Consider the following 288,358-nt stretch of genomic DNA (forward strand, 5'->3'; position numbering starts at 1 on the left):
ATGCATTCCTTCTTTTGAAAAGACTATTGGATCAAGATTATCAAACATAGGCTAATAGTTGTTCCTTACTTGAACCATTCATTCTTTCAGCCAATTAATTTGTATTATTCACATCCAACCTTATCCTATGTTATTTAAAAGAAAATTTAAAAAGACAAACACTGACTCAGAACAAACTAACTTACAATTTGCCTAATAGGATAAGAGAGCTACATAATTACTAAAGGAAATTTGACAAAAATGCACTTTATCATCAGATTCTATAGTATATGCTTTTAGTTGTAGGAGTTCAAAGAAACAGGAGATCAGAGAAGTTTAACTTTACCGCTGACTGCATTTGAGAAAATTCTGAAAATACTCCTACTACAAAAAAAAAAAAAGCCAGAATCTACCTCCTGAGACCCCAATATGACTTTTGGGGGGTCCAATATGGACATTGGAATTAAAAATAAACAAGCATAAGAAACTCATCATTGATTCTGTTGTGCAGCCATTATTAAGAATCACTGGCTTCTTTCATTACTGAAAATAATAATATTAGTAATATTTTCAGTAATGTAAACAGGAAGTATAATTAAACCCAACCCATAGCAGAATGGCAGAGTAGAAATTAGGCATTTTGATCAGTACCAGGAAAGTGTCCATATCTTTAATGTTTCCTTACAAAAAGTCATGCCAGTTACCCAAGGGTTTAGGAAAAATTATGCCTCCATTATGCCAACACTCCATTTCATCTTTGATCTTTTTTAAGATTTCTTGCTTCCATCTGATGGCTTATATGTAGATTCTCCCTTTTTAAGACTTTTTTTTAATGGGACAGCCATCTGGACTGCCTTTTTTTAAAAGATTTTATTTACCCATTTGATACACACACACAGCAGAAGCAGGGGGAGCTGTAGGCAGAGGGAGATGGAGAAACAGGCTCTCTGAGCAGGGAGCCTGACATGAGACTCACTCCCAGGATCCTGGGATCATGACCCAAGCTGAAGGCTGATGCTTAACTGACTGAGTCACCCAGGAGCCCCTGTCCATCTAGACTTCCATTTGATCTCCCTGCATCTGCCTTAATGCCTCGTACTTTACACATACATACACACATATACACACACAGGCAGTCAATCCCCAGACAAATATTATTAACTTCTGTACCCAACTTACATTCCTATGCTGCAACAACCAGCATCCACTATCCAGGTAGATATTCCAGGAACATATTCCATATTCCAGGAAAATGGAATAGCACAGACAAATCTTTATGAAAAAGAAAAATATAATCATCCAAAACATAAAGCTCAAATTATAGATTATGAATCTCCAACTCTTAATCTAATTCAGTTTATTCTTAATCTAACTACACATTTTTAAAAACTCCTATTGCTTCCGTTTTGTGGTTCCCCGCTCCTTACACATTATTTCACTTTTATCCAGATGACCAATCTCCATACTTTTTCAAGGGTCAGCTCCAAATTTTGTTTCTCAATTAAGTTTAGTGCATGCAGAGCTGATTGGGAGAATGCCAAAGTTGGTAGAGCAGCACAGTCGATATACTCTCTATTCCCTGATTGTCAGTCAGAAACATCTTTTTATTAGATGGTCTCTTATTTAAACTCAAAATGACCCTATGACAACATCTACTGTTCTCCAGAAGTATTTGGAATTTAGTTAACTACTTACTTGAAGTAACTTGTTCTGTAAATTACCTTTCTTGTAAATTCAGGTCATTTTTAATTTATTCTTTTCCAAATATGCTCTACATTAACTCTGAAATCTCTCCTCTAGAGCTTGGCCATATAATTATGTTGATTGCATTCACACTTCTTTATTTCCAAAGTGTACCAGGTAATTGTAGAAGTGCAACAGAGTCTATATGAGGTTCAGATTCATTTACTGTGCTAATAGAAGGTTTGGCTCTTTGGTATTGGCAGCTTAGTAGCTCTCTCTACATACATGTCTAAATTTTGTAGCATAAAGAAAATTCCTATCATGAGGGGCTAAATTAATAATCAAAACAATTATTGATGGCATTTTTAAAAGATTAAGCTCTTCAAATTTGCTATCTCTCTCTTATTTGCCACCAGAGATGCAGTTATCAAATCAAACAGAAAATAGATTGTTTTATAGGACCTACCAAACACAAAGAAAATCTCATTTCAAACGGAAAAACTTCTAGAGTCTACTAGAGATAGTAAAGATGACATTGAATTTAAATAAGAAGCTCTTGCAAATTAATCATAGCTAGAAGTGCTAAATACCAGGAATTATTAAGAAATAAATCTATGAAATACTTGAATATATATATATACTGTGCACACAGAGGCAGATTTGATATACAGATAGGTGTTCACAGTGTATGATTTAAAGTTTGTATCATCATAAAGTTTAACCAAAGAAGATGCAACTCTTTCTATATTTTACTGGCAGAAATCATTCAAAAGTGTGGAAGACAGAAGCTTTGACATAAGCCCTCCGTTCACAAATGACAAATACAAAGGAGGTGAATATAGACATAGAACTTTTGGATTTGCTTATAGATCCAACCTGCCATTCGGAGTCTCAAACTTTTTTTTTTTCTTTTTGTGCAACCATCACATGAGTTTTATTTCAAATTTAATTGAATCACATTTTCAGAACTTAAAAAAGACACATGTAAGTAAACTGCTTGAATGTTGTTCACCACATGAACATAACCATGAAACCAAGACCCACATTATCACACACACATACACACACACACACACACAATAACAATAAATATTTGTTTAATAAATAAGTAAATAAATGAATAAAATACGGGTATATCTGTCATAGTAGAACTTACTTTAATACTTATAAATATTCAAGCAAAAAGAAATCTAATTCATCTATGGGCTGAGTGTCCTTGTTAGTAGGAAATCCACAATAAAGTCTTTCCATATTACTTTGGGTAAAAAGACAGAGCACCTTACTCTCAAGTAGTCCAGAAAAAATCAAAGCACTTTCTTTGTTCTTACAACTATTCTTCAAACTAATTGCATACATTTGAAATTGTTTATCTTTTTTGCACATCTTATTTTATTTATTTTAAGTTTTTATTTAAATTCCAGTTAATGATACACAGAGTAACATTAGTTTCAGGTATACAATACAGTGATTCAATACTTCCATCAAACACCTAGTGCTCATCACAAGTGCACTCCTTAATCCCCATCACCTATTTAACCCATTTCTCCTCTGGTAAACATAATTTTATCCTCTATAGTGAAGCACCTATTTCTTGGTTTGTCTCCCGTTCTTTTTTTCTCCCTTTGCTCATTTGTTTTGCTTATTAAATTCCATGAGTGAAATCAAATGGCATTTGTCTTTCTCTGACTGACTTATTTTGCTTAGCATAATACTCTCGAGCTTCATCTATGTTGTTGCAAATGGCAAGATTCCATCCTTTTTCTTATGGCTGAGTAATGTTTCATTGAATATATATAGACCTTCTTTATTCATTCATCAGTTGATGAATATTTGGGCTATTTCCATAGTTTGTCTATTTTAGATAATGCTGCTATAAACATCTGGTGCATTTATCCCTTTGAATTAGTATTTTTGTATTCTTTGTGTAAATACTGACTAGTGTAATTGTTGGATCATAGGGTAGTTCTATTCTTGTCTTCTTGAGGAAACTCCACACTGTTTTCCAAAATGGCGGCACCAGTTTGCATTCCCATCAACTGTACAAGATGGTTCCCCTTTCTCCACATCTTCGTCAACATCTGCTGTTTCTTGTATTGTTGATTTTAGCTATTCAGTGTAAGGTGATATCTCATTGTGATTTTGATTTGTATTTCCTTGATGATGAGTGATGTTGAGCATTTTTTCATGTGTCTGTTGGCCATCTGTACATCTTCTTTGGAAAAATCTCTTCATGTCTTCTGCCCCTTTTTTAGATTATTCATTTTGGGGGTATTGAGTTTTATAAATTCTTTATATTTTTTAGATACTAACCCTTTATCAAATATGTCACTTGCACATATCTTCTCCCATTCCATGGGTTGCCTTTTAGTTTTGTTGACTGTTTCCTTTGCTGTTTAGAAGCTTTTTATTTTGATGTAGTCCCAATGTTTTAGTTTTAGTTTTGTTTCCCTTGTCTCTGGAGACATATCTAGAAAGAAGTTGCTACGCTTATGTCAAAGAAATTATTGTCTGTGTTCTCTAGGATTTTTATGGTTTCAAGTCTCACAGTTAGATCATTAGTCCATTTTGAATTTATTTTTGTGTATCATGTAAGAAAGCAGTCCAGTTTCATTCTTTCACATGTATGTGCTCAGTTTTGCCAACACCATTTGTTGAAGAAATTGTCTTTTTCCCACTGGATAATCTCTCCTGTGTTATGACAGATTAGTTGGCCATATAGTTGTGGGTTCATTCCTGGGTTTGCTATTCTGTTCTGTTGATCTATGAGTCTATTTTTGTGCCAGTAACATAATGTTTTGATGAGTATGGCTTTGTAATATCGCTTGAAGTCTAGAATTGTGATAGTTTTGATTTTATTTTTCAAGATTGCTCTGCCTATCTGGGGTCTATGGTGGTTCCATATGAATTTTAGGATTATTTGTCCTAGCTCTGTGAAAAATGCTGTTGGTATTTTGATAGTGATTACATTAAATATATAGATTGCTCTGGGAAATACAGACATATTAACATTATTTGTTCTTCCAATTCATGAGCAAGTGATTCTTTTTTTTATTTTTTATTTTTTGTATCACCTTCAATTTTTTTCTTCAGTGTTTTATCATTTTCAAAGAACAGGTCTCTCATCTCTTTGGTTAAGTTTATTTCTAGGTATCTTATTGGTTTTGGTGCATTTTAAATGGGATTGATTTCTTAATTTCTCTTCCTGCCACTTCATTATTGGTGTATAGAAATGCATTATATAATCATAAAGAGGACAATTTAATAAGAAGATATAACAATTGAAAATATTTATGCACCCAACACGGGCCACCCAAATATATAAAAAAATTAACGCAAACATAAAGGAACTGATTGATAATAAGACAGTAAGAGTAGGAGACTTTAAACATCCCACTAACATCAATAGACAGATCATCTAAACAGAAAATAAACAAGGAAACAATTGGTTTGAATGGCACACTGGACCTGATGGACTTAACAGATAAAGTCAGAATATTCCGTCCTAAAATGATAGAATACACATTCAAGTACATATTAGACATCCTCTAAAATCACATGTTAGGTACAAAACAGTCCTCAACAAAGATAAAAAGATTGAAATCATACTATGTACCTCTTTTGACCACAACACTATGAACTAGAATTCAACCACAAAGAAAATAATTGGAAAGACACCAAATAAATGGAGGTGAGCACCATGCTACTAAACAATTAAAAAAAACATGGAAATGAAAATGAAAACATGACAGTTTAAAACCTTTGGAATGCAGCAAAATGTTCCTAAGAGGGAAGTATATACCAATACAGGCCTACTTCAAAACACAAGAAAATCTCAAACAACTTGACATTACACATCTAAAGGAGCTACAAAAAGAAAAACAATTAAAACTCAAAGCCAGCAGAAGGAAGGAAATAATATAGATTAAGGAAGAAATATATGATATAGAAACTTAAAAAAAAAACAATAGATCAATGAAACCAGGAACTGCTTCTTTGAAAAACTTAATTAATAAATGTTTCCAGACCTATTAAAAAAAAAAAGAGAAAGGATCCAAATAAGATCAACAATAAGAGAGGAGAAATAACAACAAACATCACAGAAATACAAACAATTATGAGAGAATATTATGAAAAACTATATACCAACAAATTGAACAACCTAGAAAAATAGATAAATTTCTACAACACATAAACTATGGAAACTGAAATAGGATGAAATAGAAAACTTGAAGAGACCAATAACCAGCAAAGAAAATGAATCAGCAATCACAAAAAAAAAAAAAACCCAACAGACAAAAGTCCAGGGCCAGATGGCTTCCCTGGGGAGTTCTACCACATATTTAAAGAAAAGTTAATATCTATTCTTTTTAACTTATTCGAAAAATAGAAAAGGAAGGAAACTTCTAAATTCATTCTATGAGGCCAGCATTACCCTGATATCAAAACCAGATAAAGACTCCACTAAAAAAGAAAACTACAGGCCAATATCTCTGATGAACATGGATGCAAAAATTCTCAATAAAACACTAGCAAACCAAATCAAACAGTACATTAAAAAAAATCATTCACCATGATCAGGTGGGATATATTCCCGGGCTACAGGGGTGGCTCAATATTCACATATCGATCAACATGATACACCACATTAATAAAAGAAAGTATAAGAAACACATGACCGTTTCAATGGATGTGGAGAAAGTGTTTGACGAAGTATAACATCCATTCATGCCAAAGCCCTCAACAAAGTAGGTATAGAATGAATGTACCTCAACATAATAAAGGCCATATATGAAAAACCTACTGCTAGTATCATCTTCAATGAGGAAAAGCTGAGAGCTTTTTAGACAGGGATGTCTGTTGTCATGACTATTATTTAACATAGTACTGGAAATCCTAGCCTCAGCAATCAGACAACACAAAGCAATAAAAAGCATCCAAATTGGCAAGGAATAAGTCAAACTTTCACTCCTTGCAGATGACATGATACTCTATATAGAAAACCTGAAAGATTCTACCAAAAAACTGCTAGAACTAACTGATACACGATTTCAGTAAAGTAGCAGGATACAAAATCAATGTACAGAAATCTGTTGCACTCCTATATACCAATAATGAAGTCTCAAACTTTAAAGAAGTCTTTCATCTATTGATTCTATATCAAACTGTAGTATATTTAACCTGATGTTTTCTATATCGATATTATTTTATGTATTTTTCTTTCATTCCTGTTTTTTTTTATTAAAGCATAGAGGACATACAATGTTGTATTAGTGTCAGGTGGATAATATAGTGATTTGACAAGTCTATGCACTATACAGTGCTCAATAGGGTAAGTGTAGTTACCATCTGTCACCATTAAAAGTTACTATAATGTTATTGACTATATTTGCTATGTTGTATTTTTTTATCCCCACAGATTTTTTTAATTAAAAAAGAAAAAGAGAAAATGTAATAGAGTATAATCATACAAGATATTTTCCCATATTAAAATGCCAGTTCAATTAAGGAATATTGGTACTGGTGTAAGGAAACACAGAGAGTGTGGATAAATAGGAATGGGATTAAAGATACTATGTATGGAATTTAGCATGTAAATGTCAGTGGGAAAAGTTGAAGCCTTCAATACATGTTATTGGGACAAATAGCTGTCCAGTAAAGAAAGCTGGTTCCTTTTGTCATCTATTATATCAAAACAAATTTTACATGGATCAAATATTTGTGTTAAAAATAAAGTATTAGAGAAAGCAAAGGCATAAAAGAAACTGAAGCTATAAAGTAAAGGAATAACAATTTTTTTTGCTCATATAGTTTTATAGCCAAATACCAATAAGAAAAAGATTCAAACTAGAAAAACTACTTGCAATATATGTAGACAAACTACAACTTTTCTGCATGTGTAAAGAACTCTTCAAATTACCAGTAACTGCACCTTTTCATGTCTAGACATTTTTTTATTATGTTATAGCATAGCCAAGAAAATCTAGTGCAAGCAAATAAAGTATGATTCAGCAGCAACCATAAACAATTTATTTCTATGTGTAGATGAGATGTCTTATATATCCATTAATGAAAGCAAGTTTCAGAAAAACAAATATAAAATAATCAAATGTGTGTAGAAGGAGAGAATTTCAAAGATACTTGTAGAATAGATTTTGTGAAGTGATAGGAAAGAAACTGCATATAGTGGTTACTCCTGAGGAGTGACACTGAAGGAATTTAAACAGGAGAGAGACATATTTTTACTTTAACCTAGGTCGACTATTTTATTTTATTCAAATAAAAAGGAATTGGAAAACATAGAAGAGCAAATCAACATTGTCCTTTTGCTTTTGCCCAATGTTTTATGCTCAAATATTTTATTTAGATCTTCCCCTTGGTTGACCGTTCTCTTTGGCCTTGGAATTGCTTATAAATTGCATCAATAAAGCATGTTTTTGTAGATGCTAACCCTGACTTTTCAAATTTCATTTTTGCATTAATAACTACAGCCCGAGCAAACTAATCCAATAGCCTGAGATGAAGGTGACCACAGAGTGAGGCAATTAATTCTTGGCAAGAACAGATGAATTTACCCTGAGTGCTCAGTACAAGCTACCATTTGCCAAGCATATTACTACTGCCAAAGCTTCACATGGGCTGCAGATGACAGGCTTATTCAGGGATTTCTGTCCCCTTAGCCAAACCAATAGCTTCTTTGTAAGCACCCTCTTGGCTGACATTCAGAATTACAAAATGTTAGACCTGGAAGAAACCTTAAAAACAATTTAGTCCAGCCCATTCATCTGGTAAATTAGGAGTCCAAGACTCAGTGATAGTCTGGTCACTCAGCTAGGTGAAAACAGAGCTGAACTTAACATTTCCTAATTCCTAGTCAAACACTATTAACAGTGAGTACGATGGTGCTAGAAATCCAGTAATTTTCAAAGATGTAGACAGATAACTATTTTACCTCTTCCTTCTCCAGGTCTTTATTGACAATCTAACTAAATTGTTTGGACAAAGTTTTAATTTCACATGATGGTTCATAACAACTGCATAAGCCCTATTCTTTTTTGGCAAGGCTTCCTTTGAGGTGTTATGGTCAAGAGCAAGGATTCTAGAATCACAGTATCTAATTTGAATCCTAGCATCGTGACTTACTAGCTGTATAATCTTGGGTGTGTTAGTCTCTTGTTATTTCAGTATCATCATATATAAAATGAGAAAAAAATAATAATACCTATTTCGTAGGGTGCTTATGAGAATTAAGTAATGCATATAGAGATTTAAAAAGTGCCTGGTTCATGAACAATATTCAATAACTACTAGCTCTTTATACACACTATTACTATTATTATTACTAGTTTGTAGAAAGTTTCCTGTTCTATTGTAAGTGTCTGATTCAAAATTTATCTGGATTATTGAAGTAACATGGCAAATTTCTTCCTGACCACAATATTCTTTCATTTCTTCTCATCATTCCTGCTGTTGTTAGCATTAACTTTATATAATGTAGAGTCTGGTAATGTTATTTCTCCCAAAAAAATCTTTTAGTGGCTCCCCATCACCTAGTTAAAAATCTAGACTGCCTGGCATGGCCTGCCAGTCCATTTGTTTTCCAAAAGAACTAACTGGTCACTGTAAAACCCCTATAAAATGGCCCCTCCCCACTTCATGCATAATAAAATTTTATAATTTTATAGAATGGTAGCTTTTTGTACTTGTCGTATCTTGCCTAGTAGCATCTTTTATAACGTGATTTAATTGCATTAAGGTGATCCTGTGTAAAAATTTTAAAGAAAGTCACATTTCAGATTCATAAGTTATAAAAAATTATGTGCCTTTTAATTTAATTCATTGTGTTTAAATTCAGTAGGTCTACAGATGCTACACAGTAATTCCAAAATGGTACTATATTTGTTTAGTTAAAATTTACATTTTATAACATTTTTCAACAGTGTAGGAAGCTAATGGTAGCACTTGAAAACTCTTAAATCTGGACCTAGTCATCTTTAGTCCAGAACTCCCTCCTTAATATCTGATATGTGATATGAATGGCCTACTGCACATGGAAGTAGCACAGATATTTCAAACTCGGCAATGAGATAGTTGCTTTACTTCCTCCATCCCCTATCCTGCATCTTATCCCAAGTATCAATATACACCCAGTTCCCCCACAGCAAAAGCATGGATGCTTTTCTTGTAATTCTTCTCACTCAACTCCAAAACTCAGTCACAAATTCCTTCTGGATCACTTTTGAAACTATTCCATCCTCTCTCCTTCAACAATCATTATTTTCATCATGCCTTCAGGCACTCATCATTTCTCATCCTGACAAACACAGTGATCTCCCCTTCAATCCTCCTGCCTCTAGACTCATCCCACTTGAGTCTTCTAAAGAAAGCTCATCTCCACAGCTACCAAGAGCAAACATCTAAAATATAAGCCTGATCCTTTGACTTTACTGCTCAAAATCCTTAGGAGTCCTCCAAAAGCTTTAAGATAAATTCAAATTCCTCAATCTTCAGATGTAAGGTCTTTCATAAATTTTCTCCCATCTACCTCCCTTAGATTTACTTGTTTCCTTAAATATATCCTTTGCTCCATCCATCCATAAGTACTTATATTTCCCAGGATGCTGTGTTGTTTCATACCTCCTTGCCTTTGCACTCTGGATCTTTTTGTTGGAAATGCCTGCATCCTTCTCTCCGCATTACCTTCCTCATTTACTTAACTCTTTCCTACACATTTTTAGAAAGTAGCTTCATGTGTCCCTCCATCTCCAGGAAACCTGGACCCACGCAAAAGATGTTCTGCATTCTATTAATCCTCCTGCGATACCCATTTATAAAATGTATCACACTTTTCTAAAATTATCATCCCTCTTCTTTCTATCTTCCTCAGAAATATAAGCTCCTTGAGGGTAGGGGCCTTATATAATTTATGTTTGTACTCTCTAATGTGTTAATGGTGTCTGACAGTCTGTAAGAAAATCCTGAGGTCAGTATAACAGTGGCAACAAAAGTCAGGGAGCAATTTCCAAAGGAGAGAGAAACATTAACATTCCTCCACATTAGGGAGGATCTGGACTTGATTCTTTTAAGGAAGTTAGGGGGTTTCCTTATATTGATATTTGTTTCCATACATGGACACTCAAGAAATATATGTTGAGTGCATGCATGCATGCATGCATGAATGAATGATACCAGTTGGAGTTCTACTGGAAAAGAACTTTGCATCTCTTCCAATGTACCAGCCCTTTCCAGGCTTTGCATTTTCAGATTCTATAAGAGGAAGGACATCTCAGAGGAAGGGTAATTCTACATCTATTGTAATGCAGACTATTATTTCATCCATTCATAGTATGTGGAATCAGGTGATTCTAACTGCCTATATGGGTACTTCAGAGACTGCTAAATTTTCAACAGTTTTCATAGACAATTGTGAGTGAAAGACACTAGATCCTATTGCAATGATGAGGAAAATAGCATTTGTTTAGCAATAAGATACTGTTTTGTTGAGAATCTACTTGTTCCATGTCAATGCTTATCCCTCCCACACATAAAAATACTCAAACCTAGAAGTTTGAAGATTTTCTCATTCACCTGAGTTAAATGTGTCCTATTTTTATCTACCCAAGAGGCTTAGTAAGATAAGAGTGCTTTTATAGCTATTACCTAAGCCTTGCTTTAGTACAGAAAGTGGCCTATGGGAAGGAGAAAAAACTTACAACTGAGAATTGTAGCATAGATTTTATGTGGTATTGGCACTGGTTTCAAAAGGTCTATTTCTTTTTATATACATAGACCTCCTTATATTCAGGGAAATGGTTGCACTGTAAACATTTTGATGGACTTTATTCATTTAAAGAAAAAGTAATCTATGTAGAATTTTTGTTACAAGGCCAATACAGAAATGATGTTCTGTAACGTGAACAAAAAAATGTTCAGCCCCTCTAATGTTAAAAATCTATAGCTCCCAAATAAAAGATATTAAAGACATGTTTGGGTAAGTTACTTAAAATTTGCTCTCCTCCTCATCTCACAAACTGTCTAATGTATTCCTTTGTTATTGAAAATCTAATTATACAAACAATAATGACTATATGCTACTGATATTTTGGGATGGGTCGAGTCAGGGACTCATTATTGTAAAGTTAATTAGTCATTCCCACTAAGAAGCAAGTTCTATGAGAGCAGGAGTATGCTATTTTGTGGTTGCTCACTGCTGGATTTCCTTTTTCTTGTGCAGCTTTAAGCAAATAGTAGGTTCTCCTTGTTTGTGTAGTGAATGAATGGCACCCTTTTGGGATAAAAAGTATAGGAGTTAAGAGGGCACGGAACAACCCACCCAATAGAGTTAAACAGGTATTAATTCATTTTTTACCCCATCCAATAAGGGTAAATAGTTAATAGAGCAAATAGAATATACATAACACTATTTACACTAATATCTACACAGTTGCGGTTTTAGGTTGTCTTTTAAAAATAGATTACACAGCCAAAATAGGCAAGATCAATTGAGCAAAATTTCATTAAGATATTTTTAGGGATATTCAGCAGAACTGTTTGGGAAATACATTTAATGAAAAACCAGAAGCAAGGAACACTTTTCAACAATAGTTTGTGAGAAAAAGTGTTCATTTTCCAATGTACTATAGCCTCCAATTTAGTAGGTCTTTGCTAAATAACTACCATGCATGAAGCAGAGTCCTGGGTGAGGGGAAAACATCAAAAATTATCCTCTACCAGTCCCTTCAAGGGGGTTTTTGGTTCATGTTGTTGGATCACCTTCCTTCCCTTAAATTGAAAATGTTTCTTATTTTTTTTTTCTTTCTATTAGGACTTTGGTATATTAAGATGATGCAGGACCTTCTGAGATCATTCCAGAACTTTATACATTGTTGACTTCTGTGATCAGAACAGTATTTAGATAGATCATCATTGGAAAACCTCCAAAGCAGACTGCATGATGAGTTTGAAAAGTCTGATAGCAAATTGAATTTTAAACTAAAAATATTTAAAGCAGAACTTTTTCATAAGTGATGGATATCAAATGTTAATGGAGGCTCTTGTTGATTTCTTCCTCCATAGTAATTTAGGAGTAAGTTCTCTAGATGTGCAGATTAAAGAGTGTCATGTGGCTATAGAAGAGATAAATTTAATTGTTCTATTAGATTCAGGGCACTGTATAAAGTATGTCTCATTCTGACAAGTCATCCAACCTGTATGGATTCTGAACCTTGAATAGAATTGTTCTTTTTAAAAATTCCATAATAGCTTGCTGAGTACCTGAGTCAGGCCCTGCATTGGGCTCAGTACTTCAGTTAAAAGGAAAAAAAAAAAAGAAAAAGAAAGAAAGAAAGAAAGAAAGAAAGAAAGAAAGAAAGAAAGAAAGAAAGAAAAAGAAAGAAAGAAAGAAAAAGAAAGAAAGAAAGAAAAAGAAAGAAAGAAAGAAAGAAAGAAAGAAAGAAAGAAAGAAAGAAAGAAAGTTGTTTATTACATTACAATGTAGCAGGTTAGTTTGGGAGCATCTAACAGAGTGTGTGGGTCCAGGAGGATTTCCCAAAAGCAAATGATATCTGAAAAAGAATAGCCAGGCAAAGGAAGAAGAGATAAAGCTGTGTCACAATCAAAGAATTGAAGGGTTGAATGGTGTGTGTGTGTGTGTGTGTGTGTGTGTGTGTGTGTGTATGCATACATATGTGTGTTTGAAAAGGAATTAGGGAAGAGAGGAAGGGTATGAAAGGTGTCAAGCTGGACATATCAGTTGAAATCTATAGGCCATGATAATAACTGCAGACTTTCCTCTAACAGCAAGAGAAGTCTTGATAGATTTAATGAAGGGGAGCAATGTCATCAGGTTGGTGAAGAACCCAGGCTGCAGTGTGGATAAAGTCTTGCAACAATTGATAGGGAAGGAAGGCGAGCAAGTTAGGTGGCTGTCATACTCATTCAAGTCAAAGATTATGGTGGATTCATATAGGATGGAAGCAGCAGAAAATGACAAAATTGGTGTATTTAAGGTATAATGCAGACAAGATGGATGGATGGAGGAGAAAAAGGTTGAAAGTGATTTCTGGGTTTCTGGATTGAATATGAGTGTCACTGTTTACAGAGCTAGCTAGTAATTATTTTCTTGATTTTGGCAGTAGCAAGGACTGACAAAGTCATAGCTAGGTCTTATCCACAGGAAAAACACACACAAGCAGAGCAGTTTCAGAATATGCCCTTGCCTCTTTTATTAAATCATAATTCCTGGATAGACAGCAGTTCATAAGAGTGCTAGGGTATGACAATCTGTATTTTGAAAAAAAAATCAATCTGAAGTAAGAGATGTACAAAGAAGTGGGGATGACTAAGATAGTTAAAAATCAAAGAAGAACATGGACCACCTGTGTGGCTCAGTTAGTTAAGTATTTGACTCCTGGTTTTGGCTTAGGTCATTATCTGAGGTCTGTGGGATTGAGTCCCATATGGGGCACCCTGCTCAGTGGGCTGTGCTTCTCTCTCCCTCTCCCTTTGCCCCTCCCCCCTGCTTTCATACTCTTTCTCTCTCTCTCTCTCTCTCTAAAATAAAAATAAATCTTTAAAAAAAACAAAGAAGAACAAAGAAAATTTTGGTGAGAATGCTTTTATAAATAGCTTCATTCAAACTAATTTCAAACTAAAAATGTCTCTGGGGAGTCCATCAAAAGAAATTTATATGCATCAGATACTGAAACACAGATAAAACTGACTTAATTTTGTATGTACTGATGCTTCAGCATACTCTGTCTCAGTACTTCAATAAATAATAAAATGAAGTATTGGCTTGGCACATAACTATTTAACAGCTTTTAGTTCACTCGAAGATTCTACAGTTTGGATATTGGGTTTAAAACTAAGACAAAAGTTGTCTACAGCCTGATAAGAAAGGAGGACAGGTAAGAGGAAGGAGATTTGAGCTATTGTAATTGGGGAGAGAATGGCTAGAGCTATAAAAGCACATGCAAAATGCAGATTTAGTCGATGCCATTAGAATTATTTTCTAAGACTTTGGAATTATTGTCAAGATTTTGATCTCACAAAATGGCTGGTAAACTGTATTCATTTGATTTATTGTGTCAAGTACAAATATTCCTCATTCATTCATTCATTCATTTATTTGACAAACATCCATTGAATACTCAATATGAACAAACATTGCTAGAATCTAGGGTTTAAAGATAGGTCATACTTGGCATCTTCTCTCAAGAAAACAGAAGTTTTCTTTGACGAGAACAGCCATTAACTTCACAATGACAGGACTATGTCATAAGTACTTCAATCAAGAACGTACAGAAGAATGGCAGAAAAGTCTATATTTTAGCAATCATTAGATGAAGAAGGGGAGAATGGGAAGAATGAAAATTCTAAGTGAAAAAACTGTGGGCTCTTAAGCATGATGACTGTGGGAACTACAGAAAGTTCCATATAACAGAAACAAAGGTTGTGTGGGGATACCGGTGGGCCATGAGCCTGGAGTAGCAGGACAGGAATCAGGCAAGTTATTAAGAGTTTTGTCTGCCAGGCAAAGGGGGTTTTGGATATTGTCCTGAAGGCTACAGGGAATTGTTGAAGGATTTTAAGCAGAGAAGTGACACAATCCAATTGGCATTATATTATGAAAGCAGGTGATCAGACATGAACTAGCAACAGCCAGTTTTGAGAAGTTGAAGAATTTTGCTTACAAAGATCTACCAAATATAATAATATGTGGGGGTCACATTTAATGAATGATAAACCTTGACTAAAGTGAAGAGTATATAAAGCACTAGTAAACTCATTCTGGCGATGGAGCAGATCTCTACTCCAAAAAGTAAAGAAGACTGCTAGCAATATGAAGACAAAAAGTTAAAAAAAAAAAAATATATATATATATATATATGTCTCAAACAGTCTTTGGACTGTATCCTACAGGGTTTAATAAGTAGCTGAAGTGAATAGTTTGGAAACTACTATTAGACTTTAATCCCCAGCAAATGCCCTGTAGTCATATTCATTCTAGACACTGAGGGAAAAAAATTACTAAAAGTGTACTGATGTTTTACAGGGTCATTCCAATTTAATTGCCAGTGTGGAACACTTCCAGGCACGATTATTTTCTACTATGGCTGTTTTATAACAGAAATACCTTAAGTGGTGAGGTCTCAGTTTCATATCCTATTTAGCCAAGAGATAATGACTCTTTAGTAATCATGGAGGAACTTGTGTATTGAAATGATGCTAATCACCTTCATTATAGGTTATATGCTTATTCAAACAATGTTCTTTAGTAATTGCATGCATTTACTCAAGCAAGTGATAAAATTTAATATTTTGTGGAAATATTCTCAAACAACTATAGCAGGAAAAGTTGGCTGACAGGGAATTAGAACAAAGAAGAAAATAAATGAAAAAAACTATAAACCCCATATCTTCTAATTTTTCCTTTATTATTTTATTTTTCTTTATTTCACTGTTTCTTATTTAAAAATAAAGGGATACACTGAAGTTGTTTAAGAAACAAATGAAAAGTAATAAAGAATTACAAAGAACTGAAATTCTGTGAAGCTAAGATATCAATACAGGAAAAATAGTCACCAAGGATGTTCACTGTGGACCAAGCAACAATCTAACTCACTTATCTCAATATACTTGTTTTTTTTTTTAAGATTTTATTTATTGATTTGAGAGAGGGAATGGGAGAAGCAGACTCCCCGCTGAGCAAGGAATTTGATGTGGGGCTCCATCCCAGGACCCCGGGATCATGACCTGAGCTGAAGGCAGACACTTAACCAACTGAGTCACCCAGGCCCCTCTCTTTCTAATTTTCTACCATGACAAACTGTTTCCTCCTCAGAGCCTTGTTGTTAGCTGTTTCCTCTTTTTTCTCCCAGATCTTACAGCTGATTCTTTACCATCAGATTTCAGTTGACCCCCTGACTACTCAATCTAAAATTAGCACTCAAATGTTTTCTATCATATCACTTAGTTTATTTTCTTCTTTGCACCTAGTATACAATAATATCATATACTATATATATAATATACATTATAAGCATTGTGTTAGAAGAAGGATGACTTGAGGGATATAATAATGCAGCAATTTTATTTGGATTAAAAATTTAAGGTTATCTTATAAAAACTTATTGAAGAATTTCCTATGACAGCTTCAAGAGGTCATCCAGCTCTGCTGTTAAATAGACTTAGTAAGAGAAGATTTTTTATCTTATTGTTCCAGCTACTCTGTAGTTGAAAGATTATAATTTTTTTAAAAAAAATCCTCATATTTATATGAAATATGCTTTGTTGTAATTTTACCACTAATTCTACTTTGTTCCCTTTGGAACTATATAAAATCAATCTACATACCATATTTACACATTAGTCTTTTTCCAGTATTTGATGGAACGTAAGTTATTACAAATTCAATCTTTGAACAGGAATGAGAACACCCTAGTGTTATGAAGAGATGGTTGTTTTGAGAGTTTATTAAAATATCTAGGAAACAGTAACCAAAGTAATGACACTATCAAACAAAAAAGCAAACAAGAATTTACTGAAGTCACTACAACGGTAGGTTGGTCCTTCATTTTGCTGCCATGGAAATGGGGAAAAGGCAGCACAGATGCAAGCTCAAGAAGATGGGGTTGACTGGTCACTAGTAGACTAAGGTGTTCATCTTGTAGTTTATTTTAAGCAGAGGGTGAAGAAACATCAACCATTAAAAACAGCGTGAGGTTTTCAGTTATTTTTCTTTAATCTGTAACAATATTTTGTGCCCCAAAAATAGTACCTTTGTATTGGCTTGCCACTTTCCAATGGGATTAGAGGAATGGTTCCCATTATATAGCAGGGGAAAAGAAATAATTTGTGAGGCTATTTGCTATACTAATTATATCAAAAAGCGTTAGAACCATATGAAAATCTGGAAAAATTCATAGATAGTTGAAATATTAAAATTTCCCTTCAAGTTAAATTTCATGCACATCAAATCAACTATTTTTATAGTCTCAACCCACTCGTCATTCAATTTAGTTTAATGTGTATTATTTAAGTACTGAATATGCACCAGGCTCTGTGCTGGCTGTAAATAATCAACACAAAGATACAATCCCTGTCCCCAAGAATCTCACAGTTTGGCAAAGAAAACAGATCTGTAAATGAGAAAATATGGGTGTCAAAACTCCAGTGTTGAATAGGAGGAGAATTGAGCACTGGACATTCCAGGGTTGGATAGGAGGAATACTGAGCCCTGGACACTGGACATAGAGAAGTCTATGAAGAACAAATGAGCAAATTTTCTAGAAATTCTATAATTTTTTCATACATGTTTCAGGTACTAAATAAAAATTAACAGACAAACCAAGAAATAGGACAAGAGACTAAACAAAAATATAAATAGATCCACCAACATGCCAGATATTGGCTATCAGAACACAAACCTTAAAATAACTGTAGTGAAGGGGTACCTGGGTGGCACAGTTGGTTAAGTGTCTGACTCTTGTTTTCAGCTCTGGTCATGATCTCAGGGTTGTGAGATAGAGCCTGCACTGGGCTCTGTGCTCAGGGCAGAGTCTGCTTAAGATTCTCTCTGTTACTCTCCCTCTGCCCCTACCCCCAGGCTCAATGTCTCTAAAATGAATAAATACACCTTTAAAAAATAAAATGGAATAACTGTGGTTAATATGCTGAAAAAGTAGAAAAGATGATGGCAATTTTCACTAAAGAACTGAAATGTATAAAATTAATCAAGTGGAAATAGGGAACACAATAATTGAAACTGAGAATTTAATAGATGAGTTTAACAGGAGATTGGACTCGAGAAGATTAATCAAATAGAAAATAAATTAATGGAAAATATCCAGCTGAAGCACATAGAGAAAGACAGATGGGATATAGTTTGAAAGTGTATAATAATTTATAGGGCCTGAAACCGAAATTCTAGAAGGGAAGAACAAAAGAATAATTCAGAAGCAATATTTAAAAGGATAATCACTGATAATTTTTCAAAATTATAAAAAATATTGATTCACAATTTCAAGAAGCTCTAATAAAAACAAAAACAAGGAAAAGTATGTCATCGTAAAATTGCTGAATACCAAAAGCAACAAATACCTTTTTCTGGGGAAATGCACATTACCCTTAAGGATGAACTGTGAGTCCTATGGGTTCATTTCTTAACAATGGACAGGAGAAGATAAGGGAATTATAACTTTAAGGTGTAAAACAAAAAAGTAAATGTCAGCCTAAAACTCTTGCACAGAGAAAATATCTTTCAAAAGTGAATACAGGACAATCTATTCTTCCAAAAAAAAAATTGAGAGAATTTGTCATCCGTAGACTCCTAAACAAAGAGAAAATAAAGAGAATTTTTAAGGCAAAAGGAAAATTATCTCAGATGGAAATCTTGAAATGCAAGAAGTAATGAAGAAAAATGGAAAAAAATATGTGGGTAAGTATAAATTAACAAACTTAGTCATGGTATCTTAAAAAGTTTAACATATATGTAGAATTAAGATATGCTTCAACAAAATTACAAAATTTCAGAGTTAAAGAGTTTATAATTCTGGCATTCTGGGATATGGTATAAGTATTAATTTCCCTAGAATTTAATAAGTCGGGACATACTATATAATCTCTAGTAACACTGAAAGAATAGTAAAAGAATATGTAACTAAGGGGCTAACAGATTGGTATTCTTAGTATGAAATAAACTCTTGGTTAATAAAAAACAAGAAGAAAAAAAGAAACATTAGTAAGATGCCCGATATTTACCTAAATGTATCGATAATTACATCAACTGCTAATGGACAAAATACTCATATTCGATTATTAGAATGAATGTACCAAAGTTTGCCAGATTTAGCAAGTGAATATACAGGATACCCACTGAAATTTGAATTTCAGATAAACAATGAAAAATGCGTTAGTATAAGTATGTACCATACACTATTTAGAATACACCTACACTGAAACAGTATTCATTGTTTATCTTAAATTTATTTTTTAAAAGATTTTATTTATTTATTCATGATAGACACCCAGAGAGAGGCAGAGACAGAGGCAGAGGGAGAAGCAGGCTTCATGCAGGGAGCCCGACATGGGACTCGATCCTGGGACTCCAGGATCACACCTTGGGCCGAAGGCAGGCACTAAACCGCTGAGCCACCCAGGCTGCCCAGTTTAGCTTAAATTTAAATTTAACTGAATATGATGTCTATACCTAGAAACACTAGCTATACTGTTAGCACTAACAGAGTCTTCAGTCCTGTGCTGAAGAATGTGACTTCTGGCAGAAGGACTTCCCAATATGCAGCCTCAGAATTAGACAGATTTAGCCATCTACGAGCACTACCTCAGGGAAACCTACCCACTGAAAATTCAAAGCCTCTTCATGGAGACACAGAAATATATACCCAAGTAAATGCTACTACCAAAAGAGAAATCTTAAACACAAGAATAAAAAAGATTGAAAGTAATACATTGCAAAATAAAAACAAAAAACACAAAGCATACACCAGAAGAGCAAAAAGCAAAAGCAGCTTAGTTATACTAATTTCAACCCATGTAGACTTAAAGGCAAGGAGCATTTCTAGGTATATACCCAATAGAGACAGAGGCACATTCATATGATTGTAATCATAAAGCTTTTTTCATATTATTCTAAAACTTAAAATAACCCCAAACCCGATTAATAAAGAAATCCAAAATGTGATATATTAACACAATGGAATACTATAGAAGATTGAAAAAAATTGCTATGCACAAGTACTTGGATAAATCTCATGAAGGGGTTATTGGAAGAAATAAATTCGACAAAAGAATGTAAATTGTATTATTCCAATTATATAAAATTTGGAGGAAAAAAAGATAAAAATAACCTAATGTGATAAAAGTCAAGATAGTGGTTACTTTGAGGAGGAGTTTGTGTCTTTAATGGGGCCCAGGGAGGGCTGCTGGTAATACTATATTTTTAATCTACATGGTGGTTACATAGATGTGTTCATCTTGGGAAATCTCATTAAGCAATGTGCTTAGAATTTTTGCATTTCTTATCACATACTACACTTCAATGAAATAGTGACCTTAAATAAACATGGTACTTAATGTGCTATTAAATAACATGTATAACTGCAGTGTAGTGAAATAATATAAAGGAAGGAAAGCTGAACTCATGTAGAAATAGCTAAGCAGGGCTCTGGGAGACAAGCACGAGTGAGGATGAGAAAGTGCGCCTGGAAAAGCAGGGGATATGCAGTGGAATGGTGTGTTTGGAGAACTGCAGGCACCTGAATGCAAGCCGCCTTTCCTGCACCAACGAGAAGCAGCAGGATTTGAAGCTGCAAATATAGGTAATGCCTGCTTCAAGGTTGAATCTCGAGGGCCCAGTGCTTCATATGCCTCCGAAGACCCCACTCATTCTCCTAGCCTCACTTCTAATTTTAGCCCTGGCTGGCTTGATGCAGGCTTCACCCCACGTCGTGCAGATGATGTCTGACCTTAACCCTGTACTGCATGTTTTTGACTTTTCACCCTGGAAAGGCTCCCGTGCCATAGATGCCAGAGTACACATTTCTCAAGCACATGTGAGCAGCCCAGAAATGCAGGCTGCTCCATCCAGTAGGAGACAGAGGCTTACAGATCAATGGTTTTCCTGGTCAGTCCTAAGGTGGGTGATTTCTGAGAAGTTTTCTGTATGATGCTTAGGAGTTTGGAGGCAGGAAGGAGCCCTGCTGCCTTCAGTGACTTTGATAACACCCTTATATTGGATTTCCTCTTTCTGTCCCCTTCCCAAATCTCTCAGTCCCACTCGAGGAGATTAGCTCCCTAATAAGCTGCATACACCCCAAGACTTTGGCTGGGTTTCTGCCTTAGGAGAAAATACAAACTAAGGATTGTGGATTCTATCCTGCAGGGTAGGGGGAACTCCAGTCAAGGGTGGCTGTGCAGAGCCATGAAGGAGATTGAGGAACAATGCTGGCCAGGAACTCCCCGGGAGACTGTTGGGGTCTTTGAGAGACTGGATAAATCACCCCCTTCTTCTCTGAAGCAGTGAGAAGTAGGACAAAAAAGTAAAGTGAATGGGAGGTAAAGATTACCTTTATCTTTGACAGAGATCATATCGGAGAATGTGACTCACATCTTTAGGCAGATGGGCTTCCTGTTACAGAACCTCAGATTTAGATTGACCCCCTACAGGGTTAGGGGAGTAAGACCTCCCCACTGCAAAATAGCGTGCCCCTAGAGATGCGGAGCAGACTATCTATATACATACAGGCTGGCGAAAAAGAGGCATTGATTCCCAGTAATCTAGGGAATGCAGAACAGCATCGGTGAAAAGCAGCATTTGAGCTGAATCTCTGTGGGCGAAAAGAGTTTTGACAGGTGTAGACAGATTGCATATGAGATAGTGCTGTGCAAGTGATTAAATGCTAAACCAAATTCATTACCATGGTTTAGGAAATAGTTATAGGAGATAGATGATCTAACGGAGGATGCAGGTAGGATTTTGAGTATTTATTCATTTCTTCTTAGAAAGTTAAGTAGAATTCAATCTTAGATTGAATGGTGGGTGAAATTCTGAGCTAAGATGCCAATATGGAATAACTATAGTCCTCCACATTCCTTCCCCACAGCCAAATTCATATTCATTAAACCCTTTTCCCTTGTTGCTAAGCAGAGGATGCAAGAATACATTACAAATCATAAATATTAGCACAGTAGGATTTGCAAGTCAACCTGTCCTATTATGAATGCAGCTGCAAAGTTCTAACCTTCTGTGTTCTTGTCCACATTTTGTACAGGCTGGGAATACTTCCCCCAGGATAGATAATCAGCCCCAGGAAAGGCAGTAAATGCTTGTAAAGCAATGTCATGTTTTTTTCTATAATAAACACCCTCGTTTAGGGCCCTCACATTTACTGTTGCCTACGCATAAATGCAGGTACATGCATGAGTGAAGGTATATGTTCACCACCACCCCACACACAAGCATGCATAATCCACTTGGAAATATGCAAAACATAGATAATATGTCAAAGTGAGGCTACAGTATAGTTTCCCAACATAGAAAATATAAATTCTTGCCATTTTCATTTTAAAGGTAAGTTGCAGGCTTAAAAGCCTTTTGTTTTGTTTTGGCTTATTTAGCATGCCTGGTCAGAGCAGAAATTATATAGGATCTGGCATTTTATGAATACTTTCTCCCCAGACTATCCAGAGTCAGGACCTGTGGCTATCAGATTGTGTCAAAGCTTCATTTATCTCTTCCCTCCTGCTGCCTGCCTGCCTTTTGACCATTTCCCTGCTAATTAAGCCTGAGAGCAGGTGGAGAGAGGGAAGCTGTTAATCTCTATTTATTCCCTTTCACAGTTCAGATTTAGAGGAAAGGATAAATAAATGTGGGAAAAGTGAGGTTGGATGCTGTTTTAAGATTTTTGTTGATTTCTCTCTGTCTGGATATTCTGTGATTCAGTTTTATCTTAAAACACCAAGTTACTAATGTAACATTATTAGCGATCATTCATTTGACTGAACTCCCTTCACTAATTCAATTGATGTCCTACTAAGAGTTAGGCCCTGTGTTATGTGTGAGAGAGGAGTGAACAAGACTGCCCTGCTTTCTGCTATCATGGAGCTCATAGACAAACCTGAAATACAAACAAGTAATTGAAAATGTGATCAATGACAGGAGGGTGAAAGCAGGGACACAGGCATGAGGGCACATGCACATAAGATGAAAGGCATTGACAGAGCAAGGGGACTTGGGCTTTTTCTCTCATCTTTCCTATATACTCCAGATTCTCAGACAAAGGGAATGGTGAAAATAAGACTGACTTAGATTAATAGCTAAGCTAATAACCTGCCACTTTAAATAGGAAGCTGAGCTTTCTTTCTTTCTGGTCAATCTCTCAGAAGGTCCCTTGGTAGCTTATTATATATCAGGTTCATTCAATAAAATCCTCCCATCAGGTTCTTAAAGGGTCAAGTTTCAGAGTGTGCTCCAATTGAAATCATTTCTGTCATTGATGGAACCACAGGATAGTGCTTTACGGACCCTTGCAAATAGCACCCCATTATATTAACGATAAAAATTAAAATTGGATATTTAAGTGATATTTTTTAAAAATCAAATAGCTGAGATAAACTCAGATCTTTGGCTCTAATATATGGTGTCATAATGAGTTATACTCTTTCTGGTGAAGCTTCTAGTAATTTTATAACAAGCCTATAGAGGAGGCCAAGCACATATATAATTTTTTTGGATTTAGATTTCAAATCATGGATTTAAAACTACCATGCATCCTCAGAAAATAAATGAAAAATTAAAACTACCTTCTTAGACTGCCATCTGATGACCTAATTTGAAAAAAGTATTATAGATTTCTGTTGTTGTTGTTAGGTCCATATAATTTTAGGGACTTAAAAGTTTGTTCTTGATGAACCCAAAGGGGTTTCTAGTAATTGCTACTTGATTTCTCAGGGTTCCTGCATTTTCTTTTAAGTCTTATGATGCAGAATTAGTGCATTGCAAATTGCCCATCTCTTAATTATAGGATATCCCTTTTGTTATTTTTTGAAAGTGAAACAGTAAAATTTTGTTATTTTTAGGTAGATTCAGATTTAAATATATTTCTCAAAGATTTGATCCATGCCTTATTTAGTGTTTCTTGTCAGAATTATCTTGTGGATATTGTAGGAGTTATCAAACTGGTTGTTCACTGTCAAAATTACTAAGCCAGTTTTTTTTAAAAAAAATTTCTATTAACTTCTTTTGTAAGGTGAGGACGATCTCTGAAAGAGGAGCTTTTTTTTAAAAAAAAATTTACTTGTTTATTCATGGGAGACAGAAGAGAGAGAGGTAGAGACATAAGGAGAGGGAGAAACAGGCTCCCTCTAGGGACCCCGATGTAGGACTCAATCCCAGGACCCTGGGATCATAACCTGAGCCAAAGGCAGACACTCAACCACTGAGCTACCCAGGTGCCCCTGAGGAGCTATTTTTAAGCAGGCCCTGAGCATATTCCTTCCTTCATCCTTCCTCCTAATTTGTAAGGTCAATGATATCCACCTCTTTGACTAATAGGAAAGCCTATCTGTATGAAATCAGCTTATCTAAATATATTAGGAATGTCCAGCAGTCCTGTTTCATGGAAATTAAATGAATGAATAACTTTATGATGAGAAAATCTCAAGGTCATGGCCATTGCTGCTTTAAAACTAAAGGAGCAAATCTTGAGAACAGTTTGCTTTTGCTCTTTCCATGGTAAGAGCTCAGTGGTCATCTTTCTCTTAGATGCACCTTAAGAGCATCTCCAAGGTCCAGGCAGTAAGAACAACGGGAGATGATGGGGCCAGGGGTGGTTTGTTGAAATATTAAATAAGCAACAACTCTGCCTTATGAGGTTTAAAGATGGTTCCTCTAAAACTGTTCAGAAGTCTGTTAGGAATCAGAACTAGTCTGCCATCAAGGAATAATCTTAGTACAATCACTATGTTTGGAGACATCTGTGTCTCCAATTGTTAGTATATTGTGTTTATTACAAGTAAAATTTCCATACAGTTAAAATAGTGGTTGGGGTCACATTAACTTTAAAAAAATGATTTTATTATGGGGCATTTATCTGTTGGGCAAATATTTCTATTTGGTGGCTTCTTACTCTGGTCGTGAAGCTTGAAATCTGAGCTGTGAATGCTGCAAACATAATCATTGGTGTGAAGGAGTGATAAACATAGCTTAGGCTTGTGTTTGTGGGTTCTCTCGTTTCCCCTTTCACATCTTCAAGGAAACCCTTTCAGCAATTGTATGCTCATGATATACAAAAGCGTCCTTCATCAAAATCATGTGGAATCTGATGAAGGCTTCAGAAAACAAATCATGGTGCACTTATGTCAGTACATTTATAAAATGCATTTATTAATTCTCAAAACCTCCTTGTCTTTCTTCTCAGTACCTTCCTATATTTGGGGGAATAAAAGGCTTTCCTAGTGTTCAATAACTTTCAGGGATCATCAGAGCAAACAGAAGAATATTTGGTGGGAAGTTGGGGTGAGGAACACAGCAATGGTGAGGAGAGGGGGAGCATCTAGAATTGTTTATTCTAAGAGAAAAAAACAAGTGTTGAATTCCTTTGATTTTATTATGCTTTGAAGCCTTTTGAGTCCTATAGTAATACATAGATTAAGGAACCCACTCTTTCTGGGTGTAGTGGAATGTTTATGAACAAGATGATTGACAATGCAAGAAAGGTTTCTCAGAAATTCAGTAATTCAATGTAAAACGAGGTACATGATTAATGTAAACTTGAGATTCTCATAAGGGTACTCATAACTTATTTGAGAAATAATCTCTATAAGGCAGAGCATTTCTGTCAAGATACACATATATTTTTTAACAAAAAAAAGTATTTGTAAGATATCCTGAGGTTAGCCAATAAGGATGCTGGAGCCTGAGAGTCCCAATTATACCAAGCTGTATACCCCACAGCTCATCAGCAAGGTATACACCTGTAGCCCATCTGCATGGCATATACCTGAAAGCTATTTGTGACTCACTGATAGGAAAGCTCTGCACAGTATTAGCTTTTTACAAGTAGATTTCCATCCTTTTGATCTTTATTAAATGATACCACATGCACTCAAAGGAAATCAATTTGATCCTCAGCTCTGTTTCATTATTGGGAAGTGTATCTGATTTGTGCTAATGATAGAAATTAGTCTTCAAGTGAGTTTTTATTGAGTATCTCGCCATTTTGTGTCAATTACAGATCTGAGTAACACAAAGATATAAAATAGTTGAAGTAAACACAAGTTGAAAGGAAAAAGCATGCTCTTCAGTAAGATCTTTGGCAGTGGCTGGTCCTCTAAGAAACAACCACATCAATCTCATCTTGTGAGAGAAATGTCTTTATATCCTTAGCAGGTGATAAACTACCATAATAACAATAAAAGGTACATCGGCCTACTTAATTATCTTCACTACATCTGAACAACAGAACAGCCTGTCTTCCAACCCTTTTCCACTGCCACTCTCTCCCCCACACATACCACCATTCAAAGTCATACCCACCTCTTCTTTTAGCCCCATATTACATGCTGGAGGAGAGGATTTTAAAAGTAGTGATTGAGCCATCTGATATCCTCTAATTGCAACAGTTTCACAACCTTGTTACTCAATACAGTAAACTGGGAAGCTTTTAGAATTTACCTTTATCCAGGTACCATTAAATCATATTCTCTGGTGCTGGGGAGATATCAAGATGCCCCAAAGTAAAATAGCTTATAAATAATGAGGCTATGGATATGCTAACATGCAGTGCATGTTTGAGATCACAGAAGTTACTGATCACTATTAGCTGAAGTTTTTAAGAAAAAAAAAAAACATGATTAAGAAGATTAGGGCTTGGAAAAAAAAAAAAGATCGGGGCTTGGGCTAGAAGATGCAAAGGGTATTTTAGGTGGAGGCCTACGGAGAGAGCCTGATGGAAGGAAAAAGTAGGAACTATGCCTGAGACCTCAGAAGAACTCAGATTGTTTGGGAAAAGTGATGAGACAAGCCTGGATGATTTTAATATTTATTTGGGAAGCAATGGGAATATATAACTGGGTGAGACCAGTGACAGAGATGCTTGAGTAGACATCCAATGGCTCATCCTGGAATTAAAATGATTCTCATCAGAGAGGAAAGGAACAGGATTAGAGAGGATAACATCCATGATTATCCAGAGATAAACATCTGAGCCAACATCCTTTGGTCACAGTCTGCTTTCTGCAGTGAGGTTAATGACTTAGAGCTATCACTCTTTTCCCAACACATCCTTTCTTGTCTATTACCTAAAGTTCACATATCCCGCACACCTAGTTTGTATGTGTAACCACTGATGTGCATTTGCATTTATGGATCTCATTCCTGGGATTTCTCATTACAAAGCCCCTAATGGGGGATCCCTGGGTGGCGCAGCGGTTTAGCGCCTGCCTTTGGCCCAGGGTGCGATCCTGGAGACCCGGGATCAAATCCCACGTCGGGCTCCCAGTGCATGGAGCCTGCTTCTCCCTCTGCCTATGTCTCTGCCTCTCTCTCTCTCTCTGTGTGCGACTATCATAAATAAAAAAAACAAAAACAAAAAAAAAAAACCAAAAAACAAAGCCCCTAATGGCAGTTCAGGAAATTTTTTTTAAAAGATTTTTATTTATTTATTCATGAGAGACACAGAGAAAGAGGCAGAGACATAGGCAGAGGCAGGCTCCTTGCAGGGAACCCGACGAGGGACTCGATCCCGGGACTCAGGGTCACGCCTTGAGCCAAAGGCAGACGCTAAACCACTGAGCTGCCCAGGGATCCCTCAGAAGATTTAAGTAGTTATTTTTGCAGTAGTAACCAGCTCTGCTTTGGTTACATGGACTTGGATAAATCACTCAAACCCTTCAGATTTGGTTTCTTTACACAGAGATGAGGTAAGACTGGGTATTTTAAAACATAAAATATAGAACTAACATCAGGGCACCTATATGGATCAGTCGGTTAAGTGTCCGACTATTTTTTTTTTAAGATTTTATTCATTTATTCATGAGACATGCACACAGAGAGGCAGAGACAAAGGCAGAGGGAGAAGCAGACTCCATGCAGGGAGCCCGATGTGGGACTTGATCTCAGGACCCTGGGATCATGACCTGAGCCAAAGGCAGAGGCTTAACCACTGAGCCACCCAGGCGTCCCCCTTCCCTTTTTAAAAAAGATTTTATTTATAAGTGTCTGGCTCTTGATTTGGGCTCAGGTCATGATCTCAGGGTTGTGAGATCGAGCCCCATGTTGTGGTACATGCTCAGCAGTCAGCTTGAGATTCTTTCCCTCTTCCTCTGCTTCCTCCTGCTCACACACTCTTAGATAGATAGATAGATAGATGATAGATAGATAGATAGATGATAGATAGATAGATAGATAGATAGATAGATAGATGATAGATTGATCAATCTCCCATCACAAGCATTTTGGTGACCACTCTCTGCCATACAAAGGGCAAGGCTTGTAACTAAAGATTGTTTCTTAGCCATCTGCCCCCACTAGGATTGAGCACACTATTACTTAGATAAGAAAGCATCCTTCACTTTCTCTGATTAGTTCAAAGTAAAATAACTGTTTGCCAAGAAAGAAAGAATACTAACCTTATTCATCTTTGTTTCTTTGGAACAAACAATGAAGGCAAATTAAAAAAAATTGGTAGGTTAATAAACGATACCAGTAAAAATATTTATGAGCATTAAGGGAAATCATCACATTCCATATCACTCACACATAAAATTTCCAGAACAAATAGTTATCCCTTTAAAGATTTTAATACATACTTAAAAATGGACAATTTATTATTACATAGTTATATAATTGATAATGTTAGATATGTGGGTGTATATAGTTTTCTTTTCAATAAAATAGTTTCATGCTTATAAAAGTCACCCTAAGTCAACTTGGGACAGAGAGAACAACATACAGTAGAAATAAACCAAGTAATAAATAGGGTATAAGTAAGGAAAAATATTATAAAGCAGTTACATTGTTGACACAAAAGAAAAAAATACACTTTTCGATTATTTGAAGGCAATTCACAATCATTTCCAGGAATTTTGTGAGAATTTAAGGCCATTTGTTCTAAAGAAATGCTTTAATTTAGACACAACATCACAAAACTGTTATTCCTGTAAAAACTGTACATGCAAAAACTCTTTACAATTAATTGTGGACAGGCAGTTCAGTATGTAGGAGTAGGTTATTTCACAAATGTGTTGTGCACTAAGTCACATGGTTGTGTATATTTAACTGGGAATTTCACAAAAAAACTTCCAGCCTGTGCACCCTGCAGGGCAACATGAAAAGGTGATAACAAGGAATCCAAATCAGGAGAGCCAGTATCCCTTTGAATTAAAATATCTAGACAAGGTATAATGGAATAAAAAGTTTAAAACTGCTGCTACATGGTTCACAGTTAAATATTCTGGGTTTTAGTCTTTCTAAATAGCATTATAATATAAAGATGCTACTTTGTACACAAAGTATTTTCTGTGCATTTTACAGTTCACGATGTTTGACTTTTTATTATTTCTACTGAGAATTGCAGAACATAAACTGACTGCAGTCTAAATTTAGAACCCAAACTCCATGAAAAATGCATGTTCTTACAGGATACACATCTGCTAAGCTTAAACTCCCAAACTTGGCAAACAACGCAGAGGAACTCATTACTCAGCAGATGCGGCTTCATAAGACAATTCACTTACTGAGAAATATGAAAGCATCTCTTCCTTCCCTTATTTGCAATTGCATTTGTCCAGACGGTCATTCAAAGAGATATTGCTCTTGTGATTATAGCTATTGCAATTTAGAAGACAAAGGATTCAATTTTCAAAACTCTTATTCTTAAGAACAGTTATAAAAGTATTGAAATTTAAAAAGTTGTAACATGTAAACATTGATACAGAGAGACTGCTTTCCTATACACACAGCAGTCGAGGACAATATTTGAGTTAAAAACATATTGTGCTTTTTCCCAACAATACATTGGAAATTAGCTGTTTCTGTCCAAAAAAAAAAGAGAGAGAGAGAGAGAGAAAGATTCAGAGAAGACATCCATATTTTGCTTCAAGCATTTAAACAATTTTTCTGTTGCTCATGCAACAACTATATTTACAGTTTTGGTTTAGAAAGAGAATTAATTTTGGATCCGAGAAAGCATATTAACCAGTACTGCTGAAACCAAACTGAGAAAAGGATCTCATTCCCTGGTTCCTTACAGAGCACCAGGAGCAAAGCGTTGACTCAGCAGTTCTAAATGACGTGTAGTTAACTGAGCAATTCAGAGCACAGTCATATCTGAGTCTGTAACACATGTGTAGGTGGGGTGTATGGTGGGGGCGCAGGTGATGGCTTGATCCCACGGGCCCTCATGTAGGAGAGAAACTGCTCAGGGATCTCAGCGAGGACATCTTTAGCCAATCTAGCCATGCTCAGGATGTGGTTTCCGCTTCTGTCAATATAATCTCTGAATGGCACAAACTAAAATAGAGGTGAAAGAAAAGTGATTTCAGAGACTTTAGCATGCTATTTAATAGACACAAAAATCGAAACATGTACACATTTAACTGTGGAGGAATGGTTAGATGGATAGTAATTACTATGCATTTTCAAGAGATTTTAAAAAAAAATATTTTATTTATTTATTCAAGCGAGAAACACAGAGATAGGCAGAGAGAGGCAGAGGGAGAAGCAGGCGCCTCAAGGGGACCCTGATGGAGGACTCGATTTCAAGACCCTGGGATCAAGCGCTGAGCTGAAGGCAGATGCTCAACTATTGAGCCACCCAGGTGTCACAAAGAGATTTGATTCTTTGCCAACAGCTAGCTACTATAATGACCAAACGTTTCTAATATATATCCTTTATCTAAAAAGAGATGTTATTGGGGATGCCTGGGTGGCTCAGCGGTTGAACAATCTGTCTTTGGCTCAGGGTATGATCCCGGGGTTCCAGGATTGCGTCCCGCATCGGGCTCCCTATGAGGAGCCTGCTTCTCCCCCTGCCTGTGTCTCTGCCTCTCTCTCTCTCTCTCTGTCTCTCGTGAACAAATAAAATCTTTTAAAAAAAGAAGAGATGTAATTGTTTTCTCTGTTTTTTCCTACCAATAACTCATGTCTCCTGGTTCCGACAGGGCCATCATGCTGCTACATGTGTTCTGCAGTTCTGAGTTCTATACCTCACCTGACAGCCAGTGGGATAGAGTATTTACCTCTTCAGGGCTCAGTTTCCTGCAAATGGAGTTAGTACATGCCTAATTCAACTTTCAATGTAGAAACAGTATCCAGGGGAGGGTAAAAAAAGAAAGTGTATATTGTTAAAGAATCCTAAAACACATGTGCAGTATTTTTAATTATTATTAAAACGTAAAAAAAAAAAAAGTCAAAAAGTCAAGTCACATGTCCCAGATGTTGCTTTTGAAAAATCTATTATTTGGAACGGAAAATAAAAAGAATTCAGCATGAGAGTTGGTATACTTGTTATTGAAATATCATCATTCTTGTTTTTATATCATATAAAAATAACTGCCCTATCTTTACTTAAGCAATTATGTGAGGGCCACTATCAGCTCAACATTAAATACCCTGGCAATAAATTGCTTGATTCTATCTTCATTTACAATGGTTACTTAAGTTAATAAATATGTGCTGCTTGAGGGCATTAGTTCAACTTCCCTTCAGAGACATGATGATTCTTGAAGCAACTTGGAAATGTTTGGAACCATTAATGTTGTGAAACCAGTAATTTTAGGTCTTAGAGAAAAAGGCACAGTGAACACATTTGAGAATGTTGAATAATATCTGAGTGTAATATTTAACAGTTGAATTAAATCGTTTTTTTTCTCCTCTAGACAAAGCACGCTCCCATCTCGTACTATACCATAGCTATGTTTAATTTATTTTGAAAAAATTGCATTTGATTTAAGTAGCTACTCAAGATGTGCTTTCAGAAAAAAAAAACTATTATGGGTAAGCAGGCTTTAAAATGGTCAGGTTGTTACAGATAAACCAAATTAAAATTTTGAGAAATATAAATAATAGCAAGTATAATACCTTTTATGCAGTGAACACAATCTCTTTTAAGGAAGAGTACAAAATTACTCTTTTCTTTTTAAATAAGACATACCCTAGGCAGAAGCAACCTATGTGACTATAATTTTACCTTGTCTTGCTAAACCAGGAGGAAAACTCAACCCAGCTTTTAGAAAAGTGTAGTAGAAAGGTGACAAAGCTTTCTCTTACACCTGAAGATAGCTAAGTGAGGGTAAGAGAAACTAACAGAGCGAATATAATCTTCAACTGAGAAGAGAACTGAAGGGGATGTGAGCTTGTGTGAAGTCAAATTATCTAACTTTGGACAAGACTTGACATTTTTAACAAAAAATCAAAGAGGTGCAAAAAAAGGTTAGAGTTTTTTTTTTTCTCTGAAACTATAATTAGAAAAGTGAGAAAATAGGAATCAACAAGATTGAGGATTAATGAGAAAAAGATATCTAATTGCTATAGCTTACTTCATTCTTCTTGTAAAAGGCATCGATTTAAAAAATAAGCATTTAGTAGGCTTAGTATATAGTAATTATTCCTTAAACTTTCTTTTTAAGAGTTCAGTTTTTCAGAAATCAGTAGCTATTACATACATTGGAGGGAAAGGATGGTACCTCCAGCAAACAGTTGATCTCACCGGTTTATAGGTTTACTCTGACTTTGCTCTTTTATTTTTTAAAAGATTTTATTTATTTGACAGAGTGCAAGTGAGCACAAGCAGGTGGGGAGCAGAGGAATAAGGAGAAACAGACTCCCTGCTAAGCAGGAAGCCTGACCTGGGGCTTGATCCCAGGACCCTGAATCACAACCCTAGCCAAAGGCAGACGCTTAACCAACTGAGCCACCGATGCACCCCTCAATTTTGCTCTTATATTTTTCTTTGACTCTTTACCTTTACTTACACACTATGGACATTAAACTCATTTATCTTTTGACCCTCTATTCTCCCAAGCCCTGGAATTAGACTGCCCAGGTTCAGGGCCTGGTTCTCCGACTTATTAGCTGTGTGATCTTAGACAGATGGTTTTCCACTTTTTGCCTCCATTTCCTCTTCTAAAAATGAGGATAATAAGAATAATACTTCATCAGGTTGCTACATTAAATAAATTAACATGTAAAGTGCTCAAAACAGTGTTCAACTCATAATATATACTATATGTGATAGTTGTAATCATCACTATTACTATTCATCAACCTATACATGTATATATTCAATATAAATATGAAACTATATTCTTAATAGTTTTCTATTTACATTCACATCAAACATTAAATACAAGGACTATCCTTCTCCATTTAGCCCTATCAAATTTAAGTACAATATCAGTTGTCTTCTAAGTAATTCCTGGCCTTTTTGTTATTTTAAAACACCCAATGCTTCAACTCCCCAGCAAATGCTATGAGATGTGCTAATTTTTTTTTTTATTGAAGTAAATTAAAATTCACATTTAAGAATGTGATGCTCTGGGATGTGAAAACTCAGATTCACAACCACCCTTCTCATAATACATGCAGTTCTGCTCATATTTAAAACATGTTTATAAATAATGAGCAAGAAAGAAATCTTAGTTTTCAGCTGAAGAGGAAAGTATACACCACAATTAACTTAGATTTGTTCAGTGGGGCCACAAAATCTGCCTTCCTCTTGAATACTGGGGGACCTTGCCTCCATGGTGAGAATCACTGCCATAGCGAGTTCCTGTTATTAACAGGCGTATACCTCATCCGACCTGTGTGCTGGGAGTGGACAAAAAGTGTTAAGAACTTTCTACTCAGTAACCTAAATTATCTAAACCTTTCCCACGGGACATTCAGCTCTTCAATCATTTCACAAGGAACTTTTCCTAAGTGAGAGATGAAAATGACAAGTGACTTCATTTCCTTTACCTCTCTTTAATGTCAAATCTTAAAGCTGTCAGGACAAAATGTGCCCTCTATAACATTATCGCTCATATCCTTCCACGATCATTTTCCATTCAACTTCTCAGACCACTCTGATTATTGTCTTTTTTTTTTATCATTCATTTCTGATCACTGTACTGGGGTTCAAAATAATGCTCACATATTTGTAGGTAAGTGTTGTTCATTGACTGTCCCCACAAATTAACTTGGACCCTTAAAATGTTCAATCTAAAGGGATAAATCAGTTTTTACTTTGCACTGATTTAATACATTCATCTGAAGAATGCCAATAAATGCATTCTGTTCTGTAGAAATACACTATATCTTTGATACTCTACATTTTTATTATCATCATTATTATTATTATTTTAGCATCCATCTAATACAAGGAAAATGTTCTACATGGCTGCTCTAATGGCTAGCTTTGCCTATTTGTGAAAACAAGTTTTGAGTCAGTTTGGGCAAATGGACTTTTAGTTGCTGTTCTGCTCAATTTTACTTGATTGTTCCTACTGTGCAGAACTCCATTAGTGATTTTCAAGTCTCAGCCTTCAAGGTTATTATTCTCCTTTTAATGGAAAATATGATTTAAATATAATTTTTAAGAAAATGATAGGCTAGCCAACAGCTGCATGTAGCCAGAAGAAATGACACTGCATTATACACAATGGCCAATTCATAGCACAAACAAATAGAAAGTCTTTACATATATTGATCTATGAAAATAACTCATTTAAGTTTTAGAATAACAACCATAGGATCTCATCTTGCTTACTGTTTATACTATAGTCATGAGATTCAATCTTGAGGCAATGAATATAATCACACATAAGGCTGACTACAGTGTCCCATGTCAAGGTACAGCTACTATGAAATATTGACATAAAAATGCCTTTACACTGGACTATGCCAACATACTATCTAATAATAATGACTAATATTGGCATTATGCATTTATCGAGCAACTGGTACGTAACAGGCCTTCTGCTAAAAGATTTATACAATATCTCATTAAATTTTTATAGGCATGTTACCCATATTTTCAATTTATAGAAGAGGAAACTGAAACTTAAGAGAGTTTAGTTAATTTAGATCAGATACTTACCAGTATCATTCACTATTTGAACCTAAATTGACCTAACCCTGATACATGAACCATTATAGTAATATGAAAAGGGAAATAGATTTTAACAATCTGCATTAGAATATTGGCTTTTATGAGAGGAGATGTGTTATAACAGAAAGATTGCTGCTTTTGGAATTGGAACTGTTAGAAATTTGGATCTACCAATTTATGACTTAAATAATTTTGCACAAGTTGTTATAAGTTTCCTTATTCATTAATTATTACAAGACAAAAAGTGACCAGTATTTTGAAGAAGATATAAAGTGGTTTGTGAATAAACTGACAAAGAAGGGAAATTAGTTCAGGGGTGCGGAGAGTACTTTGTGCAAGGCTATATAGTGGGAACTTTCAAAATGTAGGATTTCAATCAGCATGGATAAGGAAGAAGCATATTCCAGGTGAAATAATAAGAAAAAATAAAAATAAGAACAATGGAAATGTGTGATGCAAAGACAGTTGGTAGTCCTGATTATCTAGACAAGTGTGTGTGTGTGTGTGTGTGTGTGTGTGTGTGTGTGTGATATTAGGTAAAGAGGAAGATTAGGGTCTGGTCATGGAAAATCTTATGTGTTTAGGTTTTAGAATAAAATTATACATAATTTTTGTCAAGAATTTTATAATCAGACATTTTAAAGTTAAATCTTGACTCTATTTCTTATTAGCTACATGACAACGGACAAGAAAAACTGAACCTCCTTTCTTTCTTTCTTTCTTTCTTTCTTTCTTTCTTTCTTTCTTTCTTTCTTTCTTTCTTTTTTGTAAAATGTAGTAGTCAAAGTACATGCATAAGGTCAAGTAAGGATTGAATGAAGTGATACTATAGCTCTTAGCCTGCCAAGCATAAAAAGAACTAATAAACGACTCAATATTATTATTATATGAGGAAGTTGGAAGCCACTTAAGGTTTGACATAATAATGAGAACTCCAGGGATCCCTGGGTGGCGCAGCGGTTTGGCGCCTGCCTTTGGCCCAGGGCGCGATCCTGGAGACCCGGGATCGAATCCCACGTCGGGCTCCCGGTGCATGGAGCCTGCTTCTCCCTCTGCCTGTGTCTCTGCCTCTCTCTCTCTCTCTGTGTGTGACTATCATAAATAAATAAAAATTTAAAAAAAAAAAATAATGAGAACTCCATCCAATACCCTCAACTTTCTGCAGAATCTCAGCTACCTTTGGCCTTTGTTATTATTTGCACCCTTAGGCTTTTGTTTGCCTACTTTAAAAAACTGGGTTCATTTCCAGTGCATTAACTTGATTTGCTTCAACATATAAGAAATTGGAAGTAATGAAAAGTTTAAAAGAGCTTAAACAGACCCTATTTTCTGGTGATATTTTAACCAACAGTATTGTCCTTGGTGTGCCCTTATAAATCACCATTCTAAATATTCTAGAGTATTTCTATTCTTGAAAATAAGTCATTTAAAGAACATTTTAGTGGATGGTGGAACTTGGAAAACTGTGATGGTGGAATGTTTTTTATTTCTTTTAGATGGGGGGAGGGGCAGAGAGAAAGGGAATCCTAAGCAGGTTCCATACCCAGTGCTGAGCCCAATGTGGGGCTCAGTCTCACAACCCTGAGATCATGACCTGAGCCAAAATCGAGAGTCAGATGTTTAACCTGCTTAACAGACTGAAGCCAACCACATACCCTTGGGATGCAGGAATGCTTTTAAAACCTTACTTCAGGTGAGAGAGAATGCTAATTCTTCAACACAATATAATATGTAAATGATTACCCTGCTTACTATTGTTAAAAGACCAATCCCCATTTAGGAACATCTCCGTGAAATTAGAGCAGGGTCTATCAAATTCCCTTAACTAAATGTAGGCATGTAAGTCAAGATGTCACAGTCATTCAGGAGGCTACTAATTCTCTGGGGACACTTTAATTTCCTATTCAGTATATATAAGATCTAATGACTCTCTCAGTTCAACTTTATGTAGTAAAATCCCTTGAGTATTTAGTTATATCCCCAGGAGTCTTCAGGATATTTGGGGATCTCAGTGTTACTGTAAGGTGGAACACTGGTCTCAAGAGACACTCGTCTCTTCTTTCAAGAAGAAACATGATTATATGAATATATACCTTATACTGATAGGTAATTAAGCATTTTCATGTGCTACTTCCTCTGAGACTCACAACATCATGAAAAGAGCAGAGATGAAAGAATTTAAAGTCTAGAGATAATGAAATGAAGTCTCAAAGAGATTTACAGATTTGTTCAAGATCAGTGTAACAATATTGTAATTTCAGAGATCTGGGTCCAATCTCAATATTCTGCCCAATGTAGTGTATCTGTTGAGAGACTAAATACTTTCATGATCAAGGATGTTTTTATTTTATAAATGCTAATAGGCATGACTGTTGCTTGTCACTAGCAAAACAGATCATCCCTCTCAAAGGAAATCTTAACAATGCAGGCAATTGTAATTACCTCTTCCAGAAAAAAATAGTAATAAGTTTCCCTTTAGAATCATGGTGATGCTATGAGACATACGGCTGCTTCTACCAATTTTGTAAAAATGCATTACAGTAGCAACATAACACATTCCAAAGAACTTCAAATTCATACTTCCCTTCAGTAATTTGATTTTTTGGAAACTATGAGTCAGACATTATGAAGAGCTTTTAGATAAAGTGTAATTACTTAGACCTATAATTATGCTAATAAGGTTAAGGTGAACAATCATGTGTCTAATTATGAAAACAAAACACCATGGGATACTTAAATAAATGGCCACATCATCATGTTCCTTTTCTCAGCTGCTTTTAACCTAATCATTCATGTGTGTGTGTTTTTTACTCTACCAAGAACATTAAGTTAAAAAGTTTAAATCATATTTATTTTCTTTTAAAAAACTGTTACACAGATGTTTCTATTATAAAATTTAATTTTGCTGCCCAATAAAGTACAATGCTTTTTAAAATCTTTATCAACATTAATCTTTATATTAACATATTTATAGATTATTTTATATTTCTTCCTCAAATTATTTTAACCAGTTTTGGTGGTCTTTTACTGAGTTCTATTTCAGAAATGGTTTTATATACATGATCTTCCTTAATCTTTACAACAATGCCAGAACACTGAAATTTAGAAAACTCATCACGGTTCGGGATTTGAGCCAAATTCTGCAATGTTCCAAATTCCATGGGATTCTCTTAATGACTGTTTTTTGGGTGAATATATAGGTGTTTATTAAGAGGATAATATTAAAGTCCATTATTTGCTCCTTCAAAATTTTTATAGCATGTGTTGAGACCTTTGCTTTCCTACTTTAAAAAGTGCACTCCACAGCTTTTTTTCTCATGTAGAAACCTAAAGGATATGGAAACCTAATATGTAGCCATTTAGTTGAATTAACGGCTTGCTTTCAATAATAAATTTGAACTATATTGATTGGTTGCTGATTTTTTCCTTCTATTCACTCCCTGAATAGTAGGCTTTAGTTATGTAATTTTTCTTGATTTTAACAACTGTAAGTTATATATGCTATATCAATTATTATGTTATATTATCATATATGATTATATATCATATATCATCTACATATTACATTCAAAATTATATATAATTTATATTTTAATATAAATTTCTATATTTACATATAATTATAAGATCTATTTCTCCACTTTTCTAACTGTAATCTAGGGAGGAATATAACAATATCTAAAGTTTTAGTTTGTTACCACTAAATTTATTTACACTGAAATATAATCAGCTGTCCTAAAATATATTTAATCTTTTTTGAGGACTGAACAATGAATAGATAAGCAGTATTAAAAAGTCTGTTATGTTTCTAGCCTCTAATTTTACCAAAGATCTCAATGATATTTTCTGGTAATATGAAAGTAGGAAAAGACATATACTATTTTATAAATGGTGAACCTGAAATACAAGAGAGTCACTGGGCACTTTATTTCAGGCCCTACTTGCCATGCATTTCATAGAGAATCAACCAACTAAAATAAATAAAACCTAAGAGTCCTGCTTTCAATGTAATTTGTTTATTTACAAATCAGAGCTGACATGTCCTCACAATGAGCAAAATAATTTCCATTAAGTTTCTTACCTGTACAATATCCCTTTCAGCGTATTTTCCCCTGGAAGAAACTCTTACATCATCTCCATCCAATTCAACCATTGCTTGAAAATAAAATAAGACCATTTATTCAGTGCATTTCATCCATATACTCTAACAATGTAGGTGATAGGAAATCAAGATGCATGAAGTAGCAATGCGTCCCATGTCAAGGCAGAAAGCTTGTTGATCCCTTCACCTCCTCAGTCATTCTGCCACAAAACTTGACTGAGTGAAAATTTTACAAATGAAGAAAGCTAGCCCAGACCTCATGTGACCCTTTGAAAGATGGAAGAGCCACTGTAGTATAGATGTATCTCCCCATCTCAGAGCTTCTCAATTCTGGATTGTATACTTACGTGACTGGGCAAGTGATGCTAATCCATTCCACAACTTTTGTTGTCTTTCCAATTTAAGAAAGGTGGCACTAACCTCAGAATTCCCAATAACAATTTGAACTTTATTCTCATTGAAACTACAACAAAGCTGTCTATCCATATTGCCCAACTTTGTATTTAATGGATTTTAAAACAAAGAGGTATTTGCTCTGCCCTACATGTTTAGATTAAGTATGATTTTCTGAAGTGTGATTTTTTTTTCTTAGTTAAATAATCTCAACATCACACAGATCAGCTGGTATTTGTGAATATTGTGATATAAATGGACAGCTGGTAATAAAGTAATGTTATGCTGCAATTAAGAGCATTTTCCAGGGTTTATTAAGTTTTCAGTGAGAATTCTCCAAATAATTAATTACACGAAGAATGCTAATTTGTGTTTAAAGTATAATTCTATTACTGATAATTCATTTTGTATACACATGACATTCACCAGAGTCCAGAGGGGCCACTGGTCAGAATATAATCCTCAAATTTTCGTTACTGTCTTTAGTGTTTGGATAATGCATCTGGGTTAAAAACATTGTTTTAAATTTTACTTTTCTACACATATTCATGAGTCAATTTCTGAGCTGAAACATTGCTAGTGCACATAATTGATAGAGCCACTACTCAGTAATTTGCTTAGATATGCAATATATGTCATAATTTAATAAATATATATTATCAATAGTAAAGAAATTAACTTATTGAAAATACAAAAGATCTACAAAACAAATAAGCAAAGAGAAAAAATAAGAGAGAGACAAGGCAAGAAACAGACTCTTAATTAAAGAGAATAATCTAAAAAAAAATACAGAGAATAATCTGATAGTTAAAAAGGGGAGGTAGGTGGAGGGATGGGTAAAACAAGTCATGTGGATTAAGGAGTGCACCTATCATGCTGAGGACCAGGTTGTAATACGGAAGTGTTGAATCACTACACTGTATGCCTGAAACTAATATTACACTGTATGTTAACTAACTGGAATTAAAAAGAAAAAAAAAGAAGAAGATGAAGTAGAGGAAAAAGAAGAAGAACAAGAAGGAGAAAGAGAAGGGAAGAAGAAGGAGAAAAAGAAGAAAAATTTTTTTTAAAGAAGATCTATTTTTTTCCATACTTATTAGAAATGTGAATAGGAGAAATCATGCTCAAATACTTCCAATAGTTAATTCCTTTCTTTGGTTTTGTTTTGCTTTCAAATTTTTCATATGACTGAGATATAAATGCACAGGGATCATGAAAATCCAGCAATTGCAGGAAGTTCTCCTTCACTCAAATAGAAAACAAGAATTTGATGATCATCTGTGTCTCACCTTCCACAATCCCCTACAATTTCCATCAGCCTTTGTGAACGTTTCATTCCAAAGAAGGCAGATTACAGTTATTCAGGAAACCATGTATTAGAATGGGAACCTCTAAACTATCTCCTACTTTTCAGCATGTCCTTTAAGTTAAAATGCTGCAGGAAGCAAGAACTGGAGGCTATGCTTTGAGAACAAGGAGAAAAGATACAGGATAGAAGCAGTGGATGGGTCCTATTGACCCTTCAGGTTTTCACCTGCTCCACAGGGAGCCTGAGACTGTGAGCCCCAGCTCCCCACAAGTACTTGTCTTTGGAAAAAAAAAAAGTTTATGAGAGAGAATTATACCTCTTTCTGTGGGTGGGAGACATAATGAAATCTGAACCCCTTCTACTTCTTTTTTTTGTATATTTTTTATTGGGGTTCAATTTGCCAACATACAGTATAACACTCAGTGCTCATCCTTTCAAGTGCCCCCCTCAGTGCCTGTCACTCAGTCACCCCATCCCCCACCCACCTCCCTTCCACTACCCCTTGTTCATTTCCCAGAGTTAGGAGTCTCTCATGTTCTGTCTCCCTCTCTGATATTTCCCACTCATTTTCTCTTCTTTCCCCTTTAATCCCTTTCACTATTCTTTATATTCCCCGAATGAATGAGACCATATAATGTTTGCCCTTCTCCAACTGACTTGCTTCACTCAGCATAATACCCTCCAGTTCCATCCATGTTGAAGCAAATGGTGGGTATTTGTCGTTTCTAATGGGTAATATTCCATTGTGTGTGTGTGTGTGTGTGTGTGTGTGTGTGATAGATATATACACACACACACACACACCACAGCTTCTTTATCCATTCATCTTTCGATGGACACCGAGGCTCCTTCCACAGTTTGGCTATTGTGGACATTGCTGCTATAAACATCGGGGTGCAGGTGTCCCGGTGTTTCACTGCATCAGTATCTTTGGGGTAAATCCCCAGCAGTGCAATTGCTGGGTCGTAGGGCAGGTCTATTTTTGGCTCTTTGAGGAACCTCCACACAGTTCTCCAGAATGGCTTTACCAGTTCACATTCCCACCTGAACTCCTTCTATTTCTACTTTTCCCCTTCTACTAACTCAGATCAAAGCTGGTAGCCCAACGCTGCTCTAATTTGACTTTTTTGCCTTTTAAGGATAAAGAAATCTGCCTTGAGAAACCCTTCTTTTCAATAAAAGTGCTTAATGGAGGAGTGAAAAATCACAGAAAGTTTGAAATTGTTCTTATTAAAATACAGAAGTGAGACCTTTGAATACTCACTAATCTAATAGTTTATTCTGAATTCCTCTACCTCAAAGAACAGATGACAAGATATTGCCTTTCTTGCCCAGGCAAATAATGTCTTTCTTGTTAAACATGTATAGATGTTGATTTAGGTGGTTAACTGGTAACTTGTTCAAGTTTTATCTGTCTTGTCCTATGTCAGTTTGTGTTTGTGATATGATATATAAACGTACTCTACGGTAGATTTGGAAGTGCAGAGAGAAGGGCTCTTCTTAACAGGACAACACAATCTGAATGCAAGTCAAAGATTTTCTATATGACACATGAGTATCAGCCCTTTTCTTACTAGCCACAGAGAGAAGAGAGGTACTTTGAGAGGAGAGAAAAAAAATAGAGAAGCATCTATGTTTCCTAGTGGAATAGTCCACTTTCCTAGTACTGGCCTGGAAGAGTTTCTTTCCTATTAAAAACTTGTTGTCATGGTGAAAGCTACAGTCATGTGTCCCAGGACCCAGACTCCTCATCCCCATGTTTGCCAGAGGAAAGTGTCACTCTAATTCCCAGGAAGGAATTCTACTGGGAAGGCAACTTTCCTCTTTGCCTATAATCCTCACTCCCTTTTTCCAAATGGAAAGAGGACTGACTGATTTGTGGGATTACTAAAATGAAGAGAAGGGATGGATTTTGAAATCCTTATCATTAGGAGCAGCCTATCCTCAGTTTGAATGTAATTTCTCGGGATCCCTGGGTGGCGCAGCGGTTTGGCGCCTGCCTTTGGCCCAGGGTGCAATCTTGGAGACCCGGGATCGAATCCCACGTCAGGCTCCTGGTGCATGGAGCCTGCTTCTCCCTCTGCCTGTGTCTCTGCCTCTCTCTCTCTCTCTCTGTGTGACTATCATAAATAAATTAAAAAAATTAAAAAAAAATTTTGAATGTAATTTCTCCCTGTGCTGTGATTAATAGGCCAGGCTCTGCCGTTGTAGAGAGGAGGCCAGGAGATAAGGCGGAGGTCATTTAACCTTGGCAGAAAAATAGTGACAAGTCTTATTCTGTGCAGAGGTTAACCCAAATCCTCCAAATCTGCCTTGTTAGTAATAAAAACCTTATATTGTGGTCTCTGAATGATTCCTACACATTTTTTTTTTTCAGTTTGGGAAGTCAGAGAAGGAAATGATAAATGATCATACCTCAGAACCCTCATAAATAATTCATTGAGAACAAAACAAATGAAGAAAATAAATAGCTATGGCAGCTAGATGAGGGTAGTACCCAAAGAGCTGTGCCTGCTGCTCTGAAGAGAAATATATGACCAGAAATATACACCAGGAAGGGTCAGTGGTTCTGTAGTCACACATGATGTGCGCAGCTCTTGAGGAACAAGTGAACTAAGGTTAGGTCATACACCTAACCACAGACTTCCACAGGAGCCAGAAAGACCTGGGATCTACCCAATGAGAGGTGCATCCTTGAGGCAAAAGCAAGTCAGTAATGAAAGAAGGCAGGAGTGATTTTACCCTAGCCATCAGTGAAGTTCTTGAGTCGCAGTCTATCACTGATTAATGCAGATGATCAAGTACATGAAGCATTAACAAGAAAGATCTTAGTTTTCTTGACTCCAGAGAGGTTGTCGCAAATTCATGCCTGAAGCACAGTGCACACAGATGTGAATATTCAGAGACCGAGAAGATATTAGCAGAAGCAGCAGCAGTCAGAGCTAAATGACTTTTGCTTTAGACATTGGAAGATTCTAATAATGCAAAGCATGACCAATCAAGCATTGAATCGAAGAAAAGGATTTCCAGGGTCAGCAATATAACAACTTTGCCTGTGGTGCTTTCCCTGAGACTGGCAGATCTATATACTATCCTCATGGAGGTGGTTCTGGTGGTTAAACAAGAATCATCCCGGTGATGATCATAGTGTAATTAACCACGTATGTGCCTAACTTAACCCGTAATTACCAAAGGTTGTTCCAAATATTCTAAAATTATTCTCATTTCCACAGCCCCAAGCTAAATAAACCGTCATTGTTTACATTGTCAAAACACTTGAACCAGGTGAATGCTATGTGATCATGCAGTTGCCATCCAGCATAGAGTTCTCTCTGAAAGAATTCACCAGAAGACTGGGAACAGATCATCCTTAAAGAAGTTTACCCAGATCACTAGTTACACAAACACCTGTCACTTAATTGTCATTTAAACAAGTCCTGAACCCAAACAGAGAATTACCCAGTCACTCAATTTAGCATAATTTTATAAAGTGTCATTAATTCTCATATGGTCAGTTCCATTTTCATTTTGCTTTGCTCTTTCATACGACAGAACTTATACATGTCTGTCAACTACTAGCCAGTGTCTGAAAATCCATTAAAATAGCATATTATGCTTGTGCTAACATCTCTCTTTGCAACCTAATGGTTTATTAATTTAGGGTTCATCCTCAAAGGTTTTAGTGAACCCATAGTGTATTTTGCCCAGGGAACAATTCAATTTATCACTCTGTCAGTCATAAAAAAATATTATTTTGAGGTACAAACTATCACTAATGGAATAGAAAGCTACATGTTGAATTAATCTATACAAAAGAGATAATGCTCTAGTCTAGATCTTTTCATTTGCTCAACTAAACATAGATTTCATCATGAGATATCCATCTTTATGTGTATATGTACATGGACATTATATACAGATCCATATTCATATTCACATTCTTATATACAAAAAAGAGTGATAGAACTCTTAGAGCACAATGAATCAGAGTAAATAAATTCCCATGGAATAGTACTGAAATTTTATTACTCACCATCAAATTCTGCTGGTCCAACACCTACTATAATTATCGACATTGGAAGTTTTGAAGCCTTCAAAGAAAATACACAATTAGTTCACAATTAAGAAATTGAGTTCTTAAGAAAATGAAGTTTAAGAAGAAAATAATATACTGCTTTGCTATTTTTTCAAGATGTTCACTAAAATAGTCTTGGACACATTTGAAGTTAACACAGGATAATATGCTTGATTTTACTCCTTCTTTTTGAACTCTGTACACACACTTATTCAGTGAGACATTCTTCAGGAATGACCAGCCTTGGACAATATAAAAAATAAAAAGTATTTCCCATCTGCTTTCACTTGCTATTCTCAGCCAATATCTTCCTAAGCTGACTTGGGTATCTTTGGTCACTTTATTCGTGTTCTCTCTCCTCTCAAAAATCATTCAGTTGCTAAATGGGAGAAAAAGGTACTCTATTTGTGAAACAGTAATACCCTACTCTACCTCATTAACACCCAATGGATACAAAAGCAATTTTCATAGTAAATGAGTGAATACAAATGATAAGTACAGAAGACTGATGAATCACTGACCTCTACTTCCGAAAACAATACAGTATATGCTAATTAGTTCAATTTGAATTTTTAAGACAAGAAATACTCTGGACAACTGTAACATTGTGTACAAGTACATTCAACTAGTAGAGGTAAATACACTCATGGACATGAAAGTGATGCTATTATCTTATTTATCTTTTTTGGAGAGGGACATAAATTTGTTACAACTCAGTCATCCACACCGCTCAGGTTAGTCCTTAAGGATTAATGAATGTTATTTATGCATTTGAGTTGTCTGGATAAAGTTAAGAATGCAATCAACTGCAAAGGCATGGGCATTTTGTTTCAGTATTAAGTAAACCCTGCTTATTCAAACTAAGTAGCACCAGGCTGTCATTTAGCCACCCCCAAGACTGAATGACCCCTACTCACATTGACTATGGACTCCTTGGTTTGAGCCATATCCGAGATAACACCATCTGTCACAATCAGGAGCACAAAATACTGGGAACCATCTTTTACAGAAGAGGCATATCTAAAGCAATGAAAAGATAAAGAATACCATGGAAAATAAAAACAGTTCTTCTGTATGTGATGGTTGCTAAATATTGTGATAGTCAACAAACCTTTAATCTCAAGGAAATATTTAAGCATATGCTAGGAGTCTATATTATGCAAGCTCTCAAATAATACATTTTTCTGAAATAGCACACTAGACTAACAGCCATACTGCTGCATGCCAGCACACAGACATGCCTATCTGCCTTGGAAATTCATTCACTAATAATAGGTGAGCTGGATGTGGATATGTTGAACACAATAGAATGGATATAGCTTTCAGAAACAGATATCCTAGCTAAGCAACACATTATGTGTATGATCTTCAGTAAATTACTTAAGCTATCTAAACTTTGTTTCTTTGCCTTTAAAATCAAGATTACATACCTCTGCGTTGCTAATAAAGAAATTGCATGCATGCTACTCAATATATAATACAGTTTTAGAAATTGTAGCAATAATCATAAATGTTTTTTGTTTTAAAATAGATGCAGGTGATGGTTGCACATCATGGTGAATATCCTGAATGTCACACGGCTAAACTTCAAAATGGTTACTGTTATGTTAATTTCATCTGAATAAAAAAAATTCAAAGGAAGAAACACTTTTTCACATCTCCAGAGTTCAAGTTCTTAATATTTGTTAAACTGCTGAAACAAGGGGAAAAGATACCAAACAAAGACAAAAATTAGATATATAAGAACATATTCTAGTACTTAAAGTTTATCAGAGTTCTCACCAAATAATAGTAATTTATAGGAGAATTTTATGAATGTTTTATTTCATTATATCTCTTTTTTCCATTGTGTTCTACATTCTGGGTATCTAGATTATATTCTCAAAAAATATAACCTCTATAAACAAATCATAATAACCTTTATGATTTTTAGTATATCATTAATATTCAGGTCATGTCTAGTAATAAGCAAACATTATAGTACTCTTAGGAGATAATAAACAAGAAGACTTTGGTCTACTTCTGTAAAAAAAAAAAAAACCACTGAGTATTTATGTATTATAGAATCATAGGAAAAAAGTATCACAGAAAAACTGGGTTCAAGAACATGTCCATTGATTACCATAAAACTCCTTCATAATTTGAAGTACCCAAAGGGATCAAGTTTGAACAGGTCAAGGACAGACCAATAGCATAATATGACAGGGAAAACATTTCTTGGAGAGCAAAATTAACAACCATATGGACAAAAAAAAAATACAACTTTGCCATAGACTAGAGAAACTAGTAATTGTTCATGCAGCTAACAAAATGGTAATTTTATAGACAGATCAAGAGGCTACAGTTAGTGGCATGTTCACATCCTATGAAGATGGTGTTGAACTGGTTCCACAATGTACAAGCCAAAAATACTCCCACAATATTGAACTGACCTTCAACATTAAAGAATTTATAAATGTGATGGTAACACAGTCAATGAAAAACAATCCCAACCAGATCTGAGACTATTTCCTATTTCATGATTAACTTTTTTTTCTTAATTAAGGAACTCAGATAATCTCCCTCAGGTATTCATTTTTTTTTTTAACTTTTAAGTACCCATTATTTTTTAAAAAGCATTTCTTACTATGCTTCAGAAACATAGGGTTTTATATTTCATGTGATTAATGAAAGGCCATTAATTGTAGTAAGAAAAGCTACTACGAGTACAAGAGTGTGGCTTCTCTGCTTTCCTTACCATATGATGCTCTTAACTGGCAAAATCTTACCACATTTAAAAACAATACAGAAAGTTAAACATTATGCATTTCTATAAATATTACTTCAAGTGGCTTAACTGATTTTGGGAGGGGGAGCGTATTTATTTTTATTTTCTTTCAACACTTCTGATCATCCATAAGGAAAGTCTCAGTTGTTACATATTTTTTCCAGTTTTATTGAGGTATAATTGGTATACAAAAAACCCTACATAATTAAGGAATATGGTTTGATGAGTTTGGACATATGTAACATAAATTCATGTTACTGTCAAAAGCATCAAAATAATAAATATACCATTTCTAAATTTTCTTTGTGTCCCTTATATGTGTGCACATGGTTAAAAAAAACAAACAACTGACATGAAATCAAACTTCTTAACAAATTTTTAAGTGCCAATATCTTATTGTTATCCAATGAGTATATCTTGGCTGTTGTGAGTAATGCTGCAGAAATCTCTCTGTGATCCTGATTTTTAATTTTTGTGGATGTATACTCAGAAGTAGGATTTCTGGTAGCTCTGTTTTTATTTTTTGAGGAATGTCTATGCTGTTTTTTTCATAGCAGCTGCACCAATTTAAAATTCCCACCAACCGTGCACAAGGGTTCCAATTTCTTCATATCCTTGCCAACACTTGTTATCGTTTTGACTTTTTGATTATAGTCATGCTAACAAGTGTGAAGTGATAATGATAGTTCATTGTGGTTTTGATTTGCATTTCCCTGATGATTAGTAACGTTGAGCATTTTGTATATACCTGTTGGCCATTTGTATGCCTTCTTTGAAGAAAGGTTATGCCAGTCCTGTGCCCGTTTTTAAAATCAGATTAGTTGTATTTTTGCTATTGAGTTTTAGGAGTTCCCTATATATTTTGGAAATTAATCCCTTATCAAATATATAGTTTGCAAATATTATACTCCAAGGTTGCCTTTTCATTTTGTTGACTTTTTTTGCTGTGTAGAAACTTTGTTTCGATGTAGTCCCACCCATTTATTTTTGCTTTTGCTGCTTGTGTTTTTGGGGTCATTCCCAAGAAATCATTGCCAAGATCAATATCAAGGTTTTTCTCTATGTTTTATTCTAGGAGTTTTATCATTTTGGATCTTATATTTAATCAATTTTAACTTTTGTGAGTGGTAGTATAAGTATCCAATTTCATTCTTTTTCATGTGTATATCCAGTTTTCCCAACACCATTAAAGAAATTATCCTTTCCCTATTGTATCTTCTTGACACCCTTGTCAAAGATCAGTTGGCCATACACCTGCAGGCTTTAGTCGGGGCCTCTCTATTCTGTTCTATTGGTAATATGCTTATTTTCTTAAAGACTTTATTTATTTATTTATTTATTTATTTATTTATTTATTTATTCATGAGACATACAGAGAGAGAGAGAGAGGCAGAGTTATAGGCAGAAAGAGAAGTAGGCTCCCTTCAAAAAGCCCAGTGTGGGACTTGATCCCGGGACCCGGGATCATGACCTGAGCCAAAGGCAGATGCTCAACCGCTGAGCCACCCAGGCATCCATATATGTTCTCATTATTTTATATCAGTACCTTGCTGTTTTAATTATTGCATCTTTGTAGTATATTTAAAAATCAGACAGTGTGATGCCTCCAGCTTTGTTCTTTCTCAAGATTGCTTCAGTTATTCAAGGTCCTTTATGGTTTCACATATATTTTAAGATTGTTTTTTTCTATATCTGCAAGAAATGCCATTAAGATTTTGATAGAGATTGCACTGAATCTGTAGAACACTCTGGGTAGTAAGGACATTTAAACAATATTAATTTTCCAATCCATAAACATAGGATGTCTTTCCATCTATCTGCGTCTGCTTTAATTTCTTTCATTGATGTTTCATAATTTTCATTACAAAGGCCTTTCACTTCAAGTTTATTCCTAAGTATTTTATTTTTTAGTGCTATTGTAAATAGAATTATTTTTTAATATTTTATTTATTTATTCATAAGAGATACAGAGAGAGAGGCAGAGACATAGTCAGAGGGAGAAGCAGGCTCCTGTGAGGAACCCAATGTGGGACTCCATCCTGGAACCCTGGGATCATGCCCTGAGTCAACGGCAGACGCTCAACCACTGAGCCACCCAGGTGTCCCAAAATAGGATTATTTAATTTCCTTTTCAGATAGTTTATTGTTAGTGTTTGGAAATGCAACTTTTTTATAGGTTGTCCAGCAACTTTACTGAGTTCATTTATCATCAGTTCTAATAAGGTTTCTTTTTGTTTTATTCTATCTGGCTTTGTTTTGTTTTCTTCAGTCTTTAGGGTTTCTACATATAAGACCATGTTCTCTGCAAAAAGAGATAACTTTCTTTCTTCCTTTACAATTTGGATGGCTTTTATTTCTTCTTCTTATCTAATTGCTCTCGCTAGGACGTCTTAGAACTATGTTAAATAGATTGGGAGAGTGGGTATCCTTGCCTTGTTGTATATGTTAGAGGAAAACTTTTAGTGTTTATCATTAAGTATGATGTTAGCTGTGGCCTTTATTGTGTTGACATAAATTCCTCTGTACCTAGTTTGTTGATAGTTTCTATCATGAAAAAGTATTGAATTTTGTCAAGTGCTTTTTCTCTATTTCTTGAGATGATCGTATGATTTCATATGTTCATAAAATGACTTGGAAGTATTCCCTCTCCTATTTTTTGTAACAGTTTAGGAAGAATTGGTATTAATTCTTCTTTAAAATCATTGGTAAGATTCACCAATGTAGCCATCTGGCCCTGAGCTTTTTTATGTTGGAAGATTTTTGGTAACGGATTCAATCTCCTTATTTGTTATTGTCTGTGCAGGCTTTCTATTTCTCTTGATTTATTCTTAGTACACTATATGTTTCTAGGAATTTATCCATTTCTTTTAGGTTGCTCAATTTGTTAGAGTACAATTTTTCATAACAGTCTCTTATGATATTTTTTGTTTCTGTGACATCACTTACAATGTCTTCTCTTTCATTTTTTATTTCATTTATTTGAGTCTTCTCTCTTTTTTTTCTTAGTCTACCTAAGGGCTGGTCAATTTTGTTTACCTTTTCAAAAAACGAACTCTAGCCTTTGTCAATTTTTTCTATTGATTTTTATTCTCTATTTATTTTTGCTCTAATTATTACTATGTCCTTCCTTCTGCTAACCTGTACTTTTTCTTCTTTTAGTTCCTTGAGATATAATAAGTTTTGTCATTTAAGATTTTTCTCCTTTATTAACATGTGGTGTTTATCTCTTATAGACTTGCCTCTTAATAGTGTCTTTGTGGTATTCCATAAATTTTGGTATATTGTGTTTTCATTTATCTCAAGATATTTCCCAACTCCTTTTTGATTTTTTTCTTTGACTCAGTGAATATTCGAGAGAATGTTGATTTCCACTCATTGTGACTTTTTCTGATTTCTTCTTTTTTTCCTACTGTGTTCAGAAGAGAGACTTGGAATGATTTTAATCATTAAATTTATTAAGACTAGACTTGTGTCCTATAATGTAATCTATCCTAGGGAATGTTTCATTAGTACTTGAAAATAATATGCATCCTGGGGCTATTGAGTGAAATATTCTGTATGTCTGTTAGGTCCATTTGGTCTAGAGTGGTGCTCAAGTTTGCTCTTTCTTTATTGATATGGATGGCCTATCTATTATTAAAAGTGGGGGGGATCCCTGGGTGGCGCAGCAGTTTAGCGCCTGCCTTTGGCCCAGGGCACGATCCTGGAGACCCGGGATCGAATCCCACGTCGGGCTCCCGGTGCATGGAGCCTGCTTCTCCCTCTGCCTATGTCTCTGCCTCTCTCTCTCTCTCTGTGTGACTATCATAAATAAATAATTTTTTTAAAAAATCTATTAAAAGTGGGGTACCAAAGTTTTCTAATATTATTGTATTACACTATTTGTTCCTCAGATATGTCAACTTTTGCTTTATATATTTAGGTGCTTTGATATTGGGCACATACATATTTATAATGATTATATCTTCCTGTTGAATTGACACTTTTTAAGAAAAATTTAATTCTTAATAAAAGTTCAATTTAAGACATACAAAATAATGATTCGATATATATATATATAATGAAATGATTATTACAGTCAAGCTAATAATATCATCATATCATCTCCTTACATAGTTCCCATATTACTTTGTTAGCAAATTTCCAGTATTCAATATGGTATTTAACTATAGTAATCACATAACATATTAGAAATCTAGACTTAATTTGTCCTGCACAATGCAACTTTGTACCCTTTGACCAATATCTCCCTATTACCCTGCCTCCCCTCCCTTGGTTACCACCACCCTATTCTCTGCTTCTATGTATTGGCTTTTTAAAATTCCACATATAAGTGAGATCATGAAGTTTTTTCTTTCTTTCTGTGTCTAGTTCATCCATTTGGTTACAAATGGTAGACTCTCCTTTTTAAAGGCTGAATAATACTTCATAGATATGAAAGTTTCTCCCACTATCAGAAAACGGAGCATTCTTATGAAAGCCCCCATAAGCAGAAATGGTATAAAATGAAAAAGCAATTACCATTAATTTATATGGAAAGTTTTTTGAGTATTCCCAGACCTAAAAAATAACCTATCCTATCTTGGGCTTTTCTGATACCTTAGGAGACATCTTGCTAACAGATGCACAGTGGAGATAGAGCACAGATGCTCACAGATAGAGTTCAAAGCTAAGGCACCTTGACACTTAGATGCTGAATGTAGTTCCTAAGGAAAGAGCTTAGTGACATGACTCTTGCTGCTTGTGATTCAGGCTACTTTTATAACAGCTTGTTGTAAAACAAACACTGAAATCTATAAAAGCAAAAAATCTTTGGATTTATTTTGGTTAGTGAAAACAGATCCTAATGTAAGTGTAATGTGAACTTTTGAAAGTGAAGGATACCTGTACATATCAATCAATATATCATATAAATTGACCCTTTTATTATGTAATAACCTTCTTTGTCTCTTGTGTCAGTTTTTATTTAAAGTCTATCTTCTCTGGTATAATCATAGACACCCCTGGCTGCTCTATTTTGGTTATCACGTGCATGGAATATATCTTTTTTCATCCCCGTCATTTTTGGTCTATGTATGTCCTTAAACCTAAGTCGAGTCTCTTGCAGACAACATATAGTTTGGTCTTGTTTTTTTTAGCCATTCAGCCATTCCGTGTCTTTTGACTGCTGAGCTTAATACATTTACATTTTGGTTTTCTTTTGATTCACCAGAAAGTATACCTAAGAGAAGGGGAAAATATATTCATACCATCAAAAGAGTTGGGAATAGAATCTGAAGCAGATATGGAAAACTTGGAATTTCTCTGAAGTTTGCTGTTTTACCTTAAAAATTCATAGGAACTTTACATTTTATTTTATAAAAAGTATGTGCTTGTGTTAATGCTATATGTTTCTTAACTTTGAATGCTACAGAAAGAAATATGAATTTAATGTGTGGCTCTCACTACCTCTAGATACACTAATTTGAAAATAAATTTCATTTTAGTCTTTATCATCATAAGCACCATGAATTAATCTTTTAAAACTTTTCATGATTTTATGGGATTTTTGCAGTATTCATTGGCATATTGTTGCACTTTGCACATAAATCTAAGTATCAAACAAAATAATATTTTCTGCTACCATTTCTTCTCATTTAGTCTATTTTGATGTATTATATATCTGTAATAAGATAATTAAAATGCTACAGAAATGTGTTAAGTAGAAAGTAGAAGCTGATCACATCTCAATCTGTCTTCCAGGAGGTAACACTGATATATAGCCTTATGATTCAAATTATGTTTTAAATCTATTAAAGAAGCTTGCTGCTTAAAGGAACCTGATGATGAATTCTTTTGTAAATTGCATAATTATAACCCTTATCATTAAAAGCCTGCTAAATGTCTTTGTTCAAATATAGGCAATCTATAATTTATATTTTAATATTTCTATGGTAAATCTGAGAGAGAGGTTAATTTTGTCAGAGTTTTGGAATTCAAATGCATTCCACTAGAGTCTTTGTCAAGCAACTTTATGGGATTGTGTTTATAAAATTCATAAATGGTTGGCTCAGATTTGTGGAATATTTTCTTAGCTTATTATTAGTTCATAGGAATCGGGAGCACAACACAAGATAAGAAACCGACTCAGAAATGTTGTATTTAAGTAGTTTAATTTTGATATACACAATGAATTAAATCTTAATGCTAAATAAAGGGATACATCTAAATTATTCCAACACAAAGTAACACAGTAATTTTTATGTTATTAAGTTGTTACCCAAACTATTTTTGGCAGTATAATGAAGTGACCCACCATGTCCACAATCATATGTAGTTTTGTTGCACTTTCTCATTTATGTATGTTTACCTCTGGAACTGAGATAAAAGGGTTTAAGTATGTAAGGCATCATAACATAGGTACTTGGAAAAAGATTATTCTGTTTGGAATTTCAGCTCCACCACAAATGGCCACTCTTACATATCCATTTTGTCATCAGCAAAATAGAAATAATAACACTACTGACACCTCTTAGAGTTGTTGTGAAGATTTAAAGAAATTAGCACTGAACACGTTGCCTGAGATACATTATGGGCTCAAAAATGAAACTTAATTTTAGTTGGTTATCTGGATCTAGATTTAGATACAAAAATCTAGTCAATAGTTAGAAATGGATAGATCCTTCTTAAAAACTGAAATGTGACAGCCCCAAAACAAGCAATTGGTTAGGCATAAGAAACAAATGACTCGTAGTTAGGAAAAAATACATTATTAAGTCAACTGAAGAAAATAGTAAAATTTTCACAATAGCCTGAAAAGATAATCGATATTTTCATTGTTATATTATTTTGAAGTAATAAGCTGGTAAAATATACCAACAAAATATATTTCAAATATCTTGAAGTTATTGAGGTAGAATTCTAGATGAAGAGAAACCTTTGAAAAAAATGATCTAAACTGGAATGTAAACATAGTAATTGCCATATCCGAGAGGGCATTGAGTTAGTAAGGGGATAAGTAAACCCCACTTTATTATTACCACATGTCTATAAACACATGATTTCCTTAACATGGTTCTTCTTTAACTACTAAAGAGATTTAAACATAGTGTTATAGACATTAGGTCTCTTAATAAATTCATATATGGAAAGGATTTCTCTGATTTTAAATTTGTTTTAAATGTACAACATAATGGTAATGCATATCTTTTGGTAGGTACGATGGTCTTATGTGTCAACTTGGTTCAGCTATGGCGGCAGGTTACTTAGTTAAATACTAATTAAGGTATTCCTGTGAAGATATTTTGTTTTTCTTTGTTTAAGATTTTATTTATTTGAGAGAGGGCACAAGCAGGGTGCGGGACAGATGGATAAGCAGACTCCCCACTGAGTAGGGATGCCAGGCTCAATTCTGCGACTCTGGATCATGGCCTGAGCTGAAGGCAGATACTTAATTGACTGAGTCACCCAGGTGCCTCTTGTGAAGGTATTTTGAAGATATAGTTAATATCTACAAGTGGATGACTTTAAGTAAATGGGATTATCCTCAAAAATTTGGGTGGGCCTCATTCCAATCAGTTGAAGGCCTTTACCAATTGGTTTCCAAAGAAAAAGGAATTCTGACTTAAGACTGCAAGGATATAATATCCTGCCTGAGTTTCCATCCTATCAGATTCCCCTACAAATTTATGATTTGCCAGTGCCTGCCACTGCATGAGCCAATTCTTTAAAATAAATTTATCTATACATCTATATTTATCTATAATTAGCTATGTTTCTCCTGAGGACCCTGATTGATACAGTAGGTATCAATCACAATCACATTTTCTACAGGCCACTAAAATTGACTAAGCACTACCATTAATAGTTTCTTTAGTTTCTATTATAAACTTATTTTATTTTATATTTGTGAGAGAGAGAGAGAGAAAGAAAGAGAGAGCGTGCAAGTGGGATGCAGAAACAGAGAGAGAACGAAAATCATAAGCAGGCCTCATGTTGCCATGTGGTTCGATCTAAAGACCCTGAGATCATTTATCATTTTTCTTGTATTTTTTTATAAAAGACATCAGTGGGTAGTGGGAGAGGAGGTGGGCGGGTGGATGGGGTGACTGGGTGATGGGCAGGGAGGGGAGGCACTTGACGGGATGAGCACTGGGTGTTATATCTTGGCAAATCAAACTCCAATAAAAAAATATACAAAAAAAAAGACATCAGTATTCTCTACAGTAGTGTGTGAAAGAGAATGAGAGTCAACTATAATTTATTTTGTGATAATATTATTTTTTAATACTGCTTTGACAATCACCAAAAAAAACTAGGAAATAGAGTACAGATAATGCTAATCATATAGGCTAATATAATTAGCTAGGATATGTTTTTCAAATTACATGTAATGACCCATTAGTGGATTCTGAAATCAATTTTGTGGGTCAAGACACAAAAGAATAACAGAAAAGAACAGGACATCATAGACATAAAGAGGAAATATAAGAAAAGGATAGGTATTATTTCATAAATAATCCTTTTTTTTTTTTAGTTGTATGTGTTCTGGGTTGGGACGTGAAATTCGTAAGTTAAAACAGACCATGGATGAAAATGTTTCAAAAGCCTAAGCTTAAAGGGTCACACTCAGAGAATGGTCATCAATGTATCACTGTCAACCTGAGTTGGACTTCCACAGGAGTGTTCTACTGGGGTCAGCCCTGGGTACAGGGGTATTTTAGTATCTTGTCTATGTCCCAGATAATGGAAAGTAGAACACATTTAGGTTACTCATGATGTCCAGTATAGAGATGATACAGTACCAGAACCTTTAAAAAGAGAATTGAGATTTCTTATCACTTTACACAATGATCAACTTATCCCAATGCAGCATATTTTCATGTTCTGACTATATACTAGGAAGGATACAAAAGCTACACTTTTTTTAATTTTCTAAAAATAAGGCAATGCTTCATAGGATCTGCAACTGGGTCAAACATTTTAAGGATTTTAAAAGTGGTGTCTAATTTACTTATTTATACACTCACGAAAAAAATAAGTAAATGTATATAGATTTTTACATTTAGAAACTTTTTCCAGAACATGTAATTGGAATCATAAGCAATTATATTCTGATCTCAATACTATGTACTATATACAGGTAGCGCTCTGGGAATTTTTAAAATTAGCTATTATATTAATTTCAGAGAGGTTAAAATAATGTGTCCTATATATTACTCAAAGGCTTTAGTTGTCTTCATGTTCTCTTATTACTTCTATGTTACTATGGAATGTGATTTTATACTGAATGATTTACATTGTTGAGATCATAATTGATCATGTTATTGCTCTCATGGCTGTCTTTTCAAAGACTAAAACACTTTTCTTGATTGAACAAATACAGGTCCTGATTGAGACTTTGATGTAAAGTTCTTAGCAATGTATTATGATAGCTCAATGGAGACTCTTTCCATTGTATCTTTTTCCTCACTTTCTTGGAGGTATGTTAGAAGAAAACATCTTTCATTTGTGGAATCATGGTAACTAATACTATAATTTCACTGCAGTCTAGTATACTAGAATAAATATCTTGTCTACTTCCACTTACCTTGCTACATGATTAATTACAGGAGCAAAGTTCGTTGGCCCATACAGTTGTACAGATTTCAGACTCCTATAATAAGCCTCCATGACCCCCTCAATGCCATCACAGTAGGGGTTTTGAGGGTTCCCATTCTGTGGAATTTACAGGCAAAAAGGAGTAGAAATTAGTAGTGTCTGTACAGATCAATTGGAAAAGAAGAAAGATAGGTTGACACTCAAAGATATTTTAGAATAACAATCATTTATATAAGAGCAAAAATAACACATTAAGTAGTCAACAATAGTTTACAATATATTGTATAAATTGTGATATGATGAATCTAATATATAAGCATTAAAACTGATACTCTTCAAAAGAACTATAGGATATTCTAAATAATCTTGAGAAGCTGAATATCGTAACATTCTATAATTAATGTCTTCATTATCATGTCTGTGTATTTGTAGAGATGAATATATAAAAATCCTAAGAAGTAAATAAAATATTAACAGTGGATAACTCGGGGTGATTACATATAATTGGTTACTTTTATTTCATTCTTTAAACTATTCAATATTTCCCAAGTTTTCTGCAGTGACATCTATTAAAATCAAGAAAAAAAATCGCTATCCATTCAGTTTAGCCTTATAGAAAGAAAAATACAAAATATCTGCCACATGTGCATTTTTAGGTCACAACTGATAACCTCAAGGAGAGAAGGGTTCTTGGGGAATGTAATGTGGTGTGGAAAATATCAAGAAAAGTTAAAAGGAAAAGAATCAAAGAAGCATTCATGTTGTTCAAGGGAAATAGAGCTTGTGACCACGTTCTCATTCTGAAAATGGCACCTAGAAGGCACTTCATACCTAGAGACCTAGACTAGCTTTTTCATATCTTGAATGCTTTGCTATTATTAGGTTTAATTCTCCTACTCTAGATTTTGCAACTAACATAAATAAGGCAAATAACACAAATATTAGTTATCTATTGCTCTTGTAGCAGATTATCCCAAAAGTTAGTGGATTAAAACAAGGACTATTATCGCAAACATTTTTTGGGTGTCAGCAGCAGCTTAGCAGGTGGTTCTCACTTAGCATTTCTCATGGGTTGGCAATCAATATGCCAACCTGTGCATCTCCGAGCTTGACCAGAGCTACAGGATCTGCTTCCAGGAAGGCTCACTTATATGGCTGCTGGCAGGAGGTCAACATGGTCTCTCTATAGGGCTGCTTAGTGTTCTTACAGCATAGCAGCTAACTTCCTTAGAATGATTAATCAAAGAAAAACAGCAAAAAGGAAGCCCCAAAACCTTTTATAAGCTAGTCTCAAAAGATGCATACCAATACTTCTACTTCAATCTATTTGCTAGAAATGTATCACTAAGTATAGCCCATGCTCAAGGGAAAGGGAATTAGACTCCATCTCTGAAAGTAAGTTAAAAAAAAAAAAAGATATATTTAAAACACTAGAGGCCATATTTACATTTAAACATAGCTAACAATAATTTCAGCATACATATTTTTATCTGAACAATCACAAGTGACTGGTAGTTGGTAACTAAAATTTGTTGAATTCTATACACCAAGCTTAACATTAAAATATTTACATATTTAGGTAGTTTTTTTTATAGCAACCCTAAAAAGAGTAGATAAAATATTGTCATTTTCCTCACTTTACAAATGAAAAAAACTAAGGCACAGAGAGTTTAGTATGCCCCCAAATTACACAAAACAAATGAGAGGGCCAGTATTTGAACCTACACAGTTTAATTTCAGAGACCAATCACTTAAACACCACCACGCCACCATGTTTTAAAATTCTAAGCATTTTGAAAGACAGGCGATCTTAGGAAACTAGGGCAGATGTTATCAACTACTTCAGTTTTGTCATTTGGGAGAGAGGGATATATACCAACTTTTTCCTTTTAATTTTGTATTTTCTTCATAATTTTTAATTAATTGACCATCATGTAAATTTTGAAAAACATAAAAATAATAAAAGACCTCTTATAATTTATAATAATAAAGACCTCTTTATAGTTTTATATTATAAAATTGGTTACATTAATTGATTGAAATTATAAGTTTAATATTTAGCACAGGGATCCCTAGGTGGCGCAGCGGTTTAGCGCCTGCCTTTGGCCCAGGGCGCGATCCTGGAGACCCGGGATCGAATCCCACGTCGGGGTCCTGGTGCATGGAGCCTGCTTCTCCCTCTGCCTGTGTCTCTGCCTCTCTCTCTCTCTCTGTGACTATCATAAATAAATAAAAAAAAATTAAAAAAAATTAAAAAAATAATATTTAGTGCAAAGCAGTTAATGATTGCTTTTGATATTAATCTGAGCTGACCTAACTAACCTTCCTTTAAATAAAATATTACAGTATTCTTTTCCCTTGAGAAGATATGAAGCTAATTAAAATTAAAACGCATTATTGATTTTGAACATATAAAAATGCATTCTATATCTGCCTTAGAGGAAGAAATATAAACCAGGATGGTTCTGAGCTACTTTCTCATCATCATTTTAACATTTTAATTAAGGGTTTATATTTCTAGAAAATAATACATTTTCTCTCTTCCTGAGGAACTGAAATTACAACAAGGTCACCATCTTTCTCACCATTTCATTTCTCTGTTGAAAGATAATCATTGGATGTCCTATTCATCATTATGGAATATTTAAAGCACTGATTTCTGCATTAATCCTAATTCTGTAATAAATTGCTCTAAGAATTCCTCATATGCTTTGGATGACAAGAATACTTAGGACACAAAATTATACATTCTTTTTTATATACGCTTTGTATTATATCAGATTATTTAAAATAATTTACAGCTATTAAAACGACATTTTCCTCTTAATGACAAAGTTGTAATGCGTTATAAAAAGACTTTTAAAGCCTGTTTAAAAACTCATTTCACAAAATAATTATGTGTGTTAGTTACTAATTACTAACAAGCAATTAGATTTTACTTGTTAAAACAAATTAAAATAAGCATATGTGTAGATCTAGCACAAAAGAAAAGCACAGGATATTTTTGAATATAAGTGCATTCAATTTTGTTGTTTATTAATGAAGAGTGCAGTGGATGCCCTATTTTATATTTCCATTTTAATTTACTACCTTTCCCATTTATAAAATAATGAATGTTAATTTTGTAGAATGCGTAGAACATAAAGAACAGAATTCAAAATGAGCACTAATCCCACCACGCAGATTTAAGTGGGGAGGGATGTCCGGCTCTCATCCGTTTTCTCATCCATTTGGCTCCCTGAAGCATTGTATTGAGGATTTAGATTCAGTTCCAAGACAGAAGGCCATGTAGTCTCTGTTGCTGCCTAGAGCCTAGAACATTTTTCAGCAAGGCTAACAAGCTGACAAAATGCTGAAGACAAGCTCTAAGGAGTTGTTGCTTTACTCTTTGAAATGTATCCATTGCGGCCCAGCGATTGCTTATGTGGGGAAGATCGACAAGAAGTCTCCTTTTTATTCAATAAACATCTGTTGATCTTCAATTTTATGCATACAGTGTTAAGACCCTAGGCTGTTAAATTGTTAGCATCTAGATGGAAGAAAAGACAGACATATAAATATTAAATTGTGCAGATTTCTATAAATGTCAAAATAAGGGAAAAGTAGGCCAGCACTTTTATAGCTCTAGTGAGAAATCACTTGGACAGATGTAAGCATTTCAAGATTGATCATTGCAGGAGCCTTTCTTTAAAGGGTCACTGGCCATATGACCATTACAAATACCTCCCCTAAAGGTCTACACTATTATATTTTGTTGTAACAACTTAAGGAGTCATCAGAATCATAACAGGAGGAGAGTAATGATTCCCTTTTACAACCTTTGTGCTAACACGGTGGTACTAGGACATTCTTCCTTTCCATTTCTATTCCCTGTTCTTTTTCCACTATGGAATACATGTATATTGTTATTCATATTTATATGAAGACTGGGGTTTATCTGAGGCCTTTTGATTAACAGCAAAGAAAACATTAAAAATTACATTTTTCTGCTAGCCATAAACTCATCCACTAGGGATTATTTAATTTTTAGAAGGCCTTCCTTGATATCTGAAAGATTATTTGAACTTGGTATGATAAAATTCATGAAAATGTATCATAAATTACCATGAAAATATGAGGGTTTAGGATTACAGAATATACTAATTGCCAGATTGACATGGGACTGGTTTTCCTATTTGCCATTTCAGCACCTATAGATACATATTGCAGTTACTTAGGATGAGGTTAACAGAACACTGTACCAAAAAATTAAATCAAATACTAATACTGAAGGCCTATTTAATTCTGCCTTTATTTACCCAAGAAAACAAAAGTGGTTTGAAAAAAATTAATTGATCAGTGATGTTAAAGTTGACTCATTAGCATCATCATGGTTGTTTCCATCTTCAATTTGGGAGACTATTCTTCATAACCTAAAAGAGGTATGATCTCTATCCTTTAAGTATATGAACTGGGTTCAAAGAACTTTTTAAGATGCAAATAATAAAAAAAAAAATCCTTCCTTAACAATAGCATTATTTGCATAGGTTTTGTTATAAGGAATGAATTTAGAGGTAGGAAATGCAGAAAAAGAGAAGATTAGAAAGATCAAAGTTAAAAAATCATAAGCAAGGGTGAGAAGAAGTATATGGCAGGAAAAATTAATAAACCTCATTTAGTTTAACATAATTATTCATTTTCTTAAGCTTTAAAATAGCTCATGACCTTTTTCCTGAGGCACTTAAGGCTTAGCGTCACATGAGTGATTTTCATGGTTTTATAAGTTTCTGGGAGATTTTAATTCTCTAAGACACAACAAAATCCCAATAGTCATTTTTATATGACGCTGGGAATGTGGCATGCGGGCTAATTCATGGAAGAAAGAATTAAAGCCTCCAGCGACCTTTTCGGCAATTGCGTGGGCAATGGAACAGATAAGCAAGGAAAGATATAGAAATAAAAACGTGAAAATACTGCTTTAAAAGATAATTAAGGAAGTTTAAATTTAATCATATAAAAGCTCTGGATGTATGTGTGTGTGTATATCATGATCAATATCATACTATGGTGTTAATAAAGCACATATCCCAGAGGTAGGCTTGATTGTAGGTACTGTTATAAAATGTGCTTTAGTAGCAGTTAAAGAGCATGTATTCTAAAACAAGACTGATCTGGGTTCAAGTCCTGTCCTCTGGAACCTGCTTAATTCCTGTTACTCTGAGCTGAATTATACAACACTTGGGCACTATTTCACTATATTATTCATTCGATAGGAGTAGCACTTGCAAGAGTAGTACTATGTGATAGTCATGATATACCTACCACATAGAAATCTTATGAAAATTATGTAAGAAAATTATTGTAAAGCATTTGGCTTGATATTTGGTAATTACTCAATAAATAGTAGTTTATTATTTTTGTCTACTTTGCTTGAGAACTTAAAAAAATCTCTATGATTATGCATTGCTTTTGTAACAAGAACAAAGTCCTACAAAAAAAAATGGGGATGGAAGAGGTAACTTCTGAAATGTATAGAGGGTAGGAAGGCACTTCTATAGGAAAAGCTAAAACTTTTCAAAGTGATAGCCAACCATTCCTATATTGATTTTCTCATTATTTTATCACAAGTACAGTGAGAGTAAGGCTGATTGGATCTATAAGCATTATCTCTGTGGAGTTTATTTTGAAGGTAGAGTGCAGTACATTGCTTCTCTAAAAATCACACAATATGGGCTAGATCTATGTAGAGTAAATATTAACTAGATAAATATTTATTCCAGTCATATCTACTCCATTATATTGAAATCATAATTAGCTATGCTGTAATCATTGCTTCCATTAAAAATTTTTTTTAAAGATTTTTTATTTATTTATTAGAGACAGAGAGAGAAAGAGAGAGAGAGAGAGAGAGAGAAACACAGGCAGAGGGAGAAGCAGGCTCCATGCAGGGAGCCTGACACGGGACTTGATCCCGGGTCTCCAGGTTCAGGCCCAAAGGCTGCGCTAAACCTCTGAGCCACCAGGGCTGCCCCACATTTAAAAATTTAATTCTAGCCATAACTATTCCTTTAAATTTGAAAAGAAATGCCATTTTATTAGATGGTAGATTAAGATAGCCACAGATTCTTTGAGATAGCCTCCCACTGAGAGGTGATGGTTGTTTGAAAACCGGGCTGGCTTTAGTGACTTGCTTGGCCACATCTAAAACGTGATACATTTTAGATATACTTATTACTAATATTTTTAACTGTCTTTTTTTTACCATTAACACCTCACTCCTAAATTAATCATTTACCAAAATTAAGTTGAGTTTACAGTCACAAAATATTGCTACGTAATTGACTAAAGCGTAAGTGGTGAACCAATATTAAAAGATCCAACATATTATTTTCTTCGAAAGATCAAATCCTTGTGACGTATTCTTACCAAAGCAAATTCATGAGATATCCTTCCATCCGGAGGCAGTTTTGCACCAAAACCTAGAGCTGGGAACATTTTATCACTGTCATAATCTTGAACGATTTCTCCCACTGCTTTCAGTGCCATTCCATAGGCATTCAGTTGGTAAGGATTCATGTAATGGAGAGATGTGGGCTGGGCGGGGTTGCCTGATGACAGAAAAAATATTTCAATCATGACTGATCAGGCCAAAGATGTCATTTTTTTGGACATTTTTCTTGATGCCTATTTTGGAATGAAATACTTAAAATTATGTTTTCTGCCTACAACCATACTGTGTCAAATAATTTCTTTTTGGATGGATATTAACATAAAAATATTCATTACATTGTATCAGACATGTGGAAGGTTTTCCAAAGATATGCCAAAGCATATGCAGATTTTTTTCAGAAATTATTCCTCATTGTCAATGCTACAGGCTACTCTTGAATCTCAGTTGCAGAAGTATTAAAGCACATTTGTTAAACTGATTTTATAGTCATCTTTATTTTTTAAAAAATCATGTACCTTTAGCTGAACCCTCATGCCTATAATTAGAGGACTATGAAGGCTTCTAAAGTTCTATTACAAACATAAATTGAATATTTGAAAAATATCTCAATTTAATCACTTTAAAGAGGAAAGCATAGGGATTTTAAAATTCAAGCCAATTAAATATCTCTCTCTGAAAAATGATTTGGAGTTTCTAACTAGACATTAAATGAGGAGCCAGAAGGCTCAAAGTCCAGTCTTGCAATTTTCAAGACAATACCTATAAAATGTCTGCAATAAATCCTACCCCAGTGTTTACTGGAAGGACAAAAGGAGATTATATGTGTGAAAGTGATTAAAAATAATAAAGCACCATAGAAATAGAAGGTTTAACTGCTACTGTTATTACTGTCTGGGTCAGCCATAAGGTTCTGAAATTTCAATATACTTATGTAGGATGTTGCATTTCAATCAGAGATGAATTTGAAAGAGAAAGTAATGTAAGTTCTACCACTCAAACATATTGAGATTCACATTGAGTTGCCCTAATTACCAGCACAAAGGCTGCTTGAAAGTCCATTTAGTCTCTTAAGTGAAAATAGAAAGTTAAATGAGACTTGTAATAGCACATAAAGCTCAATTCTACTTTAAAACATTGCCTGAAGGAGGAAAGCCTTAGGGCACAGTCCTTTTCTGATAAAAAAAAATAATAATAATAAGCGCTTGAGATCCAGAGAGAAACAAAATTAAGGAGTGATCTCCCCTTGGTTTATAATACATATAATTATACACAGAACATTTCTGGTCTAAAAATAATACATTGCATAAATACATTTATATTTCCAAAGGGTTACTGGCATTCAAGGGCTGGTTCTACATGACGAAATTTCTGAAAAAGGATCTCCTGACAAAGTGGCCTTAACATTCATTCCCTTCAATTTGACTAAACTTTGGAAAGGATTCTTCATAACTACAGGTTCCTGACCCTCCTTTTCTTAGAGCATTTGCTTTAGAAAACTTGCAATTGTAAATTCTTTCTCTGTACCTTTGAGATATAAATCTTCTACAACCCAGGACTATCTTTCTCCAGGACCTGGAGCCATCCCGTTGAAATGTAATCATGTAGAAAGATAGTACTTCTACCCCTAGTCTCTTTGTAAAGGTGGGAGCCTAACTTTAATAAATTCTAATTAGCAAACAGACTGATGTCCCCTCTAATGTCCCTCATTACTTTTCCACTAGATCAAGGCAACACTTCAAACCCCTCCCACCTTTTGTTTTGGAGGCACTGAGTTCAAATTTTCCCTTACATCCCAGTAACCTTGACCTCTATGGCAACAGTCCTAAATAAAGTCTTCCTGGTCTGTTTAAATTATCTGGTGCAATTTTCCAAAGACACCTTCTTCTATAGTTAGAATTTTGTCCTTGATCAAAAGCCACTGGAGCCACAGTGGAGTAATATCATTACTGAGTGGTCATTTAACATAACTCTCAAATATAATAAGAATTGTTACCCAATGGTTGATGGCAACTAGGTCTATTTTATTAAGATAACTGTAACTTAAAATTAAAATACAAATATCACTCATACTCCAGCATGTCTAAACATCTTCGCCTATCCTGAATAGCAGGGCTGGATCCCACCCATGCAAAGACCTGCCTGTCTCTTTCCAGCATCTTCATCAGACTATCTCTTCCTTGTATCACTAAAGATATGTTCCTTCCTATTTTTACCTCTCAAGTTGCCACCCTGTCCTAGAAGTCACTTGACTCCACTCCAGCTTATGTTTTATTTGCACCAGACAGCCTTCCTTGCTTATTCCAACCCTTATTGTCTTTCCTCTTCTACCTCTAGGACTCTTGTGTTCTGCACCACAAAATTTGGCAATTAAACATTTGCTACATTGACTGCCCATTCCTTGAATCTGGGACCATGTTTGTGCCATCTCTGTACCTGCATCAATGCATATGAAGAATGAGCTTGTGGTAAGTTGATAACACTGGGATCCAACTAATATCCATGATAATTTTTTTTTATTTTTTTTATTTTTATTTTTTTATTTATTTATTTTTTTAATATCCATGATAATTATAATAGCATGGAATCTAACATGCATTGAATATCTTACTTCATATTTTTTTAACCTTTCAACAAGTCTATGACACAGGTACTTTTTTATTATATCCATTTTTCAGGGTAAATAACTTGCCCCGAATCACACAGTAAAAGTTGATAAAACTAGAATGTAAATCTAGGCAGTCAGATTCCATAGTCCTTATTCATAGCTACTACTTTATACTTAAGGATTTTGTAATATTTTAAACACTGGATACTATCAAACAAACATATCTGATTTTGTTTTAGAGGTACATTGTGCCTTTATAAAAAAAATCACACTTGACTACACTCTTTTTTAAAAATGCTTTATTGAACATAACTTACAATTCAACCATTTAAAATGTACAATTCAGTGATTTTTAATATATTGACAGATAAGTACAAGTCACCCCAATTGACAACATTTTTATCACCTCAAAAAGAAAACTTGTGCCTATTCACTATCACTCCCTTATCACTCAATCCAGCTCAGCTCTAAGAAATGATGAATCTTTGTCTCTACTAATTTGCTTCTTCTAGAAATTACATATACATGGATTCACATAATATGTGGCCTTCTGTGACTAGCCTCTTTCACTTAGCATAACGATTTCAAGGTTCATTTATGTCATGGCACATATCAGTACTTCATATTTGCTGAATAGTATTCTCCTGTATGAATATATCACATTTAAAAATCCATTTATTGATGAATATTTGGACTGTTTCCACATAATGGCTATTACACTGCCTTTTCTGTATAAGTCTTTACACTGTCTTTTCTGTATAAGTTTTTGTATAGACATATGTTTCCATCTTTCTTGTGTATACATCTAGGGGTGGAATTGCTGGGCCCTATGGTTACTCTATGTTTAACAACTTGAAGAACTGCCAATGTATTCTCTCAGATGACTATACCATTTTACATTCTCACATTCAGTGCGTGAGCCTTCCAATTTCTCCACATCCTCACCAACACATGTTATCTTTGGATTATAGCCATTCTAGTGGGTGTGACATAGTATTGTTATGGTTTCAATTTGCATTTCCTGATGTCTAAGTTTGCAAAATATATTTTCCTTTGCTTATTGAGTGATCATTTGTACATCTTCTGTGGAAAAATGTCTATTCAGATCCTTTACCCATTTTTAAAATGGGGTTATTGGTCTTTATATTGAATTATTAGAGTCTATACATTCTAGGATACAAGTTCTCTATGAGATATATGATTTGCTAATATTTTCTCATATTCTGAGGTTTGTCTTTTCACTTAGTTAACAGTGTTCTGTGAAGCATCAAAAGGTTTTGATTGATAGTTTAATTAATTAATTAATTTTTGCTTATGTTCTAGTGTCATATTTAACAATCAATGCCAAATTCAAGGTCATGAAGGTATATCCCTGTTTCCATCTAATAGTTTATAATTTTAGTCCTCATATTTAGGTCTTTGATCTATTTTGTGTGAATTTTGTTTTTGATATGCAGAAAAGGTCCAATTTCAGTCATTTGTAGGTGGCTATCCTGTCATCCCAGCATTGTTTGCTGAAAAAGCTATTATTTCCCTACTGAATTGTCTTGGTACCCTTCGTAAATCAGTTAATTTTAGTCTCTGGAATCTCTATTCTAGTTCATGGATCTATACATCTATCTTACACCAGCACTGTACTTTCGTGGTTACTGTTGCTTTGTAGTAAGTTTCCAAAATGGGAAATATGAATATTCTCACTTTGTTCTCTGTTTTCAAGTCTGCTTTGGCTCTTCTGGGTCCCTTAAAATTCCCTGAGTTTCTGGATCATCATTTATGCAAAAGAGGTCTTTCAGGTTTTGAATGAGATTGCATGGATCCTGTTCACTGCTTTGAGAAATGTTCTTCTCTCAACAGTTGAATTTCCTAATCCATGAAAATGGCATATTTTTCCACTTACTTAGATCTTTCATTTCTTTCAAGATTTTTTTCAGAATATAGTTTTTGAGTGTGAATTTTATACTTACTTTGTTAAGCTTATTCCTATGTATTATATTCCTCTTGATACTACTGTAAATGGAATTTTCTTAACTTCACTTTCAGATTGTTAACTGGAACTATATAGGAAAAGACCCGATTTTTATATATTGATATTTTATCCTTCAATCTTGCTATGCTTATTTATTAGTTTTAATAGATTTTTAGTGAATTCATTTGGATTTTTTACATATAAGATTATGTTATCTGCAAATAGAAATCATTTTAATTCTTCCTTTCCAATCTGGATATTTTTTCTTTTTCTTGACTAATTGCTATAATGACAACTGCCAGTACAACGTTGAATAGAAGCGGCAAAAGCAGACATCCTTGCCCTAGTTCTCATTTTAGGGGGAATGCATTAAGCTATGTTAGGGATGAGTTTTTCATATTTTCCCTTCATAAAGTTAATAAGTCAACTTCTATTCCTAGTTTGTTAAGTGTTTTTATTCTGAAAATGTGTTAGACATTGCCAAATGCTTTTTTCTGCATCAACTGACAGGACAACATGATTTCTACATTTGCTTCTATTGACATGGTAAGTTATTTGATTTTTTAATATTAAGCCAACCTTGCATTCCTGAAATATTACTTCCTCAGGGTTTATAATTTTCTTCCTATTCCTGTTCTTATGATACATAATAATTCACGTCAAATGATTGTTCTGTTTCAAAGTTACTTCAAAATAAAATTTTAAAAGTTGACTATCTTTCCTTTCTTGAAATGTTTGATAAACAAATTATGAATATCTGTATATGGGGTGTTATATGACAATTTCCCTGAATTAAATATAAATGTGCTAAAATGAGTAATTCTTAAAAATAGTCAAGGAAAGATGAATTGAGTTGCATAAAGTACATGTATTTGAATTACATTTACATATATTAATACATATAAAAATACTAGAAAATGAAGATAATTCAACACACTTCAGTATTAAGGTTATGTATGAAGATGAAGGGAGAATAGAAGAAATAGGCTGAAGTACACAATGGGCTTAACTAGGTTTCAAATTTTCTTTTTAAAAATATGTGAAGCAAAAATTAAAAACTTAATATTTAATAAATTTGAATGGGACTATTGGCATTTTTAAAATTTCTTCTAGTCATTTGTATACCTATTTCATAATAGTAAAGAGGAAGGGAAACTGACCTGAATTTTACATGACACACTTCAGAAGTATGTAAATATAGGAATAAGATATCTAACCTCATGAAAAGAAATATTTATTTCTCAATTAACTGCTGAAATTTTTTACTAGTGATAGTTATAATACTCACCATTTGATGCTGTAAAATCAATAGCCACTGTGAAATTGATTTGCGTTCTAGAATATAAGTAAATAAGAATCATTAATAACTAATCTCATAGAAAAATGTTTGTTTTCCATTTGTGTTATCAAATTTTTTAACATCATTTAGTTTCCTAAATGTTACTATTCCTATGTATAGGAATAATATATGGATGATAGCAGGGAAATTACAGTACCCACTGGATAGCATCAGGATAGGCAGTTTTAAAAGGTAAAAACTGAGCAAAATACTTTTATAACCATACAACTCTAAAATAAGAAATAAAGTGTCAGGAATAAAAATAGCTCCTTTTGGTAACAATAACTAAGTTAGGGATTCATAAGAAAGAAGTCAAACTGCAAATAATGATTTGCCAGTCACCAACACCAGCATTTACTATCAATTTGCTTTTAAAACCGTTCTGTAGTCATTGTTGAATCATTATACCCTTAAAAATATGACACAGCAAAAATCATCTCTAATAATATCTTTCTTAAACTAATTCTTTTCACAACCCTGAACACACAGGATTTTCTTCTGCATTCTTCTGAAATTAAGTATTTCAGATAAAGGTCTACCCCTCAGTACTCACAGTATTCCTGGATGCGTGAATTTATAGACATAGATAAATATTTATATAGATGATGTTGATTATATATAATATAAACTTTCATTTATATTAATGGAATAGGTTAGTTCCTGCTTTTTTTTTCCTGATAAAAACCAAAGAGGTGGCATTTATATTAAAAAAACCTCACTTTTGTATACACCTAAATACTCTTTGCATATGTAACTCCACCTCTTACCAATGAAGGCAAAAAAAAAAAACACGAATAAGCAACAATGGTAGGATTACTGGGATCACCTACAATCATATATAATTTAAAAAATAATTTTAAAAGTAAATCATTTGAAAACATGGTACTATAAATCATCTTATTTTTAGAAACAAATTACTTTGAGCATATTGCACAACTTATTTAACACTTCGAAGTTTGCTATTTAACACTTCGAACTGCTATTTAAACTGTCACTAATGGGCACTGAGGGGGACACTTGACAGGATGAGCACTGGGTGTTATTCTGTATGTTGGTAAATTGAACACCAATAAAAAATTAATTTATTAAAAAAATAAAAAAAATAAACTATCACTAATGATGATGATGATGATAACGGGTACTACAGTATAGGATCCCTTGTAGTTCTCTTAGTATAAATTATAGTGACATTTCCTTGTTTTTCTAAAAATTCAGCTTCAAAATCCCTAATACTATTCAGGTATTGAAACAAATTCACACATTTTTTCCCTAAGGAATGAACAACCTTTTGTGCTTTACATTTAATAAAAACTAATATAGAGTCTCTTTATAGTTATAGGTAATTTTTTTCTCAGTAGAAATTAGGTTTATAGGCTAAGAATATAGGCTAATTTGGAGCATAACACTAACAAGTATGAACCAAAAGGAGTAAAAAATTTTAGAAAATGAATATAGTGAGACTTTTGGGAGGACACTTTGAGATAATGAATCCCTTTGAAGAATTGAAAAGAAGAGCCACCATCAGTATATTGCTTCGTAATTCTGCTGCCGGGGAAAGAAGTTATTGTAATAAAGGGTATTACAGGTATATCAGAAAGGGTAAAGCTTTTAAGTCTGAAAGAACAGGGTTTGAATTCCAGCAAACCAGTTGCTGACGTTAGCCAAGTTTCAAAATTCTCAGAGGTAAGTGCCCGGCACATAATAATAGCAAGACCTGACAGACAAATTAAATGAAATATTATATCTTTCTCTATATATTTATTTGTAATACATTTTACAAATATTATATATCATAAGCATATAAAATGTTTTTACTTAGTGTATATCAATTAACTTTATAATGATTTTTTTAAAAAATACTATGATTCTCCTTTTACAGGCAAGGAAATCTATGCTCACAAAGCTTAATAACTTTGACACCAGTGATAAATGCCAGTATTGAAATCTGAATTCACATCTACCCTCAAATACCATATTCATAAACTCCATACTACTCTATTTCTATAATTAAATATTTATAAACTGCTTGACTATAATAACATAATAAAAGAGAGTGATTATTATGTTACAAACATAAAAATGATACTATACAAATATCCTTCATGGTAAGAATGCCAGGGTACATTCTTGTGGTTGGGCAAATTAGCCCTTCTATCAAGTATGTTGTTCAATATGCAAATCACAAAATTATCAGTACAAATGCCTTTTCATGTTATTTTTTTCCCAAATGATACCTCTTCAGAAATGAACAATAACTCTGAGCTTCAAGAACATATGTTTTAGCTAATTATAGAGGTCAGTTTAGGTGTTGAGTCTTTGGTTTAATCTCCCTTAGGCTGCAGGGATAGATACCTTGTCTTGATTCAATTGTCTCTTGGAATAGTGTCTGCACAATGCTTTGACAATGTTGGAACCTCACTGTATTTGTTGGGTGAATGAATGCATTCATGTTATGATGGTTTCTACTATGTCTCCAGGATGGTCCAAGATGTGTAGCATAACTACCAACTTCTTAGAAGCATTAGTTGCAGAGAAAAAGTTTTGATAATCGGAGATACAATGGTCCTTTCAAAGCCAAAATTGTGCCTAGCAAAACTGTAAGGAAAAGCATGGCTACCAATTAAAGAACTATATTGTACATAAGAATTCTAAAAAAGGAGATATTTATTATTAAACTGCTTTACTGAAACCTCTAGCTAACAAAATGTCTAGCTAGCTAAATAAACTAAATTACAAAACCAAGCAGATTAGGTACCCAAAAAAAGTCTTAAAAAAAAAGAAAATGTTTAAAAAGGAAAGAAAGAAGGAAGAAAAGAAAGAAGAAAAAAGAGTGAGGGGAGCCTCTTATTACACTATTTGGGTCTTCCATTTAAAAACTGTAATTCAACATTTTTTGAGCATCTTGATTGCCAAGCACTGTGTTAAGAAAATAGGAGCAAACCAAAAACAATGCTGATCTCCTAGAGCTTATGATTCCAGCTTTCTACCATTAAAAGCAATGGCAAAAATAGCACAGCGGTTATCATTGAATTCATAATCAATAGCATAACCTAAAACTCAACTGTGCGTTTACTGTGGATTTCAGCTTATTCATTCCCACGGTTCCCGAGTTCCCATTCATATTATAATGTATACTTGCCATACCAGGAGTCACATGCTATGCTATTTTGAAAGTATTAATGAACAAAGGTTTTTCTGAGAAAGAAAGCGTGCACGTGTCTTCGCGGACAAGTGGAGGCAGGAGTGGATGGGGCAGAGCAGAATATTAAGCAGCCTCGATGCTCTGCACAGAGCCCCACATGGGGCTTGATCTCACAACCCTGAAACCATGACCTGAGCAGAAGTCAAGAGTTGATGCTTCACCGACTGAGCCATCCTGGCACCCCACTAATAAAAATTTTAAAGAAAGTTGCTAACAATGCTATGATTTTAGGCTATGAGACAGATTTCTTGTGGACTTTGATAAATGATGTATCATAAAAGTAAACCAAACAAAACATCTTCATTGGTAATCCTGTTACCCTTTCTCATTCTTTAATATTGCATGAAGCCTAATGTTAGAGGGAAAAAAATTAATCACGCATCAAAGTAAAAAATCTGAATTCACACAAGATGACTCCTGGCAAAATGTTCATAAAATGATCACATATAAATCCTTGAAATATTTTGCTCAGAAAGCGTTACTTTAGCTGTCATTTTGCATTTTAGAAGCCGACAAGAAGGAGCAGAATTTCAAGAAATCTAGACAGGAGTATTACATTCCAGAGCATAAAAAAGGCATGCCTGCCAAATTTCATGAGTTAGTAGTAACATCTCATGAGACTTCCCAATGCATATATCCTAGTATTGCTAAAAGCATACTTGGAAAATGTCCTTATTTTTCTCTGCCACCTTTACAAAAGCTGTAAATGACAAATCAGATGTCAAGATGGAAGATTTAACTAGCACAGCAAAGATCCATAAAAAACGAGTATCTATATGTATGTCAAAGAAAACCACACATATGCCAGCAGCACCTGCGCACATGCACACACACACACAGTAATACCCTCTTATACAACTTTTCTGTGGCTGTCATTACGAATTAATTATTGAGAACAACTTTGATGGGGGTGTGCAGAAGGACTGTTTTACTTTCTTCCTTATTTCAAATTCTGTTCAGCTGCACAAACTGAACATTATCAATATGAAAGAAGAACTGTCACCATCCTTCTTTATTTTTTTTTAAGATTTTATTTATTTATTCCTGAGAGACACAGAGGGAGAGAGAGGCAGAGACACAGGCAGAGGGAGAAGCAGGCTCCATGCAGGAATCCCGATGTGGGACCTGATCCCGGGTCTCCAGAATCCCGCCCTGGGCTGAAGGCGGCGCTAAACCGCTGAGCCATCCGGGCTGCCCCACCATCCTTCTTTAAATTAATCTTGACAAACTCAGGTTCAGATCCACCAGCTGCTGAAATTTAGAACTTTTAAATAAAACTGAGATGCCCACTTGGCTCTAAGATTCCTCTTATTCTTGCCACTCCAGTACCAAGACTATGCTTCTGCCTTGATATACTGACATGCACTCTCATTCTGACTTCAGTTCTGGAATCTACTCTGCATCCCTGGTTTACCCACTCCAGGCACCACCATCCTGCCAATCATTTCTACCCCTAGCTCACCATGGGCTAAATCTTAAATTGTTTCCTTTTTTCTTAAAGGTAGTTCGATTACCTAAATGACAACAAAGACAATTGCCTGATTCCAAATTTTGCTGCATCTTAAAAATTCCTTCTTCCCATGCCCAGAAACTACTCACAGGATTAAGTGCCCACAGCAAGTTAGATCTAGAATGATGGCAAACTTTGAAATACACAAATGCAAATTCAAATATAAACACTTCCACTTACTTGCCACATGATCTTGGAAAAGCTATTGAAGCACCCTGCAGCTCATTTATAATAAGTAAATCATAATAAAACCTTCTCTGGATTGTTTTGAGGACAAGTACCTGTCCTTTAGTATGTAGTCAATAAGCAGTTGTTACGCTTCCTTGTTATCACCATTATCTATGCTAGCTTTTTGGGATCTGAGTTAGCATACTTCTTTGAAAACTGGAGTTTGCAGGGCTTATCAAATTTCTGGACCTACCAGAGTTTCAGGTTATTTCTGAGAACCTGACCCTCCCTTGTCAGATTTCCTTTCCTACCAGCTATTAAGGTCTTAACCTGCCCAACCCAAAACCGCAGTATGAATGATCTAACCTTGTTAGGAGGTATTATCTGGGTACTTCGTCCAACTAAATCTCTTGGTATGAAGTAACTGTAAGCTTTGACTCCTGCCGTCAATTTTCTTTTCTATCCTTCCAAACAGTCTGGATTTCTGATAGCTCAGTGAAATGTCAAAAGAATAAAAAGCAATGAGACAAATGATGTGGTTCTTAAACTATTTACACTAATACTGGTCCTTACTAAATCTAGTTTTCATCAATTACCAAACCTTTGTGTTTTCATTGGACTTTGACGCTTGATTTCAATTGGTTTTTGTTTTTGTTTTTAACACAGTGTTCCAAAGTACAACTTCACAAGGTCTTGCAGTTCAAGAGCTTCTTCTCAACAAAGATATGCAAGATGGCCAACCTGTTTTCAACTCTTTAGGAAATATCTTATAGGTGACCTAATCAAAATAAATAAATGAAACATCACCCTAAGCAAAAAAAATGCAAGCACTCTCCACAATTTAAAGTGAGGTAGACATTGAAGAGGTGATCATCCCTAGTAGAAAGACTACGAACTTTTGAATCATAGATTGGAGCTTGAAACCCAGAATCACAACTAGCTAGCTACTTGTGAGTCCTCGGCAAAATTGCCTAATCTCTAAGCCCCAGTTTTCTCAAATGATAAAGAGGTAATAAGTATGCTGAAGAAGTCCTCTAATTAATAAAAATAAATCCCTGAAGAACCTGCTAATAACAAATATTCTATGTGCTCGAGGACAAATCTCCTGAGCAATCCATGTCATCCTCTCCTGGTTCATACTAATCGTTTCCTCTGTTGGGTCAGCAGAGACAGTTCTCTCTTAACATTAACACATATTTCTTTTTCACTAATCCTTCCCATAGTGTTGGTCAGTGACCTATTAAGGATGAGGTAATAAACTCCCAACCAGTATAGGTAGTAGAAGTGCGTTGTCTCTAGATAACTTAAAAACAATAATGCAATCTTCCAATCTTCAGTCTACATTTTACTGTAAACACAAACCAGCAATTCTAAGCAATAGAAGTGATAAAACTTTCCGGCTCTACCACAACCTGTCCACCAGAGAGAAACTATTCTAAAGATAGCGCGGCTGGAAATGCACCCTCTGATCATAAAACATAACTAAGAAACCGCCTGATACAAAACATCTTGTCAATATTTGGGCTAAATGAGTGCTAGTTCTGATCATGAAGCATACATGCAGTTTTCTCGGACTTTGAAATAAATGTCTCTGAAGAAAATAATCTGAAAAATAACATAAACTGTCAGTGAAACCACACTTAACTGGACCTGTCTGGCCTTTTCAAGCATGCATTTAAACATGTATAAAAATGAAAATCATGCATTAACCAAAACAAATTTTCTGAGTCTTAATATTTGTAAAAGTTTCTTTTCTAAATCTTAGTTTAGATGAGTTTAGTTTACATATGATAATACTCGATGTGAATGTATTTATAGAAGGCAGAATGGTTTTGTTTTTATTAGATTTACCCCTATTTGGCGCTGCAGGGTTTAGCTCTCCACTGATTTGATGAATGCAAAACACTTGGGTGCCACAACAAGAAACACTATAAAATATCCTAACTTGTATATTCAGTTTTCAAAAAGAAATTGGATTAGGAAAAAAAAAAAAAACTCAAAAACCTTGCAGTATTGCATGTTCTGGCAAGATGTGCTCCCTCAGGCCACCTATCCAAAATAATGCCACCAACTTTATAAAACTAAGGCAAATATTTTACAATATCATTGCACTCGCTTCAAGTATTTTTAAGGTAAGAGATCCTTAGGAGATTGCTGATAACAGGACTTACTGATATTCAATTCACCCTTAAAATAAGCGGTATCAAAAAGCCCATTTCAGCCTTTAAAATTAGCTTATAATAGGGAGGTAAATCTTTTTTATTTTCTCCTCTAAGACTTCTTACTTCTTTTAAGTGGAATATAAACCTTTTATCTACAATTTCAGACAAATTTTAGAATCAGAATCAAGAGTTTGGGTTGACATTGGAATGGAAGGAATGTTTTGGTATTCCTCCAAAGAGAAGTGAACTACAAAAAATTACTGTTACTGATAAATTTTGTAAATTTGAATATATCTTTTTTCTCTCCACATCTCTGATAACTAGGACAATTACCACCAACAATATTATGAAGATCAAATACGATAAGACACATTGGAACTTTAAACAAATTCAAATTATTGAGAAAAATAGTAGTTAGCATTTACTGAGGGTTAACTCTCTGCCATTTAATCCACATAGCTACTCCATGATATACACTATTCTTTGTATTCCTATTTAATGTAAATGGAAACAGGTTATGCTAAAAAGAGGCGGATCTAGGATTTGAACTACGCAGTTCATATCAGAACCCAAATTCTTGGTCATGACTATGCACTGCCTCAGTTATCAGCAACCACATCTTTGCAATTGACTTGATTTTGGCCAAATACTTAACTATTAATTTCCCAGAACTTGTCCACTGAGCATCTAACCTATTACCCTCTTTCATGGTCTGGTAAGATGTGAGGGAAACAAGCAGTTCCATGCTTCTAATCTTGATCTTGTCTTTTCCTCCAAGTCACTACAAACCCAGTTATGAGTTAAATGGAGATAATTTCTGGCAGAGGAAACCTTGTTCATCTGTTTTATTTGATGATTGTGGTATGCGTTGTGGAAAGAGGAAGGTCACAAATGATAAAGTCAAGGAAACAGACAGGTTTATAATCTAGTTCACTGAATTGGCATACTCCATTTAAAAATCCTATTTGTTTATAATGTTTCATTAAACTTAGAGATTTGGGGGAAAAGGTAGGAAAGTCAGGTTTAAAATGGCTTTCTCTTTTTTTAAAAAAAAGATTTTATTTATAATATTTTATTTATTTATTTATTCATGAGAGATGCAGAGAGAGAGAGGCAGAGACACAGGCAGAGGGAGAAGCAGGCTCCCTGCAAGAAGCCCAACGCAGGACTCTATCCCGGGACTACAGGATCACACCCTGGGCTGCCACTGAGCCACTCAGGGATCCCTTAAAATAGTTTTCTCATCCATCTGGATTTATTTAGTGTACTTGGTGTTCAGCTGTCCAAAAATATCTTAAAATTGCCAGTCTCTTTGAGAAAACAAGTCACAAACGGACAAATTAAAATGACACCAAAAAACTAGCAGCCACTTAATATAAGTGGTGGGGACTTTTGCAGCTCATTGGAATCAGCTGGATGAAAGTTTGAGCTTTCTTCAAAGGAAGGAAAAGACAGTTAATAGTTCTGTAAGTTTCTAATATATTCAATAGTCTGATAAAAATAATGGACTAGGGTTCCATGTTGACATAAAATTCTGGTAACTTAGAGGGACTCAGTATGCAGAATTTGTGATCTGTTTCCCCCTTCATCTGCCAGTCAAAGAGATATATAAAACTATAAATATTTATTCTTGATCATGTTAGTTGTGGAGTGAAGTTTTATGAGGATTTAAGATACACAGAGGACTTAGCCAAAATGGTATTTATGATTCTGTGCTGAGATACTTATAGTGTAAGCCATTGGAAATATAGAAATATGTATTTTATAAATATTTAGAAGTCAATAAGCCCATTTTACAGATATTAGTAATCATAATCATGATCATCTAAAGCAGAATCTTAGATTTCAGAACAGTATGACTTTATATGAATCTACACTATCCTTATTACTAGTTATCAGGTACTCAATGCCATAGATTAAAGATTACTGAATAAATATCTTTAGTTCCCAATTATATCAGACTTTTAATATTCAAAATTATTTCTTAAGAAGCCAACAGAAATATTACAAAAAAAAGAAGCAAACAAATACATGACCCTGGGATAAATATACAAGAGTGTAATTTTTATAAAAAATGGCCCTAGGGTCAACAATCCAAAAGAGACAACCAGTTTTTACTATCTACAGAGAGCTGTAGATAGCTCTTTTGTAAAAAAAAAAAAAAAAAAAAAAAAAAAAAAAAAAAGATAGCTCTTTTGTAGATATCATTCTTCTATTTAGAAAATAAAACTCTTTCTGACCTGAAGTTATAAAATATATCTTATGCTCCAGGAAAAGCCCCATCCTGCTTAACCAAAAAAAGTCCTAAAAATTAGATTTTTGTTTCAAAGAATATTTGCATAAAAATTGGCTGATTTAGAATGCATCTGTCTCATCTGCTCACGGTATACCTGAATTGTAAGCCAGATAATTGCAGCTAAACAGAGTGTTTGAGGAACTGAGACTGTGAATGAAAAGTAACAAGCTAACAATATGGTTTCACAAACAATCAGGGTTATATTTTCATGTAAATATCTACATCAATAACAACTAAAATAATGGAAACCTAGAATACCCAATACTAAAAATTAGGTCTACAACGTTCCTTCAAACGAGAAGATATTAAAGGACTTTGAAAACAATTCTGTGTAGTATTTAAATGTGTTCATTCCTAACTCTGCGTAATTTCTACTTGGATTCATGAGAAAACAAAGAACATTTTTATAATTTTCTATTGAATTTTTTTTGTGTGAGACGAAACAAGAAGATAGGTGAAATTTTAAAGGGCGATTTAAGGATTGCTTTCTAAGAGTTTCAACATAAGCAGTTAGTCCTACATATGCCGTATCAGTCATCTGTTTGTCTTCTTTCCCTTTTCTCATGCTCCTCATACAACTGAGGGTTAGGGCAATGTTCTCCAAATTAGTGCAGAGCACAAAATGAATGCAGGAAAATCTCAACTATTTTGGAAAGCCCAGAGTACCGATTTTTATTCATATTTTATATGATGATTGTTTGACCTTTTTTTTTTTAAGATCTCTACCTTTGTTGGCTAGGGTTCAGCATGATCATAAGTTAACAGTAGTTTCTCCTAGATTAGAAAGGATACAGTAGGGGCACCTGGGTGGTTCAGTCACTTGAGCGTCTGCCTTTGGCTCAGGTGATGATCTCAGGGTCTGGGACGGAGCCCCACATGGGGCTCCCTGCTCAGCGGGGAGTCTGCTTCCCTGTCTCCCTCTGCCCTTCTCTCTACTCATGCTGTCTCTTGTCCTTGCTTACTTCTCTCTCAAATAACTAAATAAAATCTTTTAAAAAAAAGAGCATGGTGAATAGGTTCCTGAACTGATGCCACCCAAATTAGCAGCAGTGATGCTAACCCAAGTTAGCAATAATAACAATCCACAAACGCTGGTCACAAATACTGATATCTTAGTATTTTAGGTTAAAAGTGAGTAGTTACTCCAATATATTACAGAAACAAAATGGAATTGAACACTTTGTTCCAATCACTTTTGAAATAACATACTTTTTCGGAAATATGGTAGAGCAACTCTTCAAAAACCTACCCTTGATAAACCCACAAATCTTCAAATGTACTAATAAGACCTCCATAATACTACTTTGAGATGTTTGGTTGATTGCAGCCCTAAATGTCAGGTTATTTCATTGTTCTTCAGTGTAATCATAGGATAAAAGGCAAGACCAGATGGCTAAATTAAGAAGAGTCTCATTAGATGTGTGTTGAAGAGGAGTTCTATCAAAGACTGAAATGTGAATACTGGAGTTTAGCTGAAGTGTTGACTACACTTAAAAGATGTAGCTGCCAGCTATCTTTCTATCTTGTATCCTCAGTTAAAAATACTCAATTCTTTTAGGTGGAACCAGGGGAAGAAGGAGCAGAAGAAAAGCAAAAAAAAAAAAAAAAAAGTTTCTGAAACCTAGGTTTCCAAAGACATAAGCTTTTTTACAAAAGACACCGTAGTGGCTAACGAACAGAGGTTTCACAGATAAAAACTGACAATGGCATATATATCATCTATGAAGTTAGCAAAGATAAAAAAGGAGTTCCACTATTTACTAAGGTAAAGATACAGTAAACTTTCATATACAAATGAAAGTGTTAGGAGTGTAAATTATCACTACTCTTTCAGCAACACAACTTAGAAATCTCTAACAAATTATAAAATACACATACCATTTTATCCAACAACACTATTTCTAGGAAATGACCCCTTACACATGCTTAATGTCATGCATAAAAAGTATGCACCAGGGTTTTACCATTGAGCCTGATTTATAATAACAAAATAAAATAGATACAACTAAAGCGTATATCACACAAAAAATTTTAAACCGAATTATGTACTTTCATACGATGGAAGACCATTAAAATAAGGTAGATATGTAAGTACTGATGTGGAAATATATATACACAATATATTTAATGAACAAAATATACATTATAGAACATTGTATACAGTGTTATACCAATGTTACAAAAAATAATTATGCATTCTGCAATAAACAAATATGTAACTATGTTATCTCTAGAAGGTATGATTACAGAGGATCTAGCTTCATACTAAATTATGTTCATTCACTTTGCCTAACTTTTCGTTTTACTATTTCACATTTTATGTTTATAATGTGAAACACAAATAAAGATTTTTATGATTAAAATGTGAGAGACAGGGCGTCTGGGTAGCTCAGTGATTGAGCGTCTACCTTTGGCTCAGGTTGTGATCCGGGAGGTCCTGGGATTGAGTTTCGCATCAGGCTCCTCAGAAGGAGCCTGCTTCTCCCTCTGCCTAGGTCTCTACCTCTTGCTCATGAATAAATAAATAGAACTTTAAAAAGTGTGGGAGATATAACACTTCTTTCCTAGAAACATGAATATAAAACACAAATAAAGTAAAAGTATTTTATTATTTTTGAAAAAAAGTAACAATGAAGAATATCAAATATAACTAAAGTGTTTAATAATTTTCAGAATTTTTTTAAATTTTAAGAGATAAGAATTCTGATTGATGTTGTTCAAAAAAGTCAGTAGCCATTTACTGAAACTATAGATAATTGTCATTTATTACAATTAATCCTAATTTGAAATGAGTGCAGCTCATTATATTCTACTTTGCTATTATTCAGAAATTTTGTGCGATTACATATCTGCTTTTTATATGATTTTCCATCATTGTAGTACATTTATCTACTTGGAGGTTGAGATTTAGCAAGGGCAGAAAGCTCAAAATGTTACAATGTCTAAGCAGGTAGGAAAAATTTGACAAAATCTATCAGGAAAAATAAAAATAATGTACTGAAATATTTTGATTAGATGTTTGTAGCTACACTTTCACCTGGTTTTCATATTTGTGTTCTCCTTTCAAACTGTTATAATTTGTTATTTTTACACAACTAGGGATTTTTAAGAAAGATAGGAACATGAATCTCTACTCTTCCTTTCTTATAATCAGAACCCATCAGGTATTCTATGAAGTAAATATCCTGATCAATCTCCATAATCAATTAATTCAATGTTTCTAGAGGGCCTCCTTGATTCACTCTCAACTCTGGTCAAACAACATGACCCCGACCGACAGACCAAAACTCTTTTTGCCCTTGCCACCACTGCTAAAAGGTTAGCCAAATCCTTCTCACAAGTTAAAACATTCAGCTCAACTCAATAAAACCTGTTTTTTTTCTTTTTTTTGCAAAAAGCCTAGACATTTCAAAAAGGAATGTCTGAAATATGAAAGATGGCTCCAAAAGCATCCATAAATCTCAGACACAATTCCCTTAACAGATTAGGGATGCTTTGAGAACAAAAAGGGGATTTTACCCATTCTCCGAGCAAACATTGCAAAAGAAATTTCTATAAAAATTCAAAATGAGGATGATTTCACTCTTATAGACACTGCAATAACTTATTCAGTCCTCAACCCCTTTCTGTTTTCCAATCTCCTGCCTTGGAGTAGAAAGGCATTTACCATCTAATGGTAATCAGTCACAAAAAAGAAAAAGGAAAAGAAATGTTTTTAGATTTGTCTTCTCAACCTTCAGAATTCCTAATTCTACCTATCTGTCCAATTCTACTCCAATCAGCCCACTGCCCTCCCATTCCTAAATATACTCTCTGATCAATTACAGGCAACTTCCTCTACCAATAGAAGACATATGATTTCAATTTCCCCAAGAACTGTTCAAATTGATCCACCAAAGCCCTTAACCAGTATTAAGCAGTATCCTTCAAGCCCTATGGCCATTAAAGGAATAACTCTTATTATTCAAGATTTAAAAAAAAAAAAGATTTTACCAACTGAAGATTGATCATCCCCACTACAAGACCTTGCAATACCCTCATCATGCCAAATAAAAAGCCCATACAGAGGACTGCATTTTGGTCAAGAACATAGGGCAATCAACACTATATTCATACCCGATCACCCTACATCTTGACAGTACATCCTCCTTTCTAATATGCCCACTGAAACAACTACTTTTTCTGTCATTGACTGATACAGTGCCTTTTGCAGCATTTCCTTTGGCCCCCAAAGTCAATACCTTTTGCTTTTACAAAGAACAATCACAAAGACACTTGAATAGCCGTACCGAAGGGATATACCAAAAACTCTATTTCTCTCAAACCCTCCATGGTGACCTGAAAGATTTCAATTTCCCTGGGAAATCTATACTATTACAATATATAAGCAATCTTTACGGGGTGTCTGAGTGGCTCAGTCAGTTAAGCGTCTGCCTTCAGTTCAGGTCATAATCCCAGGGCCCTCGGATCGAGCCCTGCATTGGGCTCCCTGTTCAGTGGGGAGTCTGCTTCTCCCTCTCCCTCTGTCTGGTGCTCTGCCTACTTGTGCTCTCTCTCTCTCTCTCTCTCTCTGTCAAATTAATAAATAAAATCTTAATTTTTTTTATATTTCCCCACCCTAAAGGCATCTCACATTGACACTAAACATCGTCTTCAACAATTAGCCAATAAATGACACGACAGAAAGATAAATTTCAATTCTGTTCTGCCTCTGTCAAATTCCTAGGCCACCTTTTAACATCAGATGGGCTAAAAATAGAACCAGACAGAATGACTACCACCACCCTCTTCCCTCAATCCTAGACTAAATGACAATAATGAGTTTCCTGGGCCTTACTGGATCCTGTCACCTTTGGATTACCAATTATTCCCTCATACCTCAACCCTTAAACCTCCCTAACTGGAACCATTCCAGACCCTATTCCAAGGCTTCAAAGAGACCCAAGAAGGTTTTTTCTTTAAAAAAAAAAAAAAAGTTTGTCTCTTTTCCAACTCTAGGACACCCTCATTACCAATTGCCCTTCTTCCTTTTTGCTCGTGAACTTTCCAGTAGCACTTTGGGAGTCCTGACCCAAATCCTGATCAATTGTTGGCATATGGAGGCCAAGAATGCTCTGCAGGATATTATAATCTTCAACTAGACCCTGTGGCCAAAGGTTTTCCTCCCTGGCTCCATGCCCTAACAGCCGCCTTTACACTCCTTACTGCCACCAAAAAAATAGTACTAGACTCTCCCCTATAGGTATTCGTTCCATATACAGTTAAAACTCTCTTAGATTCCCACCACACAGAACATCCTTCTGCCAGTCCACCTATCCTTTCTAGCCATTTCACTCTCTTGTTGTCCTCCTCTCAAATTGCTGTCATACTTTTCTTACCCCTCAAAGATTCAACTAACACAACTGCAGCCTTGTCACTGATTCATTATTTACCCCAATTAAACCTTCATAACCCCCCCCCACCAAGTCCCCATTTTACTTGGTTTATCGATGGATGTTACATAAAAATGAACAAGGAAAATAGAGTGCAGGACACTCTATAGGATCCACTGAAAAAATTTTCAAAGCAGGCTCCTTTCCCTAGGCTCGTTAGGCCCAATAAGCTGAATTACATTCTCTAACAAGTGTATGCTAATTGTTAATAAATAAAGCTCTCACTGTCTATAGATAGCATATATGCTTCTGAGGTTGCCCAGGATTTTGGTATGCTCTGGAAACAGGGTTTCGAATATTCTCTGACAGTCCATAAAAACAAAACTTCTATATTAAAACTACTTGACACCTTCTCTTTCCCCTCAGCTTAGCTATTATAAAAATTCAAGCTCATCCCAAATTTGATATCCCTGAAGCCAAGGGCAATCATGCTGACCAGGCTGCCAAAAATGTGGCACTTCAAACCTCCAACTCACAAACATCTCCCTATATGACTTTCATTCCCTTAACCCTGTTACTTAAAACAAAACAAAACACACACACACACACACACACACACACACACACACACACAAACCCTCAAAACACCACTGAAGGGGGAAATGGATGAAACAAGGTTCCTAGAAGGATTTCTCCAAGACAACGTTTGGGTGGGACCAAATAACAAACCTGTGCTACCAAAAAGAGCCCAGGAACTCTTTTTAAATGTATCTATGACACGACCCCTTGGAGCACAAATAAAATGGTCCAATGGACACACAGTTCTATTAAATGCCATCTCCAACTGTTGCCCAACAAATATTTTGTGCAATCCTACAAAACCATATTGCACTGCCTTAGGTCAATTTCCTCTTCCCAACAGGCCTTCTGACATCTGGCAAATTGATTTCATCCAGCTTCCTCCATTTACCAAATAGAAATGTGTATTGATAATGATCTGTATGTTTTTTCACTGGGTCAAGACATTTCCTTGCAGGCAAGCCAACTGCTAAAACAGTGGTCAAAAACTTATTAGAAAAAAATCACCCCAGTTGGAATATTCTCAAAAGCTACACAGTAACCAAGGAATCCATTTTACTGTTTAAATTGTCCAAGAGATCTGCAAAATCTAATCCATCTTTTAACATTTTCATTGCACCTATCATCCTTAATCCTCAAGATTAGTTGAACACACTAATGGCATAATCCAAACTCAACTAAGTGATCTGGTCATAGGCATGTTGGCCCCTTGGGGAAGATTTGCTTATCATAAAGCCACGCTGTGTAATCCAACAAACATTCTAGAGGAATTATCCCACAATACTGCTTCAGCCCTACAAAACTTACAATTATCCTTAGACTCTCTTGCTTCAGTAGTCCTAGGCAATCAAACAGCACTGGCCTACTGGCTGGATGAATAAGAGGGTGTCTGTATTCTTGCTAATATCTCTTACCGCACCTGGATAACTATATCCTCCAAAGTAGAATTAGAAATTAAAAAAAAAATTTTCACACAGGCCTCTTGGCTTCATCATATCAACAATCCCACCTTCAATGAAATTTGCAATTACATTAAAAGTTATCTACCATCATCCAATCTCTTTAGTTGGTCACCTGAGAAAACAGAAAACATCCTTCCATCTGGACTACAATACTGGATGATACTATTAACTTGGGGATTAAGCATCTGGTTGCCATATAAAATACCTTTTGCTTGTTTCAGAAGTGTCTCACTTTCTTCTCTTCTGCTTCCAAGCTAATGATGATGACTGAACCTTCTGTGTATACTGTTCCAACTCCATGTGCTTATGCCCCTTACAATGGATTGGATGGACCCCAAGAAGTACCCAAGCACTTGCACTTGGGCCACAAAGGACTCTACCATACAACTGATCATGGTAATCTTTTATACACCAATGATCAAAAAGAAGAAGTGAAGAGGAAAAGGGGCAAAGGAAAGTTAACAATTCTGAGTCCATCTCTCAACTGCCACCATTTTTGCATAGTTCAGAGAAGAATCACCACTTCCTGGAATCATGATAATCATCTTGAGGTTTAGACACCTGGAAAATTTTCTCCCAACCCACAATACTGAGCAAAAGAGGTCAAATAATCTCTGAGAAAACCACACCAACTGAAATTTCTTCCTCGCTGTGGTTTCAAGTTTTAAAAACACCACCTCCTCTCATCCTTTTTGGTCAAGCACAATGTGACTGAGTTGGGTTGTCCCTTATTTATAAACCGAAATAAAGATTTGTCTCCTATTTCCTCACTCATAGGCTCATTCCTGAAGTTTTCTTTAACAGCATTTTTCTGGACTTTAGTACCTTTCCCTTTAACTTTATTGAAACAGCCACCGTAGCTTCTGTGTCTCTGTAGCCAAGTGGCAGGTTGCAAGATGTCCATATATAGCATTGATTCTGCATTTAAGCAAATTATCATTTTGGGGTTTGTTTTTGTTTCCTTAACTAAGAGCAAAAGGATCAAGCTCCCTGTGTTTTGGTAAACTGTCTTTGTTCCTCTAGCCTCTTCATTCTTTTATCCCTTTCTTTTACTTCATGACATTCTACCAGTGAACTAGTATTGAAAAAAAAATTCTAGGGGCACCTGGGTGGCTCAATAGTTGAGCATCTCCCTTTGGCTCAGGGCGTGATCCTGGAGACCCGGGATCGAGTCCCATATCAGGCTCCCTGTGAGGAGCCTGCTTTTCCCTCTGCCTGTGTCTCTCCCTCTCTCTCTCTCTCTGTCTCTCATGAACAAATAAATAAAATCTTTAAAAAAAAAATCTTAAATCATAATTAGGAAAAGATTTACATGAGTGTTGTCTCTGGCTGCTATTTTTTGTCATGAAGTTACTAACCACATTCAAATTTACCTCTCACCATTTGTGTATATTCTAATACAGGTTATAGCACATAAATTAGAATATGTGGACATTTTAGACTGCATATTAATGAATGTTTTCAATCTCTGGGGATGCTTGGTTTTGAAAAGATAGGGGCAACTCAGTTAAAAATAGGAACAAAATTGAAAAAAATCCTTCCTATTTACTAGGGTATAGGAATCCACAATATATTACCAAGACAGGCTCTGTCTGGACTCTGGAAAATTTCAAGAATGGTTAAAACAACCAATTTTTTTCTGAAATGTATTCCTGCCCAGAAGCGTAAGGAGCAACAAAATGACTACTCACCATCCATTTCTGCATTATGATTTTACGACAAGATACATTCTTTAATATTCTGGAGCTCAAATATACATTTATAACAAGCCCTCAAGCTTTTCTTCTACTTCAAAAATAATGAAAAGTGCATATAAAAAGTCCCATATGTTAGGCAACTGAAAATATTCTCTGGAAGTACATATAATAGCTTTATCTGCAACTATTATTAACACAATAGAGTCTTTTCTCTTCGTCAAAGAAAAGTTGCAATTTTCCCCCAAAGTAATAGCTCATTGTGTTTAAGTTTATCTCCCTAAGTCTGTAACAAAAGTGCAAAAGTTCTGCCCTCAAAGTATAATAAAGTTGATAATTTCAGCTGCCTATTACTTAGTGGCAGCACTTGCTAGATACACTAAAAGAAATGTTTAAGCAATGAAACAATTTCAGACAATGACTTACCCTCCTTTAATATAATCAAGGAATGAAACTTCTGTTTCTACCAGAAAGGAGAGTAAAGTTACCTGAAAAAGAAAAGAAAAACAAGGCAAAATTACCTCTCAGTACTAACTGCAACTCCAAATGGACTTTAAGTATTAGAGATGAACTCATATTCATATTAGAGAGGAATATCACATTTTGAAAATCAATAACAATATAATTCTTTATTAAAATCTGCCAGGACTGACTGTTTTAACGTATAAAATTATTAAGAATGAAAGGAGCCAAAAAAATTAACTAACTCCTTCCTATGACCAGTTTATTTCCTTTGAAGAATAGCATAAAAATTGTCTACAAGGACATTGTGTTACTGCATGTTTTTGTCATCGTCCTGTAATGAGGCTCTCGAACATTTCAAATGTCTTGCAATATAGAAATCTTCAAAAGGAAATTTGAGGAGAACTTAGATATTCCTTCTCCTAAGAAAATTTAATCATACAATAAAATCTTCAGTATATTATAGAAGAAATGTCACCAGAGAAGAAAAGTAGAGTATGGGAAACACAATATTACAATGTAATATTGTAATAACATTGTGTGGTGACATCTGGTGACTGTACTTATGGTGGTGAACACAGAGGGACGTACAGGATTGTTAAATCAGTATGTTCTATACTCGAAACTATGACATTGTGATTAGCTACGCTCCAATAAAAAAAAAGCACATCTGAATTCTCCAAAAAAAAAAAAAAATAGGATGATTTTTCACAATTTTAAGATACTTTCATCTTTGCACCTTCCTGTATCGATTTATTTTTTATTTATTTTTTTAAGATTTTATTTATTATTCGTGAAAAACACAGAAAAAGAGGCAGAGACACAGGCAGAGGGAAAAGCAGGCTCCATGCAAGGAGCCTGTTGTGGGACTGGATCATGCCTTGGGCCAAAGGCAGGTGCTAAATCGCTGAACCACCCAGGGATCCCCCTCCTGTATTGATTTCGTCCCACTTCCAACAAGGTTGTAAATTTTAATGCCATATTAACAAGTACTTTCTCATGCCATGAGTTTTAACAGTTAAGTGTAGCCTGTAAAGAGTGTAGTATTTCTTACTAGCACTTAAACTTTTTCATACCTACTTGATTCTCTCTAGTGTGATTCCACTGAATGAAGATTTCATAACAAAACTTCAGCTTCCCTCAGAGGCCATACAATCCCGAGGACAACCTGCAGGAAGCTGGGTCACTACTTTTTATAAGGTATTCTCCATTACAACCATCCCCACAGCAAGTTCAGTTTTCTATTATGCACCTTTATATTAAAATCTTAAGTGAAAGAGCTTAGTCTTTAGTTCCAGTCTATATAATATTATACATTTTTTTATTCATTTATTTGACTCCTTGATGAATAACATAAAATCTGACTTACTGTTCCCGAATTAGTGTATTTTTTCTTTTTTCCTTTCTTTTTGGGATTCACCACCTTGAAAAGCAGATAAAACAATTATCATGTGTTAGTATTATACTGAAATTTTCACATTTTCACAGAATATGTAGTTCAAACTGCTGCTTTCACTTCAGATACATTTATACATTTACAAATGCCTTTAGTATGACTCCTGGACAGTCCTTCGGCCAAAACTTCTCTCCAAATTTATTACTGACCATTTTCTTTGTGTATATGCTCATCTTTTTTAAAAATGTTTTTTTTTTCAGTAATATTCTTCTCAATCACTTTATGCATTGATTACCCTAATCCATCTGTATCTTCTTGATGTGAGAAGAGACTTTTAACATTTAGGTCCTATATAATAATGACTGCTTTGAAGTAAACTGTGTAAATAGCTAAAGAAAAGTATGGTCAAGAAACATAACTTTTGTTATTAGGCTAAAAACACTAACATAAGCAAATCACCCAGATATGTGCATACATAAGAGGAGCTCTTTTACTCTATTGCTGTCAGGGATATTAATTTCCGCCAGATACCGAGGCTATGTAATAATTGGTAAAGGTCTGGTTTGTGGACCTAAGATTTAGCTTTTGGCCACTTATTCCATGAGGAAATATTATTGTACAAGAAATTGAAGAATACAGGGAACGTAAAGATGAGTAAGACCTGTCAATCTAATAGGATAAGCAAATCACATAAGTGCCTTAAAAGAAAATCCTTCAGCGCATCCCAATCCGAAATACACTAGGAAGCATTTTGACAGGCAAAGAAAGTTAAAAGAATTTATGATAAGTATTATTTAAACTTTATTAATTTAAACTAAGGCAACAATAAAAAGAGATAGACATAACATTCTAGAAAAAGGAAAAAGTAATTGGCCCAAGGTGGTTGGAGCAGAGGGCAAATACATATTATTGAAACAAACCTGAAGGCCCACAGGTACATGGAGCCAGCAGAAGACACTCCTGTCTCCATACCTAGAGACCCTGAAAGCTGTTTACAACCTTAGAGATCTCAAAGGGCCCTATTCTCTGCTCCAGCCCCCTCATAATCACAGTCCACCAATAGTCCCATGGGTCTAGGGCCCCAGTAGGAAACAATCCTGTCTGTAATCATTTAGATCCTGAAAGGGACCAATACTTAGTTCCAGCTCCTTCCAGGTATAGTTTATGAGAAATTTTGCTGCCACAAGGACCCACCAAGAGGCACTCATGTCTTACCTCAGGAGATCACAAAATACCCTTATATTCATTTATATGTATTTGGCCCTAGCCCCTCTGGCCTTGGTAAGGAAGCAGCCTAGCCCACCCAGAGGCCTAGTGGGAGACATGCCCATCTGTGCCTCCAGTGCCAGGTCTACAGACCAAAGTCTTGACCATGGTACCTGAAACAGCCATGTGATTCAGTGGCTGACCCTCTTAGGTATGTTGCAGAGCCAGTCCTGCCTACTTAAGGACCACCCAATGATCAGATGGGAGTCTTCCAAGGGAACTGGCAGGAGTCACACACATCTTTGCACTTAGTAATAGGTCATCTGACTAAGGACTTGTACACCCTGAAAAGAAATCCTGGTTCAGTGCCCCTCTACTAAATAAAGTACAGCCAGCCTCATTAACCCAGGGTCCAGACAAAATCCATGCCCACTTGAGCTTCTGCTAACAACCATCCCCAACCATGGATGCTACTACAGACCTACAGCTTCAAAAGCAGCTCAAATCTAGCATGACAGCAGTTTTGGAGATAATCCTGTCAGCTCAGGAACTGACAAGAGAAGGTCTTTATCTACCAAAACCAGTCTGTAAAGCTGTAGGGAGTTTATAAAAGCTCAAGTATATTGCAGGAGATCTAGAAACACAATGGTAGGCAGAGAAAACAGGCATCTATATAAGTACCACCTGTTTTATATTACTTTCATTGCCTGTTTAGAGCCTTAATATTCCTTCCTTGGAAGACCTAGATAGAAAAATTGATCCATTACTCCATCTTTGACCTTGCCTGAGAAGTTTGACCTTTAATATCTCATACTCTACTAAGTAGCTGTTATCAAGACACACTAAACATATATCATGTGTTTGTCTCCCATTAGATATGGAATTTTTTTGAGAGAGAGAGAGAGACCAAGACCAGAGCCTAACACAGGGCTCAACCTCACAACCCTGAGATCATGACCTGAGCTAAAATCAAGAGTCAGATGCTTAACCAACTGAGCCACTGAGGTGCCCCTAGACACTGAAATGTTTAATCACCTCTGTACCCCAACGGCCTTAACAGAGGATGTGTAATATAAAACGCTTGTAACAAATATTTTATTTATAGGTGAATGAATGAGTGAATGAATGGAATGCTATTGCTTTAACTTAGTAAGAAGATGGCAAAAGAAGGATAGCATTCCATTCCTAACTTAAAAGATGTCAATTTTAGTGTCAACCTGGTGGGGAAAGAGGTATCAACCTGGCAGGAAAAGAGTTACCTTTATTGGCTAGTACTGAGATATTCTCCTTTGTTATTCATGTTTGTAAAATAAAAGAATTATAGAGAATGTACAGGTAACTTAGCTCAAGTATTAACAATGCCAAAATATACCATGTGCTCAATACATGTGCCAGTTAACTGGCAAGGTAGGTTTAAGGCGGAAAGAACTTAAGAAAGATTATGCCTGCTTTAACAACTTGGATTTCTTTAATGACTGAATCATATTTTGATTAGCTTTAGTCTTCACCTAAATAACAGTAAAAGTGCTCAAACATACTAAGCAGACCACAGTTCATTTTATAACACCATACTGACATAATGAGCATGCATATTTTTCTCTTTTTATTAAAGAAGGTGTTGGGGAGGAGGTTGGTAGGAAGGCAAAACATAAAGGGTGAAGTTTATGGAAAAGTGAACTTGCGTCCATATTGAATTTTTTTTAAATAATCAAAAGTTTCATAGGCAAGAATTTTTAAATTTCTCAGATTGAGTTAAAAGACCATGGGATTGAAGAGAAATACTATCATTCAAGTCTCAGAAACAAGTCTGTTCGATAAATTTAAAGATTCTTACATATATTGGTAGTTGGTTAACTTTTGCCAATTACCCTTTGCAAAATCTATATTTTTAAAGCATAAATTTACTTATTCCAGAGGAAAATAATAATAAAATAAAATTCTTCTTACCTCATATACATTGAATTGCGATTGTCCTCTAGAAAGTTCCCTATAGCTTGTGGTAAATTCTCCAATGAAATCGTGACTAAATTTAAGGAGAAAAATATGTAGTATTAGCTTTCATACATTTGTCAACTATACTTTAAAGCTTTTTACAAAGTATAGTTTAATCATGGAAAAAATGCTTAATATTACTATGAATATAACTTAATAACTTATATTTTAAGAGATTCATACATAACGTCATTGTTCTTCAACCCCAAATTATGTTCACTCAAAAATTACATTTTGTTAATATTCAAATATATAATTTATCCAACCAATATTAATATTTCAAACAGGTATTTTAGTTTTAATAACTCATCTCTCAAAAACATTTCATTGTCTATACTAGCAAAATTATTAATAACATATTAGAATGAACATTTATGACACTCAAAAAGTTATTTATATCAATAGTCACAAGCACAATATATAAAACTCTTCAAACTTTCTTATGACCAGGATGTAATAGGACATTATTTTTCAAGAGTATCCCATGTTAACCTGGATAATAGTCACGAAGCTTTATTTTCAATAATAAGAGCTCTAAAGTATATTATTAATACCAACATGGTTATTCTGAGTTTCTTCACCTTAAAGCAATCATCACTGACTTCTCAGAAAGCAGACCTCTACAGGTGACTTCTAGTTTAGATGGGGACAGATAAGGATTGAGTAAGCATGTATTAGTTCTCACTATAAAATCCTGTCAATGTGATTACTGAAGCTTAGCAAAGGAATCTTAGAGACGAAGATGATAAAAAAGATCAAGACTGTAGGAACTAGAATGGTAAACACACCATAAGGGATGTCACTGCTATGTATATCATAGAATTTCAGCTTGGCCCATTCACTTTGCAAATGCAAGGTGTTCATTACCATTAAATATATATATATATATATTTCCCCACCCACCAGGTAGGTTTAATGCTTGCTTGTGAAGACCTGATGACCAGTGACAACCAATAAACAAGCTGCTATCTAGCCAACCAAAATATTGATTTCTAAAGACAAGATTTGGAAGAAAAAATGAGCTACCATTAAATTTAGCAGAAATTTTGCAATATGATGCTGTTATAACATTATTTAAAACATAGCTCATTTGGATTTCCAGCCTCCCAGTTTTCCATGGTCTCAAAGATCTTGTACATACATCATAGGATTCTAAATGTGACAGTCCTGTTTACACCAGTATCAACACCTTGACTTCTTCCAGATTTAACTTTCAGAAGCAGATCTACACTCATGAAAATGTGAAAGGAAAGGGGACTGAAAACAGTCAAATATATTTGTATTTATGAACCCAATCGCCTAGGCCTCACACATTGAAATGACATGGGGAAAATTATAAAATAGTACTTTAGCACTACATATTTCCAATAAGTGAAATAATTTTCTTTGGCCTTCAGAAGCGCAAACTCATAATCATGATATCTTACACTGCAATCTTAAAACCTGAGTTATGGAATTTATGTTTATGGAGGAATCTATCCTCCATTTCTGTGCATATTTCAAATATCTTGAGCTGTAGCCATGGAAAGAAAACATTCTAGTATACTATAAACATTAAAATTTCCAACATTCAACACTAATCAAAAAGTTGGTAGAAAAAAGCAGTATTATTTGCCACAAGTAAATACAACTATGCAATCAAGTCTCAAGAACATGTAATACCCACCCAGATAATATAAGTCCAACAGAGTGGCAAATCTGGAATCCAATGGCAATGATCAGGTTTATCACACAGCACATTGATGTGCCCCTGTTGAAGTCACTGTGAAACTTTCTAAGAAGCAATTCTGTGATATTTGGTCCTGTTTTGTTTTGGTAAATTTGTTACTCTCTGTAGAACTGAGTGATGAACAATGAAGTACAATTCTCTCTGGTCTCAAATGTATGAATCTGCACTTCTGTGCTTCTCACTAGTATTTCCTATTCTGAAAGAACTCTGTTTATCAGGAAATAGAGATTTTTTTTGTTCTCCCTCTGAGTTAGGTTTTATAGAGAGCTTATGGTCAAATCTATGGCCCATTTCTTATAGGATATGTCTTCATGACACACTGTCCTCTGCAGACTTTTCAAATTTCATACTCTTATTTCTCCTTTCCTTCAATTTCCTCACCCAGTCATATCTTAATGCATGCATTTCTATAAATTACCATGGATCCTTTTCAGAATAAGGTAGGATACAAATAAAAGAAAGAATGAATAAAATATTTGCTCCTCCCTTTCTGAATCTTATTCAAGATTATGATTTTGAATAAAATACTGAATTTGCATGTCATATAAATGCAATGCTATCCTGTGCTGTAGAGGAGGAAATGTAATGAGTCATAAATTGCATTTCAGCCTCCAAGACAACATTTCTGTGAGATAAAGAAAATACATCATTGTATCTATTCAGAGCCAGAGAAACAGATGATTAAGAAATGAGGATTTGTCAAAAGGTCATCAACATAAGGCAGGTAAGAGGAAGCGGCAGTAAACTTGTCAATCCTAAAAACAAGGTGCTTTGTCTCCAGAATCAATCTGAAGAATTTGGGTGGATAAGTGGATTGATTCCCAGATCAATTTTGTCATAGATCTCTTGGAATACATGGAAATTTTGATAGATTTCTTTGTAACTTGTCCTGCTTCAAAAACTGTTTAGTAAACCATAGAGAAATACTTAAAAGAAAGTATTATATGTAATTTTCACTGACTTATAATTCTCTTCCCCCCTATCATCACCTATTCTTAGATTTTACCAAGGTTAAAGAAGGAAAATTTAAATTGTTTTAATATTTTTGTCTGTTCCTGATTTTCAATACTGTAATATTGAAACAATTATCACTATACAGAGAGATAGGATGGAAAGACTTTCATAATAAATCACAACCAACAACTTCCTTGTGATTCAATAATACTGCTTTGCTATTTCCTGTTAATTTAATTGCAACTAAAATAATTATTCTATGTTATGTCTCTCTGACTGCATTTACAAAATAAAGTCTACTCCAGGGCTGTTTATCTGATTTGTGTCTGTTTACATCTCTAATTTGTTCTACATATTTTTTTATAATGGATATATGCTACTTAGAATCTGAGGGAAAAAATTAAAAAGATATTTAAAGCTAGTAATCTGGCTCTAAAAGCCTTGTTTGAGCAAAGTGATTAAATTGTCAAAAATCTGTATATTACAATCATTTCTATGCTCTATGAATAGTGGAAAAACATATTATGTATATTCACATTTATATTTGAAAACTGTAGGACGGTCCTTACTTAAAAATGTGTTGGGGATGCCTGGGTGGCTCAGCGGTTGAGTGTCTGCCTTTGGCTCAGGTTGTGATTCTGGGGTCCTGGGATCAAGTTGCGCATCAGGATTCCCTGCAGGGAGGCTGCTTCTCCCTCTGCCTGTGTCTCTGCCTCTCTCTGTGTCTCTCATGAGGAAGAAAAACAAAAAAAAACAAATGTGTCTATTCTACCTCCCCCCATTTCTGGAACCTTCTTTACCACCATCACCTCTCTCTTATAGCCTAGCTATTATGTCCTCCAGGAAGCCTTCCTGCTTCATGCTGTTCCCTCTTTGCTCTTAAAGAAAGCCACTATCTCTCTACCATCACAAATCCTATATTGTATTATACCTGTTGTTTACTTGGTTCCCCTTCTCAGCCTTCAACATAGTTGAAGGTAAGAAAGGTGATAGACTCATCTCCATGTTTTTGGCGTCTACCTCATGGCCGTACCCAATGGGCACTGTGTGCACAGTAAAATTTCCAGAAAGCTGGAAATTTAACAGTAATTTTAACAAATTTGCCTCAAATTTTATTCAGCCTAAAAGAATGGCACAAGTGCCATTCACGTTAACCACTGTTATCCTCTCCACTTCCTTAAAACAACTCCAAGAGTAATGCAAACAACTGTCCTTTCCCCCACAGAAGTACACCCACACAATCACACCTAGGGCATAGGAAAGGGAGGCAGGCAATCTTGCCTTTTGCTGGCATCTCTGATGATCTTCCTGAAGGCCACCCTGCCTTGGGAAGAACAGATGATTCTTACATTCTTGACGGTCATTAAACTCGTTTTTCATATAATATATACAAGTGATAAGTATGTACTGAACCCATTTCAGTCCTTTATCACCATGTGGTCTGGAGTAAGTCAGTCAACTTTAGAATCTTTATGTCTTCCCTTAAGAATTGGAGGCAATGCCTACTTACTATTTTGAAAATAAACTCAGAGAATTCATTTGATTCTTTCTGCGAAAGGTGTTTAACTCCTTGAAAAAGACACTCCTAAACTACATTTTTCCAACTATTAAGACTACGATTCTAGACACATACATATATATATATAACATATAATTTTAAGAAAGTTTTACCAAAATAAGTTGTGGATGTAATAGGCTTATGGATTGATATATGTTGTGTTATTTTGGAGTTAAACACACATCTGTGGCTTTTACCATTCAAGTGCCATTCCTCTCCTTTGGATTTATCCCCAGTGTGCCATGTTTCAGGTGTGTGCTAAAGGATCTCTCAAATAAGGATTTTTAAGCAAATTGCATATAAAAGACAATTTCTTTAGAATGTTGAAAAGATTACAGCTCAAAAGCTGCCATGATGCCTGGGTGGCTAAGTGGCAAAGCATCTGCCTTCAACTCAGTGACCCTTGGGTCCTGGGATCTAGTTCCACATTAGGCTCCCTTCTTGAAACAACAGTGCCAAATAGGTACTGACTCCTCCATTTGTACTGCAACATACTGATTTCCTGTGTTCCTCTAACTTGACTAATCTGGGCCAGGCCTACCAAGCATAGCAATATTTTTTAAAATAACTAGAGGTTAAACAGTCACAGCAATGAGAGACACTTTTAAATGAAGTGCAGTTATGGTGACCCTAAATTCAACTCATAGGTTGCAAACATTCTTACTGTTTAAACCTGTATTTGTAGAAGGGCAGCAGTGTTTTTTAGAGCTGATTAAAACTAAACTACTAACTCCAAAACAAGTAAAATATGCCAGAGGATTTGTGATTTCTCATGATCAACACAAAAAGTCATCTTTATGAGTCCAGATAAGTATGTATCAGCTGTCTCTGATTTTGCCAATTTTCTTTGCTTTTATTCTACTCAAAGCCTTTGACTTTGACAAGACTTTTCAGCATCTAAAAATGTTTTGTTTTTTGTTTTTTTTTTTAAACAAGAAAATACTACCTTCCACTGATTATTTATTTATTTATTTACTTACTTACTTATTTGAGAGAGAAAATGAGCATGAGCAAGGGGAGGAGCAGAGGGAGAGGGAAAAGCAGACCTCCCTCTGAGCAGGGAGCCCAACACAGGGCTCAATCCCAGGACCCTGAGATCATGACCAGACCTGATGTCAGAAGCTTAAGCAACTAAGCCACCCAGATGCCCCTAACGTCCACTGATTTAATATAAAAGGAAGTAGTTCTATTTCAAAATCTCAACAGATTCATCTTTCTTTTCCCCTCTAATCCTGATGGAGAATTTAGTTTACTTTGGAAAATCTAGAAATATGACCTTTAAGTATTCCTACATTATGAGCTTCTCTGTACGTAAATTTGCAGAACTATTATGATTCTTAATTAATTGTGCTAGTAAACACAGATTATAAACAAAGCTTTACAAAAGTACTTTTTCTTTGGAAAGTACTAGTTTATGTTTTTACCAGTAGAAATTATTATATACAAGATTTATCTGAATGTATTCATTGTAGAAATGATCATTTATCTCTAGCTTTGTTATAATTTTAAATAATTTCAAGAGATTTGCATTATTTTTGCTCCCTCCATAGATTATAATATTTCTGGACCTTCAAGAGGAAAGCAAATATAATCACTCTCAATATTAATAATTCAGAAGGAAAATTGGCTAATTTTATGTTTTAGCCACACCTGCTCCTTGATCCATTTCTAATACAGATAGAAATTTTAAAAGATATAAATAATATATATGTATAACGTAAGTCCTATTGTCATTTGGGGTATAAATATATATAAAATATCATATAGTAACATATAATATGTCTACATAATCACACATTTTAATGTTTTTTGTTATTTAATATTTCATTTATTAATTTTATTTCCACTTATTTATTACATCTATACAAAGACTTGAGACAAACAACACTTTCTAAGACAAAGACAATACCTATTTTAAAAAGATTTTATTTATTTATTTGAGAGGGAGAGAGGGCATGAACAGTAGAGAAGGGCAAATGGAGAGGGAGAAGGAGACTCCCTGCTGATCAGGGAGTCCCTAAAGGGCCTCAATCACAGGACCCTGGGAACATGACCTGAGCCAAAGTCAGACGCTTAACTGACTCAGCCACTTAGGTGCCCCAAGACAAAGACAATATTTTTAATGTGGTTTATATTGGTACAGAATATGATATATAATATTATAAAGAAAATGTTTTATATAATGATTTACCATATTTACGCCCAAACTATATGCCTACAGGAGTACTCCAATTTTTTAATACAACTTATAGACATATTTTTAAAGTATGCATATAAATGTTACATTATTTAAATTCCATGTGTATGTATTAGATATAATGTCAATTTTAACTACACATAAAGTCTAATTTTTTTACATAATTACCTTTAATTATTTCCATTTTCTCTAACAAGCTTAATGCACCAAAATATCATCAAGCAAAAATTTCTCATTCAAATTAAAATTTGCCTAAAGAAGAAGTGAATTGTAAATAGCCAAAAATTATTTAATATAAAATCACTTTTATCTAGCAACAGTTTCACAAATGCAATTTAATCCATTGAAAGGTAGGATGAAGTTTCTTTAGCTAGCCAGGACCTTTGAATATTTTTCTAGGATTATATTAATTAAAACGTTAACTGAGAGGGGTACCCGTCTTGGGCTCAGGTTGTGATTTTGGGGTCCTGGGATCCAGCCCCAAGTCTGTCTCCCTGTTCAGTGGAGAGCCTGCTCCTCCTTCTCCCCCTACCTGTCTCCCTGCTAGTGCTCTCTCACTCTCTCTGTAATAAATAAAATATTTTTAAAAAAGTTAACAGAGATAATGTGAGGTTAAAATATCCTCCAATTTCATGAACTTTTATATATTTATGTCATCCATGTCACATACTTTTTCCTCTCTAATTTCAAAGTGACTGAATTCTAGTTTTTACCTTGAATATTAATCTCTAGAAAGGTAGGTCTGTGTGATACACTAACTTGTTTCTGAAATTTAAACTATCAGCCATAAGTGTTATTTTTTCAGACTAATGAGAATAATAATAATTAGCATTACTATACTAAGCAAAACAACATATCAGAAGCAGGATTAGTATAAAATAAAGGCCAAAAGATCAGTTTTACACTTTTTTATTTTTAAATTTTTTTTCAAAAGATCAAAGTTTTAAAAAATGAGATATTAAATCTCTATTCTTGTACTTTTTCATTCTTTTGCTGTCATTGGTCTGTAGTTACATAAATACAACTCAAAGTAATTACCTCTCTTCCAGCATATTAATAACAGATACCTTCATTCAAGAATTCTAAAATATATATGCTAAGTTATAAGGAGATAAATTAAATTCACAGTTCTAAAAATTTTTATTTTAGCTATACATCAGATGCATTTATAAATTATTCATTTATATATTTCTGGGTTAGCCACTGAAGAGAGGTTAGTACTTGTTTATATTTTACATTTTCACTCAAAGTTGCCACAGTTCATAGATAAATCTGATTATCTTTGTAGATTTCATATTATATTGCTAGCTTTGCATAATCTCTGTAAGCCTTGACTACCATTGTATATTATTAAGAGGTAATAATATCATCTTGTCTTGCTTTTTCACAATGATGAAGACTGGAACACAGTGATTCTATCACTTCTCTGCCAAGTTCATTTTTTAATAAAAGGCACAAGGAAAACATTATGATAGGAGTTATACACACACATACACACACCACTGCCTGTCTGCTTGTCTGTCTGTCTCTCTCCCACACACATACCACTGTCTGTCTCTCTCATATACACACACACAAAAAAAAACCCCTCTCAGTCCAAATTCCAAAGCAGTAAAAGTTTGTAAGCTGTACACTACTATCCACTGCTACCCAAAGTTACGGTCTTTTCATTGGCAAACAATCCCTTCTTTGCCTCTGGCAGATCCTGTCCACAATGGGTGTTGGGGCACCACTTCCCACAGTTATGCCAGAGTTGCCAACAGACATCATAAATGTTCTAGCTCTCTTGCCAACCTTGCTTGTAAAGCTGGCTACTACTTTACACACTCTCCCTGGCCACCAGTCTCCATACTGTCCTTTATCCTCTTGACAGACTGAGGGACACCAAAAGGGCAACACCGATCAATTGCTAAGAGTGAGCCACAAGTAGGAGGAAATTAAACTACATTTGCTACTGAAATTCTTTCAAACCTACAGTTCAAATAGCGAGCTTTCTTCTGTCAGTCTCAAGGTTTTATTTTTTTTATTTTTTATTTTTATTTTTTTTTAGATTTTATTTATTTATTCTTGAGAGATAGAAGGAGAGACAGAGCCAGAGACACAGGCAGAGACAGAGCCAGACTCCATGCACCGGGAGCCCGACGTGGGACTCGATCCCGGGTCTCCAGGATCGCGCCCTGGGCCAAATGCAGGCGCCAAACCGCTGCGCCACCCAGGGATCCCAGTCTCAAGGTTTTAGATTTAATATACTTACTAGGAAAAACAAGTGTGTATCCAGTACAAAGTTATGTAAAATATTGCCATTGTAATTTTTAATTAACATGTACAGACAATTGGGATCATTCAAGTCCGAAAAGCAGCCCCCACCAAATTGACTAAATTATTTATCTCAAATAAAACCAAGTAATTAAAAAAATTATTTTATGCCATGTAGACCAAGCATTGTTAGTAAAAAAGTTATAAATTTTTAACAATAATCACCCATTTGGGCGAAATTTCACATTTAGAAATGATAGAATTTACTGTAAACCCGGACTTCAATCTCATTTGGCAGCTCAAATCTCTCAGATTTGAAAGAATTTCACCACTGAAGACTGTGTGCTTATTTTTATATTAATACAAAAGTGATAACTACTTATTGCCATTCAAGATTTAAAATTTTTCTTTGAATTCCTATATTATTACCCTTTATACTCTTGAAATGAAAATTATTTTCTTATATTATTTACGGAGGAAAAAACTTTTTAGGTATTTTGAGAGGCTTTTTTTTTTTTTGAGAGAGGCTTTTATAATTCTTTATGTGGCTTTGAGGCATGTTACTTTTATGATAATGGTTTTAACAATATGATTATCTTCAAAATATTAAAATATGAAAATAGAGGGATCCCTGGGTGGCGCAGTGGTTCGGCGCTTGCCTTTGGCCCAGGGCGCGATCCTGGAGAACCGGGATCGAATCCCACATCAGGCTCCCGGTGCATGGAGCCTGCTTCTCCCTCTGCCTATGTCTCTGCCTCTCTCTCTCTCTCTCTGTGACTATCATAAATAAATAAAAAAAAATAAAATAAAAAAAATAAAAAAAATAAATAAAATATGAAAATAGAATAACCTACCTCATAAAAGTTATTTTTTGTATTAGTAATTTGAATAAATTAATATATTTTTTAACCAAATGAGATTCCAGGAGACTATCAAGCAGAATTTCAGAAACATTGAGTTACCAAGAGATACAAATATAAGGGATTAATCAAAGAATTAAAAGTACTTAGTGAACTGGTGTTTGGGTTGCTTAGATGGGATAATACTTATATGTAGAAGCTCTTCCTTTTCAAAAATAAGAATAGTAGAAATCTTGTCCTTAAAATACATACAATATAACTAATTTGAAAATTCAGAAAACAGAATTTTCTAGTAGAAAAGAAAGAAATATCTATGCAACACAATAAATATGTCTGCCTGTAAGTTTTACCTTTGGAATCTACTGACTTTGGGTAAATCATTAGGCTTTCTAGCAAAATTTTTTTCACCTCTCAAAACTATAAATACATTTTCTTATTCACTTCCCCAAAAAAGCTGAGTTAACTAACTGAAGTTGTTCTGAACAGAACACCACAAACTTGTTTTGGAGTCTTTGAAGAAAAATACTATCTTTGAAAATGGCCATAAATGCAGCTCTAATCTCCATATATGTTAAAATTAATTTGAGGGGTCAAAATTTGTTTATAATACATACAACCCATTGGCTTGTTCACTATTCTCTAATATATACAAATGTATTAACATGTAATCTAAAGTACATGTACAATTGACTTTTTCCACATATTAAATATTTTATTCTATACTTTTAGGAAAAATTACACTAAAGAACTATGTAGATAACAATGTCTTTAGACAGGCAATGTGAAGATTTAAATGTAAGGTTATTTTTCTATAAATCTAAATAAACCTTCCAATTGTTAATTCACTTTAAGCATAAATCATAGGAAAATGACACATCGTAAGTTTTTTCTCTTGTTTGTATGTTTATCTATGTACAAAATCACAAATTGAGGCCAAAAAATGTGTTAATAAGTTTTTTCTCTATTCTAGAGTTATAATTGTAGAATAGTGCTAGTAAACCAAACAACTAAAGTAGCATAATCTATGAATATTCATACACTTTCATGTGTTTTCCTGTATATATCAATCTTGGTATTTAGAAGATTTGGTTTCTGAAAACATTGCCAATAACTTTGTAACACCCCATAGCTTGGTATATACAATTGAAATGAATACATGCCATATGTAATTACATGCCAACTATACATATAGTTGTAATACATGCCAACTATACATATAGTTGTATATAATCAACCTAAAAATCCAAAACCACAGATTTTGACATCGTTAGGTACTTTATATAAGAAATACTAATCATAGGAAAAATTGTGATACCAAAAATTTATCTAGTTATTTTTAAGGACCTTATTTAAAACAGTTACTCAGTACTTCCTTTAACTGAACCTCAATGCCAAATAATTATATTTAATTTGTTTAAATATGCACATAGAACAGCTTAGAAAAATGAAAAAGAATGGTTTATTCTCAGATATTCTTTGATGGTGTCAAATTCAGTGCAATGCCAAAAATGTAAATTTTAGATGAGATCAGCTTAATATAAAATGTTACTGATTTTTAGTAACTTAAGTTGTAATAAACTATATTATCTGGTTTAAACTACAATGCAAAAATTACTCCAAGTATTATGAAATGTACACACAAAAGAAAGTCTTCTATTTCTAATGAAGTGGACAATCAAGGCAATTGTTTAGACAATTCAAAATATGATTGCTTATTTCATATAAAACTATTTTTAAGATTTTGTTTTACCTTTTCAACTTCTAGGTACAGACACAAGTTAGAAATTATGAGTACCAAAACTTGTTCCCAAGGAAGCTGGAACTAAGAATGTCATAGCTGAACTTAGAGCTTAAATATCAAAATTAGAATAGAAATGCTTGATGGGGAACAGCAAAGCAAACTTTTGGACATAAAATATCATCTGTATCATTTAGGGAACTCAGCTTTTATCCAGACCAGTCAGTAATTTAGCCAAAAATGTTTGAAAAATAAGTAAATAACACCAAGCACTTAAATATATACCAATATTTACCAAACCTAAATTGATATTGGTAGTGATACTATTCTATTTGTCTTAATTTTTCTCCAGAGCAGCAACTATAAAATTTTCCTTTATAAACGTGATTTGAATGAATAAATGGCTACAATATATTTTTGTCTTATTTCAATTCTCTCAGGTTATGTCTACAATAGTCATCTCAAATGCTAAAGGTAAGAACTTATGTTTCAAAGAAAAGATCTGGAATTCTGAATACCATGTTCTATTTTTCCTATACTAAGAATCAAAAGATAATGGTAAATAAAGACAGTGTTTAGAAAGATAATTAGAGGAATAAGCAGTAGTTTGGTTTGAAAACCAATTACTACTTAAGAGTCATGTAAAATGGACAAATCATTTCCACATTTTGAATCTTAATTTTCATGTCTGGAAAAGAACAATAATAATATTTCCTATTGGGCTTTATTTTTTTGAGAATTGAGAGGAAATATGTAAAATTGCTTGGGACATCTAATTAAATTTAAAGCTCTTATAATGAACGATCTTGAAATTGGATTCCCAAGCTTTCCAAAATGCAATTTATATAACAAAAAGACTGCACACCCACCACATTGTCTCTTTCTTATTCATTTTCGCTCTCTTTCTGACCAATTTCAATGAAATATTAAAATTGTTACAAAGTAAAGGTATTTGGCAAATTCACATCTATAGTTAACTTCTCACTTGCTAAATTTTAATAAACTGTTTTACCCAGGACTTAGTTGTCACTAGCTTAGTTTTACGTGTGTTTGGAATACTCTTGGGTGATTAACAAACACTATACAACTATATAGCACATATAGGTAACACAAAAATCTAAAATTGTCTTGGTGTTTAGAATCACAGAGAAAATAATGGGTGATGATTGTATATCTAAATATTCTTTTGCATAAGTGATCAGCATCTTTACTACCAGAATGTCTTCATCACTCACATCTAGAAGTTTCACTTAACTGGAAGACTTGTATATAGAATTTTCCCCAAAAACTCTCAGTGAGTGATCACATATACCTTTTTGTGTCAAATGATCTTTTCAGTAGAAGATTCTCAATCTATGCCTTTGATTTACACTCCAGCATCTCTCTAATTCCTGAACTTCATATTTCTAATAGCCTAATACACATGCTCCACTGTGATATATAACTTTAAAAAGAGGAATTGGAGGTGAAAGAAAAGAAATTCAGGGAAGCACAAAAGTAATCTTGTGGGAGATAAAGAGAAGGAAAGTAAAACCTATCCAGGTCTTGAAAACATCTATATCTGTTAGAAAGAGAGAGAGAGCTGTGTTTTGTAGAAGAAAGCACAACAAACTTAGGGTGATGTGATCTGAAATGTTTTCGTTCCTCTGACATGAGTTCATCATGAGTTCTAGTATTGTCTGATTGAGACCATCCACTAGGTTTACATTTGGGAGTTTCTCATCAAAACTAACCAAAAGCTTCACCAGAATAAAAAGCTTCTACACAGCGAAGGAAACAATCAACAAAAGCAAAAGACAATCTATGGAATGGGAGAAGATATTTCCAAATGACACATCTGATAAAGGGTTAGTATCCAAAATATATAAGGAACTTATAAAACTCAATACCCAAAAAATGAATAATCTAATTAAAAAATGAGCAGACAACATGAATAGAAGTTTCTCCAGAGAAGACATACAGATGGCCAAGAGACACATGAAAAGATGCTCAATCTCAATCATCAGGGAAATGCAAATCAAAACCACAATGAGATATCACCTCACATCTGTCAGAATGGCTAAAATCAACAACATAAGAAAAAACAGGTATTGCTGAGGATATGTAGAAAGGGAACCCTCTCGTGCTTTTGGTGGGAATGCAAACTAGTACAGCCACTTTTGGAAAAACAGTATGGAGTTTCCTCAAAAAGATAAGAATAGGACTATCTATGACCCAGCAATTGTGGTAGCAGGTATTTACCCAAAGAATATAAAAATACCAATTCAAAAGGATAAAGGCACCAGGTGTTTATAGCAGCATTATCTATAATAGCCAAATTATGGAAACAGCCCAAGTGTCATCAACTAATGAATGGATAAGGAAGATGTGGTGTATATATACAATAGAATATTACTCAGCCATAAAAAGAAGCAAATCTTGCTGTTTGCAATGATATGGACAGAACTAGAGAGTATAATGTGAAGTGAAATACGTCAGTCAGAGAAAAACAAATACCATATGATTTCATTCATCTGCGAATTTAAGAAACAAAACAAATGAGCAAAGGTGAAAACAAAGAGAGAAAGGTAAACCAAGAAACAGACTTTTAACTATAGAGAACAAACTGCTGTTAAGAAGGGAGGTGAGTGGGGTAGCCTGGGTAGCTCAGTGGTTTAGCCCCTGCCTTCGGCCCAGGGCCTGATCCTGGAGACCCGGGATCAAGTCCCATGTCAGGCTCCCTGCATGGAGCCTGCTTCTCCCTCTGCCTGTGTTTCTGCCTCTCTCTCTCTCTCTCTCTCTCTCTCTCTCTGTGTGTGTGTGTATCTTATGAATGAATAAATAGATTTTTTTTTTTAAAAGAAGGGAGGTGAGTGGGTAGGATGTGTTAAATAGGCAAGGGGGATGAAGGAATGCACATTTTGTGATGAGCACCAGTGGTATATGGAAGTCTGAATCACAATATTGTACACTTGACTAATATTACACTATATGATCACCAACTGGAATCTGAACAAAAACTTTAAGGAAAAACCTACTAAAAGTTTAGATTCACCAAGTCCAAAACCAGACCCATAATATTCACCTCTTTCCCCACAAACTGATGAGTTAGCAATCCCCGATTTCCCTATTTCTCTTAATGACGCACATTTTTCATTGCCAACTACATTCAGAATCTGAGAATTGTGTTCTACTTCAGTATCCAACTGTGATTATCCAGCTGTTAAAAACATAGATTCCATTCCTTACCACTGGCCCTAGTATCTAGCCTCATTTGGTGTAAAGCACGGAAAAGCTTTCAAATCATGCAGTCAATCTGGAGCAAGAAACTTAACCCTAATTCATTTATCAGCAAGATCAAGAAGATAATAAGTAATTAATGCCTACAGGATTCTTGTGAGGATCAAATGAGAAACTGTGTGAAAGTATTTTGTAAACTGCAAAGCTCTGTGCATATTAAAAATGTAATTTAGTTGTTTCTCATGACAAGGGTTTTATTATTTTTTTATTGCCTTTACTACAACCTAATAGAGGTCTCATGACTAACTCAACAACTTCCCTGACCTCCTAACAAGTTTTTGCATTTACGTCTCTCCCTGAATCCAAGTCATCCTACAGATAGTTTCCCCTAGCTCTGATCATGCTAGATTGTCCTTGGTTCATGATACAGGAACAAAATCTCTTAATGACTCCAAAGTTCTGAGGGAATTCACTACATACTCTTGTCTATCAGAGGCCTTCCATCATATGGTCTTGACCTGCCTTTGTACATCTATATTTCCTATTAATTCCTTCTAATACATTATTACTTACTCCCAACCAAAAGCCCAAAACAAAACCCTTCATTTTCTGGGTTCACAAAATCACTGCTTTTAAAATTCCCACTCTCCTTTCAGGTGAATCACCTATCATACTTTGTCATAAGGACATCTGGATACTTCCACTTGAATATGAACTTACCTTTCTTGGAAATTTAACAATTATACCCTTCTCAAGAAACATGCTCTGGCTACTATTTTGCTCCTGGGAACTATACGTACACCCTGTAAGTACTGTACAGTTCTTCAATCCATGACCTGGAATGTCAATCATTTAATTACTTTGTAATAACTAGCATAGCGATCTGCACTTAATAGATGCTCAAAAAAACATTGGTTCAGTTTAATTGTATTGATCTTCCGTTCCTAATCTCAGAAAAAAAAATTAATGGTTTCATCAACTAAGATTTTTTATTTTCCATTATACAGTGAGTTATCTTACAATGGTTCTCAACCCATATCTGTATTAGGATGAACTAGGGAGTTTTTTCAAGCAATTCATATTTAGACTGTATCCCAAGCCTATTGAAGCAGTATCTAGGGAAGTATCACAGTAAGAAAAGGGCCCCCAAGTGTTTCTCAGGACACTTGAGCTGAGAACCACTGCTGTAAATGGTCCATAGTGTTTCTGGCAATAAGTGAAATATACATTTTATTCTTGATTACAGGAAAAGATCAAGGTTTTTTCTATTTCATAGAATGGAGGTGACATTTAAAATCATTCTAGAGATGTACAAAATATTCTTCAACATAAGCAAAGGGAAAACTCTTTTGAACATGAATCAAAAACCTTTTGGGATACAATTGATAAAACTACCTGTAGTCACAAATATGTTAATAAAGGCAACATTTTATCCAGTAACTTAGTGGTTAAAAATAATTACCATGAATGGGGAAAGAGGTAAGCCTTCCTATTATTTCTCTTGAAAATACACATTTCTCATGTATGTTAAAATACACATAAGCTGTTTTTTTTTCAGACTAAAATTACAAACTGTGAAATAGTCTGAAGGATGGCATGAGATGATAATAAAAATGACAAAAACAAATAATGTTGTGTTGCTTCAGGGTTGAATTACTAAATATCTTATCTACAGAAGCATACAGCTCTCAAAATGGTATTTAAAACTGCTTCCTTTCTTTAGGAGACTGTTCTTTAGTGAACAGCATCTTTATAAGGAATTATTCTTAAATGTTTTGCATATAATAGAAACAGAGATGTTTTAATTTTAGGGACAGAAACTAAGGACCCATGAAGATGTTAATAGGAACTTGAATTAAAACCATCAGCAGTAAAGAAAGCGGTACCTTAATTTTTTTGGAGAATAAGTGCAATTAAGTTTCCTTTTTCTTACTGCTCAATGTTGAAATAGGATCTAGAATCCTACATATGGAAAATACAGATTGAATTTGCATATGATATGGATGTTTTTGTCTCTGCAACTAGTAAGACAAGAGTGTAAAATATATATTAGTTCAATGAATGAGGAAAAAATTAAAATGTGGTTTCTATAAAAATTAATTGGAAACTTGGAATAAACAGGCAATCTGTGAGCCAGTTTAACTTTTGCCACTTCATTCACACTACACCATATGATGCTTTTCTAGGTATATATTCTACTGGTTTGATTTTCACCATGTATAATCCAGGGGTATACACAAATATGTTCATGAAGCACTAATCATAATAACTGAAAAAATGTCTCTCAGGGGCAGCCCGGGTGGTTCAGCAGTTTGGTGCCGCCTTCAGCCCAGGGCCTGATCCTGGAGACCTGGGATTGAGTCCCACGTCGGGCTCCCTGTATGGAGCCTGCTTCTCCCTCTGCCTGTATCTCTGTCCCTCTCTCTGTGTCTCTCATGAATAAATAAGTAAAATCTTAAAAAAAAAAAATGTCTCTCAGTATTGGAATGAACAAATCACATGTAACATGAACAAATCTCACAACTTAATGTTAAGGAAAGCCAGACACAAAAGAGTACCTACTATGCAATTCCATTTATAAAAAGTTCAAAAACAGTCAACACTAAGGCATTTAAAAAAAAAGTCAGGAAAACGGTTACTTGGTAGGGGGGCCATAATAAATGGAAGAAGGAAGAAGAAGGCTTCTGCAATGCTAGTAAAACCATTTCTTGATGTGGGTGCTGACTATACATGGTATATTTCATTTGTGAAAATTCATTGAGCTGCATATTTATGATTTGTGCACTTTTCTATATTACATTAATATTGACTTAAAAAGCTTATTTTTAAAAAGGACCCTCTTTGCTCCATCTCTTATGTTTGGAAAGAACTTCCAAATTCAGAGATTATTTCTTTTTTTTTTAAGATTTATTTATTTATTTATTTATTTATTTATTTATTTATTTATTCAGAGAGAGAGAGAGAGAGAGGCAGAGACACAGGCAGAGGGAGAAGCAGGCTCCATGCAGGGAGCCCGACGTGGGACTCGATCCCGGGTCTCCAGGATCACACCCCAGCTGCAGGCGTCGCTAAACCGCTGCGCCACCGGGGTTACCCCCAGAGATTATTTCATAGTTTTTTATTTTTTTCTCTTTGTGTTTTATTCTTTCTGTTAATATGGAAATGTTTTGGTCAATAATATGCATTTTGATTAACTCTTCAGTAAATTTAAATCTTATACATAATTTCAAATCATATAAAAGGCTCGGTTGGTTTTTATCCAATGTATGATTATTCCTATTCTCATTCTAAGTTAAAACTTGGTTGGCCTTAAAAAAAACAGCTTTCTTTCCTAGCAGATCTCTGCCTGAATTACTGCAGAATACTGGGTTCTGATAGTTATAGATTTTAATACTAAATCATGTCTACAGACCAAATTAAAAAGTAACATTTTCAGGTAATTTGAGTTCTTTTTCTATGCTACAGGGGAGCAACTTTTGCCACCCCAAAATGTGTCTCTTTAGTATGTGGATTATTTTAGGCTGATTCTTTTTTTTTTCTTTTTTTCTTTTTCTTTCTTTCTTTTTTTTTTTTTCTGATGCTTTTCATTATCACAGAACACACCACCTGCAATGTGTGCAAAGAAGAAATGAGGGGTAGAAGGAGAGGTCAAAATGGGAAAAAGGCTGGATGGGCAATTTCACTTCTTCTCTTTCATCTTGTCCTTTTCATTCATAGCCAGGATCATCATGAGTTTTCTGAAGAGGGTAATGAAATCTAAGAAGAGGTCAACGCAGTGCCAGATACAATCCTTATCTACATTTTCAGCCTTTTCAATAATGAGTTGAGTACCAAAAAGTACAAAGCCACACATGACCACCAGCCCCACATACGGGTTTGCCTGGAAAAGCCAAATGGATCCAAAGAAAAAGTTCCCCAGGGAATATAAAAGCATCAGACTCATGGCTGACATCAAGACACCTCCCAGAAAGAGGTAGCTCTGGCACCTGGCATAGAGGGCAATCAGGGTGAAGCAGGTAAAGATCACTGCTGTGCCCATGAAGGCGGTGGGAAGAATGCTGGGGTTGATGACAACGCACAGCTCCAGAGCAGGGCTCAGGCCAACTCCTGTAAGGAAAGCAAATCCAGCAAGAAGTCCCAGTCTTCTTGCTCAGTTTCATGGCTATGAGGTGTTGCCATTAGGCAAATCATCGACCCCAGGGAGCCCAAGGCAGAGAGCAGGCCAGACTGAAGGAAATGAGTGACCACATGGACATAGACCCCTGCAGCCACCACAAACACACAGAGGGCAAAACTGGCATAGACCTTCTTCAGGTACTGCTGTGTCAAGGGGTTATGGAAAATTTTAAGAGTGCATCAAAGTTGATCTTCCGATCAAATATGTTCATGATGCCAGAGTTTGTGGGACACAGCCTCCGCTTGGCCTCTTAGGAACCTACATAGTTCTTCTACCACCAGATGCGCTTCTAGAGAGATTATTTTCAAGGAACAGAATTCTCAGGAAGAACCTCTGACCTTCCACCTAATTGCCTAAGAGAATTTAGATAGAGGACCTGCTCTAGGAAGGGAATTGTCACCATAGATTATTATAATACGAACTAGGTATGGTAAACAGGGAGGAACTTTTAGCAAAGTCTTTGTTAAAATTCATCCTGTGTCTCAATTGTTTCTGTAGGGCCAGCAAACATGTCTTACCACACATTTATTCTTTTTCTATTCCTGTGTATTAGTCTCCTTCCCTTTGAAGTCCCAGACCTCTACCCACTTACTTCTCCTTAGCTCTGAAAGGCATATAAGCCTCAATTGCCTGGCTGCCTATGGATCTCATAGTCTTATGGAGCTCCCACATGTAGGTAGTTACATGTATTTTTCTCTTGTGAAGGACACTTGCGTGGCTCAGAGGTCAAGCATCTGCCTTCATCTCAGGATATGGTCCCAGAGTCCCAGGATTGAGTCCCACACCAGGCTTCCTTCGAGGAGCGTGCTTCTCCCTCTGTCTGTGTCTCTGCCTCTCTCTCTTTGTGCCTCTCATGAATAAATAAATAAAATCTTTAAAAAATAAAATAATTTTCTCTCATGAATCTGTCTCATGTCAATTTAAGTCATAGACCAGCCAAAAGAACCTTTAAGGGTAGAGAAAAATTTTCCTTCCCAACAATACCAAAATGTTAATCCTAATTTACCAATGATGGCACCGGAGGTACAAAATTATTAACTTTATAAAAGTTAATTCTATACTAATGAATTCACACCAGTGACAATAATGGCATGATTTCATTTATTCCTTAGAGATGCTGGAGTTGAAAACTGACTGTATATGGTAGCTGAGAGCAAAGGAAGGGTCAATATAATTATGATCTTTCAAGTCTGCAAACCTGGGATTATAGTAATGCCTGGAGATAATATTCAAGAGGTGTAAATCCAGTAGAGTCAAAGTAAATGTAAAAATACAAAAACATATGTCTACTCACCCAGTGTACATGGTGGGTCTACTCTAAACCTATTATATACTCTTCACTCTTGAGTCTCTTGTATGCTTCCTACTACCCCAGTTTCCAAGGACATTCCCCAGGACTCTCCAGGCCACCCTGTAATCCAACAATGAAAGGCTGACCCTAGCAAAGAGAAGGGTTTCTGGGACCTACTTCTATTATACAGCTCTCATCTATTTTGATGGTGGATAAACATTTTGAATATCTCCTCTGGTAATCTCATGATGGAATAAAACCTATGAGAGGAAAGGCAGATGCACTGATGAAATTAATGATTAATTCAAGTAGGACATAAATAGGTTTGGTCTCTTCTTTGTAAAATAAAGAGTTAAGTCTAAGACCCTTAGGGACTCTAATATTACCTTATATTATAAAAACTAGAAATTAACTTACATTCCAAATTTGACTTTACTTTCTAATAGAGGCAAATAAAATAGTAAGGTGATCATAAATCAAAATTTACACTGTAAAGTGTATTTGTTGATTTGAATTTGATAATTGTGCTGTTTAGTCAGTGAAAATCATCAGTCCTTGAACACTGAATAAAGCAGAAAAAATAATTAATCTGTGTGATGAGAAGATCATAGATATGTGAATATAAAATCTAAGATGTCAGGAAATGGTAAAAAAGAGAGAAAATGACAGCTGAATTAATTATTCACTGACTGAAGTTTCACTACAGAAATATCATCACCAATATTCAAGACAATTTCATAATTTCAAGTAAAGAGTGGAAATGAAAGGATAAATAACAAACATTAATGGAGGACTGTGTGTTCACCAGAAAGACAACAGAGTTATTTCAAATACCCTCTTCCATAATATTGAAATAACATAGTAAGAAGCTAATACATTCAACTACATTATAATACTATAACTTCCATTGTAAGAAATAATAAGACAAAACAAAGTCCTTGACCTCAGAGAGTTTACAATTTAAAATGATAGACAAGGCAGAAACAAAATTTCAGCATAAGTCATAATATTCTAGACAGGGTAATAAGCATTCCTAAATGGCAAACACACAAAACAGAGGGATTAAATGAGTTTAGAGGTACAGGGAAAGCTTTCAGACAATTGATAGCATTTATACTGAACCTGAACAGGGATGCCTAGTGGCTCAGTGGTTGAGCATCTGCCTTTGGCCCATGGTGTGATCCTGGGGTCCTGGGATCGAGTCCCTCATCTGGCTCCCAGAGAAGCCTGCCTATGTCTCTGCCTCTCTCTGTGTCTTTCATGAATAAATAAAATCTTTAAAAAAATAATAAATTGGGCCTGAACAGAAAGCCAACAGGCAAAATTTAACACAGAAGTGGAAGGATATACAAAATGTATTAAAGAACACTAAAATATATTTGTGTAAAGATTAGAGATGTGTATTTTCACTAACCTGGCAAACTGTTTAGCACATCAGAAATGCTCAATAACAGTTTCTTCCAGAATCAATTAATGAAGTTTCTATTAGAACATAAATAGAAACATAGAGACATACAAAAATAAAATTTTGATTCCCACATTAGGTATCAATATATATAAATAATTAAATGAGTCTTTAATGAAGGTTAAGAATTGTATACTGAAGGGAAAGGGGACAAGAGAGGACAAAACCCATCCACAAACTAAATTTGTTGGAGGTGGGAAGTAAAAGTAGCATGTCAGTAGTTAACATGTGGATTATGAAATTCCATTTATCAACATTTTTGAAAAGTCTCAAAGAAGGGACACCTGGATGGCTCAGGGGTTGAGCATCTGCCTTTTGGCTCAGGGTGTGATCCCGGATTACCGGGATCAAGTCCCATATCAGGCTCCTTGCATGGAGCCTGCTTCTCCTCCCTCTGCCTGTGTCTCTGCCTCTCTGTGTCTTTCATGAATAAATAAATAAAATCTTTTTTAAAAAGTCTCAAAGAAGTGGTGGTTAGGGGAACAAGAAAACAGGCTGAATCTTGTCTATTGAATACACATTTAGGACCTTCAGGTTACTGCAAGCAAGGAGAGGGCTAAATTTTTCTTTTAGGGAAAGATTAATTAGAATAAGTGAGGAAATTTAAAATAAATAAGACAAATATTAAAGGTTTATACATGCTTCTCCTAAATGAGTTCTAAATGTTTTAGACTACTTACACGTAAGTTCTTGAGTGAAGCACTGGATCAAGAATCACTGTTATTTCACACCATGATGATGCATAATTGCAGAAATAAGACACCAAGTGTGTTTATCAAATATCTTCAAAGGTATTTATCTGGCATTTCACAGATAAATGAAGTTTGCACTTTCTTGTAATAAGTGTCACCATTTAAAATGACTCCATGAGATACAATGCCAAGTGCTAATAATGAAACTTTTAGTCTCCTTTCTCATCTGACTTCAACAGTCAAATTTTATGATTGGCAGTTCACTAGTTCAGCCTTTTCATCAAATCATCTTCTGGGCGACAGCGATCTACTCTACCCGGTGGCCCATTTACAATCAGACCCACATTAAAGCCACATGGTTTTAATGCAGAGCTGCTCTGTTAATGCTCCCTGAATTTTAAATTAAGCTACAAAGTCAGCTGAAGCTACTTCAAGCAATTGAAGCTTTTCAAAGATACCACCACTGATTGCTTTGTAACCCAGACAAGTCAGTTTCTCAGCACTTCAGCTTTTCAATTGTTAAAATGAGGTTTAAATAGTCTTTCTTCACATCCCTTGATGAAATGGTGGGAATTATGGAGATGATTTTAGTAAAGTGGTTTAACTTGTTGAAAATTGGTACATTTACACTGATTATTCATACCAAGGTCAAGCAATGTCTCTGCACTCTCAGACCACTGCCAATGTGTTTAAAAAAAAAAAAAAAGACAAATAACTGTATTTCCTCTGTTCCAAATTAGCTCAGGATACCCATTTTAATGTCAACTGGTTACTTGCTCAACAGCATTGCCAAATTTTTGTATGCTTCAGAGATGCACAGATGTTTGTTACAGAATTAATTTCAAGTTGATGAACTGAGTCAAACATACCATTAGATTTCTGACCCAAGATCACACCACTTCCTGAAGTTCCTAATCTATGAATGTAATTATCACCTCAATTATCTGAAGTGCCCTAGGTAGTAAGACAAAATGTGATTGTAAGAAAGTAAACACTGTCAAGCATTGTTTACTCAAATTTTTGACTGAAATATTCTCTCTAATCGAAAGATCAGATTACTTTATTGGTTTCCCATGTTCAAATTGATACACCAGGGCAGCCTGGGTGGCTCAGTGGTTTAGCGCCGCCTTCGGCCCAGGGCGTGATCCTGGAGACCCCGGATCGAATCCCATGTCAGTCTCTCTGCATGGAGCCTGCTTCTCCCTCTGCCTGTGTCTCTGCTTCTCTCTCTCTCTCTCTCCTCTCTCTCTTTCTCTGTGTGTGTGTTTCTAATGAATAAATTAAAAAATAAAAAAAAATTGATACACAAAATAATATAGATATCTGACCAGTTTTTCCCCACTTTATAAGGGGACACCTCTAAACTTCTATGAAATACAGACAAAACTGATTTAAAATTAAAACAAATAATTGATAAAGTTACTTATGATGTATATTTTGTATAGATTTATTAAGCTCTACATGATGCTATCCAGCACAGCAGTTGCCAAAGAGATGTTGCAATAGGGCATTTGAAACAGAGCTACCCTGAATGCAGTATGTTGCAAGCATAAAGTACACACCAGGTTTCAAAGATTTAGTATAAAAAATGTAAAATGTCTCATTAATAACTTTATATTGGTTCCATATTACAATAATATTTTGCATATATAGAAATATATTATTACATCAGTTACATTGGTTTATTTTTAGTTTTTAATGTTGCTACTAGAAAAATTTTAATTATATATGTGATTTGTATTATATTTATACTAGACAATGCTGGTATAGCTGTCAAAAAAAAAGTGGGAGGAATCCACCAAGTAAATCAACTTTTCTAGGGATCCCTGGGTGGCGCAGCGGTTTGGCGCCTGCCTTTGGCCCGGGGCGCGATCCTGGAGACCCGGGATCGAATCCCACATCAGGCTCCCAGTGCATGGAGCCTGCTTCTCCCTCCGCCTGTGTCTCTGCCCCTCTCTCTCTCTCTCTCTCTATGACTATCATAAAAAAAAAAAAATAAATAAATAAATAAATTAAATCAACTTTTCTAAATAGAGGAAACAAAAATTCTCAATCTAGACAGAGAATTTAAAAATTGATACATGTACAAGATTTATGACAGGTACTAAAGATGACAGGAAGACAAAGAATAGGAAACAGCTGCTGATAATGACATCATATCATGAAATATAATGAACGTCAAATCATATTCACTGTGATTTAAGGAAAGAATATCTACATTGGGAAATCATGTCAAATAAACAAAAATACATGTAAAAGTATAATAACTGTATATTATTATAAGCACATGTGACCACAAGCTGGAATACAAACTTGTGTAACAATCCACATAGTGACTAATATTATTGCATTATAAAATTAATATCTGATTTTATGGCATTTATGCATCATTGTAATTAGAGTGTGCCTTTTCAGTTTTATAAACTATTTTATTTAGTGAAACATCTATCAAAAATTATTTAATCATGATTTTAATTTTGCTTTTTATATGTCTTTCTCTAACATGATTATGCTACCACTGAAAAGGCTAATTAGTGCACACAGATTATATAAAACTGAAATTTCTTACATTAAAATATGGGCCTAGGGGATCCCTGGGTGGCGCAGTGGTTTGGCACTTGCCTTTGGCCCAGGGCACGATCCTGGAGACCCGGGATCGAATCCCACATCAGGCTCCCGGTGCATGGAGCCTGCTTCTCCCTCTGCCTATGTCTCTGCCTCTCTCTCTCTCTCTCTCTGTGACTATCATAAATAAATAAAAATTAAAAAAAAATATGGGCCTATATCCTAGATTAAGAAGCATTGTACCCCAACATTAAAAAATTATTAAATCAGTTATAAAATTACAGTGCATTGCCTCAATTATTCTGCTAATCATATAATCCATCTCCGAGGAATATTTAAAGTTCCCCCTAACAATCCTTCCCCTCCCATCTTCATCCTCTTTTATTGTCAGATAGTCTTGAACTCCCCAGATCTGCTTTTGAACATGCTGTCACTGATGGTATATTGAAGTGAAATTCAAAAATAAATCAACATAGGATGTACCATCACCAATCTTCTCCCCAAATAGGTAAAGATTTAATGACAAGACTTTATAAAATCTCAATATCTAAATATTTTCTTTCCATCTAAGTTCATATTCTCAAAGATAAATCATTGTATATTGAAAAAAAAATTCCCCAATCTAATGGCTCAAACCTTCACTTCTTTTTTCCGGTTTAGCCTTCACTTCTTGTAACTACATTTCCTGATTCCCCCATTTTTTTTATTTCTTTCTCTCTCTTGTTCTTATTCTCACTGTACCTCTTATTTTCATAATCTAAGACAGCTCTTTTCTACAATTCACTGGCTCTTTAAATAGCTATCAGGATTCTTTCAAAATCTGTAACACTCATTTCTCTCTACCTAACTTCCCGTTAGGTAAGACTTGCTACCTGGTAATGTGTCCTCCACGTCTCTAGGTAAAAGAAAATGTTATGTAATGACATACTTATGTTAAAAGGTTTCCTAAATAGTCCTTGCATTCTTCTTAATTACATTATCAGCTACCAAAGACTCATAGAGTAAGACCAATGTCCAAATAATACCAATGTCCAAGGGAAGCCTTTTATTTAACTGCCAGAATTTACAATTATGTTATGGAAATATAGTATATTAGTCATGAGTGAATTGTTGGAAATATAGTGCTAGAGTTCAAGTCCTGGCTCCACCATTTATTAGCTGTGTGACCTTAGGTACCTTACTTTGTTGCCTTGATTTCTCTATCTCTAAAATGGTATTAATATAGTACCTATTTCTTATCGTGAAAATTACAAAACAAAAAACATGAAAAATTCCAAGATAATTCTGACCTCAAAAACTATTCAAAATTTTTGTGGCTCAGATGTAGACTGGAGACACAAGGAGAGTGATAAAATCTCACTTTTCAAAACAGGGCAATAAAATACCTACAATGTCTGCAAATTTAGTATTAAAGGTCATAGATGCAAATGAAATCTGAATTTATACCATTCATTTCATACTGGTCAAAAAAAAAAACACCATTTCCTTAATTTCCCAAAATTACTAGGGAAAGGCTGGTAATTCTGCTCATTCTCAATTAAAATTTAAAACAGGGAAGGTGATATAAAGCACAAAATCCTATTTTACTCGGATTGGTACTATTTCTTTTTCTATTATTTCTGAGGTGCAAAACTCCTTTTCTAAGTGCATAAAATTTAATGAAACAGTGGAATGTGTCCTATAGGATTGCTTTCTCCTATGAGAAAATAAAATGTTTTCTACTGAGATTTCTCCAGAATGCATATAGAATTCTTGTAAAGGAACCCTAGATAATTAGCTAATTAATTAATTAATCTTACAGAAATATAAATATCTGTGGTGGAACACGGATTGTCTTTCAGAGTAACTTCCAACAGGGTTAAGATGCTTTAGCACAGTTATGCTGGGGGTATCATACGAAGATAGAACTCAATTATTTGGTAGAGCTGAAGTGTAAGATAGTATCCTCATTCTTCTCTTCATCTTCCCTTATCATCCATGAAAAGGAGAAAATACTAGTTGGGCCAAATTCCAAGGCACAAATTGAACTCTGTGTGCAAATGTCACATATGTACTTCTGTGTGGCTCTCCAATTAGTCATTTTCCTACCTAGGTAGCAGAAGGGATGTCCCCCCTCAGGACAGTCCAGACATCTCAGAGAAACTTGTTCCTATATTAACAAGAGTGCTCAGGTATTCAGAAACCCTAACTCTTTGGGCTAGGCTTCTGACTTATATAAAATGCACTGAAAAAGGCCTTGCTCAGATCTTGAGCTTCAACCTCACACTTCAACTCCATTTTCTCAGAAAATTTTGGAGTATAGGGCATTAGCCAAGCAAAATTAAGTGTGCTTTACTTTTCCACTTATCAGTCATGCTCCCCTGGCATCTGTACATTCTGTCTCTTTAAGAATGACCTGCAGAGGCAGCTATATAGGGCAAGATGAGATGTGAGCATTTCTGGGTCCCTTGGCTTAACACCATTTGAAAACACCTCAAAACAGTGGAAATAGTGGAAAAATAAAGAAAAAGTAGTGAGTCCACTCTCTTTTAGTATTTAACATCACTGACATGCAGAGGGAAACCATGATTTTGGAGCTCTGAATATTTATTTGTATTGGCAATCACCAGACATAGTTCCTGAGTGGAGAGTTTCGCTTTTTTGTTTGTTTGTTTGTTTGTGAGGTATGTGTCTTTTTTTAGGGGGGACAGATACTCAGGTACCCAGTCAGGCTCCCATGAGTGACATGGGATAAAAAGTTAGAGGAATCTTCAGAGAGATGATGAGACATAGACATTTCAGAATCACTACTATGAATATATAGTACAAGACATCTGTAAGGTATACAATGACAAATCATCAAGTCCTAGTTGAAAATCTGTACTATATTAGAAATGAGGAAGACCACTATTTTATTCTCTGAGTTGAAAAATTACACTAATTCATATAAGAGCTTTCAGTAACATTTGGAAAAATAGACAAAATATGCAATCTTAAGATTAAAGTTAAAAAATGTGCTCATTTCAGTATATTTCTTCAAGCATAGTAAGTTTCAAAAGCAAGAATAAAAGAAAAGACATTGTCTTACCTCCCATCTCGATCCCAGTCATAAACCTCTACCTTGATTGTTCTGTCCAGAGGGAAAACATACCCATAAAGTTACTTAGTAAGATTAAAAAACATCGTTGATAATTAAAAGTAAGTCACAGATTTTCTTAGATGAAATATTTACTTATAGTTTTTACAAAATAGTTTAATGTTGACTTTGTTGATTTTATTACTATATTTTGATTTATATCTTAAAATATCTTTTCAAATCTTATTGAAATCCTGCAGGATTTCTCAGTCTTAGTTAGCATGGATTCCCATCACATGGAGGGCTTCTCAAAACATGAATTGTTGGACTTCATGCCCAGAGTTCCTGATTCAGTAGGCTTGGGTTGGGGCCTAAGAATCTGAATTTCTACAAAGTTAACCAGGTAGTGCTAACCATGAACCACATTACAAGAACCACTTTGTTAAAGAAACAATTTAGTTAAATAAAGTTATGATCTCTTTAAAAAAATAAAATCACAGCCAACTTAAGTTTTAAAGTAAATTTAATGACATGCTAATCAACAGTTGCTTCTATGATATTAGTTAATAGAATAAATTTGCATTTTTCTAATATTCAGGTAACATGATAAATAATAATAAAGAGACTGGATTTTTACTTTCAATTTATTTTCTTTTCTTTCAGGGTGTCTCTTGTATATTTACTTATTCCACCCTAGAAAGATAATACCAAATGCAAGCATTGAGGCAATTAAAATTCTAGAGTAATTTTTGAATAATATATTAAAAGAAACTAATATTTAATCTATTTTTAGCATTTTGCATATTTTAGTCTTGGAAAATCAATCAGTTCACCAAACTTTAGTCAAATTTTCCCTCTTCCCCAAATCATCATGGATTAAGAAAAAAGTTATTCAAAAAAATTCTGAATAAATCATCTATGCCAAGCTAAATACACATTCACATAGGTAAAGAAGCCACCTTAATTTTTTAAAAGTCTAGATTCTTAGATACAAATTCTACAGTAAATATCCAAAATTCTCCAAAAAGTTGTCATTTATTTTACCTGTCATAATCACCATTACATAATGCTCTGACCGAGATCTTGAATGCTTGCCATACAGGATTTAGAGTATTTTTGACAACTTCTGTTTTATGACAAATTGTAAAACTGTAAAAACAAACAAAAAAGGGTATTCAATTATTTTCATAATTCGATTATGATATATTGCTTTAGTAGTCATTTTTCTCTTTCTTTTTTGTGTAGAACGAATGTTGTGAGTCTCCCTGTGGCTGGTATATGACTTAGTAAAAATAGACTTGTGGTTTTAAAACTTTAAAGATAAGCTCACTACAATATAAACCAATGAGATTTTGGGTAAGTTTATGAAAAATAATCTTTTGCAGATTCAATAAATTCTAAAGCTGCTTTATAAATGATCTCTATAAAAATTGTGATGACATATTACAATAGTGAAAAATATCTCTGGCTAAGAGGTCATTGGCATCCTCAACAAAATTACCTTGTTGTAGAGTTGGGGACAAAAATTTGGTTGGGATGGATTTAAGACAGAGAAGAGAAACAGAGACAAAGTGTGTAAAGAATAAATTTGAGGAATTTAGCTATAAAGAGAAAGTGCAGATAGCTTCAGGGATATATTAATCCATAGAAAGGTTTGTGGTTTTGTTTTAAATTCTTCACTCCAATATTGAAAAAAAAAATAGCAAGACTATTTGCTAGAAAAGATACAACAGATAGGAAACAATTTATGACACATAAGAGAAAGAGAAGAAAGGCTGGGGCAATGTCCTTAAGTAGAGGAAAGTGTTTGAGATCCAGGGCATCAATGAAGGAGTCAACCTTGGGAACCTTCAAGAAGGCATAGTATATGGGAGATGCTATGAAGGGATCATGAGAAAGTTCTCCAACTGCTTCAATTTTTTTTTCTTCAATTTTCTTATGAAATGAGAAGCATGATCCTCAGTAAAGGAAGTGGGCAGAAGTGGTGAAGTGTCTCAGAGAGAGGAAAAGTTGATGGATTAAGCGAAAAAGTAGGATTCCTGGAGAGGCCCAAGGGCTTAAGATAAACATCATGAATTTATAGTGAGAAACTCAATTTATGGTTCTTTCTTTATCTAAACTGTTGGCTCTATAGATCTAAAGAATACACAATGAGAAAAAATCCATGTAGTGGTAAAGTTGGTTCTCTGATTCAAATTTCAGTATTGTTTCTACCAAACCATTAAATCTCCATACATGGATCAGCTGCTGAAAATGTTCTGGCCTAATGTAAATACATGTGGCAGTTCACGAGCTACAAAATGATTTTGGTCAGAATGATATGCAAACCTAGTCCTCACTAAGACCTTAGTAATGTTTTCCAAACACTGGGACACCTGTAACAATCATGAACATGAGGATATTACATAAGGACCATAATGACCATACTGTACCTAACATCCACAAGAAAATACTCTCATTTTGAAAAGACTCCAAGTCCATTTTCCTCCTCTCAAGCAAGAAGAGTCTATTTCTATTAAGAGATCAAACAGAAAGATAAAAAAGATCCACTATTCATTAAAGATTTATGTCATGAGTGCCATCCTCTTCCCTGGTAGTATCGTTGCCCAATTACAACAAACTCTTGCTGCTAAATGGACAGAGCTCAAGAGAATGTATCTGTGGTCAAAAGCTCTCAGAGGTGACTTGCCCAAAACAATTTAGGGGCAAAAGGCAAGAAAAGAAAGATTGAGAACAGACTGAGCAGACTCAGAAAGGGTTATCATATAGCATCTAAAACAGAAGAAAAACAAACAAACAAATAAATAAATAAAACAGAAGAAAAACAATGGAAATAAAAGAGGAGCAGACAGGGAACAAACAGAAGGAGTCAAATGAGAAAAGATAGTACACAAAAATATTTTTAAAAAATTCATAGGGACAAAACTACACATATAGTTGACCTTTGAACAATGCAGGGGTTTGGGGCATGGGTCTACCACACAGTCAAAAATCTGCATTTAAGTTTTCACTCTCCCCAAACTGGACTACTAATAGCTGACTGTGACCAGAAGCCTTACTGGTAACACGAACAGTCAATTAACACATATTTTGTATGTTATATGTATTATATACTGTATTCTTGCAATAAAGTAAGCTAGAGAAAAGAAAATGTTATTTTAAACAATCTTAAAAAAAACCGAGGTGTAAGTGGACCTGTGAAGTTTAAACCCATTTTGTACAAGGTCAACAGTACTAGTTTTTTTAAGACTTTATTTATTCATTCAGAGACAGAGAGAGAGACAGAGAGAGAGGGAGAGAGAGAGAAGCAGGCTCCCCTCAGGGAGTAGATAATAGAACAACCAACTGACCATCTTCAAATGAACATGTTCAACAAAAAAAATCTATGGACTTTTTTACCCTTATATTCATGGTTAAATCAAAACTTCTATTATATTCTTCATATCACCAGCCATAATAATTAAATACTTTAACACTTGAAACTTTTGCTCTTAAGTGACTCACCTTGGCAAGTTATTTATTTATTGCTGCATAAATATAACTGCACATATATTACAAATAGTATTATAAGAAAAATATTTTTATTAAATAGCCTCATTAAAATAGTTTAAATGAAACCATTTGCCAAAAAACAGGTATTTTAAGGGAAAATTATTACCTAATTATAAATACAGTTTAAGTTGCTAAATAAATGTGACAGCAAGAAAATAAATGTATAATCATGTATTGTTAAAGATTTTTAGTAATGCTCCTAGGAAAAACTAAGTTTTTCTCTATCTTATAAAACAAGCTTCAAACAAGGCAACAGACAATTTTTGAAACAGCTTCATATTCAAATAAATATTAGAAACAAAACTAAAATCTTTGCAGCTAAAAACAGACTTACACATAAAAAGGAGTAAAAGCACTTTTACTCATTCAAAACTCATGTAAACAAAACATAAATATACATAAATATACTCATATATATGCTTTAAAATATATATTTGGATATAGATGGTGACCTAGTTTTCTGTGTATAAATATAAGTGGAGAGTTTTCTGAAATGAGAGTCATGAAATTTTAGCAACAGTTGTTTTTAAATGACTTGCGATTTTTTTTATTAATTATACTTTTTTAACATTTACATTTCATTTAATGAATAAATTACTTCCACTTTAATAAGCATAATAAATTTTCATAATATAAACCTCACCAGTAATATTACATGTGTGAGAAACTGAAATTCTATAATTGTACAACAAATATTTATAAACAAAACTAATAAGAATAAAAACATAAAATTGAGAAAACAAGAAAACAAGTAGTTCAGACAGGAAAAGACAGCATTGTGACTAGAAAATCCTGAACCACTCATTAGTAGAGAAAACTAAATGACTGGTTTATGATTAATTATGAAATGATTAATTTCTTTATTGTCCAATATTTTCCACATGGGTAAAAGTAGTGTTCAGATGCAAATACTACTCTGACATTTTTACCACAAAGATAGAACAGAAGTAGGAAAAGTGCAATAATAACCAACAGTTTCTGTGTGCATGGTAGTTTGCATCAACAATCTCACAATAAGTAAAGCATCATTTTATCCTGCCCAGTGTATTCACCCTAAATAGCAAACTTTCTACTTTTATGTAACATTTTATATACTTATTACATAATATTAACATGTATAATTTCATTTGTAAGTGTAGCAGTAGTGACAGGTTATTTTTTTTTTTTACTTTCTTCCCTTCATTTTTAACCTTAAAATAACATTTTTCCTTTTAGCTAATATTTTATTGCATACAGTTAAGGAAAACTTATACATTAAGATTAATAATAATAACAGCTAACAATTACATTTTAGGTACTAAGCATGCTTCTGCAGTAACTCACTGTCAACAATACTGTGAAGTAGCTATGATTATTAGCCCATTTTACAGATGAGGAAACTGAGTCACATATGGGTTAAAAAACTTGCCTATGGTTTCATAGCTATTAAGTAGCACAGTCATGATTGAAATCTAAGTGATAGAACGTTGGCCCATAATTTTACCACTAACCTTTCCCACAGATACTGACAGTACAGCATGAATCACAGAAATAATAAAACATATTTAATGGTAGAATTGTACATATTATACTTTATAACTCATGGATACAATCTCAAATCACACAGAAACCAGTTTAATCTTGATGACTAAAAATAATCAAATTAGAAAATATCAGTGAGGTGACAAAATATGAGAGACACCTAACTCTGGGAAATGAACAAGGGGTAGTGTAGGGGAGGTGGGCAGGGGGTTGGGGTGACTGGATGATGGGCAGTGAGGGAGGCACTTGGCGGGATGAGCACCGGGTGTTATGCTATATGTTGGCAAATTGAACTCCAAGAAAAAAAATTAGAAAGAAAGAAAGAAAGAAGGAAAGAAAGAAAGAAAGAAAGAAAGAAAGAAAGAAAGAAAGAAAGAAAGAAAAGAAAGAAAGAATAAAAATACTCAAATTACTAAAATGTAATGAAAAATGTTATTGCATGCTAGACAAATATTATTGGGAAAAAACCTCCCAAACCCTGCAGTATAAAAAGCAACCCATAAAATCCTAATCCTTCTCCAAGAAAATGGTTTAAGACTTCAATTTTATAACTAAACACATTAGTTTTAGTGTTTGAGATTTCCACAAAAATATAATTCTTCGATACTATTAAGGCAATATTATAATTTTAGGGAAAATACAGAGGAGAGGTTTCTTTGAAGCTGACAATCATTCATTTTAAATATACAAAACATGTAAGATGCTTGTAAAATTACACATTGTTATTTAGATGTAAAATCAAATCAATTTTTAAAATACCAAAATATTTTACTGTTTATCAATTTACTGAGCTTCTGTAAGAAAAAAATAATAGTTCAAGTATCATTCTTACTAGAGAGTAAAAATACATAAAAGATAAATCTACCTGCCATCTTCATTACTTCGATAAAATACAAGAAAAGGATCTGATTTTCCAAAAAAGTCCTTCTTGTCCAATTTGTTCGCACAAAATTGCATCAGAACAGCATCCTACAGACAAAATTAATAAAATATCTCAAAACCTGGGTTATAAATAACTAGAAACTGCAGATCACAAGCAAGACTTGACAAGAAAACAAATTCACCACTTTAATGCAAATGGCCAAGTGTGCAAGAATCTCAGACAACATAAAATTACTTTTTAAAGGATTGTGAGACTAAAAAATTGACTCTGGAAGTTTTGTTCTTGTCAGAGAACTATTACTTTTTAAAAACCTCTAACATTTCTCCCTGGAAAAGTGATACTAAGTAGATAATATAGGTATCCAATACTGCAATACAAGATCTTCATTCCATCTCCAACTATTCAAGTACACACTTTTAAAACATAAGTATTTTTTAATTTCTCTGGAAATAATTACTAAGCATCAATTACATATCTACCATGTATTAGATGTTAATATGTCTTTGCTCATTAAATGAAGTTCAAGACAGATAGAGACTGACCACAAAGTTTGCAATCTGGGGGGGGGGGGGATCCTTTTATTTATTTATTTATTTATTTTTAATTTTTATTTATTTATGATAGTCACACACAGAGAGAGAGCGAGAGAGGCAGAGACACAGGCAGAGGGAGAAGCAGGCTCCATGCACCCGGAGCCCAACGTGGGATTCGATCCTGGGTCTCCAGGATCACGCCCTGGGCCGAAGGCTGCACCAAACCGCAGAGCCACCCGGGGATCCCTTATTTATTTTTTTTAAATATTTTATTTATTTTATTCATGAAGGACACACACAGAAAAAAGGGTTCCTTTTAAATTATACACAAGTCCATCACAAAGTCTTAAATAATAATTCCTATTATATTGGGTTTCAAGGAAAGTAAAGCACTTCCATGCTTATCTGTGGTTTATGACTTTGGATGTTAATTTTTATGCCAAACACATCACAAAATTTTTATTGGTGTAAATATTTAAGCACTCATAAGCTACACAGTTTAGCTTATAAGTAAGCAAGTTGTAGTATAATAAATTGAGGAAGTTAAAACTGTTCAATTACATAGGATGAGCACCTTTAAGAGATGGAAAATATATGGTAATTTAACAATTAAAATCAGTATCTTGGATTTGTTTGTTTTTTTAACTGAAAGGAGATGCTAACAATTTTAGAAAGAGATGGAGGGTCAAAGTAATTCAGATTCACAAGAGGTTGCAGTTTTAAATACTATTTAGTGGAAGTGTCTACTAAAAGGCACTTTTATTCAGCACTTTTTTTTTTCTTAAATTTCACAGAGTCCAGCAGTACTTATTAAACATCCAACTAAAATTTTCATTATTTCCTTTTAGCATTTCTGGGACACTACACAAAAGAACACTATCTCTCTTTTTCATTCATTCATTCATTCACTCACTCATTCATTCATTCATATACTTACTTAGCAAACATTTCTGAAGCAATAACCAGGCTAGAATCTGGGACTAGACAGATGAAGAAGGTATCTTTGCCTTTGGAAAAGTTCACAGCTCTAGATTTCTGGTTTTCAAAGCACTGGTACAGTGTCATTTTACTTTGGTATTTAGCACAGATATGGTAACGTCTGCCAGAGGAACACTCATTATAGAGTTCACTTCTTTTTTTTTTTTTTAAGATTTAATTTATTTATTCATGACAGACACAGAGAAAGAAAGAGGCAGAGACACGGGCAGAGAGAGAAGCAGGCTCCCTGCAGGGAACCCCATGCAGGGACCCAATCCCAGGACCCTGGGATCACAGCCTGAGCAAAGGCAGATGCTCAACCACTGAGCCACCCAAGTGCCCCTATAGAGTTCACTTCTGAACAGGCATAGCAACCAATATACATTTTAAAGAAAATTAAAAGAACAGAGGCAAGAAAAATATGAACACCTCTATCACCTCAAACGTCTCACCCATGTTCATTTTTCAAATTTGAGGTTGAAAGATCAAATTACTTACTTCTTTAAGGAAGCAGTAAGAAAATCACCCTGACAAACTATAAAATCAGAGCAAAAGTGAAAGAGGAGGACTGGTTTTGAATTTTGTTTTGTTTTGGTCTGGTTTGAATGCCCTTTCACCTTCACATATATTAAAATGCCCTTGGGAGAGAATGGTTTTCTAAGAACACAGGACAAGGGCATTGTTTTTGCAACAGAGGAAAAAAAAAAAATCCCTCCTGTGAGACATTCTCCCAAAGCACCTGGAACAAAACACAAACTACCAAAAAACATTCTGATATACTCAAAATGCGTAATAGGTTACCGAAATGTACACGTTTTTAAATGATTGTGAATAAATCCTCACAGAGATTAAATATCATTAAAACAAGTTTTCATCACTAGTAAACATGATACCAAGTTGTAATTTTTCAAATTATATTCCTTAAGATTTGCAAAACAAATAATTGATTAAAAATAAAAAATAGCCTGGGTGGCTCAGTGGTTGAGCGTCGGCCTTTTGGCTCAAGTCATGATCCCGGGGTCCTGGGTTGGAGTCCCGCATCAGGTTGCCTGCAGGGAGCCTTTTCTCCCTCTGTCTATGTCTCTGCCTCTCTCTCTCTCTCTCTCTCTCTCTCTGTCTCTCATAAATAAATAAATAAATAGCAAAAATTTAAGAATAAATAAAATTATTGCTCTATGTACTAAATAAACCTAGGGGAAATTTTTTTTTTCGATTATCCAAGTGAGTAACTTGGGGATTCTATCTGTACCTAATACAAATGAAATCTAATTTTGTAGGGGGGGCCGGAAGGAAGACAAGCATTTACTTACTTTTAGAAATATATAAGCATCACTGCAAATTTGTTTTATTTTATTCCTCTGTGCTTCATGCCACCGGAAAAAATTTTAAGGTTTTTCTTCAATACTCCACACCAGTATAACAAACTTCCTAGGGTAGAGATCCACTCAAATGCTTCACAGGCACTTCTAACTAATTCAAATCTAACTTGCATCTCTTGAAATTTTCCCAGCTCAATTAACGATTCATCATCCACCCAAAGTGTTCCAAGAAGCTGTCCTTGACTCCTTTCTTTTCTTGACCCTTTATCAAGCCAAGTCACATCATTCCCCTTCTAAAACATTCCTCAAATCCCCACTCTGGCTACCCTGGCATTATTGTAGTCTAAGCCAAACTCCTCTCTCCCTGGGCCATGCGCAATAGCATAATTCTTTCTTCCCCTTCTACTCCTGCAACCATCCAACCCATTTTCCATTCAGCAGACATCGCAATTTTCTCAAACCCTAAAAGAAATAATCTTGTTCATAATTTAAAATGCTCCAAGGTTTCCTCTCAGATTTAGGATAAACTCAGAATCATTCACAGAATCGTTCAGATGGTCTACAAAGCTCAGCATCAAATGAGGTCTGAGTAGCCTTTTCCACCTTCATTCGGCAAGGTTTTGTCTCAATTATCCCTCAGTCCTAGCATTTTGCCACCACACACCAGACACACTCCTTCCCTCCTCACAACCTTAACAAGCTAGTTCCAGTGCATTCCACTGGAATTCTCTCATTTGACTGGCAAACCATTTCTTAAGGCTAAGCTTAAAACTTATTTTCTAAAAGAGGTTTGCAGTGACCCCCTCCCCAATAAAAATTAGACTCTCCACTGTACTCTCTCATATTGGATCACTTAGTATATATCATAACATATTTACCTGCATAGTCATCTGATTAATGTCTGTCTTTCCCACAAACTACTTGTACATTAAAGACAAGGACCAAGGTTGTTTGTTGCTTTCCCTCACCATTGTATTCCAAGCATCAATTCTAAGGATGAGCACATATTTTGTGAATATTATGGACTCAATCAATCAATCAATTAATCATAATGAAAAATATTATTTGTGGATAATTTCAAGCTACTTTTAAGATACTGAGTAAACAAATAATCCTAATATAACTTCAAAATTACATTAATTAGTTACACTGGCATTTGACTAGATATATTACAAAAGTTGCATTTTAAATAAACTGTAATACAAGGTTGAAATTAAAATTATCACACCAAAAATAAACATTTGCATAAATTTATAATTTACGCATCTCTCCAGTGCTGCCCCTTTTTTATTCTGAAAAGTAATGATCTGGGGGAGATATTAAGACTTCTAGCATTTTATAAATGCAGAAATTAAAGCTCCAAGACTATAACCTCACTCAGCTGACTACTGAAAGAGACAAGACTGAAATTTAAGTGTCCTGATTCCAAAGCTTGTGCTCAAGTTAATGTGTTTTCAAGAGGAAAAAAAAAATCAACTTATATGATGTCAAATGTGAAATAAAATTATTTGATTCAAGATTCTAAGGGATAATGCCTGATATTTTTAAGGTACCCATAAATGTTCATTTAAAAGGCACTCTCTCTTCTGAAGTAACTATAAACATTGAGTATATTTGTTTATTCTACTATACTAGCATAATAATATTATTTCATGGTTTATACATCTTAATGATGCTGATTATCATAAGGTTGTAGCTAAGAATCAGAACATACTATATGTAAGTTAAGTTAGATCAAGATTTAAGCAGTATTTCTTAAATATTAGATCTATAGTTATAAAGTATAATAAATACGTGTTTACTTATTAAAAATATTAAAAGATACTTCCAGATATTCTAAAAGCTTTAGTAGTAGAAAGAGTGGTAAAAATGCTTCTAGATCAGTAAGTAACAGATTCTATGTCATTTGCATTGAAACATTCCTGTTCTTCCTATTCTTCCAAGGAAAACAACAGAATTTAAAGTGGAAGATACTTAAGATGCAACCTGGCCATACTCAATCTATGCCCTTGGTATCTTGGTTCTATTTTGAAATACAACTAAAAATAATGTGTTCATTGGCATTTTTATACACAATCACCTAAATGTCAAGATTTTTGACAAAATAGCACGTTAATGTCAACACAAAAAACATGTATCTTATTGAGCTTGAACTTTTTTTTCTCTTCTCTCCCTCGCTATACAAAACACATATTATATGCACATACATAAATTTAGAGAGAAGAAGCATAAAAGATGGTTAGATGATAGAATTATAAGAAATCGTGCTAATTTATCAAAAAATAAGACAGATAATATTTCTGTACTGTGTTGTACTTTTTGTAATGTATTCTTAGCATACGTAAAATGTTTTTGGATATGTTATATTTTCAGATTTAATGTTAAGGAGTCAATTAACAATTTTTAATATTCTAGTCTGGTTCACATGTCTGACTTCTTTCCCCCCTGCAAATATGGAAGGTAAAACAGTCGAGTGATTTGATAAAACAAAGTACAAATTCAGAGCAAAATTAGAACTCAACTCAGTCTGATGGTCTTTAATGCCCTTATACTGTGAGTAGGTTACAGGCATCTCAGAAAACAGACTGAGGTGGCCGGACTCATCCATGGGCACATAGATGGTGGAGGAAGAAGAGTGCCTCAATTTAGATGCATTTTAGCTACTTAAATCCTAGTATTTTTGTTTAATCATCTCCACAACACTGTTAGTATACTTTACTTTTGTTATCTCAACAAACAACCCTACCCTGCCTAAATCCAGCTTCCATCACTAGCTAGCAAGTAGTATCATATTTCTGACCATATTGCCTCAGATATATATTATGTATAGAAATCCATAGTAATTATCTTTAAAGAAAAGAACTCTAGAAATTCAAGTTACATACTCAGATAAATAAATAATAGTTTTCTACATGAAAACTATAATGTCAAAGTATTAAGTTTTTTTAGTATTCTTTTGGGAACTTCTGTTTCTAAAATCATGCAGCAGAAGTTGAAAATAAAGAGCCCTAGAGATTCAATCAGGGCAAACTTCTTTTCCCACCCTAGAAATAACAGGGATCCACTGGGCCACAATGAATAGACAATACTGACTTCAGATTCAGGAAGCTATCTTTACCTCCAATGTGGAGTGTCACAGTCATCACCTCATTTCTGGACAATAGTAAAACCACTGAACATGAGTCAATAGCTATATCAGCAAATCACAACTAAAAATAGCAATTTTCTAAAAATACTGAGCTACGCTATGTTATCATATTCCTCATTGGAGTGGTAGTTGGTCCTTTCTTCAAACGTGAGATTCCTAAGCTAATAAAAGATGGGAGCTTGTATAAATCCTGAATTAATTCAATTAGAATTATGAAAAAAAAGTATGTTATGCAAAAAAACTAAAGTCAAGTGACTAGAAATATCCTAGAAAATTACATGTAAATCTTGAAAATTTTTGCAAGAACTGAACTGATTGGTATAACTGATAATTCCTAATATTAATGCCCCCTCAATAATACTGACGTTATTTTATTTTAATAATTTCTATTCCTTAAAAAGACTGTTAAAATAACTAATAACCCTTTTAGACTATAAATGTGGTCTCTCTAACTATGTAAGATGATGTTTTAAAGATTACCGAATTATATAATGTAGTCTTAATTTTTTTTTTTTTTTGCTAAAATTACTCAAGAATTAATCACTTAAGTATATAGTTTCACAAATACCTTTTCAAATAAGTTTTGGAAATAATTTTTATTTTTTTTAATTTTTTTCTTAAAGATTTTATTTCTTTATGAGAGACACAGAGAGAGAAAGAGAGGCAAAGATAAGACAGAGGGAGAAGCTGGCTTTCTGTGAGGAGCCTGATGCAGGACTCAATCCCAGGATCCTGGGATCATGACCTGAGCCAAAGGCAGATGTTCAACCACTGAGCCACCCACATGCCATGGAAATACTTTTTAAATCAAAGAAATATTTACTTACCCTGCAACAGTTTAATTCCTCTGCAGTAAGTATGATTGTACCACACTTCCTCCCTGGAATTCCTCTAAAATAACAAAAAATATTTATATACATTAATAATATATATTAATATTTATTATATAAACTAATATTATGTATTTCATTTTAATGGAACTGAATAAATAGCATGCTACTAATTGATGGGTGCTTTCCTAATAAAATATATTCCTAGTTTCAATCTTGAGTATATCCTATAGATCCACATTTCCTAATAAAGCTAAACTTTCATCACTTTCAACATGTCAAGCTCCGCTCAAGAATAGTCAATAGCCTCTCATTGCTTACCATATGTAATTAATATAATAATATCTATAATAAAAGTTTCTCCCAGGGGTTCTAAGATTTCCATTATGTGATTAAAACCTATTCATCATCTTGGTTTACAATATTTCTTTCTCCTGTCATCAACATGGTTACTTATTTGTGCTTATTTCTTCTTTGAGGCCATTCCCACGCCCTAATATACCTCAGCACACTAACTGTTCCCTATTTCACCTCAAACCTTCCGTATGCTCAAATAAAGTTCCATTTGTTCCACGAAACTTCATCCTGGTCAATCTCATACAAAGTTCAGCCTTCTCTGCATTCCTATGCCACTTAAAGTCAGTACTACAAATTTAGCATGTAACTATCCCTAACTTTTACAATCACATATTTTTTTCTCTTTCTCTTTTCAAGTAAAATTCATGATATAGACCTCTTGTGAGCCAACAGTGTTAAAGGTCTACACATAGCAGGTGCTCCAAATATAACAAGAATATATAACACATAAGCAAAAAATAACTAAAGTAATACTCCCAAACGCTGGTATATTTATGCTCATATAGCTTTCAACTGACACCAAGAGCAAAGCCCACCAGGAAAATGAAAGGTGTGAAGATAGCTCCCTACTTTACATGAGGAAATACAGAGACAAGTCCATGAGAATCCTCCAAAGAATAATCCTAAGACTCTCATGATATAATTCATACTTCTTTTGTTTCATCACAAATCATAGCTCAGACTCTTCAGTTCATCCTGGGAACTACAAGTTATGGAATTAGAACCCAACAAGTATGTTTGCCCTCAAGAATATAACTCATCTCTGATAATCTATGCTAGTATGTATGCATCAAATACATAATTCCCTGTTCTCCATGTGTAAAGGAACTGGACTCTTTAGTATCTTGGCTGGGAAAAAAGTAAAAGAATGAAAAGTTAAAATATCTGAGCTGTAAATGTATTAATGTAAAATTATACTTATTGTAAGACTCCTCTATTCCTTCTTTCTTTCTGTTCTAATATTTTCTTCAAGAGAGCATCATGTGGTCTCGACCTAAGAATGCCATCTCATAGTTTATGTGGAAACTGCCTACCACAAAGTTTTGTATTCCCTCTCTTTGTTCCCTATTAGGGTAACTGTACATGTCAGGATTTTCCATTTTCTCCAGGTCTTTATGACTAAAAGATCAAGTAATTTATCCACGTACATTTTTTCTTAAATATTACATACATTATTTTTAGCATCCTTCCAGTAATCAGTTAATTTTTCTCACCTAGCCAGACCATTTTTTTCTTCTAATTGTGAATCTCAAGATTTACATATTCAACGTTATGACAAACTAAACACCCTGCCTGAACATGTACCTGAAAATACTTTAAAATGCTGAATAAAATTTGCTAAAAAATCTTTTAAATGTTCTAATAACCTGGCAAAAAAGTAAGGACCAACTTGAAGTTGAAGACGGAAAAGCAGAAAGACAAGCAGAGTTGACCCTGTAGAATTTGATCTTGGGTTTGCTTTCTATGGTTCCTTGGGACATAAAAATGAGAGATTAAAAAAGGTGGGGGGGGACTCACAAGGTGGACAATTCAATAAATGACTAATACACAACATAAAGCTTATATCACAATGACTATGCTGCCTAATAATAGCATAATTAGATAAAAACATCTGCTTTGGAGGGGCCTACAAAGTAAATCCCTGCCTTAAAACTTGGTGATGAATAAAAGAGAAAAAAAAAATACTCTTAATCATTCCAAACTCAAGCATTCTTGCTGCCTTAATTTTAATGTCCTGGGTAGTTATAAATAACTTCAAACCAAGAATCCAGTTTAATTAAAGTGATCATAGGTATCTGGTAAATGTAAAATCTCTTTGAAGAATTTGCCTTCAAACTACATCTCAGAATATCCTCACATTAAAAGTTTAAAAATACATATGAGTTCATCTCAAAGTAGCATAAAACACTGAGGGAAAAGTGCCCCAGGTATTAGTCTCCAGAAACAGCAGGCTATGAAATCAAACACAGAATACTGGAAATATTATGCATAATATATGAAGTGTAAACATGTATAAGATACCTAAAATTTAAAGAGAAGGATGGAAATATGAGTAGGTAGCAAAAGATTATAAAAATAATCAAGAATACTTGGATAAAAAATTTGGAAATTCTGGAAATAGCAGTAATAGAAATAGAAAACGCAGTGAATGGATTGAAACAGAGATTAAACACAGCAGAATTAGTGAGCTGCAAGATCTGTAAAGCTGAAAAATGGCTGTAAGTAAATTATCCATAATGCAGCAAAAAGAGGCAGACATGGAAACTATTATAAAGAGGTTTACAGACTTGGAGAACAAAGATAAAAGTTTTAATACACATCTAATCAGAAGTCTAGAAGGAGAAGAAAGATTGAACAGAGAAGATAGACTATTTGAAGAGAGAGTGGCTGGGAAACCTCAGAACTGATTTAAAAAATCAATTTCCAGATTCAAATGTCCAATGAATCCTAAGCAGCATAAATAAAAAATATAATAAAATAAAAGTTTATACCTATACCCATGAGAGAGACATAGCAAAACACCAGAAATGAAGGGCCTATGTTCAAACGGGCCAGAGAGAAAAGGCAGATGACCTACAAGAAAAGGAATATCAGGTCAGCCCGGGTGGCTCAGCAGTTTAGCACCGCCTTCCGCCCAGGGCCTGATCCTGAAGACCCGGGATCAAGTCCCACGTCAGGCTCCCTGCATGGATCCAGCCTGCTTCTCCCTCTGCCTGTGTCTCTGCCTCTCTCTCTCTCTCTCTCTCTCTCTCAAGAATAAATAAATAAAATCTTAAAAGAAAAAGAAAGGAATATCAAATGGGGGCTGACTACTCAGAAGGAACATTGAGGCTGAAAGACAAGTGAAAATATCTTCAGAGGTTTAAAAGAAAGTAACTGCCACTCTAGGAATATATACAGTGTACATCTCTTTTAAGAGCAATCATGAACCACAATTTTTTTTTTTTTAATTTATGATAGGCACACAGTGAGAGAGAGAGAGAGAGAGGCAGAGACACAGGCAGAGGGAGAAGCAGGCTCCATGCACCAGGAGCCCGACGTGGGATTCGATCCCGGGTCTCCAGGATCGCGCCCTGGGCCAAAGGCAGGCGCCAAACCACTGCGCCACCCAGGGAGCCCCACAAATATTTTTAAACAAGTAAGAACTGAGTGAATGTACAGCCAAGCATGCTTGCTTGAGGCATTTCTAAAGGACTTCAAACTGAAGGAGAATGATTACAGATGGGAAGTCTGCGATAAAAGCAGAACAATAAAGGAGGTGGTAAAATAGAAATCTTAATAAATACTGACTATAAGAATGCAAATGTTAAAAACTCAATAGCAAATATAAATGATAGCATTAGTCAGGGAGGGAAAATTTAAGTCAAATCTTCTGATGTTCTTTGATTGTCCAAGAAGAAAGTAAAAGATGCTTTAACGTGAATAGAGGGATGCCTGGGTTGCTCAGTGAGTGAGCATCTACCTTCAGCTCAGGGCGTGATCCTGGGATGCTGGGATCGAGTCTGGAATCAGGCTCCCTGCAGGGAGACTGCTTCCTCCTCTGCCTATGTCTCTGCCTTTCTCTCTGTGTCTCTCATGAAAAAATAAATAAAATCTTTTTTAAAAGTATTTAAGTGAACAGAATTTGATAAATTAAGTAAATATGTGTAAATACTTTCACCACACTACAACTTTTAAAGGATTTTAGAACCTAGAGTTTAGAAAAGGAGAATTGTGGAGTAGTGTTTTAAAAATACAACCAACTCAAAAGAAACTAAAGGAAAAAAGGGTGAAGCAGATAAAAAGCATTAAAGAAATAAATCAGAGGAATAGTTATTAAAGCACATCATAATGAAATAAATGCTCCAGATTAAAATCATACTGTCGCTTTGTATAAAAAAAAATTAAAATTCATCCATGAGCTACTTACAATAAACATCGATATTTAAGGATTTAGAAAGTTCAGAAGAAAAAATGCAAAGATATACTGAGAGGAAAAAAACTAAACCCAATAAAAGCCAGTGGACCCACAATTAATAGCAAATATATAAATTTTAAATTTAAAAAGACTGTTAGAAATAAATAGTTCTTATTTCATTAATAAGAGGTTCAATTAATTAGGAAGATATAATAATCTCAATACTCTATGCATCTAACATTATAGCTCCAAACATAAAAAACTCACCATATTACTAAAGAATATGTGTACCATTTATTGACCATTTTAACCTAGCAAACACTAACTTGGCCAATTTTTAGGGTTAACATCACCAGCATTAAGTCATGTTGATATCATGTCCTGCTGATATAATGTAATGAGGATACCTCACCTTTGTGGCCTTTCCCTCCAAATCTACAACTCCAATCTCATCATGAGAAAAGCATTAGAAAAAATAATCTCAAATTGAGGAGCATTCTAGGAAATATCTGTAATACTTCCCAAAACTGCCAAGGTCATCCCAAACATGGAGGGACTAAGAAATTGTCACAAAACAGAAGATACTAGGAAGTGAGATGACTAAATGCAGTGTGGTATCCTGAACTGAACTGTGTAACAGGAAAAGGACACTAGCAGAAAAAACAGGACTAAAATTCAAATAAAGTCTGGAGTTAGTTAAGTATAATGTATCAATGTTGGTTTACTAGTTGTGACAAACGTACACTGGTAATATAAGATGTTAATATTAGATATTAGGAGAAACTGGGTGAGGAATGTACAAGAACTCCCTGCACTGTCTTTGTAACTTTCCTGTATATCAAAAGCTATTTCAAAATAAAGAGATTATTAAAAACAATGTGAAGAAAGGAAAGGAAGACAGGCTGAGGAACTGTTCCAGGTTAAAAGACACTAAAATCAGGACAACTAAATTCAATGTATGATTCTTGACTAAATTTTAGACTAGGGAAAAACTGTCACAATGGATATTACTGGGACATCTGTTGAAAACTTAATATGGAGTATGGAGTAGATAACATCTTTGTATCATTGTGAAGTTTTCTGATTTTGATCATCAACTCCTCATTTAAAAATACACACTTAGGACACCTGGGTGGCTCAGTGGTTGAGCATCTGCCTCTGGCTCAAGGCATGATTCCAGGGTCCTGGGATCAATTCCTCCATCAGGCTCGCCGCAGGGAGTCTGCTCTCCCTCTGCCTATGTCTTTGACTCTCTCTCATGAATAAATAAATAAAATCTTAAAACACACTCAAGAATTTAAAGGAAAGGAGACACAATGTCTCCAACAGTATCTCCAACTTACTCTCTGAACTAGAATATGAAAGAGGGGGATGAGAGAGAAGAAGGTGGGGGAGAGAATGATAAAGCATTGGGACAAAGTTAACATCTGTTGCAAGTAAAATTCTAGGTAAAGGGCATCCATGAGTTTCTGGTACTATTCTAGTCATTTTTCTGTATATCTGAAATTGTATCAAAATATAAAGTTACCCAAAAAAAGTCAATTTTGAAAGTAGTTTCACATACTCATATTCTTCTACTAAATTTTGCAATATATAAGAATAAAAAAACTCGTCACCAAGAGAGCTGAAGATACATCTCAACAGAATTACTAAAGATGATAATCCTTTCCAAAACTGATACATGAGGAATAAATGGCCTTTTGGGAGACTAGATGGTTTACTTTTGTTTGATTCGATACTGCACTTTGTTGATTGTTGCAGTTGGTTTTTTTCCTAACTAACACTTTTCCATATTCCTTACTACTTCTCCATTACCTCTAGCACTGCCTTTGTTCATACCTTTACACTTTGGCTTGGACTACTGTAACCCTTCTAACGACTCAAGGCCCTTGTTTTATCTCAGTGATTTCTACTCATTCTCCAAATTTTTCTTTAATATATGGAACATTTACTAAAATCGATCACATACTATGTCATAGAATGTTTACTAAGGTATATCACATTTCTCAGCCAAAAAAAAAAAAATCAAGTTATAAATTAATGACAAAAGGTAATTTTTTAAGAGATTTTATTTATTTGAGAGCAATAGAGGGTGCATGAGTAGGAGAGAGGGGCAGATGAAGAGGGAGAAACAGACTTCCCACTAAGCAGGGATCTTGATGCCAGGCTTGATCCCAGGACCCTGAGAACAGGACCTGAGCTGAAGGCAGACACTTAACCCACTGAGCCATCCAGATGTCCTGACACAAGGTAATTTTTAATACATTTCTGAAACCTCATTGTTAAAAGAAGGAATAGTGGACAAGAAAGAATACTTAGAGTGCCCAATAATAAAAATAACACCTGTGGGATTCTATTAGTTTTGTATTTTGTATGCAAAAAAATATAAATAAAATAATATTAAACAAAAATCCAGCAGTGTATAAATAAAAGAAAATACAACATCAACAACAATATTTCCTAACATATTAGGAAATGTTAACACTCCACTTTCAACAATGGATAGAACAACTAGACCAACAATCAATAAACAAATATAGGACTTGGGAAACATTATAGACCAATTAGACCTAATGGACCGAAAGAGCATACTCCACCCAATAACAACAGAACATATTTCTCAAGTGCACATGGAACATTCTCCAGGAGAGACTATATATGAGGTCACAAAACAAGTCTTAACAAATTTAAGCAGCTTGAAATTATACAAAATATATTTTCTAATGACAATGGAATGAAATTCGAAATCAACAGTGGAGGGAAAATTAGAAAATATACAAATATGTAGAAATTAAACAACACATTCTTAACAACCAAGGCATCAAAGAAAGAGTCACAAAGGAAATTAGGAAATACCTTGAAACAATGAAAATGAAAACACAACAGACTAAAACATATTGGATGCAATGAAAGCAATGCTAAGAACAAAGTTTATAATTTTAAACGCATAGATTTTTTTTAAAAAAAAGGCTGCAAATGAACAACCTAACTTTATACCTCACAAAACTAGAAAAATAAAAACAAACTAAACTCAAAGCTAGCAGAAGTAAGGAAGTATAAAGATCAGAGACAAAGAAAATGGAGAATAGAAAAACAACACACACAAAAAGTTGTTTTAAAAAAAAAATTCAACAAAACTGACAAAGCTTTAGCCAAACTAAGAAAAAAGAGAGAATACTCAAATAAAAAGAATAAAAGAATAAAAAATGTAAGAGGGAACATTACATCCAATGCCACAGACATAAGAAGGATTCTAAGAGAATATCACAAACAATTATAGGCCAGCATATTGGATAACCTAGAAGAAATGGAAAAATTCCAAGAAGAATACAATCTAACAATTGTACTGGGAAGAAATAAGAAATATAAACAGATTAGTAACTAGTAGGAAGATCGAATCAGTAATCAAACACCTATTAACAAAGAAAAGCCTAGGACCAAATGGTTTCACTAGAGAATTTTCCCAAACAGAAGAATTGACATCAATTTTCCTAAAACTCTTCCAATAAACTGAAGAGTAGGTAGTAATTACAAGTTCATTCTACAAGGCCAGTATCACCCTGATACCAAAGCCAGACAAAGATAATATAAGAGAAAACCAGTATCCTTAATAAATATTGATGCAAAAATCCCACAGAAAATCCTAGCAAGCTGTTTTCAACAGCACATTAAAAGGATTATAAACCTGACCAAATGGGATTTATTTGTGGAAGTCAAGGATGGCTCAACATATAAAAGTCAGTTTAATATATCACATTAACCGAATGAAGGACAGAAACCATGTGATCATCTTGATGCAAAAAAGCATTTGACAAGATTCAACACCATTTCAAGATAAAACACTTAAAAACCTAGGAATAGAATGACACTACCTCAACATAATAACAGCCATATTTGAAAAGCCAACAGCTAACTTCATACTCACTGGCGAAAAGCTGAAAGCTTTTCCTCTAAGGTCGTAAACAAAACAAGATGTCCACCCTTGCCACTTCTTTCAACACCAGAATGGGAGTTCTAGCTGGAGCAATTAGGTAATAAAAAGAAATAAAAGACTTCAAATTGAAAAGGAAGAAGTGAAATTATTCCTCTTTGCAGATGGCATAATCTTATATGTAGAAAACTCTAAAGATTTCACAGTAAAAAATACTGTCAGAACTAATAAATTCAGCAAAGTTGCAGGAAACAAAATCAACATAAACAGTCAATTTTGTTTCTGCATATTAATGAACAAAACGAAAAAAGAAATTAAGAAATCAATTGCACTTATAATAGCATCAAAAATAGTCAAATACTTAGAAATAACCTGAGAAAGTGAAAGACTTTCACACTGAAAGCTATAAAATATTGCTGGAAGAAATTTAAGAAGACACAAATAAATGGAAAGACATTCATGTTCATGAATTTTAACACAATACCATTAGGATGTCTATACTACCCAAAGCCATCCACAGATTCAACATAATCCCTATCAAAATCCTGGTGTCATTTTTTTGCATAAATAAGTAGAAAAATTCGTCCTAAAATTTATATGAACCTCAAGCAACCTCAATAGCTGAAACAAATTTGAAGAAGTCCAACCTTGGAAAACTCCCATTTCCTGATTTCAAACCTATTACAAAGCTACAGTAATCAAAGAATGTACTAGAACAAAAACAGACAAATAGACCTATGAAAGAGAACAGATGGTCATGATTTTCATGTTGCCTCTACATCTTCCAGCCAGAAAAGGTATGTCAGGTCTTTTCCATGCTTTGAAACCCCGTAGCCTTCCCATTCCCATCACCTGCATCTCTCTCATTTCCTGGTCTAATTTTTGCTCCATTTTTATGGGGGTTTTTTTTGTTTTGTTTTGTTTTGGTTTTTGGTTTTTGGTTTTTTTTTTTGCTTCTGTTAAAGGCTCATGTGATTACATCAACCCTACTGAGATAATTATGAAAATCTCTGTATCTTAAGGTCAGCTGATTAGTAATTTTAACTACATCTGCAAAGTTCTTCTTGACACATAAGTAACATGACCACTGGTGTGACACTGGACTGCAAAGGTCATGGGCCCTAAATTTTCCTTCTATTCTCTACCTACCCTATGACCTCAGAATTTCATTCCGAGGCATAGAGTAAGAAGACATACAGTCACTTTTATAAGCAAATAATTTTATATTTTATATACAACTGGGAGACATAATAATTTTTACAGTAGCACCGCTTATATAGAAAAAAAACTAGAAGCTACAAAAAGCCCACTGACATAACATTAGGTAAATCTGTTTGTAACTCATAAAACTGATACAGTAGTGAAATAAATGAGGAAAGTATGGTTTCACACATCCACACATCACATAGTATATAGTGGGTTATCACAAACAATTCTGAGCAAAATATCAAGTCATAGGAAAATATACACAGTATGATTTCAGTTACATAAGTTGAAAACATGAAAAATGAAACATCACATTTAATGACATTAGGAAGGAGCTGCTATCAGGCTTCATATTTTCCCTGAAAATTAATATGCTTATGCTGAACTGAAAGCAATAAGTCATATCACTAAGAGATATGTCTTCAGTAATTTAAAATGCTTCCTGCCTTAAGATATCACCTTTATCAGCCTTTCTCAATGTTGAAAATTTTTAGGATCTCTTATTCATCTTTAGACTATTTACCTGGTGAACATTTTTTCAAAGCCCCACTCAAATGCTGCTTCTGACTCCCATAACTAGAGTTGATTCCTCCCCCATCTCTACCTTGTAGATACTCCTGCTGTGATTCAATGAGGCCTAAGACATAGGCATTTGGGAGTCCCACAAAGCTGAGTTTACATGTCAGGTACATCAATTAATGACTGTGACCTTGAACAAGTTGTTTAATCTTCTTGAAACTCAGTCTCCTCCTCTGAGAAATCAAGATAATAAATGCCATTTTAATATCCTATGTGTTTAAACATAGCACAGAGCAAGTATTCAATACATTATAGTTATGATTATGTGCTTATGTATATTATTCACAAAAGCACGGAGTTCCAGAAGGGGAGGGATCATACACTGCCATCTCTGCAAGTCTATACCTAAAGACATGTGATATTCATGTTCTCTAAGCATTTGTTGAATTGCACTGCATTCAAGACAGTAACTTCAGAAGCCCTCAGGTAAGTAACATATACTCAATGTGGATGTACAAGAAGACTAACAAATTAAACTGGTAGCATGCCTCCTGTTCAAACTTAGTACTGATTTGGTCATCATATTAGCTCTTTGATGAGTGGGCCAGAAGATAACAAGATGTAATATATTTACTGATTGAGAGTAGGGAGAGGGAAGGAGGTGATTAACTATGAAAAAACAGTCCACACTACACAGTGTTAGGCACCTAAACTGTTAAGGTCAAGGAATTAAGAGATAATCCTCAATACAAATATGTCAACTTCATATATGAACTAGACTTTTTCTTTTTTTCTATGTATGGACTAGTCTTTCAGTGGTAATAAATCCCTACATTCAACGGCATTGGAGAAAGGACACAGGCTCTATTAAGAGCTAGTTCTTAACTGGATAAAGGATAAATATCAAAACCTCTTTCCATGTTAAGCAAATCTATTGCAACTAGAGCAAGAAGAACTCAAACTGAATTAACTCTTTTTAAAAAATGAAATTTAAAAAAATTAATGCAATACTCAAAGTTACCCAGTGGCACAATGAGGCATTTATGTAATATTGCACTAAAATTTGGCAACACTTCTTCATATATGAGAGTTCTGTTTATACTTGAATCATGAGGGAGAAATGACTTCAAGCTTGGGGCAGAAGCACTATACAAATAATTGACTGCCACATGTCCCTGCAGTGAAATGCAAAAAATGTGATGCAGAAATAAACATGTAAAAATTCATTCGTTATTCATCAACATTAATGGTTTTAACATAGGAAGTAAACCTAACACAAAACTATGTTTTTTCCTTATTAATAGATAAATACTTCTTTAATCCCAAATGAATTACTCATATGATATTTCTTAACCTTATATACTAAGTCAAATTGGTCTCTTGCTATGAAATACTGATGAAAATAAAATTTTGTATTTCATATTTATAGGTCCAAAGAACGAAATAACTATAGATAGATCATTTATTTAGCTTTGCAAAACAGAATTGCATTACAAACAGAATATCATTGATTTGCTTATTTATGCAGCAAATATTTGTAGCGTTATCTACTTATATGCAAGGCATGGCAACTAGCATTCTCTCGGGTTCTGTAATATAATCATTGGAAAAAGATGTATTGAGTACTCACCCTTTTACAGGCATTGTGCTAGGTAGTCAAGACACAGATACAGTTGAAGTTAGATATAGTCCCTAGCCTAGAGGAGCTCAGTAGGATGAAAACCACAATAAAGATGCCATACTGATACAGATACTGATGCAGTAAGAATAAAGGGGGGTGAATATTATAACTGAAATAAGAAGCTGCTACAACTAACAATGGGTACCAATCCTAGTTTGCAGAGCCCAGGGAGATTTCACAGAGAAGGTGATAGAACTGTGACTAACAAGGTGGGTGCATACTGGCAAGTGGGGCAAAGTGCATAAATGCCTTCCAGACACAGGAGTCAGGCATAGTGAAGTAAGAAAGAAGACACAGTGATGTAAGAAAATGGTCTACTGATGATAATTCAAGTTGCTTGGAGCATGATGTGTGTTTGGAAATATTCGAGTACACTGCTGGGTCTCGAGTGTCATTGCAGAGTTGAGTTTTCTCCCCCAAAGGTTATGGGGAAGAATTGAGAAAAGGGCTGAATGCTAGATCTGACTCCAAAAAGGTCAGTAGGAGCTACTGCATGCAGATGAGATTGGTGCACACAGTAATCACAGACCTCAAGGCCACTCAGGAAGAGATGTACACTTAAGTAAGAAGGGTTGCTGCAAGACAGTAGATGGACAGTGTGGCTGCTGAGAAATAAAGAGAGGGAGAAAGAGCCTAAAAGGACCTCCCACTCTCTCGCTTAGAAAACTGCCTAGTGGTGCTACCACAGAGAAAGGACACAGAAGGGGGAGTTTTGATGGAATAAATGACAAACTTGCTTTTGAGGCATATTCAAGTAGAGGTTTCTTGGAGACATTCTATTATCAGTAAGCAGTTGTACACATGCATCTAGAGCCAACAAAAGAAATATGATTGCTGTAAGATGTAAGCCTCAGTGGTATACAGGTGACAGCTGAAATCAGGGACATTTAAGACATCATCCAGAGTAACATACCCTGTAGGGTGAATCACAGACACATGTGGGACTCTAATAAAAGCCAGAGACACTTTCAGGAGAAAAATGTCACCCAGCATTTTGTGCATAATTTCAAGTCATTCCTGAGCCTGTGAAGAGGACTATCTAGGGAGCCACAAGGGGGAACTAAGAGAGACAGTGTCATGAAAGCAAGGGGAGAGAAGCTTCAAGGAAGAAGTGGTCAATAGCACCCAATGTCACAAAGAGGCCAGATAAGATAGAAATTATAAGCACCTATGGATAGGGCACACAGGAGGTACCAGGGCCACCGAAGCAAGCCATTTCAGTAGAATCATGAAGACTGGGTTGAAGAGGTAGTGGTAGTTGAGAAGCTGTACAGGAAGAGTCTTTGAATATTATTTGCCACGATGGGAAGAACTGAGGCAGAGCTATGGCACAAGGTACAGGTGGAGTTGCATGTCTGTAGGACAAGCTGAAGACACAAGCATGGTCTCTAGGTGGAGTGCAATCCAGGGCTTAAATTGAGGCAGTTGTTGAGGTAGAGAAGAGAAATGTATGCTCAACTAAACCAAGAGGGGAGGAAGTGAACTCTATCTTGCCCTTCTTCTTCAGTAAACCAAAAACAGAAATGATTAAGGGGTCAGATCTGATTTTTAAAAAGCAGTTCAGCTCCTGGCAAGGCATTTGATTTATCTAAGCCTTATCTGTTCATCTGTACAAATATGACTAATAATCCCTATTTTTGCTAGGTTGAAGAAAGAATAAATGTTATAATATATGGAAGGCTCCTCACAAAGGCTGATAGAGTGTTAAATAACAAATATAGCAACTACCATAATTTGTGGTATTATTTTCTCTGAGAGTCAAAAGGTAAAGTTGTAAAAGGCTGGGAATGAGTAGAAGAAAGGTTATGTGACAGAGCAGCTGAAGGAAGTATTTATATCCTTTGAAAAAGCTCCTAAGGAGAAAGGAGAAATGCACCTCAAAAGTCACAGAGTACTGAAGGCTGAAGCCAGGCTGGAGATCAGGAGTCAGCGGTGTCAGCAGACCATTTGGTTCTGTACTGACACTGAGGTGCTCAGGCCTCAGGGGTGTAGATGCAGGAGGGGTAAATAGCTGGGGTTGATGACATAAGATACCACATGTTTCTTGTTAAACAAAGAAAAATCAAAGCCACATAAATAGCTCAATAATTGAAAACTTTAACACTAATGTTCAAGTAGAAAGAAACATACTTTTAGCTTATCAGCTTTCTTTTGAAATCTGATTACAGCAGAAAATTACGTCATTTCCAAAGGCAAAAACAAAACATCCATGCAGGTAGTTCTTCAAAACTAATAATTCATTTAATTTATATCTCCTGCAATCTTATCTTTCCATGCAATATGCTTTGTCTCTAAAATACAAACAAGGTGTCATTTTTAAGATTTTACTATACCAGTTACCACAAAAACATACTACTTTACTTTTACTGTTAAAATATGTCAAATGTCAGAAAACTGCAACTGCAACTTTTGTTTAAAATCTTAAAGACTGTGCTCAAGAAATCCATCTGCTACCCTATAATTTGTTAACATTATAATTAAATTAAATATGATCTCGTTTTATAGTCAGAATATAAATGTTGACATTAAAAGAAAAGCAAGACAGTTATCATGATACAGAATCATAATGAGTACATAATTATTTGATAAACAGTTTTTCAATAATAAAAACAGAGTAAACTACTTATAATCTCTGGAGACTAAGATACTCTTTTTTTTTTAAGATTTTTATTTTATTTATTCGTGAGAGACACACAGAGAGAGAGAGAGAGAGAGGCATAGACACAGGAAGAGGGAGAAGCAGGCTCCATGCAAGGAACCCGACATCAGACTCGATCCTGGGACTCCAGGATCACGCCATGGGCTGAAGGCTCCACTAAACTGCTAAGTCACTGGGGCTGCCCTAAGATTTTCTTTAAAAGTAATTATAGGGGCCCCTGGGTGTCTCAGTCAATTAAGTGTCTGCCTTTAGCTCAGGTCACGATGCCAGGGTCCTGGGACCAATCCCCGCATTGGGCTCCCTGTTCTACTAGGAGCCTGCTTCTCCCTCTACCTCTGCTGGCAGCTGCCCCTGCTTGTGCTCTCCCTCTCTCTGTCAAATAAATAAATAAATAAATAATTTTAAAACAGTAATTATTGGCAAAAATGATCTGAACCTAGCCCTCAAATACCACATCAAAAAAAAAAAAACTTTAAACAATTACCTTTACTTGGGCTGTGATAAACTAGATCTATCCATCTATCTCCAGAAATATTAGAAATATTAGGTTGCTAGCATTACTGAAGACACACTCTGCATCCATAATGTAGTAGAATACAGATGTACAACACTATTATAATCTAAAAATTCTGTTCCAAGTCCTGAAGTGCAAAGTTATAATGTGCAGGAGAGACAGTGTACTTAACAAAAAAGAAAAAAAAAAAACATATAAATGTGACTATTATTCTGGAAAATTCAGTTCAATAAACATTTACTGAATCTTACTATTTACAAGTCCCAATAACAGGTCTCTACAATACACAGGATATAATGGTTTCTTTTTAAGTCTTTTCACAATTGTTAAAAGAAGAAAAGATGGAGGAAAAGCATTCAGCATATTGATTGAATTTTGGGAGGCTGTTCTGGTACTTTGCTTCAACATGCTGTGGAAACCACATATGTCATGGTGAACAGAAGAATTAATAAGAACAGAACAAGAACATCAACTGTATATTCCTTTGATTATTTTTTAAGTGGACCTGCTTAAGAAAGAACAATAGGGAACTTAAACAAAAATAGTATGAAAGGTAGAGGGTAAGAAACTTTACAAAATGTTGGAAGAAGCTAACAATTCAGTTAGCTAGAAGTGGTATATTTACACTAAAAAAACTGAATACATTCATTCAAATGACTAGAAATATATGTTGGAATCTAGATGTATTTGAAAATCTCAGTTTACTAAATTGTCCTTTATGTTTTGAGTCTTTCATCATAGTTAAATCGGGAAAGAGTTGAGATTCAGTTGCTCTATCTACATGATTATTGGGATAGTCTAATCAATACTGGTATCAAAGTAGGCAGTGAGTTGTAAAGATTACTGAGATTTTTCACTTACTAGAATTTATTCTCAGAGCAGCCTGTACTGCAAGGTTCTGTATTGCAAGAATGGCACCATAGCCCAATCAAGGCTAATTATTCACAAAAGTTTATTTTAAAGATTTTATTTATTCATTCATGAGAGACAGACAGAGAGAGGCAAAGACATAGGCAGAGGGAGAAGCAGGCTCTCTGCAGGAGCCTGATGTGGGACTCGACCCCAGATCCTGGGATCACGCCCTGAGTCAAAGGCAGACGCTCAACCCCTGAGCCACCCAGGCATCCCATTCGCAAAGGTTTTTAAAATAAATACACAATTAACAATATGTTTAATCTCTCCTCCCTGAACTTTGGAAGAGAAGAAAGCATCAGAAAGCTCATTGTTTTTTAGAAATGGAAGAAAAAAAAAAAAAGAAAGAAAGAAAGAAAGAAAGAAAGAAAGAAAGAAAGAAAGAAAGAGAAAGAAAGAAGAAAGAAAGAAAGAAAGAAAGAAAGAAAGAAAGAAAGAAAGAAAGAAAGAAATGGAAGCATGTCATCCTGAATTAGCAAATGGAAGAAATAACCAGGCAAGGTAAGTATCTGGTGCTCTTAACTTGGCAACACACTATGAATTCAGAATGATGATTTTCTAGATCAGGAAAATAAATCTCATTTGTTTATTTACCTCTTTCAAAAACTAGATATGGATTTATTTTTAAAATTCCTTCCAATAGCCTTCCTATATAGATTGTGTTGGCTCTAGAAAATTTAATGCTACCCCTGGAGAAGAGTGCTATCAACCTGGTTGACCACAGAGAGAATGGGGGCAGTACTCCTAGAATGGAGACTGGTTAGCACTCCCAGGGCTATTGTTTTCCTCTTAGTATTCATAGGAAACTGAAGAATCAACCACATACCCTACAGAAGCCCAGTGTAGTCCCAAAGAAGATAAGTCTTCATGACCCAAGATGAAAGCAAGAGAAACAGAAACTTTTTTTGGAGATAAGCCCTATTTACCTCAGGAAAAAAATTTTACCTTGGACTGTGCTTGCATTAAGAGTTGTGTGGGTAAGAGATAGTGCCAAGGAACTTCATCCTTGAAACGACCTAGGTCAAGATGGGTCAAGCTCTTGAAAGCTCTTTTTATCATCCAGAGATGTTCTTGACTTTTAAGTAAATAGTTTTTTATTACTAAAATGAAATAAAATTTAAAAAATTACATTTTCTTCAAAGCCAAATAAATATATTCATTTGTGAAGGCAATATAATGCTCTAGTTAAGCACATATGAAGCTTGGTTTCTCCAGAATCTTTGTCTCAGTTCCTTTCTTTGATGAATGGAGATAATTAGAATACTTATCTACTTCATAATGGTGCTATAAGGATTAAAGAAGTCATTAGGTGTAAAGCAGGTATTATAGTGACTGACACATGATAAGAATTCAATCAAGTTAGCCACTGGTATTATTTTTTAAAAAATTCACTTATCCCTTTCAATTGCTTTGAAGAAAAAAAACAACTGTGTATATGTACAGGAACATATAGACAATGTCCAAATGTTTGTTCCAAACATTCATCTCATCAGTGGGTTAGAGCTCAGACCAAGATGCTTATTCCAAGGTTGGCCCATAAAGGCCTCTCTTCACCTAATGGTTTGCCTAACTATAGAACTAATATTCCTAGCCTACATCTTGAGTCCCAGAATCAGCAAATTATGCCATACCTAAGAGGGGAGAAAAAAGAAAGGAACAATGAATTTCATTGTAGAGGAACCTATAATTTATCTGAAAGATTTTATTCAACCTAATTTCTAAACATTGTCTATACAAAATAACCCATTAGAAAATTATCTGATACTAAATTAAACTAGGAATGTTTATTCAACAAAGGTGGGTACTATTTAATTTAGAAGCCATCTTCCAAAATAACACAGCTCATATCTTATCATTTCTTTCCTTCAGTTAAGATTTTTCCATTAGTTTTCAATCCAACTCAGTGAGGTTAGAAAAATATAAATTAAAAAAGTGTTGCAAATGTTTATACTCGCAAATGGAAATAAAATAACCCACCTCTTCCTAAAACACTGTTAACTTATAGAAAGCCCAGAAATGGATGATGTTCCCCTTGTCAGAAAATGATACATCCATTCATTCAGTTACTTGTACAAGAGATCTGAAGGTCTTCCTTGAAGTCCTTTTTAATCAAGACTATCAGCCTATCATTAATCCTTGTGAAATGAATCTTAAAAACATATTTTAATCAGCTTACTCCTCTTCATCTTCTTAGCCCAAACTACCATCTTCTCCGAACCAGATTATTTCAACAGCAATTAATTTATTAATCTTTCTGTTAACTACCCACAATTATTCTGCACACAGAAGTGAAAGAACCTCTCTGAACAAAAACCATGCTTTTTCTCACTGCGTTTATGATAAAATTCAAATACTAAAAATACCTATATATTCTGGTCCAAGCCTGTACTCTAATTTTCAAAGGGCTTATATCAATATGTAATTATATTTATTTGTGTGACTCTTCATTTAATGAAAAGATGATTAACTCCATGAGGACAGGAACAATTCTGTGTTTTCATAATTGTATGCTTAGTCCCTAATAGTTCTGGCCCATTATGAATTCTCAGTAAAGATTATTGAATAAATGAATTAAAAGAAGAAGAAAAGAGAATCCTTAAAACCTCTACGACACTGAAGTTCTGTCTGATAGAAAAATAAGCAAATCCAGGCAATAAATATAGCCTATATAGGAAGCACTAACATAAAATGATTTGCCTTTTTTCTTTGTTAAATTTGGATGCCTGGAAGTTACTTGTATATAATAAGCTTCATAAGAACAGGAAAATATAACATCCAAATCAGAACAACACATCAACCATTCTGGGGCTTGCCTTTGATGATGATGTTCAGGACTATTTTTTTTTTAATTTTTATTTATTTATTTATGATAGTCGCACAGAGAGAGAGAGAGAGAGAGAGGCAGAAACACAGGCAGAGGGAGAAGCAGGCTCCACGCACCAGGAGCCTGATGTGGGACTCGATCCTGGGTAAACCGCTGCGCCACCCAGGGATCCCTGTTCAGGACTATTTTGAGAAAAATGTTATCTTACCTATATCTCTCCTGACTGGCCATATCCTTTGCAAGCCTATCTATTCAGATTAGTTCTTTATTTATATGCTTTTACCTATAACTACTGGAATTTCTGCAGAGACCAGAGAAGTGTGGGAGCTTGCAGCTATATACAGTCTGCTCTTTTAGGTTAAACAATTTTATCTCTGCGGATTTTTCCAGAGCATGAGCTCAGATCAACAAATGAATGTAAGAAAGTGGGCCAGTTGAACATTTACTAAAGTTTCCGTTATATAGAAGACTCATAATCTTGTGCAAGATATGTAAGGAAATGTCCTAAAACTGCCTCTACTTTTGGTCTTTAGAGAACACACAATTTTTCATATAGACTCCCAGAGGTTGGTAAGTGCTTTACACCAGATCCATGAAGCACCCAACATCTCTCTAAGGTGTGATCAGTTGTTCAATTTTTAATGTGTTAGAAGTGTATAAAATTACTATGTATACACTTCAATGGAATCTTTGCAACTGAAGAAAAATAATCTTTAATTGATACTGTACTCTAGATGACATTTTGCAATTACAAATGAATGTGGGCAAAGCTCTAAAAATTCAAGACATTTCCAGTAAAATAACACCATCTTATAAAACCCAAACTAATAAAAAGCAGAAATTTAACTCCCTCACAGTTTGATTTTTCAGCTCTATACTGAGAACAGACAAAACAATTTTTAATATTTATATTTGGTTGCATTTAACAAAGGTAATTAAGTTTGGTTCAAAATTGTCCTTTATCTAATCTTGCTGAATTCCTAGCTAAATGCCTCTCTAAGGAAAATAAATAGACAAAAAGACAGAAAGACAGGAAGGAAGAAAGGAAAGAAGAGAGAAAGAGAGGGGTGGGAGAGACTGTTCAGTGATTTCATTTAAAAAGTCTTTCCTAAAAGACGCTGGCTATATTTAACACCAAAAACAACATTAATAATAACCGCAATTTGGGTGTTTATGAAATTCTGGTGTCCTCCATGACAAAATTATTATATAAAGTATTTCTATTCCTTAAAACTCTCTTAAAAAGTATATTATTCATATGTTTCAGATGAGGAATCTGGAGCTCAGGAATTTAAAGCAATTTGCTCAAATTTTATACCCAACAAATTACAATCCCAAATTTGACTGCCCTCAGAGCCCATGTATTGTCAACTCTGTTACAGTGGCTATTTATTTATCTCTAGGCTATGTTGTTCATATTGAAAATGTAACCCCCAGATATAAAAGTATAACATGGATATACAAATTCTGTCATGTTACCTAGAGAATTAGCAGCAGAGATGGTACTAAAAACATCATATTCTGATTCTCAGTCCAGTGTTCTTTCCAACAAAATAAATCCGGGAATATAACAGTATCACTCTAATTTGCACTCTGATCTTTAATAAAGTGAAGATGACTTTGAAGGTCAAAATTGCCCACAAAGTTGACTATATTTTCATATACAAAATGTTGCACAATAAAGACGTGCTCTGCTTAATGGCAAGTTTACGTTTCTCACCTTCATGACTAATCATTTTCCTATTCTTCCTCTTCCAGTTCCTTCTCTCACTGATTGATCTACATGCACCCACAGCCACAGCATAGCTTTCAGAATCAGGCCACATTTGAATCAGATCTTTAAGGCTCTGCCCCAAGTCCCCCACAAGCCTTCTTCTTCATCTTCTTCTGCCTTATTCTGCAGCTTCCTGTCTGCTCTGTTCCTCTCCCCATATTTCTCTTGTTGAACTTCAGCACCCAGTATGCTGTGTCCTTAAACCCTGTGTCAGAGCTGGGATCCCGGTGTCCCTCAATCAACTAACTGCAAGCTGGTCTTCCATTTATCACCTGCTCTGAGTCCCTGTCTCTGTACTCTTTTCCCCTGGGTCCCTCCCTTCATCCTCTACCCACTACTGATTGCCTAGATCACAAGCTGCTTAGCCACCTTACAAAGAACATAGTCTTTTCCCTTAGCCCAAACAGTTGCCAGTTCAGTTCCCATGGAGTTCCCCCTCCTCTCTAAGGAGTAAGAATCTTCTTTCTAATCACAACCAGTCCCTGCCTCCTCACTCCATCCTTTTATACGGAACTAGTCATGCCTGGATGAGCGAATCAGGAACAAACAGGTCTATTACTTGATGAACATAATAAATGCTTTCCTCCCAGAGGAGAGAATGGCAATCTTTCTTAAACTGGTGCTGATTCCAGCATTTTGGAAGGCTTTGCTGAATCCATCACTAAGCTCCCTAAAGATAGAAGAAGTAAGACTCTCTGACAGCATCACGCAGAAAATTGGATACAATCTCCCAGCATGAGAAAACACACTGCTGAGTGGGTATAATGGTAAATAATAATGGGACGATCTAAAGAGAGGAGTCGATGAGTCATAGGAAGACACAGTAAATGTTGCAGACAAATTAAGTAGCACAAGACTCATTTTAGGAGGGTTCAGGGAAAAGACCAAAATGTTGGATGGAATTAAGATATGAAAAATGTGTTTGCTCCAAACCGGAATCCAAATTTGTTCAGAACTTGAATTCAAAAGAACAGACTGTTGGAAATTGTGAAAATCTTAAGCTGCTATTAAAAAGTAAATTAAAAATTCTTGAACATCAGTTCCAAAAAAATTCACCTAAGCTCCTGCAAATCATTAAAAGATAAATTTTATTCTCATAATAAAATAAAATCTGTTTTTAAAGTGATAATAATGGAAACACAGAAAATAAAAAGATGATTTTAAATCCAAATTCTGTATTTAATTGAGCATGAGCCTATGTACTAGAAATCTATTTTTCCTTTGTAATAAATACAACTTAGTTTTCAAGGGCTTGGTCAGTAATAAACAATTTAAAGCTCTAGTAATATCTGATTTAAATCTCTAAATTTTATAGTTACCATCATTTATAAAATTCCTCCTCTGAGAAGATATAACTCAATTGCAATCAAAAAGCTAAAAGAAATTATTCTTAATACCTTAACAGAAAATAATCTAAATTAGATCCTTTAAAGGGAAGAAAACAATGGAATCTTTTGAATAACTTAAAATTTTTAAAATTATTTATTTATTTATTCATGAGAGACACAGAGTGAGAGAGGCAGAGACATAGGCAGAGGGAGATGTAGGCTCCATGCAGGGAGCCTGATGTGGGACTCGATCCTGGGGTGATGCCCTGGGCCGAAGGCAGGCACTAAACCACTGAGCCAACCAAGCATCCCTGAAGAACTTAAAATTTAAATGGCAAACTAACTGGAAAATAAATCTCTAATCTAAAACAAATTGGTAAATAAGCCCTAAATCACTTAGATAATGCTATTTAAGATAAATAACATCTGGGACACAGGGAGATTGTTTAAATTCAGGATGAGTTAATTTTGTTAACTGAAGATGGATTATCTGCCTCAGGAGGTGTCCTATGCCCTAATTCCAAAGCCTATACCCATCCAGATAGGAAAAATCCTCCAACTCCTTAACAAGATTGGCTAAAGTAATGGCTGCAAGAGGAGAGAGTGCAAATTCTATTTCTATCTCCAGCCATGAGGAACCAACCATGCAGAACAGTGTGATGTTTAGTGACCATCTTACAATGTTATCTTTAACTAGATAGACAGCTAAGCCCAGAGCAGTTTCACTCGGTGGGGCAGGAGGCGGCAGAGGGGACTGTGAGGAATAGATGTAAGAGCTACATGTTAAATACATATTATTTGCCAACATGAAGTTCATTTTTTCTGCCATGATTTCATGTATTCCACTCTACTTATATATTCTATGATAAAACATGGTATCTTCCCTTAGAAGTCATGTTCATCATCAAGTTTCCTATGAGAAAACAGTTCCCTGATCTTGTATCATCTCTGACATTCTCCCTGGCTCTATCCTTTCTTTCAAAACCTTTCTCTCATCCCTTCCAACCTTCCCATCTCTCCCCAACCATCTCTCCATTAGATTGGTTTGAAAAATCAAATATGTGGAAAAAAATATCAGTGAATAGAGGCAAGCAGGGGTGAGTGTGGAACCTGAGAGCATCCATCTAGCAGACCAGATGATTTGAAGGGCTACTTCCACATTGTGGGCAGACGAAACTTCCATGCAAACATTTCATTCTTTTCTTCAACCAAACTACACTTTTAAACAAAAACGATAAACGATTTTCATTGCTTTTCATTTGAGGTTGAAGTAAGGGAATAAAATGCCATTTGAACAGAAGATGAATCTTCTCTCAGAGCACTTTAGCAAGACGGCATGCTCACCCAGTGGACCCTGTCCTTCCATCTATATGCTCTCCCTTCTCTATACACACAACCTTCTCATACCTAGTGTTTTTTTTTTTTTTTTATAGCTAGTGTTTTTAATAAAAAATAATATTTTCTCAAACGAGATGGTGGGTTACAATAAACATGTATTTTTCGGAGATCCCTGGGTTGCTCAGCAGTTTAGGACCTGCCTTCAGCCCAGGGTGTGATCCTGCAGTCCTGGAATTGAGTCCCATGTTGGGCTCCCTGCATGGAGCCTGCTTCTCCCTCTGCCTGTGTCTCTGCCTCTCTCTCTCTACGTCTCTCATGAATAAATAAATAAAATCTTTTTAAAAAATGCATTTTTCTTCCACTGTTCACCTGGGATGGAGTAACTGCTCAGGTAAGGGCAGAGGAGTATATTACTGAATGCTTTAATTAATAAATCAAAAATATCATTCTCCCAGCAAACCAATTATATTTACTTTTACTCTCCTATTTTTGATTAGTCTCTCCTATTTGATTTCCCTCTCTCACCTCTTTCTGTTTTTCTCTTCATCTCAAGTATCTAACTAGATTTCCCTAGTATAATAGGCCACCGCACTGCCATTCTTACAGTTTTATTTTTTGCTTCTTTCTTTTGTCGCCAATCTCTTTGCTACACTCAAGCTCTATATTTCATTGCCCATTTAATATTAACACATGCCTGCCTTGATAAATTTACTTTAAAAAAAATTCTTTTTGAACTCTCACTGCTCAAACAAGAAGTCCACCTTTTACCCCTTTTCTTAATATTTACTTACCTGAAAAGACTTCCCAGTACAGTCAAAGGTTGAATAAAACATTAGTTACATATACTTTTAAAATTGAATGAATTCTACCTTTGTCAATAAGAGAGATATAATATCAACACTTCCAATAAAATTGCCTATATTACCAAAGACCCTATAGATGAAGCAAAGTGAGTAGTTACAACAGTTTCCTGTTGCCTACACAGATTTCCAAGGCTTTGTCTCATTTATGCTATCCCATCCTCAGCAGGAGTGAGGAAAAACATAAAGAGCATTTCATCTTTCCTGATTATGTGAGATGATCATAAATCAACTGCCAGCAAATATTCCCAATATCTGCATAATTATTACTCTAGACATCTTCACCCATTGCCTGAATGTGTTTTTGTTGATCTAGTGAGAATTATTGAATCAGCTGAACAAGAAACACATCTCATACTATATTTACCACACCTTCCAACCAGTATAATATCAACTTTTTAATATGTTTCAAGACTAACATAAAAATAATTTTCTACTGGAAAATATTTTATGTAATTTAAGAGTTTTCTGAAAGTAGAGCTCTAATTTCCCATTATGGAGAAAAAAACACCAGATCAAAATAACCAGTAAAATGACCAATTTAAAAGTATGAGAGCAAGTTCCATAAAAATCTCTATTCTGTTGATGTGAAATAAAAATTCTATATTTTAACTGCTTTCGTTTTCACTCAAAGAATATTCAGGGCATCAATATTCAAAGTATTATATGTACGACTGATATGTTTTAGCAAAAAGGGTGAGTTAGTGATCTTCCAAGAATTTTCATGGCCTTAAATCAGTAGACTCAACAATGTAGAAAATATTTACATTTGCCTTACAGATTACTTATCTCTGACATATTAAAGTGAGCATAAACATATCTGAATCATATACTTATATATCTTACAAAAATATGAAAACAAATTATATGTGAAAGTAGTGTTGAAAAGGCATTGATATGCAAAAGTCTTCAAATTGGCACTCAGTAATAATTTTCTAAGAAAACCAAGTTAAATAAAAGAAGTAAGAATTCATAGATTTCTTATTAGTGTAACAAGAACACAGTCAGTATGAAGTTCAATTTTATAGCGATAATGTGAGAATGATGCCTTGGACATTTCAAGTATTTGGATATCAAAGGTGAATAGATTTGAAGAGTTTCGACACATTTATTTTATGAATTTGAGATTCTTAAAAGACTGTTGAAGACATTCACTTCAAAATTCCCCAAGCCTTTTGATATTGTGGTTAGCTCTGCAATCTTCTCAGTATTCTCTCTAGATCATTTGATTTTTATGAACAGTTAATTGAATCCAAATAATTGAGATTGGGTAAGGGGAAGAAGAAGGAAGACAGTGAGGGGGAAGATTTAGGGGAAAAATATCTAAAGTCAGTTTTCTATCTCATTTGGAACTGGAGAAAATAGGATCACGCTACACAAATGATCTGAAAATGGAACATGAGCCCAGTGATTGAAAGTGAAGTAAGAATACAAAATTCTGAGATACTACCTTCTCTTAACATTTATAGACTTCGTTTGTGTTTTACAAACCAATATTGTAGTAAAAATCATTATTAAAATCCCAATCACTAAAAATGCATATAATTAAGCATATGGTATAAAGAATGGTGCTATATGTAGCCCCTGGCCCAAAGTAGGAAAGTCTCTTTTCAAAATGTTTCTTAAATCTAAGAATTAATGCTTATAACCAAAAAGGAAAACAATACATTTCCTTTTTAAAATCTCATTTCATTTTGTGAACATTTTACAGCATGGCATATGTCAGCTGAAATAGAAATGATTCTTTACAAACATGTCAAAACTCTTTGTTAGAAAAAAACTTCAATAAGATTTTTAAAACCACTTTGGTCTACAACCATGTATTCATCAAATCCAAACTACCAAAATGAAAACTGAAGAGTTAACATTTCATTGTCTGGATTAAAAAATACTTACACTATTGGCTTTTCCAGGCGACTTCCCTGAGAACCAACAATCTCCCCCAATGTACAAAACACTTGTCCCAGAAAGTCCTAAAATAGATAAGAGGATTAAAGCTCATAAGTTCTCAAACTGTCTTTACACTACATATTTTGTACAACATATTTGCATTGTTTTCATTGCTGGAATACTCTAACCTCTAATAGTAAGTAAACTAAGCTCAATATGCATTAATTTTAGCATGTGATTTTCCTGCAAGTTTGCAAAACCCTTTGTCCTTTTATCACAGCAGGCTTGTTTTTGCAAGTAAGCAAGGCATTCTTTTCTTTTTCTTTTTTCTCTTTGAAAATACAACAAAAATGGGGGAAAGTTCCAGGATTTGATTTCACAATTGGCTTGATTTTGGATATTTCTGAACCTAGTAAACTCTGGGCTGAGGCAATCTGTGCAAGCACAGAGCAGTGGTGGTTAACAAATAGCAGCACTACCTACAGAAAGGTTGTGAGATGTGGCTACAGGTGGGGCCCCAAACCACACTACCAGGTGTCTGTGTATTCCACTACTGCCACTGATTACCAGGGATGGGGCAATTAATTAAGTTCTCCAGTTTCCTCCTTGCTAACATGTACTGGTCCTCCTCAGAGTTGTTTTGAGGATGAAGGAGTTATCACATGAGTTAATATTAGCATATACTGACCACCTAAAAATAGGTAAAGTATTATTATAAAGTTCATTAATGTATAATTAGATGAATCTTATTTGAGTACAACTGTATACTTATTTCCAAGACCCAGGATAACCTTGCAAAATGTAAGGTCTGTTATTAATCTTCATTTCACATATAAAGAAACTCCTAATCATATAGGAGGTTGACCTTTTCATGTTGTAAAGCAGTCAGTAAGCAGCACGGTCAAGACTAACCCAGATGTTCTGATTCTAGAATAATATGCTGACTAAAAATTTAAACATTGTAAATACAATGCAATTTCATATGCCCATAAAATCAGAGCTTCGACATCTTTGTGAATTAAGAAAATACGGAAGTAGTTCAGAGTAGTTCAGAGAGACACACCCTCCAGGTTAGCCTGTATATGATTTCAATCCCCTAAAAGAGAAGGTGGAAGATCTCCCTAATTGAACAGTGAACTGGCCCAGGAGAAGCCCTAAGAAGGATGGACAGGAATGAAGGCAAACAAAATGTTGTTTTAAAGTATTTAATAAATAAAATGTTCAATGTCTAACAAGTCACAAAAGTAAAAACTATGTCTTCCATTTTAAAAAAATTAAGGAGGAGTGTTCTAACTCTCATGAAGAAAAAAAGTCCACACTGCAGACTAGGATAGTCATGGTAACATTTCCCAAAGGAAGTAAGACTTGAGAGTCAAGTAGGAATCTGATCAGAGGAGAGAAGAGAGTTGGACATTCTTCAGCTAGGATGCAATGGGAAGTTACTCAGATCCCAGGGCTGAAAGATAGGAGAAGGGAAGAGGGATAAAGGACAAAAGCAAGGAAGGAATGTGTTTTGTTTAGCAAAACCAGTCATTCCCACCAAGGAGGCCACTTTGAGCAATGGAATGTAGAAAGGGCTTGCAGAGACCACCAGGCTTAACAGAGGACCCCCCCCTAAAAATAACCATAAGCCCTAACTGACCAATGGGCTACTTACAACAGGCATAGCTGCCAAAAAAGGGAGAATTTCACACCTCATCATACCTCCTCATCTTCCCCCTTTAAAAACAGCTCCTTCCCACTGCCTCCTGGCAGACAGCCTCTCCTCTTCATCAGGCCGCTGCTCCCTTGCAGTGTTTTCAATAAACTTCTACCTCCTTTGTTCTGCCTCAGGTCCATTCTTTCACCTCAGTGCCCCATTACTACCAGCTTCCACCCAAAAATAGGCCCACATTTGGAGGCCCCAATCCAATCAAGAGACACCATTTAGTTAGACACATCGGCTAGGAGTTTCATCTGTTAGCCCCTTATAGTAGGTGTTTCTTTCACCTTACATGAGCCAGTCTGAGCCAGTTTGGGCCATTTTGGAGCTGAGGACCAGAGCCTCCCTAAGTTTTCCTATAGTTACCTTCAACGCATTATAAAACTCAGATCTCTTCCTACAGGTGGGATTTTCTGCCAGTTTTTGAAAATAGATTCATGTACTAGCACGTTGACATGCTAGACATGTTTAATAGAACCAAAGTGCCTAAATAATAGAATATCTATAACTCCTTAATGTGTATGTAATGCATATGCAAGTTCCCTGCCCCCCCAAAACACTGAATAAAGGGTTCCTATACTCACACCAGAGGGAGACAGGGCTTTGACAGCTGCCTCCATCTTCTCACTTGTAAAAAGTAATAGAAATTTCTATGCTTTCAACACTTTCTTGGGTTGTGTTCAATTTAATGAATGCCAAGGAGTGAAGCCCTGGAGTTCATTTACAATTTCAGTTAAAAAAGCAGAATTGGCTACCCCAAAATAGGCCTCCTTGGCAGAAGGATTATATTTTGAAGAAGCAGCAGACACAGCAGAAACCCTGAAAACCAGATTAGAAGTTACCCTTTTGTAGGAGATATTTACATTAAAAAGAAATTTGCATTTGTGTCTGCCTCACTGTACTAGGAAGTGGGGGGGGTCACTAAATCTCTAGGAACTCATCTGAGCAGAGAAGGCAGAGACTTAAATCTACATAAATCATGCCCTCTCTAATATGCTTTGCCCGAAAACCTCCCATAACTGGTTTCCCACCCACCAACATCTTTTGTCTTTAGGTAGAGATGGTATAAGATTTGGACCATTTCAGGGAATTACTCAGCTGTTCCTGGCATTTTACAAGAAGTATACTATGTTATTAAACTTTCATTTGTTTTTCTCCTGTTAATCTGTCTTTTTCATTACAGAGGGTTGTCAGCCAAGAATCTTGACGGGTAGAGGGAGAATTATTTTTCCTCCCTGACATAGTTCTAAAGAATAGATCAGGCAAGAATGTAATGAGAAAAGAGCTGGCATCAAGTAAAGGGCAGAATTAAAGATGAAGACCCAGGAGGGTGAAAGGTCCAGTTAGCTGGGCAAAAACAAATAAACAAAAAAGTTGCCTTTCGCTAATCAGAAGCAACTGGAAGCCTGTTAGTAATTCAAGGATACCATTAGAATAGTGCATTCAAAAAAAAAAAAAAAAAGAATAGTGCATTCATGAATAGTGAAAGGATAGGACTTTAGGTACGGAAAATAATAGGGGCCCTACCCAGGCTCCAAGGGTATTTCACGTACTTCAGATGCTGAGACAGAACAAAGACAGATACTCCAGTTACTAAGGTTAAAATGTTTTCCTAATAATTACATTGTTAAGCACAGAAAATAAAAATAACCACAAAAACTAATCAGGCTTCAAAGGAAAAGTTCACTATGAAGATTAACCAGACCTACCAATACGTATTTATAGATCATAGATGCCCCAGAAACAAAAACTCTCACACAATGTGTAAGCATCATGTCTAGTTCCAGACCCCTGACCTAACCACTGGCAAGTTTCCTGATAAAGTCCCAATAAAAGACCAGAGATGAAAAGGGCTCACTGGCAATCTAATTGGGACCCCTCTCACTTCTTAGAACTTTTTCTGTATCGTTGCTTAATAAAACTCTATCACTTTGCTCATTTTCCTTTGTCCATGAGATTCATTCTTCAACTCCATGAGACAAGAACTTCGCTCTCCTTCTTCATCTAGAAGATCACTCAGGTAGCAGTGTGCAGAATGGACTGAGGGAAGATGAAAAGTCTGGAAGGGGATCAGTCAGAAGGCTACAGTAGTTAACAAGCCAAGTGCTAAGATCCAAACTACAGCTGTAGCAAGTTACACAAAACAGTGCAGGGAAAAGTGACAGGATTTGGTGTCAACTATACTTGCACATGGTGGTGATGTGGGAAAGAAAGGCAGAAGTAAAATTGTCAAATTTCCTTACTAGTTACAGCCCATTGACAAATCCTTGAAATAGGCAGAGCAACATTCCCCTTGGGACTCAGGTGCCTGGATGTTAACACTTTGCTAAGGGCAAACAGCAATCTTAGCCCAACCCCCAGGATCCTGTAAGTCTACTTTAACATATAAAAATTCCTTTGAAAACTTCCTTTATCTCTCTACTCCCCAAGATACATGTTGGCCACCATCCCCTAAGCATATGGCCCATCGATATATATCTGAAGGGTCTCATGACTAAGGTTTTACAAGCGAACTTTTCCCAACAATAGCTAGCCCTCTCAAGGTCCTGGAAACCTTTCTTCCAAAATTCCTTAGAGACTTACACTCTCCTTAACTCCACCCACCTTTAAAGTATATAATGGGCCACTCCTCATTACCCCAGTGCAGCTCTTTCTGCCCACAGGTCCTGTCCCCATGCTTTAATAAATAAGACCACCTCTTTGCACCAAAGACATCTCAAGAATTTTTTCTTGAACCTCGGCTTTGAACCCTAACATTTTTCCTACGTCAATGGGATGATGTGCAGAGGGTACAGTGGAGACAGGAAGAGTGAAACAGAAAATAATTCTAAAATAAAAATTAAAAAAAATAATAATAAAAATAAAAACAAAATTAAAAAAAAAAAAAGAAAATAACTCTAGATCTGAAACTTGATGGCTTACAGAAGGAAATGTCACCAGCTAAACCCAAGACCTGACCTTTACTGCTCTCCTACTTGTACTCATTAACCTTTGTCCCAGGTTTTTCCTTAAGTGCTTTCTAGCTTATCTCTTATGTAATGTAGGCAAAAAAGACCCAACAGGCAGGCATCACCTGATAGGAACCAAAACTACCCCTCAAGCTTTAATGACTGCTCTGGCAAAGAAATCCAGAGGCCCAGACCATCCAGACCAGTTTAAGCTTAACCACTGAACTCACACTTGTGCAAATGGACCATGGAGTGAAGGACAGTAACTTCTCCCTCATTATAATGCTAAAACTTCACCCAAGGAGGAGCACAAACATCATTAACACAACATATGATGTATGGGGGTTTTTTTGTTGTTTTTTTTTTAAAGATTTTTAAAATTTATTTATTCATGAGAGTGAGAGGCAGAGACACAGGCAGAGGGAGAAGCAGGCTCCATGCAGGGAGCCTGATGTGGGACTCGATCCTGGAACTCCAGGATCATGCCCTGGGCCAAAGGCAGGCACTAACCCACTGAGCCACCCAGGGGTCCCTATATGATGTATGTTTAAAGCACAGTTCCTTAAGGTACATATGAAACCTTATGCCTACTTCTACATATGATGACAAGGTTCCCTTTTCTAAATATTCACTCTAACCCTAAATAGAAGGAAACCAGCCACCCTTGCTCTTACTCCCTGTGATCCCCTGATTTGCTGCAAAGAAATTTTCCTTTGTGTGACAACCCCCCTTGGGTGTATCTGTGACTCACCAAAGAGTGAGCTCACGTTAGTTCAGTTATGAGATCTTCATAAAAGTGCATATTATTTTAAATTGTGCTTCCAAGTAGGTAAAAAGTATGTTAGGTAAACTTTGACATATTTAAATTAAATATCCTTAATAGCAACATATCTTTCCCAATTTCAAAACAGATATTACAGATATGTTTATGAGTTAAAAAACGCAAATTTCTCTAAGTCTCATGTCAGAAAGTCAGTGCTGAATACTAAAGATTTGGAATAGATCATTGTTCTTCTGAGTGGTCTGGGACTCTGGAATTCTTTATCAGAGCAGTCATTAAAGCTTGAGGGGTAGTTTTGGTTTCCATCAGGTGATGCTTGCCTATTGGAAAGAGATAAGCAGTGAAAAATACATGAGGGATTCTAGAACTCTTTTCTAAAGATACTGATAGGGGGATTCCTGGGTGGCTCAGCGGTTTAGCTCCTGCCTTTGGCCCAGGGCGCAATCCTGGAGCCCCGGGATGGAGTCCCGAGTCAGGCTCCCTGCATGGAGCCTGCTTTTCCTTCCTCCTGTGTCTCTGTCTCTCTCTCTCTCTATCATAAATAAATAAATCTTTAAAAAAATAAATAATAAATAAAATAAATAAAGATACTGATAAGGTAGGGGCACCTGGGTGGCTCAGTGGTTGACTGTCTGCCTTCCACTCAAGTTGTGATCCCAGGGTCCCGGGATCAAGTCAAGCATCAGGCTCCCCGCAGAGAGTCTGCTTCTGCTTCTACCTGTGTCTCTGCCTCTCTCTCTCTCTTTCTGTGTGTCTCTTGTGAATAAATAAATAATTTTAAAAAATTTGGTAGGTAGCTGTGCATGCTAAGAGCTGTTCTGTGCTGTCATTACACAAGAAAACAAAACAAAACAGATATCATCATTGCTGAACAAAAAGGAAATTAAAACAATAAAATCAATAAAATGTGTACTAAAAAGATATGGTACACATCTATACATATTATCTCTGGAGTTATTGCACACTCTGCCCCTAAGTATTTACAGCATTTATGTAGTTGTTTTACCTGTGTTTATGTATTCCCTATCGAGCAGCACATTTACCACTCACAGTGGAAAAATAAGCTTACAGTGATTGTCAACTATGCCGTGCACTGGAAATTTCTACTGAATCTATTTTTCAGTTCTCTCAATGCTTCCCATCTTCTGTGCATTTTAAACAAAGTAATAGAATACATGTCCTTTAGTGGATATTTTTAGATATTCTGATGTGTAGTTAAAGATAGAAATAAAAATTACCTTTAACACAAACTGCTTTATTGTTTCTTACTACGGTGTTGTGTTCCAGTTGATGAGTCATTATAATTACGTCACAATAGAACTTCCAGTAATAAATCCAGGCATGTTTCCACAGCTTTACCACACACAAAGACCAAATCTAGTTTATGGTGTCTGGCAGTTGAGAAATGCTTCATTTTATTCAATCACATTAACTATTGGGCTTTCCTCAAAATGACCAAGAGATCAATAAATATTTGCGAATCAGTTAATTATTTTATAATCTAAATGATACAGATATAACTTAGTTTTGAAATCTATTTAAATGAACACAAACCATGTTGTTAGTATATAGGATACATTCTACCCTCTTTAAAAGTATCCAAATATTATTCTGAATATAGTAGGCTGTTATTAAATCTGAAAGACCAAGCAATACAAAATAAAGGAGACAAGAAAACAGCAGAAAGCACAGCACACAAAGCATTATAACAATATTATGAGTTTTGCATGTGTAATACATAGGTAGTTTAAAAAAGTTATCAGCACATCAGAGGCAGTCTGGCTTGTTCCCATTAACTACCTAAATCCAGTTTTATTACTAATATAATGTAGCTCATAATCTAAGGAAGCACTGTAGTACCATCACATTCTAGCTGATTATTATGCAAATATACAGTTTACTCTTGAACAACATGGGTTTAAACTGTGCGGTTTTACATGGATTTTTACATGATTTTCTTAATAAAATATTCTTTTCTCTAGCTTACCTTATTGTAAAAATACAGCATGTAATGTATATAACATACACAATATTTATTAATTGACTATGTTATCAGTAAGGCTTCCGGTCAACAGGAGCCTATTAGCAGTTGAGTTTTGGGGGGGAGTCAAAAGTTATACACAGTCTTTCAACTGTACGGGGGTTGGCACCTCTAACCCCGATGTTGTTCAAGGATCAATTGTTATTTATTTTCTTTTTCTTTTTAATGTTCAGGAGAGTGTCTTCTTTAACTGCATGCATGAGCATAATATTCTAATTCCTTCAAATTTATTACTTCATTATTTCTTCATTACATTTTTTACTGATCAATTCCTCTATTTACATCCTATATTATACTGAAGCTAGCTACTTATCTATATTCATAGAAGTTACATTAATACTATGTACTTTAATAATCCCACACATATTAAAAAGGTAGTTTGCTTTGCAATAAATGAAGTGGTTTTGTTTGTTGGTTTATTTGCTTGCTAGCTAGGTACCAGTATTAATTCTGATTTACCTTTTTTCAAAGACCTTTTACATACTTGCATACATGTATTTATTTATTATTTATTTATTTATTCAGCAAAGCAGTGTAACATATTCCTTAAGAGTGAGAATTATGAGTGTCTATATTACTCATGTTTATGCTCTGGCTGAACCACTTACTAATTCAAGTCCTACTAATGACCACTGATTACTATGTCTTATTAGTGACTCTATGTCTCAGTATCCTCATCTATAAAATAGACATAATAAATAATGCCTACATATTAAGTTGTTGGGAAAACTAAACAAGATAATATATGCAAAGCACTTAAAAAGATAATATATACAGATAATATAAGCAAAACACTTAGAAGAGATGCTTGCAACATGGTAAACATTTGATAAATATATACTTCTCCTTCCTACTTCCTTGGGATTATACTCAAAACTTATCCCTTTCCACTAGATTCCAGAACTGCAGATACTGTAATTACTTGTATAAAATATTTTATGTCTCCTTTGCACTCATGGCCGATTCAGATGCTCATTTTATGTGTCATTATAAAATTTGTCTTTTATCCCACTCATCTTAACATATTAAGTAGTATACGTATAAACATATATATGTAAAAGAATGACATTATTAAAACAATGATATAGTGATCAGGAGGCATTAATGGTAAGTGAACATTTTGATTTCTATACTGTCACAAAGTTAACTGTAGTTGATTATTAGCATCATCATAAACAATTTTATAAGTATTCAATAGTGTGGCATCTTTTTTCTAAAAGGTCTACAAAGATAATCTATATGTGGCTTTCCTGTTTTACGAAATGATCAAGGAGTATCTAAAACTATAATATCTCTAATTAATATATAATTTAGATTAAGAGACATTAAGTAGATTTATTGATAGCTAAATTTTAACACAGCAGAGTAATTGAGTGCAGTCAACTGTTCAGTAGTTAATCATCCTATTTCTTGAAAAGACAGACTCATGATTTGCCTCTATTTATTGCTTGTGCCCATTTGTGATCATTTAACTAATCTTAAGTACATTCATGCTAAACCAGTAAGAGCAAGAGAAATTAAGTGATAAAAAATGTCTTGCTTTTACAATATTTTGACCATTGTAGAAAAAAATTGGTGAGGAAAGCTTATATCACTTGTGAAATTTTATCGTCAGAATTATCTATTTTATTGCTGACACTCTGCTAATATTGCTGACTTCCTTTTATTTAATTAATTCATACTAATCACATCTAATCACATCAACTATAAAGATTAAGGTGTGACTTAATTATGTTATGAGCTATATACTAATATGCCAATCATTTATAATAACTAAACATGGTGCTTCTGTGCTCCAATAATGATTTCCACTTTCTTTATGGTTGTTAACGCATCTGAATGCTATTTTGAAATAAGGCAAGCTCAAATGAAACAACTGGATTCAATATTTTAGTAGAAACAATTTGTCACATCTTAACATAATAATACAACTTTTTTTAAAGCAGGGATTTTTCTTTTTTAATGGATGGATCCATCCACACACCAAAAATGCTAAGTTACCTCCAAGAGATTAATAAAATTCCTAAACTTAGACATCAGTGGTTAAGAAACAGCTGCCAGTTGTTATTTAAATGTATAAATCAGATTACATCATCCTCCGGTAAAATCCATTTTTTTAAAAATGTTCTTTGTAAGCCATGGCCTACAAATGTTCACATCATCTGAATTCTATGCACTTTTTCAAACTATTTAATTCCACTCTCATAATTCACAGTGCTCTCTATATGATAGCTATCTTCCAGTCGCATCATCATTCCAAGTTCTCTCTCTTTTTTTTTTAAGATTTTATTTATTTATTCATGAGAGACACAGAAAGAGGCAGAGACATAGGCAGAGGGAGAAGCAGGCTCCATGAAGGAAGCCCCATGTGGGACTTGATCCCAGAACTCGGGGATCACGTCCTGAACCAAATGTAGACGCTCAACCTCTTAGCCACCCAGGCGTCCCTCCAAGTTCTTTCTTGACTCAAAGTCCTTGCACTGCTGTTCTTTTTTGCCCAGAATGTTCTCCCTCTAGATTTTCAGTAGTTCCTTCCTTCTCTTTCATAAGTATACCCAGGATGAGAACTGGTACAGAATATCCTGGATGAAAGAAACCAAAGCTTCTAACTAGTGGTCTTCATTAGTCACTCTCTCTCTGTATCAATAGCTTAGAAGTGTATAAAGAAGTAAGCTATCTTAATCATTTTGTATTTGTTTCTTTTAAATAAATTTGCCCACTCTACTTCCCCAATTCCAAAGTGTAAGCTGTTTTAGGACGGGGACCTAGTTTGTCTTATCCATTGCTGCATTCCTCGGCACTTGGAACACCAGCTGAAATACATTTATTGCTTGCCTGATTTTATGAAAAATACATTAGAATTCGGTTCAATTATGTATGGATTAAACTGGTTTTTCTTCCACTGAAAAAAATCTTGCCCCACAAACAATTATCTTTCAAATGAAATTTTCAAATACAACTGATCTACTACATGTGGAAGCTTATATAGATGATACTTAGAAAATATATTTAAAAATATACACACCTTCACTGAAGGTGGCCAAAATAATCCAGTGAGCCATTAACATGTCTAAACATGTCTAAAACAAAGATTTTACTGGGTATCTTCTGAGAGTAACCAAATGAATAAATGCATTTTGGATTGCCTGGTGGGTATCAAAATTTAGTACACAAAGTACAGTTTGGATATCATCTGGTCCAGAACACCAAGCAGAATCCTAGATTCACTAATTATGGGCCTGTTATTAATCTTTTCATTAATGATTTGGCTGGTGCAATTAAATTATGCAAATGAAAGTATGCTATGTAGTTCTGCTAATGATATTAAGATTAGTGGGTTCAACAGCAACTTAGGGAACAAAGCTAGAATTAAAAATGCCAGATTCTGTTCATAGGATCTAACACTTGAGGGGGATAGTATTTCAGTAATTTCCTTAGAGAATCATAGAAAGGATAAATCCTGCAAAGGAAAATGTCCCTGGATTCCCTAAGTCACCCAGAGCATGTTTCTCCACTGAGAACTTTTCTACCACCAATAAAATCAGTTAAAAGGATACTGATTCTTTATCCACTCATCTTGTATTCATTTGCAATGTTAGAAATCTAAGGTAAAATTCTGTATTATATCTCCATTTTCTTATTCATTCTGAAAATATAAGAATTTGACCCAAGATCCTTAAGTACTGGAAATCAAATAAAGCCATCCTGAAAGGGGTTTCTGGCAAAATTATCAGAAATGAGAATGGGGAAAAAAAAGATTTTCTTATTATTGACTCAAGGAGTCTCTTGCTACTAAATCCCCTTAAGAAAGGTAAGTGCCTGCTCTCCACACACAAGCCCATGCACTTAGCAGTCTCTCCTAAAAGGTTCCAGTTTTTATTCACTTTCCGAATTTGGCAGGTAGACAACCACACTTTTAAACAATTGTATCCTCAGGGAGTAGACCTAGTTTGTTTATTGGCTCCTCTGATCTAAATGCCTCCTGAACTCTTTTTGGGTCGAATGAGTTATACGCTCTTCCACTCAAAATCTATACTTGGATGCTTTCAAATTAAGAAGGGCTCTTGTTTTCCATTTTGAACAGAAATTCAAGATAGTAATCTCTAACAATTCTTGTAACAACTCAAAAACACATTTCCTCCCTCTTCTGACACCTCATCCATTTATAAACCCAGGCACTTACTAATTTGTATTGCTTACTAAAGATATGTAAGAAATACAACACAGAGTAATGTAAAGAATATACTAAAATGTAAGGAAATACAAGCATGGGAACTATAGGAAGCCATGCAACACCTTAGGAGAAGGTGATGAGAATCTGAATTAACTAACAGTAAGAAAGGAAGGAAGACAGAAGAGAAATAATACTTCATTAGAATGAACATGATTTGGTCATTCACAAGATGTGGTATGTGAGCCAGAAAGAGGTTAAGGATACAACCAAGTTTTCTAACTAAGTACACTATATTGATGATAATTCTTGCAATAGATAATACAAGCAGAGAACTGAAATGGAAAAGGCCATACATTTTTTTTATATGTTTGCGTTTTAGGCTTTGGCAGAACATCTACCAATCAGTATCTAACAAACAGAAACTTGCATTTGCTGAGGTACACAGAGGGACAGACACTTGGGAGTTATCAGGGTAAGGCATAGAAATGATTGAGATTTCCCAGGGAGAGCTGATACAGAGAGATGAGATGAAAACTGAAAACAGAACCAGGAGAAACACTAATAATAAGGAATAGGAAGAGGAAGAGAAACTTAAAAAAAAAAGATCAATAATGAGCAAACACAGAGGTAGAAAAAGAAGCAAGGGAGACATTTCTTCTTTTTTTTAAGATTAACTTATGTATTTGAGAGAGAGAGTGCACAGGAGGAGGGGTGTGTGTGGGAGGGGAGAGAGAGAGAGCAAGAGAGAGAAACAGACTCCTCACTGAGCTGTGAGACCCTATGAGGGACTCAATCTCATGACCCTGAGATCATGACCTGGGCCAAATCAAGAGTTGGACACTCAACCAACTGAGCCACAAGTATTTTGGCAAGAGAGACATTTCTGGAGAGGTCAGAGGATAAGAGGATAAGAGGATTTCAAGAACACAGCAGTCAACTTCGTCCAAAATAAAAGAGAGGTCAAGTAAAGTAGAAAGTGAAGAGAAGCCACAAAAATTTTTCTCTAACCTATGACAGAATAGTTCCAGCACAAATGAAAAATAGAACCCAGTAAAGCAAGATGGTAAAAACTTAGGCTGTTCTTAAAAGAACTGTGGTGATAAGAAGCTGGTAAAGAAGAGAGCATGGAGATAAAGCAGGGTCAAGGTATCAGGAGGAAGACATGAAATATGTCTTATGGAAAATTATAAAAAGCTATTCTGCAGAAGAAAAAGATTTTAAAAGATATGTACACATCCAGTACTCCTGTAGTACATAAAGTCATATATAATAATAATTATGGGTTTTTTAAGGAAAATATAATTAATCGTGTTTTAGGGTACTTTCCTATCCCATATACTGCTCTTTGTCCTGAATGCAAGGCAACTACAATGGTAAGGACCACATCTTACCACCTTCACACTTACCCTCAATATATCCCACTTGATAGGAAAGTCCTGAACTACCCAGTCCTCTACCCAACTACCATGTCCTCTAAAGAGTAGTTTTAACTGAGAAACAGAAATTATATTCAGGGAGAGTGAACACTTGAAAATCTGTGTCCACTCAGGATTTAGGGAGTTCAATTGTGCACAAAGATGAATAATCAGAGACTTGGTCTTTGGAGAGAAACAGAAGCTCAGAGAAGAATCGTAATGCAAATTCAGGGCCCTTCAGAGAGGGAAATTGAGAAAATAATTGTCTCACTCCCAATCCACATGCCTGTTTCCAGCTGGAGTTCCTCTAAGGGCAAGCTACACATCACATTTATGAGATGCTCCTAAATCTCTAATATTAACCACCTACATGTGAAATCAATGAATGCATTTTCTTTCCTTGCAACAAAATTTTGACTACAAAATGGAATTCTTTCTCTGATCTTCCAGTGGAATTTGGAAAACTTCCAATACAAAGCTAAGCAAATAAGTTTTAAATGTACAACTACAATCCTGTAAGTCTTACGAAGAGCAAGAAGGTGACATGGCCACTGAAATGAACTTTACATATGGAGAGTTATGAGCTTATTACACTATTTGTTTTCAATTTGTAGAAAAGTCAATTAGAACAACTATTCTTTGCTTCTTCAATGATTCTGCTCTATGCATAACAACAGAAATAAATATTACAGCTTCCTTACAATGAAGGACAAGAACAGTATATTGTGATTTTTACCATCATTTTTACTAGCTTTCTAGTTTCCTCAAATCAGCCTCTTAGCTTGGAATAACCTCTCATGCATCCTCTCTTCTCTTAATTATGACACTACCACTCTCCAAACGGCACTGGAATCATATCCATCTATTCTAGTCAATAGGCTTAAAAAAATGGAGAAGTGAAAAATCTTACCCACCCTAACCCTCTGGGCATGACTAGGACTCCATCCAGCCTCTCACCTCTCAACCCCAGCAGCTGCCAATTCTACATCCACATAGAATTCCACTTGGAACCTAGTTAAACTCCTTTCAGAATGCTGTATTCACTCCCCCTATATACCCTCCATTCAACCCTTCCTACTAGCTTGGTCTAATTCCATTCCCACAGTCCAATAAGCAAGCTGATCAGATCACAGGTGCTTGGGCAGAGAATCTCACTCTCATCTCTCCCTCCAGACCTCTACCTCCATATCTGCCTAGTTTTGATGCCCATGCTGCTCCTGAACCTGGAAATGTCCCTAGGGAACAGTTGTGGCCTTAGAAGTAACATTCTACTCAGAGCACTGAGTAGATGACGGGAAGATCAGGACCCAAAAGGAAAAAAAAAATAAAACACTGTAAGTGAACTTGAGGATGGACTCTATATGTCCATCCTTATTTCTCATACTATACCCTCAGAAACTGACATGGTGCCAGCATGAGGAGGTACGTAGAAAATATTGTTGACCAAGTGGACCATAGCAGAATAGCAAATCACACTACCTACACCCAAGCACTTCTCAGTCTCTTAGAAGTGAAGCCATTCCAAATGACACGGGCTCACTATTTCATCTTACTTAACCTGATCCAACTCCAAACACTGCAGAGAACTGACAGCATTTCTTTTCAAAAGTATGTAAATAAATAATAAATAAGATTAATCCTTTTCACATACTGAAGGTATCTTTGCTTTAATAAGTTCCTCCAAATGTTATTCTAGGAGCCCTTAAAAATGTTATTTATTTTCTATGACAATTAGTACATGAACAGTTAGGGACATATACCTTTAATATTAATCTGCCAACACAAATATAAATCATGAATCATGAGATCGTAATTTATATTATGTAATCACCATAAAAACATAAAATATAAACTTACATGTTTGGATAAGTTGGGGCTCTTTGAATCAACATCATACCTAAAAGATTAAAATATAAAACTCAAATTATTTCCACAAAATAGAGCTACAGAAAAATATCAGAATTTCACCAAAAGAACGTAAATAATATAAATCAAATCAGTTATGAAAAACTAGCAAATTTAGAAGTGTCTTATAATCTGTTACATATATGCCAATGGTCGAATTCACAATCTCTGGGTCCTTTTATTTCCACACCTAAGTAGAGGTCCCGATATTTTTAGTCATCAATTCTGCACTTGAAAAGAAAGTTTAAAACTTCTCTTTTGTACCATCATTTAAAAAGTTTAAGAATTAAAAATAAAATAAAATAAAATAAAATAAAACAAAAAGAGCCTTCTCTTTGTGTGAATCAGCAGTATCCCAGTGCTGTTCAAAATTCCCCAACAACTGCAATTCCTCTCCACAGAATACCATTAAAAATAAGCAAGTGTCATTTGTGTATATTCTAATTTTTATTTAGTATTTTAAATGCTACCATTAACTTTGAAATTTGGCAAAAGTAATGAGACATTACCTTTCCCCAATCACTGGAGTTAGGGAAGCCATGGTTTTTTTTTTTTTTTTTTTTACAGAAAGAGAAATGCATTCATGTAGAACTAATTCTATCCTGTTTTTGACCAGTTGGTACTGGAAATAAATGATTTCTTAGAAAGATCCTGGGAAAATATCACTCACTATCACTTGAGCTCCTCATTTTAAAGAATTTGTAGGAAGAGTAAGATCTCTAACAGCCAAAACAACCTCAAATCACTGAGGTCTTCAGTAGGGAAATATTTGTACCAGCTCCAGTGTTTGTCCCAAATCATATTCCTTTCACACGCCTTGTACATAGCTTCCTACCAAAATTCCACTGCCTTTTTTAAGGTTAATTAATTAGAGTCTTCGTTCTCACATAGCAAGAATGCTTTTACAAAGAAACAAAGCATCTCAATCAATAAAAGACAGAGTTCATAGAATGTACCAATGCTGGCCAGAGGTTCACTTACTTACTCCTTAGCAAAGTATGTTTACCACAGACTGGCTTCAAAATTGTGCAATGCAAAAATACCTGCCTCAAAAGAATTACAAAATACTCTCCTTCCCATCAGGGCATTCTGATCATTCTGAACAGCTGTAACCTAGAATTTTCAATCGGCTAATTGCCAACATCTACTGAAAACCTAGAGATGTTAGTACAAAAAAATATTTTTTATTCACAACAATTTTTTAAGAGTAAGATTGAAATTAGCAACTACAGCGTATCAAAGGTGAAAAATAACTGTGCTGGCTTCTCAAGAATCAGAAACTGCTTTCTATAAAGAGTCTACTGTGGACTGGGGAGAAATAACATGGTGTGTTCAGTTCTGTTAAAAGAAGCAAAAAGAAAAGGAGGTGATGTTTTCACCACAAAAAGTTTAAGTATCTTCAAATCTAATCCCCTTTCATTGCCTTTAACAAAGCTTTTTTTTAATGCTAATATTTCAAAAATGTGCAATTTACAGCATACTTCTAAGGGCATTGATTATAATCCATTTGAAATTACCATGAGTTTCCCTTTCATGCAATTTTCCTTCTAACTTTTCTAAAAGTATCAAGACTACTCTGGTCCTCACCTTCAGAGGACAGACATAAACATGACATTCTAAATACTGAAAATGAATGTGTGTGTGTGTGTGTGTGTGTGTGTGTTGTGTATAAGTGTCATACTTTCATTAAGGAGGAAAGATTACGTGGAAAGCAGGAAGGAAGTAGTTTACCCCTAAGAGGGTGCATCTCACTGCCTAAATTTACCCATGTCAATTTTGTAAACTTGAAGCTGCTACTGAAATATTATTTTTTAAAAAGATTTTATTCATTTATTCATGAGAGACACGCAGAGAGAGACAGAGACACAGGCAGAGGGAGAAGCAGGCTCCCTGCAGGCAGCCTGATGCAAAACTCCATCCCACGACCCAAGGACCAAGACCTGAGCTGAAGGCAGATGCTCAACCACTGAGCCAACCAGGTATCCCACTACTGAAATATTATTATTACCAAAGTACTAAATTGGTAGTAACTGATTTGGGTGGATCCCAAGGATCACGTTTTCAATTAGAAGTAAAGATATTGACCAGAGTTGTTCCTATACCTCTGCAATTGGAACTAAGACTCCAAACTGAAAACCAAAGATGTTACATATCCCTTATGATTGGCTCAGAGGTGCTCAAGGGTCACTCTCATGAGGGTCAGATCCTTCCCCACAAACTGACCCATAAAAGTGACAGGCTATTCCTACCTCTTGGGCAGCCAAGTGAAGGGGAGTTCCAAAATCTGAAGTGCCTGAAGAAGACAGCATAAGATGCTGCTGGGCTACAGAACCTGCCTACAGGTCCAGCCTGTGGCTGCCAATAAAAGACAATGTCAGGTGACAGTCCTCAGAAATGCCTTTTGAGAACTGAGGAGCAAGCAGAGTGCATGATCAGTGCAACCTTTAAGGTGTCGATTTTTCAGAAAATAAGAGATCCACATGTTCCCCTTCTGCTCATCTACCTTCCCCTCTTCCAGCCCCTGCTCTTCTGCAAGTAGCTAAAACAATAGATTTGAGGGTAGAGGAGGTGAAGTTTTGAAGTTTGAGATTAAAGTTTTAAAGAGAAGAGTACATTTGACAAACAAAATAAATGATTCTAATAAACAAAAGTGCCTGAAAACTCTCAAAATTAGACCTTGACATTGTTAAGGGAGTCCTTAACCAATGGGAAAAACTAGAATTAACCATGTTGGGAAGAAATTTTTAAAAACTTACTTTCCTCAGTGTTGAGATGCTTCAAAAATAAAATACAATAACATTATACATTCCACAATTATCACCATTTGATTTATCAAGAAGGAAAATAATTTGCCAGGTAAGTTAGACCTACACTCATAACTATCTTATTGATGTTCCAGTCTAAGTGGAAAAGCAGGAGTGAAAAAAGTGTATCTCATTTCTCCTATTCTTCAGCTCATGCCATTTAGTGATGTGACTACCCACACTTCTTGCTCAAAGGCATTTTTTTAAAAAGATTTTATTTATTTATTCATGAGAGACACAGAGAGAGAGAGTCAGAGCCACAGGCAGAGAGAGAAGCAGGCTCCACGCAGGGAGCCCAACATGGGACTCGATCCCGGGTCTCCAGTATCATGCCCTGGGCTGAAGGCGGTGCTAAGCCACTGAGCCACCCAGGCTGCCCCACTCAAAGGTATTTTTTGTGCAGCTGTTCTGTCAATAATAGTTTTCAGCTGTGAATAAAAAAGTGATTTATAGGTACCTATGCTATTATCAGCATGATAATTGTAACAATATAATAAATGCCAGAGTTTAGAATTTTATCTGCAATACATACACAGCATGATGACAGAGACCATATCTCTTAAACAAAGAAGTACACATCAAATCAAAAGGGCAGGAGAATTTTAAAATTCATAGTTGATAAACTAATCAAGTATGTATTTCAGGCATATTACAGGAACAGTAATCATTACTATGGATTAATCAGAACTTATAGGAATTTGGTCAAGTTGTGACAGGAAGACATATTCATTCTGTCTCTCCCTCTCTTTCTCTGTCATTATAATTTTCTATCAGCATTGAAACTTAAATAAAAAGGCTCCTGAAAACCATTTTTCAAATCCTCCATAATAGGTAATTCTTTAAATCATACACTTTCACAGCTTGTTCTTAATTTGTTCTTTAGAATTTTATAAATCAATGGACAGATTAAATAAAACACAATTCTGAAAACCATTTATATCTATCTGTTGGCCAATTTAGAATACTGTATTCTTCAACACTGTTGTTCTCTCCAGGGGACATGTTATCAGAAATGCATTAGAATATTACTGTAGTTCTCTGGAAGATGCAGGTTGGGGTTATGAATGATTTTATTGCCTACCTGATCCTGTTTTTATTTTCCAAATATCCTACAATGAATATTTTTCCTAGGAATAACACATTGCTTGTGCTAGGACAAAATTTAAAAACCAATTAGGTATACTAATGAAGAAATAGATACACATAACTAGTGAACAAATACATTGTTTTCCACACTTATTTGGGTAGATATGCTGGAAAAATCACAAAGTTAAAAAAAAAAAGAAGAAAAAGAAAACCTGCTCTCACAAGTTAAAGGTGTTTTGCGAGATATTCTAATACATCATAAATCAAAAGGAATTAGTTAAAGTGATATCAAAAATACTACATGAACTAAGAGAATACTCTTGTTGCTTTTCTTGGTAATCTTCTCCAAGTATCCTTTCTCTGGCCCTAATTGTTTGAATTCTTCAGAGATGCTCTACTATTGAAATAAAGTTCTTTGAATCAAATTGCTGAAATTAACCAAATGCATTCAAAGGCAAAATGATACATAATTCAATTTTGCAATATGCTTTCACATGTTGAACATTATACAATTTCTGTGAAAATTACTATAATTTTTAGAAGAAAAGAGAAAGCTGAAGAAGTTAAATCACGCCAATTTACCTGCACTAATTTCTGTCACTTTATTTCTTCTTGTCACACTGAGATAAAATAATATAACATGCTCCCATTTCAATCAAACATAACAATTTCCTACACAGTCTTACTTTTGTTTACTCAGATTAAATATATTCTATCATATTATTATATTCAATGTGCAGCAGAATACTTTAAACATATACTTTCATCTGTATTAAATAAACAAGGCAAAAATAAAAATATTCCAGTTTAGATATTTTAAACTTCATAAAATTTTAGAAATTCAGGATTTGTAGCATTTAACTAGAAACTATTTTAGGCAAAATCTGATCCTTTGAACATATTACATTTTCTGAGCCTTGGTTTTCTCATTTACAAAAATGGATTAAATCTACCTCAGAAACTTGTTGGATGGGTTCAAGTTATAATGTGTATATAACAAACTGTGAATAAGAGTAGTAGTATTACTAACAAAAAATAACCTCGTTTTGTCTGTGCCTACAAAACGTACTAACTCTCAAACTCCATGAGCTTCTATAATAATTTTATCTCCTTTGTAAGTAACTGGAATATATGAGTAACGAACATATTAAACCATCTTATCATTCCTTCCTCTTGTGTTTCTGCCAGCAAATGTACTGAAGTTTTGTTTTCTTTTTTCTAATTGCCTGAAATACATACAGTGAAATTAAACAATATTATTGATTTATCATCAAATACTAGAGAAGTATGTGAAGTTCTAGCAATGCCCTAACTTCTCCCTCCCTTTAAGTGTTCCCTTGTTCATGCAAAGCAGACCTAGTAAGCTCACAAACATGACATAAGTATCAGGTGCCTCCCTCACCGAATACATTCTCATTTGGACTCACTAATTTGTCAGAGTGATTCTTGAAATGCTACCTATTCCAACAGGCATAATATTTGAAGACTAAGTCAATCAAATATTTGATCACTGTCATCCTTTTGAAAGCACCCTTCTTTGGAGCACCTGGGTGGCTCGGATGGTTTAAGCATCTGCCCTCAGCTCAGGTCATGATCTCCAGATCCTGAGATCAAGCCTCATGTCAGGCTCCTGGCTCGGGGGGGGGGGGGGGGGGGGGTAGCCTGCTTCTCCCTCTGCCTCTGCTTCTCGCCCTGCTCATTCTCTCTCTCTCTCACCACCCCTCCCCCACATCTCTCTGTCTCCAATGAATTTAAAAAAAAATTATTAAAAAAAAAATGAAAGTACCCTTCTTTTTATTCCACTTGTGAAATTCTGTAACAGCCACAGTTATGACATAGGTGGTAAGGGATGAGTAAGACATAGGCTTAAGAAACCAGGGCCAAGCAGGGACAGTGATAGTCACCTGGTAGCAACTGCTTGTGATGGTGGCAGGGGCCTTTTGGCAGACAGCAACCAAAACAAAATAGAAATAGTTCTGAAAATCATGGCTAACATACAGGCAACAAGTTCAGAGAACAAATCATACAGGATCTTGGCTTTACAGGTGAATTCTATAAAACTCTAAAGAAAAATCAATGCCTATTCTTCTTAAACTATTCCGAAAGATAGAAAGGGGAAGAAAACTTACAAATTCATTCTATGAGGTCAGCATTACCCTGATATCAAAACCAGATAGACATCACACCAAAAAAGAGAATTACAGGCCAAAAACCCTGATGAATATACCGGCAAAAATTTGCAACAAAATACTATGAAATTGAATTCAACAATACACTAAAAAAAAAAAAAAATCATTCACCATGATCAAGTGGAATTTATTCCAGGTTGCAAGGGTGGTTCAATACTTGCACATCAACCAACGTGATATATCACATCAATAAGAGAGGATAAGAACCACATGATCATTTCAATAGATGCAGAAAAAGCATTTGACAAAGTATAACATCCATTCATGATAAAAACCCTCAACAAAGTAAGATTACAGAGAACAAAGCTCAACATAATAAAGGCCATATATGAAAAAACCCACAGCTAATATCATCCTTTAGGGGGGAAAACTTAGAGCTTTTCCCTAGGTCAGAAATAAGACAAGGATATCCACTCTTACCACTATTATTCAACATAGTATTGGAAGTCCTAGCCACAACAATCAGAGAAAAAGAAGATATAAAAAGCATCCAAATTGGTAAGGAAGAAGTAAAACTTTCACTATTTGCAAATGACATGATACTCTCTATATGGGAAATCCGAAAGACTCTACCAAAAAACTGCTAGAACTGATAAACGAATTCAGTAAAGTTGCAGAATACAAAATCAATGTGCAGAAATCTTGCATTTCTAGACACCAATAATGAAACAGCCAAAAAAGAAATTAAGAAAACAATCCCATTATAATTGCACCCAAAATAATAAGATACCTGCAAATAAACCTAACCAAGATCTGCACGTGGAAAACTATAAAACACTGATGAAAGTGCAGAAAGATCTGCACTTGGAAAACTATAAAACATTGATGCAAGAAATTGAAGATGACACAAAGAAATGCAACAATATCCCATGGTCATAGATTGCAAGAACAAATATTGTTAAAATGTCTATACTACCCAAAGCAATCTACATATTTAATGCAATCCTTATCAAAATACAGCACTTTTCACAAGCTCGAACAAAGAGTCCTAAATTTTTTATAGAACCACAAAAGATCCCAAATAGCCAAAGCAATCTTGACAAGGAAAAGTAAAGCTGGAGGCATCACATTTCTGGACTTCAAGCTATATTACAAAGATATAGGAATCAAAACAGTATGGAATTGGTACAAAAATGGACATATAGATCAATGGAACAGAACAGAAAACCTAGAAATAAGCCCACAATTACATGGTCAATTAATCTTTGACAAAGCAGGAAAGAATATCCAATGGGAAAAAGTCAGTCTCTTCAACAAATGGTGTTGGGAAAACTGGACAGTCACATGCAAAATAATAAAACTGAACTGTTTTCCTACACCATACACAGATATAAATTCAAAATGAATTAAAGGCCTAAATGTGAGACCTGATACCATAAAGACTTAGAAGAGAACACAGGCCATAACTTCTTTAACATCAGACTTTGACATAGCAACTTCTTTCTAGATATATCTCCTGAGGCAAGGAAAACAAAAGCAAAAATTAATGGGACTACATCAAAACAAAAAACTTCTGCGCAGCAAAGGAAATAATCAACAAAACTAAAAGGCAACCTATTAAATGGGAGAAGGTATTTGCAAATGACAATATCCAATAAAGGGTTGGTATGCAAAATAACTAAAGACTTATAAAACTCAACACCCAAATAATCTAATTAAAAATGGACAGAAGACATGAATAGATACTTTTCGAAAGAAGATATCCATATGGCCAACAGACACATGAAAATATATTGTTCACCATCACCTACCACCAGGGAAATGCAAATCAAAACTACATTGAGGTATCACTTCACACGTGTCAGAAGGGCTAAAATCAATAATACAAGAAGCAACAGATGTTGAAAAGGTTGTGAAGAAAAAGGAACCCTCATGCACTGCTGGGAATGCAAACTGGTGCAATCACTGGGGACAACAGTATGGGGGTTCCTGAAAAAGTTAAAAATAGAACTACCTTACTATCCAGTTATCCCACTACTGGGTATTTACCCAAGAATACAAGAACACTAATTCAAAGGGATATAGCATTATTTATAATAGCTAAATTATGGAAGTAGCCCAAATGTCCATGGATTTATGAATGGATAAAGAAGATGTGATATATACATATATATCAAACAGAATATTATTCAGCCAAGAAAAAGAATGAAATCTTGCCATCTGCAAGAACACGGATGGAGCTAGAGAGTATAATGCTAAGTGAAATAAGTCAGTAAGAGAAACATCAGAAACATCATACGATTTCACTTACATGTGGAATTTAAGAAAGAACACAAATGAGCTAAGTTAAAGAAATAAGAGAGAGAGGGAGATAAATCAAGAAACAGACTCTTAATTATAAAAAACAAACTGATGGTTACCAGAGGGGAGGTACATGGGAAGATGGGTTAAATAGATAATGGGGATTACGGTGTGCATTAGTTATAAGGAGCACCGGGTGATGTATGGAAGTGTTCAGTCACTATATTGTACACCTGAGACTAATATAACATTATATGTTAACTAACAGGAATTAAAATAGAAACTTAAAAAGCATATGGGATTCTTAAGTTGAAAACAATGCAAATGAATAAGAAAGGGAGAGAGAAGGAGAAATAAAAAGAACAAGATTTATGTCACTTCTAAATAACAACACTATGTGCAATCTCCATGATAAACATGGTCAGGGAATCATTATATTCCACTTCAGGGTTTTTTTGCAGAAGTAACATTTTTATTTTTGAAAAGGAGTTTCAAAGGACATAAAAAACAAACAGGGCATAATAAATTTTGCTTGATAAATATAATGAATATTTAGAACTCCTATAATTCTTGAAGGAAAGGGCCTGGTATAAAATTCTCCTTTTTTAAATAAAAACACTGCAGGTTATTTTATTGTACAATTTTAGAGGAAAATGAGAATTGCTGTTAATGCTAAATAACTTTCTTTTTACATTAAGAAGCAAGTTAGGATTTTTTTCAAATAAGATTTTTTTTTTCAAGTAAGATATTGATTAGCTTTTATCACAAAGTATTTATAAATTGTGACAGCCTGGCACATTTTATGGTTTCCAGCTATTTAAAGACATTTACATTTATATTTTTAATGTTCTTACAATGTTTAATGACTTGCAATGTTCATAAACTCCATTTTAATTTATTAAGTACACACTTTATATATAATGTTATACTTTTCCCTCTCAACAGATTTCCTTTGAACAACATACCGATACTTCAACAATCATCAGAGTTTACATCTGTGAAACAAAAAATCAATAACAAGTAATATCTTGCAAACAAACTGACTTCAGATTCTCTGCAGACAAGAAGTTGATTTAATGATAATATTATGATGATATGCCCAATTCAGCATCAAAATCACAAGAATATTAAAAATATCAAAAATTCTGGCTCTAGCTTCCTCGGTCTTGGAAATATGAGGCCACCAAGAGATAAAAGAAAGCTATAGTTAGGCAGAAATCCATATACTACACAAAGACACAGCTGAGAGAAACTTAAAGATCTTGGGGATATGAGCCATGGGGGTAAATGGTAAAGAAACCACTGAGGTCAAAGATAGTTTGAAAGAATATCCATATATACCACCACAAATTTCCTCATAGTTAAATTGCTCACTAATTTTTTCAATAAACATATAGTGAAAAACCTATAAAATGCAAAATGTGCTAGGGATAGTGATCAGGCCACTGAGGCCAGAGAATTAGTCCGGTTTCCTACGAATGTAATCTAGTATTCGTGCAACCAGACCCAGCCCTATGTTAAAAATTTCCCTCTAAAAATCAATTTTTTAACAATGCAAGTTATACTAGAACTTACAAGTCAAAACGAAGGTTCTCTCTTTCTTCAAAAAAGTAGTCCAGAATAAATTTTCGTACAAAATCAGGATTTAAAGTATTATCAATCACTTCAGTCCTTCCAAACTGTAGAGAAAAAGAGAGAGAGAGGTTAAAATCAGGCTCTCCATGGTTAGTTATTGTACAGCATTGTACTTAGTATTAATATAGTTCCTTGAAAACATAAACACTAAATATCTAAATGATTGATAAAATAAAGCCTTGCAGAAAAGTTTTTGGAGACAATATCATTGCCTTTATTCACTCAGAGAAATCTGAAAAGGAGCACTGAGTTCATTCAAATTATTAGAAAAGCAGCTTCTGTAAATTCTTATAACAAGCTGAGCCACATTTTCTCTTTGCCCCACTTAAAAGCCAAATCCCATTCGAGTCAAAGGAAGTTATTTCTCCCTTAAATTTTAGTGTATCACAAATATTTTTTCCTAAGCTAGTGTATAACTCGGCCAAGCAACGTACAATCTTAAAACTGGGGGTCCAAGTATTCATGATCAAGAAGTCCTCTACATAAAATAGTTTAGTAGCCATATTTTGAGGAGAAGTTTCTCATAATCTGTTACACACTTCAATCGTTTGGTTTTTGTTTTGTTTTGCTTTGCTTTACTTTAACTCTCATGGTATCTAGACAGCCAAGATAAGATCTATAATACGTACAGTTTTTAAGCTAGTAAATTGTACTTTTGCTTAAAAAAATAAGTTTCTCCATCTTAGGGAAAGTGGAAACCAAGAAATAAAATTTTCTAGTTGTTCAATGTGAAGGAAGGCCACCAGCGTCTGCTTCCAAAGTCATATCAGTAATATAATTTTTACAACTCCTTTCTTTTTTTTGTCTTTGGCTTACACTCCTCCCCTCCTACTGCTATGGAATTCTAGTAAGGGAATTTTAACCTTTGATTCTGAACAGCATTATGCATACCATCTTATCAGAGAACCAACTTTTATTAAAGTTCAAGGGGATATTATTTTTTAATAGGAATAAGAGAACTGTGGTAATCCACTAAAAAGTGAAGATCATGCTTACATAAATTTTGATAATAAAACTATGGTACAAAATACTGATGACAAAGGATTTACCATGGTTATTGCTAACTAATTATCCAAAAAAGAACTAGTTTGCAGAGGCTTATGTATCTGAAAATGCTTTATGTCATGGACCAAAATCATACAGGCAACTGAGGTAATTAATTCAATGTTTAAAAAATATTCAACATTTACTTTGAATAATAATAATTACAGCCACCATTTATTGAGTACTTAGTTTCAAGCGCTTTTCACTAATTACTTTATTTCATTTTTTATTATTTTTATTTTATTATTTTTTTTATGATAGTCACACAGAGAGAGAGAGAGAGAGGCAGAGACACAAGCAGAGGGAGAAGTAGGCTCCATGCACCGGGAGCCTGACGTGGGATTCGATCCCAGGTCTCCAGGATCGCGCCCTGGGCCAAAGGCAGGCACTAAACCGCTGCGCCAGCCAGGGATACCTTCACTAATTACTTTAAATCTTAATCATAACCATGAAAGGTAAGTATTATTAATCATATTTTAAAGATGAGAATTTTTTTTAAAAATACATAAATAAAGATGAAGAAATTGAAGCAGAGGATTCACAACCTCTGGCTATAAAATCTACATTCACTTTGGCTAAAAAACCTACATTCTTTTTTGGACTCGCCTCTATTTCAGAATAAAACATGTGAGGCCCTGAGAAGATCCACCAATGAGCTTATCCATGATTACTAATGTTTAAAAGGTGGGAATGTCCCAAATAAACATATGCTGGCAGTGCCCATGCACCCCAAAAGAGCTGTGCAGAGGTCAAGAAGCTTGAGTCTGAACCAAACACAGCTACGCCCTCCAGCCTTTCTACTGCCTGGAAGCTCCCTATTGGTTTGCAGAGAACAGAGAGCACCAAACCAGTAAATGCTCAACACTCTTCAACAGAAAGTCAGCCAGGATCTATATTCCCTAGCACACAAGACCCTCTTGTGGATTTGAACCCAAACCCACACTCAGAGAAGACAGAATGAAATTTCCCAGGGTGAGCTCCATGAGTTGCAAGCCGACAATTTTCCAGGGCCTGTGAGTCATTAAAACACCCACAAGCCTGTTTCCCTAGGGACTGTTGGCTTGTCAGCAACATGGGTGGCTGCTTATACTCTGCTATCTCAAGCGAAGATTAATAGGCAGTCATTAAAATTTTAGCTAATCATCTATATATTATGAACATTTATTACAATATGCCTTCCTACACATAGCTCTGAAATTGCTTTTGACATCACCAGTAACATTCACCTTGTGAAATCTTTGGCCCTCACACTAAACTGCTCAGCAGCATGGGACATGGCTATCCATTTTATCCTCTCTGAAGCAGTCTTTTCTTGGTTTTGACACCACACTCCTGTTTCTCTTCCTATCCTAGATTCTCAGGCTTGCAATTTCTCATTGTCAGAGCCAGTTCTAGGCCCTCTTCATCTGCCTAGCTTCACTTTCCTGTTAGATTATTTTATCTGTTCCTTTGGCTTTAAATCCCATCTACATGATGATGAATGCAACCATCAGTCCAGACACACCCCTGGTACACTCATGCACACAACTGCCTTCTTGGCTTATTCATGCGGTTGTCTAATAGGCCCCTCAGAATTATCACAGAACTTGAAATATTTATTTTATACCACAACCAGCACTCCAATCCTGGTCCTTACCAATTCTACCCCTTGTCAATAAATGACACCATCATCCCCTTGGTTCCTTTGGCCATCAATGGGAGTTCTTTTTAACACGACTCCTATTCATCACCACTTCATACACTGGCAATTCCAACCTCAAACACATCTCCCAGCTATCTCCTTCTCTCTGTATCTCCTGTCCACAGCTTCATTCAAGCTTTTCAGTTTTCTCATGGACCATCTAAGGGCCCTCCTAAATCATATCTTTGTGTACTCTTGGTCTCCCTCCAATTCTTCCTCCATATAAGATCCAGAATAATCTTTTGAAAAAGTGTAAACACATTCATGCAATTTCACCTCCCAAAAGGTGTTTAATGGCTTCCCTTAATAATTCAAATAAAACTTCTTTTGTCCTCAAGACTGGCTCCTTTCTACCTCTTGGACTACCCTTCAATTCTTCCTCCATACAAGATCCAGAATAATCTTTTGAAAAAGTATAAACACAGACATGCAATTTAACCTCCCAAAGAGTATTTCATGGTTTCCCATAATACTTCAAATAAAACCTCTTTTCTTTTACCTGCAGGACTGGCTCCTTTCTACATTTTGGACTTCATCATGGGCCAATATCTACTCTTGCTCTTCGCCCAAGCCAGTTGGCCTTCCTTTAGATCCCTTTACTCACCAAATCCTTTCCATCCTATGGCCTTTGCACCTGTTATTTATTCTTTCTAGTATGTGCATAACTCCATTCTGGCATGGCTGAATTTTTCTCATCTTTTAAGCCCCTATTTAAGTGTCAGCATTCTGGGGCTAAATACTCATACCGATGTTGGCCCCCTACTCCTAAAATTATTCTCCTTCATAGCACTTGTTTTTTCCTTAAAAAAATTACATGTTATAATTATACTTTTATTTATTTGTTTTATATTTCCCTCCCTAGATTGTATGCTCCATGAAGATTACAAGACATACATACCTCTTTAACCTACACTTGTACAAAATTGAACAAATGATTAACTAAAGGAGATCTATATTTTTCAGAGAAAAAAGAATCAAAGATCATGTAGAGTGTAATACCAATTTTGATGCAAATATATGTTTATACATAGAGAGATAAAAATAGAGGAAGATCTACTAGAATGTAAAAATTATCTTCTAATTGTTTTTTTTATTATATATTTCTGGACTTTCCTAATTTCTCACAATGAGTATGTTTTACTTTTAAAATCAGAAACAGGGGCACCTGGATGGCTCAGCTGGTTGGGCATCTGACTCTTGGTTTTGGCTAGGATCATGATCTCAGGATTATGGGATCAAGCCCCACATGAGGATCCATGCTCATGCAGAGTCTGCTCGAGATTCTCTCTCCCTCCTGTTCTCTTTCCCTTTCTTGCCCTCCCTCTTGTTTGCACACTTTGTCTCTCTCTTTATCTCTCTTTCAAGTAAATAAATAAAATCTTTTAAACAAAACTTTTAAACAGTGTTCCTGTTTTTAATCCTTTCTATTATGAAAAGTGAAATCTGGCAATAATAAGAAATCACATTATGACTAGTTAAGCTCATGGGAAATATGTTGGTTCTTTCCCAGAGGCTGGAATATATTAGCTATCAACCAAGTGATTAATCTTTTTGACTTGAAATGAAATTTGTCTCAGCTAATGCCTTAGACTACCAAATAAATTTCTAATTCCTTGGAAAATGTATAGTTGCATATAATTCTATGTGGATCAGAAAGGATTAAAATTTTAAGTAAAGACAATTATTAATCACATTTATCCATGGCATACACCCAGAAACAACTACTTGTATCCTAAAAAGTCTTCTTCTAAGTATCAACTATCCTGGATTGTCAGAAGCACCTACAAACCTGATTACAATAATCTCTGGCACAATGAATATATCCAAGTAAGTGGACAATCAAGCATCTTTACATAATTATACTGTATTAAGTTTTATTACCCCATAATTAGAAAAATGTGAGGAAAAATGTATGCAAGTTTTTTTTTTACTCAACAAGTATGAAAGTTTTCAGTCATTTGAAAAAAGTATGTAAACATTACTTTTATTGGAACACAAAACACTGTTTCTTTTAAAACTTAAGGCAAAAAAAAATTCACAATCAAGTCTTTGAAAGTTTTCCTCTATTTTATGCTTGAGCTAATCGGATAAATGCCTACTTTTCCAATTTAGGAACAAGTCCTGCAAAAAATGATAGAATGGAAATATTCCTGATTTCTAAATCAACTAATTGTTAAACTGCTTTGAAGGAGCAGTGCTAGTAGAACATTCATCTATTTATGGCACCAACCAGATGAATTCTGTTTTTGATAAAAATGTTCAGAAAGGTTTAGTTTATTGTGAAGGCCCAGAACAGCCACCCAGGTCATATTCATGTGTCAAATGAAGTGAAAATGATAAAGAAAGACGTCATCTGGACAATGTGCACTTGTCCAGATGTGCACATTTATAATTTGATATTAGAATTCTGTCTTAGTGGTAGTGATATACAGAGCATGGTCTCCAGAAAGTAGACAAGAATACTAAATAAATTGAGTATTGAAAGACAATATTAAGATAAATTCAACTTAAAAAGCTCACTTTAGCACTATACATACCCAATTTGCATAAAGATTTTACAAAGTACAAGCACGCACGTGCACACATACACACATGTGCACATACAACACGATTTGTACACATTTCCTCTTGAAAGTTAAATACTTGGATTACCAAAAAATCCATGGACCTCTTCCTCCAAGGGAAAGAGATATGGTTTGGTCATGTACCTTATTATCCAAGATTATTTTTTTTTCTTGGATCAAAGATCTGAAATTCACTTAATGATAAAAAGACAAGTGGAAAATCTGAAGGCTTTATCTAGGTCTTAAATTATTATACATCACTGAGACATATCTATAGATGTAAATGTGAATATAAATACATATACACACAGAAAGAAAGAAAAGCCACTTTCTTCTAGTAGCCTTTGTTTAAAATGGATATTTCACATAAGTAGCTTTTATTCACTTTTTTAGGGTGTTCAATCTTAAGGAATGAACATAAATCATTAACCATCAAAAAAAGGACACCTTGATCACATCCCTATAAAGATCACATATAAAATAAAGGACTAAACTCCACCAATTTTTAAAATTATAGTATTTTAAAATCTTAATTAAAACATTTTAATATGCTCTAAAAATAATATTTCAAGAAACTGTTAACCATTTCATTGCTTGTTATTAATTCTGTGATTAATGACATGTTTTATCATCTAAAGAGAAAAAAAATGAAGTCAATTTATCAAAGAGGTCTTTATTGGGGAATATGGGTTAATTTTTATCCTGTATCAGTTAGATTTCCATATATGTGATGCAAAATATTATTAAATGAATTGAGCAGATTATTATTTTAATTTACCTTGTTATTTTAAATTATATTTTTAAATTTAGGTTATCTAAATTTAATTGAAAATGAACTTGAAAATGTAATCATACTAGCCCTGAAATTTCTAAATATTTAAAAGCAGTTCTACACCACAGATGCACAATGAATGCTGTTGACTCACATTCATTAGAAAGTAGGCAATTATTAACTTCATATACTCAAAACTAACTTTTGATTATTATCTTAAAAATCCTCCAAAGGAATAATTCCTAGATTTTTTTTAAGAATTATTATATTCTATTACTGTCTTTCATAAGATTTTGCAACACACTTTCTCTCCTTCCTAAAATTCTATATGATACACCTTTAGATATAATTTTAGCACTGATATTTTTAAATTCTCAAAAAAATTTTAAATTTTTAAATTCTGTTTTTGTGAGTTTTATTCACTTTAGGGTTTTTTGGGAGCGGGGTTGTTGTTGTTGTTATTGTTTCGAGAGCTTAGAAGGAAAATGGAAACATTGCAAAGCTAAGACTGAGAATTATTTTCACTCAAAAATGATCAGAACCAACTTTTGCTTTTGCCAATGGCAAATTAGGTTGTTTCAGACCAACTTTTTCCCCTGAGAATGACTAGAAAAATCTGACAAAATTAAAAATAATCTTTTTAGAGTTACTAGAGAGCTAAAAAGTTATAGATGTGAAACCAAAAACCTGGAGGAAAGAGGAGCCAAAAAGGGGGCCCTGGATTTGAAAAAGAAGCAAACTAAACTGATTTTAGCAATCTCATCAAGCTGAGGAAGACAATGAAGTTTTTAAAAATCATCAAAGGAGTTATATGCATGTTCACTATATTTCTTCCCACTTGTCAATATGTTTAAGGTTTTTTTTTTTTAATTGAGGGATTTAAAAAATACAAAAGCAAAGATTTTAAGTTGAAATCCTAAGAGGCTACACTGGATGAATCAGAAGAGCAATCGTTAAGAAGAATGAAGCTCAGCTCAGAGTGAGTGAAATCTTTAACTGAATTAAGATAAACTTTTTCTAGCCTAGTTATCTCTCCAGAAGCAAAAGTAAACCCACTCTGGAGAAATATAAAATCATCCAAAGCCTCAAGTATATGGCTAAATTTTCTTACATAATATTCAGCAATTATTAACAGGCATGAGGACTTCTGCCTCTAGTTCTAATGCAGTCACTTGTAACAGACCAACATTCCAGTGGAGAACCAGAAAAGGTAGTATATAAAATACAAAAATATGTTTGATATTATTGTAGAGATGCAAAGGCACCCACGAGCTGAAAAGCCCAATTCTAGAGAGAAGGGAAGTTAATTAATGTGACCCCAACTTTTGCTTTGAACAAACAGTGACAAATTAAAGATCAACTTCATATAAAAATGGAGAGAGAAGCAAAGCCAGAAAATCTCAACAACGATGAGCCATACTTTTGAAGACTACACAACCGAAGAGGTAGGAGCTTAGTGAAGTTAGAAAAACTGTCTGAACCCAGATTTCACTAAAATTTCAGGGAAACTAAAGGTGTCAAGGTCCAATTACATACGAAATTACCATTAAAAAAAGAGAGATTAGAGAGAATAATTTCTCTACAGGAAATGAAAGAATGCCAAAAGATACAATCAAAAGCCAAACTAAAACTGTAGTATCTCAAGTAGAGCCAAAACACATACTGACATGAAACAATTGCATAAATCAGAATTAGTAACACAGAGAAAGGAGGTGAAATAAATCAAAGAGGAACTGAAGGTAAAATAAATAAAACAGCATCTTAGAACTGAAATAAACTAGTAAGGACACAAGAATAATCACAAGAGATAAAACCTTAACAGAAATTGGAAAGAAATATTTTTGTTTTTAAGAACCAAAAATAAATGGGAAAAAAAAGGAGAGAAAGTATCAAATACTGAGTACAGGCAAACTGGACCCATCATATAATAACAGAAGTTCACAAAGAAGAAAATCATAACAAAGAACAGACAAGTATTAAAAACTGCAATTCATCATCACATGGCTTAAAGAAAGACAAAACTAGATTTTCTTCAGAGTTTTTGACAGAAATGTTTTATGACAAAAAAATGAATAACATTTAATATACCTAACAAAAGAAATATAATAAAAAAATTGTATATTCTTCATATTCAAAGGGCACAAATTGTTGTTGACATAATGAAACCACATGAATATTGGTCCCATGAGCTCTTCTAAAAAATCTACTAGAGACTGAGCTTTAGATAACCAAAATTACTATAGAAATATTGACGTATGGAGTGGTGGTGAGCATTACTTATAGAACTAAGACCCCACTGGGGCTAAAAGAGAGAAAATAAAGCATTCAATGTCAACATAATTGATATGATCTGATAATGCTGACAGAATGCAACATTATTCCAACTAAGAAGTGGAAAACCCCCAAAGATCCAGGTCCTAAGCATCAATGGGTACTACACCAAAATAGAGAGAACACAAGACATCATTTGCTTCCTATGGAAAGTTCACACCATCACCAACACATTTGCTAAAAGAATTGAACTTATGTCCGATCAACCTCCTAATACAACTGTCAAATTATAGAAATACAGAGAATAGCAAAAGCATGATGAACTGCACCATTAGCATGTAGTCAATAAGATCCTGACTGTGGAAATCTATAGGTAAAATGGTCAGTTTCTAAGTTGTAAGAAAAGTTATAAGAAAAACAAAGGAACAGAGGGAAAGCTGTAGACTAAAAGAAACAGAAAATACATACCATTTTTTTGAAATGTGCATGACTAAACTATAATGCTGAAAAATGCACACTTGGATAATAAAACCATAAACACATGCACACACACATGGATCATTACTCTTTGAAAACAGAGTGCTCTGTTGGGAAGGTCGATGAAAAAAAATTCTAGGGTGCTGGCAAAGTTCTATTTCTTGACCTTGTTAATGGTTATATGGGTGTTTGCCTTCTAATAATTCACCAAGGTTTTTATTTTTTGTATGGTTTTATTTGTTCCCAATAAACAAAAGAGAAAAGTGAATGTCAAATAAGGGCACCTCCCTGTAAAGAAAACTGAGACAATTATTGACAACATGACTGCAAAACTGCACCAACATAAATTTTTTTTTTTAACTTTTATTGGTGTTTAATTTACCAACATACAGAAAAACACCCAGTGCTCATCCCGTCAAGTGTCCACCTCAGTGCCCGTCACCCATTCCCCTCCAACATATTTTAAAGGGAATTCTTCATACAGAATTAAAATGATTATTGAAGGAAACATACAAATGCACAAAGAAATGAAGAGCACCTCATACAGTCAATACATGGAAAATAAAAAAAGAATATTGATGATGTAAAATAATAATAAACTATCCTGTGTGTTTACATCACATACAAAATTAACATTCACAATAATGATACCAAACATGGGAATAGAGGCAAGTTAAAATGTATTAGGACTAAGCATTTTCTGGAAATCTGTAACAAAATTAACTTATCAGATTCTAAAATATCAAGAAACTTTTATGCACATGTTGAAATCTTTAGAGTAACTACTAAAAGTAGTAAAAGAACGTAAAACTAACAGCCTAATATTGGGAAAAACAAGTAATGCTAAAAAATTATTGTCAAATCCAAAGAAGAAAAAAAATGAGGGATAAGGAATTTAAGACATGAATAAAATTTAAAAAGTAAAAAAGAAACAATAAAAGGCAGATTTAAACTGAAATATAGGGATCCCTGGGTGGCGCAGCAGTTTGGTGCCTGCCTTTGGCCCAGGGCGCGATCCTGGAGACCCGGGATCAAATCCCACATCGGGCTCCCAGTGCATGGAGCCTGCTTCTCCCTCTGCCTGTGTCTCTGCCATTCTCTCTCTCTCTCTCTCTGTGACTATCATAAGTAAATAAAAATTAAAAATTCATAAATAAACTGAAATATATTGGCAATCCCACTAATTGTAAATAACCTAACACTTCCAATAAAATAAATATTATTGGTGTAGATTTATTTTTAAGCCCAAGTGTCTGCTGCTTACTGGAAACACACTTTAAGTACAAAAACACAAGAAACTAAAAAGTAAATCCAGGAGAAAAAAGACTAACTGTGCAAACATTAAAGAAAAGAAAGCCAGATTAACTATTCAAATATCATGTGAAGTAGAATTTGGGAAATAGTTCCAGAGAAAGAGTAAAAGTCCTAAACATCCTGCTTCTGGAAGTAAAGAACTGCCGAAAGAATGACAGGGGTTTATTTATTTATTTATTTATTTATTTATTTATTTATTAAGTAGACTTTATCTTTTTTTTATTAGTTTCTGAGGTATAATGTAGTGATTCATCAGTTGCATATAACATCCAATGTGCATTACATCAAGTGCCCTCCTTAGTGTCCATCACCCAGTTATCTGTTCTCCCCTACAACCTCCCCTCCAGTAACCCTCAGTTTTTCCTAGAGTTCAGCATCTCTTATGGTTTGCCTCCCTCTGAATTTTCATCTTATTTTATTTTTCCTTCCCTCCTCTATGTTCATCTGTTCTGTTTCTTAAATTCAACATATCCATGAAATCATATGGTATTTGTCTTTCTCTAACTGACTTATTTCAATTAGCAGAATACACTCTGGCTCCATTCATATCATTGCAAATGGCAAGATTTCATTCTTTTTTGATATATCACATTTTCTTTATCCATTCATTTGTCACTGGACATCTGGACTCTTTCCATATTTTGGGTATTGTGAACATTGCCACTACAAACACTGAGGTGCATGTACCCCTTTGAATCACTGTGTTTGTATCCTTTGGATAAATACATTGTAGTGCAATTGCTGGGTTGTAGAGTAGCTCTATTTCTAACTTTTTGAGGAATTTCTATACTGTTTCCCAGAGTAGCTGCATCAGTTTGCATTCCCATCAACAGTGGAAGAAGGTTCCCCTTTCTCCACATCCTCGCCAACATCTGTTGTTTCCTGAGTTGTTCATTTTAGCCAATCTAACCAGTGTGAAGTGGTATCCCACTGGTTTTGATTTGTATTTTGACAGTGGTATTTTTTAAAACACACAGAAGCCCACTTGAAGGTGCTCCAATTTGTCAAATTTGTGAAAATTTGAACTCCCAAATAAACAGTAATATATAAAAATCCATTGAAAAAGAATAAACAGTGAGTCTATGCTTATAAAATAAATTAATAAATTAAAAGTCTAATGAGGAAGGAGATATTTATATACTCTCAAACCCATCTCCCCACACACTCATCAACTACTTTCCTAACATAATTCCCAGAGTCTTCCCCCAAAATATTAACTACAAAAAAGGACTGTAACTTTTTGGTGGAGAAGGCTAGCAGACATTACTTTAATCAAGTGAGCAAAATTAACCTAACTAAAACTGGGACATATCAAAATCCTGTGCCACCAGATATGATACAACAAGAAGAACACACAGTTATCACCTCTGTGATATTTCATCCAAAGTTGCACATGAGAGAAAATATTCCACAAAATCAAAATAAGAGAAATTCTATAATGTAGGGGACATTTCATTTTCAAAAGTGTCAAGGTCAACAAAGGTAAGGAAAGATGAGGGAAGTATTCAAGATCAAAAGAAACCCAAAAAAATGACAACTACTGCAACATGTAATTCTGAATGGAATCCGTCTGCTTTAAAACATATTATTGGGACAAATGCTGAAAACTGATCTTATGATTTGATGGTAGTAACATGTCAATGTTAATTCCCTATGTCTCAGTATTATATTATGGCTATGTAGGAGAATATCCTTTGTGCAAAAAAGTATTCAAGGGCTATGGGTCATTATGTTGGCAACTTATTCTCAAATAGTCCAAAGGAAAAAACATTTTTATATTTGCAACTTTCTATAAATATAAGATAGTTTCAAATTTTTAAAAAGTTTGAATCTAAAAGTTAACAAAAGTACAACATACCAAAAGAAATTGTAGCCTAAAATGCATTTAATAGAAAAGACAGAGGACTAAAAATAAATGTTTAGAAACAGAATTTAGAAACAGAACAACAAATTAAATCCCCAAAATGTGGGGAAAAGTAACAAAGATTATTGCAATAATCAATAAACTTTAAAAAAACTAAAAAAAAAATCAATAAAGGCAAATGTAGATTCTTTGAGAAGACTAATAAAACTGATAAACCTTAACTTTAATCAAGAGGGAGAAAAGAGAGAAAATGCAAATTATCAATATCAGAAAATAAAAAGAGCATCATTATAAATCATACAGAAATTAAACATAACAGTATATTATAAGAAACTTTGAAAAAAAAAGAAACTTTGTGCCAATAAATTTGAGAATTTGGGCAAGACTAATGAATTCATGGAAGAACATAACATACAAAACTGACAGAAGAGGAAATGGAGATCTTGAGTAAACATACACGTAAGAAAGGAAATGAATCTGAAGTTAAAATATCCCACAAAGAAATATCTAGGCTAAGAATGCTTTAACAGCAAAATGTTCTAAACATTTTAATTAAGATGGCATTAACCTTTCATATATTCTCTCAGAGAACAGAAAAAGTGGAAATACTTTCAAGCACATTTAATGAAGCCTGCCTAACCTAAGTAACAAAATCTGAAGTCTATGACAAGAAAGGAAATTTATAGATCAGTATCACTCATAGCATAAATTCAAAATTCTAATACATATTAGCAAAGCATAGCACATAATATATTTAAAAGGTAAAACATTATGAACTAATGGGTTTTATTCCAGAAATAATATGTATTTTAACTGAAAACACATGTAATTCACCACATTGACAAAATAAAGAAAAATCATATAAGCATCTCAAAAGATACATACATGAAAACTTGACCCTTAAGATCAGGAATAAAACAAGGATGCTTCCTAATACTACCTTTATTCAACACTGTACAAGAAGTACTTATAGTGCAATAAATATCATGATTAGATAGGGAAAAATAAAACTCTAATGTGCAGATCAGCATAATTTATGCAGAAAATTTTTAAGACTCTACAAACTATCATTAGTAAATTGAGCAATGTCACTTCAGTTATTACCCAAAAAACAAATTATATTTTATATATCTCAATAAAAAAAATAAAAGATGCTGTTACATTAAAATAAAAAATATTAAGTTACTAAAATGAAGTCCAACTAAAGATATACAAGAGCTCTACATAAAAATACTATAACATATTAAAAGAAACTAAAGAAAAATAATTAGAGGGATATCCATTTTCATACATCATAAGGCATACTATTTTACATATTTCAATTCTCTGAACTTGATCTACAGTTTCAAAGCAATCTTAGATCTCAGTGTGTCTCTGTGTGTGTGCATGCTCATGTGCATATGTATGTATGAAGTAGGAAATAAATTCCAAAATTTCTGTAGAAAGGTAAAAACCTAAGAACATCCTAGAGCAGGGTTCAGAAAATTACAGCCCCTGAGCCAAATCTGGCCTGCTGCCTGTTTCATAAATTAAGATTCATTGAAGCATAGCCATAGTCAAGCATTCATGTATTGTCCATGGCTGCTTTCATGCTACATTGGCTAGAGAGACCATAGGGCCATCTAGCCTAAAATATTTATGCATCTCTTATTTATATCTGGTCCTTTACAAGAAAAAAAAATGCTAACCCTTGGCATTGAAAATCTTGAAAAAAAAAAAAAAACTACAAAGCACCAACAACCAGATTTAGTTATCAAAACAAAGTATACCGTAATAGAAATCAAAAAGGGCCCTCACATATAGTCATTTTCATTTATGATAATGGTGATATGATTGCACAGTAGGAAAAGGAAATCTCTTTAATAAATGTTCCTGGGTCAATTAGATACCACATGGAATCAAAGTAAATTTTACCTCAAGCCATACCCAAAAATTAATCTGAGGAAGTATAAATCTAAATATGAAAGTTAAAACAATAAAACTTCTAGAATATAACATTGAGGAACATCTTCATGGCCTTCAAATAAGAAAGTATTCTAAAACAAAACAAAAGCACAGCTCATAAAGGAATAGACTACTATGTTGACCTAAATTAAAATTAAGAACTTCTGGGATGCCTGGGTGGCTCAGCGGTTGAGTGCCTGCCTTCAGCCCAGGGCGTGATCCTGGATCCCAGGATCGAGTCTCACATCAGGCTCCCTGCATGGAGCCTGCGTCTCTCTGACCATGTCTCTGCCTCTCTCTCTCTCTCTCTCTCTCTCTCTCTCTGTCTCATTAATAAATAAATAAAATATGTTTTTTTAAAAAAGAACTTCTGTTCACCAAAATACAGAGCTCAGAGAGTAAAAAACAATGCTACAAAAGGAGACATTTGCCAGACATATTAGCAACAAAAATTCCTATCCTAAAGATATAAATAACTCCTAAAAATCAATAATTGGAAAAACAGCTGAGCATGCCCATCATAAAAAATAGCCAAATGATCACTAGGTATACCAAATGATGCTCAGTCAGATAGCAGGAAGTTAAAATTCAAACAAGATACCTTTGCACACTAACCAGAATGGAAACATTTAAAAAAAAAAAACTTAACAATAGAAAGCATTAACAAGAATGCTCCACCATGAGAATGGCAGATGGAAAATGATTTTGGCGGTATGTACTGAAAATGAAAATATGCACACCAATGGAAGCATCACAATCCCAGATTTCAAACTGTATTACCGAGTTAGTAATCAAAACAGTATAGTACTGGCATAAAAACAGATACAAAAACCAATAGATCAGAATAAAGAGCCCAGAAATCAACCTATGTGTATCAATTAATTTACAACAAAGGAGCCAAGAATAAACAATGGGGAAAGAATTGTCTCTCCAATAAACCATGGGAAAACTGGACCATCAAATGCAAGAGAATGAAACTCTTATACCGTATGCAAAAACTAATCCAAAATAGTTAAAGACTTGAATGTAAGACCTGAAACCATAAGATTCTTAGAAGAAAATAGAGGCAGTAAGCAACCTGACACAGGTCTTGGTGATAATTTTTTGAATCAAACAAAAAATCGAAAATAAACAAATGGGAATGCATCAAACTTAAAAGTTTCTGCACAGCAAAGGAAGCCATCAAGAAATTGAAAAGACAACTTACTGAATAGGAGAAAATGTTTACAAATCATGTACCTGGTAAGTGACTAGGATCCAAAACATATAAAGAACTCATTTAACTCAATAGTAAAAAAGAAAAAAAATTAACCCAATTAAAAAATAGGCAGAGGATCTATCTAAACAGACATTTTTTCCAAAGACATACAGATGGCCAATAGGTGCAAAAAAAGGCACCCAACAACACTAACCATCAGGGAGATGCAAATAAAAACTACAACAAGTATCACTTTACACCTGTCAGAATGGTCTTATCAAAAAGTTAAGAAATTGCTAGTATTGGGGAGGACGTGGATAAGAGGGGAACCCTTGTGCATCGTTGGTAGGACTGTAAACTGGTGCAGTCACTATGGGAAAACAATATGTAAGGTCCTCAAGAAATTAAAAACAGAACTACCATATGATGCAGCAATTTTATTTCTGGGTATTTACCCAAAGGAAACAAAGATACTAACTCAAAAAGATATGTTCATTGCAGGATTATTTACAATAGCCAAGATATGAAAACAACATAAGTGTCCATCAATGAATGAAGGGATAAAGAAGTGACATCTCTATATATCTGTATATTCTATATCTAATATTATACTATTCTACATATAATAGTATATATCTCTCTATATATAATATTCTAATTTACATGTATTAGAATGTTATTCAGCCATAAAAAAAGAAGGAAATCCTGCCATTTGTGGCAACATGAATGGACCATGAGGGCATTATATTAAGTTAAATAAGCCAAAGACAAATATTGTATGATCTCACTTATATGTAGAATATTTTTTAAATAAACTTTAAAAGCCCATAGGTATTATGCTGAATGAAATATGTCAATCGGAGGAGGACAATCATCATATGGTTTCACTCATACGTGGAATATAAGAAATAGTGAAAGGGATTAGAAGGGAAGGGAAGGGAACTGAGTGAGAAAAATTAGAGAGGGAGGCAACCATGAGAGGCTTCTAACTCTGGGAAACAAAGAATTGTAGAAGGGGAGAAGGATGGGGGGATGGGGTAAACTGGGTACTGGGCACTCAGGAGGGCACTTGATGGGATGAGCACTGGGTGCTACACTGTATGTTGGCAAACTGAGCTTAAATTTTAAAAATGTAAAAAATAATTAATTAATTAAAATTTTTAAAAAACACTCATAGGTACAGAGAACACATTGGTGGTTGCTGGCAGAGGCAAGGGTGGGGTGTGAAAAAATAAGAGTGAAGGAGGTCAAAAGGTATCAACTTTAGTTACAAAATAAATAGATACGGGATATAATGCACAGCATGGTGACTATAGTTAGTAACAAAAAAATGTGTGTATTTGAAAGTTGCTAAAAGAGTAAATCTTAAAAGTTCCTATCACAAGGGAAAAAATTGTAGCTATATGTGGTGACAGATGTTAATGAGATTTATCGTGGTAATCATTTCACAATATATATAAAAATAGTATTATGCTGTACCTTAAACTAATATAATGTTATATGTCAATTATATCTAAATTTTTTAAAAATGAAAATATATATAACCTATGGCTTAGAAATTTTACTCCTACATATACAAACAATAAGAATAATACATATAGGTCAGCCCGGGTGGCTCACTGGTTTAGCACCGCCTTCAGCCCAGGGTGTGATCCTGGAGACCCAGGATCGAGTCCCATGTCAGGCTCCCTGAATGGAGCATTCTTCTCCCTCTGCCTGCGTCTCTGACTCTCTCTCTCTCTCTCTCTCTCTCTCTGTGTGTGTGTGTGTGTCTCATGAATAAATAAATAAAATCTTAAAAAAAAAAAAAGAAGAAGAAATATATAAATAGGGATGCCTGGGTGGCTCCATGGTTGAGCATCTGCCTTTGGCTCAGGGCATGATCCCAGCCTCCAGGGATTGATTGAGTCCCACATCAAGCTCCCCACAGGGAGCCTACTTTTCCCTCTGCCTATGTCTCTGCTTCTCTCTGTGTGTCTCTCATGAATAAATAAATAAACATCTTTAAAAAAAAAAAGAGAGAGAGAAGCACAAGAATGTTCTAATCAGTTAATCATAATATGCAACAACTGGGAACGACCCAAATGTCTATCCAGAGTAGAACGGATAAATAAATTGGGGTGTATTCATAAAATAGAAAACCATACGGCAAAAAATAAAACCAAAGTATTTATTACCACATGCATGGAAAGAGTATCAAAGCATAATTGTGAGTTAAAGAAACTAGACACAAATAAATATATACTACGTCATTCTATTTATATAAGGCGTAAGAATGGAAAAAATTACTCTATAGTGTTAGAAGCCAAGATAGTGGTTTAATTTGGGAGAAGAGAAGGGCACAATCAGAATTGCTGGATTGCTAGAAGGTTCTATTTATTGCTCTAGGTGGTGGTTACATTATGTATTCACATTTAATAAATTATTGTGTTGTATTATTTTCCCCCTTATTTGGGTATGTTTTAATTTCAATAAAAAGGTATATTAAAAACAGAACAGAAATTCAGCCATAATAAAAAGGGAATTAATTCTGCCATTTGCAAAACAACATAGATGAAATTTAAGGGCATTATTCTAAGTGAAATAAGTCAGTCAGAAAAAGATAAATACTATGTGATCTCATTTACATGTGGAATCTAAAAAAAACTAAACTCATAGAAACAGGACAGATTTGCAGTTGTCAGGGGAAGCAGGAATGGACAAAAGTGGTCTAAGGGGTGCAGAGTTCCAGTCATAAAATGAATAAGTTTTGAAAATGTGATGTACAACATAGTGACTGTAGTTAATAATACTATATTAAATATCTGAAAGCCGCTAAGAGAATAGATTTTTAAAGTTCTCACCACAACACACACAAAAATATAGATGATAGATAGATAGATGATAGATGATAGATAGATAGATGATAGATGATAGATGGGTTAACTCATTTTAGTAATCATTTTGCAATATATACATATATCTAATTACTACATTGTACATTCTAAACTTATATAATGTTACACATCAATTATATCTCAATAATTTCTTTCCTGAAAAAAATAATTCAAGAGACCAAAATTATTCTGGATTTGTTTTTCAAGTAATAACCAGCAAAATTCTATTGAAAGTATGATTCTCATTCAATTAGTCACAGTATATTCATAGAGTTAAAAGACTTTAACTGAGTCATATAAAGAAAGGACAACTTAAATTAAGCCACGGCTTCTAATCATCTGTAGCCAGGAATATTTGTAAAACTACTTCATGTCCTTTTCTAAACAAAGAGACTTCAAGGCTCAAAGATCTCTTTCCAAAACTAGTATGTCTGACTTTGGCAACGCAAATGTATAGAGTATGTTCCTGAGGGGCACACAAAATATTTTTGCTAAAATAGTAATGCCTTAAGACTGACTACATGTATCACAGAAGATATTGGTATTACAAAATTCTTTCAACCACAGGCCACACAAGTGTTCTTGTAAGAGAACTTCAAACTTTTTTTTTTTTTAAGTAAGTGAAAAGAGTTTAATGAAGCCTCAATGGTTTAAAGGAAATTAAATGGAAACTTTTAATCCTAATTGTTTTTCATCTGACATGCTTGAAGGAGTCTTTTTAAACTGATAAGAAACAATGAATAGGGAAAGAAAACCTGCTAAGATCTTTTAGAATTTACACGATTCTTATTCTACTACAAGAAAGCATTATTTGGTACAAGGTGTATTTGTGGATGTACATGTATATATATTATCGGGATCATGCTGTGCTATGTACAGGTCTTTACAATTCTTCCTGAAGGTTAAAACAGTTCATTAGAATTCAAAATGCGTAATCCTCTATAAGTTGGCACTTGTTAGGCTCTTGTCAGCACTGGTACTGGCGTGTTCTATTGCAGCCCAGCTCCAGCCTGTTACAATCGCCTCAGTGAATTGCAGTGAAGTCAAGGTATATATTGTGAGAATCCTTTAAATGTCTATGAGAAGAATATAATCCCTGCAGATTGAATGTTTCACAGTATTCAGTCATTAATATATTTCTTTTAAAAAAGAGAAAAGCAAACTAAACAAAACAGACATGTTCATTTGCTCTGCATCATGAATCCTATATGGGAAGGCAGTGTCATACAGGGCCCTCCTCCGAGGCTGAGCAACAGTGCCTGCCTAAGATTGTGGGGAGTTTTCTGTCCTGTATCAATAACCTTAGATGGTTCACTCTAGTATTCCTATAAGACAAAAAAGGAGAGAATGAAATCAGTGCCCCTTAAGCTTCAAGGACTGTATATATTTTACATGGATGCTGTTTAATTCAAGTTCCAAAATATGTAGTTAAAAGTCATGATAAGGAGCTGCAGAATAAATCCTGGGCTCTTATAACTAGTTAGTATACCACACATATGTTCTCATTTGAAAAACGTGACCTTCATACCAAATGACCTTCTTCCAACTCCTAATTCTGAAACCATGAGAGTTAAGTGTGTGCCTAAATTTGAGGGTCTCCTCAAATTTATCCTTCCAACAAATATTAACTGGCACCTTCTAAGAACAAAGCCCTATCTTAAATGCTATAGTGCAGGAGGTTGACCTTAACGGAGCACTAAGTTAAGGGAATAAGTTCACAAAAAAGACCTTGATGTGTGTTGAATGATATAAAGTAGAAAGTGACAAGGACTATGAGAAAGATATAGAAATTATAGGATTTTAATGGTGCAAGGTGGAAGTTCTAGTCGCGAAACAGAAAAGTCTAAGAGGTAAGGTACCATTTAAGCGGGACTGTGAACAATATTCTCATCCTTTCTGAATATGTTTGTGTGTTTATATATTATACATATATGATTCAGTATGGAGAGGAATGGCTCAGAAGCAGAGACAATGTCAAACTATAGTAATCAACAAGTGGCAGTAGATTTACCGTCAAACCATGATCGCTGTGAATTATATAAACTTCACTTTCCTTTTTGTCATCACATACTAACTTAGAGAATCTAAAACCAACTCTATAATTTTCAATGTTTAAGAGTAATTCACAAAATAGAGTGCCTATGGACAACTAAAATTTAACTCAAATACGTTAATTGCAACATTTTCAGAACCTCTCAAAGTGAAGTGTGCATCCTCAGGGATAATACTTTCCCATTTCCACTTGCCACTAAGAGGTTTTCATATTTTCATGATTTGTGGCACTTAAGTATCATTTTTAGCACCAAAATTGTTAGGCACTGAAATATAATTTTAGTTTTAAAAGATCAATTACTTCAAGAGCTTTTGATAATTCACAATCATTAGAATTTATAGAAGACATGCAGGTAATTCTAACAGTGTCAGATATAATTTTAAAATTGCAGATTTCAACAGATCAATTTTAAATATTTTTTTCTACCTCTTCATTTGGAGCCTTTGTTTCAACACAGTTTCAGCTCTTTTTTTCTTTTTTTTATTACTTCTTACTATCTAAAGGTAATTTATCCCAGAACATAAAATCATATAGCTAGTTACCACATACTTTTCCAGAATACAACTAAATTCAAACACAAAGACAACCAACCACTCTATTACTGACATAGTGTTGAAACCTAAATCAGTGCAGTGATAGTGTAGACACACAGGAGTTGCTGGTGACATTCTCCAAATATATTAGATGCTCCTTGAGGAAGAATACTGTTTTAAAACATTTTCCACCAGTGCAGCTACATAACAGGTACCCAAAAAAATATCAAATTGATAAATGGGTGGATATATTTAAAGCTATTAATAAAGTATTAATAATAGTTTTACTTGTCTGATTCCAAATATCCTGAGCATAGTTACCAGAGTGGTTTTTTGCTGTTATCTTGTAAAATAATGTTCAATACTTGAAAAATAGTTGGAAGAGCTGATAAAACAACTAGAAAACTCTTTTGAACTCTATAGACTCATAAAAAAAAGCAGGTTGTAAGGAAATTAGGAGTTATTGAGTCCAATTTCACTCCTGATTAATTAGTCTGCTCCTGTTTGGATACTTTCAGAAACAGGATATCCTGGAACAGCACACAGTTCCAGGAAACCCATTCCACCATGGAATATGCTAAATGTTCCAAAGGTCTTCCTCACAATGGATAAAACAACATCTCTTTATCTCTTCATCCTCTCAGCCACATTTTTTGTTTCCTCCTTTTTTGTTTCAATATCAAGTGAGTGTACTCCCGTTTCTAACTGAAAATACCGTTAAGAGTTTGAAGACATTTATTATGACTAGTCAGAGTCTTTGCATTTTTTTAGATTCAACATTCCTTTATTCATGTGGGATAGCTTCTATCCCTCCCTTCAAGATGCTAGCCCTCCTAAAATACACGGTTGGCGTTTTGATGGTCTTCAAGAACTAAACAAGTCACACTGCAGATCTGCTCACACCAGAGCAAAATACAATAGCATTTGATTGAATCACGTGAAACTGCCAACACTCAACCATTTTTGACCTACAAAAATGACAATTTCATGTAGTTCAACATAATAGCATTATCTCCTTTGATGTAAGCACTGCACATCCATCAATGCATCCTCAGATTGCATTAGCTTTTTAGCAGCTGTGTAACACCACTGCTTCATATTAGGTTTGAGGCCAAGTAAATCCCATAGGTCATTTTCCCATCAACTGCTGGGCTTGTGCAATGAATTTTACAGAATTTTATAATGCAGGAATTTACTTACCTGACTAGTTTTGTTATCCTTGTACAAGTTTTTTGATGTCTTAGAGTCCCACTCTATCCTTAATCATATAATGTTTCCTGTGTGCCAGACACTGTTATCAGAGGGTTCATACTGGATCTTTACAACCACTATATGAGCTAAAATCATATCATTGCCCACATCGCAGATGAGGAAACAGACACTGAGAGGTCGAGTGCATTCCTTTAACTACTACATCACTTGTCTCAAAATAAGGAAACTGTCGGCTTGATAGGATGAGCACTGGTTGTTACACTCTGTGTTGGCAAACTGAATCGAAATAAAAATAAATTTTTTAAAAATAAGGAAATTGTCAGGAACCTGGGTGGCTCAGTGGATGAGCATCAGCCTTTGGCTCAGGGCATGGTCCTGGGGTCCCTGGATGGAGTCCTGCATCAGGCTCCTGCAGGCTGCTTCTCCCTCTGCCCATGTCTCTGCCTCTCTCTGTGTGTCTCTCGTGAATAAATAAATAAAGCCTTTAAAGAAAACTAAGGAAACTGTCTTTCTCAAATGGTTTTGTGGTGATTTAACAATATATATAATGTGTTTAATTTTTTTCACACCTATCCTTCATCCAGCAAGCACAATTAGCTGCTAAATACAATGGATTTAGTTCCTAAATGCTTGTCTCTTACATCTGCCACTTTCTTTCTATTCTTCCAGACTATGCTCCAGTTTTTAACACTTTTAATTCCTCTGAAATGCTGTCTATTGAAATTGCCTCTTAACTGGTTTCTCTTCATCTTCATCCATCTGTTCCTATCCACACTATATAACTCTGGGTCCTATTTCTCATTGCTTTCTCAATTTCTACTTTGTTTTTATACCCTCTTTGAGTATTATTCCCCCTTACTAGCTCTTTTTACTCCTTCAAGGAGAAAAAATAAATAAGCAAGCAGAATATTGTTTTCTGTTTTATTATTATGCTGTTTTCCCTACACAATAGGCCTTCTTTCCTATATCATTCAGAGACAAGCTTAAATAAGTAAGAATAAAGCCCAAAAATCAATTTACAGAATTTCCTTCCATTAATAAAACCAGAATGTGAATGTTGGGATCAGATCAGAAGTCTGCAAAGCAAGGTGATCTAACAGCAATAGCTCTGGAGCCAGATGGTTGGGGTTAAAATCCCCACTTTGTTAGTGATAACTGGGTAACTTTCATCCTGTCATTTAAGCTTTCTGTGCTTCAGTTTCCTCAAGTGTAAAATTAGGATTGCAATAGCATCCTCTCTTAAGGTTATTGTGCAAACAAGAAATTAGTCAATATGTCTAAAAGGCTGAGAATAGTAGTTAGTCATTATTATCATCAAAGATCTTGTGTAGTGATAGGAAAACCTCATCACTAGGGATCTGTGTTGGTCCAGAGGCCTGGTCCAGTACCTTATGAATATTTATCTCAGTTCCTTTATTGGTCCCTCAAGTAATGTTATTTTCTGAACACTTCTAGCAAGTGTCCATTCCCAGCTAGCCTGACCCCTATGGTCAGTCAGGAGTTGCACTGGATTGCCCCAGGGCTTAGAGAAAGGAAATTTTAGAGCAAATGACAAGAGACACCATATTGTTTTGAAAAATAATCAAAGGAATAATTAGAGAAACAAGAGAGAGGAGTATGGACTCAAGAGAATGTTCTAACAGAGAGGACAAAAGATAACATAGGTCTGGGTGAAAGAGGTGGCTCATTTGAGATTTTTTTTCTTTAACCAAAGAGAATTCACACCCCTGGAAAACTGATCAACAAGGAAGGTAAGGGAAAAAAGTCAAGGATGGCTGCAAAAGTCGCAGTTTGGTATTTTGGCTGGTGATATTATTAGCTATACGTGGAACAAAGAAGCAACAGCCATAAGGTAGAGCTGAGTTTACATTCGGATATGTCGAATTTGACATAAAGCTCAAATAACCATATGGAAATGTCTAGAAGCAATTAAATATGGGAAGCTGGTACTCAGTATCCCACTGACCCATTATCAGTAGGGACAATTTTTTTTTTTTTTTTTTTTTTTTTTTTAGTAGGGACAATTTTTGAATTGGTTTACTCTGCTGGTTTGCCGGTTTTGAGAATAAATTACAATGACCTATTCTTACCTCTATCTCACTGTTGAGACACTGGTAAGATGGCTGGCTGCAAAGCAATCTATGGCAACAAATAGCACAAATCTCACTGGGGAAATCTCACCAGAAACTGTAACCTCATTAAAACAATGTACTAACTTCCTGGGATAACCAGCAACTACAAGCAGATAGAAATACCTCCTATTTTAATATGTCCCCCTCCCCTTTGGTAATCATCCTTCCATTTGAAGAACATGGAGATATTCTAGAATATAAATTAACTGAAATAACGGTTCTGCCTCCTTGCTTTTATTTCTTTTATTTCATTAAACAAAATATGCTTGTATCAGGAAACTACGTTTCTACTTTATTTTCAAATAATAAGTTACTAACTGTCAAAATTCAGGTGATAGTTGATATCAAGTACCACACTTAAAACCCTTTAAAGCAATATTTTGGGATGCCTGGGTGGCTCAGTGGTTGAGCTTCTACCTTCAGCTCAGAGTGTGATCCCAGAGTCCCAGGATCAAGTCCCACATCAGGCTCCCTGCACGAAGCCTGCTTCTCCCTCTACCTGTGTCTCTGCCTCTCTCTGTGTGTCTCTCATAAATAATAAATAAAATCTCTTAAAACAACACAATATTTCATAAAAATCAGCAGTTGACCTCTAAAAGTGAGACTAAGTCTAGACTTCAATTTTGTAAGGATTGCAACACATTACATTTACTTTAGACTGAGGAAAATAGAAGTTTCAAGGCCAGAATATTCTAAAGGAAGGTCATAAATCATACAAACATTGAGGGTTATTAAAAACAAACACAAAGATTACTTTCATAAACTAAAAAAAATGCAATCTTTGTGTTAAAGAAGACTAAAAATCATGGAAGTACCATCCTGACCAAATTGTAACTTATACCATATTTTCCAGCACAATGATATGTTAAAAATTTTTAATGCTTACCTCTCTCCATTCTTTATTTCCAACTCCTTGTACATATAAGACACAAACTACAAAAGATCAAAAAGTAAATATATGAATATCTTTTTATAAATATATGAATGGATACAATTTATTTTTCAGCTAAAAGGGACATCAAAATGATTTCCTAATTCCTAGCCTTACTCTTGTAAGAAAATCACTAGTAAAACATGAAATAACTAAAAAATGTGTAAAGAAACAAAAAATTACATCAGATCTTTAGAGCCTAACATGTATAGACCTAGGCACAAAAACATATGATAATTATTTGCTAATTCCTTCATCTACATTATGCTACAGATATATATATATAAACTTTTTAACTATAATTTAACAGTTTGAAATATTTCAATATGTAATTAGACATAAGTCAATCTCTTCCTAAGATATCCATAATGCACAAAGCCATCACAAGGAGGAGGATGGAGTATATCATACTCTACATTTAATATTTGCAACTCCCTCCCTCAATATCTGTAAACACATAAGAAATCCTGTCAACCTCAAGAGGAACTCACAAAAAAGATAAATGAAGTCTTTAGGGTAAAGATTAAGGGATTTAAAAAAGTCCCACTCATTTGTCAAGTGAGCCCCAGGAATTTTAAAAACTCACAAATTGTAATGCCTTTTCCCCAGTGACTACCTCAAGAATGCTAACATCTCCCAAAACCTCCCCCTCTAATTAAACCACATCTGCCCACATATTTGTAGGGATGGAGAGCGGCAGGATATAAATTTCTAACTATTAGAAGATTTGAAACACTTTGTTGATTTACACATTACTGTTGCTGTTTTCTAATTTAAACTTTTTTATTTTACAGGTTATCTCCAATTTTTTAATATACATAATTAGGAATCAAAAAAATTCAGTTCATCCAAGATGATATATACTTCCTTAGTTATGCATGCCTTTATATACTCTTTTTATTTACAAAAAAGAAGGAAAAGTTTAACACTGGGGCTAAATCACTTAAAATTATAGCCTATTGTGATCACCTTTCAAATATAATTTCCATCAGATAGCCATACCATGAAGTTTTAATTTCAAAGTGAACTGCCTTACATTTGCATTTCCATCTTATTCTCAAAGTGCTAAGCGATTCCCTCTCCCTTAGCTAGACTACTGCCCACGTAGATGAGAATGCAGGGCTTGAGACCATCCCATCTTGCTTCCTGTGCTTTAAAACAAGTATTTAAGCAAAGACTGTAAGTTTCATACAATTTTTGCAAAAATCAAGTAGGAAAAATAAGTAGACTGCTTCAAAAAGCAAGTAATAGATACCTACTTGGATCAGATTTAGAGAATGTGTCTCTGTCAAGAAGATTCCTGTTGAATAAAGGAAAATGTTAGATGAATAAAAGAACAAAATATTTCTATAAATACATAAATATACATACAACTTTGTATATATTATACATTTAATATATATGTACAGTATATATTATATCTGTGATAGATGTCTGGATTGTGTATTATATGTGTTATATATGCATATTATATATACATGACTAAATAAAAATTTGTTAAAGATCTGCTTATACTTATTCTAAGAACATATCACTTAGGTTTAGGAAGCCCGGGTGACGGAGGCCTGTTTGCTCAGCCTTGTACTGCAGCTGGGTGATGACAAGACTCTCCACATTCTAAGATTAAAATTTGAGAGATTTAACTGTTTCAAGTTTCCTTTTATTCCTTCATTAATCAGTATACAGATGGTCAGAAATGTTTCCTGAATTGAATTGTGGGTTGTTGCTGATGCAAAATTCTTTGAGATTCAGAGCCCATGATCACATTAGTCCACACAATTAGAAGGCAGCAGTGAAGCACCAATATCTATTGACATTTCTGTGATATCAATTTGGAGGAGTTTTATGTTGCTACTGTGGTTTGGGAATTTAAAATGAACCTACATATCTTTATTTAAGATTTTTTTCAGCGGAAGAAAAATTTAAAAGGTAGATGAGGCCATTATTAGCATCTATTTATTCTCATTTACAGATAGTCCCATATCTAAACCAGAATAAAAATGGAAAATCAGAAGCTGTGAAAGTCTGGATTCCTCTGGTATTGGGGTATCCTGTTGACCTTCAATGCTAGTAATGCAGTCCTACGCTTTATGCTCATAACAATAACCCTGAGTAATCAAAAAAATTAATTCAGTATGCCCTGATTAATAAGACAATTGGAAAAATTTCCATCTAAGACAGATTTTTTTTCTAAAAAGTGATAATTTGAGGCTATACCCTCGTATGAAAAAATTTGGCAACCTAGAATGATGACTTGAATGTTCCGAAAGTTAAATTTGTCCTCCTTATTCATCTTTTATTAATTAGTAATAACTTGTAAGAACAAATTACATTTTTATGCATAATACTTATACTAAAAATCTCATGTTTAAACTGTCTTATTCCTCCACCCAGGACTATTGCTCATGTGCACTTATCTGGACTGCCCATGGTATTTGAAAGGCCTTTTTTTCTTTTTAAAGATTTTATTTATTTATTCATGAGAGACAGAGGAGGGAGTTAGAGACATAGGCAGAGGGATAAACTCCCTGCAGGGAGCCCAATGGGGGACTCCATACCAGGACCCCAGGATCATGACCTGAGCCCAAGGCAGGTGCTCAACCACTGAGCCACTCAGGCATCCCTGAAAGGCTTTTTGTAATATCAATGTGATATCCTTTCTTACTTCAGGTTCTCAAAAGTTACTGCTTCCCTGGAATCACTATACAGTAAGAAAATAAAAATAGTCAACAGAACAATGCAGCACAGACCAAAAAAAAGTTTTAAATGACATTCTGTCTTGAAATATTACTAAAAAGAAGAGAAAATATCAGACATATTTATATTTGGAATTAAGTCAGCTTCAAAGACCACTAGTCAGAAATCAAATTAAAATAATTCTGTACCCTAAGCAGACACTATGACTCCAGCAATGGTTAGCAAGCAGTAAATTAAGGCATTTCCATTTGGAAAGTTGCTCCAATATATATTTACAAGGGTGGTTATACATTTAAGTGGAAGTTCTTCACCCCTCCCATATCCCCAGCCTCTTGCTCATTAGTGTCCTTACAAAATGTAATTCAGGGGATCCCTGGGTGGCGCAGCGGTTTGGCGCCTGCCTTTGGCCCAGGGCGCGATCCTGGAGACCCGGGATCGAGTCCCACATCGGGCTCCCGGTGCATGGAGCCTGCTTCTCCCTCTGCCTGTGTCTCTGCCTCTCTCTCTCTGTGTGTGTGTGTGACTATCATGAATGAATAGAAATTGAAAAAAAAAATATTAAAAAAAAATGTAATTCAGCTCTTTCTCTCAGAGTTCATGATAATCTAGAAGATAACAGTGCAAAATACTGCAATGTAGTTGGACTTAAAAACTATTTTGTTATACACATATTTAAAAGAAAAACAATGTGATTGCAGTGCCTATATATCTTTTTTTTAAAGACCTATAATTTTTAACCTCAAATAAGGAATAATGGATTTCTATCAACAATAAAGATAAATATTTTTAACCATATAGACTCTACAGGTCACATCGTTTCTTATAACCATTATGACCCATAATATACATGGTAAGGTGAAAAATAAAAAAAAATAAAAAAAAAACCTTAGATCCTATATATGACAAGAAATAAAACTCCATAATCTCTTTATAAATTAGCCTGTGAAATCTGTAATTAAACTTCCTCATTGCCGCTTGACAACAAATTTCATCAATAAAATTCAAACGTCGAAGTTTGGAAAGGCAAACATCCTTTAATAGTATATATATACTATCAGGGATCCCTGGGTGGCGCAGCGGTTTGGCGCCTGCCTTTGGCCCAGGGTGCGATCCTGGAGACCCGGGATCGAATCCCACGTCGGGCTCCCGGTGCATGGAGCCTGCTTCTCCCTCTGCCTGTATCTCTGCCTCTCTCTCTCTCTGTGTGTGACTATCATAAATAAATAAAAATTAAAAAAAAATAAAATAAATAAAAAAATAAAAAAAATAGTATATATACTATCAAAGACCAGTGATTATCAAAATGCATCATAAAGTTTGGGTTGATGATAGAAATGAAGATTTTTACTTTTTCAACATTCTAGTAGGAATACAGCACATTCACATTAAGTAAAATAAGACAGGTCTTACTGTGAAGGCTGTTTTATAAACAAGAAACGAAGCTGAGGATCAGAGACTGAATAAATGAGTAAGAACACGCTCATCCCAGTACAGATTCATCCAGTAGAGTCAGCCCTTATGAACCTAACTTCTCCGTTCTTCACAAAATGCCACACTGTCTGGAAAAGTCCAGAAAAAACAACTTATTTTCCTGTAAGTGTTGGAAATATGGAAAGCCTCCTCCCACCCCATTATACCTATTGGTTAAGTCACTAGAGTATAAAATAAAATTCCCATCCAAAGACCAATACTAAGAGCAATCCTGACTACAGGACAAATAGAAGACCAAACATAACTGTAAATATTCACAGAAAAATATCTTTGTTTCCTACATGAGCCACTGTAAACACACACACACACACACACACACACACACACATACACACACACACACCACTCATTAGCTTTTATGTGGGAAAGTTACTCTTCCTTCCAGGGGGGTTGTCATTTGCCAGAGCCAGGATGCCTATAATTTTATAATGTGATGTTGTACTTCAACAGTAGGTTAGAAATCCTGAATGCATCTTTCTATTCTGTAAATCTGCAGCCAAAACAAGGAAGAGAGTACAGTCCTGAAAAGAAATTATGGAAAAATACTGTATATGAGTAAGAAAATTTACAGGAAGAAGAAACCTAATCAAAATTATAATCTGTGAATTGCCTGAGTTGTTCTAGTAATCACTCATCCTCATATTTCAGTTAAAATTCCTGTTTTTAGGGCAGCCTGGATGGCTCAGCGGTTTAGCTCCAACTTTGGCCCAGGGCATAATCCTGGAGACCCAGAATCAAGTTCTACATCGGGCTCCCTGCATGAAGCCTGCTTCTCTCTCTGCCTGGGTCTCCCTCTCTCTCTCTCTCTCTCTATCTCTCTCTCTCTCTCTCTGTCTCTCATGAATAAATAAAAAAATATTTTAAAAAAAATTCCTGGATTTAAAAGAATACAATTGAAATAGCATCACTAAAGCTGAGGCCCAATCAATTAAACCCTAATCCACACGAAGATACCAGGTTAATGGAAGAGGTGTGTTTTACAAGAAACCTGAAGTAGGAATGCAGATAAGCGAGAATTTAGTAACACCTTTCCAGGACCATCTAGGAAAAAGGCTTCCCTGACTCCCCCCTTAACTATTTAATCCTCATAACAGAAACTGATGCATCAAGCTAACCTCCCTTGATGACAATAGTTAGCTCAGCCTATAACCCTGCCTGCTCTCATTTTATTTCCAAGTGATTGGAAATAAATGATTTTAAGATAGTTCTCATACCATCATTAGGACAGAACTGTACTGAATGGCCGTCATGAATATTACCATTTTCTTGGCCATTATAGTTTTTATTCTCAAATGTCATTCTAAGACTCATATTAAACAGCTGGTTAAACCCTTAAAATGACCTCTTATTGGGGCACTTTGGTGGCTCAGTGTTTGAGCATCTGCCTTTAGCTCTGATGGTCATCCCAGGGTCCTGGGATCAAGTCCTACATTAGGCTCCCTACAGGGAGCCCGCTTCTCCCTCTGCCTCTCTCTGTGTGCCTCTCGTGAATAAATAAAATCTTTTAAAAAAATGACCTCTAAGCTAAAGACTTGTGTCTTTCTCTAACTGGAAAACAGCAATTCCCTTTAAACTTCAGTGCAATTTTTTTAAAGTATTTTTCAAGCAAATACTCTAGCCCAAGACCTAATTAAACACTACCAAAGATAGAATAAATATTAAAGACATGTTCTCTTATTTGAAAAAGTCTGAACTGTACTGGGTAGACAAACTCACAGAAACAACTAAGTAGCAGAGGTGCCTGGGTGGCTCAGCTAGTTCAACTTCTAACTTGATTTAGGCTCAGGTCATGATTTCAGGGTTGTGAAACTGAGCCCCACATTGGGCTCTGTGCTGGGCATGGAACCTGCTTAAGATTTTCTCTCTCTCTCTCTCTCTCTCCTTCTCCTCAAAAAAATAAACTAACTTACTAAATAGCAATATTGGAATATATATAAAATATCAGTTTATTATGGAGAGAAAGAACAGGAACCTAAAAACAAAGTCAATTTGATTAAGATACAATGTTTAAAAAAAAAATCAAGTACAATGCTTAGCTCTTAACTAGTTTTGAAAATATACTAAAGAAAAAAACAATTTATAGGTATGTCTCTATAATTGAAAACTAAACAAATATCTTGAAATAAGTATTTTATTTTTTAAAAATTCAAATATCCTTCTCTGCCATATTTATATATAATGAAGATTTATGAATAGAATATTAAAACTTCTAATTCTTCATGTCTATAGTGAGCATACAATAACATAAACTATTAAGGTAAAAGTGATCTGAGTTAACCCAAAGGTTCTAGGCTTGCTGCTCTCTTTCCCATTCAGTAAATGAAATAACCAATAAATATCCTTCTTTGACAGTGTGGTAAACGTTGAATTTTTAAAAAAATTTTTCAAAGGCAAACAAATATCATTATCCTAACACAGACGTAATTTGGAAAAGAAAATCTACTTCATAAGTATTACGAATTTTAAAGTTAATAGTTTCACAGAAAAAAAAACAATTTTATTATGTGTGACCTTTTAAAGTGCTAATTTAACAAAGCAAACACTGTCATTGTTTTAGGAAATAGGTCTTCAAATTGAAGATATGAAGTGAGTTCTAAAACATACTGCTACTTGTGGTCAACAAAGCTTAAACGTTTAAAGGGGCTCTACTGCTGGACCTGATCAGAATTGTTTAATTTTTAAATAAGAACAAAACAGAAACTTATAAATAGAGCCAAATAAGATACTGTTCTATTTAATTTTCCACAGGAGCAAAAATATAGCCTATAGAGCCTAAAAATGCTTAATCCCTTTACAGAGCCCAGTATAAATTTTCCACATGTGGGCAGTGAACCCCATCTCTGCATCATACAGTCTCCCCCCTTAAAAGTTGTTCTGTATCTATGAACAGAATGATTCTGGGTTTCATGAAAATTTAAGAAATTATTCAGAGTCCTTTACTGACCTGTTTTTCAGTGTAGTCTCAGCATCACTGAATGCCTGGGAGGTCTTTATGAACTACTGCTTAGGCAGCCACAGAACCAACCAAGCATCCAAGTAAAGGCTCAACCAGCGCCCACTGAATGAATGAATGGTTTTAGTATCTAGTCAAAAGCATCAGCTTTTTTTCACTGTACATATGGTGGAGTATCTTATCATGGAAAGAATAGAAGAAGAGGTGGCATTTAGGGCCTTTGCCCTAATAAGTAATCCATTAACTGAAAAAACATGAGAGCGGCTGCTTTACTGGCATCATAAACATGTTCCATGTCACTAGGCCATGCCCAGGGCCCCTCCTTTGGGCATTATATTGTCTTATAGACTAAAATGAGGAAGTTCTTGGGGGTCTGTATAGACATATATATATATCTATATACATAGAGATATATATCTATATACATGTACCTCTATATACATATAAATATATGTGTATCTGTACACGTATATATAGATAAATATACACATATATATGTATTTTAATGTACAAAACACATATATATACATTTATGTATTTTAATGCACATACACACAAAATGGTTTTCAGAGGACTTTTTTTTTAGGACTTTTTTTATACAAAGACAAGGAAATCAAAACCTTTTTGAGCAAATGAAAGGAAATTTATCCCATCTTTGAAGTGACTTGAATATAGTATTTAATCATCTTTGACTCATTTATTCAATTCTTTTTATTATTATTATCCATTGAACAAGTATCATTACTGGAAGTTTAGCACAGAAATTTAAGGCAAAAAAACATTTTTCCCGAAACTACAATTTGTATGGCAAAGGGGAAACAAATTATGCCCAGGCAAGAAGTAAAGCTTTTAGAAATGAAAAAAATGAAGTAGTTTGAAACTGAAGCTTACCAAAAAGTCGAAGTCAGCTAGAATCTAAGATACCAAGTAATTCTGAAGGATAGGGTCATTGAAAGTACTTAACAAGATTATCTGGCTTTCAAGAAAATAAGAATAGACTTTCAGGTTTGAAGTTGTGCAAATCAACTAAAAATTCAGCTCAGCAGCTGTCTCTTGTAACCTGAGCAACCAAGAACTCTGTCATATGTGATACACATTACCCCACAAAAACTGGAAATAAAATAAACTTTAAGTTGCTTTTCAGTTTTGCCAAAATTGGTCGCTTAAAGTATTTATATATTAGTACTGCTGAGCTGAAAGAGTCAGTAAATATATTTTCAACCTTGCATGAGTTGAACTCAGTTTAGATTTTAAAAAGAAATTATAGGGGCAGGTAATTAATGGTGAAAACTTCTATGTTTCTCTTAAGGCATTCAGTAGGATTGATATTTTTGGAAATTACTTAAAAGAAAACCCAGACTTTTTTCAGAATGTGACATGTCAGAGCTCTGGTTTGCCTAAATTAAGGTAAACAGAAGAACCCACTGGTCTGAAGTAATGTAAGGTTAACTCGGGGTAATACAAGCTTTCAGAAAAAGGTACAAAACCCAATCCCTTCTTTCAAGTGGAGAAGAGGTATGTAACATTTAACAAAAAATGGCAGGATTAAAAAGACACCGAAAACAGGATATGGGGCTTCTTAAAAACCAAAATCTCATGCACAAAGCTAATCCCATACTTTCCCCAATCTTGCAACTCCATTTCATAGCGCAATTATGGAAGGCAAAATAATGCCTCCTCCCAAACATATCAGGCAGGCCCTCATCCCTAGAACCTAAATGTGACCTTATTTGAGGGGGAAAAAATGTTCTGTGCAGGGACACCTGGGTGGCTCAGTCAATTAAGCGTCTGCCTTTGGCTCAGGTCATGATCCCAGGGTCCTGGGATCAAGTTCTGCATCAGGATCCAAGCTCAGGGGGGATTTTCCTTCTTCCTCTACTCCTCCCTCTGCTCATGCTCTCTCTCTCACTCCCACTCTTGCTCTCAATTCTCTTGTTCTTGCTCTCTCAAATAAACACATACATATATACATACATACCTAAATTCTGTGCAGACATGATTAAATTATGGATCCTGAGATGAGCAGATTATCCTGGATTATGTGAGTGAGCCCTAAATGCAATCACATATATCCTTATAAGAAGCCAGTGGGAGATCTGACACAGACAGGAGACAATGATGTGAACAAAGCAGAGAGCTATTAGAAGACTCTAGCCTTGGAGACCGAAGTGATGTAGCCACAAGCCAAGGCATGCCAGCAGCCACCAGAGGTTGGAAAAGGCAAGGAACACATTCTCTGTCACAGCTCCAGAAGGAGAGCAGCCTGGCCAGCATCTTGGTTTCTGCTACTGATTTCACATTTCTGGCCTCCAGAACTAACACAGTTAGTGGGATCCTAACACAGCAACATGGTCCAACCACCTCTCTCTCTTCCAAGCCAGACTCCAGAGTCATCCTCCCCAATCCTCTTTTTTCCTATCCTTCTCTACCCTAATGTTTCCCTCCACCTTGGCTTCTGCTTCCAAGTCGCAACTACTTCCCAGACCCAATCCTCTTGTTTCCTATCCTTCTCTACCCTAATGTTTCCCTCCACCTTGGCTTCTGCTTCCAAGTCGCAACTACTTCCCAGACCTTAGTTAGAGCTCTTAAGTGGTCTTTCTGTCCCCTGTGTCCCAGCTCATTCAAGATGCCTCCAAGAGAAAGTTCTTTGCATAAAACCTAATCAAATGGCCCCACTGCATAGAAACCCATTACCTACAGAAACTCCAAACTCCTTAACATAGTACTAAACACCTGTTACATTCTGAACATGGCTTTATCTCCAGCTGTACCTCTATCCATCTTCCATATCACAGACTCTGCTCCAGACATTTCAGATTTTTTTGCAGTTCCTTAAACTAATACTGCCTCATGTTTCTATACTCACATTTTACCTACAACATCCTCTTTCCCAAAATTCCTTCATCAATCTCATTCCTCCTTCTCAGCCTCTTCCCACTACTGTGCTCTGGCAAAGTAGAACTGATTATTCCCTCCCGTGTGCCCCATTATACCCAACCTGAACCTGAATCACCAATTCTGTGCCTGTTATTTATTTATTTAATGAGCCGGGTGCCAGTCTTTATGTTGAGCATTTTGAAGAAATCATTTCATTTAACCCTGAACATAATCCTAAAAAGTAGCAATTACTATCACACTCCATATTCTAGAGTAGATAACAAAATTTAGAGATGTTAAATAAACTGGTTAAAGTCACAAGAATAGTAAGCCCTTACTGTACATTTTTGTAAAATTTTTTTATTGTTTTATAATTTTGATTTTGATTTTTTATTTTCGTATTGGTTCTATTGACTGTTGATATTCCTGAGAATAAAATGAAATGAACAGTAACTACCATTCATCACTTTGGAAGCTCTAGGGAATAAGATACAAAGTGAAAATGAGACATGGTACTGCAAATTATCATTACTCGTAGATTTAATTTTGTACCTAGAAAAAAAAAACAAGAGAAATAATTAATAAAATCTTTCAAAATTAGTAAGGTAATTCAGTAAAATTAATAAGGCAATTCAATTGGAGGCATGTTGAATACATAAAAGGCAATAATTGTCTTACACATCAATTGTTAATAGTTCTCCTATCCATTGTAGATTTTGGTAGTTAACTGTTGCCTTCAGTTGCTGCAGTAATATGCAGGCTCTGCAATTCTTTTGCTATAGGATAACCTTGCTACCAAGTCTCAGATCAAATTATTGCCCAAGAAACATTTGTTACCAAGCAGGACTCAAAACAGCCACACAATATGCTCTATATCTTTTTTTTTTTTTTCTTTTTTTTTTTTCACTGGTATTGCTCTATATCTTTAAGCAAGTTCCAGCTCTCCATTGCTTTCAGGCATTCCAAGCTGAATCATAAGGCGTATGTGATAATATTCTGGTAGCAAGAGTCATCTAACCTTCTGGTCAAATCTGTCTAGAGAATCATCTAAACATTCTGTGCCCATGACCAAGAAAGTCCTTAGGCCTAGAGCACTACTACAAATGGGAGAATCACAGGATATGCCAGGTATGTGTGACCTGTTCACTTGTGTGATATTTCTAGCTAACATGCATATCTTTCTTTTATAACAGCTTTACTCAGATATAATTCCCAAACTGGAAAGTTCACTCTTTTAATGTGCACAATTCAGTGGTTTATAGTATATTTCACAGAGTTCTGCAATCATCATTACTATCTAAGGTGAAAACATTGGCATGGCCCTCACCTACACTCCTCATTAAACCTCTACTCAATAGCAGTCTGTCCCTATTCCACCTTCCACAGCTTCTGGTAACCACTCATCATCCACTTTCCATGCATTTGGCTATCCTGGACATGTCATACAAATAGAATCAAATAACATATGGTCTCCTGTGACTAGTTTATTTCACTTAGCCTAATGTTTTTAAGGTTCATGCATGTTGCAACAAGTATCGGTGCTTTATTCCTTTTTAATGCCCAATAATATTCCATGATATGGATATACCATATGCTCATTGGATCATACACATTTGGGCCTGTTTCTACTTTTTTGGCTTTTAACAACAATGCTGCCGTGAACATTTGTACATGAGTTTTTGTGTGAGCACATCATTTCATTTCTCCTGGCTATATACTGAGGAGCAGCATTTCTAGTTCAGAGGGTAACTCTATTTTTAACATTTGGAAAACTGCCAAACTATTTTTCAAAATGGCCATACCACTTTACATTCCCAATGGGTGAGGGCTCCAATTTCTCCATTTCCTCTCCAGTGCTTATTACTGTCTGTCTTTTTTCATTATAATCATCTAGTGGTAAAGTGGCCAATCAAATCTGATCACCATGTATTATTCCAGTAAAAAAAAAAGCCATTTCTGACATACACAGTAATTATAGAATCCTCTGAGGTTGACCAGTATAACAGGTCAGAGTAGGCATTTCTGGAGTGTGGACTTCTGATTAATCTCAGATACTAATGGATCACATCCAAAGTATGTAGTTCTGACTAAGATATTTTAGATTAAACTCTACAATCTAACACACACATCTATATGATACTGTCTCTGCTGAAATATTTTAAAGCAAATTATGGAAAATATAACATCAGCCAGAATCAATTAGAAAAGACTGGAAGAAAATGTAACATACTATTTTTAAAATGTTGGCAAGAAGAATACTTTCTAAGCTTTACACAAAGCTCAGAGAAAAGACTGACTTATTTGACAATGAATGCATTTTCAACTTCTAGACAGAAATGATACAATAATTAAAGTTACATATATGCTGGATAAAATGTTAAAGCTATAAATATACAAAGCAATCTCTCAATAATGGGCTAAAGAAGTGAATAGGCATTTACTCATAAACGGATTAAATGAAGTTCACACTCAAGAGTAATGACGTGCAAATAAAGTAAATAGGATACTTTTCTCCTGTGATATAGATAAATAAATATTTGTACGAATCAAGGCTCATGTGGTTGTAAGTGTCATAAATGAGGGAAATTTATGATGAAAATATGGAGATGTTTTATGGAACCAAGAGGCAGGAATGTAGCTGACGCTATGGAAGAACAGAACCACAAAGCCCTAACAAATCAACAGAGACCAGTACCATGAGGCAATAAGCAGGACTCTGGGGTCAAACAGGCAGCAAGACCACATGCCAGCCCTGCAGCAAAAAGGGCAAGTTGCAACTTCCCAAGGCCATATCAACAGCAGAATGTTAACAATATCAGAGAGGACTCTGTGGAGGGGGCAGAGAAAGAAAAGCAGCTGAGGTCATCCACTTGGAGATGTGTGCTCTGAGTTCCTCTCTAGGCAAGCTTATATTTATATCTGGAATGGAAAGTCCAAGGAAAAACTGGACTATCATTTTGTCTAAGTCAACAGAATATGGATGTTAATAGATACATGCCTTAAATATATCTAAATAAAGGCACAAAGAGATATGCTCTGGCTGACATGCTCTATCACAAGGTAGAATCTGGAGTGATTTATACATTTTCCTTTGTTCTTTCCAATGATGTCTGGTTGTGTGTGTGTGTGTGTGTGTGTGTGTGTTTACATCAGCATACAGCACTCTTCTTAAAATTCTAGACTTTTTTTTTAGAGAGCTTTCACTATCTTCATGAGGTGATCCATTGTTTTTTAACTATTCCTGTTGAATGCCAGTATAAAAATCAGAGTCCCTTGCTAAGTGACAAGAACTTTCAACATACTTTAATGATTTTATACCACACAATCCTGATAGCAACTATTTGAGAAGGAACGTCTATCTTGATTTATAAACCAAAGCAGAGAGAGAGAGAGAGACTAATTTATCTAAACTTAGTTAGCAGTACATGGAGCTGCAGTTTAAATCCAGATATTTCAATCTCTAAGCTTGTGCTCTGCTCCCTAATACATTACACCGTTTCCCTTATTATGATACAACACTTGAGACCTTGTATCATCATTTCCCTCAATCCTTCCTCCTGCCTGCTCTAAAAGCAGTAACAGCTTTCAGCTAGGTGGGAAATGACCTTGCACATATTTTAAACAATTTTCAGGGTTTATTACTTCTCCCAGAGTCCTTGCATGAAGCATGTTTGCAGGTGACAATCACTTGTCCAAATACCAGAGCTTGTGGCTGTGTTAGGTCCACAAATCACTCCTAAGTAGAAAGCTGAAGGCTAACACTACTCTGTCAACATCAGCTCAGGGGTAGCTGCCTTCTGCACCACTTCATAAATATACTGGTCACATGACTAGGTTTTCTAACTCTCTATTTCTTTGACTATTAGTTGTTGAGCAACATATTGCTTCTATGTAGGGAAAGAGTAATGTGTCTTCAGGCTCAACATTCCAAAAAAAGAAAAATCTTTATATGCAAGGTTGTCTTGAGTCAGCTCTCTTTAAGACTTATCAATCAAAGCACAGGCTGTGCCAATGAGAAAAAATAACATGCCTATGAATGTAAGACTAGGTTGGAAGCATTTTGTTTTGATTGGTCCTCCAGATTTTAAGTAACATCTTCTGCAATTTCTTTGGATCACTGATCACTGAACCACTGAAATGTCCTTAAGAGTAACCTGAGAATCAACAACAGAGTTTAAACAGAAGGAATTATTCTGGAAGGAAATTTGTTTGTAAACATAAATGACCAGCTTTGAGATAGGCAGACTGAAAATAATTTTTTAATATGCATTTGTTATCCTTGACACTAATGATTAGATCAGGAATTTGTCCCTGACTCCAAAACAATCGTTTAGGGTCCAAAAAAAAAATAAGTAAATAAACAAATATAGCTCATTAGCAGCTATGAACCCATGCTACCTACAATATTTTACAAATCCTAAAAAACAACAGAATGAAACAAGTATAGGCAATTGTTGAGCTACGTCTCCTTGTTCCTGCCTTTATACAACTGATTTTTTTCCTCAGATCAACTGGTGTCACACTCTTCCCTGTATTTATGCCTTCCAGTCATGGTTCCCATTCATCTGGGAGGCACTACCTTCCTTTCTTCAATTATACCTTGAAAAAACAATTATTAAACACTATCTATATGCAAAACATTGGACTAGATACTAAATGGACAGAAAGGTGTATAAGACACAGGTCCTGTCTTACAGGAACTTATAATTTAATAATTGTCTGATATTCTTTCAAATGTTTATTCAGCAAGCATTAAGTTACTAAGTGACAGAAAAAAAGATTTGGTGCTGGAGACTATGATGTGAACACATGCGCTCCTGACGCTAGATTATTTATATTCTATTAAGGGGACAAATTTGTAAACAAATATGCACAGTAGAATGTGGAATGTGTATAATGAATTCATTACAGATGACAGAAAGGGAGGGATAGTGAGTTCTATTTGAAGCATCCGGGCAAGTCTTCACAGTGAGAGTCATGCCTGAACCATCAGTGATCTACAACCTGAGACAACAAAGTGAGGCACAATTATTCCTGCAAGAACTGAGGCTTGAGCCTCACAGTTCTCTCAAGAAATGCAGATGGTCTGAAAAGACTTAGAGTTTAGGAGGGAGTTTTCAGAGGCCAGTGCTGAGGAGGAAAAGGGCAATGGGACACGGAGGGAAAGAGATGAGGCTGAAGAGCTAGGTCAAGTTTTCTAAGGTTCTCAGGGACTTGATTCAAAGGCAGTTAAAGGTTTGTTTTTTGTTTGTTTGTTTTTGTTTGGTTTTGTTTTTACAGATTGTATTTATTTATTCATGAGAGACACATAGAGAAAGGCAGAGACATGGGCAGAGGGAGAACACAGGCTCCCTATGGGGACCCTGATGCGGGACTTGATCCCAGGACCCCGGGATCACGACCAAAGGCAGAGATGCTTAACCACTGAGCCACCCAGGCGCCCCAAGTAGTTAAAAGTTTTTTAAACAAGAGAATAAGAGTCTGATGGTATTTGCTCTTTCTGAAAAGGCCTCTAGCAGCCCAATGTGCAGGAATAATGGCAAGAAGGAGGAGGGTGGCCAGAGCAAGATGTGGGGTTGGGAGAGTCAAAGAACTTTGGCCACAGTGTCCACAGGAGTCAGACAGGCCTGGACCCAGTCAGACTCAGAGAAGTCAGGCAGGCTAAAGGGCTGATGTAGACACAGAAGTAGATCCAGGCTTGAGGCTCAACTAGTAGAAATTCTTCAGGGCTTGGGGGAATAGAGAAAATGGTGGGGAGGACTCATTCCCATAAGGGAAGCAAATTGGAATTCTCAGGGATTGAAAAATCTCTGAAGCAATTCTGATGATGATAACCCTTGTTTAGAATAGCTGGTGTAAATCATGCCCCCCAGATGAAAGTGATACAACCACCCAATATTTTTTTTAATCACAGCTTTTTATACGTACGCTAGAAATGTTCCTCAATTATCATCATTCCACCATGAATTAAACTAATTCAATCCACATATGGCCCTCACTGAAACAAAGTAGCTCAAAGTAGCTAAAAAAAAAATTTTTTTTTTTTCAAGTAAGAACCACTATTGAGGTCTGTGTCTCTGGAAAGAGTCAATGTAATTAGGCAGGATATAACATTTTGAGCAAAATACTATCAGTTGGAACACTGACATAGTTCAGCTGTGTCACAAGCACTTCAGAAATTATTTAGCCCATCCAACAAAACTTTATAACCAACAAGGGTAGAAACAACATGATTTATGGACACTGACTTGATTTAAGTAAACATGCTCATTTTTTACTTGTGCACATAAAAAGAAGTTACTGTTTCCTGTTCCATCTTCCCATTCTTAACACTTTTTTTTTAGCTGAATTTAGATTTTTCTAAAATTTTGTTTTACCACTTTATGATCCAAAATTAAAATTGGTGGAACAAAAACACAATGGTCAGACAGAAAGTACAGTAGCAGATAAAAAACCTATTGCTTCTTGAAGAGGCTAGGCCACTAAACAGCTCTTCATACCCTAGATTATACCCAGGTAAAACCATCATGTCCTGCTATACTTATCAGTTCACCAAGTAATTTATTATAAATATCTCTCCTCAAACAAATTCTTCCATAGGTCAAAGATATGGTCACTCATCTTCTTGTTTAGATATGTTATACTGGATATCATCATATATACAAATTCAATCATTTTTCTCTTTTTTGGCATATTATTCATCCCAGATTAAATAAGCAAGTCATCTGCTACTGCTAAAAATGTACTAAGTGTCCACTTCTTTTTAAGATTTTATTTATTTATTCACGAGAGACAGAGAGAGAGAGAGAGAGAGGGAGAGACACAGGCAGAGGGAGAAACAGGCTCCCTGTGGGGAACCTGATTGGGAACTTGGTCCCAGGACCCTGGGATCACAACCTGAGCCAAAGGCAGATGCTCAACCACTGAGCCACCCAGGTGCTCCTACGTGTCCCCTTCTAAAACTAGTTTTGTTACTTAGAGGCAAAGTCAATTCATTTAAAATTATTCATTTGTCTCTCATTTATTCACAAATAAAACTTTATTGGATGTCTTACATAAACTGAGTAATTAAATGCTTTTATAAAATTGTACTAGTAAAATGAGTCATTTTAATGCTTACTGAATATCCAAACCAGTATTTTAAAAAGTATAGACCTACACAAATTCATGTGCATCCAGATTCATTCTTCCAATCTGTCCATAAGGCAGCAAATGGCAGCAAGTTTATTATTGTTCAAGTGAAAAGAAGAGTTGTACATCTCTTACTTTATGACAAAAGCTAGAAATGATAAAGCTTGGTCAGAAAGGCATGTCAAGCCAGGACAGGCCAAAAGCTAGGCCTCTGAAGCCAGTTAGCCAAGTTGTGAATGTAAAGAAAAAGTTCTTGAAGGGAATTGAAAAGTGCTACTCCAGTGAACACACAAATATAAGAAACAATAAAAGCTATATTGCTGATATGGGGAAAGTTTGAGAGGTCTGGATTAAAAAAAAAATCAAACCAGCTACATTTCCTTAAGCCAAAGCCTAATCCAGAACAAGGCCCCAACTCTCTTCAATTCTATAAAGGTGAAGAGAAATGATGAAGCTGAAGAAGAAGTCTTTAGAGGTTAGCAGAGATTGGTTAATGAGGAAAGAAACTGTCTCCATAACATTCAAGTGCAAGGTGAAGCAGCAAGAGCTAATGTAGAAGCTGTAGCAAGTTACCCAGAAGATCCAACTAAGATAATTAATGAAGGTGGTTACACTAAAAAACAGATTTTCGATGTAGATGAAACAGCCTTCTATTAGAAGATGCTATTTAGGCTTCTGTTGGTAGAGAAGGGAAGCCATTGTCTGGCTTTAAAACTTGAAAGGATGGGTAGATTCCCTTATTGGGGTTTTAATGCAGCTGGTGACTTGAAGCCCATGTTCATGGGCCATTCCCAAAAACCTAAGGCCCTTAAGAATTATGCTAAATCTACTCTGTGCTCTATGTAAGGAACAGAAAAGCCTGGATGGCTATTTGTACTCTAAGCCCACCGTTGAGAGCTACTACTCAGAAAAAAAAAAGCTTTCGGGATGCCTGGGTGGCTCAGTGGTTGAGTGTCTGCCTTCAGCTCAGGCCATGGTCCTGAGGTCCTGGGATCAAGTCTTAATTCAGACTTCCCACAGCGAGCCTGCTTCTCCCCTCTGCCTATGTCTCTGCCTCTCTGCGTGTGTGTGTGTGTGTGTGTGTGTGTGTGTCTCATGAATAAATAAAATCACTTAAAAAAAGCTTTCTTTCAAAATATTACTGCTTATTAACAATGCACCTGGACATCCAAGAGCTTTGATAAAGTGGTACAATGAGACTAATGTGGTTTTCACATCCACTAACACAACACCCACTCTGCAGCCCATAAATCAAAGAGTGATTTTGACTTTCAATAATTATTATTTAAGAAATGCCTTTCATAAGGTGATAGCTGCCATAGACAGTGATTCCTCTGATGGATTTGGGCAGAGGAACCGAAAACCTCCTTTAACCTCCATTAAAAACATTTGTGATTTATGAAAAGAGGTTAAAGTATTAGCATTAGCTAGAGTTTGAAGAGGTTGATTCCAACTCTCATGGATGACTTTGAGGGTTTAAAGACTCCAGTGTGGAAGTAACTGCAGATGTGGTGTAAATAGTAACTAGAATTAGAAATGGAGTCTGAAGATGTGACTGAATTGCAGTAATCTCATGATAAAAGTTGAATGGATGAGGAGTTGCTTGTCATGGATGAGCAAAGAAAGTTGCTTCTTGAGATGACTTCTACTCCTAGTAAAGATACTGTGAAGACTCTTAAAATGACAACAAAAGATTTAGAATATTACATAAATTTAGTTGATAAAGCAGTGGCAGGGTTTGAGACGATTGCCTTCAATTTTTAAAGAAGTTCTACTGTGGATAAAATGCTATCAAACAGCAGCACCGACTAGAGAGATATCATTAATGAGGCAAGAGATCACCCACGTGGCAAACTTCACCACTGTCTTATTTTAAGAAATTGTTAGATCCACCCCAATCTTCAGCAACCACCACCCTGATATGATCAGTCAGCAGCCATCAACATCAAGGCAAGACCCTCCACCACCAAAGAGATGACAACTTGCTGAAAACTCAGATGATGGGTGGCATTTTTTAGCAATAAAAAATTCTTAATTAAGGTATGTACATTTTGTGAGACATAATGCTATTGCATACTGAATCGACTACAGGATTATAGAAACATAACTTCATTATGTACTGAGAAACCAAAAAAATCTATATGCTCATTTGAATGCAACATTCCCATTATTGCAGTGGTCTGAAACTCAACCTATATCTTTGAGGTATAGGTTCACAGCCAAGGACAGGCACAGAAACTGGGTGGGTTGGGTGGGGGGTAGGGGTTGGGGGAGCCTTTTCTGTCTGAAGGAAAGCACCCACAATGGTGAGATGCCACAGTCTACACAAAAGATTTAGAGATTGGCAAGTACTCCACTTTGGTTAAATCCCCGGTCTGAGATGTGATTGGCAGGGGATGTACATCCAGGATAAGGGAAGACGCTGAGCACCAGGTGAAGGTGCTTGCATTTGATTTTGTGAGGAAAAGAGAAAAATGAAGGAAAATCACTCAAGTCAACCTGTCTTTAGGAAGCTACCTACACAACATGTGAAGAATAGACCAAAAACATGAATCCTGGAGTCATAAAGAGTAGTTCAGAGGATATTTTCATATTCTGGGGGAAAGTACAACTTCCTGAACAGGAAAGCTGGCAGCAGGGATGGAGAAGGATGCAGCAAACATTCTGGAGAGCCGAGGCAAATGCAAAGTTTCAGTGACTGATCAGACCGTGTAAGTAGGCTAAAGGAGGTAACATTAGAAAATGTATAGTAGGGCAGCCCGGGTGGCTCAGCGGTTTAGAAGTGCCTTCAGCCCAAGGCGTGATCCTGGAGACCCAGGATCGAGTCCCACATCAGGCTCCCTGCATGGAGCCTGCTTCTCCCTCTGCCTGTGTCTCTGCCTCTCTCTCTCTCTCTCTCTCTCTCTCTCATGAATAAATAAATAAGATCTTAAAAAAAAAGAAAGAAAATGAATAGTATGCATGTCACCTGGTATTGGGTTACTTTATTTCAAAAGTCAAATATAACATGCTTCCTACAAAACTTACAAACCTTTCCAGGTGCTACTGCAGGCAGCCAGCACTTAGTAACAACTAATCAGGAAACACAAAATTGAATCCATGTGCCATCTCCACTAGAAGCTCTATATTTGCTAAGATTTAAATGATGGGGGGGGGGGTAACATATTACAAAAGCGAATTGGAAGAAAGGCAGAGATATCTATTAATATCAAACATTATTCATTTTCAGGATAAAGAAGGCGAACTATAGATCTCTATTGAAAGGGAAAACTAGAACAGCAGTAGTAGAAGTTGACATCCCTTTGGGAGAATATGAAGTGAAATGAGGACTTTGAAGTAGGAAGTGACTGGCATTAGAAATCGTCTACCTTAATATCCCTGTAAAAACTCAGATACTGAAATTCAAGTCTAAGTTTTCAAACAGGCATTGACAATCACAAGATTTCCTTAAATCTAAGCATGTTTACATTGTATTTCAAGGTCCTACTTCTAATGTCACTAAATTATCAAGCTCTGAGTGACATCCCTGGTCAACTAGATCAGGGACTCAACCTTTCATAGGAAGCTATGCCCAGACAACTGCCAGAATTGTCAAAGGTCACACAGCCAGTGTCAGAAACAGAATGAAAGCTCGAGGATTCCCACCATGCTTCACTGACACATTACACAAAGAAGAAAGAAGTCACACAAATGACATTCAAATGATAAAATGACCTAAGTGAAACAAAGAAATGAAAACCATTTGATTTACATTGTAAGACAAACCCTGAGTTGAAAATCAATCATCTTTTAGCTAGTATACTTCAAACTTCTCTCCAAAAACAATTTTAAATTCTCACTAATTTAAATTACCAGTTAAGAGAAACATTCACTATCAGCTTAATATTGATTAGGCCTCCTTTTCCCAATGCCTACAAAGAGCTTTTAGGTGAAACCTCTAACATGAAAATCAATTGCAATCAACTTTCTAGCATTCCAGCTTCCACAATTAATTTGAAAGTTGAGATATCCAGATAAGTCACACAATGAGCTATGCTCAAAACTCTCTCTCTCTCTCTCTCTCTCTCTCTCTGTCATTCTTTGCTTTATAGCTGGGAAACATAAAAACCTATTGAAGACATTAAAGAAGAATGATTGAGCTTTCAATTATCTAGACAACCACAAATAATGTGATATTCCCTTTACAGGAGTACATTTAGATAAAAAAAAAAAAAAGATTTGTAAGAATGCCCACAGCATTATACACTTCAAGAAGACACAATAATGAGGATCTGTGAGCAGTGAGAAACAAAATCCTCAAAATGATTCTAAAACCACTATTAGACTTACTAAGGCTGAGAAATGTGTTGGTTTCAACCAGGTATGACAATTATAATCATACCTAGTTGACTGCACTCTCTGCCAGTTGAGATTATTCCTAATAAAATTAATGTGTCACTTGTTTTATTTAAATATAGAGTATGTGCAGCTAATTAGCAAAGTAGAAAATACTGACCTGTACAAAGTCACATCACAATTCAGTTAGACTACCATGCTGACGTTTTCACTACCTAAATACTTATTTTATTTATGTGGAATTCTAAGGAGCATGTTTGTCACGAAAGGAACCCTGGAATTTATTATTGAAAAGCCAGCAAGTTAAGTGGTGACTTCCTCATTACTAAGAAAGCCGAGGGCTGAAATGACAGAGCCTGCAGTCAGTTCTCAATTCCAGCAGTAAGTATGAATGTCACATAGTCAATTCAATTAATCTCCCTCTACTTTTCATTTACCTGGTCCATCACCTTTGTCCGGCATTTAGCTTTCATCTCACCCTGCCTGCTGATTCCTAGTTAAATAGTCCGCTCATTACTTAATTTCCCACAGCTTCATTAGGTAACTCAGTGGCAGAAAAGAGGTAAGAATCAATACCTGGAAATTAAACATCAAATTGTTAAGGCTTATGCCACTCATCTGAACTGTTCTATCCACAGCTTTCCCCACCTGGAGATAGAAAAAGCACAGAAGAATTATGTATTCCTCTTTGTGATGATATTTATGTCACCTGTTCTAATCGTGTTTCTCGATGTTCCCATTTCTCTTCAGTCACCAATACACCGATACCAATAAAAAAGAATCCCACCCTTAAAGCCTAAAAGACATAACTTACAGTAGGATGCCAGAGTATGGCTAGTGGACAGAAGTACATACCTAAGAATTAGGCATACATGGATTGCAAACTCAACCTTGCCACGCTTAGATGTGGGATTTAGGCCAAATTATTTAAACTCTGGCTGAACCTCAATCTCCTCACCCATAAAATAGGACATAAATCACCTGTTTCAGAGAACTGTTGGGAGGGCTGAGTAAATTAGCACATGTTAAGTGTTTTCCAGGTTGTCTCACATAGATTTAGATTTTGACTTTAATTAAAATACAGAGCGAAGGTCCAGGGCCTTCCTGTGTCTTGACTTCATTAGTACAGCTTATGATTGAATCATTGTACAGTCTAAGAAATAGAAATGCTTCCTGGGGACTGTCACTGATATTTTGTTTCTTTAGAGTTTCACGGGTTTTTTTTTTTTTTAAGATTTTATTTATTCATTCATGAGAGGCACAGAGAGGCAGGGAGCCTTTGGCAGGTCTCGATCCCAGAACACCGGGATCACGACCTGAGCCAAAGGCAGATGCTCAACCGCTGAGCCACCCAAGTGCCCCAGAGTTTCACAAAGTTAACTGACAATTCCCTCAATGTTTGAAGTGTTATTCTTTATACAATAAACAATAGACAAAATGTCTCATAATTTGAACAAGAATACCCAAGAGCTAATGTCCCTGGCTGAAGAGGCATTAACATTGATGTCTGTCATTCATTTGAAAACATCAAGGTATTGTGTGTCAGGTCACGAACACTGAGTGCCCTTGAGACAGGGCACCTTTTAAATACATCTTACTTAGGGCAGCCCTGGTGGCTCAGCGGTTTAGGGTCACCTTCAGCCTGGGGTGTGATCCTGGAGTCCCAGGATCGAGTCCCATATCAGGCTTCTCCCTCTGCCTGTGTCTCTGCCCCTCTCTCTCTCTCTCTCTCTCTCTCTCTGTGTCTCATGAATAAATAAATAAAAACTTAAAAAAATACATCTTACTTAATGACTGGCAATAAAAGCTTCATCCTCCTTCAGCCGGTGTTCTCATCTACTTGGATGTTTTATCACATGTCCAACATGAAAGAACTGTCTAGATGTCAGTTTGTTGATTTTATTGGTGGATACAAGAATGTGCTAGGACGTGCTTTTATTCTAAAACTTTGTTGTTGGGGCGCCTGGGTGGCTGAGCCAGTTGAGCGTCTGCATTCAGCTCAGGTCATGATCTCAGGGTTCTGGAATAGAGCCCAGAGTCAGTTAGCAGGGAGTCTTCCTCTTCCTCTTCCTCTGCCCCTCCCCTGTTCATGCTTGCTCTTTCTCTCACTCTCTCTCAAATAAATAAAATCTTTAAAAAATAAATAATAAAATAAAATAAAATAAAATAAATAAAATAAAATAAAATAAAATAAAATAAAATAAAATAAAATAAAATAAAATAAAATAAACTTTGTTGTTAAACACTACTTCTTATCTGTCAAATCCCATTGGGTCCATGTGACCAATTGGGTGTGTTGGTGGGGGAGCCATGTAGTAGAATCTGTAGAAACGTCCTATGAATTTCCAAATCCACACTCTTCTTCTGTACCTTCTCCACATGTAGGTACAGGGGCTGCACTATAACGTAACATCTTGAATATGCAGTTTTATGTCACCTTGGATTTCATGTTTCTATGACTCCCCAAATTAATTATAAATTTGTCCAAAATAGAGATATCCTGTATTCTATGTGGCTTATATGCCACCTGGTAATATATTTATAAAAAAAAAAAACTGAAACAAAACTAACAGCTATTACGGGCTTTTCTTGGGACAGGCACAATACTGGGCACTTCATAAACTTTATTTCATTTACTTCTCCAATAATCCTATAAATTTGGTTTTTAAGTCATTTCTGTATTACTGATTAGGAAATGAGATTCCAAAAGTTGAAATAAGTTACCCAAAATAACATTCCAAAAAGGGATAAAAATGGGATTTAAAGACATTTGTCTGACTCCTAATTCCATTTTCTTGCCGCTATACTCTGCTGCCCCAAATTCTCATTAATCTTTAAGTGCAACTTCCTCATGGGAATAAAAGTATTTAGAAAGGCACAGCCAGGAGTTTAGACTTGACTCTGCTTATTTAAAGAGGAATAGGAGGAAAACAACCAAAATAAGCTATTACAATCCCCTTGAGAAGATAGCTTATTAATCACTGCAGCTCTAGAAAACTATCCCCAGGAAAAAAAAAAAAAACATAGTTGTTGTTAAGTGTTCATGAATAAGAAGGCTCATTAGCATGACTCTGAATAGTTAACTTTTCGAAATAAATTTTGGAAAATAAGAGATAAGTTAAATAAATACAGTATGCCCATAAAATAGACTACTTCGCAGACATAGAGGGTTATTTTTCCAAAACCTAATGAAATTACATATACATAATTTAAAACAAACAGAAAAGTACAGAAGATAGGGACACCTGGGTGGTTCAGGGGTTTGAGGGTCTGCCTTTGGCTCAGGGCTGGATCCCAGGGTCCAGGGATTGAGTCCCACATTGGGCTCTCTGCAGGGAGCCTGCTTCTCCCTCTAGCTATGTCTCTGCCTCTCTCTGTGTCTCTCATGAATAAATAAATAAAATCTTTAGGGGATCCCTGGGTGGCGCAGCGGTTTGGCGCCTGCCTTTGGCCCAGGGCGCGATCCTGGAGACCCGGGATCGAATCCCACATCAGGCTCCCGGCGCATGGAGCCTGCTTCTCCCTCTGCCTGTGTCTCTGCCTCTCTCTCTTTCTCTCTGTATGACTATCATAAATAAAAAATAAAAAAAAAAAATTAAAAAAAATATTTAAAAAAAAATAAATAAAATAAAATCTTTAAAAAAAAACGAAAAGTGCAGAAGATAAATTGTAAAAAAATATAGTATGATTCCTTTATATAATGTGTGTGAGTATACACGCGCGCGCACACACACACACACACAAGGGAGGACTATAAATGTGACCTTGTAAATACAAGAGAAATGAACTAGATATTCACAGTTTAATGGAACGGTGGGTGATTTTTATTTTGTATATATATTCATTTGTAATTCTGAGTGCTTAACTAAAACGAAAAGTAGTATTTTCACTCCTATAGATATATTAACTTACTTGACACTCAAAACAAATACAAGACATAGGGGCTGTTGTTCTCCCACTTTACAGATGAGGAAATTGAGGAACAGAGAGATTAAGGGACTTTCCAAGGCTTCACTACTAGTAGTGGGAGAACTGGTCTAGTTCCACACCCATGCTCTTCAAGACTAAGTAAAACTGGCTCTAATAAGCAAATATTATTATTATAAAACAGGGTAACAAATGAATAAAACCCCTTTGAGAGGAACTGTTTTTCTTCCTTGCTTTGAGTAAACACAAATTAGAAAGGCAGGCTTCTGCCTAATGTTATGCCACAAAAATCACCTAAAAGAGCACACCCGTTTACACCCTCTCTCAGGGCCTTGCTTTGTGAATTGCTTCTAGACTCACATTCTTTATATCCCAGGGCTGTTTTAGAACAACACAGGCCTCAAATGCTAAAAAACACAGAGCAGACCACACTATTGGTGGAACAACAGCATGAGTAATGCTTTCGTCTTACCTGAGCAACTCTCAGATTGAGACTTTAAGCTTTAAGTCCAGAAGTGCCCTAGTACAAATATTCCTGAAAGGCTGGGGCTAAGACAGACTCAAATGGCTGAAAAAGTACCGCAGGTTCACTACAGTTTTGAACCACAAGACCTCAGGAATGACAGAGCCAGAAGAATAGGCCAATAGGTCATGCCACACTTGGTCCTCAGTTTACCTATTATTAACATGATAACAGGCATCCTAGTTTCCCGAGCTTATAGCAACAATATAATTTTTCAGTTAACAGCATCATTTGAAACCTATTTACACACTAACTCCAACTTCTTGTCTTTTTTAAAGAAGGGTAGAGAGGTAGCTGGGTGGCTCAGTAGTTGAGTGTCTGCCTTTGGCCCAAGGAGTGATCCTGGGATCTTGGGATCAAGTCCCTCATCAGGCTCCCCACAGGGAGCCTGCTTCTCCCTCTGCCTATGTCTCTGCCCCTCTCTCTGTGGCTCTCATGAATAAATAAATAAAATCTTAAAAAAAAAAAAACAACTAAAAAGTAGATTACATCTAAGAGATAAACCATCAGGGACTGGGGTGGAAACCCCAATTGCTGTATTTGAGCTCTTTCATTTTTTCACCATAGATAATCAGAACAGTGAATGCATCTGCTTCAAACTGGGCCAATCCCCGCCGGACCAAGCAGATTCTCTCTCTCTCTTGCAATACCCATTTGCTTTCCCAGGTGGTCTGGAACTGGAACTGTAACATGTAAACTGGCAAAGTATATGCCACCAACGGATGGAGACACAGAAAAAAAAAAAGTCTTCAAGGTAAGAGAGAATAAGGAAGCGGAAAGAAACGTGAAAAGGAGAAGGCAAAGAGCATATAGAACTTCAGTTATCTTCCTGTTTCATTCACAATAATACAAGCTGTCACAACTTTTCATGGATTATGAAACCAGACAGCCTCACTTATTCCAAAAAGAGAAGCAAGACCACAACTGTGCTGACCTTGACACTGTCATTTCTAACAGTGAGAGTCCAAGAGGAGCAAGCTTTTTCCTTTGTATAATCTTTTACAAAAAGCCTATCAACAGTAATGTGTATGCAAGCAATATATGCTTAACAATGAGCTCTCCAAAAAAATGCTGAAAGCATAGATGTGTGTGTTCATGTGTGAATAATTTGTTATAAATTTTACTGACATCAAGGATGTGTTGCTGAGCACACAACTTCTGGATAATAATAGTACATATTTTTACTGTAAATTCCATAGAGCCAATTGATGCCCACAGAATGTCTTAAGTGCAGACAACAACAAAACAAGCCCTGATTTTTAGTGTTTTTTGCCAGTTTCCATGGTGTAAATATTCCCACCACGGCCAACTTCCATCTACCAATGTGACTTCACTGAACAGGAATTGAAGGGATGAGCAGTAGAACATGACTGCATAATATTGTCACCTTACTGATTAAAAAGACGGAGCACAGATGACAATAAAGATAATATAATATGATTATATTAATATAGATAATATAGATATTAGTAAAATGTAGTAAAATAATTAGGAAGTGACAACTTTTGAGTATGTTTTAACTTTGTTTTAAAAAGTAATGTATCGGGATCCCTGGGTGGCGCAGCGGTTTGGCGCCTGCCTTTGGCCCAGGGCGCGATCCTGGAGACCCGGGATCGAATCCCACGTCAGGCTCCCGGTGCATGGAGCCTGCTTCTCCCTCTGCCTGTGTCTCTGCCTCTCTCTCTCTCTCTGTGACTATCATAAATAAAAAAAAATAAAAAGTAATGTATCAAAAAAAAAGTAATGTATCTAGTAAATTGAACACCAATAAAAATTAATTTAAAAAAAAGGTAATGTATCTAAATTTAGGTTTATATAATTTAATTTTTAATAATTGCTTTATTTAACAACCGGTGTGCAAATTCCAGTCTCAAGCTCATTTAGGACAGCTCCAGCACACCCCTGAAAAGTATTTCCTAATACCTGAGGAAGGCAGGTATTGCTAGTTCAGATTGAGTAACTAGTCAGTCATTTCCTCATTAAACAGGTAACCAGTTTAATGTGTATTATCAGCACATGATAAATTTGTTAAAAGTCCAGATTCTTGGGTCCCAGTCCCAGAGATTTTGAGAGCAGATCTAGTATGGGGACCTAGAGGTCTGTGTATTTTAATAGGCAAGCAACCCTCCCCATGCCAGATGATTTATTCAGCATCCAGCATTTGTTGACTACATATTCTGTGCCAGGCTCAGAAAACATGGACATGAAAGAAACAAAACTTGCCCTCAAGGTGAAATCAGAGACCAAAAATTATAATCTAACTATAATACTGGTACAAACGAGCTGCTTTGGAAAAACAAAATCCACTTTGGGAGAAAGAGAAATGTTTGACTTGAGTCTTGAAGAAGCAGCACAAACTAATAAAAAAGACAAGGGGGAAGGGAGGAAGGGGTGGTTCAGGGCAGAGACTGGCACGTGTGTAGCGCCACAGGAAAAGAAGATTCAGTCCACTGGGATGACAACACATGCTTTGGGACTGTACCACTTACTTGTGTTTTGCAGCCACATTTATCTGTCATCAGTCTTAGCATATAAAGAACATGTTAGACCATGTTCAGTCACAGTGTTCATGTGAGGAGTGGTGGTAAATTAGGCAAGAGTCGTGGCCAGGTCAGGCGGGACTTTACAGAATGTCCAGCACAAAGTAGCTCCCATTGTGTGTTCTTCCTTCAATGTGAGTGTTTAAAGTTGCTTTTACCACCTTTATAAGATTACTGCTGTGAAAGGATTTACATGTGATGACTAACCTACAAAATCTAGAAATACAGAATGCTCTCACAGCTTTTTTCAATGGAGAAACTACATTCTCAATCAGAGAAAATGACCAGGATAATGTGATAGAAATAGTTCCCCAAACCAAAGTTCCAGGGAAATGGGTGATTACCACATATTATTTTTCCCATTGGTCTTACCTCATTCTAATTAAGTTGTCTTCAGAATATAATGAGAATGTTGTAAATGTTATTTTATTTCCTCAAGTTGTACCATCTCAGCTACTGGCATTTTAATTAGGTAACCCAATTAACTTTTTAAAAATCGATGAATTAACATAATGAAGAAAAATGAATGCTAGGAGAACGAAACGATGGGTTGAGGGGAAGTCGTAGAGTAGGAGCTTGTCTCTACATAAACAGCTAGAAAAGTGGACTTGTCACCCTAACACACCAAGCCTGTAGCCACCTCCATGTCATACTGTCTCTTCCCTATTGCAAACCATGCCCATCCATCCTGCCTCCCCTCAAGCCCCATCTCCTCTTTGTGGTACATTCTAAGCACCCCACTGCACAGTGATTCTCAGTGCATGAACCTCAACTTTGGATTCAGTCCTACATAATCACGTGTTAGGTAATAACTCATCTCTCAACCACACTTCACATTTTCAGAGAACTTCTCTTGCATTTGTCATGGAGCATGGCTTAATGCTAGGCATATAAAAGACATTAAACACTTGGTGAGTGAATAGACTAAATGATCTCCATGAATTATATTTAGCTTCAAGCTTCAATTGTTGATTTTCTCGCCTCTCCCAAAATGAAGATGAAAACGTCATAAAGATTTTTAAAGGTCTCAGATTGGGGACAATGAAAGGAGGTTATCAAAAGGGATTCTATTCCTGAGTTGCTTTTTAAGTGTCAGCAAATCATGAGAGGTCTCTAACATAGAAAGGCAAGGGAATTCCTCATTCTGCTTGCCCACAGTAAGACAGTGGGGCCTACAATGAAGCCTTGTTGCTAACTGAAATGTTCCCTAAAACATCCTAGAATATAAACTCTTTATCCTCCTCAAAGAAGAAAGAGAGAACAGGCTTCCCAAGGCTGACTCTGTCCCTGTCTTCTTTACCAACTTACTAAAGTACGAAAGAGAAGGACTATTTACAGAATTCCAACCTGAAGCATATATAATACATTTATTCCATAAATACTATGTCCAATATCACAATAGCTAACATTTCTTAACACTTTGTGTCCTACAATTGTGTGAGCACTTTTCAGACATCTTCATATTAAACTCTGCTATCATTCTATATGAGATAAATACCATAATTTTCCTCATTTTGGAGAAGAGGAAGCTCAGCGTAAGTACAAACTCCAAGGTAACACAGAGCCAGAATCTGTAACTGGGTCCCTCACGCCAAAGCCCAAAGGACATCATCTATGTTTACAAGATTCAATTCCCAGCAACGTAAGTACTCTAAGTACTTGGGTTCTATTTCAGGACTTTATTTTTCTTAATTCGGAAAATTAAAAGTCAAAAAACAAGACAACAAATCAATGGTATGAAGAAAAGGCTAAAACAAGGGAATGTCCCGAGTCCAAGATATCAAGTTTAAACAAACTGGCTTAAAGCCAATTAACTACAAGATTCCTAGCACACTTGGCAAGCGCGCGGGCGTGCACACACACACACACACACACACACACAAAAGTGGTTAAATGTGGATCCCATTGGTAGAAAGACCAGGGAAGGCATAATTGATCCCCATCAGTCCTAAAGAGCTTTTGGGAAATTCAGATTTAATTTGTAACATTTTTATATTCATTCCAGGAACACGCCACATGGCATTCAAGCTTTGCAGCATGTTCAGCAGAGGAGAAGAACTCTAGAAAATGCTTTTATTGTAGGACTTTGGCCATGCAGTATGTGTGGATAGTTAAGGACCTCCCTTGAGCATCCAAAGGCAGCTTCAGAGAATAGAAAAAGGCCTAGAAATTAGTGTCTGCAGAGAGTTTTCCATATAGCTTCACCTGTTCAATTGACAGGAAGAAATCTCAGGCAGCCCTTAAGGCAATGAACACGGGTAAGGCAAGAGCTCAGGCTTAGCTATCCTTATCAGCATTGTTTCCACAGTTTGAGGTCAGCCTTAAGGGGAAGCAAGCGATCAGAGGACACGGTTTCAGGGATAGCTGAAGGCTGTCCCCTAATTAACACCTCTGCTGAGGTTGTCGGTGCTTGAATTTCCACACACACACACAAAAAAGAAAATTCCATTCCTTAGGCTGTAGACTCCGTCTTCTGAAAATGCAAAAATCGAATCCAACTGGGGTGACAGCATTGTCAGTTTGGGGTTTCTTTACATCCAAGATTCCCCAGGTTCGTTTCTTTCAGGGCACATTTTGCTAAGGAAAGGAATGGGGGCAGGGTGGCAATTCGGGGCACTGAGCGCGATCTTGGAGCAAGAGAGAAGAGAGTTCTCCGCTGGGACAGATCCAAGTATGCAAACAAGGGAGTGGACTCAGAGTCGGTATCATGCAAATTCTCCCTCTAACGTGGCCCTTATCCATTTAGTATGGTCCGCCCATCTCCTTTTCAAAATCTTCCGCGATATAGCAATTATGCTGCCTTCTTTACAGGAAAACTGACCCAAACAACGTGAGGCAAAGGGGTTGAAATTTACAGACCTCGGGCAGACTGTCAGTTCTCATAAGCGCTCAGACTGGGGCTACTCGCAGGCAGAAAAGTCGTGACTTCCCAGATTTTGGGGGTCAGGCACGCAGTCGCCTGCAAAGAGGGCTGGAGCCGAAAGCTCTACCTATCAGAGGGAAGGCGAGAAGCCCGGAAGGGTGGAGGGAGGAGGCAAGGCCAGCTGGAGGGCTCCAGGAAGTGGGTGGGGAGGAGGCTGGCGGGTGCGAGCGGACGGCGGCAACCCCGGGCTTGCACGCGCGGGGCGGAGGGAGTCCCGGGCCGCCGCGCGCCGCGCGCACCAGCGCCTTGGGCAGCGCTGGCCCCTTGGATTCCCGCCGCCGCCCAACCGCACAGCTCGGGGTTGGGGACGCAACACGGGCTTGCAAAGTGGGCGGCGGCCGGGGTTCCCGCCGCTGAGTCACAGCCCAGCCAACAACTTTTGCAGCGTTTCCCAGAAAGAAAATGCAAAGTCTGGGCTCCGAGGCGCAGCAGCCGCCCCGTGCCCCCGGAGCTGGGGGCGCCCCCAACGGCTTCCCGGTCGCCTCGCAACTCCACGCGCCGGCAAAGCCTCGGGGTCGCCCGAGCGTTCGCCCCCCACCCCCACCCCCACCCCCACCCCAGCCCCCCGGGGCGCGCGGGCGAGCGGGAGGAGGGACGCGAGCGCGGCGCGCTCACCTGCAGGACACGGACACCTCCACGCGCGTGGCGGGGATGGCGGCGCTCAGCTGGTGCAGGTCCCCGATGCCCGCAGCGCTGGTGTAGCGGCTGTCCATCGCGGCCCGGGGCGCCGCCGACCCGTCCGGCGCCCACATCCAGAGCCCGGGGACTGAGGGATCCGAGCCCAGCGCCCGACAGACGGGGCTGGGGCTCGGGGTGGAGGCGGAGGAAGGAGGGCGGAGGCAGCTCGCGGGGAGGGGAGGGGAGGGCGGGGGAGCCGCGAGCCAGTCCCGGCCCAGGCCGAGGCTGCGGGGAAGTGGCGCGCGGGGCTCCCCGGTTCCCTGCCCCCTCCCTCTCCCCCTCCCCCGCCGGCGGGCGGCAGCCCGGGGGGGCCACTTGGTGCTGCCTCCCGGGCCCTGGGGCCGGGCTCCGAGGAGCCTGCGGGTCTCCAGGCGGCCCCACCGTCTAGGACAGCCGGGCTCTGCGCGCCGCTAGGGGTATTTTTGGGGGGGGTGGGGGGGTTGTCTCCGCCTCTACACACCCCCTCCCGCCCCCAGGACCTCGACTCCCCTCCTCCTGTCAATCAGGTGTGGACGGGAATGTCACGCAGCTCGCCCGCCCCGCTGGAAGCTGGAGGTGTGGGCGCCTCCGCGTGTTCCTAAGCCCCGCGTGGCAGGTGCACCCCTCGTCGCCCCCCCTGGTCCCCACCGCAGCCCGCGGAGCACCCTCCCACCTTGCCCTCGGGCAGGTGAGCCGGGTGGGGGGGCGGGGGGCTCCTCTCCTGGGCTGCCCTCTCCCTGGGACCATGGGACGCGAGGACGACCTCCAGGGTTGTGTGCGCGGTGGTAAAGGGACACATCAGTATCTGGGACAAGGCGGGCACAGGACGGACCCTAACGGGTGGGTGGGGGTGGGGGTGGGGGTGCTATTCCGGATTTAGGAGGGCCACCTGGTCTCCCTCGCCCCTCAGTTCCTCGAAACACCGGGTCTAACTAACTGGGGCCGTCGTCCTACGGTCAGGACTCTTCTGCCCCCCCCCCGCCCCCCGTTTGCAGATGCGTGGAGGTCCTGAAACCCGGAGGTCACCGCCATCTAACGCAGCTCGCGCACCCCGACTCCCAGCAGGTAAGATCCCAATGAAACGGGGCGGACGGGAGCAGAGACAGGAGCCCGAGGGGGCCGGGGAGGTCCCGACCGGCGGCACCCACCCCCCCGCCCCCGCGCGCCTGCGGGTCCCCAGGCACCTGCCACCAGGCGGCGACGGAGAACGGGGCAGAGGCGTGGAGACGGGGTGGGGGGGGGGACCTTCCCTAAGGCGCCAGCCCAGCTCACACAGGAGCTGTGTCCCCCCACCCCCCACCCCCTACCCCCCAAGAACCTGCCGCCCGCTGCTGACCTGGTAAGCCACCTGCAGCCACCTGACTAGAGCATCCGCGGGGGGGCCCGGAGGACGGGTGGGCAACTGCCTTGCCTCTCGGGAGAGATCCTGCCCTCGGGTCACTCTGGGGGTTCTTTCCAGGTCTCCAGCCCACCCCCCTTGTCATCCCTTAAATCCAGAGGTTCTCGGTTTCTCTTTTTCTATCACTGATGAACCTGTAGTTTATTGCTCTTTGGAAATGTCCTGAAACTCCAGACATTTCTCTTCTGCTGCCCAAAATTACTTTGGGGGATTAAACCCACATATATATATTTTCTAAGGTAACTAGATTTTATTGCACAGAAACCTACTGAAGAAATAAAAGTTGAGAACTGTAAAATAGTAACTCCCAACATTTCTCTTCTGCTGCCCAAAATTAATTTGGGGCATTAAACCTACATATATATATTTTAAGGTAGCCAGATTTTATTTCATAGAAACCTACTGAAGAAATAAAAGTTGAGAACTTTAAAATAGTAACTCCAGACATTCTCTTCTGCTGCCCAAAATTAATTTGGGGCATTAAACCTACATATATATATATATACATATATATATATATATATATATATATATATATTTTTTTTTTTTACGGTAGCCAGATTTTATTTTATAGAAACCTACTGAAGAAATAAAAGTTGAAAAAAATAAAAAATAAAAAAAAAAGAAATAAAAGTTGAGAACTTTAAAATAGTAACTCCAGACATTCTCTTCTGCTGCCCAAAATTAATTTGGGGCATTAAACCTACATATATATATTTTAAGGTAGCCAGATTTTATTTCATAGAAACCTACTGAAGAAATAAAAGTTGAGGGATCCCTGGGTGGCGCAGCGGTTTAGCGCCTGCCTTTGGCCCAGAGCGCGATCCTGGAGACCCAGGATTGAATCCCATGTGGGGCTCCTGGTGCATGGAGCCTGCTTCTCCCTCTGCCTATGTCTCTGCCTCTCTCTCTCTCTCTGTGACTATCATAAATAAATAAAAATTAAAAATAAATAAATAAAAGTTGAGGACTTTAAAATCTTTATATCATTATAGATAAGTTTGCATTTTCTGTAATGTTATATGAAATCATATAACATGTACTCTTTTTTGTGTGGCGTCTTCCACTAAGCAAAATTCTTTTGAGGTTTATCCCCACATTGGGGAGTGCATCAGTAGTGCATTTCTTTTTCGTTGTTGACTAGTATTCCATTGTACACATGTGCCACAAATTGTTAACCCATCTGCATGTTAGTGGACATTTTAGTTTCTTCCCAGTTTGAACTATTACGAATAAAACTGCTGTGAACATTTATGCCCAAGTCTTTATGTGGACATATGCTTTCATTACTTTTGGGTAAATACCTAGAAGTAGAATAGCTGAGCCAAAAGGAGTGTGAATGTTTAACTTTTTAAGAAACTACTAAACTGTTTTCCAAGATAGTTCTACTATTTTCCATTCCCACAGCATTATATGAGTTTCAGTTGCTTCATATCCTTATCAATACTTGTTGTTAAAAAAAATACTTATTGTTGTTACTCTTTGAAATTTTAGCCAGTTGAAATAGGTGTGTTGGAGTAGGTTAATGACTAATGATGTTGTCATTATAGGTGTCTGTGCATTGATGACTTATTTTTATGTGCTTATTTGCTACCTGGATATCTTCTTGGGTAAAGTGTCCATTCAAATCTTTTGCCCATTTTTATTGGGTTATTAGTTTTATTATTCCTGAGTTTTGAGAGGTCTTTAAATATTCTGTATACAAATCCTTTATCACATACAATTTACAAAATAAATTCTGTCAGCCTGTGGCTTGTCTTTTCATTTTCTTAACAGTCTATCAAAGAGTAGAAATTTATAATTCTGATGAATCTAGTTATTCAACTTTATCTATTATTGATTATAATGTTGGTGTTGAATCAAAGAAATCTTTGCCCAATCTGAGGTCACAAAAATGATCTTAAATGTTTTCTTCTAGAAGCTTTTAACTTTCAGGTTTTGCATTTAAACCTATGATTAATTTGAGGGTTTTTTTTAAATCAAAATTCTCTTTTTTGCACATCAATATCAAATTGTTCTGGCACCTTTGTTAAAAAGACAAATCTTTCTCTATTAACTAGTCTTTGTACTTTTATCAAAAATCAATTCATCATAAACGAATCCATTTCTTCACTCTATCCTACTCCATTGATCTATTTATGTTTCTTTAAACCAATTCCACAGTCTTAATCACTGCAGCTTTTATAATGTCTTGTGAAATCAGGTAGTATAACTTCACCAACTTCAATCTTTTTAAAAATTCTTTTGTCAGGGATGCCTGGGTGGCTCAGCAGTTGAGCATCTGCCTTTGGCTCAGGGCATGATTCCGGGTCCAGGGATCAAGTCCCACATCAGGCTCCCTGCGAGAACCCTGCTTCTCCTTCTGTGTCTCTGCCTCTCTCTCTGTTTCTCTCATAAATAAATAAATAAATATTTTTTAAAAATTCTTTTGTCATTTTTGTTTCTTTGCATTTCCATGTAAATTTTAGAATCGGCTGAGCAATGTCTACCCAAAAAATATGATCAAGATTTTGATTAGGATTGTATGGCTTCTATAGACCACTTAAAGAAGAGTGGAAAATTAGTCTTCTGATCCATGAACATTATACATCTGTCCATTTATTTAGATTTTCTTTAATGTCTATCAGTAATGGATTCGTGTCCTTCAAAGAGAAAGATGTGGAGACACACAGCCACACAGGGAAGAAAGCCATGTAAAGACAGAGACAAAGATTGGAATTACGCTACCACAAAGCAAAGAATGCCAAGGGTTGTTGGTAACCAGTCTTGTGTGAGACTACACAAGTTGGGTAAGGAATCTTCCCTAGAGCCTTTGGGGAGAGCATGGTCCTGCCAACACCTTGATCCCAAAACCATGAGAGAATAAATTTCTGTTGTATTAACCCAACCAACTTGTGGTAATTTGTTACAGCAGCCCTAAGAAAACCAATGCATGATTATAACACTAATTATTTCAATTTTGCTGATTTTTTTCAAGTTCAGTACTTGGAAATTCATCCCATTGAAGCAAGCTTTAAATGACACAATTTTTAAAGTATATTCAAACTTTGTGTTAATATAGTCAGCACGGTACTTAAAGAACTGCAACTTAAAAAATATTTTTAATAACCTAATAAACATCCTGAAATATGGCATGTCTATTTCCTTAAACTTTTATTTTGGAGAATTTTTAATAAAAAGTTTATACTTATTGAAGTGTATTTAAATAATATGAATGACTTTAGAATTGCTAAAAGCCAAAGGTAAATTTCATTTACTAAAATTTGTGAGAGGCCATTACTCACCAAGTTAGTGATTTAGTAAACATTAGTTGCATGTTTACTGTGTGCTAGGCACTGAGCTACATCTAGGACGTAAAGCTCCTTCTGGCAAGGAGATGCATGACCGCATAGAGATATTACTGAATGAATCATCAAATTCTTTTCATTTCTGGGATTTTATTATTCCACAAAATTAGAGAAGACTTCAGTTTGTAAATTAAGTTGTCATTGTACCTTATTTTTAAGAAGCATTTACTTATAAAATAGCATTAAAAGAATCACCTAGCCTGAAAGAGTGTATTTTCATAATAATAAGACAAAGTTAATTTACTTCATCTGGCAAGTGGCATATCAGCTCATGCAGAAGTCCAAAACAAACTGGACCAGGCAGTTCTAGAGACTGTGACTACATCAGTGGAGAATTTGCTCTATCAGACCCAACAACTATTGCACCTTAGGATAAGTCAGGAATACCAGCATTAATGTGGTGCCTGGGTGGCTCAGTTGGCTAAGCATCTGATTTTTGATTTGGGCTCAAGTCATGATCTCAGAGTCATGGGGTCAAGTCCCACTTTGGGCTCTGTGCTCAGAGCTCTTGTCTTTCTCCTTCTACTCCTCCCCGCACTATGCACACTCTCTCAAATAAATAAATAAAATACCAGCATTTTAAAGAAAAAGAAAAAAAAATACCAGCATTACCACGTACTCCCTTTCAAAATGTCATTGGGAAATTGAAGAAAATAGATAGCTATGTCATTACTTAACCCTTCTGGATAGCTGTATAGTCACTTTGGCCACTTGACCTGCTCTATGAAAGTACAGCTTAAAAATTAAACATATAATAGCAAAGAATCAACTAACTGTTTAATTATGGAAAAATGGAAGCTCGGGGAAGACATTATGATGAGTGGCCAAAATGTGTTCTCTGAGTACTTACCTTTTCTCTGACTTGCTAACCATTTGAAGATGATTTATTCAAAATGATAAATCTACAGATAATTCAAATCATTTCAGACATTAAAACAATATTACCAACTTTAGTTTGAAGTTACCTTTGTGACTAAAGATCAGTATTTCACCAGTCCTATAAATACCACTTTTTCACTGGTTAAGGCACATAGAAAGATAACAGTTTCTAAAATCTTACAAATAATACAAAATTAAGATATGTCATAAATAAGTGTCTAGGAACATTAAACCCAATATTTCAATCAAGTAACATCTTTGTAAGGGATCTTGGATAATTACTTAGGAAAACGTATTCTCAAGCAAAAGAAAATTTTTTAAGATTTTATTTATTTATTTATTTATTTGAGAGAGAGAGAGAGAGAGAGAGAGAGAACATGCACAAGGGGAGGAGGGGCAAAGGAAGAAAGAGAAGCAGACTCCCTGGGATGAGGGACTCAACCCCAGAACCCTGAAGGCAAATAAATGCTTAACCAACTGAGCCACCCAGGCGCCCCTGAAGCAAATAATTTCTTCACGTTTGATAAATAAATTTTACACTCAAGAGAGCATTTAGAATACAGGAAAATTTCAATTTCAGAATTTCACAGTTAATATTTAAACATGCAGTGGAACATATTTAAGTTTTTGTGTCGAAAGTCTCAGGTTGGTTTGAATAACATTTGGTGTTCCATTATCACAAAGTAACTTGACTCTTACATTGCCTATTCCTTAAAGAGATGCCCTAAACTTGGGGTGAGGGGAGGGGTGGATCAGGAAAGTGATCACACTGGGGTTAGCTATCTTACTATGATTAAATGATAATATTTCAGTTATTTATTGCTGTGTAACAAGCCAGTCCAAAACCCAACTCAAAACGACAGCAGTTATACTAGTTTTCATGATTCTGTGGTCAGCAATTAGGGTAGCCTCAGTCGGGCAGTTCTGCTCGATGTAGTGTCAATTTGGGTCATGCACATAGGATGCATTCAGCTAGAGGCTAGCTGGCCTGGAAAATCCAAGAAGGCTTCATTACCACGTCTGGCAGCTCAGTGCCCTTCCTAAAAGTGGATGCTCTGTGGTTTCTCCTCATTCAGTAGTCTAGCCCAAACTGCACAGCATGGTGACTGGCTTTCCTACAGCCAAAGTGGAAGCTGCCAGAACTCTAAAAGGCTAGGTCTGGAACTGGCACAGTGTCACTTGCACTGGTTTCTGTTTGCCAAAGCAAGTCATAAGGCCACCCCAGATTCAAAGGGGCAGGGAGGTAGCTGAGTGATGTAAAGGGTAGAGCAGCATGAACACATTTGGAAGGAAGGAATAGACATAAGTCATCTTTGGGGACTACCCACGAAAAATAGTCAATACAGGGAAGGCTTAAATGATCATAGATCTCTCATTTAAAAAAAATAAAAACCAAAACGCTGATCTAATTTTTTCACCACTTTAAATTTGTTTTGTTTGAAAAAAATAAATACAAGGAACCAAAAATCTCATAACATACCTTGTGATGAACAGGATCACAGTAGTAAGCAAGGATTTGTCTTTAAGAATGCCTTTGAGGGGGCAACCCTGGTGGCCCAGCGGTTTAGCACTGCCTTCGGCCCAGGGTGTGATCCTGGAGACCCCAGGTCGAGTCCCACGTCGGGCTCCCTGCATGGAGCCTGCTTCTCCCTCTGCCTGTGTCTCTGCCTCTCTCTCTCTCTCTGTGACTATCATAAATAAATAAAAAAAAAATTTAAATTTAAAAAAAAAAAAAAAGAATGCCTTTGAGGAACACCTGGGTGGCTCAGTCAGTTAAGCATCCAACTCTTAATTTCAGCTCAGGTCTTGATCTCAGGATTGGTTTTAGGATTGTGAGATCCAGGATTGTGCATAAGGTTCCACAATGGGCAGAGAGCTTGCTTAAAATTCTTTCTCCCTCTGCTCCTTTCCTGCCTTTCTCTCTCCCTCTCTGAAGAAAAAAAAAAATGCCTTTGCTAACTATGTACTAAACAAGAGAGGAAGAAATATTGGAAATATAGAGAATATGTTCCCTGCTTTCAAGTATCCATGTTTAATCTGAGATCAGCATCAACTCATCACATCAATAAAAAATATGAAAGAGCAAGAAATAAGTACTGACTTGTTATGAAGTCATGTGGTATAGGCCAATGTGACTGATGCTCCAGGGGGGACATATTAATGATAAAGAATAACCATTAAAACTTCCCTGAAAAAATGGGACTTGAAAAGAAGACAGAGCAGTATAGGTGAGGGTAGAAATATAAGCAACTCTAGAAGTAAAAAAAATAAATAAAAATTGCATATGTTTGTAGAGTAGTGAGAAGACCCAACACACCAGAAAGGAAGCATGCAAATTTAGATAGAGTGAGGCTATCTTAAAAGAACTTGTAATTAGAAGATACATAAAGGATAGGAAGCTAAAGTTATCTAATCCTGCCCTGTCCAATAGAGTAGCCTCAAATTACAAGTGGCTATTTAAATTTAAGTTAATTAATATTAAATAAAATTTAAAATACAGTTCCTCAGTTGCATTAGTTGTACTTCAAAAGCAAATTGAACACCAATAAAAAATAAATTTATTATTAAAAAAAAAAAAAGCTCAATGGCCACATACAGCTAGTGGCTACCCTATAGGTTAGTGCAAATTATAGAACATTCCCTTCATACTCTAGAGGTCTATCAGACAGTGCTGACAACCTGTTATACTTCCTAATATTTCTGAAATCTACTCAACTTTCATTTTCCTTCTGCTATTATCAGTAGTTCGGTTTACTATCCTCTTTTACCTAGGATAATGCAACACTCTCTTACCTTGTCTCCCTGTTTCCAGTCATGTCCCATTCTAATGAATGCACTTTATAAAACATTAAGCTGGTCTTTTGTTAAGTCCTACTGAAATCATTTGTGCCATTCTCTTTGCCTGGAATATTTCTCTAGGGAAAGAGTTCCCTAGCTCACAGTTAGTCTTAAGGTCCCAAGTTATTTTTTTTTAAGATTTTATTTATTTATTCATGAGAGACACAGAGAGAGGGGCAGAGACATAAGCAGAGGGAGAACCAGACTTCTGCAGGAAGCCAGATGCAGGACTCCATCCCAAGACCCTGGGATCAAGACCTGAGCCAAAGGGAGATGCTCAACTACTGAGCCATCTAGCCATCCCAAGCAAGGTCCCAAGTTAGATACCACCTCCTCACCAGGCCTTCTCAAAGACCTCTGAGTCTCCATATTCTTATCTTTAAAATGATACTTTCATTTATGTTGCATGATTGGTGATGTATTTAATAATGAATTAAAGGTAATGGTAATGTATTTAATGTAAAGGTAAAGGTAAGGTATTTAATAATGTAGTGCTTAGCACTCAAAATGAAACTAGTGATAATGCTTGTGGTGATGGTAATAATTTGGTAATGATGATTTTAAACTCTCTAGTTCTATTTTTCTCTTGTAAGCTACCCAGAGCAGCATTCCAAGAAGTGCCACCAATCTGTCAAGTAATCATTTAAAAGTATTTACATAGCTCATATGACTAACCAGGATCCATATTCACTACAATTCAATCACATGGCCTTTCCTTTTTTTTTTTTTTAAAGATTTTTATTTATTCATTCATGAGAGACAGAGAGAGAGAGAGAGAGGCAGAGACACAGGCAGAGAGAGAGAAACAGGCTCCATGCAGAAGCCTGACTGCATCAAGTGGGACTTGATTCTGGGACTTCAGGATCATCCTGAAGTCGTCCTGGGCCGAAGGCGGGTGCTAAACCACTGAGCCACCGAGGGATCCCCCACATGGCCTTTGCTGAACCATTCTAACTCACTATGCTTGTCTTCTCCTTGAAATTTTTATTATATATACACCTATATCTTCTTAACTTCATCCTTACCTGGTCAAACTCTGATTCACCCTCATGGTCTATCTAAAATGTCACTTCCTCATGGAAGTATCCTGTAAATATATTTGCATTGCTTTTAAATAACTATCCTAGGAGAAACTGGGTGGCTCAATTGGTTGAGCATCAACTCTTGATTTTGGCTCAGGTCATGATCTCATGGGTCACGAGATGGAGCCCTGCATTGGGCTCTGCACTCAGCCTAGAGATTCTCTCCCTCCACCCCTCTGCCCTGCTTTCTTTCTGTCTCTCAAATAAATAAATCTTAAAATAAATAGGTATATATGTATATATACATATATATTTACATTAATACATATATATTTACATTTATACATATATATTTACATATATATATTCTAGTAGGACTTTATGCACAGAGAACAAAGATGAAATTCTAAGATTCTTTTACCTAGTAAGGAAATTGGTAGTCTACATTTCTTCTGGAGTTACAGGTGTTCATATGAATATGATTATCCAATGATATCCATGTAACATTGAGAACTCTCATAAAATAAACCTTACACTCTTTGCAATGCAGATATGTTTATTTTTTATTTTTTTACAGATATGTTTAAAGGAAGTCTTTTATGTTAAAGGGAAATTTTGAATTTTACAAGGATATATTTACTGAACACAGAGGTCTTACATTTTATAAATGTTTCAACCTCCAAATTTAAAGTTTCTTCCAAGAAGCTTTTCACTAAATCTACTAATTCAGAGATTTTGACTTTTCAAGGCCACATGAGGAAATCCATTTGTAAGAATGGATCAGGAAGGGCAACCCTAAAGGATTCTGAAACTTATCAAAAGAATATAGGGAAGGAAACTTTCTTATAAAGCCTGAAATGTTTTGCTCTTAAAGGAGCTTCTCCAAATGCCCCAAGTAGGCTAAGAAATAGAACCTTTTACCTTTAACTATCACAATTAGAATAATTGTGTGGCAACTTGCTCCATACCTATTTCCGCTGCTAGATTTTGAGCTTCAAAAGTACAAGTACCCATCTACCTTCTCCAATGAGTATCTCCTGCACCCAGCATGCAGACTTATGTAAGGTGGGTTCTGTGTGGCCATGACTATTGAAAAGTGTCTACATTTGCTTTGATGTACTGAGTTAAGGTGAGAGCTAGGCCCTCAGATGGGATAACCAACAGGCATTTAGTTAGGGCTTTGGTGAGGGGACAGGGTTGTCAGGTTGGAATCATTAGCTTAGAATTAGCAGTTGAAGCCAAGCACTTGCGTAAACACTCCCAGAAAAAAGGAAAGAGAATAAAAATAAGATCAAGTCTGATGAGTCTTTGTCCTGTAGAAAGGTGTACAAAAACAAAGGTCCCACTAAAGAAACTGGTAGGGAAGAACCACTTGGACAAATAGGGGAGAAAGGCCCCAGGATACTAAGGACAAGGAAGCAGAGGTTTTTACGGAGAAAGAGGCCAATGGATCACTGCAGAGGCCACATCACTGCCTTGTTTTGTGGTCTCCGGGAGTTGAGTCACTCTCTTGGACAATTACCAACATTACAGAAGCCTATAAAGATTTTCAGTTATCATTCCAAGTCTGTCTTTCAGATTCTTCTGCTGAAATGTCCCTGGCACGTCACTCCTAGCCCCACTTCACTACCTTGAGCCTGAAGCTCACCCTACTCCAAGAGACATCAGTGCAGAAAACAGGCCTCCAGAAAGCAGCTTCTTCACACAGGAACAACCCCTGCTGGCATTTCTATGGCCATGATGTATGAGCAACTAATGCCTCATTCCAAAGCTGATTTAGATCGCTCCTTGGGCAGGGTAGATAAGCATTAATTAGTATGTGGTCAGAGTCTACTCTGGTTTCTTTCCTGCCTGGACAATTAAAATGTGCAACCATGCAAAAAAACAAAAGTTTTGTTGGAAACTAGAGAGACATACACAGAGAAAAGAATATAAATCTTGAGTATTTAATAACTTGGTAACATTAACATTCTTCTGGGATAACCTAACCTTTTGGTATATTTGAAAATAGCTATTTGAATGCAAAAATGCTGAAATTTATCAGGTCCTAACTGTCCAAGAGATTTGGGCAGAACTTTGTAACTCATGAAACTGTTTTTCATAACCATGATAATTGCTGTTAAATTTACCATGATTTGTCACAGTAGATGGGGTATTTTCAATTCAGGCTCAAATAATTAAATCATTGTTTCTCAAGTGAGTCCCTTAGAATGTTGTTGGGTTTATAGAAATAAATTGAATTTTGGCAGGGGGTGGGGTAAAGGGGTGGGGGATTGTTTTTGTTTTTCTGGTTTTTAGATGTTGAGGAAAAGTTTTCACAGTCACCGAGAAAAATAAAAAAATAACTTTGGTTTAGAAGAAAGGACTTCAGTTATTTATTCTAACAGTATCTGTTGAGGTTTAGTATCTGCTTTAATAAAAGGCCAATTTATGGCATTTACTAAGCTCTCCTTTAGTTAAAATACATCCACCAATAGCTATCCAAGGATCAATTTTCTTTAAGTTTCAATATCATAAATCTTCCTATTTTTGCCTGTTGATGTTGAGGGACCAAACCACCATAATACGATACTTTTGCTAAATAGTACTGATGTTGCCAATGAAAGCTACTCTAGGAAATTCTTCTGTTGAAGACAGAATGTTTTTTTGACTGAAGCCAAATTTTTGTATTTTGTGGTCTTGTTTTGCAAAAAGAGACAGTAAAAGAAAATAAAACATTTGGTCTATTTAAGTCAAAACAGCTTATTTACATGGCCTCACCATGTCTCTGGACTTTTCAAATGCTGATCTAGTCAGTGTATGTTACTAAAAATTATCTTGGTGAATTAGGAGACTTAAAGTTCCATATTTGACTCAGCAATAGTTTTCAAATGAAGTAGCATGAGATTTTCTTTAAAAACACTATTTTAGGGACGTCTTGGTGGTTCAGTGGTTGAGCATCTACCTTCAGCTCAAGACGTGATCCAAGGGTCCAGGGATTGAGTCCCACATCAGGTTCCCCACAGGGAGCCTACTACTTCCTCTGCCTATGTCTCTGCCTCTTTCTCTGTGTGTCTCTCATGAATAAATAAATTAAATATTTGAAAACAAAAACAAAACACTATTTTATTGTGTTAAAAATTCAACATTTTTTACAAACTCAGTGTTCATATGTTATACTCTCAAAAAGTATTTTTAAAAGCAGTCAAAATTCAACACTTTAATTTCCAGAAACAAAAAAGGAAAAATGGTCAGCAACCCAACAGAAAATAAAGAACAAAGGGAATAGTTCATAGAAATGAAGTGCAAATAGCTCTAAAATATATGATATGGAGGCACCTGGCTGGCTCAGTCAGTAGAGCATAGGACTCTTGATCTCAGGGTTGTGAGTTTGGCATTGGGTGGAGACATTACTTTAAAAAATAAAAGTAATTAAAGTATATGAAATGATGCTCAATCTCACTTATAATTTTAAAAAGTAATTTAGCAGTAGATGCAGATACTACTTTTCCTAGGAGATAAGTGTTATATGAGATAAGTCTTGTAAGAGACACCCTCATACATTGCTGCTAGAAGTATAAAATGGTATACCCTTACAAAGAACAATCTAGTAATATTTATCAAAGTTATAAACAGTTCAGTTGGATATCCAAGTTTCACCCATATCTTATACCATAAACAAACCATATACAAAAATGAAGTTTAACCCATAACTTAAACTATATACAAAAATTTACCCCAAATGTGTATAAACCTTAATGTAAAAACTAAAATTATAAAACTTATCAAAGAAAGTATAGGAGAAAAAAAAGGAAGTATAGGAGAAAAATTTTATGACCTTGGGTTAGGCAAAGAGTTCATGTGTATGAGACCAAAAGCATGATTCAGGTAAGAACAAATTGATACATTGGACTTCATCAAAATTTAAAAATTCTATTTCTTAAAAAAAATATTGTGCAGAAAATAAAAAGACAAAGCACCTGCTATAGGAAATATTTTGCAAAATACATACCTGACCAGTAACTTGTATCCAGCACATATAAAGAATACTCAAAGGGTAACTGGGTGGCTCTGTCAATTAACTGTCTGACTCTTGATTTCAGCTCAGGTCATGATCTTTGGGTTGTGAGATCAACCCACATCAGGCTCCAGCTGGGCATGGAGAATGCTTAAGATTCTCTTCTCTCCCTCTTCCCCTGCTCCTCCTTCTCCGCCTCCTTCCCTTTCTTTCTTTCTATTTTTTTTTTAAGATTTTATTTATTTATGCATGAGAGACCGAGAAAGAGAGAAAGAGAGGCAGAGACACAGGTAGAGGGAGAAGCAGGCTCCATGCAGAGAGCTGGACATGGGACTCCATTCCAAGTATCCAGGATCCCACCCTGGGCTGAAGGTGGTGCTAAATCGCTGAGCCATGTAGGCTGCCCTCCCCCTCCCTTTCTAAAGAAAAAATAAAAGAATACTCAAAACTCAATAAGGAAACTAATACCTTTACCAAAGAAGATCTACAAATAGCAAATAAATACATGAAAAAATGTTCCACATCATTAATTATTAGAAAAGTATAGATTAAAACCACAGTGAAACAGCACTACATACTTATTAGGATGGCTAAAATTAAAGAGATTGAGCATAACAAATGTTGACAAAGGTCTAGAGCACCTGGAGCTCTCATACACTGCTGGGGGGTAAATGATGCAGCCACTTTGGAAAACAGTTTGGCAGTTTCTTAAAAGTTAAGCAAACATTGACTATATGATCCAGCTATTTTACTAGTAGGTATTTTCCCAGGATAAATAAAGCATGTATCAATATAAAGATGTATATGTGACAATTCATACCAGTTTCACCTGTAAGAGCCAAAAATCAGGAACAAAAGATGGATGGATGAACAAATTATGATATATCCACACAATAAAATACTAGTCAACATAAGTGGAATGAACAAACACACCTTGTTTTCCATTTCAGATCTCACTTAAGAGCTCTTCTCTTATCCATAAAACTTATTTTCAGTCTAAGAAGAATGATTTTCAACGGTCCATTGAATATGCAATTCTCGTGCAAGTATTTCTATAATTATCCTGTTTCAATTATAATATAGTCTTTCATTGTATTGCCATATCTGTTTTAATAATTTTTGTTACAGAAAATTATGCTAGTGTCATTCTTAAAATTCGAAAGTTTTTATTTCAAATTGCTCATAGGATGGAAATCCTTTCTCCCAAGTAGTTTTTACTTTAATTGTGCTCTGGATTTTGGGAAATGTTTTGGAATTTTGGTCTGTTTGGAATTTCGTTCTGCTTCCTTCTGTTTGAATATCATAAATTATTGGTGCCACACTATGCCACAGGAATTTCAGTGGCCTGTATTTTGAGTGTAGTAGTAGTTCTCCATAGTGTAGAGAGGAATAATGCTATGATTCCTACTCATTCTATCTGGTATTTATAGAGTTGTAAAGCTTTATGTATCTCTATTAGAAATGTTTTAAATTAGTATAAGTAAACTCACGCTTATCCTAATGTCAACAGACATTCAACAAAGATTACATTTAATTTGTATATTAGTTGATTCCGTGTGTACTTTGGTATGACTTACCTTTATCAGGGTGACATGAAAAACATTTTCCATTAAATATTATATTCCTTGTTTACAGTGGTAGTCGTGGTATGTGTTTATTTTAAGAAGCATTTGTAGCATAATTCATTGTATGAGCTGGGCAGTTTATTGTTCTCATTGCCAGGATTGACAACTACATTGGGTTTATAAAATAAAAAATAGATTCTGGTGTGTTTTTCTTCTTGAAAAAGTACTAGCATTTAAAGAATTATAGATTGGAAGGACACAATTTTCTTATTCTTTTCAAGGAACTTCATCCTGTTACATTTTTGTTCCTATGATGGCTATTGCTCAGAATAGCAGAATATTATGTAATCTCAATAATGGCAACATTAGATATTTCTTCAGTGTCAATCCCTTTTCATAAACCTACTTTATGCCACTCAACTTGTAGCTCTATGACTCTAGTATTTACAAGAAAAGGCTAACATTTCTGATGGTTAATTAACAACCATGTAAAAGATCCACCCAAATAGATTTACTTAAAGAAGGAAACAATTGCATGTAGTCCAATACACATAGTCAAACCAGTGGAAGAAAAAACTAAAGCGTCTAAAAGTTTAAATAAGCCCCCTTCCTCTTCATTGAAATTGATCTCCATATTTTCCTCCACAACTGAAAACACAAAACACTTCACCCAAAACAAAATGGCCCACAAAAAAAAATTACTAACCAGCTTCTAAGAAACTGTGCCTGTCTATCAAACAGCTGAGAGTGAGTCAAGACTGCTGAGCCCAGGGCCTGGCCCACAGGTATTTACAGTAACTATGTATTAAATGAGTTACAAATGGTAGATCTTTTTTTTTTTTTTTTAATGTGAAAAAAAAAAAAAAACACCTGACAGAGTAACTAGGAGACAGTATGAAATTTCAAATCCAGAGTTTTCAAACTCTAGATTTCTAACCATAAAGACATTCTCTTTGTACAGTAGTCTATATTCTCTTTGTACAGTCTGTATCACAGGCTACTGAATGGCATTCTAAGGAACACACGTTAAGCATTTCAGAGTCTTAACGTTACTATATCAGAGTACTCCCCAGCAATGAAAGCTCAAATTAAAGCATATAAAATAATGCCAGTAATTAACATCATTTAATCCTCACCAAAACCTTATGAAGTAGGTATTATTTAAAATAGGTATTACTTGTTCCATTTATAAAGTAAGAAAATTTAGCTTTAGAGAGGCACAGTGACTTATCTAGATCACATATCTAGAATAAATGGCAGATAATTTCAGCCAGATAACTCCAAATGTTGGAGTCTTTTCACTGCAGCACATTATCTTCCTTTCCCTTGTAGTTAATCTGTCCCTCCTCTGAACTCGTATGGCATTTATTATTGCTCATTATCATTTAGCTCTGCTGATAATTACATGTTTTGTAAGTCATGTTATATTTCTTATTCATTTCCATTCTTATTTTTATTATGGCCTTGTATGTCTTTTGCCTTTACTCTGTTTACATCTCTCTGACTTATTAAATTTAATGCTTAGAAAAAAATAAATTTAATGCTTAGTTTGTTATTTAAATTCTTTAAAGCTATAAATTTCCCTCTAGCACTACTTTAGCTGCATCTCACAAGTATTGACATATAGTACTTTGTTGTTCAAAACCAAATACTTTATAAATTTCATATCTATAAACAGTTGATTATTTAAGAACCTATCTTTTTTTTCTCCAAAGAGATTTTATTTAACATTTTTATTGTTGATTAACTTAATTGCAATGTTACCAGATAACACGGAGTATATGATAACAGTTTAGCGTTTCTGAAGACTTCTTTTATGGCCTTACACACGGTCATTTCAAGACGTTATCTATAAATCCTTGAATACTTAGTCTGTATTCCACCTCAGACTATTATGGATAAATAGATGAGTCTTCTTCCAAGGATTATTTCTATAACTCAGCTGAAAATTTCTCTATACTATATCCGGCTTTGATGGGAAGGGAGATTCAGCAAATAGAAAAACAATATCAAAACTAGAGTTTATGTTTTTGCAGTAAGTGAATGTCAGTTCAGGTATGTAACTGTTCAAATATGTTACATTATGGCTTCATAAGTTAAACCAACAGGAGTTGAAAGTCTGGAAGTTTATGCCACAACATAATACTTCCTTTTAGAGCATTAAATAAAAACAAACAACCAAAATATGACCACTTCTGAGAGGTTTTGCTTAAAAAAAAAATTGTGTCTCCACTCTCAGACTCTGACTCATGCTTGTAACATAATGGGAACATGTATTGCTCCAGCTATCTGACCAGCAGGTGGCACATGCCTACCTGCAAGTGAGTACAAATGATCAGTAACCACAGTACCTGCCAGTGCCTCCTCTTGCTGTTGTGAATACCTGTAACTGATCAGATTCAGAACAGTACATTTCTATTGCTTTCCTAAAGATTTTTTCCCTTTATTCTACTTAAAGTCTTACTTGAGTCAAATATAAATAAGATTCTGTTCCTAAAATCATGACATTTATTCTTCAATGTATTGTGTTTCCCCAAACTTTACTTAAGCTAGTAGTCCATGTAACAAAGTTATTGAATCAAATTAATTTTAAATTCTAAAGAAGCGATTAAATCTATGATGTAATAATATAAACTGACAAGTTAATTGGCAGAAAATTTGACTAAATGCTTTTTGTAGGGTATTCAGAGCAGAAGAGAGATTTTAAATATGATAGCCAAGGACTCTAAGACAGAGTGGATAGACTCTTTTTAATGGATAGACTTGATGGGGCCCATGAATCCTATACAATTATGTACAGAATATTGTTTTCAGGAATATTTTCTCTAAGGATATGTATAATTTTTTAATGAATTCCCTAGAGAATATAACTAAAAAAATCATGTACTAAAAAAAAAAAAAAAATCATGTACTAGTATACATATTTTCTTTAAATTATTGTTAATCCTTACATAAACATAAATGGCAGACATTTTCTATTCTTCTCTCTTGCACATTTCTTGTACCACCCTAAAATATATTTTTTTAAATCTTTCATTAAATTATTTTATTTTAGAACCAAGTTAATTTAAGCAGCATGAAGTATTTAACATTTTTCAACCTTGGGTAGATATCATTGATGCCTCATGTAACAAATGTACAGTAGTTTTAACTTTTTAAACTGATGTTAAATTTAGCCATCTCTAAATTTCCAAGCACACAGCATTTAATTAAATGTCTTTTCCCAGTTTTATTTAAATAGTCTTCTTGCTTTTTTGCTCTCTCACACTGAGCCAAAATCTTGATTAAAAATAAGACTGTATAAACCATTTAGGACAAAAAAGACCCCCAACAGAAAACACCCAGAAAATAGCATATAGGAAAAGTCACATTTAAGGTGGGAAAAAGCCAATTTAGTATTTAGGGAAGTAACGTAATATACCCTTAAACGACAATTTTTTTTTAATGGTATAAGAGACAGGTTCCTCATAGGTTTAATCTAGATGTGGGAAAGAAATTCCAAGGCTCGTATATAAAGGAAGAAATATAATCAAAGAAGAATGAAAAAATCCTTCTTAGAAAAACTAACAAAACCTCCCCCTGACTCCACATATCTTTCTCTCTCAGAGGAAGGCTTTAAACCAACAAGCCCTGTCAGTCAACTTATCTAATTGTAAGCAACCAAAGCTGGTTTTGATTGATTTAAGCAGAAAATTAATTAATTAATTAACTGGATATTGCATAGCTCCCAGATTCACTAGGAACTCAAGAGAATGGGTCTCAAAAGCAATGAAGTTAAAAACAATTCCCATAAATCACACCTTATGCTGGGTATAATTAAGTATACCATTCTGCTACCAATGAATATTAGATGTTGCCCTTGCTTTGTCTATCACTAACATAGGCTACTTAATACCACTTCTAGTCCCACTTTATTGTCTCTGGAAAACTGACCTGCATGCAGCACAGGACTGTAGCCCAAACTGTCACCTTTGTACCATTGTCACCAGTTCTTCCACTTCTACTGTCACATCTTCACCATTGCTTCTATCAACTAGACCACTTACACCACTGCTATCACTGGCAAAAAAGAGGCTATTTCATTCCTTTTTACTTAAAAAGTAAAAGAAAGAGTCCTTTCTTTACAAGAAAGAGCCTCTTTCTTTGCAAGAGAGGCTAAGAAAATTAGTATCCAGTTTATTAGCATTAATATTGAGAAATGGGCCATGTCACCCACCAAAACTCATAAAGTGAGAATAATCCAAATATAGAAAGGAATAATGGCACTGAGCAGGCAAGAAATAGCTGGGGTTCTTCTCTCTCTTTTTTTTTTTTTTTTTTGAGGTTCTTATCTTATGAGATCTTCTAAATATTTATTTGTATGCATATGCCTATGTGTGTGATTACATATAACACATCATAACTATGCCTTGCACATCATATACATACTTATTCCTTCCTTGAAGACTTCTTAGTTAGTATACCCAATTTCAAGATCTCTAGAAGATGCCCATTCCTTTCTTATTTCAACAAAATCCGATCTCAATTATCTTTAAAAGTATGGACTAACATAAAATACTATGAGAGAGAGAGAGAGAGAGAGAGAAAAAAAAGAAAGAAAATAAAAATTAGTTTGTAGTGTGAGTGTACACACATGACCCTGGAAGAAAAGAAAATGTGGGTATACTCTACTTTATAGTTGTAACTAGTTGTAAGGCTAGAGCTGGCATTTATGACTTCTGTATCTCACTAATCATCTTACATACTCATTTCCTTTTCCTTCAGCCACTCCCTAATCCAGGCTGAGTTCCTTGCCTAGATTTTTGGCCAACTCTTCATTTTTAAGAAACCAAACTCTGGAAGTCCTAGCTATAATATTGCTTTTTATTCCATTTAATGAACATGCATGTACCAAGATCTCCAGGGCTCTATCTGTACTCCCTTCTCTCCCCATTTTGTAGCAGCAAATCGGTTTCTGTTTGAAACTCAGGCTAAATCATTCAAGCCAGTTGAGTATTTTTGCCTCTCATTAAGTGCCAAAAGTAGCCTAAAATTGCCAGGCAGCAATCTCAGCTTCCAATTTGATGGAACTTTTATAGTATTTCCAGGGAAAGCATTCTTCCCTGGGTATGGGTCAAACCTCTAAATGAGAGGAATATGGAGTTGTATAATAAGAAGCAAATACTATGACTTGAGAAAACACACCATTTGATGAATTCAGAGCATATAAGCCATCTTCTAGGTGAGTACAACAATCTCAGCAAGAATTTGTCTCCCAGCTGCACTGTAATTGAGTGTTTTATGGTTTTATAAGACAAACTGTTTCCCAATGCTAAGGTAAAGGGTAGACCCAAGAAATCCCATGCAAATCAGCCCATGGTACCATAAGTATTTTGAATATCAACTCATTGAATAGCCTTAAAAAGCCAAATAAAAAACATCAATACAGCTTGTAGTCATAGTATCTAATTCAACAAAAGGACCATTACTGTGCTGACTAGTTGAAAACATTCCTGCCTTGAATGCTAATATATCTAGACTTTAATCACTGTCATTGAACACCAAGACATGCTTCTGTCCAAGGAACTTATCTTACAGTAAATTAAATAATGAAATAAAGGCCAGAGACACAGGGACAGGAATCAAGTGTGAACAGATTCTTAGGTTTAACAGTAACAGCAGACATTCAACTGTTTGGATCTTGGACCTGTTGTCATGAATGCTATGGAAGCCTCAAGAAAATTAAATGGTGACCTAGAGAGAAGAAGGGAAGAGAATACAATACATTGATTGAGTTTACACTAAATTTGCAAAATTAAGTGTCCACTACTGAGTAGAATAGAGACCTAGACTAAAAGTTCAGTTCTAGAATATCTAAAATTGTTTTGGGGAACATGAGTTTTATAGAACAAGAAATTTCTTCTTTGAATTAGTAGTTTAGAATATGATACCTTTTAAAATACAAAATTATCCCTACCATGCTCACTTACATATTTTGTCAGTTGCAAACACCAAATTTAAATGATCAATAATTTAAAATCTCCCCCTGTATGTAAGTATGATATTTAACTCTCACTAGACTGTATTTATTTCTGGAGACAAGGGACCATGTCTTATTCACTTTTCTACTTACTCTTAGCACCTTTGATAGTATCCTTAGCACAGAATAAATACTCAAAAGTGTTTAATGAATGAATGACTAAAGGAAGAAACACATTAGCAGAATGATCCTGTTAATTGTACAACAGCAACCGTAATGAATTGTTCCACCCACTCCATTATCTTACACACATACCTTTACTCAGTGAAAACTGTTGGCTAGAATTAAGAACACTTCTAAAATTAAACGAAAGTCAGTAGACTCCCTTTCTCCCCAGTTCCTAAGTCACTCATTAATAACAAATCTGAAATTTAGACCAGAAAACATAACCCCACAGGCCACTAGACAGAAAAAGCTAGTATCACAAGTCCAGTGTTTTGAAATGATGGCCCGATGACCCATAAATGCTGAAGCCAGAGACCACCCACTTCATATCTTCCTTACAAAATGAAATGCAATTTATTACTTCCTACTTTGGTTTTCTGTATTCAGTAGCACAGTGCAACTATGCCTAAAATTACATGGAAAGAAGGAGCCTTATTCCAAGATTTACTTTTATTACAAGATGGTGACTTTAAAAAGTTTCACTCACTGTGTCCTTTTATGTAGTTCCTACCAAGTAATTGCAGGAAATAACACAAGACATTCTCTTTATTTTGGAAGGCGGAAAATGTTAACAGAGGGTTTATATGGAGAATATGTCTTTAGAAAAATATGTTTCCTACTATATTCCATATTATGACACTTGCTCCAGAGGACCCCATGCATTTGACTCAAGGAACCTTAATAAATGAGGAGGGAATTGAGCTGAACCGAATTTTTAAATCAAAAAGGATATTTTTACATGAACCTGTGTTTCTATAGTAACACACTAAACAGGACTTAGAGAAACACTGTGTAAGTGCCATAGTGGTAGCTGTAGATGACAAGGTATCATCACAAATAATAGACTCAAAATACTGAGTTCTCACCTACCTTAAAACACAAAGGCCTTTTCCCCCCAGAGCCTGTTAGCAACCTACAATTCTCCAGAACAAGGAGACACAGAACATTTAAGAATATGAGAAGTTGGTCTTTAAAGCATTGCATTGTTCTAGGTTTCAATGGTATAATTGAACTCAAGTACCACAGGATGTAAATATCAATCACTCCCCCACAACCTCCTTCTTCGGTTCCATTGGAAGTCACTAATTAACACATCTTAGAGATCTTTTATGACTCAGAATCTAAGGAGAGCCCTAAAAGCTATTATTTGGTGGAAGGGCTAGGAAAATCCAATAGTTGTCATGGCAAGAAAGATTAGCAATCCATCCATTTATGGAAAAAAAATCTAAACAAGTAATAAATGTAAGTCTTGCCATTAAAGCATGATAAATTTATGACAAAATCAGCCTTTAACATTAGCAGAAAAGTGTTACTTCTCTAATCACGAAATTGCCATTTTCAAAAAGTATTTCTAGGGTATTGTAGGTAAATTTAAGCATGGGAGTATCTACATGAAACCAAAAATTCTAACATTTTTCTTCATAATAGGATCTTGTGAGAGAGATGAAACTGAAGACTGGCATTTAGGAGAACTATTAAAATGGGAGATCCTCTGCCTAAAGCTTGTAAGCACTCTTTTTATATTAGGTATCAGATTACTCTTTGATGAAAGTTCAGTATTTATCGCTACTGTCATTCGGCTTGTATCATTTCTTTCACTTAAACTGCTTATGTCCACAGGTCAAAATCTTATTATCCTTTTATCTCCCATCTCAAATGCAACCTCCTCCATATCTTCCCTAGTGGTCTACTACAGACTCAGACACAAGCACAACCTTCTCAATTCTTCATTCTCCTTTTTCATCTTACATGATAATTATCATGCTTCTTGTTTTGTATTTTAGTTATTAGGATAATGTCTTCAAGCCTTCTTTCAGATCAGCCCTTCTAAAACTTTACACCAAGGATTAAGAATCATTTGGATAACCTGTAAAAGATTCAGATTGCCACTCCCACAAACACTGAGTTCAAAGATTTATAGTGGAGGGCCTCGGAATCTGTCCTTTCAACACGTTCTCTATATTCTAAGTGTTATTCTCTTTGGTGTTCAAAAATGTTCCTTTTTCACCTATAGGCAAGTCACAAGCTCTCCCTTTAAAACATTTTAGCTATATGCCAGTGTATTAGAAAATTTCCCTAGGTTCCCCACTCTACTATCTATCATTTTGGCCATATTTGAACATTAACAAGGTCAGAGAGGCTGCAGCAACAAATAAGTCCTCAAATCTCAGTGACTTAAAGTTTTTCTTCTTCATATCATATGCCTATGCAAATCAGGTGTCCCACCTCCGTAGCTTAGCCACACCATATTAAACATTATCTACAAGTTATTTTTAATATGGACTATATATCACTTCTCATGTTTCACTGGCTAGAAGGAATCATTTGACCCCAAACTTACTTCAAGAGAGATAAAATAGGAGAATCCCTGGGTGGCTCAGTAGTTTAGCGCCTGCCTTCAGCCCAGGGCATGATCCTGGAGACCCAGAATCAAGTCCCACATCAGGCCCCCTGCATGGAGCCTGCTTCTCCCTCTGCCTGTGTCTCTGCCTCTCTCTCTCTCTCTCTCTCTCTGTCTCTCATGCATAAATAAATAAAATCTTAAAAAAAAAAAGAGAGTCTTTGCACAAATTACAATGTCAATTTCTTGGCTTTTAATAATATCCTACAACAAGTCCAGCTCAATATATCCAAACGAAGACATTCTAGCATGATAATAATTATGACAGCTATCATTCCTTGGGCACTCACTACATTTTTCTGGTAAGTGCCTGCAGACTAACTTAATTCTTTTTTTTTTTTTAAAATGACCTCTACACCTAACTTGGGGCTTGAACTCATGACCCTGAGATCAAGAGTCATATGCTCTACTGACTGAGCCAGCCAGATGCCCCAGGACTAACTTAATTCTTACACAATCCATGAGGTGGGTTTTATTAACTACAATTTTTTGAAAGACACTGATATTTTGGAAGGCGTGGTAATACAACTTGCCCTAAAACTGCTGCTTATAGGTCGTAAAGCCAGCTATCAAATCAAGCCTATATCTCCAAAGCTTACTCTCTTAAAGCAATGCTTTATATTTCCTTGAAAACCACTTATTCAAAGTAATTTTTACAAGCAACAATTATTACTCCCCATTGATTGTGGAATACAGTCCAAAATATCTTAGCATTGTGCATAAAATAAGCCTTTCCTGGCTTATTTTTGTTAATTCTCTGGCCTACTCTATCATAATTGTACCTGTTTAAAAATTCTTTCAGCCATTAACAATATACCTTTTCATTCTAGCCTGGATTTTTTTCTCCCTTGGTCACTCTTCCTGCTATGCTCCTTATCTTATCTTGCTGATTCTCATCTATATGTCATATGCTACCTTAGACATCACACTTATGCAAAAATATGAAGATATTTTAAAAAGAATGTAAAAACTTAGAGAAAAATAATATTTTGAAAGAGAATCATTAAATTTGGTCAACAATATAGCTAACATCTTAGAGGGAAGAAATGGATGAGCAGAATACTACATTAAAACACATTGAAATAAAAATAATGTTGTAGAAGAGACAACAAGCTATGACATCCAGAAAACATTAATGGATTTTTAGGAGATAACTTTGTAGAAATGAATGCAAAAAATGACTGTTAAAATAGAAAAAATTCAACAAATGGACTTAATAGCAATATAAATGTACCTAAAGATGACATTATTGAGCTGCAAGATAAAGGAATTCCCCAAAAAGGCGGTCTAAACATAACTTCAATTTCATTATACCATTTAAAAAAGTAACAATAATTTCCTTGTATGATCATCCATCCAGTTAGTTCACACCTAATCATTGTCTTTAGTGTTTTCTTTAGTTTATTGGATCAGAAAACAAAGCCGTCATACATTTTAGTTTTTTGATAAGTCTCTTAGGTCTCTTGTATTTTATAGCTTTCCCCTCCATATTTTACTTTTATTTTCTTTTTCTTTATCCTTTTCTTTCTGCCTGTTCCTTCCTTCCTTCCTTTCTTCCTTCCCTCCTTCCTGCCCTCCTTCCTGTCGTCTTGCCTTTCTTTCTTTCTTTCTTTCTTTTTTTTTTTTTGGTAGGGGGAGGTGTTGCTGTGTTTTAAAGAATTGGGTTATCTGCTGTTCTATACATTTTATCACAGTCTTTGTTTTGTTGACAGCATCTCTACTTTATCTATTAATATGTTCTTCTGTTCTATGTACTTTTTAGAAATTGGTAGTTAGATCGACTGGTTTAATTAGATTCAGTGTCTTTTTTTTTTCATGCCAAGTGTATGTGGTGATGTAGGTTTCTCTCAGGATGCAGGTAATACCTATTTGTCCTTATGAAATGTTAGCAATCATTGATTATCATGCCAAGATGCCATTAAAGTGTTTCAAAATGGCAGTGATTCTTTGGTTATCTAGAATGCTTCTATTAAAAAAACCATCCCCTCATCAAATATTTGGTTACCCTGAGGTACAGCTTATATAGGAAAGGCATGATCACTATTTGATTTTTTCTTTTTTGTCAATTTTCCAAACAATGAATTCCTTAGCAATCTTTAAAGTTAACAAATGATTTTTTAGAGCCATTTTGAACATATTCTTGTTTCAAATCATTACAGATACTACCTATATTGATAACCTCTGTTTCTCATCTTTAGTTTATTCAACTTGGTTTCCAAGTCCTTTTAACAGGACTATTAGTCTTTTATAGTTTCATGCTTTGTGGTATGAAAAGATGTTTTAGGTTCATCTTATACACTTCGTTGTTCCAGAACTAGAATACACATGATAAAAACTATCTAATACCCCCAGGAATAAAACAACCACCTCAATTAAATAGATATATTTTACTTTTACCAATAAAGTAAAATCAAACTTCTGAAATTATTCTATAAACTCAGTGCAATTATGGTAAAATACCAACAAGGATTTGGAATTCTAAAGTTTAAAAAAAACAAAACAGAAAATGTGTGTGAACAGCCAAATCTTTGAAAAATTGTTCATAGAATGTATATTATTTATATCATTTTAATATATAACATGTTATATATTTGGATACATACCAATAATATATGTTTAAACATATGAAAGGTTACTATGCTAATTAAAACACGAAAAATACTTTTGCCAAAAGACTTGGTAAAAAGAAAAAAAAGAACATGTTTTAATGGAAATATAGTTTATGATAAAATTGACAGTTCAAAAGGATAGAAGGATAGGATGCCTGGGTGGCTCAATCTGTTAAGCATCTGCCTTCTGCTCAGGTCATGATCTCCGGGTCCTGGGATGGAGCCCAGTGAGTCAGGCTCCCTGCTCCACAGAGAGTCTGCTTCCCTCTCTTTTTGTACCCCTTCCTCCCTCTCATGTTTTCTCTCTCTCAAATAAATAAAGTCATTAAAATAAAAACTTAAAAAAAAACAAAGGATAAGATAGTTTATCCAATAAATGTTAAAACAATAACAAGTTGAAAAAAATTCTTACCTCACATCCTATTTAAAAAATGTCAAATAGATTATAAGTCAAAATATATAAAACAAGTCTATAATACTACTAAAAGAAAACATTAAGCAACCAAAGTACACATATACATATTTTTCATTTTGATCTTCAGGAGGGCTTTCTTAGCAAGAAATAGCACTACATACGCTAAAAAATTGCACAAAAATTAAAACTTTCCTATGTCAATGGATATCACAATCAAAGAAAAGCAAAGAATTGAAAGAGAACATGTGAAATTAAAAGAAAAAATACATATATCTATTGTAGCTGTCTACAAAAAAAATTTTAATAGGGAAAGAATAAAGAGAAAAATTTACGAAAGAAGTAGAAATGGTCCATAAATCTGTAAATGACGTTCAAACTGACTAGGAATCAGAAAAATATGAGTTACTACTTTTTACATAAAATTGAATTAAATTAAGTGGATTGATAATAACTATTATTATCATGGATGTGGGGAAATGGGCCCTGAAATTCACTGCTGGTGAGAGAATAATTTGTATGGCTTTTTGGAGGGCAATTTAGAAGTACTGAATACAATTTTAAAGAAAACCATTGATCCAATAATTCCACTTTTGGGAATTTATTCTACAGAAATAGGCATTTATCCTACAGAAATACATTCATGTGCCAACAAAGTTACATATTCAGGATATGTACCGCAATACAAACACTGGAAACTACTTAAATATCTCTCAGTAAGGGAGCAGTTAAATTATAGTGCATCCATACTATTTATTAAAATAAAGTGGTTAAAGAAAATAAGAAAATCTATACAAGTTTGCAGAGAATCCTATGTTAATAATTATTAATGGGAAAAAGCAGGCCACAGGAAAATAATGTATAGAATGTTCCCATTTATGCATTTTAAAAAACATATGTATATGCAAGTATACATAAAGATCTCAACCCAGAGAAAAGTCTTAATAGATACACACTACACTGTGAACAGTGGATACTTTCAAGAAGAATATTTTGTGCAGAAGTAAGGTTTCCTCTTTAGCTCTTTACACTTCCCAAGTTTTGCTTTTTGGTGTGTGTTTTTTTAGGTTTGCATGTATGTGTGTGTTTAAAAGGACTATTCATCTATTTCTCAAGTAATTAGGAAAAAAAAGAAACTTGTTTTCCTCATGATAAAATTGCTCTGAAATGAAGCTTTTAATTATTTTGCAGCTGTAATTAGGCCAAGACTGAAGGTAGAAGAAGGTATACACTTTATCATTTATATTTAATCAGAAAGAAATTATCTGGTTGCACAAAACTGATCATTTAATGAAAATTAAAAAGCAAAAGAATAGAATATCAGTTTTATGTCCTCATCAGATTCTACATCCATATTTACTCTCAAAAAAGATTTGCATCCAAATCAGATTCTTTTAAGAGTCCAGGAAAAGAAATGATCTATTTCCAGGGGGAAAAAGAAGGGGAATACACACACACACACACACACACACACACACACACACAGAGATATTTCTTGCAGTGATGTGAATTTAAAAATCTCCATTCCAGAAACTGTTAGTTTGGAGATTAATGTGCCTTAGATGGGTCACTTAATCTCTTTTAACTTCTATTTCTGCATTAACAAAGGAAGGGAGGAAGGCAAAGAGAAAGAAGAAGAATGGAACAGGGGGCAGAAGAGGAGGAAGAAAAAAAATAAAGAATTGCTTCTTTCCCTTAGGGATTATTTTTTAAGATTTACTTATTTATTTGAGAGAGAGAGGGTGCATGCAAACGAGGGACAGGGATGAGAGAGAGATGAAATGGAGAGAAAAATCTCAAGCAGACTCCCCACTGAGCACAGAGCCCAACTGGATTTAGGGCTTAATCTCACAACCCTGAGATCATGACCTGAGTTGCAACCAAGGACAGACCCTTACCCTGACGAGCCACTCAGGCACCCCAGGGATTATTTTTAAATTGGGCGTTTTACTATAGAAGTTTTCAAATACATAAATGTATAAAAAGTAGTTTAAAGACCCCATATGAAAAAAAAATAAAAAATAAAAAAATAAAAACCCCATATGCCCATGACCTAGCTTATAAAATTACCTACTCAAAACTAATCTTGTTTCATCTATACCTAACTCCCTTCCACCCTTTCTCTGGATTATTCTGACACAGATCCCAGACATCACATTATTCCATATACAAATACTTCAACACATAGCTTTAAAAGATAAGAATTCCTGTTTAAAAATATAATAATAAAACCAACATGCCACCAAAAAAGTTAACCACAGCTCCTCATTATTATTAAATATTCAGTCAGTAGTCACACTCCCCCAATAGTTTTGTTTTTCACATTTTTTGATGTTTGTTTGCTTGAATCAGTATCAAAATTAACTCCACACATTGCAATTTGTTAGTATATCTATTAAATTTTATTTTAATGTGGAGTCCCTCCAACTAACCCTCCATCCTTGCAATTTATTGTTTTGTAGAGTTTTCCACAGTCTGAATTTTTCTGATTACATCTCTATTGTGTCAATTAACATGCTCCTCTGTCCCCTGTATTTCTTATAAATTGATTAGCCCCAATGGCTTGATCAGACTCAGATTCAATTGTTTGGAAAAACTACTATATACACGTATTGTGCTGCTATCAGGTACATAGTTTCTAGTTGTCTTGTGATTTGGATAGTCATTAATTTTAACTGCCTAGACTCTGACTAGAGATGTACAATTTTGAAAAGAGCTATTATGTTGTAAAGTTTGCTTTCACAAGCTGGTAGGCTTGGTACTAGTCTCTCCAAATTACTAAAGAAACAGCTATAACTCAGATGTGAGAAGAATAAACCAGGATGAACCCAAACATCTTCATCCAGCTAACTAAAACACCAGAAACATTGTTTAACCCATTCCCATTCTATTCTCCCATATATTTTTTTTTCCAGAAACAAAATTTTTTTGCTTTTCTTTTAGATTAGAGGAATTTTATATCTCATCCCCAAACTAATTTCCTGGTGGGGGGGTTGGTAGGGGCAGTGGAAACAGGAAACTAGCAGAAAAAATGCACAGATCATTTCTATTATGCATACATATGTGTCTATTCTTATATCGCTTTATGCCATATATGTTGGTCACAACAATAAATTTAAGAAACAAAATAAAAGGAAGAAAAATATCCTACAACTGTGTCTATGTGTCTTCAGTAAAGGGCAGGGCAAAGTTATAAATTCTCTAAAGACCAGTACCAAATATTTGGAGCATATTAATAAAGAAATATATCACATTCTTTTCCAATAAAACCATTTTGGAATTAACACACAGAAAAAAATGCTTATTCAAATCTATCATACATTATAAGAGTGTGTTAAGTGTGATTATTCTCTTTTCATCTGTTTTAAATTTTCATTTATTTATTTATTCAGTTGCTTATCAAACAAACATGTATTGAGTGTCTACTATTGCAGTAGATATTTTCCCAGGAAATTTAAATATTAAATAAGCAAAATTAATCTAGAAAGTAAAGCAAGCCAATAAAGACACAGATAACGGTTAAGTTACAAGAAGTATATGACATTCTAACGGAATATAGTAGGAGAACTTGACCTAAACAGGAAGATCAGAGACTACTTTCTGGATGAAAGAGAAGCCACACTGGCACAGATTTTGGAGTAAAAAGAAAATAAGGAAAAATAAGCATCTCTTTTCAAATGTTCAGTTGTAAAGGAGAGGAGAGAGTAGAAAAGTCTGAGTTGAGAGATGAAAGATGAGTTGCCAAGGTTATATGGCAAGGGACAGGAAAAAGTGTGTTCTAGTTAGTGTGAAAATACTGAGTGAAAGCCCTAGATCAGCAAAGAGGAAATGTAACTGTGGTTGGAATATTTTTATTTGATGGGGATGGAATGTGAGATGAAACTAAAGAGTTGGTGTGACTGGATCAATACGACATTATGTTGTCTGACTTTATGTCCAAGGTTGTAGAGTATTCCAGGTTTATGTAAGCTGTTCTAATGCATCTATTTATAGGTTCCCCTTTTGCTTTCAAAAGTGGCCCCAGGATCCCTGGGTGGCGCAGCAGTTTAGCGCCTGCCTTTGGCCCAGGGCGCGATCCTGGAGACCCGGGATCGGATCCCACTTCGGGCTCCCAGTGCATGGAGCCTGCCCTTCCCTCTGCCTGTGTCTCTGCCTCTCTCTCTCTCTCTCTCTCTCTTTCTCTCTCTGTGTGTGTGTGTGTGTGACTATCATAAATAAATAAAAAATTTTTTAAAAAAAGTGGCCCCATTTTGGACAATAAAGTATATTTCCCCTAACTTTATAGGCCATCCTACAAAATTAATCTCAGGAACAAGTGATTACAATATTTTAACCAAAGAAGTAGAATGATCAGGTTTGATTGTAAAGTGTCACTGGTTTCATCAATGAGATTGTGTTATACAGGTGCAATATTGTGGAGGACAAGTTAGGGGTTAATGAAGAGGTTAGGCAAGGGTTGAAAATGATTGATGAAGGTGGTCACTTACACATAAAGAAGTGGATCCATTTGAGAGGTATTTAGATGGTGAGAACTCAATGATACATGGGAAATAAGTATCAGAGATGAGAGAGGAGATCTTGAGCATGATACTCAGGTTTTTCTACAATATATGTTGGGTGATGGAACAAAGTTTTGTCATAAAAACAGAGGAAGTTGACAGTGGGATCATTTAGACTTGCATTTTTGCCAGATTAGCCAAATGAACATGCTGAAGAACTATGGCATTACAGATGTTATCACGACTGTCACTTAATAAGGAACCATGAAATCTAATTTGGTTAAGGAAGACAGTAAACAAGAGAGAAGGCTGATGGATCAGGAATGAGCACAGGAACCCAATGACTTAGAGGCCCTGATGATGCCAAAGAAAGATCATAACTGAACAAACTGATCAAGTCGGAATGTCATGAACTTTTGATTATAGAGTAGAAGTCTTGACTTAACAATAACAAGGTTGTGGTGTTCTCCTCCATTTTCTCATTCTGATCTAAGGCTCCACCATTACTCTCCTGGTCTAAAGTAATACTCCAGCTGTTCTCCTTGCTTCCACTCTTATCATTCTTTATTCTTTTTATCAGGGAATAATCTATTTTCTGCCCTTCAGCCAGAGCAGTCCTTTTCAGATGCAAATCAGCTATCTTCTCTCGAATTTCCAAAGGCTTTTTTAGGATTAAATTTAAAATTGCTTCCATCAAAAGGCCATTTGTATCTGGCTTCTGGCTTCTGGCTATCTCTCTAAGTTCAGGTTCTGTCACTCTTTTCCTCTGCTCCAGGAGTAGGCTTCTTGCTCTTTCTCAAACGTAAGCAAGCTTGGCCTCAGGCACAATATTCTTGCTGTTTGATTACTTCCTTCCCAAGATGTTGGATCAACCCTTTAGGTCACTGAAATCTTTGCTTAAATGTCACTCCTCAGAATCCTTTCCCAACTGCTCTTTCTGAAGTAGCATTCTCTATCTTTATAATGTTTCATTTCACATCAATTTACCTGAAATTATATTAAATAGCTATTTCATTATATTATTTTCAAGTATTTCCCGTGGAATGTAAGCACTTTAAAGGTGGAAAATTTTTAGTTCACTACAAATAAAAACTAAGAGCTTGATAAATATTCACTGTGTATGATCACAAGTAGGAATTAAGATCAGGAATGCAACAGCCGGGTTTCAAATGGGTGACCACAGGAATGTTGAGGCTCCCCAAATTGGACAAAAATTATCAGGTATGCGATGAGTGGCAGGGAAGTACATAAAAATCAGCAATTTAGAAGGGAAGATTTTGATATCCAGATATGCTGTTGGTCCACTAATAGAGAAATCAAGCTAAATTTTTTTAGCTCTCACATTTTGTATTATCCCCCTACAAGTGATTCAGGCTTTTGTTCAGAATTAGTAAGTATGAATATATATTTATCTTGAGTATCATTTATTATGCAGCTTCAAATGGAACTCTTCATATGGAGTGCTTTAAATATTATTAAGGAAATTTGCATAAAAAAGCAAGTGTCTCTCAAAAGGATTGCTTGTCTCAAAACAAAAGCTATATGTATTTCCTGAAGAGAATTTAAAAGCTTTTAAACATTATTGTCACTGAAGTTATCTTCTATTACGTTCATTCTTTATGTGTTATAGCAACATATAAAAATCTTCCCCTTCTTTTCTAAAATATGTATTCACTCTACCTACTTTTATTTTTAAAACTTTTCATTTTATACAAATTCAATTTACCAACATATAACATCCACTGCTCATCTCATCATGTGCCCTCCTTAATGGCCGTCACCCAGTTACCCTAACCCCCATCCACCTCCCCTTCTGGAACCCTTTTGTTTCCTAGAGTTAGGAGTCTCATTGTTTGTCTTCCTCTCTAATTTTTCCCCAGTCAGTTTTCACCCTTCCCCTATGGTCTCCTTCACTATTTATTTTATTCCACATATGAGTGAGACCATATGATAATCATCTTTCTCCAATTAACTTACTTCACTCAGAATAATAATAATAATAATAATAATAATAATAATAAAACTCCATATGTAAATGTAAATGGTAGGTATTTATCCTTTCTGATGGCTGGATAATATTCCAGAGTGTGTGTTTGTGTGTGTCCATTGCTCTGGTAGATTATAGCTAGCTAGACAGCTAGATAGATAGATAGATAGATAGATAGATAGATAGATATAGAGATAGATGATAGATAGATAGATAGATAGATAGATAGATAGATAGATAGATAGATAATAGATATCTCACATCTTTATCCATTTATCTGTTGAAGGACATCATGGCTCCTTCTACAGTTTGGCTATTGTGGTAGGTATTTATCCTTTCTGATGATAGATAGATAGATAGATAGATAGATAGATAGATAGATAGATGATAGATAGATAGATATCTCACATCTTCTTTATCCATTTTTCTGTTGAAGGACATCGTGGCTCCTTCTACAGTTTGGCTATTGTGGATATTGTTGCTATGAACATTGGGGTGCAGGTGTCCCAGCATTTCACTACATATCTATCTTTGGGGTAAATACCCAGTAGAACAATTGCTGGGTCATCGAATAGCTCTATTTTTAACTTCTTAAGGAACCTCCACAGTGTTTTCCAAAGTGGCTTTACCATCTTGCATTCCCACCAACAGTACAAGAGGGTTCCCCTTTCTCCACAACCTGGCCAACATTTGTTTTTTCCTGTCTTGTTAATTTTAGCCCATTCTTATCAGTGTAAAGTGGTATCTCATTGTGGTTTTTAATTGCATTTACCTGATGGCAAGTAATGTGGAACAATTTTTCATGTGCCTGTTGGCTATGTGTAGGTCTTCTTTGGAGAAATGTCTGTTCATATCTCTGCCCATTTCTTGATGGGTTGTTTGTTTCTTGGGTGTTGAGTTGAGTTAAGTTCTTTATAGATCTTGGATACTAGCCCTTTATCTGATATGTCATTTGCAAATATCTTCTCCCATTCTATAGGTTGTCTTTTGTTTTGTTGATTATTTCCTTTGCTGTGCAGAAGCTTTTTATCTTGATGAAGGCCCAATAATTCATTATTGCTTTTGTTTCCCTTTGCCTTCTAGGAAGAAGTTGCTGTGGCCAAGTTCAAAAAGATTGTTGCCTGTGTTCTCCTCTAGGATTTTGATAGATTCTTGTCTCACATTTAGATCTGTCAACCATTTGAGTTTATCTTTGTGTATGGTATAAGAGAAAGGTCCAGTTTCATTCTTCTGCATGTGGCTATCCAATTTTCCCAACACCATTTATTGAAGAGACTGTCTTTTTACCATTGGATATTCTTTCCTGCTTTGTCAAAGATGAGTTGACCATAGAGTTGAGGGTCTATTTCTGGGTTCTCTATTCTGTTGCATTGATTGATGTGTCTGTTTTTGTGCCAGTACCATACTATCTTGATGATCACAGCTTTGTAATACAGCTTGAACTCAGGCATTATGATGCCCCCAGCTTTGGTTTCCTTTTTCAACATTCCTCTGGCTATTTGGGGCCTTTTGTGGGTCCATACAAATATTAGAATTATTTGTTCCAACTCTGTGAAGACCATGGTATTTTGATAGGGATTGCATTGAATATGTAAATTGCTCTGGGTACATATTTTCACCATATTTATTCTTCCAATCCATGAGCATAGAATGTTTTTCTCTTTGTGTCTTCCTCAATTTCTTTCATGAGTGTTCATTCTATAGTTTCTAGAGTATAGATCCTTTACCTCTTTGGTTAGGTTTATTACTAAGTATCTTAGGATTTGGGGTGCAGTTATAAATGGGATTGGTTCCCCAATTTCTCTTTCTTCAGTCTCATTGATAGTGTATAGAAGTGCAACTGGTATCTGTGCATTGAGTTTGTATCCTGCCACATTGCCTAATTGCTGTAAGAGTTCTAGCAAGTATTTGGTAGAATCTTTTGTGTTTTCCACATAGAGTTTCATGTCATCGGGGAAGAGTGACAGTTTGACTTCTTTGCTGATTCAGATGCTTTTTATTTCTTTTTATTGTCTGATTGCTGAGGCTAGGACTTCAGTACTATGTTGAACAACAGTGATGATAGTAGACATCCCTGTCATGTTCTTGACCTTAGGGGTAAAGCTCTCAGTTTTTCCTCATTGAGAATGATATTCATTGTGGGCTTCTCATATATGGCTTTTATAATATTGAGGTATGTTCCCTCTATCCTTTCACTGTGAAGAGTTTTAATTAAGAAAGAATGCTTTACTTTGCCAAATGCTTTTTCTGCATTAAAAGGATCATATGGTTCTTATCCTCTTTTATTAATGTAGTGTATTACATTGATTGATTTGCAGATGCTGAACCAGCCTTGAAGCCTAGGAATAAATCCCACTTGGTCATGGTGAGTAATCCTTTTAATATATTGTTGGATCTATTGATAGTATCTTGGTGAGAATTTTGGCATCCATGTTCATCAGGGTCTGTCATTGGTCTGACATTGGTCTGTCATTCTCTTTTTTGGTAGGGGTCTATGTCTGGTTTTAGGATCAAGGTAATGCCCTCATAAAAGAGTTTGGAAGTTTTCCTTCCATTTCTATTTTTTGAAAGAGCTTCAGAAGAATAGGTCTTAATTCTTCTTTAAATTTTTGGTGGATTTTCCCTGGGAAGCCATGCAGACATGGACTCTTGTTTTTTGGGAGATTTTTTTTATTACTGCTTCAATTTCCTTACTGGTTATAGGTCTGTTCAAGTTTTCTATTTCTTCTTGTTTCAGATTTGGTAGTTTATGAGTTTCTAGGAATGCATCATTTCTTCCAGAGTTTCTAATTTGTTAGCATGTAGTTGCTAATAACATGTTCTTATAATTGTATTTCTTCAGTATTGGCTGTGATCTTTCCTCTTTTATTCATGATTTTACTTATTGGGGTCCTTTCACTTTTTTTTTGATAAGTCTGGACTGGCATTTATCTTATTATTTCAAAGAACCAGATCTTAATTTCATTGATTGGGTCTGTTTTTTTGGTTTCTATTTCATTGATTTCTGCTCTAATCTTTATTAATTCTCTTCTCTTTCTGAGTTTAGTCTTTATTTGCTGTTCTTTCTCCAGCTCCTTTAGGTATAACATTAGGTTGTGTATTTGAGACCTTTCTTGTTTCTTTTCTTTGTTTTAAAGATGTTATTTATTTATACATGAGAGACACAGAGAGAGAGAGGCAGAGACACAGGCAGAGGGAGAAGCAGGCTCCATGCAGGGAGCCGGATGTGGGACTCAATCCTGGGTCTCCAGGATCATGCCCTGGGCTGAAGGCAGCACTAAACCTCTGAGCCACCTGGGCTGCCCACCTTTGTTTCTTGAGAAAGGCTTGTATTGCCATATATCCCTCTTAGGACTGCCTTTGCTGCATCCCAATGGTTTTGAACAGTTGTGTTTTCATTTTCATTTCCATGAATTTTAAATTTTTTTCTTTAATTTCCTGGTTGACCCATTCATTCTTTAGTAGGATGCTCTTTAGCCTCCATGTATTTGAGTTCTTTCCATATTTCCTCTTGGGATTGAGTTCAAGGTTCAAAGCATTGTGGTCTGAAAATATGCAGGGAATGACCCCAATCTTTTGGAACCAGTTGAGACCCAATTTGTGGTCCAGTATGTGATCTATTCTGCAGAATTTTCCATGTGCACTTGAGAAGAATGTTTATTCTGTTGCTTTAGAATAGAATGCTATGAATCTGTGAAGTCCATCTGGTCCAGTGTGTCATTCAAAGGACTTGTTTCCTTGTTGATTGTCTGCTTAGATTAACTGTCCATTGCAATGAGTAGGGTGTTAAAGTCCCCTACTATTATTATATTATTATCAATGTGTTTCTTTACTTTTGTTATTAGTTAATTGTAATTAATTAGCTGTTCCCATGTAAGGGGCATAAATATTTACAATTGTTAGATCTTGTTGGATAGACCCTTTAATTATGATAAAGTGTCCTTCCTCATCTCTTATTAGTGTCTTTGGTTTAAATTCTAATTTGTCTGATGTAAGGATTGCTACTCCAGCATTCTCTGGTGTCCATTAGAGTGATAAATGGTTTTCCACCCTTCACTTTCAATCTGGAGGTGTCTTTGGGCCTAAAATGAGTCTCTTTTAAACAATATATCCATGGGTCTTGATTTTTTATCTAATCTGATACCCTGTGTCTTTTGATTGGGACAGTTAGCCCATTTACATTCAGAGTAACTATTGAAAGATATTAATTTAGTGCCATTGTATTACCTGTAAAGTCATTTTCTGTATATTTTCTCTTTTCCTTTCTAGTCTATGTTATTTTTGAGCTCTCTCTTCCCTTAAAGGATGCCCTTTAATAATTCTTGCTGGGCTGCTTTAGTGATCACAAATTCTTTTAGGTTTTGCTTGTCTGGGAGGCTCTTTATCTCTCCTTCTGTTTTGAATGACAGCCTTGCTGGATAAAGTACTCTTGGGTGCATAGTTTTTCTCATTTAGCACCCTGAATATAACATGCCAGTCCTATCTGGCCTGCCAGGTCTCTGTGGATAGGTCTGCTCCAGTCTAATGTTTCTACCCTTATAGGTTAAGGACCTCTTCTCCTGAGCTGCTTTCAAGATTTTCTCTTTGTTTCTGAAATCTCAAGCTACACTATTCTATGTTGAGGTGTTGACCTATTTTTATTGATTCTAACATTGTTTTGTTTTATGGCATCACTTATCTCTCAATTTCTCCCCTTGTGATCTGGTAGTTGTTGATCTCTCATTTTCTCAGCTTTTTTATTCTCCATAATTTTTTCTGCTATATTATTAATTCTCTCTTCTGCCTCATTTCTCCTAGAAGTTAGAACATTCATTTTTTTATCGCATCACATTGAAAGTTTTTTTATTTCAACTTGATTAGATTTTAGTTCTTGTATTTCCCCAGAAGGAGATTTTCTAGTGTCTTCTATGCTTTTTTTTCCAGCCCAGCTAGCATCTTTATAATCATTATTCTGAACTTTAGTTCCAACATCTTACTTATATCCATACTGATTAGGTCCCTGGCAGTCAGTACTGCCTCTTGTTCTCTTTTTTGAGTTGAGTTTTTCTGTCTTGTCATTCCTGCAGAAAATGGTCACTTTTCTATGTGTAGAATTGCAGTAACTATTTTATTAGAACTCTGGTTGAGTTTACAGGTGTTCATAACAATTTGATAGCTATCTAACTTAATTCCTGGGACCAGATAAAACTAAGATATCCTACACCTCTACCATGTTGGGAACTCCCCACCCTCCCTACTTTTAGATAATTGGTTAAATCAGTTAGGACTCTTTTTGACTCCCAGAAGCAGAGCACTCAATCATTTGGCTTAAATAGAAAGAAATTTATTAAAGAACTGAAAAATCTCAGTAATAACATAACCCAATGTTTATAGCAGCAATGTGTATAATAGCCAAAATATGAAAAGAGCCCAGGTTGTCTATTGACAGATGAATGGGTACAGAAGATGTGTTATATTTAAATAATATTTTAAAAGCATGGTTTGACTCAGGAGTCCACATGGTTCTCTTCTTTCCTTCTTTTGGTTTCATTATCATACTCCTAGTCTATGCTAGCCTCACATCATTATGATTATGAATACCAAATCACACTGGAGAAAACAACTTGACTCTCTCAGTGATCCTGTTAGAAATTTATCACATTGCATTTTGTTAGGTCTGATGGGGACCCATGCAGAACTTTGACCCAATCACAATGGCCTGGAAATGTGATGCTCTTATGCATTATCAACACCCTAACTCTTCAATCCCTCTCCTAGTTTCATGCACATCGCTGGAGTCCAGAAGAGGCAATGTACCAAAACACATGGAATGAGAATGGAAGAATGGAATAGAGGTAGTTCCTGAAGGAAAATAGCAGTACTTTTACAAAAATGCACAAGGAGCAATCTGAATAACAAAAACCACATGCTATTAGGAAGTCTTCCAAACATAATTTTCATCTGGCAATAACATCATATTTTATATAATAAAAAGAACATTTAATATGCTGCCTTTGAATTCCTTACATTAAACATTTGGGATTAAACTGAAGAAATTCTATTGGCCAGTGAAGAAAAGTATTCCATTAATCTACTTTGTGATGGAAATGTATACAAAATTTAAACTTTTTTTTAACGATTTTATTTTAAATAATCTCTACCTAATATGGGGCTCAAACTCACAATCCTGAGATCAAGAGTCCTATACTCTACCAACTGAGCTAGCCAGGTGCCCCTACAAAATTTAAATTTTTATTATGATAGAATAAATGAACTTTGAGTGAAAGAACTAAATGCACTTTGAGTTGTTAGATCTGTTCTTTTCCCCTCTTTCTGATGCTTATTTAATTCAGCCAGACCAGGGTTTCCTCTCTCCCTGAAGGCTCAGATGATTCACTTCTCAGTTATAGTTCTACCTTTCAGTGCTCTGCATCTTTGTTCATGTTGTTGGAATTTTGATAAACACTACATTAAAGCTTTAATCTAGAGAAAACATATATTTATATCATTAAGTTATACCACCTAAGGCTCTATATCGCTTTTCATTTATTCAATACTTCCATATCAAGTAATAGGAATGCTTAGTTTTTCTTAGTTTTTGTCATGCAGTTCTTTTTCTTAATTTAAATTAATTCCTAGATGTTTTGTGATTAATTTATCCTTAGTTTTGAGTTGTTCTTTAAATAGGTGTTTTCACATTGTTATTACTGACACATAGGAGAATTAGTAATTTTTACATATAACATACTTTTCTAACCACTTTCATAAATTTCTAGAAATTGTAATATTTTCATAGAATTCTCTAGGATATTTTTGGAATGTAACTGTGTGTTATGAAAATAATAATAATTTTACCATCTCTTTGTAATATCTGTTTTTAATTGTCTAGCCTAGAGTTTCTAAAAACTATAGTGTCTGTAAGGAAAACAGAACTAATTTGAGTAGAAAAAGAATTAGCACATTCATACTTGCCTATTAAAAGATAATTCTCCATTGTGTTTCTAAATATCTTGGATAAGATCTTGTTCTAGACTATCTTTCCAAGGATATTTTTAGCAGACAGCCTTGGAACATAGAGATAGGGTCTCCTTCTGGGGCACAGAGTGGATTTGTTTCCTGACCAGGATAATGAAGATGTCCTCCTTTTGACAAAAATTGGACAAGTCAGCTAACTGTCTTCTTGCTACTTTGTGTGCAGCATCTACCCATGTGACTCCACATCATTCCCTTGGGACTTGGTAAAAGTGGAAGTGAAAGTATGTGAACATGAAGCTTGTGCTACTTGCTGTGCCACAAGAAAGGTCTTTGTTTCTGACCCAGAAGACTAATGTCTCCTGCCAGCATTTATGAAACAATAGCAGGATAATTTGCTGGAAGCAGGGTAAAAATTTCCATCCTTCGTAACTGTTGATACTTTTGTCTATAGATGGCCATGAGTATTCATGCAATTGCCACTGGAAATGTTTTTTCTCCTCTCCTTAAGAATTTCCTACCATTGTCACTTATCATGTAATCTAACCAGAACCTTACAGGCAATGGAAATGCAAATTCCCATAAGGCACTATATCCTTCTGTGGATAATGGTCATTTTTTAAAGCACAATCACAGTGTCTCTTGATAACCTACAAATCAACTTTAGGGGAGGCCTGCGTGGTTCAGTCAGTTAAGTGGTCAACATTGATTTTAGCTCAGGTCATGATCTCAGGGTCCTGGGATGGAACTCCAGTCAAGCTCTATGCTGAGCAGGAACTCTGCTTCTCTCTCCTCCTCTGCCCCTCCCCCCGCCCCCCTTGCTTGCTCTCTTTCTAAAATAAATAAATATTTTTTAAAAATCAACTTCAGCGTTAAGTATTTAAAAAAAATCAGCAGCACACCCTACATAAAATTGGGGGAGTAGAGAAGAAAATATTTATATATATAAAAATACATATAAAATAAGAAAGAAAATATGCACAGCTAATATGGCCCTAAATTTCTGTAACCAATCATGAAGCCATTTTGATATTCATTATTTTCTTCTTTTTTTTTTTTTTTAGGATTTTATTTATTTATTCATAAGAGATACACAGAGAGAGGGAGAGAGAGGCAGAGACATAGGCAGAGGGCAAAGCATGCTCCATGCAGAGGGCCCAATGCAGGACTCAATCCCAGGTCTCTAGGATCATGCCCTGGGCTGAAGGTGGCAGTAAACTGCTGAGCCACCCGGGTTGCCCTCACTATTTTCTTCTAATATCTATTACCTGGTTCCTCAATTGGTCATAACTTTGTTTATCCAAAACTTTATTCCTGAAGGATCTAAACAAACCATTAGTGTTCTTAACTGTATCAAGTTGATGTAGTAGTCTTCTACTCTTCTATCACTGTGGAAATACTAAGAGATGCCCCAGAAAATCCTCTGGGTTCCACACTTCTCCTAATCCCCTTGTGCAGCAGCAGCCTTCTTCTTTCATTGATAATTGGAATCAGTCACTTTATCCAGTACAAGTATGCCCTTCTTTGTTTGTCTCGCTTAAAAGGAATACTTCTAAACTAATAGAGCTCAGACTTGAGGGCCTTAGAAGCACTGAGGATATTTTCCACCCTTAATCCTTGGATCCACGTATTCTGGGTACAGAAGAAAAAGCACCATAAACTGGATACTGGTTTACAGTACCTAGTGAATCTTTTGGGACACCATATCAATACTTCTACAGCTGGTTACTGGATCTACAGTCTAAGTTCATTTTTATCATATCATTGCACAGTGCTGTCATGTCAGCTGCTTCTTTTGACAATGTATGTGGTAAGACTTGTTACTGTCATGGATATGAGCCTAAATAAAGAACTTCACTTATTTTGCTGTAAAATAAGTTCTTTGGTCAGAAGCAATGTTATTGCTATTGAACATCATGATGTTGTATGTAGCACTCACTAAGTCTTTTGCCTTGAATATTGTGGGTAGGGGGACGCCTGGGTAGCTCAGTGGTTTACCTCCTACCTTTGGCCCAGGACATGATCCTGGAGTCCCGGGATCGAGTCCCACATTGGGCTCCCTGCATAGAGCCTGCTTTTCCCTCTGCCTGTGTCTCTGCCTCTCTCTTTGTGTCTCTCATGAATGAATAAATAAATAAATAAATAAATAAATAAATAAATAAATAAATAAATAAATCTTGTTTAAAAAAGAAAAGAATACTGTGGGCAGGGAAAACAAATTCAAAATTTTAGTGTCTGATTCAGGGAAGTCAAACGGCTGCCTCTTCCATAATGGAAAGTAGGGTGGTTAGATGATTCTGTAGAAAATGGTGCCATTTCAAATACTCATTGTTGGTCTTTGCTAGTAGCAAGTATGTTATTTAGCAAGTGCTGAGTTATCTATTCCAATTATGAATTCAGGAATTTGGTAAATAACTCTAGGGTATACTCATAGATCTAGGTGTCCTCTCCTAAGAAACTTAAGCCAAAACTTCGTTATCTCCTGGCCTCCATCAGTCCACACACAGACTAATGGAGCATGAAGCCAATTTAGGTCCTCTGGGATTTCTGTCAGTTCAGGGCCAGTGCTTTGTCATCCTTCTGCATTGTGTCCATCTGAAATTCCTTCTGCATTACACAGGTGCTCTGGTAAATGACTATAATTTTTTCAATGAAGGCTAAGACTCTGCTGTCCTCACAATTGAAAGATGCTTCCTCAAATGGATTTGGCCTTTTACTTATTCAAGATAAAGTAATTGAAATCTAGATTCTGCCAACAAAGCTTATTGGTAGATGTCCTGGATCTGGAACTGTGCATTATGTGGCCAGTTATATTTAGGGGAGTTGACTTTCTGGCTGGTGTCTTCAGGCTCTGGTTTGTTAGAGGAACCAATACTGTAGTTTCTAATGTCCAATTCTGAGTATCATAGAAATGAAGCCACAAAGAGGACGATGTTTTAGCTAAAACACTCCTGCAGTATGGTTAGACATTATTTCTGGCTTCTTCTATGTTTCACCAAGAGATTCTGTGACCTACTCAATAGCTCTTAAATAAATTCTTTCTCTTGGAAGTGGTGGGAGTAAATTGTGTTTGAATAAAACAAAACTGATGGAAGCCTTCTATGGAACACAGTAGAAAATTACGAGTACTCAGGAATATTTAAAGTAGAGATTAGTCCATTTATGAACAACTATTCCCCGTAAGTACAGGAAGATTAGAAAGACAAAATAATCAATCCAGAATAGTTTTTCAGGTTAGGAAAAAACCAAAGATTTATTACCTCTGTTGACAAGTGCAATTACTGAGTAAGCATCAAAATCAGTGTCACCATACCATCAGTGGAGACTGAGAGCTGAATGAAAGCTGCAGATTTGAGTTTAAATCATGATCCTAAACACTTACTAGCTGTTATACCTTTGAAAAAAATTGCTTAATCTCTTAAAGGCAATTTTCCCATCTGTCAAGTGGGGATAATAATACTTGACTTGCAGAGTCATTAGGGAGATTTAATGAGAAAATGGAAGTGTCCATCAGAGTGTTTGATACACAGTAGATTTTCTATAAACACGAATTTCTTCACTCAGTCTTCCTTTGCTCACAGGAAAGACCACAGCCTCAAAATCTGACATAGTGATGGTAAGACTCTTATAAAAGGAATGATAGATACACAAATTTTATTCATTGCAGTATGAGGTATTTCTTCTGACTTTAAAAAACTAGAATGAATTCATCACACTGTATAAAATACAGAAATATCTCTAGCTGGAAGCTGTTAATCCATTCACTGTATCAATCCTGATTAATTAACAGTCATATAGTTTCTAAAGTTAGGCATGTGATCAGATCACAGTAATCAACATATTCTGACTAAACTCAAAGACAAAGAAACTTTAGTACATTCTTTTAGCATGTGGACCTAATTTAACCACAATTTCATAAGTCAATAACATCAACAAAGTACAGACATCCTCCACACAATATCTTCCCAGTTAATACTTTTTAATTTTTTTTTATTTTGAAATAGTTTAAAACTCATAAGAAGTGAAAAAATAGTAGAGTTCCCAACTACCTTTGCCCCGCTTCCCCCACTAAAGATATTTTTTTTTAAGATTTTATTTATTTATTCATGAGATACACAGAGAGAGGGAGAGAGAATAGTCACAGGCAGAGGGAGAAGCAGGATCCATGTAGGGAGACTGATGTGGGACTCGATCCTGGGACTCCAGGATCATGCTCTTGGCCAAAGGCAAGAGCTAAACCACTGAGCTACCCAGGGATCCCCTCCTACTGAAGGTATCTTAAATAGTTATAGTAGTCAAAACCAGGAAACTTATGCTGTACATAACAAATAATACTACTAACTCAACTAAAAGCCGTATTCATATTCACTAGTTTTTTCCATGGTTTTTAGTTTTTAATATCCAGATGTAAAGAATGTAAGTTGCTATCAATTTATATTTTATTGGGCAGTGTTGGAAAAGTATATTAATTTCCTCCAAATGCAATACAACATCTTTTAAAAGGGGTGCGTAAAAAATTACATTCTGTATACAATTGGGAAGACTGGATAGATCATCAGAATAATGAGCTATACATTTTGAAAACCATACTAAGTAAATGTGCATTTAAACTCTCCTGTACCCAGAACTTTCAGGTTCTAAGTCTCCACTTTATTCAATAAGTAAAGGACATTATAGGAAATGTCCTTGTTTTTAATTGTTGCTTTTTGTCTGCCTTATGTATAACAAATTCATTTATTACTGTTTTGTGGGTTTCTTTTTTGCAATGTGATTATCTTGATATTTCATGCAAATTCTATGTTACTGCTTAAAAAGCAACCATTGTGGGTTTTCTTAGAAAGCAATCACCGGTGATCAGGGAGCTATATTTAAAGCATCGTAGATCCTAACATTACAGTATGCTATTTGTATCTGTATTTCCTGGAATTTAGTTTCATCCTGGAAATGTGTTGGGAAATTTGAGATGATGCATAGGGCACTGTAATTTTCCTTCTTTAAAATAAAGGATTATAAGCTCTTGGTTAGTGTTCTCACACAAAACTTCTGAATTTCAGCAACAGACTGCTGATTTTAAGTGAGAGATGCCAGTATATAGATTTGGTAATGTGGAGATTCCCTGGAGTAGATAAATCAATGGAAAGTGAGCGTTCAGCTATCCCACAGGATGACCTATTTCATCTAAGAATTTAAAATATAACCAAAGTAATGCCAAAAAAAATCATGGGGAATGGAAGATTTATTCAATAAAATGATGATGAGAAAAAACTGACAAACCAAAAACAAACGTTTTTAAAACCTTACCCCATAAGTCTTTGTTTCTCCTCATTTTCTTCCCTTCTCCAGAAATTCCACTGTTCTTGTTCTGCAACAAGAGGCTGAGCGCAACCTAATTTGCATTCAAAGAATGGTCCCACTGTGTCCTCTTTCAGGACATAACCTGCTCACAACAACAGGTAACTGTTGGCTTCCATTCAATTTTATCTTTGCATCTTCCATTGGACAAGTCGTAGTTCTGCCCTATTGGTAATTATGTCTAAGAAGATGTAAATAAATTACCTTTATTATTTCAGCAATAAGACACTGCTTTTACGGTTTATGGTCTATCTAAGCTTAAAGGTGGGAGCAAAAGTTGTATTTGTGTTTGATGTTAAGACAAGTATCAGTGATCTGAGGAGGAAAAGGTTTTATTTATATTCTGATTCTATGTATTGTCTCTGACTAGTAGCATTTAAATCAAAAGATTTACATATGAATTTGGTGTTATATTTCTTTTTCAATAATATTCTTTCCTCAAGAAAATTCTGATTGGTTATCTTCAGTTATAACACTCAAAATTCATGCTTCAAAATTTGCAATCAAGGAATTTTACTCAGAACTTGGCAACTACAGTATATGAATGTGCAATACTCATTTGATTATCCATCTTTTCAACAGAGATTAACAAATTTTCACGCATTATTATCATTATACTAAGAGTTTCATCTGCTCAGCATCACCTTTGTACTTTCCACTTGGTATTGGTTTTAAGAACCATTGGAAAGTTTCCTATTTACCAAGAAAATCTATGTGGGAGAAATTTGGCATCTTTGTGTGCATATGTGTAGAATCTGATGAGGATAAATGACTTGTTACACAAGAAACAAGAGAAGCTTAAAATATGCTGGCTTCTAAATTTGTTTGTTTCCTTCAAATAAATTCATTATTTTTAGGCTTTGCCAGAAATTTGTCAAAAATTCTTTTCTAGTCATTTGTTTTTCCCAAATGAAGACTACAGGAATACTTGGAGCTGAATTAAGTACTAGTTTGGTCACATTGATCCATATTTAATATTTTGAACTGCATTCTCTGTAACAGCCATAATTCAGTCATTTGGCTCTTAGGACACCCCCACCGAAGAGGTTGTTGAACTCCATGCAAAAAAGTGATGAGAAGCGTCTATTGATAGTTTATACTTCCATGGAAGGAGCAATCTTCATTCACATGCAGGTGTTTCCTGCCCTCACTCTTTCCTCTTCCACAAAGGCAGCTTAGAAGAGTATGTCTCAGCCCACTCAGCTACTCTTCCTTAAGGAGAATGGTAAGGGACACCAGCTACTGGTCTTTTGCAATAGAGAATATGGAAAACGGGCAGGGGAAATTTAGAGGGTTGGGTATTGTGGGGAGAAGAAGAAGGGGAGAGCAGAACAAAGCCCAGGACCGCTCATGTCTCTTGCTGAGATTTGGGAGCTGAAGAGAGAGGAGAATTCAAGTTATAACCCCAGGTCAGCTGCAGGGAATGACAGAATTAGTTCTAATGAAGTACTATTGTAGATTAGAAATTATACCTTTTAGGGACCCCTGGTGGCTCAGTCAGTTAAGTGTCTCACTTGGGCTTAGGTCATGATCTCAGAGTCCTGGGATCGAGCCCCACTTTGGGCTCCCCACTCAACAGTCTGTTTGTGTTTCTCTTCCCTTCTATCTCCCCCTTCCTCCTGCATGGTGTTCTCTCTCTCTCTCCCTAATAAACAAATAAAATCCTTTTTAAAAAAGAAATTGTACCTTTTAATAGTATTGAAAGACAGAAGTATTTTAGAATTTGATTAGAGCTGGTCAGTGGATTGGATTTGTAGATTAGTAGGTTACAACTCCTACTAATCCAAATTTCCAAAAGGATACTTATTTTTTGTTTTGTTTTGTTTTGTTTTGTTTTTTTTTACTCTAGTGATTTTAGAGGAGTACAGGGCAGCTCTCTCCTCTCTGGTCCTCCAATCTATAAATTCTAGTTGCTTCTACCTCCCTCTCCACACTGGGTGTCTTAACTGTGGGGTAAGCTGGGCTGGGCTTCAGTCCCTTCTGAGCCATGGCCTGGAAGCTCTGTCCTGGTAGGAAGCTGGAGCACGC

General features: G+C 35.4%; 1 protein-coding gene, 1 long non-coding RNA gene and 1 pseudogene across 2 annotated transcripts; 1 reads left to right on the top strand and 2 right to left on the bottom strand.

Annotated features, from left to right (window-relative positions):
* Positions 1-28,586: 28,586 nt before the first annotated feature.
* CPNE8 (copine 8) lies at positions 28,587-241,104 on the bottom strand. The gene is made up of 20 exons (XM_041736348.1): positions 240,847-241,104; positions 210,094-210,134; positions 208,790-208,836; positions 183,909-184,012; positions 173,966-174,005; positions 159,054-159,130; positions 133,354-133,417; positions 126,531-126,634; positions 121,637-121,741; positions 120,605-120,646; positions 92,792-92,867; positions 89,612-89,665; positions 88,207-88,268; positions 69,785-69,831; positions 63,901-64,082; positions 57,485-57,612; positions 46,067-46,169; positions 45,108-45,165; positions 39,352-39,425; positions 28,587-30,691 (listed from the first exon to the last, which is right to left on the bottom strand). Exons 1-20 carry the CDS (start codon positions 240,981-240,983, stop codon positions 30,503-30,505), a joined length of 1,734 nt encoding a protein of 577 aa, XP_041592282.1. The 5' UTR covers positions 240,984-241,104; the 3' UTR covers positions 28,587-30,502.
* LOC121480067 lies at positions 110,504-112,300 on the bottom strand (annotated as a pseudogene).
* A 35,261-nt stretch (positions 241,105-276,365) lies between the features above and the next one.
* LOC121480068 lies at positions 276,366-281,371 on the top strand. The gene is made up of 3 exons (XR_005984888.1): positions 276,366-276,392; positions 279,785-279,861; positions 281,205-281,371. It is a non-coding gene; the product is annotated as an uncharacterized LOC121480068 (long non-coding RNA).
* Positions 281,372-288,358: the final 6,987 nt, after the last annotated feature.

The sequence above is a fragment of the Vulpes lagopus genome, chromosome 21 (genome assembly GCF_018345385.1).
Source record: "Vulpes lagopus strain Blue_001 chromosome 21, ASM1834538v1, whole genome shotgun sequence".
NCBI lineage: Eukaryota > Metazoa > Chordata > Mammalia > Carnivora > Canidae > Vulpes > Vulpes lagopus.

Excerpts from the sequence above, each read along its gene's own strand:
- CPNE8 (XM_041736348.1), bottom strand. The coding sequence starts at position 240,983 with ATGTGGGCGCCGGACGGGTCGGCGGCGCCCCGGGCCGCGATGGACAGC. Across the intron at positions 46,170-57,484 it reads GTAATTAATCATGTAGCAAG|ATATGCCTCTTCTGTAAAAG; the intron begins GTAAGTGGAAGT and ends TCATTGCTTTAG. Across the intron at positions 30,692-39,351 it reads CTGAAAGGGATATTGTACAG|TTTGTGCCATTCAGAGATTA; the intron begins GTAAGAAACTTA and ends CCTCTATTTTAG.